Raw genomic sequence first — 288,358 nt, forward strand, 5'->3', positions numbered from 1 at the left:
ATAAGGACTAACCAACGCTATCCACCCCACCAAATAACCAACTTAACCAACGCTGACCTCGACACTGATTTAGAATTTAGAATGAGTGGGAGGGGGGTTAATCACTTCGACCTTACAGATCCATTGTGTCCCCCTTTCTTGAATCATAGCTCATCATACAGTCCCAGGGCTTTGACAAAAGCCAGTATCTGGGACGGTTTTATAGAGGGTAGTTCTCCATCTCCAATATCAGTCGTACCAAAATTCATGGCACGAATGGTTGTCGTCTCGGCGCACTCAGTGATGAGGTGTACTGGCGTTTCCCCATCTTCCCCACAGAATCTGCATTCGCCGTTTCTTCTTAGTTTCAATCTACTGAGGTGTTCATTGAGGAGACAGTGTCCTGTTAAAAACCCCGTGACAATCCGAAGATTGTTCTTACTCAGACCCAGGAAGATCTGTGATTTTTCTTGATCATAAGCCCTCAGAAACTTCTTCGAGTGTCTTAGACCATTGCAAGATTTCCATTCCAGGTTGCGGATGGAATCTTCCAAGTTCTTGAGTTCCCCCTTGAGTTGGTTACCACTTGGAAAGCAGAACGGTTCTGGTCCAGTTAGGGGAGTGTTCGCTCCTTTCCAAGCTAGATTATTTGCTTTTTCATTTCCTTCTATCCCTTGGTGAGCAGGCACCCAGTGTAGGAGGACTTTGTTTTCTTTGCCTAATTTATTCAGCTTCTCTATGCATTCTTTGACCAATTTCGAATGAACGACGTCACAATATCTATTAACGGCATTTTAGTAGGCTACCGTTTAACGGCTGTTTAAGTACATCGTATAAAAAAAACATAGGAAATACCATGTAAATTTTGAAAAGGTCAAATATTATTTCCCGAGATGATTTTAATAAAACGAACCTAGAAAGATCGAGGAATCAAAAATCTATAGAAGAATCAAAAAATTTAATCGTATTTTCATAATTTTTTTTATTTTTCTTTAAAATGGAAATTTGAAAAAGTATAAACGAGATTCACAATTTAGAACACAAACATTTTGAATAAGCAAAATTTTGTATAAAAAAATGCATTTTTTCAAAATGATATAAAAAAAGCCTCTTGTAAAGGCTACCCAAGGACATACTGTATACTGTTTATGCATATTTAATGCTTCACAAAATTCTAAAAACTCATCTCTAGCTATTATCTCCGAAACCAATGCCAAATATACCAAAATGCGCTATATTTCATGGTAATATACAGGGTGAATCAAACATAAATGTTGTATGTGTTTTTATAGACCTAACCCCTATAACTTTTTATTTATTCAGATAAAAAAAAACGAGATTTGGTATGTTAAAACATGACATAAATTAGGATTGATTGACGTATAGAATTGTTTTTAGTCACTTCCTGTTTCACCGGAAATGACTATAACTTTTGATTTTTCAATGGCACCCTGGGTTATTTCTACTTTATTCGATAGAAAAGGACACTCTGAATATAATGACATATCATATGTCAACTTTAGACATTTTCGCATATGGTTTATTTGAAATTGTAACATACCGTTAGTTACTTCCATTAGACGCTCAAATCTATTTTTCCAAAGCTCCCTGATTAAAAATTATTGTTTTTAACATAGCCATGGCACTCTAGATTAAAATTTGAAAACGATTTTTCAAGCAAAAATGTCAAAAGTTGTACCAAAGTTTTTAAGCGAAAAAGAAAAACCAAAAGTTGTACAAATTTCCAGTGAAACAGGAAGTGGTCAAAAACAAATGAATGTGTCAATCATAGGGGTGAGCCACTTTCGAGACGCACCATGTATATGAAATTGTCAAATTTCATTTATTGTATTATAAAAGAACTATAACAATAAAATAACAATAAAACATGTAATTTTAGTGTTTTTATTATCACCCCTTTAGTAAACTTTCACAAAATAGCAATAAATCTATATTTTCTCTCTCACAAATAAAAAAATGATAATCTAAAAAAATAATAAATAAAATTTAAATCACGCAATAACTCACTCACACACTTTTTTTTGTCCAATTCAATAATATCTTCTTCCAAAATATCCCATCCCTATCCCTGCCAGGACCGGCTTTTTGAAATAGTCCCTTCGAAAATTCCTTTCCGAATTTTCTTTCTCCAAAACAGCCACTGTTGGAACACCCCTACCAGAATTAGCACCAACCACAGGTTTCCTGGATAAGTTTTCATTCTCCTCCCGGTATATATGATGGTTTTCTTCTTCTGGAGGTAGATCCAAAGGTACAACTGCAACTGGACCCAGTAACGCTGGTCTTTTCACATTTATGTCTTGCTTGAAAGTTTTTTGTGATGAGGATGTGAACTCTAACGTTGGATCTACTGGTGCTTGATGAATTTGGTTGTTGTAGTGGTACGGGGTGGCATGCACTAGCTTCACTATCACTACCGTGATGCTTATAGTCGTGAATATTCGTGATACTGTCATATTTTTGAATAAAAAAAATGTTCTAGAGTGTTTATGGTGTGATTAAAACAAAAGGAACTGAGAAGAGTTTTATCGAATGTCTGGTTTATATATGAATTGTAAAAAAAGCCAATAAATCGGCATGGTACCGCATTTCGAGTGAATCGGATGATTGGGCAACAACGTGGGAAAGACAACAGTGTTAACAAACTATGAATTCTCGGAAATAAATGACGGGAAAAACAATAGGCTGATCGTCGAGTCGAAAATTCGTTCCGAACAACAAAATAGCGGGAATTTCGGATACCGCAATTGCGATTTTACCTGCATTTTTGGTGGGAAGAGTAATTAAGTAGTACAGGGTGAGTCAACGAATAACGATAGAGTAAAGTCCATTATCTCATTTGTTTCGAGGTTTAGAAAAAAATATTAAATACAAAAATTATAGGGACGGTTAAGATACACATTCTTAAAATATTATAGAGTATACAGGGTGCTTCAAAAAAGTGTGGCGAATATAACATATGTTTTTTTTAAACACAACACTATATTTTTTATTTCATTTTTAGATTCTGCGTAAAATTTTATAACTTTTTTATATATAATGTTATATACCTAAAATGAATAGTTTTTGTAATATTTAAATTTGTTTAAACAAATGTTAGATTGCAGTGTGATAAAAAATTGTCAGTGATGCCGTTGTTTCTGAAGTTGGACAATTAAAATTTGGTAGGAGAATTTTATAGAGATATAGAAAAAAATCTATGTAAAGATATTTTAGTTAGATGCTACAGGGTGTTCAAAATATATTTATGAATTTCAACTACTTACAATTAAGAAATTTCAAATTTTTTAAATGGTACACCCTATATATTATTATTTTTTCTGATAGATTTTACAAAACTCTTCAACTTTTATTAAGTATGTCATATACCTATTTTCAATAGTTTGCGATTTATTCCAATTTTTTCTATTTTTACCCATATTTTTAATTAAACAATCAATTTTCTGTTGATAATTCTTAAATTATTAATTTAAAAAAAAAATATACTTAAACCATTAAATTCCAAGTAAAAAGGTGCTTTGGAAATGTTTTCACAAAAATACAACTCCCAGTTTTCGTCTCCTATCGAAAAGGGTGTTTCCTTTTAAAAGCGTCCAATTTGACCCACCCTGTACAAGGTAATTTAAGTGTCTAATAACTTAATTGAGTTTTCATTAATTGTGTGACTATTTAATACCTATACAATGGATTGCTAGATCGGAACTTTACACCCCACTTATTTTTGACATTAGTTTGACATTTTTGACTTAGTTTTGTCTTTGTTATTTAATAAAACGCGACCTAAATTTCTTGTATTTTCATTAATAGTTGTACATTAATAGTTAATCTTGAAAAAAGGGTTACGTCTGTGGTCAAGTCAAACTGTAAATAAAGAAAGGGATTGTGTACATTTTGCTTGTATATGATGGTCAAAACAAAGCAATGCATATTCGTTAGGCTATCTTTTCCATAAAAATACATAATATTTTTTAATTCTCATCTAAACTCTCAAAATCCCAACGAAACTAGAAACTAAAAGAGTCACGCAACCAACTTAAAAACACAAAAGAAAAACAACCCAAGTATTTATTGCAGATTGTAAAATACCCAATTTTTTTAGTTTTTGTTTTTAGCTCTTGGTTCAAAAATACCCAATTATTTTTATTTATACCAAAATAAAAACTAAACTAACTGTTCATGATCGAATCGAAGGCTGACTATTGTTTTAAATTTCAAATGTTATTGTTTCTCATATAACAGGACTTAAAGTTTTAAATTTCTACTAAAGTAAAGGGTAATAGTAAGTTAGTTATAGATGCTATGGCTGTGATTGGTTAAGGATACTGTGAAAACCAATTTAATTTTCATACCTTTACATTAAGTATACAGGGTTGTTCACCACATACGACAAGGAGTATTGTAGCTAAACGATGAGATTTTTACAAATTGTAAGTTTTGGGTTCGATGAAGGACTATTAGAGGTAGAATTTAAAAATAATTTTACAAGATATCAAATATAAAGAAAAATATCAAAGTTGTATTTTTTTAAATGGAACACCCTGTATATTATTACATTTTTAGTTTCTACGATTAAAATAAAGGCAAATTTGATTAAGATTTATTATACTTAAACCTTACCGTTTTTGAAATATTTTCAATTTTGTGAAATTGCAGTAAAAATTTTAAGGCTTCATTTCTCCAAGGGTATCAAAGTTTTTATACTAAATATTTACTGAAGTTTAGTTACTGATCAGTTATTGTGTTGCAATAATAAAAAATAATACTACCTTATACAGAGTGTCTAAAATTTATTTTAAATAATTATTAGCTTCAAACGGCAATAACTTGTTTAATTTAAATAGAACACCCTGTATATTGTACGAGAATCAGATGCACAATTTAATTGTCTATCAAATTATATTATACCATTTTTTACCTATCTCTTTAAGTTTCCGTAGAAAATGCATTTTCTTGTAATTTAGAACTTATTTATCAATATACCCATGGACTATTGACATTTTAGATTATTTTTAAAGAGTACAGATACTAATATTGTCGATATAATTCGTTTATTTCATTAAAAAAAACGGTTTAAATATTTGTTAAAGAGGACCAATTAATATGATTCCAGTATTCAAACTACATTAACTAACTATTTGCGTTGATTAATAATAATTGCTCCAAATACTAAAAAACTGAATTTTGTATGGGCATTAGACAGTGTGATAAAAAGTAACACCTTAAAAATGGTATTTCATTTTTTAATAAATGCTTATTTATAACAACAAAGACTTTAATTTGATAACTTATTATTATATTGATTTCTGACTCAAATCCACATTTATTTATAATAATTTATTAACGAACACAATTAAGTATGTAATTAATTAGTATATGGGCGGAAATAATGGTGTTATATTTAATTAATGGTATACTCTTTGATAAAGATTTAAATAGTTTTCTTTTTGCATACAAATGGGCTAGTAATATTATCGTTTTGCTAAAAACGATAATATTACTAGTCTGTACATTTTGTACATTTGTTGCTTTAAAAACAATCTAAAATGTCAATATTCTATGGATATATTGATAAATGATGACTAAATTATAAGAAAATGCATTTTCTACGAAAACTTGAAGGGATAGGTAAAAAATGGCATAATACAATTTGATAGACAATTTAATTGTGCATCTGATTCTCCTAAAATATACAGGGCATTCCATTTAAATTAAAGAAGTTATTGCCGTTTGAAGCTAATAATTATTTAAAATAAATTTTTAGACACTCTGTATAAGGTAGTAAAGTTTTTATTATTGCAACACAATAACTGATCAATAAATAAACTTCATTAAATATTTAGTATTAAAAACATTGATACCCTTGGAGAAATGAGCTTTAAAATTTTTACTGCAATTTCACAAAATTGAAAATATTTCAAAAACGGTAAGGTTTAAATATAATAAACCTTAATCAAATTTACCTTTATTTTAATCGTAGAAACTAAAAATGTAATAATATACAGGGTGTTCCATTTAAAAAAAGACAACTTTGATATTTTTTATTTATTTGGGACACTCTGTATCTTGTAAAAATATTTTTAAATTGTAGCTCTAATAGTCCTTCAACGAACCCCAAACTTACAATTTGTAAAAATCTCATCGTTTAGCTACAATACTCCGTGTCGTATGTGGTGAACAACCCTGTATTTTTTAATACGGATTTATGTATATTATGCTGATATGATATTACTAAACTTAAAATATTGCCAACTGTATATTTTAGAATAAAATATATTATTTATATTATGATAAAATTGAAGTAACTACTGGTATGGTGTCGCAAAAAAATGTGCAAATAATTTATAACAAATCCTAGGCACGTGCTATTATACCATTATGGTGATATTGTCGTTAACCAATGAGAACCATACAAGGCAGTGAGGATGATTTCAAGAAACGATTCTGAAAAATATGTTTATTCTAAACGACTTTGCATGTGTGAAAATTTTGCAAGACATGTCTTGGAAAAATTTATAGGTTTTTCTCTGAATTTACTGTACAAGTTTCCATACCTACAAGCTTACCTACCTGAAGATAGTAAATAACTTTAACTGTAGGACTAAGGTTTTACCTAATAAGTTTTTAGTAGTAGGTTTATACAGGGCGAGTCTTAAATAAGTACACATATTTTAGGGGTGGTATCTTTCAATTTCAGAAACACGTTCATGAGGTTTTTACGCTATGATTTTTTTATGTTTCTCGAAAACATGTTTGGATTGGATTTTTTTCTTTTAATTTTCAGTTAAAAAATATAATTTCTTCATAACATTATGGAAAAATATAGGGGAAAAACCTCTGAAAAGAATTGAGGACCAAACCTAACCAAACCAAAGCATTCTCAGAGTTAGAAAAGGATACTATTCAATAAAAAATCAACTTTATTTTTAATTCACATAGATTTACTACGAATATCTTAACTGGGTTGTCACAGTCAATGAAGCATTAGAAAAAATCAAAACAATATCATTAAAATTACACAATACCGTGTGAACCGCATCACACACTCTGAATTTACCTTTAACTAGACCATATTTATTCAGAACTCAATTTTTACAGTTAAAAAATAGATTTTGTAATTCCCATACAATTTTTTCGATACTAACCTGATGTTTGACAACGATTCTGTATATTCATTGTAAAGTGATCAGTTTCATTTCTTTCAATAAAAATAAATTAAATCAGATTCATTACGACAAGGACAGCACAGTGAAGGTTAGACCTACACTACAGAATGGAAGTACCTAGGTACTTACATTCACTCATGATTTACATTATTTCTTGGATATATTTGTTATTATGAAAAAGGTTTACAAATAAGATGTTTTATAATAGTATTAATACAATAATATTGGAATAAATATTAATTTTATTCAGAAATAATCCACTGGCTGAGACATAATTAGATATAAATAGAAGTTTTAATTAATAATAATTATATGAATTTGGTATTCCAGCCTTTGATAGAGATGATTCAACATGGCAATGTTTTACAGATAACATTGAAGTTCTTTTATAGTAACCTTAATTCAACGAAAAAGGGTGTTTATTTATTTAAGCTCCATATTTATTTGTACTATTTAAGTTAATATACACTTATGTCCTTGGATCGTTTTTACAAGAACAACTTTTTTATTATTAATATTTTGAGAAAAATAGTACATTCTTCGTAAAAAGTTTTGCTTGTTCTAAAATGGCTAATCCAGTTTATACTTTTCCAGATTTCCACTCCGATTTTCTAATAGTTTTATTTTCCTAGATTTTATGATACCGTTTATTAATTTTTCCGGATAGCTGTTCTTCATTAGTTTTTTTTAGGCTCCGAGGGGGATCACTAAGAACTAAAGCTCTGTCTGCCAAACCAAAAACCACTTTTTTTAAATATGTAATGTATAATACAATTAATAATTATAATATAGATAATAATTGTCATTTATTAAAGGACGTTTTTGTAACTTTTTACGTACTTACTCTTAAGCATCATATAGAAGAAGCGTGTATGTATTAGCAGTTTCAAGGCTCACAGGGAAGTGATTTTTTTTATTTCTCGATAATACGGTATTATTCTAGTTTCCTCCATTAAATGTAAACATTTATTTGCTATTGATACAAGTGGTAAAATATCCTAGATATACGCAACAATATCGGTAAGTATCGTGAAGCGATCGTCAAGGATGCAATTGCCACATTGGACAGCCACAATGCGCTCAAAGAGGAAGAAATTTATGAGATCTAAAGAAAAAAATATTTGCAATTGCATACGTTAAACGCTAAACCACTATAACTATCTGTCTTACGATAGAATCCTAACAATGACAGTTGTTGTCTGTCATTTTTATGCAAAGGTAAACTGCCAACTGTTTTTTCTGTCAAATTTTCGATATCGTCTGTCAAAATCGTCTCGTCTCTCGCTGGAGAAACATTAATATTAAATAGTTCTATAATTTAATATTTATTATTGAAAACAAATAAATATAGAATTAAATACTATTCACATTTTTATATACCCAAAATATACAGAAAAAATGTCAGATTGCCACTTATTTTTTCAGGAAATTTACTAACGAAGATAGTATATGATTACTATACAGGATAAGTCTTAAATAAGTGTAATTATTTTTAGGGCTTATAGATCTCGATAAAAGAAACATATTTTAAGTACAAAATACCCTAGTTATTTTATTTCGAAAATTAAAAAAATATATATATTTTTTACTTAAATTTTGAGAACCAGATCTTTTCTGGGATTTCTTTCTTGTAAATTTAATTACTACCTATGTTGCCATATTACCAAGAAATTATTTTTTTTAACTACTACTCCTAGAAATATTTGGATTTAATTAAGACCCACCCTGTATATATATTATAATCATCTATAATACGTTAGATTATTTTTATTCAGAGATTTTTTAGGATATTTTAGAATTTTTAGGATAATACAAAACTATGGCACTGAGAAAAAATATAGATAGCATTTGATTTACAAAACTACAACTTTAGTGTAAAAATACTTGTATTTGAATCACTCTGTATATCCATTAATTATTTTGTTCACGTATTTTTCAAAAATACTTGCAATGAAAATTTGCTGATATAAGCTTTTAGAGAATATTTCACTCATGTACAAAAAATCCCATACGAAGCGGGTAATTTTCGGCGAAAATTGCTCGCAGAATGTCTAAGTGACAATGACACATTTGTCACTTAGACGTCAATTATTTTTAATAGGTATTCTAAAAATGTTTCGATTTGGAAACGATTCTTTAAGTGCAATTGAAAAAAAAGTTGCCGAACGTAAGCCGAAAATCCATAGCCCACCAACAGTGGGCTATGGATACAAAAAGAATATTTTTGGTAACCCCTTCCACCATTCTACTAGTCCTTTTGGTTTTGAAGAGCAGCCATTTTGGGACTAGTCAGTTATAAACGAACATGTTTTGAGCAGTCCAAGTCATTTTGGAGCCGAAAAACACTATAATTAATCACCAGTATATATGGAAACAGTTTATGGACTTTATAAAAGATAGAAACTACATTTTGGATGCGAACATCTCGATGCAATTCTTCATGTAATTTTTAATTTCTAATATTATAAGTTCTATTTCATTTTATTGCTTCATTTTTAAATAGATTTTTTTATATGTTTAAATAAATGTTTTTAAAAAATCTGTGTATTTTCACTTGTATTTTCATGTTTTTTGTTCTGGAAATATTCTACCGAATTACACTCGTGCATCAAAATTAACCTGATAATTTTTCATTTAAGCATGTTGTCAATAAAAAACCGCATTCGTTTATATTCATATTTTGGCAAAATATGAATATAAACGAATGCTGTTTTTTATTGACAACATGTTTAAATGAAAAATTATCGGTAATTTTGATGCACTTGGGTAATTACTTCCGAATATTTCCTTTTCCCTGTATGATATAAATAAAATTAGACAACGATTGCGATAAAATGTTTTTATTGAAATTCAAGAAAAGAATTCAAATATTAGGAAGTTTTGAAACAACATATTTTAGTATCTGTAATGATATACCAATGCAGGATAATGATGAACCACTGGAACATGTATTACAGGCTGTACAGCTTGGGTATGATGGATCACATGGCTGTTATGATGGAAAATTCTTGTTCCATAGTTTCCTCTATTATTTCCAACAAAACCGGCTCCAAGAATATGCTGAGGGGTACATTGAACCATAAACAGGCAAGACAGAAAACACAAAAAAAGAAATACAGTAGTAAATGATGAAGTCCTCATTTTTTCTAACTTGGTTATAAAGTTTGTATTGCAAAGTTATTTTGAGTTAAAGAAATCAGACTTTGTTCTGATAAATTTTTGTTTTCGTGTTATATTTATATAGGTGAGCTGTTTTAAATATATGTTTCTTGTGGTTACTGATATTTAATCAGGATATATATGTATTAAATTTTCAGTAGGAAGTTATTGGATATATCCTTTTTTTATGTTGTTAGGGTATGGCATTAAATTCTCCTGATTTTTTTATTGACATAAAATAGAAAACTTGCAATGCATATGAATGTGTAAAAAATTGTTATTCTTTCGATTTTTTAATCAAATTGTAATCAAGATGTCTGGTGTCGTCATGGAAATTTTCTAGTGACACTTAGTAGCTATTTTCAAAATCGACATTAATTTATAGACTTTATTTAAATTTATAACAGGTTATTTTTATTTAATTTACCTCCAATAAGGTTAATAGGTAAGTATTTATTATTATCAATAATAAATACTTTTTATTACGACAATTTTACTTCTTCGCATAAAGGGTTTATGCTCAAAGATATTCAAATAGGAATTTTCTTGACAAGCGTTCCTTTAAAAAACTACTTTTCTTATTTCGCCGGGCTGATAGTGTGGTATATGAAAAACCTATTAAGCAGAAACCTATCTTTGGAAGTGAAGAAAATGAATTTGCCTTAATTGGTTCTTTTAAAGAAAATCCAATATATCTACAAGTCATCGTAATATAAATCAAAGAACTACTTCTTTATTATTTTTTTGGTAAAATAATAAATACTTACTTATTAAACTATTGTAGATAAATTAAATAAAAGTAAACTGTAAGTATCGAGAAAAGGTCTTGTTTTATATCTTAAATATCTTCATTTTGTACTGCAAATTTTGTCTATTTATAATATTTATCTGAGCTTATAAAAAACACAAAAGTTTTTGATAATGACAATATTCAGATAGGATTTAATAATATATCAATCAGAATTATATTTTTTTTTTCGAGAAGGACAAAGAACTCAAAATCCAACAATCAGCGAGGCATAAAAAACAATCCTCCTAAAAACAATTAACAGCTTACTGGGTAATTATAATTCGATTAAAAACAAAAGCTTCCCAGAATGGCCGACTGAGACCTCCAAAAATATCTCGGAAAAACAAAGAAACACAACAAAATCGACAGATTATCAATTCAAAAGTCAACAGTTCTTCCGAGAAAATATAATGAAGAAAGTAGCGATGCGTGAAGAACGCTCAAAACTAAAGATGATTTTGATTTAATTTGCACAGAAAATCTAAACAATGCTCCATTGATAATTACTTACCTATATAGGAAGAAAGCATTGAAGATTCTTTTAGTATAAAATCCCTTTTTAGTTTGTTTGTTCTTCAGTTTTGTTTTACTAAGCAATCGGGTAGAAACAGAAAAAAAAATGTGCAAAACTTCTTTTTTTGTGTACGTATTAATTTCGATGATAAAGACCAGTATTTCGACAACATTTTATCCGGTAGTGAACAGCTTTAACCACTTTGAACCTTTAGGAATAAATGGTCACCACGATCATCACCCGTTAGTGCTTTCACCTGTACATCACCATCATACTGTGATACCAAAAACTTCGTACCATTACGTTGTTCATCCAGTTTCAAAACCAAAGATCATCGTTGCTAGTCCACATATTCATTCTAAACCATTTAGCTATCAATTCCGTGAAGACATATTCTCTAAACCAAGCATCCATCATCATTTTGCTCCTCATAAACCAACAGTATTTGGTCACCATCCGAAAGTATCATACCATGGGCATCCTATTATTGGTTCTTTCCACGGTGTTGTACCTAGTCTTGCGCATGTAGTACACAAATCAGTACCAACAGTGGGCTATGGATACAAAAAGAATATTTTTGGTAACCCCTTTCACCATTCTACTAGTCCTTTTAGTTTACCATTGGTGTTACCACCTTCAAAACCCTTTGGATTTGAAGAGCAGCCATTTTGGGACCAGTCAGTTATAAACGAACATGTTCTGAGCAGTCCAAGTCTTTTAGGAGATGGAATTGATCTCAAAAAAGTTTCAAAGGCCTGGAGTGATATTATTGGAGTTAACGACAGTCTTGAGAAAGAAGAATTGGGAAAAAATAAAAAAATTGTGACAACAAATTCTCAAGAAGTCTTTAAGGATGCAGAGAAAAAGTTGTAGATTTTTTTTTAGTTAGTGCCTTATTTTTTTAACTTGTGTATTGTGATTCTATTTTATAGTGTTTTATATAATTTTATATAAAGATAACGTTATATTTTTTATTCACTCTGTATATAACTGTAGCTTGATTACCAATAGATAGTTTAATGACACAAAGATTGGTGGTTTTTCCAAAACTTGTGATGTCGTACCTACAAGAAGAAATGTTTCTTTACCTAAAATTACATAGTTACAAGCATTTAGTTTCTGGCATTTTACTGTATCAAAAAACGGAAAGTCATGCTGTTTTATGTATATACTTATTATATTTTTTTACTACAGATATATAAAAAATAAATTAACGAAAAATTATTTAATAAAATAATGTAATTTTTTTAGAAATGTGTTTTATTAATGTAAAACTTTTATTTTGTATTTTAATGTGGCTAATATTATAAATATATTTTTATATGATGAATTATAAAAATAAAGATAAATATAACAACAAATTATTATAGAAATTATTCTCAACAAAAGAATATTTAAAAAAAATAATGGTAGATGATCAACTACATTATACAGGGTGAATTTTAAATAACTGCACATATTTTCACAGGGCTGGTAGATCTCGATAAAAGAAAATATTTTTTCTTTACCGTTTACTTTAAAAATTTAGAAAAAAAAAACAATATTTTTTGTTGAGAATCACTGGATTTTTTTTGATTAGGTTCCACTAAATTTAATCTGTTTTATAACAGAAAATTGAAAAAAATAAAATAGGTAAAAAATAAATAAAAAAAATAAAACAAAATAAAAAAAATCGAAAAATACAAAAAATTAAAAAGAAATCTCGAAAAAACTTTAAGACGCGTTTCTGGGACTAAAATATACCACCCCTAAAAATGTGTGCACTTATTTAAGACTCAACCTGTATAATATTAAATATAATAACAACAAAAAAGAATAAAATATATTATAATGCATTTTCAAGAAAAAAAAATATTAAGATTATTACTAAAGATATATAATATTATAGCATTTTTATTAAATAACTTACAAAAAAACTTATATTTAATAATCTCAGACTAATGAATGAAGACAGATGAATTACAATATGTATTTTATAAAATAATATTAATTTAAAAAAATCATTTTTATATATTTTTTTTCAAATAAAGCCTGAATGTGATTAAATTCATTATTTACACAAAGTCATATAAACAACTGTTAGTTGTATAACAACATCTGTATAATAATAAAAATTAAACTCAAATAATAATAATATTAAATAATTTTAACATTAAAAAATCGTTTAAAAAATATATATCTAAATATTCAATAAAACCTCACAAATTACTGAATTAATCAGGTAATTTTAAAAATGACTAGAACCCTACTTCTTGTGTGCGTCATATGCACTGTTATAGTTTGGATAATAATCTTTCCCATAACCATAGTTCCCAGCATACCCATAATATCCTCCAGGGTTAGGATGGGTCTGATACAATGACGTTGCCGTTACTGCAGGACTACCAATTGCAGGTACAACCGGTACATATTCTTTAACCACTGGAGACTGTATAGTAATAGCTGGAACAAATTTTTTGGGATACTTGTAGGGAACACCGTATCCGTAACCCAACCCAAAGCCTTTAAAAGGCCACCAGTTGAAGAACTCTTCATCGTCGTCATCAAAATAATCATCATCATCGTCATCATCATGGTAGGCATCATCATCATAGTGTTTATCTTCAATATGGTCCCCTCCATAACCATAGTATCCATGATATCCATACTTATGTGTGTCATACCCACTCAATCCATAATGATATGTCTTGCTGTAGGGTATGCTAGGGTAATTTGAATTATAAGGATAATTTCCTGCATAATAGTAACTACCAGCTATAACAAACTCCACCAAGAATAACACAAATACCACGAAAATTATATTCACTGACATTTTTTAAAGTACTGAACAAAAATTCAAACTAAACATCGCAATATTACTTCATAAATAATTCAAGAATACTTGATTTTTATATCTAAACTGCCACTGAAGACATTTATTATCCCTTCTTCTAAACATCTTTGACGGATCCTATTTTTTTAGAGATAAATAAATTAACTAATTATAGAATATTATAATTTGAATGTGTTGAAAACCGCGACACCACCGATGCATGAACCGTCGTACTGTGTCAATGTTGGGCTTGAAGGCTACTAGTTGTGATAATTGATATTTAGGTTTTTTGATTTTTTAAAGGATAGTTTTATAATTAACTGTACGACAAAAATTAATCACTTGAAAATCTTAAACAACGGAAAAATTCCATAGTAAAATTTTAATTATCCTGTTTTGTTACTAATTTGGATTCTTAATTATTTTATTTGTTACTGAATTAATTTGATATAAAAGAACTTCTTCTAGAGAACTACAATATCTAGATCGGAGATTTTTTGCGCATCACTGTTTTACAATGAGATCTATCGATTAAAAATATTCTCAATATGGCGGCACTTCCGGAAATACCGAAAGTTGACAACAATTTTCTTATTTTAAATGGTTAATAGATACATAACTATAAATAGCTAATAATATAATAACTATAACAGTAAAAAAATCAAATATATGTATTAATGATAAATATTGAATTCTATTAAAATATGCTCTTTGGTTTACCACAAATATTGAGTAATACAACGCATACGAGGAATACAACAAAAACGAAAATAATATAATTATTATTTATTAAAAATGCTTCAGGAATTTTAAGTTCAAAGTCAGTTTGTGCGGTTTGACGCTTGATTTCTTGCAGATATTGTTTTACAAGAAAAATAATAATTTACTTCTTCGTAAGTCTTTTTGATGGCGTCTTGGTGAACGTATCTATTACGGTTATCGAGATACCAATACTCGTACCCCGAATTTGTAGCACCCTGTATAGAAACTACCGGAAAAAAGAAATAACCATCTTATCTGATAATCAAGCAGCCCTAGAAGCGATCAACTCAGTAACCATCAATTCAAAGTTGGTCAAAGAATGCCTAGAAAAACTGAACAAACAAAAACACTGAAAAAAATCACTCTATTCTAGAAAGAACAATTATTACATTTAGTGTAAAAAAATAGTTTTATTTATGATGTAATTTGCATTAAAAGCTGTAAATTTATATCCTTTGCCGAACCACATGATCAAATAGTATGCACAGCTGGTACAGCGAAGTGTATACTCTTTTTCTTGAAGTATTTGCACCTGTAAAATAAAAACTTAACTATTAATCTACGGTAATCGCAAAACAATTTCAGATGCACGTCATCAATTTTGAGTGACAAGGTGCTGCGAGATTGTGATTGATTTATGAGATGATTCTTAATTTAAAATTGACAGACAACATATTTATTACATCATTTTTTAAAGAGTTTTACGTTTTATTTTTAATTTAATAACTAATATTTTAGTGATTAATTGATTTATTTGTTTTATAGCTTATTTTATTTATTACATATTGGCAAAAACTAGTGCATTATGAAGATTATTACAAGCGTTATTATGGGTTATTTATTTATTGATCTTACAAATGCCATATGTGGTAACAACAAGTAAGAGGGTGCTATTAAAGCACAAACTAATAATCAGAATTTAATAGAAACTAACTTTGAAAGTGGTATAATGTACTTATCAATCAAACTTACTTTTCTGACTGCAGTCCAGGGTAAAAAGGACCTTTAAGGCGGAATTACATTATTATCACGTCACGTGAATTCACGTGAACACACATGAGCAGTAAATTTGATGAGACCGATGTTTTGCATTTATTTTATTAATCAACACATCATGGGTGAACACATTATTGTCACTTGGGGAATTCATGTGAAATCACGTAATATTGCGAGCTGTTTCGCGCTCAAATATTCTGTTTTAACATCAATTTCGTGAGGCGTGAAAACGTGAGGCTTGTAAAATGGAAGAAATTCTAATAGAAAAAGTACGTTTACACGACGTGCTTTACAATAACTGATCAACAAATTACTCTCTTTTCAAATTAATATCATGAACCCATTGCCTAGTTTTAATAGTATCAGCAACCACAAGTGAAGCACATATGTTTTTCAAAATCTTTTTCAAACTCAGAAGATGAAGATGAAGAACTATTTATTTGATTCATTATTACGTTAAGTATACGACCTAAGTTGTTAAACTTGAGAAGAACGCTGAACGAACGAGAAATGGCTTTCGGTTCATAATAAAATGCGCATAATATGAAAGAACCACGTGATACTAATGTGTTTCCTTTAAACCACACGTGAACTCACTTTTACTGTGATAGCATGTGAACTCATGTGACGTGGCAGTAATGTAATTCCGCCTTTATTGTCACGTTCTCGTTCAAAATAGTTTAAAAAAACAGGGAAGCTACAAGCTCTTTGCTTCGACTGTTTAAATGCTTCGGTATATTTTCAACACAGAATTTCAAGAAATGCAATACAAAAACTCGAAAATTTATTTCTTAAAAGGACTGTTTGTGTTTAAATGTGCAATTTTTAAAAAAGACAATGAAAATAGGAAAAAAACGAGAATTACTCACAAAGATTCAATAACAACACGATATTATACAAAATAATGACTGACTAGGATAATTGTCAAATAATAAAGGACAAGATTGCTGAACACGGCGCAATGTGACCAACATAGCGATAATAAAATTCGTTTAAAACTAATTTTTGCAGCTTTAATCTAAATAAAATATCTGTTACAATCATTCGCTCTATAAAGTAAAATGAAGAGCTGTAGAATGTAGAATGTTTAGGAGGGGAGTTAATCACCGGGACCTTATAGATCTATTGTGTGTTCCCCTTTCTTGAGTTATAACGAGTTATAACTCATCATACAGTCTCAGGGCTTTAAGAAAAGCCAGTATCTGAGACGGCTCCACAGAGGCCAGCTCTCCATCCTCGACATCAGACGTACCAAGGTTCATGGCACGAATGGTCGTCGTCTCGGCGCACTCAGTGATAAGGTGTTCTGGTGTTTCCCCATTTTCCCCACAAAATCTACATTCGCCGTTGTTTCTCAGTTTCAGCCCACTGAGGTGTTCGTTGAGGAGACAGTGTCCTGTTAGAAACCCCGTGACAATCCGAAGATTGTTTTTACTTAAATCAAGGAAAACCTTTGATTTTTCTCGGTCATAAGTTCTAACGAACTTTTTCGAGTGTCTTAGACCGTTGGAGGACACCCATTCCAAGTTACGTATGGAGTCTTCCAGATTCTTCAGTTCCGCTTTCAGTTGGTTCCCGTTTGGAAAACAGAACGGTTCTGGTCCAATTAGTGGAGTGTTCGCTCCTTTTCTAGCTAGATCATTTGCTTTTTCATTGCCTTCTATCCCTTGGTGAGCAGGCACCCAGAGTAGGAAGACTTTATTTTCTTTGCCTAATTTGTTGAGCTTCTCTGGGCATTCTTTGACCAACTTCGAATTGATGGTTACTGAGTTGATCGCGTTAAGTGCTGCTTGACTATCGGATAGGATGGCAATGTCCTGTTTTCGATAGTTCCTATCTAAGATAAATTGCACGCATCTTTCGATAGCGCAAATTTCTGCCTGAAGGATACTGGGGTAGGTGCCCATTGGTTCGGAGTATTCAGTTTTCGGCCCAAATACTCCTATCCCTGTCCCTGCTTTGGTTTTGTAAGCATCAGTATACCACGTGATGGTATGGTCTTTTATATGCTGAGTAAGCGTTTCTTTCTTCCCAATCCTTTTTATTACTCAATACTACAGTGAGGTGTTTCTCAAAATTGTAAATTCTTGGTATGTCATCCACTGGAGTTGGAGAAGTGGAATTTTCTTTTTGAGGGTGTTCCAAGCCCCTGACCTGAAAAATTCTCCCAGTACTGTTTCCGTCAGTAACCATTCTAATCATTGTCGCATTGGCATAACTACCGACGACAATGTGCAGTGGTGTTAGGTCTAGAATGACCTCCATTGCTGCTGTTGGACATGTTCTCATGGCACCTGTGATGCAGATACATGCCAGTCTCTGTACTTTGCACAGGTTTTGCCTTGCTGTACGTTGCTCTAGTTTTGTATACCAAGCAACTGCTCCATAAGTAATCATGGGTCTTACTATCATGGTATACATCCAGCGCAAAATGTTAGCCTATTTCCCGCCAGTCTTCTGCATATCATGAGAGCCTTTGTGGCTTTGCTGGTAATGTTCTTAATATGCCTGTTCCAGAGAAGTTTACTATCCAGGGTTATTCCCAGATATTTCACTTTCTGTGATGGCAGTATTTCTTTCCATCTAGATGGATTCTTTTCAAGTTTTTCAAACTTCGCTTTGAATGGCACTACTGCGGTTTTATCTGAGTTAATACTCAGCCCGACAGTCCTGCACCATCTCTCAGCGATGCGGAGTCCTCTTTGGATAATATCACACAGGGTGCCTTCATGTTTCCCCCGTGCAGTGATGACTATGTCATCTGCGTACCCTATGCAGTGTATTCCCGCTAGAGTTAATTCTTCCAGTAGTTCATCCACTACCAAGCTCCACAGTAGGGGGGAGGTCACTCCACCTTGTGGAGTTCCTTGCGTTGTTTTAACAACTACAGTTTTGGTACTTATCTCAGCCTCTACTGTTCGTGTTGAGAGCATTTCCCAAAACCAGCAAATTATCGTACTGTTGACCCCTCTTGTTTCAAGAGATCGCTTGAAAATGAAGAGCTGCTCGATATCTTAAATTATACAACAAATTTAAACATTTTTGCCAACATTTCAATTAGTCAGGTTTATAGATTTTAGTGTCAATGTCGATATGATTGATGACGTGCATCGGAAAATGTTTTGCGATTACAATATGTAAAGGTGCGTACTCACTAGAGCATTTTGGTCCGAACGAACCAAGTGAGCCGAGCGCGCACGAACGAACTCAGTACGGAAAAGATCGCGATGTTCAGAGTGCTTGTTACGTTCGCTGTGTTCCCACGTTCAGTTGTATTTAATTTTTATTCGCGCTTTGAATCTCTAGGTCACCGTTCTGCAGCGAGTGTGTAAATGTACCTTTTCCCGTTCCAATAGATTTTTTTCCTTTCGCCTTCTCTCTTCTGAAACTTGCCAGAAGACTTTCAATTTTTTTCTTTGCTTCTCCAGAAACACATCCCATGATCTCATCTATCTGCCTCCACGCATCAAACTTCTTAACTTTATTATAGTATAATTCATCCTTTGGATTATACAAAGCACTGGATATTGTTCATAAATATCTATTAACTGAAGGCACTTTTCTCTATTCCACACCATTTCGTTTGAGCAAAGAAAAATCAAAACAACGAAAATTTTTAGCCGCGAATGCTCCGAATAGGACGAACACCATGAACGCAACGAACCTCCGTACCCACTGAACAACGCATCCCCTTTGAGCAAAATACACGTACCGACAAGCCGGCGAAAATGTTTGGCGCGCTCGGTTCGGTGAAATTTTGCTCGCGAACACGTATTCATTTGCCGAATTCGGCTCTGCGCGCTCGGCTCGTTTGGTTCGTTCGGAGCAAAATGCTCTAGTGAGTTTGTCACAATAACAGTTCGTACCTGGTTCACAAGCTGGATCAGGGTTGATAATTTTCCTATCGAACCTGTTCTGGAATATCAGCCCTTTCTGGGGATGTTGCATCACTTTGTAGTTGAGCGAGTCGTTGGAAACTACATCGCCAGATTTCCAGTGGAAGAAACCCAAGTCAAATCTCTTTGGCATCAACTTCTTTTCACCTAAAATGCAAGAAGTGATTTATGTTTGGTCAAGTTTTTTGATCTTTTTTTGAACTTAGATATCTGTAATATCAGTGGGCCAAGAGTTTGAAGGTAATGAAGAAGCAAACGATCTAGCTAGAACAGAACTTCTTACAGAAGAGCACTGGACGGCTGGTAGTTATCAGGTTCTTGCCGTGTATTCTATACAATATTTATACAGGGTGAGTTTCCTACGATGTTCTCTATGGGTATCTCGAAAACTACTAGAGATAGAAAGTCGGTTAAATGAGGAAAGAATTGTAGTTTTGTGGGGTCATAAATAGGCGCCTTTCAGATTTTTGAAAAAGTTCATGGCTTACTAGATATTTGGAAAAAAACAAATTTCGGCTATTTTAAAAATTGCCCCTAATTCCATTATAAGCTATTTTAGACAAAAAGTTTTGAGATAAAAGTTGTAGATAATCACATCCTTAATGAGACTGTGTCCTCCGTTTTCTTCTAAAGCCTGTCATTTGTGACATATTTACAATATGACAATATGTCAAACATATGTTTTTTTTAAATGGAAACCATAGTTGGCCATGATTTCATAAAAAGCGTCATTTTTTAAGCTTTTCAGCGATATAAGCTATAATATGTTTTCTTCGAAAAATTACTGAGTTATTGAAACTGAGTTATTCGAAAAATTACTGAGTTAGCCAATTCTATACTTTTTTAACAATTTCACTTAGTTAGCCATGGAAACAAGTTTAATCGCCTTTGCTCTCAGAAATGTCAAGTTGTCACATCCAAACTTTGTAAATTAAAATAAGCAAAAATTGTAAATATGAATTTTTCAAATGAAGAAAAGCTCCTACACGCTTGGTTCAACTTTTCTTGACCATACATTTTCGAGGATGCGTTAACCAGTGAATGTTACTTTTCTTAGAGAACGGTTTTAAAGACATGTTAGAAAAGTTAAATTTAGTTATTGCCAATTCTTATCTTTCTTGGCTACTTTCAAAAAGCCTACTACTTCTAAAAGCTTACAATTTACATTACACAAACTAAAACTTAAAAAAATAATATCACTGCATACACTTTAAGTTAGTTTAGAAAGTGTTCAAAAAATCCGCCATTGTTTTGAGTTGCATCTTTTTAAAACTGAATTACTACCTATTCTCACAGAAGGACCGGTCGACTTAATTAAACTTCTCTCGTATCGCCAATTCGAGTGCCTCTCTTAATTCATAAGTTCTTTTGTAAACTTTATTGTTAACCATACCGCATAAAAAAATCTAAAATGTATAGGTCAGATGATCAAGAAGGCCCATGCAATTGGTCCACCTCTTCCTATCCCTGAGTTTGCATAATTATGATATAAATAATTTTTAACATTTCTTTCATTGGGGGGAGTCATTGTGCGGTAATCTTGCCGCTACACAATTTATGAGAGTGTTGTTGGGGACTGTATTTTTTGGGTTTACTGGCACCTGTCAACAGCTTGATTATGTCTATTTTCAGGTTGGTTGGATTCCCGTAAATAAATTTACACTGACTTCAAACCAAAACAACTTCAACTGGTAACAACAACTTTACACTTAACTTATTATCTAAATAGAGATAGAGATAATAGAAATTAATTCGAGCTCAATCGAGTATTAAATTTTAGCTCTTTCGGTGTTTTTGATAAACCGACCCGAAAGGCATAAGAGAGAGCAAACGAGAATTATATTTTTTGGGCATCTGCACTCTGTGAGCGAATCGTGGGAACTGTCTTTTTTGGAAATTTAGAAAGCGTAGGGTATTGTCAAGTGGGTACCATCTTATGGCCACCATCTGGAGCGATAAGATGGTTTACAACACCCTAAACGTATTTCTTAAGAAAAATGGATTTTCTGTTTCAAAGATATTTTGGAACAGTCATAATGAAAGTCATGCAACTATTATTGATGCGCGAGTATCTACACGCTTTTCTTCATTTGAAAAATTCATATTTACAATTTTTGTTTATTTTAATTTACAAAGTTTGGATGTGACAGCTTCACATTTCTGAGAGCAACGGCGATTGAACTTGTTTCCATGACTAAGTGAAATTATTTAAAAATAATAAGAATTGGCTATAACTCAGTAATTTTTCGAAGAAAACATATTATACCTTATATCGCTGAAAAGCTTAAAAAATGGCACTTTTTATGAAATCGTGGCCAACTATGGTTTCCATTTAAAAAAACGTATGTTTGACATATTGTCATATGTCAAAAATGACAGGCTTTAGAAGAAAACGGAGGACACAGTCTCATTAAGGATGTGATTTTTTCGAAATATGTAGTAAGCCATGAACTTTTTCAAAAATCTGAAAGGAGCATATTTATGACCCCACAAAACTGCAATTCTTTCCCCATTTAACCGACTCTCTATCTCTAGTAGTTTCCGAGATACCCATAGAGAACATCGTAGGAAACTCACCCTGTATATTCATATTTTTTATATTTTATATTCATACTATATTTTTACTATGCATATATCATGAGATTTAACAACATATTGCCCTGCAAAGTTTATACATTTTGTAGGGATCAATTAGACTTGCTAATAATCTGGTAAAATCATAAAATTAAGAAATTAGCGCTTATCAAGTTTCCCCTGGACCCTTCAAATGTTAGTGCAAATAAAAGTACTAACTCACCTTTAAATATTGGTTTGAAGTCTTCTTTCGTCAGTCTCTCTGTATAGTCGATGAATCCCGAGACTTCAATGCCGGCTTTTGAAAAAACTCTTAAAAATATGATCGTGGACAGAACTCCTATCCTATTGGCTCGTTCTCTATAATTTATTAAAAAAAAATTGTTATCACTCAAAAAAATAAAAAATTGTATATTGGATTTTACTACATAAAATTTCATTTTTTTAAAGATTTGGTATGTTAGTATATAACATATAAATTAGTATTGAATGACGTATTCAATTGTTTTCGGTCACTTCCTGTTTCGCCGGAAATGACTACAAATTTTGCTTTTTAAATGGTACCCTCGTTATTTTTTTACTCCATTCCGGAGAAAATGACACTCTGAATAAAATGACATATCGTATGTCAACTTTTGACATTTTTACTTAATTTTGTTTTTGTAAATTTTAATCTGGAGCGGTATGGCCGTGTTAAAAACACAAATGTTTAATCAATGATCCTTAAGAAAATATATTTGATAGTCTAATATTTTTCGTGTCTTATTCTGGCCGGTTAAAAGATGCCCAAATCGTATTTTTAATCACATCTCAATTTTTTCAAATGGAACGATGGTGGCTCATTAGTATATTAGGAACAAGCATTTTTTACGCATAATTTGGTACCACACACTCCAGATATTTCGAGTCAAATTGTCGTTATAAGCCGCATGTTACAATTTCAAATAAACCGTATGCAAAAATGTCAAAATTTGACATATAATATGTCAATCTATTCAGGGCGTCATCTTCTATCGAACAAAGTAAAGAAATATCGAGAGTGCCATTTAAAAATCAAAAGTTGTAGTCATTTCCGGTGAAACAGGAAGTGACCGAAAACAATTGAATATCTTCAATCCTGATTTATGTCATATACTAATGTACAAAATCTCGTTTATAGATCCAAAAAGTTATAGGAATGAGTCACTTTTCAGAAAAACCGAGTATATGAGTGAAATTATTGAAATACTTTTGTAACTCTCTGTGTTTCTGTGTTGCCTAATTATGACGAGTCTATTACCATTTAAACAACGGTTTTACCTAGATGATAAATCTCTCAAAATAGGGTCAGAGTCAGACTTTATAAAACCCTCACTGGAAAGTTCATAAGCTTTGTACGGTGGATACAAGTAGCTCAAAACAGCAGCAAGTCTTCTTTCAAACTGTTCGCGGCTAAGTGTTTCTCCAGAACTTCTATAACCTGAAATTTGAAAAAAAATTAGCATATATATATACTCTAGGCAAAGATATTTTTAACAATATGATATTCTGCATTTTAGAGAAAAAAATAAAATTTTATAATTTTTATTTTTTTTTTAGTCCTTTTGGGCCTTATTTTATGATAGAGTGATTTATATTGATGCCATGGATATTGGATATTTTAAAAAGGCACAGTCTTGATAAGTGACTCTGTATAATATATGTTATAATTTAAAACAATATTAAATCCAAGATTTAAAGAAATACACATCTATATAAAAATGAAGTTTAGCAGGTAGGCAACTAAAATATCACTATATTCAAACAGTCGGGCTTAGTGATCAGCTAAAAATGATATTCTTGAAATAATTACTAACAATAAATAACAGAAATTTAAAATAGATTAGTATATACCTGTTACCACAACAATAATCTTATTATTGCAACATATTAACGTGCTTTTTTTCATAAAAACGGATTTAAGTCAAAGATGTAGCCTTGCCGTTGAACCTTGGATCGTACTTATAGTTAAGTTCTTTATGCATAGACCTTATTGAGGATTTTTAATAATAACCATAATATGAAAAAGTAAAAAAGGATACAAAGAAGGCAATTTATTAGTCGCATTGGTGCGAAAATTATCTCAATAAGAATGTTTGTTATTAATAAATTTAAAAAAAAGTAATAAATATATGACAGGAAATGCTTATTTTGAAAATGTATTACCAGAAACAAAGTTCCTAATAATAAGTGCAAAAATATTTTTAATAATATATTTCAATAAATTCCAGATAAATCGTAGAAAATAACACCAAGTGTAATAAAATTATTAATTGCGACTAAGCTACTAGGTACATTTTAAGTCATTTTAATTTTGTTTTCCATAGCAACTGTTAAAATTGCCTTATATCTATCAAAAATAGTAGATAAAATAGTACTTATTTAGTTATTAAATGATACTTTAACAGCGAGGATAGGTTAAAAACTTTATTTCTTCTTGTACGTTTTTTAATTGCTTCCATTTTTGAAAATGTTTGTATTCCTTTTCATAAGTTATTCGGGATTTAAATGAAAGTAGTTTGGATATGGCGTTTGTTGCCTCAGCCTAAATATCTGTTGGTAATTTACTTATTTCGTTTTGAGCCATTTCTGGCTCCAATTCAATCAGCAATCGACATGAAAGAGAATTAAAAAATATTGACTCAAAACCATAGAGAAACAAATAAAAAGAGACTGGCAAATTAAATGGCAAAGAGAGGGACAACGTTCCCGTAGCGCAACTCAGAACGCAAAATTTCGTTCTATTTATGTTGATCTGCGCATTGCATCTATTAGGCCCACTATCTCATTCTAATATAACAAGAGAGAAAGAAGCAGCCATATAAAACGTAATTTCTAAATAGAAATTAGAACAATCCCCTTTCGTTTTCGTCATTATGACAACCAAGATGACAACATCATGACAATTCGTCATGTTTGTTAATTTTTCTTTTGGTGATTTACCTTTTTTTCTAAACTCTCCATTTTATTGACTTATGAATATGGATAGGGAACAAATTCCTTTGTTACATATAGGTATTTATATTTTGTTACTTATAATTTTAGGTTATACTATTTGTTATTTTATTTGCTGCAGGAGCCAGTATTATATATTTTCTATATGTATCGGTGCCCCCTTTCTCTGATAGATATGTTAAAGACACCCGGTAAAATAAAAGTAAGTGTAGTTATATTTATCATCTTATTAAGAAAAAAGTAGAAGTAGTAGTGTCAAAAATATTTCGAATCTCTCTTAACATAACAAATTAATACAATTAATTTTTTTAATTTTTTGGGTAGGTAGTTTATAGCTGGTTTATAGTAACCAGAAACTTTATTAATATACCTAATTTACTTTTGTTTTAGGATTAAAACTGGACTTGAAAATGGTTCAGGATCATGATTCTCGTAAAGTCTTCTTTGCTTGATATTCACTTTGTTATTGCAATTAGGCAGTTTTTTCTCGAAAATGAGATTTTAATGCCCTTTAAAAAATTGCCGATCGTTTCCTGCAACAGTCAGTTTTTCTGCATTTAAAATTGGTAGGTGGGTGGAATAAACACTGTTATTTTTTGTTATTATATTATAAAAAGTTTATTTATTTTTATGTATAAATAAATATGTCTATAAAACAGTAAAATTTTTGCTTTTTTTATAATTTCCCTTATAATAGTAGTATTCTTTCGTTCTGAAAGAAACTACAAATTTTCACTTAAACTGATTTATTCCCTACACCACGTTCCCTTTACGTGGTATAGGGAATAAATCAGTTTAAGTGAAAATTTTCAGTTTCAGAATGAAAGAATACTACTAATAATGGCTAATTTAAATTTTCCGCCAGCTAGAATGTGCGATAATGTCTTACGATACGTTTTATACCTATCTCTTTCTTTTTCATATAAAGCACACATAATAAAGAAAGATAGCAATAAAGACGTACGTCCTGCCATGGTCCTGCTAATTGGTTTCAAAATTGTTATTCTTGCGCGAGTTGCGCTACGGGAACGTGGTCCCACTCTTTACCATGAGATTTGTCAGTCTCTTTTTATTTGTTTGTCTATGCTCAAAACTGACAACTAAAGAGACAGCTTTATTTATTTGTCAAATTGCATAGAAACCAACGCCAACCCAGCGCAATATTTTTCTGCTCGTAATAAATTCCTTGAAATAATAATTTCTGAATATTTTTAAAACGTATCTCGCTATGGAAAAAAATATTGTTTTATACACGACAATAAAATTGCATTATCGTCTCCCGAAATTTTATTATTAATTCAATGTTAATTTCAATTAAATGACATACCTTAGGTTTACAAACTATAATTAACTTCTGTAAAGCCGTTTCAGAGACAGTAAAGAATATCCTGGAACACAGCTTTCAATTTTGTTTTTAAATTAAATTGGCTTAAAATAAAATCTCTGATAGCGATGCAAAAAAATAAGAAAAATTAGTGAAAACAAAAATATCAGTTTTTTCTGATTATGTTTAATATGATAAAAATTGTTAATACGTTATTTTCTAATATGTTTTCAATAATAATGTTAAATTAAGCAGAAATTCATGATAATTTTACAAAACAAAAACATTTTTAAGAAAACTATCAAGGCCAAATGACTAATTATCAAATATATTTGAACATAATAAATTTAAATAATAATTTTTGCCCTACTAAAATATTCCATTTATTAAACTATTAAAATCAAGATCAATTAGGTATAAAGACAACAGTAATTATATTGGGCTAGGTATATAATATGAGGAAACTAAAAAAATGATATTGTAAATTATTAAAACGTTTAAAAATAATTAGTTTAATATTAATAATGTTTAAAAGGATTATTTTAATTATATTCGTACCTAAGTTTGCTATAACTCTTGAAGCTTCAACACTCTGTAGATAACAGGCATCTTGGGTGGTACTCAACGAATCTAGGTACTCTTCGTAGGAACTAAAACGTAACAAATTTCTGTCTGCTTCAATTTGGGGTGTTGCCTTTAAAAATAATCGAGCCATTATATTTTTGAAAAAAAAATGAGGAAAATTATGAACCAAGTAGATGACAATGTGTCAATAATAATCTGCGAATGTCTAAAAATAAATGATTATTGTTTCAATGTCATTAAAAACGTTTTAAATATACCGTGTGACAATAAAATCATTGCATATATCACCACTTTATTGCTGGTCAGAATATACATAGGTCTTTAAATCTCAAATTTATCACTGGAATTAGAAAATAGTATGATAGATCATTTTCTCTACTCTTTAATTTCTTCTTAAATCCAGGTTTCTTTGAATAAATGAACCCTCCTCAAGGGTATAAACGTTGCATACCATTTACTGTTTAACCAGGTCTAAGAATAATCAAAGAACTTTATATAGCATCCTGAGTTTAAGAGTATATTACGCTGTACAGGGTGAGTCAACGATAGAATAAAGTCCATTATCTCATTTGTTTCGAGGTTTACAAAAAAATGTTAAATACAAAAGTTATAGGGAAGGTTAAGATACACATTTTAAAATTATTATAGAGTATACAGGGTCCTTCAAAAATGTGTGGCGGATATAACACATATTTTTTTAAATGCAACACCCTATTTTTTATTTTATTTTTGGATTCTGCGTAAAATTCTATAACTTTTTTATATATAATGTTATATACCTAAAATTAATAGTTTTTGTAATATTTAAATTTGTTTATACAAATTTTAAATTGCAGTGTGGTAAAAAATTGTCAGTTGTACCATTGTTTCTGAAGTTGGAATACCAAAATTTGGTATGAGATTTCTATAGAGATTAAAAAGAAGATATATGTTAAGATATTTTAGTTAAATGCTACAGGGTATTCAAAATATATTTATGAATTTCAACTACTTAAAATTTAAAAATCTCCAATTTTTTAAATAGTACACCCTATATATTTTCATTTTTTCTGATAGATTTTGCAAAGCTCTTCAACTTTTATTAAGTATGTCATATACCTATTTTTAATAGTTTGCGATTTATTCCAATTTTTTCTATTTTTACCCTAATTTTTAATACAATTACGCTATAACATCATAGTTGCCGTGACAAAACAAACATATTTATTACTTATTTTTAACAAGTGAAATGGACGCTTAACTTTGGAATATTACAAAAATATAATTAGACTTATCCGTTCAGCGGTACTCAACTAATTCATTTATCAGCGAACAGCAATTTGTTTTTGTTTATAGAGATATACAAAATTTAAATAAAGCAACACACCCATTTTCAACTTAATAATAAGCAAGATTAATAAGTACGATCCAACATTATTTTTTTGTTCTATTAATAACGTTGGTTCTGTTATTTAATTTAAATTATCCGTTTATCCCGAAAAAAATATATTTTTAACAGATAACAAAGTCAAAAGTGTAATTAATTTTGTTATTTTTGTTTAATAGCATCAATAAGTACAGTAAACGATTTCACTTCAAGGACACTATTGTGATTTACTAGTCAAAAAGACTATTAAATCACGATATTGTTCCTAGTACGAGCCCTAACAACTATATGTTGGGACAAGGTCATATTTTGGAATTATTGCCCTGGTTTTTCAAAATGACTGAAAAATATATGTTTAATTTTTTAAATATAAAAGTAGCCATATATCCTAAACAACTTGACAATATTTTTATGAATTTGTAAATCAATCCATATTTAATAAGTTTTAAAAGCTGTGTTATGACAGAACAATTTGGACACTATAGTCCAGGGGTGGGAAAGTGAAATAGTAAAAGCGGTCCCACCGTTTCCACGGAAATTTCAAATAAAATAGTTCCAGCCTCAGGCGCTAGGTGGTAGTGCAATTAATTTTTAGGTTAAGAAGTTGCTACTAGTTATTGCCAGATGGCGTTAAATCAGATTTTTTTTGTAGTTTCCATAGTTTCCAACGGCCATTGTCATACTATTTTCAAATTCTCAAAAAATATTGTCGTTGTCATAGCGCCAATCATAATATTATCAAATGATTATCAAAACGTTTTTCAAACTATAATTTGTTATATGTGTTTTAATTAGACAATTCCTTTTGTTTGTGGCCCTAAAAATATAATGTAAGTCATTTATTTTTGCCATGATTTAAGTACCTATTTATATTTACTCCATTTACAAAACTTTGAGCGTGTTACGTTGGTCTTGTTTTATTATAATAAACGATGTTTAAATATTTGACTTATAAATAAAAACTTTAAATAATAAAACCATTTACACATGTTTGGCTTTAATTTTGTTTAATAATTGTATAAATTATACTGTTAAATCTTATTTTTTACACATCACAACGATACTTGTTATTAGTATTGTTGAATTTGTGTAAAAAATAAGATTTAATAATCAAATTTAATTATTTTAGAGTAAAATTCAATAAATACGCTCATTTAAAAAGCCCGCGCTTCAATCCGTTTAAAACAAGCCCTACTCAGTAGATGGCGCCACTTCTATAGGACCATTTTTCAGTATGGCAGTGTCCATTCTTTTTCTAGCTAGGCATATTCTTTGCTATAGTCCCAAAGATATTCATAGATTATACAGGGTGTCAAAAAAATAGTGTATCTAACTTCGGTGGCACTAAATAAAGAAAAGAGAAGCAAAAAGCACTGAGAAAAGATTTTTGGAAATTCGACCGCTAAGGGGTTGAAATTAGGGATAGAAGGTTGCATAATAAGCTGTTAAAATCTGTTCTAATAGTACGAAATTTTGCACAGAGGTCTCTTAAGCGGCGTAATTGATCACTAAGAAGCAACTTTCGGAAATTCCACCTTTAAGGGGATGAAACTACCGAAACTAGGGGTGGAATATATTTTATATTGCCTTATATCTATTAAAAATAGTAGTGTAACCGCAAAGGTAGATTAAATGATACTTTAACAGCGAGGATAGGTTAAAAACTTTATTTCTTCTCGTACGTTTCTTAATTGCTTCCATTTTTGAAAATGTTTGTATTCGTTTTCATAAGTTATTCGGGATTTAAATGGAAGTAGTTTGGATATGGCGTTTGTTGCCTCAGCCTAAATATCTGTTGGTAATTTACTTATTTCGTTTTGAGCCATTTCTGGCTCCAATTCAATCAGCAATCGACAAATAAGAATTGAAAATATTGACTCAAAACTGACAACTAATGAGACAGCTTTATTTATTTGTCACATTACATAAAAACCAAGCCAACCCAGCACAATATTTTTTTCTTCTAGTAATAAATTCCTTGAAATATTAATTTGTGAATATACCCTTTCTTGTTTCTTAAAGCTTATATTGAATGTTTAACGCTTTAAAGACTGCATAACTCAATATTAGAGAAAAAAGTCAGCGAAATAAATAAAATTAAAAAAAATAACCCTAATGCTTTTTTGGCATGTTTTTTTTTTATATTAAACTGAAAGGAAAAATATACACAATACTCATATTAATACAAACTGGCGCATTTATTTATCATACAAAAATAATATAACTTAACACACATAAACACAAATAAACTATTTACATAAAATACATCACGGTTTAAAAAAAAATACTTGATCCCTTCTCTTCAGTAATGGTGCCCAATACCATATCCATAACCCACTCCATACCCTAATCCGTAATCGTGACTCAGACCATATCCATAACCTCCATACCCAGCCACTAAAGGTTCATGGTACACAGCAGGTACCACAGCCTTCACAATTGGTGTGGCCACGACAGTTTTCGTTATCACAGGTGCTGAAGCGTAGGTTTTCACGTAGTCTGGTCCATGAATATCGATTCTAGACGAGTACGAGGTTGCAGCGGGTACTCCATGGTACTCTCCAAGGAACCCGGGTGCTGGTGCACTTGAAACGAACGACATAATTGCGAAAAATAGCACGGAAATTTTCACGAACATTTTTTGATGAAAAAAAATTCTTTAACGTATTGCTCGAAGGAATGCAAAAGTGGTGTGATGCAAAGTACTGCTGGAGTACCGTATTTATACGAAGAAGCCAATTATCTTCTTGGACGTAGGATATTTCGAAATGTGTGTGCGTTGTTTGTATTAATGGGAAATATGAATGAGGCTTTGTTTTTTACACGATCGACTGGTGACGATGGCCGCCAAAAATATTTGAGAATATAAGAAACGAGGTGACTGGCCAGTGTTATTAAGTCGATTTTCGTTGTATTTACAATGCCTTATCTTATGTAGATAAGGCCTAATGTCTAAATTAACTAATAAACATTCTCTGTAATTATTGTTTTTATATGGTTGTGTAGGAAGTATTACAATATTTATGTTTATTTTTGGTCAAATTGTTAATTAATATTGGTGGAGTGCTTTAAGCCCTTATGAGATACAAACCTCGGAATTCATTTACTGTGAACGAATTTTTATAAAACGTTTTGCATTGTATTGTTAATAAGATATATTACAAAGTTTACCTATTTAAATTCGTTGCTTTCATTTTAGTAGTATTTTAAATAAACACAAACATATACAAATACATACAAACAAGATGGCTCCGTTTTTCCGGAAAAGCTCTGTATCAGGATTTTTATTTGAGATTTTCACTCCAAACCTTTTACAAAATATATGTTTAATGGTAGTTCACATTTCAAAAATATTTTTATAGATATACGGGGAGAGTCAAATATATATATCATTTATTTATTCGAGTTTAGTGAATTTTGCTATAAAATTCTGGTTCCAAAAATACCTTAATACCATAGAGTATACTAAGTGGTTTTTGAATTATGACCACGTCCATGAGGACGTCAATCTGGACGTCCGGGAACCTTCGTATGAGAACTTCTAATCGAGACGATCGACTTATTGTAAGTTTATCTCTAAGAAACCGCCGCGCCGTTTGTCAGCTTTTCAAATTGATAATGAATTGCACTTAAGAACCGTACATATTAACTAACGGACTACAAGAAGAAGATTAAATAAAGCAAATATTATGTCAAGAAGGCCTGTTTCGGGACCAGAACTTACTAGATGTGTTGACTAGGCCCAAAAGCAAAGGCATGGTCTTAATGTAAAAATTACGAAAAAGGTTAGTGCCTTCTTTAAAACCGAATATTTCCAACAAAAATAAAGCTAATGAGATGAACCAAAAAACAAACCATCGAGAAAGGATGTATCTAGATGGTAAAATATTTTTTAAATTTCTTGCTGCTTTAACGTATTTCAGAGGGTGTTTTAAACTTTCATCAAAAATATCAACATTTTGTTTTCCCTCGTATAATTAACAGATAGGGAGTTTCATTTTTAATTTTGAAACAGATACTAAGAAGTCAAATAATTTGGCAACACACTGCTTAAAAAATCATCAAAATCGACCTATTAAAATAAAATATATTAACCTTTAAAATACATCAAAGTTTTAAAGTGCCCATATTTCGTGCCGGTGAATGTATTTCAAAAACTATACATTTTAGTCAGATAATTTTCTAATGAAACAAACCTTTATTTTTTTACTAGAATCCAAAAATCAATTAATATATAGGGTGCTCCATTACAAAAAACATAACTTTGATGTGTAACTTTTTTTGGGGACACCCTGTAGAACTCTACATAATTTTAGAAAATACTTTAAATTGACTTACATAAGCTGAGAAAATTTCACTTCAATACAAACTTTTGTTCTCCTTGCAAAAACCGCGTCGCATATGACGCGCCACCCTGTATAATTCGATTTCAATCAAAATTTCAATGATTAGAATATGAGCAGAATAGGTGCATAATATGCATTAGATTTATTTATTTCAATAAATTTACTTAGAAAAAGAATTTAAAAAATCAAAATATTAAGAAGGAAATAATTAAGAATTTACTAAAATAAAAAATTAAAAGCAACAAAAAAAAATGGGTAAACATTTTAGTATTTTATCTATAAAACACAATACAGAAGGTTTCACATTAATATATTAACAGTAATTGAATTCCGAGGTAAAAGTCTCTGGGCGCTCCACTATATAGTTGAATTCATAGATCTAGACTTAATATAAAAATATTTATTAAGAGTCTATTTCACTAGTCCGATCGGTTAAATGAGGGTAAAGTTGTTCAATTTCACTTTAAAGTGTTTAAAATTTCGCATACTTCCGAAGATTTTTGAAAAAACAGACGAATTTTTTTATCAAGGATTTTAAGAGCTTTTAATGTCCTAAAACTGTAATGTTTTTTTGGTAAGATGTTGTCAATTATACGACTATATGATTTTTCAATTCTTGTTATAAATTATTGATAAAGAAAAACACATTGTACAGGGTGGCCCAGGCTGAGCGTGCATTAGAAGTTTCTAGAGAACTACAATTTCTAGATAGAAGATTTTTAGCACATCATTGTTTCACAAAAAAGATCTATTGATTAAAAATATTTTCAATATGGCGGCACTTCCGGAAATACCGGAAGTTGACAGTAACTTTCTTATTTTAAATGGGTGCCCATAAAGAGAAAACATGTGGCTATCTATTTCAAAAATCAAATTGTTTGAATGTCATATAATAATAGCCGCGGAGACTGTGGTAATCACTAAATTTGAGGGTTAGAGAATATACATTTTTTGACAGGCAGTTTTTTGTCCAAAAATGTTAAATATTTGTTTATAGAGTGTTTAATATCAAAATTCATAAAATTTTACAGGGAATTTAAGTATATAATAAAAAATGGGGGCACCCATTTAAAATAAAAAAGTTGCTGTCAACTTCCGGTATTTCCGGAAGTGGCGCCTATTGAAAATATTTTAAATCAATAGACCTCGTTGTGAAACAACGATGTGCTAAAAATCTCCAATCTAGAAATTGTAATTCTCTAGAAACTTCTAATGAACGCACAGCTTGGGACACCCTGTATACCAATAACAAAATTTAGTAATATTTAAATAAAAAAGTGCGAAAAAATGTGTTTCTTAATAATTTATAATAATAAACTTTAACTGGTAAATAAGCGTCAATCTAAAGCATTTTTGTCTGTTTATATCAGCTTTTTTGAATATCTTGGGTACAAAATTTCGTTTTATATACAGGGTTGTTCACCACATACGACACGGAGTATTGTAGCTAAACGATTAGATTTTTACAAATTGTTTTGAGTTCGTTGAAGGACTATTAGAGCTACAATTTAAAAATATTTTTACAAGATACAGAGTGTCCCAAATAAATAAAAAATATCAAAGTTGTATTTTTTAAATAGAACACCCTGTATATTATTGCATTTTTAGTTTCTACGATTAAAATAAAGGTAAATTTGATTAAGGTTTATTACACTTAAACCTTACCGTTTCTGAAATATTTTCAATTTTGCGAAATTGCAGTATAAATTTTAAGGCTTCATTTCTCCGGGGATATCAAAGTTTTTAATACTAAATATTTACTGTAGTTTATTTATTGATCAGTTATTGTGTTGCAATAATAAAAATTATACTACCTTATACAGAGTGTCTAAAACTTTATTTTAAATAATTACTAGTTTTAAACGACAATAACTTGTTTGATTTAAATGGAACATCCTGTATATTTTATGAGAATGAGATGCACAATTTAATTGTCTATTAAATTGTATTATACCACTTCTTACCTATTCCTTCAAGTTTTCGTAGAAAATGCATTTTCTTATAATTTAGACCTCATTTATCAATATACCCATGGAATATTGACATTTTAGATTATTTTTAAAACAACAAATGTACAAAATGTACAGGCTAGTAATATTATCGTTTCTAGTAAAACGATAATATTACTAGCCCATTTGTATGCAAAAAGAAAACTATTTAAATCTTTATAAAAGAGTATATCATTAATTAAATAATATACCACCAGTATTTCCGCCCAAATACTAATTAACTACATACTTAATTGTGTTCGTTAATAAATTATTCTAAATAAATGTGGATTTGAATCAGAAATCAATATAATAATAAGTTATGAAAATGAACGTATCTGTTGTTATAAATAAGCATTTGCCAAAAAATTAAATATCATTTTTAAGGTGTTACTTTTTACCACACTGTCTAATACACATACATAATTCAACTTTTTAGTATTTGAAGCAATTATTATTAATCAACGCAAACAGTCAATTAATGTAGTTTGAATACTGGAATCATATTAATTGGTCCTCTTTGACAAATATTTAAAGAGTTTTTTTTTATTTTTTAATGAAATAAACGAACTATATCGACAATATTAGTATCTGTACTCTTTAAAAAGTTGGTACATCTTTAAAAATATAATCTAAAATGTCAGTATTCCATGGGTATATTGATAAATGAGTTCTAAATTACAAGAAAATGCATTTTCTACGGAAACTTGAAGAGATAGGTAAAATACGGTATAATACAATTTGATAGACAATTAAATTGTGCATCTCATTCTCATAAAATATACAGGGTGTTCCATTTAAATCAAACAAGTTATTGCCGTTTAAAGCTAGTAATTATTTAAAATAAATTTTTAGAGACTCTCTATAAGGTAGTAAAGTTTTTATTATTGCAACACAATAACTGATCAATAAATACACTTCAGTAAATATTTAGTATTAAAAAAGTTAATACTCTCGGAGAAATGAAGCCTTAAAATTTATACTGCAATTTCACAAAATTGAAAATATTTCATAAACGGTAAGGTTTAAGTGTAATAAATCTTAATCAAATTTACCTTTATTTTAATCGTAGAAACTAAAAATGTAATAATATATAGGGTGTTTAAAAAAATAAAACTTTGATATTTTTTATTTATTTGGGACACTCTGTATCTTGTAAAAATATTTTTAAATTGTAGCTCTAATAGTCCTTCAACGAACCCAAAACTTACAATTCGTAAAAATCTAATCGTTTACCTACAATACTCCGTGTCGTATGTGGTAAACAACCCTATATAATGATATAAAATAAACAAGCCTTTTTAAAGGCTATTAAATTTTGATGTAAAGATACACATAACAAAACCTAAACAGACAATTTTTAAACAGTTGAGTAAGAAAAAGCTGAAAACACACTTTGGTCAAGTCGCAGAACTATGTAACACCTTATAAACAATAATTACTACATTATAAGAGCCTGAAAAAAGACCAATAATGAAAATAATAGGCGTATTTACATGTAATTGGCGAATTCAATACTTAATGACGTCGACCTGATCATAGGGGCATCGTCGTTACAAAACTGGAGCACTAGAATTTTTTTTGCATAATATTATTAAACAATTATATACATTTTTCCATATTATATTTATACCTACTTATAGGGGACATAAGTATAAAACTAAATATTTTCCGTGTTTGTGGTTATTTTAAATTAAGTTAGCCAGGAAGTAGAACAGAAAAAAAATATGTTGAAAGTTATTTTGATTGGTTTGTGTGCGGTTTTGTTGGTCTTGGCTGCCCCTGATCCAACCTATTACTCTGGTTATCCAGTCTCAGGTAAAATTTATTTTTATTGTAAACTCATTGAATAAAAATTCTAGAGAAACTCAAATATATTATGTATATAATCTGGTACCGTATTTTTGAAAAAAAACGGCGTCTAGTTGGCTTGGAAATTAACATCGATGACATTTCCCATATAATTTTACATATAAACGACAGCGATGAACTGAATCTTTTCTGTTTTCTTTTTCTGGTAAATTTAATCTATTATCCATGTTGCCATATTATGAAAATATTATGTTTTTTTACCAAAAATTAAATTAAAAAAACACCAAATATTGATTTTCTTTGCAAAAATATATTACGAAATATATTACCGTTTAAAAATATTTGCACTTATTTAAGACTTACCCTGTATAAACAAACATAAAAATATGTATTTATTTTTTTTATTGCAGGACCCACTGGATATTACTCGTATCCCTACTACAGACCATGGTCCTACTGGTATGGTTATCCATGGTATTCCAGATATAGTTCCTATCTTTGGTAAACCTTCTCTTAAAATATACCAGGATTTTGAGTTCAAAGTACAAAAATTTACTAAACTGTAATATAATCAATAATTTCTTTTATTAAATTCAAAATCAATATCTTTTATTAAATTCAAATTTATAAGAATAAAATAAAACCAATTTTTGAATAAAATTATTTTTAGTAATCTAAGCATATTTTTTGTTTTTATTTTATTGTTTGAGAAATTCTTATATTTTATAGAAAGCTATTTTAAAGTATTATAAGTTAATTTTTCTGCGTGTAAAGATTTTAAGAAATCTTAATTAAATTCAGAATATTTTTTTATAACCAATTAAAATCTGTAACTTTATTACTTAATTACCAAATTCAGGAATAAAGCAATTTTTATGTCATTATATCCAAAAATTTGTTTACACAACAAAAGAAACCTATACGGTATAGCGTATGGTTCCCATTCATTGTTGACGTATAATCCACATTTTAATACACGAATATTATTGCTAAACAATTTCGAAATCGTACTATAAAGTACTATAAAGAACGTTTTTGTTATATTTTAAGGTTGACAACTTAACAACTATTGCTCAAAAATCCTACAAAGCGTACCTACATTTTGTAATGTATTAAATAGTTGTTTAATACAGATAGGTAACCTACGTCATAATGCATGAACAAGTTCTTTTATTTTTAAATAAATTTGAAAAAATATAAGTGTGTTATTGCCAACCACTTAACATATGAACATTATAAACAGGTAAGATATTTATAAATTAATGATTTATTAAGGTTAATATGATGTTAATGTAATTATTATGTTATAAATGAGAAACTAGGTGTTAAAAATAAATTTTATGGTTGACAAGCACTGTAAATTAGATCTTTATCTCTATTTAAAAATTAAAAAATAGTATGAAATTAACATTAGCGCAACTAGCAATTTATCCTGGGATGGGCCTGGGGGGGGGGGCTAGTGCTTTTGTTTTTTTAAAAATGAAAAATAATTTAAAAAACACATTTTTTGAATAAAACGTTTACATGAATTTCTCTATCACTAAATTTCATAGACCTGGTTATCAAACCGTCTTCCCCTAGATTACTTAAATACCTACAAATTTTCTAAAAAAATTTTCGAAACAAAACTAGAAAACGTCAGTTTTACTGCATCACAAGCAAATAAAAATTAATACGTAGCCACAAATTACCTATAACAGATGCGAAAGAAAGCGACTGCATCGGAAACCGCTCGGCAAACCCGACACGCCTATTGAGTGGTGTAAATACACCAGTCGTTTAGTCCGGAAACCTATGCTGTATCGTATTCGCTTGCTGGAATGACATAGTGCGTGGTTATATGTTTATTTTTAAAAACGCGTGTAGGATTTTTGTTGAACTTTTGAACTGTTATTTCTAAGTTTTGGTAATTTGTATATCTTATTTAAAATGGGATGCAAATGTGTTTATTTAGAAGGAAAAAAAAGATATTTATAGTATAAAAAATTAATTTATTTAACAAAATTTAATTAAAAATGTGACAAAATAGTTACCTTTCTATTGGTTCTATCGGACTTTTTTCGACTATATAAATCTTTATTTGTAAACTTTAATACATCAAATATTTTCAATCTAATAATCATTTAATGATAATAAGAGGAAATTTCTCACATGGGTGGTCAAATTTTATAGTTTTCACTCGAGTTTTCATTATATCAAACAGCCTCTGAGAAATGTTTTCAACTCAAAATGCCTTTAATTATGTTTGACTACATCATTAAAAAGGGTCTTCAAATACATCAATGTGATATTTGTCTAAAATTTGCGAAAGAATCCGAATCTCTGGATAACTCGAAATTATTTACCCATTTAAAAGCCTTTGATCATGAAAATGGAAAAATTTGTTAATTTTATTTACAGGCTGGAAAAATTATTTATATTAAATTTTGATGAGTTTTGCACTGAAGAAAACATTCAGAGGCTGTTTGATATAATGAAAACTATAGAATTTGACCACCTATGTGAGAAATTTCCTCTTATTTATATCATTAAATTATTTATTAGATTGAAAATATTTTATGCATTAAAGTTTACAAAAAATAAAGATTTATATAGTCGAAAAAAGTCCGATAGAACTAATAGAAATGTAACTATTTTGTCACATCTTTAATTAAATTTTGTTAAATAAATTAATTTTTTATACTATAAATATCTTTTTTTTCCTAATCTCCTACGAGCTGATATAATATGACGAGCAATCTATTAAATTACTGTGAGATTATCCAGAAAAGTCCACAGACTTCGAGACATAGGAAAATCAAGTCCATTTAGCGTGTGTCCAAATTTTGACAAGTTTTCAAAACTGACAGTTTTGTTTAGACTGACGTTTAATTTCACCTGACTTCTCGGTGAATTATTTCTTTTTATGGGGGTACATAAGATCTAAAATTTACGGCCATGAAGAAATTCAAAACTTGGAGCAGTTAAGGCAGAAAATATTTAATGCCTTTGACACTGTCACCCCAGATATGTTATCCAATGTGAGGAGGGGATTTTATGATCGTTTGGTTTAATGCAAGAGGGAGGCACTTTTGAACAATTTTTGTAATTTTTTAAATTTCATTATCCTGTTTTTTTACCGTTTACCCATTACCTACCTTGACGAACATGGGAAAACGAAGGTCCTTTTCAGGACCAAATATTTTGATTGAGAAAATTGGTAACTTTTTTTTGGATTAAAAAACAAAAGTTGTTAATATAATACGGGGGGGCCGGCACCCCCGGGCACCCCTGTAGTTACGCCAATGGAAATTAAACCTAATCAAAAGATAATATTAAAAATAAAAGGAACAAAAATCGAAGATTTTATTTAAAAGAGTCGACTTCATATACAGGGTGTCAACGTAAAAAAATATAGTTTTTTATATCATTTGTTGAAATTCCTGTATGCTTTTACTGTAATTTTTTTTTATATAGAATCATCCACTAAAGTTAGATACAGTATTTTTAACACCCTGTATATTTTAAATATTTTTGAATGAAATAATGCCATAATTTTATAAGTACCCTGGGGCATATTTAATCCGGAGAAAAAAAATTATTATTAGAGATAATCTACACTGATCAGTTTGGATGATTTCTCCAAAAAAATCATTAAACTGACAATTATTCAAATGAGCCTTAAGATCTATTGAATAATCCCTCATAGCTATATGTAAGATGCAAATGGCTTCGTAATAAAGATAAGATACCAACGAGAAGAACAAGTACTAGCAGAAAGAATAACAGCATCTCGTTTAAGTAATTATGCTAACGTTTGCAATAGTAATTGCGTATTTAAAATACAATGGGAGATTAGGATCTAGCAAAGTGTATATATCGACACGATATTAGAAAAAAGCGAGGGATAAGACATTTTGCAGATGGCTTAACCTTCAGCCATTCAATCCAATATCAGATCTAAGAAGTACCTTGTTTGTACATTGTTTTATATTATATATTATAGAAATAAAAAAAGATTTTATATTAAAAATAAAAAATGAAATAAAAACATAGAGTTATGATATGAACAGTAGTCACCAACACTCAAAGAAGAAATATTTAAATTAAAAGCAGAAGCTACTTCTTACAAATCGAAAATAAGTAGAAATCATTTTGAAAGTGGTATAGTGCTTACCGATCAAACATACTTCTCTCATTGCAGTCAAGTGCAAAGAATATACCTAGCTAGAAAAAGAATGGACTCTGCCATACTCAAAAATGGTCCTACAGAAGTGGCGCCATCTATTGAGCAGGGCTTGTTTTAAATGGGTCGAAGCGCGGGCTTTTTAAATGAGCTTATTTATTGAATTTTACTCTAAAATAATAAAATTTGATTATTAAATCTTATTTTTTACACAAATTCAACAATACTAATAACAAGTATCGTTGTGATGTGTAAAAAATAAGATTTAACAGTACCTATAATTTATACGATTATTAAATAAAATTAAAGCCAAACATGTGAAATATTATTTATTATTTAAAGTTTTCATTTATAACTCAAATATTTAAACATAGTTTATTATAATAAAACAAGACCAACGTAATACGCCCAAAGTTTTGTAAATGGAGTAAATATAAATAGGTACTTAAATGATGGCAAAAATAAAAGACTTACATTATATTTTTAGGGCCACAAACAAAAGGAATTGTCTAATTAAAACACATATAACAAATTATAGTTTGAAAAACATTTTGATAATATTATGAGGTTTGATATTATGATATTTTTTGAGAATTTGACAATAATATGACAATGGCCGTTGGAAACTATGGAAACTACAAAAAAAATTCTAATTTAACGCCATCTGGCAATAACTAGTAGCAACTTCTTAACCTAAAAATTAATTGCACTACCACCTAGTGGCTAAGGCTGGAACTATTTTATTTGAGATTTCCGTGGAAACGGTGGAACCGCTTTTGCTATTTCACTTTCCCGCCCCTGGTCAAGTGTAATAAAGGACATTTATTGTTTGATTTATTGTCAAGTTCTCATTCAAAATAGTTTATCAGGCAAGCTATAAGCTCTTTGCTTCGACTGTTTAAATGCTTCGGCATATTTTCAACACACAAAAAAAAATTCAAAATTCAAAAATTTAGTTTTTAAAACAACTGTTTGTGCTTAAAAGTACAATTTTTAAAAAGAGACTATGAAAATCGGCAAAAAACGGGAATTACTCCCGAAGATTCAACAACAACAGGATATTATACAAAATAATGATTGACATTATGATAATTAGTCAAATAATAAATGACAACGTTGCTGATCGCGGCACAATGTGACCAACATGGCGATAATAAAATTCGCTTTAAACTTATTTTTGCAGCTTTAATCTAAATAAAATATCTGTTACAATCATTTGCTCTATAAAGTAAAATGAAGAGCTGCTCGGTATCTTAAATTATACAACAAATTCAAATATTTCTGCCAAAATTTCATTTAGTCTGGTTTATAGGCATTAGTGTCAATTTTGATTTGATTGATAACGTGCATCGGAAAATGTTTTGCGATTACCGTAGTTATATCTATTGAAATTTGAAATAGAGTCACAAAAATAAAGATAAAACTAGCAATCTGAATTTTAATTAATAAATTATTAGGACTACTCTGTTTAATTTTAGGGCTTAACCTTTTTAGTAATCTACATCAGGATACGTAATTAATTGTCTATTTTAGGAAATAGTAAAAATCATAATATACATTTATAAAATTTTACTCTGTATTCACATAATTTATAATGATCTTAAATAATAATTAAAGCTTGCTTTATTTACTTATTTGTACTATATTATTAATAACATAAATAGTATGTACTTAATAATAATATTTAAACAGTATATTTTTAATAAATTAAAATCTAAAAATTATTTTCTTTGGATTCCATTACCAGCCATGACCGTATCCATAGGACCCATATCCATTTCCATAAGAACCATATCCGTTACCATATCCGTTACCATAACCATAGGCATCATAGCCATACGCACCATACTGTGCACCATATCCGTAGACTGGATCAACTACTTTGGTCACCAGTGGAGCTTCATATGCCTTCACAATTGGTATCGCTGAATGATGTATATCGTATCTGTTACTATAACTTGTAGCTAATGGTACGTCATACCCGCTTAGATATGTCGGTTTAGCACTGGTAACCATCAAAATGGTAGCGAAAATAGCAAAGTATTTGATGGACATCTTGAAGCTGAGATGGGCAAACAACAACTGATACATTTTCGATGTTTTGGTAGTGTTTTATATGTAAATTTTGCCGAAAGAAAATTAACGTAAATTAGGTTCAAAAGAAGTGTTTTGTGCTTTGTTGGACCTTGGTTTTTGTTACGATTTTTCGGGATGTAAGAAATTTTTACACATGAATTAACACGACAGAGTAATAATGAATAGTAGAATTATGTTCAAGTACGTCTATATAACTCAATGATCTGCGATAATTATTGAATAATGAATCTTTGAATCATTTTTATTTATAATTAATTCGGAATTATGGCCAAGTGTTTTGAAAAAGGCTTTTTATTTAATATTTTGACTCCAATCATTTTATGAGTCAAAGTTTTTTTATCAATAGGTTTATTTGAATCATACTACAGGGTTTCCCAACATTCCATGGACATAGAAATAGGTAAAGGGAGGGCCAAACCCTAACCTTGGAAGGGTGAATACCCTCGGAGGAAGAACAGAGGCGGATGGGAAATACCCTGTGGAATAGAATGATATATCATAATATGTCAACTTTTGGCATTTTCGCATATGGTTTATTTGAAATTGTAAGATTCGGTTCATAACGACTGTATGGTATTAAATTAGTGTAGGTGGAATCAAATTATTCAAAAAAAGTGCTTTTTCCAAAAAATATGTTAATGAGCCACTTTTGTTGCATTTGAAAAAGTTGAAATATAATTAAAAAAAAATTATAAAAATTAAAAACATACGATTTGGCCATCTTAAAACCGACCAGGATACGATGTTATTTAGAAAATGTCAAAAGTTGGCATATGATATGTCATTTTACTCACAGTGTCATTTTCTATCGAATAAAGTGGAAATATACCGATGGTGCCATTTAAAAAGCAAAAGTTGTAGTCATTTCCGGTGAAACAGGAAGTGACCAAAAACAATTGAAAACGGCAATCAATTAATTTATGTCATTGCCACATTGGAGACACATCCGGTATATTTATTGTCAAGGAATTTCAGGAGAATGAACCTGTAGTAATAAAAGATTTTTAGAGTCCCCGAAAAATTCCAAAAAAAAATAATTTTCAACATTTCTTATGTAAATGACAGGCGTCAGAAAAACGTAGAAATATACTACCAGTTATAACACTGGCACTTATTTAAGAGACACCCAGTATACTAAAAAACTATTTTGTAAAAATTTTATTAGTTCATTCCTTTAACTACTCTAATCCTAATACTCTGTAATTGATGAACGTAAAAAATCTACCTAGGTTAGATCAATTACTTTACATTTAGCCCAGTTGCACACACATACATCGTTTGTTTATACTCGATAGCAATTTATTTTTTTACGGAAAAACATTAACTATGGTTATTAACCATTTCATAATGAAAAAGCTACCAGTAATTTGTTCTACGCTGTTAACTTTGTAGTAAAACGCCCAAAAAAGTCAATGAAACATTGATGTGTGTTTGGCTAGGTACTTAATTTAGTTGTTTAAAACTTTTTTTTAATTTATGTATCCTTAGTTTCATTGCTAATCTTTTTCAGAAATCTTGATATGGACGAGGTTACTTCAATTTAGAGTTTTGACTTATTCAATAGAACAATAATAGTATTGTTAATTTAAATAATATGTGAAATATGGTTCCCATAAGTTGGTATTAAAATGATATAGGTATTTTTTGGGAAATTTACTTGTATGTATAGATATGCTGTGAGCTGTGTGAAAGGTAAACTTTGTAATATTTCTAAAATACTGTGGTCTTGAAATTGTTTCAACTAAAAAAAAATACATTAATACTATACACAGCAATACAGGACCAAGCAATTCCAACTAAAAACTATAGGAAATTAACCCATAGAAATTGAAAACATATATATTTTATGATTTTACCGTATTATATTTTTTCTTATATTTTAGAAAGTTTGGCGTAGAATTTTGAACACCCTGTATGATTTAAATACCGACCATCTAAAGTAAATGCATAATATAATTGTGATTTCAGGAGAGTTCTTGTATTTTTAATAATTTCTTTAGGAAAGGCTGAAAAATTGAGATATATTTACTATAATATATTTATCTTAGGATTATGTAAAGTGATCGGAAAAGAAGCCAAAAATGCAATAATATACAGGGTGTTCCAATTTAAAAAAAAAATCATCCCGATCCAGTCACACTTTTTTGAACCACCCTGTAGAAGTTAAAATATTATCCTGAAATACATTCTAGTACATATTTTAGGTTTGCACTTAAACAAAAAAAAATCCGACGCACTATTGCCGGACCCTGTATAGTATAAATTTAAGAAATGAAACAGTTTTATGCACATTTTAAATGCTTTATTAGAAAAAATTAATAAATACATTATAAAAAACTCTACAAAAGTATATTCTCTTTCGATATAATTAGAGGTAGCTATATAAAAAATATGTATGTATTTACAATAATTACAATACACCTTTTTCAAACAATCGTGATCAAACTTTTGAAAATTTAACTTATAAAGTTAATTATATTTGACAGACACTATTCTACATGAATTTTAAAGCTAACATTAGCAATTTTTACCAAAAATTCACATTAAACCCAATACAATACTATTTCTACATCCTATGTACATGACAAATAAATGAACTACTTACAAAAAAAACAAGCATAATCGTCACCGGTAAGCCACTGATTCCTTGTTACAAGAATCGATTAAAAACCATGATGTCCGTGATGGTACCCGAACCCATGGGCGTATCCAAAAGGTCCATGTTCCAAAGCATGTTCAAATGCGAACTCGTGAGGTCCTACATGATGATGTAGAGGAGGGTGTGGTAAAACGGGTGGTACGATTGGAATCACAGCTTTAGTTACTACTGGTACGATCTGCTTGGTTACTATTGGTACTACTTGCTTGGTCACAATGGGAATAACTTCCTTCTGGATGATTGGTTCGTGATCAAAGAATGGCATGGCGATGGCACTGGATGAGGCTATGGCTAGAACAACCAAAAATGTAACGAATTTTGCCATTTTTGGAGATTTTAATGATAAGTTATCTGGTACTGAATGAAATCGGAAAGGTTCTGATAATTTTTCAAACAAAATTTGGATATTTATATTAAAATTTTCGGTTATATAACAAAAATTGGTTCCTGTTTGGGTTGAATACCATAGTTTATTTCACGGACCTAAGAGAATGTATGTGGTGTACTGGTATGACAAAAAAAAGTGACCAATAACGCTAATATTAGTTACAAGTTCACTTATTTTTATCGAATAATGCAAAATCATTGTTCTTTCTTGAGAATAATGAAAAAAAATCTGAATATTTGGGAAAAATTACGTAAATATATAAGGAATTATTAAAATTCTAGATACTAATCTACAGTAATTAGAAGGTACATTTTTATTACCAAGCAACCGTAAACGATCTCTTCTGCTGAAGACTCAAATTCTTGACTTAATTTTTCTATTGAATTTCATTGTCAAAAAGTCACTCTTTAAGGCTTTTCGAAATACCAATTAAAGTATTTGTTATGTTATAATTTTAAGAATCCAAAATACGAGTAGTACCCATAGATATTATTAATTATTTAGAAAATACACTGTATATAGAAATAATACTATACTAAGAATTGCACATAGAAGAAACATGTTACTTATTATTCCGTATGATCGAAAAAAAAACGGCGTTCAGTTGGCTGGGAAATGACGATCGATGACATTTCCCATATAAATTTACATATGAAATGACAGCAATGTTCATTTCATAGCCATCGCTGACGCCGTTTTTTTTCGATCATACGGTACTAATAAAAAATAATTGGTGCAGAATGACAATACAAAAATATATTAAATTTACCTACAGTGTCAAACTAAAAGTGAAATATCTAAAAAATTATTAATTTAAAACTAAATTTTTTTTTTCTGTATACCTATTATAAATAATACCATACGATCGAAAAAAAAACGATGTCAAAGACGGCTGGGAAATGACATCAGTCTATGATAATATTGTCTTTTCTATCTTTCTATATTTTTAGTTTAAAATTCGAGAAAAAATATTTTTTGTTGCAAATAGATTTGTGGGTCTGGAAAGGTTCCATCCTTTTTTAATCTTCATATATTATAATTAGTGCTAATTTTTAACAAATGTTTAGTAAATGCCGTCTAGAGATTGACCTCGCCAAAATTATTATCGATTGTCATTCCCTAGCCATCTTTGACGCCGTTTTTTTTTTTCGATCATACGGTACATTTCACAATAAGCCACATGATCAAATATAAATAAAGATATTAATAGTGAATAAGAAAGGACAATTATACAATTTTTAGTTGTAATTTAATAAACACAAAAATAAAAATTACTTAGTTACATATTTTGTAATATAGCTGCTTGTCTAACTAAGTAATAGTTGTCCCCCTTGTATTAAACTTAATAAAATTTCAACCTACTATCTACCTCTATTGCATTTTTTCTCAGTAAATCTCGAATTCTTATGACTCTTAATGAGAAATACTATAATAAGTACCCTTGACAACAATTCAATAGTACCATTTTTTTCAGCACTGATTTTATCAAGTATTGTAGTGAGTCTTGGTGACTGTATATTAGGGATGGACTCAATATTATCGATATTCTATACAGTATATGCAAGAATTGATTAATAAATAAATAAATAAAGCTTTATTGTGCAAAAAACCAAAACAGCTTTATCGACAAGGCATTTACACAACAAACAAAAGCACAAAAAAAACATACAAATAATAAAAAATACACAATACAAATCATACAATTGAAAAAAAATTTTAGAATAAAAAAGATACAATTTTAAGAGTTATAAAATATTAGATACTTGACCTTTGACCAGTGTGTGAGATGATCAAAATTTTAAAATTCAAAATTGTTGATTTGATTAAACATCAACAAAAAAGTCAATCACCGCATATAGGCTCTCTCCAGTAAGTATGATTTCAGAGCTTTGCGAAATGCGGGAAAGAATGAAAGCGACTTGATATTCAAAGGCAGATGATTGTACATTTTTTTGGCATTGTACAGTATTGAACTTATAACTAGTTCTGAGCTCGGGGTTGGTAGATAAAGATCGTGCTCCACATTCCTGAGTGGATAGTTATGAGATGGCCTTTCGGGAATAGCAGATATGTGCTTGCGGATTAAGCAAACGGATTCAAAAATGAATAAAGAAGGAAGAGTCAGTATTTTGAAATTTTTAAAGAAATCCTGGCAGTGAGTTCTACTGTTCAGTCCCAATAAATATCGAACTGCTCTCTTTTGAAGTCTGAAAATACGATCAAATTTTGTTGCGCAGCAAGTACCCCAAAATGGAAGAGCATAACGAAGATGTGATTCAAAAAGGGCGTAATAGGCTATTCTAGAGGCTGATAAGTTAAATTGCTTAGAAACGGATCTTAGTGCAAAACAGACAGAGCTTAGTTTCTTTGATAGAGCTTCGATGTGAAAGTCCCATTTTAACGAGGTGTCTACAACAAGTCCTAAGAATTTCAGAGAGTCCACGACGTCAATAGTGGTTTTATTAAGTACAAAAGATTGTATAGTACTTTTATATGACAAAACTTTAGTTTTTGATAGGTTGAGGCATAGGAGATTAGAATCGCACCAAGATTTAATGGTGCGTAAGTCACTGGATATAGTATTATATAGTGCCGTAACATCTGGGCCGCTCCAAGTGAAACTAGTATCGTCCGCAAAGAGGCAGATTTTACCGCTAATGTCTAGATTTGCAATGTCGTTGATAAACACCAGAAACAAAATTTTTAGGTTCATTTCACATCTTTTGATTGTAACAACCTTGAAATGTGTACTTTTGGACAAATCTTTATATCCGATTGATGATATCGATAAAAAATAGTAATGTCCCCTCAATAAACACCTCAGTAGCTAGCTTGAAGCTAAGAAACAATGACGAATGCAGATTCTATGGCGAAAATGAGGAAACACCAGAACACCTCATTGATTGCGCCAAGACAAACGATAAACTTTGGTACTACTGATATCGGAGATGGAGAACTAACTAAAATACTGGCTTTAAAACCGTCTCAAATACTGACTTTTGTCAAAGCCCTGAGACTGCATGATAAGTTATTACTCAAGAAAGGGAGACACAATAGATCTGTAAGATATAATATGTTCTACATTCTAATTGAACCTATCGATACTTGGGAACATCGTACACATCCCTATACTGTCTACGGTATACAGAAACAATAAATCTCAACGAGCATATTAGGGATGGGGATATTTTCCACATCTATTATCTATTAAGCATTCTTTTCTATGCCGGCTTTCATTATGTAGGTCACTGCGGATTTATTGGAACTTGTTTCGAGATTTAGATGATTTTTCCCTTGTAGTTAAATCAAGGTGGGATAGCCACTAAGATAAAGAAATAGAAGAAGCTTTAAGAGACCGTTACACAAGAAATACACAATTTTCTTCCTAAATATTAAGAGGCAGTACTATGCCGAAAACTCTGCCAGGGCCGTCCTGAGGGGTGGAGCAGAGGAGCAGTTGCTCCAGGCGGCCAGATTTGAGGACGGTCGTTTCGGTACAATTGTACTGAATTCGGTACATCTTGACCAAATTCGGTACGTCGTGCGTCAGTACTACATTTTGGAAAAATGGTCATTTTCGGAACGAAATTTCCAACAGAATAAATGTAACTAGTAAACTGCTTCAGAATGAGAAACTCGACATCATTGAGTGCACAAAAACTCTAAAAGCTATCGACTACTATTTTGTCAAAATAAGGACTGACGCCCATTTTAGAGAAATATTAGTGGATGCTGCAGTTTTTACTAATGACATTAGAGCTCGTCCCAGAAAAAAAAACTAGATAGTTTTTGTATGAATCAGTGGATGAGCCAATTTTAGATGCACAAGTTTAAATTCGATTTTTTCTTTGTTGTCCTGGATATAATCCTTGAGGCTCTCCAGGAAAGGTTGTTAAAAGCTCACTCGGACTATGTTTCGTTTTTATACGATTTTACAGTTCTCAGGAATATTAGCGAGAGGAAATAACAAAGCATTGTATGGATCTTCATCTCTATTTAACGGACGAAGACAAACATGATATTAATGGCCTAGAGCTTCGGGACGAGATATTAGCTCTAGGATGAGCTTGTTCATGTGACGTCCATATGTCCTGTCAATCAGCACTTATTCTTGCTAAGTTACAGTTTGTAGTTTTAGCCTGGATGATAGTCTTGATATGTCTGTGTCCCTGTCAGTTTCTCCAGTGAACTGGAGAAGCCTTCGTTTGATCCAGAGTTTTTGAAATAGACAATAATTTAACAACCAAATTTTATATTTTATTTGGACTAAATTTATTTACTTTGCTGTCGAAAATTTTTCATTTTATTCTTTACTAAAAATACGTCATAATTTAAATAATATGTAAAATAGAAAGTAATGTGTATAAATATTACGATTCAAATCTTAATGGTCGTAATGTCACGAAAAGACCACTAAAAATGCAGTATACGCATCATTGATCTAGTTACGTTTCTTGACACATTCTCGTATTTTACATCACTCTATGGTTTCCTTCATAAAATGGTATTAAGAGTAGCAACACAGCAAATTTATAACCAGCTTGCCGCCTTACAATCTTTTTTGTACAAACATCTGCGAGTCTACGTAGATATTTCCATAAACATATGTATAAAAGATACTAGATAGACTAACCAGTAAAACATTGACTTGGTTTGATACAATATAAACAAGCAAACTATAAACAAAGAGTTCGTTTATTTGCAGTTTGATTTAACCGCAGTCTTATAATCTTTCTTAATAATAATGAGACACTATACAGGGTGGTCTGAACTGTATTCCGGAAACTTCGGCAGCATATTCTGCAGGTAAAAATAAGTAAAAATGTTCGTATAAATTTATGTCCTAAAATGCTTAGTTTCGGAGATACAGGGTGTAGAAGTTCCATTTTTATTTCGACTTTTTCTAATTAATTTCTGAAATAATATCATTATTTGGATAAAAATGGGTATCTGGGAGTTTTTTGACATGAGAAATTTGATTTTGATGTCAATATGACTCCTACTTGTAGAGGGCGCCACCTATATATTTTTTAACTGGTTTGAAAAGTTCCCGGACACAAACGGTACATTGTGAAACAGGAAATTGTAGAGAGAAACAAGTCCTATAACATAGGATACAACATTTTAATGAACAGTGCTTTCCCTAAAATCAATAAAATGAAAAATATACGAAATAATATACATGTACTGATTTCTTTCGAAAATCGACGACTATGAAACTATGAACCCTTCCCGGACACAAACGGTACATTGTGAGACAGGAAATTGTAGAGAGAAACATAGGATACAACATTTTAATGAACAGTGCTTTCCATAAAATCAATAAAATGAGACTATATTTCATATAGTCCGGAAGTGTATATTATTTTACTCAGTCTTCAGACAAGTTAAAATATGTGCCAATTTATAGAATCTATTACACATAATTGATGTTTTACTTTCTTAACTTCCAACAGCATAGTAGGAACATGAAAACAATGAAAAAAAATAATCGTATTAAAGAACCATTTTACTAAAATTATCACTTCATTTTTAAAGTATAGTAAGAAAATTAAAAAAAAATAAAGATAAATAATCTTTCATCAGAGAAAAAAAATTCAAGAAATAAAAAAAATATATTTGCACCAAAAAACTACTGTTTCTTAATTATACTCTTGGCGATTAGGTACTCTTAAGAGAAGTACTTGTCCCATAAAGCGGGTAATATACGGCGGGGTACAAGAAAACGAAACCAGTAGACCGTCAGTTACATCACGACCTTGACTGGCTGTCGGCCATTTTCCCCAACATGGCGGCCTCAATGGCGGCCTCAAATAGTGCCGGTATTGCAGTATAAAAACACCTAGGCGAGCTTAGATTTGACATATTCCGTTTACGGTCTAAATACAGAAACCAACACAGTGTTTTTAGTGTGAAAGAACTAAAACCCTTAACAAAATTCAAAATGATGAAATTCGTAAGTACAGAAAATCGTATTTTTTTTTTTTCTTTTTCCGAGACTTTTACATCTTTTTCCGTTAATTTGTATTTAGTGTTTGTTATGTTTATTAATTTGACTACCAAATTATTCAATTGTTCAATTTAGTATTGCATTTAATAGATAACTTACAAAGTTTATAACCTAACATTTGTCGCAGAACAAAACTAACATTTAGAAAACCTTTTGAAACTTCAATATAAATGTAACTAAAACATATATAGGACCAAGAAAAAACCATAAAAGTTGCAAGAGAAATAAGTGTACTATATTTATCCATGTGTATATAGGGTGAGTCTTAAATGAGAGCAAATATTTATAGGGGTAGTATACTTCAACCCCAGAAACACGAGAATATGAGAATTTTTTGAAAATGTGTTTCATCTTAATTTAAAAAACATAATATCTCCATGACATAGCAACATAGGTAGTAGGTTAAATTTACAAGGAAGAAAACCCAGATCCCGTAGTTTTCAAAATTTAAGCGAAAAATCTTTTTTTTTTAATTTTCGAAGTAAAAATCTCAGTTATTTTGGACTTATTTGAAAAACGGTAAAGAGAAAATATGTTTCTTTTATCGAGATCTACCAGCCCTGAAAATATTTGCGCTTATTTAAGACTCACCCTGTATATTCTTATACATGGTGTTTCAAGAAACATGTGCCATCTCGAGGGGAGAGTCCTCATTTAAAGATAAAATTATTTTTTATATCAAAACATTGGAATAATTCTGCTTTATTTCGTAGGTACAACAGGGGGTTAAAATCTTCATTTTCTCTAATTTATTATAATTTTATAAAATTATTTATTAATTTTTTGATTAAATTAATATGATTGGATTAAATTAAAATAAAATAACTATTTTCTTATATTTAAATTTTACTGATATATTTATTTGGTATACTCTATCATTATTTCTAAATGGAATCTCATTTGTTTTTTTTTACATAGGTAGTTGCATTCTTTTTATTCATTGCCGCTGCTAGTGCAGGCTATATTGGTGCCCCCTTGGCTTATACTGCCCCAATAGTGACAGCCCCTATTGTGAAGACTGCCATTCCTGTTGCCACATCCTACCAAAACACTTATAAGGTAAAAAAAACAGATCTCATACCGTTTCAAATTTATAAAACATGATAATAACAGTATATATGTTTATTTGTTTTTCAAACGTCATAAAAGTATTAATTTTTGCGACGTGATATAGATATAAAAAAGTCATTTTAATGCCTAGGCATAAAAGTAAAGCACTTTTACGCCTAAGCATAAAAGTATAAAAATATATTATTAAACTGACATAAAGTGTCAAATTCAACGAGTGTAACCATAGTTTCTGGATATATAATTACTTACAAGGTATTACTTTTAAATCTTTTTAAATTATTTGCAACGTTTGAAATGGTTGAAAAAATTATTAATGACGTTTGAAAAAAATAGTATCTTCTAGTAGGAGTAAACATTACTTTTTGTGCCCCCCCTGTAGTGTCAAACGTATAGTCTTGTATAATTTTTACTCCTAATAAAACAATACGAATATACTATTATTTTACTATATTTATTTTCATTATTTTGTTTTTTATGTGGTTTTTGTATTTATATTTTACTTCTTTTTTAGATTTCTGCTGCTCCTGTTCCAGTTGTAGTTAAAGCAGCTCCTGTTATTGCTGCTCCAATTCACTACGCACCACCTGTAGTTCACTACGCTGCTCCTACTATTATTAAGAGCCCTCTGTTGGCCTACCACTAAATGAGTATTAAAGAAACGAAGACTGGTTGTTATTTATGATGAGAATTAAGGAAGAATTTTAATTGTTATTTGTAACTTGCCATATAATTCATAATTTGTATTAAAAAATATTAAAAAAAAGAAATACAAATCTATATAAATATATATTGTTTAAAATTGTATAATTGTTTTCAAAATACTGTTATATCTAATACTGTGTAATATTTATATCAATAAAACCCAGTACTATTACATATATTTGTTTCTTTACTTAGCTTGTGCCGCCCCTATATTCTAAATAAACGAGGGAGTGGATAAAGTGTCGGCAATATGTCGATGTATATTTAAATTTAGTTTTATATGTACATTTCTTATGTCCCATTTTAATTAAGTTTTTTTATAAAAACAAAAACAGCACTGAACTGTCTAACTGAACAGAACAATGTAGTGAAAATTTAAGATTACAGTTGCAAAAAGGTAGTGGCTCGACGTCCTACCAACGTAAGAATAAGGAAATCTAAACAACGTTGGAATTAGGAAAACAGACGACATTTGCATAATGTTGGAATAGGTCCTGAATGTGACGTCGGAAAACTCCTTATTGCCCATCATTGTAACTACGTTGTACGAATCACCTAAAGATCACTTAAGCAAAAAAGTTACAAGACAACGTTTATTCGACGTCGCAGAAGCTTTTACTTTATTGTAGTACCAGTTCAACGTCGGCACAACGTTACAACAACGTTTACATTTATTTTAATACCTAAGGTATGGAGCTAACTATTTTTTGTAACTAATCCAACGTTGTGTTTAGTAAACATGTGGTCGCAAGTCGTGAAAATGCTACTTGGGAAGACTATCAAAATTGTTTTTCAATGATATATCTTCTTCCTATACCTAAACTTTACGGTTTCTTAAGTAGATCTATTTAAATATTAACAATTCTATTATTATAGATTCGTTCCAAGAAAATCTTTACCATGACAATTATTCATAATTTATAAGCACAATATGATTGGAAAAAAATAGTTAGTCATTTCCAAGCCAAATGGGCGCAGTTTTTTTTTGGTCATACGGTATTTATCTAGACTTTCTATTACAATATACAGGGTGAGCCTTAAATAAGTGCAAATATTTTTAGGGATGGTATGTTTCGACCCCAGAAACACGATTATGTTGGTTTTTTTCGTGAAATATTTTTTTGGAAAATTTGGAATCTTTTGAAAAAAATTTTGGATTTAAAGTTTTTTTACCACTATTAAGATATCTTGTACACTTCTTCGCACTAAAAGAGGTTCTAAAAAGAACAATGTTCGACTGCAAGGTCTGCTATAGTCTATAAAATGAATAACTTTGAATTTTGACCGTTATTTTTTACCAACATGGCAAATATAAAATCCCTCTGTCTAAAAAGTCACTGATATTCTTTAAATTGAGTGCCCGAACGAATCAGATAGGTAACTCTTTTTACTTTCGTGAAATAGAAAAGGAAAATAATAAAACAAGTGACAGTTCTTCCTCTTCTTGCAAAAATCAACACGAAATGGCATAATTGTCAAAAGTAAAATGTCATCAGCTTTTGACATTTCTAAATATCAGACCAATGCCGTCTCTAATAGAACAGCCTTGGAGGGAGATTTATGACGTCACGCTAATTAGATACGGATTAATAAATATGTTGTAGAATACATGGAAAACATAATTATTCCTCGTATTTCTGGTTTGTATTTTAAAAATGATATAGTTTACATGAAATATACATAATATACAGTTAATAAATATATTATATATACCTATTTATAGTAATAAATACTTTGACACATAAACTATGAACCATACAAATGCAACAAATGTTTTACAATATACAAATAATAAATAGGTACATAAGATAATGGGTAAAATGTAAAATATATTTTAAATTTTGGGGTTTGAAAATCGATCTAATTTAACAAAAAACATTCAACATATACTAATAGTGATGTATTATTATTTGCATTCACAAAATTTATATGTACATATATTTTGCAAGTATCAATGTTCGAAAAATTATATTTGAAAATAATACAATATCATAGAAAAAAATACGTCAGCGATGGCTATGAAATTAAGATCGCTGTCATTTTATAATGTAAAATTATTCTAAAATTTTTGATTTTCTTGGGATTTAGGTTCGGAAAAAACGCTGATTAAGTTTTCATTTGGTTTTTCATTATCTTTTTTGGTTTAAAAAAAACGTTTCGGCTAACATTATAGCCTTCATCAGTGTGCTGTCATATAAAAAAAATAGTGTCGCATATAATCCAAAAAATTGCATATAAAATATTTACACCACACACCACATAATGTTTACTGCAATTAATAAACTAATATACACTTGTCAAAAGATGACCACATATTTTTTAAAATTATTATTCTTAACACTAAAACTATCTACGTTGACTATGGAGTACGATTTCAGCCATAGTCAAATATAAGGAATAATTATGTTAGCGTGACGTCATAAATCTCGCTCCGAGGCTATTCTATTAGAGACGGCATTGCATCAGCATGGCCGCAAGTTGCTAACCTAATAAAATTAACACTAGAAAAGCCCGCAGGAACTGTCAAATATAAAGTTATTCGTTTCACAGACTATAGTAAACATCTTTAAGCTTAAAGTATCACAAAACCATTTATTTATTTAAACTAATAACTAAAGTGTCAAAACGAATGACAATGTCAGAAAATAAATAAATAAATGCGGCAACTTGACATTTTTTACAGCAGAGCTACCACCTGAATCCCCAGCGAGAAGTTTAAATTCCACTTAGTCAGCACTGTGCCGAATATGTCCATGGTTGGCAACAATGAATTTAAAAACCACGCCCTCGATGACGTAACTAGAAATTTATTCGATATGAACCGTAGTCTAAGAAAAATAAAACAAAAACCATTATTATCATACCAAAAGCATTTTATTATAAATACAGAACACGATAAGGAAACAAAACAAAAATTCAACAAGAGTAGCTACATAAGTAAATAACGCTGCTCATAGCACAAAACTACTAGAGCAGTGAGCGGTAATATCATCAACCTTATTGAAGTTATTCTCCACCACCTCCAGACTCTTTCTTTTCGGGTTCCTTATACTTCAGTTTGATTTCGATCTTCTTGGGATGGTACGACCTCAGGTTGCCTTCTATGTAAGATTCGGCTTTTTTCTCTTCTGGACTCGCCTCAGTCTGGACGATGCCCACCACCACGATGGCAACGATGAGGGTGAGGAAAAACTAGAAAATAAATTATGTATGTATAGATAACTTGAAGTAAAGGATTATTTTTGCTTAAGAGCTCATTTCACTAGTCCAAAAAAGTAGCAAAATAAGCGTTCGTCATTATTTAACGTTTTATGTAAAACCGGCTAGGTTTTTTTACACAAATACACAAAGAAAGAAATTAGAGATAAAGGATTATAATATATCCGTATTGTAGCACATTTTAGACAACTTCTTTATTTTTAAGATTTTGATGGTCAAACATCAACAAAATATTCCTTATGTTTGGACTAAATTTTCTCGAAAATAAAGACATAATTTAAAGTTCCGTTACAATACGGAAATAGATTGAAGTTTTGTGATTACAGTGATATATTATTTATATGGTTTGGTAACAAATTGCTCGTTAATTTATAGCAAATGCTGAAGCTCTGCAAACCTTAATCAAGCCTTAATCAAAGCACGTGTGTTTGGAATTTTGGGTATGGACTAACACGACAGGATCGAGCTAAACCTTAGGCAGATTTCTGAAATATATTTCCTTCGGCTATACACCCGCTTTACCCTACCCCTGAGAGCAACTCGAACAGTACAGCGTAATAGACTCTTAAGGGACTTACAAGAGAGCATATTGGGCAACATGTTGGTGAATGGAATTTTCGTCAACAAGTTTCTTAGTGTGTGTGTTGTTTGACCAATATGTTGCTCAAGATGACTTTTAGTGTCTGGCCCGCTTTAGACATCATATAAGAGATATTATTCACAAATACACTTCCCCAATAAATTAACGCACCACAAAAAATGTAACCAAAAGTTTAAGTTAAGTTTTTGTCAAAACCACTTATCCGATTTGGACGATTTTTTTTTGAATGATAGGTTATTCTTTCCACAATGTTGCTATACTAACTGTATTTTGATAGGAACCCTTTTTATACTAATACCGGGTGTAGCAATTATAACGTGTTTTTTAATAAAATTTGTGACACCCTGTAGAGTTGATCAGTTACAGTATCAAGTTAAAACTGAAATCACATTTTAGCCTTATCTTTTTTTTACATTTTGTTTTTTTATTTACTCCATTATCTTCCTTATTACACGAGAAACAACATTTTATAGACTGATATGATTTAATATTGGTTTTAATTAACATTTTTCCATTTTACTCACTAAAGTAAGTAGCAGGCTATTGAAAAGCACGGATTACCAGTAAATGTCAAATAGAGATGCTTGTTGTCAGTGTCAGTCGTTTTCGTCCTTTTATTATATCAAAAATATGCAACGTGCACGTGAAACAAGAAATCTTACTGGCGAAGAACGTGCTCAAGCATTAATATTGTCTGAGGAAGGTTGGAGCTACCGAAGAATTGGTGAACGATTTAATGTAACTCACTCAATAATTTCAACGGTATAGAGATACTGGGAGTAATTGTCGCAGGCCGGGACAAGGCAGGAATCGAAGAACCAATCCGATTCAGGAACGTTTTTTAAAACTCTCAACATTAAGACAACCTTTCGTAACAGCTCGGACCCTTCAAACTCAGCTCAGAGATACTAATGGTCTACAAGTTTGCACAGAAACTAGCATCTCTATTTGACATTTACTGGTAATCCGTGTTTTTCCATAGCCTGCTACTTTACTTTAGTGAGTAAAATGGAAAAATGTTAATTAAAACCAATATTAAATCATGTCAAAAAAACTAATAAAATGTTCAACAAAATGTAAAAAAAAGATAAGGCTAAAATGTGATTTCAATTAATCGATACTGTAACTGATCAACTCTACAGGGTGTCACAAATTTTATTAAAAAAACACGTTATAATTGCTACACCCGGTATTAGTATAAAAAGGGTTCCTATCAAAATACAGTAACTGTACCAGAACTGTTTTTCTTCTCAAGTACTAACTAACTTAAAGCTTAAAACGGAACTCAATAATCTAGAAGATTCTATCCTGGAATGGAATGGGAACCTGGAATGGGAATCCTCCAACACTAAGACACTGGAAGAAATTTCTCAGAGCTTACGTCCCAGAATAATCAAAGATTTTCCTTGATTTAAAAAAGAACAATCTTCGAATTGTCAACAATTCTTAACAGGACACTGTCTCCTCAATGCACACATCAGTGGATTGAAGCTGAGAAACAACGGCGAATGCAGATTTTGTGGGGAAAATGGGGAAACACCACAACACCTCATCACTGAGTGTGCCGAAACGACAACCGTTCGTACCATAAACTTTGGTACGGCTGATATCAAAGATGGAGAGCTGGCCTCTGCAGATCCGTCTCAGATATTGGCTTTTGTCAAAGCTCTGAAACTCTATGATGAGTTATAACTCCTTAAAACTGAAGAAAGGAGAACACACAATAGATCAGTAAGGTCGCGGTAATTAACCCACCTCCTAAACATCCTACTCTCACAGTGTGATTTAAGAATCACAGTATCACTCATCCCTAGTTGTATTTGTCACGAGGACTTATTTTTTAGTAAACAGTGTTTCAAAGTTTAATAGAAATTGGTTTGAAAAACTTGTAAAAATATTAATATATAACTAATATATATCTACTTACCAATCTGTGCTTAAACATTGTATTGAAGGGGTTGATTCAACTGATATTTTCTTATCAGAAACGAAACCATTATATACTCCAGCCTTTATTTCCCACTATCAAAATTCTAAAATTAAAATACAACAAAAGCGTATTCACTCAAGGGATTAATGATAAAAAAGAGTATCTCAATTATATTAGTATTTAAATAGTAAATTAGTATTTACGGTAAACTAAAAAGACTTTAGTTAAATCAGACATAGACGTAGTTAGTGCAGAAATAATTAAAGAAAATACCAAATTTTCAGTCATATTTTTTATATTGTATTTTAATATTATATCAATTATTATTTTTATCACTGAAAAAAAAACTACTGCAAAATTTACTTATTACTTTTTTGTTGATGTTTAATTATGAACAATTTTGAATTTTAAAATGTTGATCATCTCACACACTGGTCAAAGGTGAAGTATTCTATATTTTATAACTCTAAAATTACATCTATTTACTGCGTACTGTTCTAAAATTGTCCATGTATATTCTTTTTGTAATTTTAAGGACTTAAATTTTTTTGAATTGTATTATTTGTATTGTGTATTTTTTGTTGTTTGTATTTTTTTGTGATTTTGTTGTTTGTGAGTGCTTTGTCGATGAAGCTGTTTTGGCTTTTTGTACAATAACGCGTTGTTTGTTGTTGTTTGTTATCTGTTTTAATAAATTAGTCGCAATTTAGCTTGCATTTTTATGTTTAGATCTGATTTGATTATATTAGAAAGATGTGGTTATTTTGATTATTTTTTCTGTAAGTTTCATTATATAATCAGCTCAACTGACGTTCTAGTACGCCACTGACTGGCTAAGTTATTCCAATTTGTTTAATATTGAACCAATTTTAATGATTATTCGAAATTGTCACATACATAATTAATATTCAATCTGGTTCGCCTTTTTGGTCTAGACGAAGGTTGTCCCAAATCCCTGTTAATTTTGAAAAATCTGAAATTTATTTATTATGATTAAGGTCTTTGTTAACGGTATTTTGTCTTATTATGATACAATATTTTTTTAGAAGAAGGTTTTACTAGAGTAGTCAAACATGTCTTCAGATAAGCTATGAGAATCAACATTATATCAAAAACATCAACATCCAACTTCTTCGACAAAAAGAAAAGTTAAAATACCAGAATATTTACAAGAAGACATCTATTTCATTAAATGTGGACGGAACTAACAAAATATAACAAAAAAAAACAAAAAAATAAATAACAAAAAAAATTATAACAAAGTTATTGAATAGGTGTTTCCATAGACACTATAATATAACTAACTTGGTTTTACAAGAGATCTCGTAACTTTTTGTAGGTAAAGAACTGCTTTGCGAGAGTAGGTAATTTTTACATTTTAAGTTTTTGATAATATAGTAATTTATATATTATATTTTTTTATTATGAAAAAAATATTTAATTTTTCGTGTTATCTGCCTAAAGTAGTAACAAATTCACAGAAAAATTGTGTGATTTATTAATTGAAAATGACAAGTGGTATCAGGGTTATTCGCTTGCACTTGGTGAAAGTAGAGCAAGTGCATTGTTGCATTTATCGCACCTAGATTATCGAATTTGTCAATTAAAAATAGCTTTTATGAATGAATAATATAAAAATGATTGTGTCTTATTGTCGTCTCAGTATTTTATTCATGTTTTATTAATATCCTTAATACAATATGACCGATAAAAAACGGCGTCAGCAATGGCTATGAAATGTGAATCGCTGTAATTTTACATGTAAAATTATATGGGGAATCTCATCGATCGTCATTTCCAAGCCAACTGGACGCCGTTTTTTTATCATACGGTACATGATTGCTTAAGCCAAAGATAGTGTTAACTATAATATTCTTTGCTTAAGCTAAATCATGTCTTATTTTTTTGTTTCAAATGCATTTGCTTGTTTAGAAATGGTTCATTGTTCGACAGTAAATACAATTAACACGTGAATTAAAATGACAGACTAAAAACTCTCACTGTCAGGAATCCTTTCCTTGGACAGACTATAAATTATAATAATGGTATAAAAATATATTACAATACTTAAACATTATTTACAATAGTCTTTAACAAAACAAAGATAATTTTTATCAAAACAATACTGGTCCTACTGGAGCTGGAATCGCAGGTGCTGCTACTAAAGGAGCTCCTAAAGCATAGGGCGATGCTACAGCATGATTTACAGTGTTAGCTGTGTAAGATGAAGCATAGGGGATGGAGTAGGCAGCCGGAAAAGCTGCAGGGACTGCAGGAATGACGCCTCCCAGACAGCATGTTGTGAAGAAGGTGACTAAAAAGACGATAACCTGAAAATGTAGATTAATTATTTTCAATTCTATTGAAAAGTAATTAAAAAAAAAATATTAATAATAAATAAACATCTTAATTCACAAACAAACAATAGGTAATGGGAGATGGGAGTTTTATTAACTCCTATCCTTCTCCTATGAAGGGTTTAAAATGATTACCAACTATTATTTCATTTTATTTGATGTGTATTAAGTAATAATTTTTACTTACGACAGTTCTAGAAACCATTTTTAATAATTTATTTCTTCTAGTTGATAGAATATAAGTACTATGTCATCTTCAAATATTGATCGACTATTTTATACTGAATCAACCCCCAGCAAAATATTTACAATGCAATGAAATATTAAATATGAATAACAGTGGGGCAATAACACTTTTGCAACGGAAAAAAATACAACTGATTATATCACTGTAATGTTCCCATTATTGTCATTCATTAAACAGAAATGTCGTAAAGTATTCGATGATGAATACTGATTAGATCAAGTTTGATAAAAGAAAAAGAATAACAGTGAATATTTCACTGTTTTATATAATAACTGTCGTTTAAATTTCGTTTTTTTCTTTAATTTAATTTTTATTTCTTCTGTTTCTTCTTTTTCTATTTTTCCTCTGTCATAACTAACGTTCAGAAATAATTAATTTAATTTTATAAATTATAAATCATCAATACTTCTGCAGAATATTCTGCAAAACAGTTCGTATAAATATATGTCCTAAAATGTTAGATTTCGGAGATACAGGGTGTAGAAATTTCATTTTTATTTCGATTTTTTCCAAATAATTTCTGAAGTAACGTGAATATTTGGATGAAAATTGGTGCCTGAGAGTTTTTTCATATGAGAAATTTGATTTTGATGCCAATATGACTCCTACTTGTAGAGGGCACCACCTACATATTTTTTAACTGGTTTGGGTTGTAATAACTTTTCGTCCGTACCCGTATAAAACTATTAAGTAAAAAAAAATTACATTTACGACGTTTTGTGCATAAAAAGGGTCTCTTGGTAAAAATCGCTACGAATAATGGTTCTCGAGATATGTATTTGGAATCGAAATTATGAATACCTGTCATCATTGACGTGTTGACTAAATAGTTATTAGACTAAAATCATAAATTTGAAATGTTTTTGTACCAAAAGTTCAACAGAAACTGTTTTATCATCATTTTTTGATGAAAAATTTATGATTAATTTAAAAAATATAAAAAGTTCCCAAATTTGCCAATAATGACATGTATTGACTATTTCCATCCTAAATATCTTGAGAACGGTTGCTCGTAGCAATTTTTAAAAAGAGGCAATTATTACGTAAAAAATCACGGAAATGTATATTTTTTCACCCAGTAGTTTTATACAGGTACGGACGAAAAGTTATTACTCTCCAAAACAGTTAAAACACATATAGGTGGCGCGATCTACAAGTAGGAGTCGTACTGACATCAAAATCAAATTCCTCGTGACAAAAACCTCCCAGACACCAATTTTCATTTAAATATTGACGGCACAAAAATTAAACTTCTACACCCTGTAGCTCCGAAACTAAACATTTTAGAACATGCATTTATACGAACTTTTTTACTTATTTCTATCTGCAGAATATGCTGCCAAAGTTTCCGGAATACAGTTGAGACCACCCTGTATATATTTTTTTAATGGGTTAAACCTTATTCTATGTTTGAGTGATACAATATGTTATATTAATAATTACGCTTACATAATCTTGATAATTTAATTCTAATACATAATGGTATTGTAAAGAACTCGTCTGCATATACATACAAGGAAGCATTACCAATTGTCTGACCCTTGTTAATGAATTTTGAAAATCCTGTCACGTACGCCATTTTTTCAAGAAACACGCACCACTTTCACTAAGTGTATCAATAATTGATTTTTGATTTTTAACAGGTATATAAACGAAATTTTGGCACTGTTTGTTATCAGTCGCTTAGTTTATCGTCAAACCCTTACAACAAATAATACAAAAAGATGTCTATCTTAAAGGTACAGTTTTTGTTTATTTTACAGTTAAATTACAATTAAAATCAATTTATCTTTTACAGATTGTAGCAGTTCTAGTTTTAAGTCTTATCTCCACCATATCCTGCAGCGTGTTAGCCCCAGCTGTAGCTCCAGTAGCTTTCAGATACACACAAGTAGCTCCACCTAGTGTCCTACCATTCTCCGCCCAAGTCAGCACTTTTTCGAGGAACCTCCATGTTTTCGACGCTCCTTACGCTGCTGGAGTTATCCCTGGACCTCCTGCTATCGTTCAGAGAGCTATTGTTCCACCACCTGCAACTCCAGTGTTTCCAGCTCCTTTTGCAGCACCCGTAGCTCCTTTACTACCTAGAATAGCTTCTGTAGGACCAGCTATAGCTCCTGTAGCGCCTTTTTTGCCTAGAGTAGCTCCTGTAGCACCTGCGTTAGCTCCTGTAGGTCCGGTGTTACCTTACAACGGATTTGGTGGATTTGTGGGTCCTGTTGGGAGGTCGATACACGCTGTAGCTCCTGGTTTCGCTTCTGCTCCATTGTTAGGATAAGACGTCGGTTTTTAAGTTATGTTTTTGTTTGTTGTAGAGAGTGTACCTATTTTTATTGCAAGTGCCAAAGTACCTTTTAATGTATACTTAGTTATTTTTAATTTCTATAGACTGAATTTGTAGTCTAGTATGAGTTTACTATGTATACAAGGTGTCTCAGATTTTAATCGGGAAATTTTAATAGACGATAGAACTTGCAAAAATAAAACAAAGTTCATATCAAGTTGTAAGATTTAAAGCTTCCTTTTCGAGATACAGGGTGTTAAAGTTACTTAAAAAAGAAAAAAATTTAAGATATTTGAAAAACTGTTTAATCGATTTTGATATAACTTGACCCATTTATAATACTTACTATGGGACTTAATTTGATGTAATTACATTTAAGTTTAATGGCCAGGGGCGGCGGTGGGGCATCACTGTTAAATTATTTTAAAGGAAAAAATAGGCACGTCACTGCTTTTTTAGAAGTTTAGTATTATTTTTAGATTTAGTAATTAAAAACATTATTTTTTTGTCTCCTGACTTTTTTGTCTATCTGACTTACTTCTTGCGAAAAAAAATTAAATTCATTTATTCACTCCACCCTGGAGTGTTTTTTCGCAAGAAATAAGCAAGTTAGACAAAAAAGTCAGGAGACAAAAAATAATATTTTTAATTACTAAATCCAAAAATAATATTAAACTTCTAAAAAAACAGTGGCGTGCCTATTTTTGTCTTAAATAATTTAACAATGATGCCCCACCGCCACCCCTGGCCATTAAACTTAAATCTAATTACATCAAATTAAGTCCCATAGTAAGTATTATAAACGGGTCAAGTTATATCAAAATCGATAAAACAGTTTTTCAAATATCTTAATTTTTTTTTTCTTTTTTAAGTAACTTTAACACCCTGTATCTCGAAAAGGAAGCTTTAAATCTTACAAGTTGATATGAACTTTTTGCTTTATTTTTGCAAGTTCTATCGTCTATTAAATTTTCCCGATTAAAATCTGAGACACCCTGTATAATATGCAGAAATAAATATATTTTTGATTTTTTTTAAGAACATTGTTTCTATTAGTTTATATATATATTTATAAAAAATATACTTTTAATAAAGTGTTATTTTTGAATATAATTGAAGAAATGCTATCCACATACTATACGTCATTTACAAATACTTTTTATCATGACAACTACGGTGTGATAAAAAAACAGCGTCCAGTTGGCTGGGAAATTACGATCGATGACATTTCTCATATAAATTTACATATAAAATGACAGCGATCTTCATTTCATAGCCATCGCTTCATTTCATAGCCATCGCGCCGTTTTTTTTTTTCGGTTATACGGTATGATTTTACAGCGAAAATGAACAAAAAAGACAGGTAAAAATTGAGAAAGAATAAATCTCAAACTATATATTAAACAGGTATATATGTTATATTTAATAAGAGTTGACAGGTTTTATAAAATCTATCAGAAAAATAATATATATATATATATATATATATATATATATATATATATATATATATATATATATATATATATATATATATATATATATATATATATATATATATATATATATATATATATATATATATATATATATATATATATATTATTTTTCTGATAGATTTTATAAAACCTGTCAACTCTTATATTATATATATTATATATATATATATGTATAATAAAATAATATATATAACATATATATATATATATATATATATATATATATATATATATATATATATATATATATATATATATATATATATATATATATATATAGGATGTGATAATTAAAAGAATTGAATTTTTCATTTTTATAAATAATTTTAAACAGCACATAAATTTATTTTGAACACCCTGTAGCATCTAACTCAAATATCTTTAACGAATTTTTTTATTCATTTCTATAAAACTCCTCTACCAAATTTGAGTACTCCAAAATTAAAAATAATAAAGTCACTGACAGTTTTTTAGCATAATGATATATAAAATTTTTTTAAATAAACTGAAATTTTAGATATCCTTCTAGTTTCAGGGATATAACATTATTATATAAAAAAAAGTTATAATAAAATACAACTTTATACAGAACCCAAAAATAAAAAATAATGTTACCTACCTACAAAAAAATATATCAGCTTCATTTTTTTGAAGCATCCTGTATTGTATACTCAAAAATAATTGTCAGTTTTATGTCTTAACATTCCTTAAATAATTTCTACTTAACATTTATTTTATTTTGTTTAGCACCAATGTTTTATTTTTTACTTAACAATATGTGTTTAAATCGTATTTTGGCCATTATTTTAAAATAATTAACTAATTTCTAATAGATTAAAATTACATATAATCTATATAATTAGAATATATTATTATTTATTATTATATATTTTTATACTATTAAAGTATTTAAATTTTTCTAATTTCCGGGAAAAAATAGTATAGGATATGCAACCAAACAAACAGAATATCTGCGAAACAGCATGCGCATCTAAGGGATGAAAACAGAGGTTTAAACATAATTTAACTGAAGCCCCTGTGGCCTAATGGATAAGGCATCGGCCTCCTAAGCCGGGGACTGTGGGTTCGAGTCCCACCAGGGGTAGTTATCGTTTTTTTAAAAATTATCTTTACTTTTTGCAATCTGTATAGTTTTCTATACTCGTGCTAATTTGAAAAAAATCATTTATTTCTCTTATTGATAACCGGCATAATTTTTTTATTTGACGTATTATTTATAAAATCTAAATTGATGTTACTTACATTTTGTCAAATAGATAGGCATAATTAAATTTAGAATATAAACTTTGTTAGTAAATGAGAGATTATGTAAAACATACAATCTCTCATTTTTTAAAAGGTTGAATTTTTTGGCAGAATATATCATAATAAAACTATCTTTTTAAAATTATAGAATATAGATCTATCTCATGACATAAAGTATTTGTATGTTTTCAAACAATTTTCAGTAAAATAATAAACTATAATGCATTATAGGATTGTCCCTCATTCATAGATTTATTTGAAATTTGTTTACTACTTGTTAATACTTTCATAAAAATATATGATTTCAAACCTTGTTTTATAATTTTTCCACCGAATAAAGTACCTATAGCACAGAATTTCTGTATATTCTCTGCTATAGGTACTCTCCAAAAAAGCAATCTTTACATTTATAGCAAATTTATTTAATTAAAAAAAATTAAACAATTTAAAAGGAGGCAAATTTAAATTTTCAAAAATAACCAATGGCAATTGACAGTTTTTTAAAATAGTGGTGTCTACTGCCACGCTCAAGTAATTTTTTCCCAATCAAACTTGTTCCGACCATAATCTGAAACTGAAAAACGGACAGCTGAAAATTGATATTTTTATGTAAAATCAAAATCAAAATCATTAATTTCAAATAAAATTTTTCAAAATTTAGCCAATAGATGCATTTTTATCGAGATATTTTTGTAAATGTCAAAATTAAAATTCTAACGTGGCAGTCAAAATCAGTCTCAAAAATCAGTCAATAAAAAAAAATGTGATATTGTAGAGCAGATGTGTACAGAAGACAGAATTTTTAAACTGAATTTTTGACTGAATGTTATTCATTAAAAATATATTAGAAATAAGAAAAATATAATTAAATGCTTGAAAGTCGGTTAAAAACATCCAAATATTTTGTTATTTTGGTTCAACCTACACAAATAAATCATTTAGTACAAAAGGACTAAATCCAAAAAACCTTTTAATACAAAAAAATCAGTCACTATTTTTTTCGCACATTCATTTACACTCTAAAAGTAAACAGGAAAAAAAACTTTGTAATTTACATACTTTCATAATAGATTGTTGCAGCAGATCACCCATATTTGTATATAATGTTGAATGACGATCTTTTTTATTGTTAAACCTCTGTGTTCGCAACCATTTTATATTTTGTCTTTTTCAGGCATTAATATTTTTTCTAGTTTCACGTAAGCGTAGATTTAGACACTACCATTAGAAAGTATTCTAACCTAAGAAATACAATGGTCGTCTTCTAAAAGTTTATTTTTCTTTATTATTTATCACCTTTAATTTACAATCAAGATAAATGCATTTCAAATTCCCCAAAAGTGCACGTATTTTTTATCTTTCCAAATGATTAGATCTGTTCAACTTATCATCAGACACAATATTAATAGCATTGCGATAGCTCATTGTATCACCAATATATTTCCAATATTTTTGACCAGGATGGCGAATACTTTGTAATATTTTACCCATTAATATATGGCTTAAATGTATCTAACTATGTTTGTATTATTTATTTCAGAACCAGTCAGGTAAAGCATCTTCTGGACAGGCTTAATACTGCCGAACAACAAGCCAGTGCCCTTCAGATTGAGATTAAAGATATTAAGTCTGAAATAAATACTTTGAGAGATGCAGCTTCCATGATGATTGATGCCGACGATCTATTAAATTGTAGTACGTTTTCAGCAAAGAGACGAAAAAGTGACTCAACAGACTCACCTATGTCTGATGCCGGTTTTAGTAAAAGACCCAAAGGAAATCTCCCTAAAGAAAATGACTATGTTGTAGTCTACACTGATGGGGCCTGTGAAAATAATGGCAAAACTAAAGCCAGAGCTGGCATAGGAGTGTGGTTTGGTGATGATCATTCTTTGTAAGGTAAAAAAAAGAATATTAAGATATATTTGAAATGTTTTGTTTACAGGAATATATCAAAACCTGTGCAGGGTAGGGCTACAAATAATACGGCTGAAATTCAAGCAGCCTGTGCGGCTTTAAAATTAATTAACGAATTAGGTAATGCATGGTTTTTAAAACAAGTAGGTATTTTAAATAAGAAAATGTTATTTGTTAGGACATAAAAAGGTGAAACTTTATACAGATTCAGAATTTACAATAAACTGTATCACGAAATGGATGAAGAACTGGAAACGCAATGGATGGAAACTATCCAGTGGAGGGATGGTGAAAAATAAAGAAGACCTAGTAATTTTGGATAATTTGTGTCAAAAATTTGAACATGTCGACTGGGTAAATATTAATTTTTGCTAATTCATTTTTAAGATACAAAAATTCTTGTTTTTTTTTTGATTTTAGAAACATTGTCGTGGTCATGCTGGAGTGAAAGGTAACGAAGAAGCTGACAAGCTGGCCAGGTGTGGGGCTCAAAGGTACAAAGCACCGTTATAAGTGACTTGAGTATTTTTATAGGAGATAGAAAAATATATTTATTATTTGTGCTCAAACTTTTTATTAGATGTAATGAAATTATGCCTTTTATGTGATGTGATTTAAAATGAAACAATGAATTTTACAAAACTATTTATTTGATTTTAATACTTGTGGTTTATATATATAATTTATATATTAAATATATTAAGCATTATTTTAGATGAATTTGATTATACTGAAAAGTTTTGTTAAAAAATCATGGCCATTCTGTGTAAAAATTAAATTATCAAATAATACACAAAAATACCTTACTTATACCTTTTTAGTAATATAATATTGCTTATATTGTTTTGTTTTTATTGTGATAAATCGGAGTAGATAGGTAATATCCTGCATGAGTAATAATTGATATAAGTATAGCAAACTTTTTAAGATTAATTTTATATACTTTATGATACAAAAACGACATCCAGTTAGCTTGGAAATGACGATTGATGGGATTCCCCATATAAAATGACAGCGATCTTCATTTCATAGCCATCGTTGATGCCGTTGTCTTTTTCGATCATATTTATGGTAGGTATTTATCTACAATGATATGTATAAAATAAAAAAAAAACTTAAAAAATCAACAGTATTTTAATAACAATTTTTGATATTGTGTAGTACCATCACATTAGTAACAACAGAGAAGTATGTAAGTATATTAGTTTCTTAAAAATATATTTAAAGAAAACAACACCGTATACAATAACATAATATATTTCCTAGTAATATAGATTTATGATTTGTGCCTATCTAATCTATAGGTGTATTATTTTATATAATATACAGGTGTATTATCCTAAATAATCTATAGATTTATTTTTATTTGTGTTAAATAATACTCAACAACAAACCATTCCACACGTATAAATACATTACAGACTCCTCAACTACCATGAATAAAGCAGATGGTTATTTTGAGGTATATACTGATGGGGCATGTGTAAACAATGGCAAAAGCAATGCAAGAGCTGGTATAGGGGTATGGTTTGGTGAAAATAGCTGTTTGTAAGGTAAAAAAAATGTTTGAGATATATTTGAAATGTATTTTTGCAGGAATATATCAGAGCCAGTTCAAGGTAGGGCTACAAATATTGCAGCTGAAATCCAAGCAGCTTGTGCAGCTTTAAGAGTACTTAATAAGTTAGGTAGGTATATAATGAGTGAATTAAAAAAAAATATTTTTATAAGAAAATGTTGTTTGTTAGGTCATAAAAAAGTGAGAATTTATACAGATTCCGAATTTACCATAAACTGTATCACAAAATGGATGAATAACTGGAAACGTAACGGATGGACAGTATCCAATGGAGGGATGGTAAAAAATAAAGGAGACCTTGTTGTCTTGGATAATTTATGTCAAAAATTTGAACATGTCGATTGGGTAAATATGGATTATAATTTTTTTTAAGATAATTAGTAATTTTTGATTTTTAACTATAGGTACATTGCCCTGCTCATTCTGGAGTTAGAGGTAATGAAGAAGCTGATAGGTTGGCCAAGATTGGTGTTCAAAGTTACGTAGTACTGTGACATGAATATTTTTAATTACTGTTTTGATCACTATTATGTAAATTCAAACTGTATTGGTTATATTAAATATACATTATTTATTTTATATGATATACTTAATTTAAAGTACATTTTTAATAAATATTTTGAACAGAATGTTTTTTTATCTGATACAGATTAAGCATGACAAGTATATCAAAAGGATTAAATTGATATATATTTACGTATTATTGATATGCAGTAATAATAAAAATAATGCATATACAATATAATATGTATTTTTAGAGCTACTAGAGACTACCAGATAAATAGTATATATACTAGAATAACAGAACTATTAAAACTATAATATTAAAGTAGAATAATTTGCTTAATCTAGTGGCATTATTCGATAGATATACAGATAATAATGTGTGGCAGTATTATATTAAAACGTATTTTACTAAATATTGTAATAGAAATATTTTTCTATGTTTATTTTTGTTAAATATTTTATCTATTATCTATGAAAAATACAAATACGACAACAAAAAATTAGTATAATATCTACCCCCACCATTTTATTTATTACAACATCCAATTTATTATTATAATTAATTATAATAATTTTTAACGTTTTGAAAAAGTAATAAAAAAATAAAATATGCTAAAAGTTTTTATTATTATTCAGTTCATATTTAATGAATATAAATTTGTACAAAGCACAAAATGATATAATATATTTTTAAAAATTGAGCGCAAAGTGCGCCTTAATTTCCGCAACCAGATATACACAAAGCTTATTAATAAAAAAATACGTCTGGAAAAAAAATCGTATGCTAGATTGAGTAAAGATTGTGATGTAGAGCATAAATGTATATATTTTGTTTAATTTTTTTAAACAAATAATGTTAAATTATAATATGCTACTAAAATAAGTAAATTTATAATTAAGCATGATAATTGAAGAATTATTTTAGGCAAAAATTAATAAAAAAAATTCTCGTGAGGAGATTAAATATTTCGATTAACTTTTGTTTTTTTTTTTTTCGTTAAAACTTTGATGTAAAAATGGAATTAATGCAAAGATATATTAAAATAACAAAAACTCTATAGAACTTTTCTTGACAATTTTACGAATGTTTTTTTTAAATAAACTCATAATAAATTAGTGTATTTATTCAAACAAGGAAAAATAAATACAGTTGTAGCAAATAGTGTTATATTCAAATAATTATTAACAAATAACGATTTGTTTGTAATTTAAAAATATATCAGTCTTTTTTAATTTCTGCATATTACCTGAGCCTAATTCTGGATCATTAAAAGAAAATAACATGTCTATTCATGCAGCTTTCATACTTATATAAAAGTTCTCAACGTGTTAGATCGTTCTTAAAACAATACAAATACTCAAAATTATTTAAACTATCAAGATTCCATATAAAATAATAAAGTCCATTGCATCCCTGCATTCTAAAAATTATTTGTTTGTCAAAAGTTGTTTTAATTTAAAAGTGTGCCATGAGGAATTCATTTTGACAATTTGTGCAACTTTTACGTCTAAAATTTTCAGTCAATTGCCTGTCAAATATTTAGTTCGTTCTAAATAAGTGAAATTAAAATAAGGAAATGTTTAAACCTGCCATTTTGGATAATTACGAAGAGGACAACTCGTAAGTACAAATTTATTTATATTTTTTATATATCGGTGCGTAACAGATATTACTAGAACATTTTAAACATCCTAAACATACTAAGATATGTTTGTAATTTTCATGACATAATAGGTCGGGTTGTGTATATATAAATTAAAAGTATAATCCCCCATGAAAGGTTCTTATCATAAACGTTTGTTTCATGTAAATGATAAAGTAACTGAAATAGCAAGTTATTTGATAATTTGCCCTAAGTCAGGTATTGTTAGTAAAGAAGTTATTCAGAATTATGAAGAGTGTTAAGACGCGAGTATGTTTTTAACTAAACTGAAGCATACAGCTTTACCTGCTGACTTAACTCGTCAAAATACTAGCGAGACAGAGACTTGGTAAATATATTTAAAATTTTATAATAATATACTTTTAAAGTTTGTTGTTGTGCTAAAGATATTTATAGATACAATGTAACTGTTTGATTTGTTCTCTCTCTCGTGCTTACTAACTTCATTGTTAGTATAATATTTATTAAATGAGCTAGATGTTTTATTTTCTATAGTCTGTAAAGTATATTTTCTGTAATTTTCAGTATTCATTTATATACAGGGATGAACAAAACTATTCGGAAATAGTTATATAGGGGTATTTTATTTGAGGTTTCTCCGCAATTTTTTTTTGAAAGTGTGAGGATAGTAGTACCTAACGTATATTTATCAAAATATTTTTAAACATTCACAGGGTGATTTAAATATATTTTCACTGTCGAAAATGTAATTGTTATACTGTATGTCCCCGGATTGTCTTTGCAAGAGGAAAAACTTTTTTATTATTAATATTTTCAGAAAAATGCATTCTTCATAAAAAAATTTTGCTTGTGTTATAAAATGGTTAATCCCGTTTATACTTTTCCAAATTTCCCTACCGTTTAGAGAAAATTAAAAAAATCATGAAAATATTATGGTTGATTTTTTTCTAATTCTTAAAATTAAAACGCGTTTCTGTGGTAATATAATTTCGATTTCATTTTTTGCGATAGATGGTTATTATTAACTGAAGTGTTAACCAAGATGTAACTTTTCTTTAATTTAAGCGTCTATTTACCACATGATAAAAAAACGGCGTCCAGTTTGCTCTTAGACTATTTGTCAAGACCAAAAACAAACAGCCATATTTACATTTTTTTCTAATTTTCTATAAAACGGTATGGAAATTTGGAAAAAGTGTTTTCTCTTGTACAGACAATGCGGGGACATACTGTATAATGAATAAGTATGTTCACATAAGAGACATTGTTTTAGACAGAGATGGTTTTACGATACTTTCTTTTTATTTTGGCTATACGTGATATGCCATTAAATTTGTAATGGCATAAGCTTTTAAAAATTGAAATAAAAAATCCAGGTCTGTATTTAATAAAATATAGTTGATGACGGTGGCTAAGAAACAAAACGTCAGATTCAAAAAATCTAATAACATCAGCTCTTAGAGCAGGAAAAGTAGCAATAGGAACTTGAAATCAGTGTTCTCATATCTTTTGAAATTCGACTGTGAAATTGAAAAATTGAATTAGAAAAAAATAAAAGCCAAATCTGAAAAAAAAATGAGTTTATTTTTTATTTTCCAAATGTATAATCAAATAGTTTTTTTATATTTCAAAACATGCCCTTGTAGTGCTAACCAAGATGTAACTTTTCTTTAATTTATGCGTCTATTTACTACATGATAAAAAAACGGCGTCCAGTTTGCTTGAAAATGACGATTGATGACATTCCACATATAATTTTACATGTCAAATGACAGCGATCTTCATTTCATAGTCATAGCTGACGGTGTTTTTCGATCATATTGTATTTCATCTGATTCGCTAGATATCTGTAGTGTGTAGCAGTGTGTAGTGAATTTTTATATGGAATATACTACTTCAGGCTTGTATTTTGTAGTTGCAAATTCATTTAATTTCCGAAAATTGACTAAAATTAGGAAAATAAATAGTTGATTATTATTATCATAAAGTTCATCGCTATCATTAGAAGTTCCGCGTGAAGGTTAAACGCGCTAAAATCACTAAATATTTTTATTTTTATTGCATATAAAGGTAACCAGACACTACAGTTTTTTTCTTACAGTTTGGACTGCCCAGTCCAGGCATTGAGATATTACTGAACGTGTACGGTAAAAATACCGACCGCCCGCTCACCAAGGGATAGAAGGCATTGAAAAAGCAAACGATCTAGCTAGAAAAGGAGCGAACACTCCACTAACTGGACCAGGGCCCATATTCTGTAACTTTGAAAACGCACAAAAAAAAAATTGATTTTGTGCGTTATCTTGCTCTTTAGTGAAAATTACTACTTCTTCTATAAATTCCTCAATAAGTAATTGATAATTTACGACTTGGCAGCTATAAATATTGTTCAAAACATCGAAAATGCTGAGAAGCGTCTTCAACACATCCCTCGTATAATAAGAATAATGACATATCCATAGAAAAATAGCTTGACATAACCCTGACATAACTCAACAATAGCTTATGAAATTCACGTAACATTGACATTTTTCATTGTTACATCCGTCCGTTATCAATTTTTGACTATTAGCTACATTAGAAATTGTGATGTTGCCAGTATGTGCTCAACGCGTATCCAGAACACGATTCACATGGCAACGAGAATACCAAAATCGACTGCCTCGCGTTTCGCTGATCGAATACTTGCGCTCACCGCTTTGAAAGCGTAACGTTTTTATGTCAAAGTTACAGAATACGGGCCCAGAACCATTCCAGTTTTAAAAACCAAAAAGAAACCAGCTTAAAGTTTGATTCTCACTATACCTTCCGTCTCAGCTACCTTCCGTCTCAGCTACCTTCCGTTTCCCTTCCGTTTACAATAAATATAATATTATATTATGTAAATGAATAGAACAATGCACACTATCCGTTCCGTTTCCCTTCCGTTCCATATCCTTTCCTTCCATACATACGGACTGAAGCGTATCGGAAACAGCGTTGTCAAGTTCTTACATTTGTACCAGCTCTGTTAAAATTTTGCTGATATTTATTTATTCTTTCACCTCTTAATTAAATCTGTTACATTTTTCAAAAGATACACATTTTTAAAATAAAACTTTCGTAATGATATAAATTATACAATAAAAAGTATGGAAGTGATACGGAACGGAAGCTTACGGATAGCGTCAATACAGTAAAAAATACGGAACGGAAATGGAATGGATATGGAATGGAAATGGAAGGTATAGCGAGAATCAACCTTAAAGCAGAACTGAAGAACCTGGAGGACTCCATCCCGACGTAACCTGGAATGGAAATCACTACACTGATCTAAGACACTCGAAGGAATTTCTCGTAACTTACGACCGAGAAAAATCGAAGATTTTCCTTGATTTAGGTTTCAAGAACAGAACACTGTCTCCTCAATGTACCACTCAGTAGATTGAAGCTAAGAAACAACGGCGAATGCAGATTCTGTGGGGAAAATGGAGTGCGCCGAGACGACAACCATTTTTTGTGCCATAAATTTTGGTACCACTGATATCGGAGATGAAGAACCTATGGAGATCCGTCTCAGACACTGACTTTTGTCAAAGTCCCGAGACCGTATGATGAGTGAAGAACGGGAGAAAATAGATTTAACTTCCTCCCTCCTAGACGAAGGTCACTCACAAAAAGACGTCTGGTCACAAAATCATGGCCTCGACCGCGCAGTTTTTCCCTGAGAAAAAACTGTACGTGTACGACTACCTTTACGTACATCTACGTATGTTAAGAATGACTTTATCAATCTACTTTGATAAGGTGAAAGATAAGCGACGTTCCAGGTCGAATAACAACATTTTCGATTACTTTTTTAGTCATTAAAAGTTACAACACCTACCTAGTAACTTTGTAGTAGCGCGAATCGAGGGTGCAAAGTGCATCTCGGACAATTTTGAATGATTAATTTCAGTATTTTCATATTTATATCGACGTTTCAACCGTTTTGGTGTTGTTTAAGCTGAGACACAAAATGGGATCGTATTTGTATCACGAGATTGGTTTGAATTACGAAAACGAAAAACCTAGTGAAAACAACAGGAAACTTAGGTACATAATTATATATTTTCTTTAGTTTTTCAGTTTTAAGCGTCATTCAGGACCTCATAATTAGTGGAATTAATTAGTGGTTTCATTTAACGTAGAAATGTATTCCTCTAATTTCAACGTAAGCTCTCAAAACGTCAAAATTAGTGGTAGGAATTTTCAATTAGTAGAAAAAGTTGACAAACTTTTAAGTTTTTCACTAATTATACTTGAAAATTTGCGAAGAATGTCATTTTCGTCTTTGATTATATCATATGTCAAGTGAAATTGTGGATAAAGGTCAAAAGTTTATTGTGTTATAAGCTAAAAAATCATTTACTATATTTATAGTAAATATAGTAATAGCAAATATTAGACCAGTGTTTACAAGATCAAATTCGATTATCAAAATATAAGTCATTTATAGCGTAGAAAGCCTTGTCTAGTAAATAAGATTTCAATGCTTTGCGAAATGAAGAAAACGATGTTATGGATTTGATTTCAAATGGCAGGTGATTGTGCATTTTTTCGAGTCGTATAATATTGAACTTTTAACTAACTCTGAGCGTGGGGTAGGTAGATAAAGATCTTGCTCCGCGTTCCTGAGTGGATAAGTGTGAGATGGCCTTTCTTGAGAAGCTGACGATACATGCTTACGTATTAGGCAAACGGATTCAAATATAAAGTTAATATTTTTAATTTTTTAAAAAAGTCCTGGCAATGAGTTCTGCTGTTTAGTCCCAGTGAATATCGAACAGCTCTCTTCTGGAGCTTGAAAATACGGTCAAATTGAGTCGCACAACACGTATAAGATAATTATTAACCATTTGGCTTTCTCTATGGACACAATAATTGACTACCACAATCTGTTGCGAGGATATTTTATTAATTTGAAATGTAGTTTTTTAGATATTGTGATTTCGTAGACATCGTGAAACTTTAGGATATACAAAACCTATTTTTTAAGCGTTTCAGTGTTGACATTTTAGGAACAGCTTTAAGAACTATTTTTTTTATTTGTAATCAGTCTCAAGTGTTTTTTTTATCCACTCATATAAACCGTTTAAGGTGAAAAATTAAATTTTGTCTACTAGTGCGATAAAATATCCTTATTCCACTAATGGAATACTGAAATATTACTAATGTTCTGTAAACTTCACAGGTAGTAAATGGATAGTTGCTTCTTGAGCTTCCGCAAAAGTTGCTTGCCGGAATACCATCATCATCTCCTTGCATTTTTTCGTGGTGTTTTAAAAAAACTTTCCAAATTCCTATGACACAAGCTCCGAATTCTACCTTTGTCAAGCGTTTCTTCGTATCAAATACTAAACAACATAGTTACCATAACAAAAAACGCCATCTTTAATTCGATTTTCCATGTCTTTTTCAAAAACGAATATATCTCCAACAAGAAAAAATCTATTAAGATGAATCAGAAAAAAAAACTATCGATAAAAGATGCATCTTGATGATAAAGCGGTTTTTAGATTCCTTATTTTGTTAAATTATTCTACAGGGTGTTTCAGACTTTTGCCAAAATACAACTAAAACTAAATATATTGAACTTTAAAGCACATGTTATTTTTAAGGTACTCGTATTTCTCTAGAATGTCTAAAGTGTCAATGCACTATCTTGTTTCTTGTTTATTTAACTGAAACAAGAAAGATTGTAAATTATTACCTTTAAAAATAGAATTTTGATATGCCTATACGGTTTCTACGAGTATAAATGCTTTCTAAAAATAAATTCAAAATATTTCTCATTAATTGTTTACCAGTTTTTGCGTAAATGAATTTGTATATTACATTTTGTATCAAATATAAACACCTGTCATTGTACACGTTTATTTCATTTTATCTTTGAATTAAGATATGTATACATATAAAATCTGGTATGAGTGATGATAAAAGAAGATAAGAAATATATAAATCATAGATAAAAATAGCGAGTGAAATACATTCACTAAATAATATTTAATAAGATAACGATTTAGCAATAAATAGAATTAAACGGCATGTGGTTTATCTAGATTTATACAGGGTGAGTCTTAAATAAGTGCAAATTTTTAGATGTATTATTTTTTAAATCCCAGAAACACGTCTATGAGGTTTTTTCGGGGGAAAAAAATTGAAAATTTGGAATTTTTTGGAAAATGTTTTGCATTTTTTAAAATTTTTATCACTTTGTAGATCAAAAATTAAGTACTTTAGACCGTTGATGTTTTTTAGTTTTTTTTAATTATTTTTTTTTGTTGTAGTGATACAAAATATGATCAAATCAAAACGATCTCCAGGGTGTACGCCGATGCATTGGCCAACAAACCTAAGTCATTCTACGAGTATGACAATTTCATACCGGCCTACGATAACATAGACGATTATAGCCTGATCAAGAAAATCGGCAGTGGAAAATACAGTATAGGTAAGTGTATACAGAGCGTCCCAACAAAAGTACACTATTATAGTACGAAGCAAAACCAGAGTTTTGTACCAAATGCATGGAGTCATAAATAAATTGTATACCGGGTGTTGCATCGTCGAGCGGGACATAGGAAATCCCATGTAAAGTTTAATGGGGTCAATTATTGTCTTCCCTAATTATTTTAGAGAATAATTCTATTTGGGTATATTGAAGAGCACTATAACCCACATTCAAAAAAATAACTTTAAGATATTTTTGATTAGCCCGTTTACGAGTTATTGCCGATTTCTTTTTAAATATTTCTCCTTTCTTATGGCCCTGTATTTACTTATGAGCACCAGTCAAGGTAAAAGATAACTGTCAAATAAAGTTATCATTTTAGAAATTTATCTATTTGGTGCTTTATTATTATTATCAAAAACTCATACCTACATCGAAAATATTAGCCATGAATTACACTACCGAAGAAAAAGTATTGATGATTAAATGGTATTATCAAGGAAAGAGTTATCACAAGGTGTCGGACATGTTTGCTGCTCTGTATCCGAATAGACCTATACCTGGAAAATCTACAATCGCAATGAATATCCAGAGATTTGAGACCAAAGGTACCCTAATAAATAACTGCAGATGTGAAGCAAGGCAAGAACAAAGAGAAGATGCAAGAAATGATACCGACTTGGAAGTTTTATTGTGCGTGGAAGAGAACGATGGAAAGATCAGCACAAGGAAACTTGATGATGAAATAGGAATAGATCACACTACAGCGTTTCGAATTTTGAAACGACATAAATACTATTCCTTCAAATATGAAAAGCACCAAGAGCTACGAGATGAGAATGAAATACGGTGGCAGGCGTTTTGTTTTGATATGATTGAAAGAGCAAACACGGATAGGGAATTTTTAAACACTGACCAATGCACGTTTACCTTAAATAATGAACCCAATGTTCAAAATTATCGATATTGGAACAAAGAAAACCAACACAGGTTTGTCGAAACAGGGACGCAATATCCACGGAAAGTAAATGTTTAGGCAGGGATATTCGGACACAATATTATCGGGCCATTATTTCTTACGCGAAATTTAAATGCAGAATATTATTTGGAACTACTCGAAAATCATATTTTACCTGCTTTACATGATGCCGCTAGGGAAAATCAGGAAGTTTGGTACCAAATGGATGGCTGCCCGGCACATAGTACCCTGGCTGTTCGGGAATATTTAGACAATAGTTTTAACGGAAACGTTATTGGCCTAAATCATACAGTAAATTGGCCAGCAAGGTCTCCTGATATTTCGCCATATGATTTCTTTTTCTGGAGCCATTTAAAAAACAGGATATACAAGGATAAAAAATACCCAAATCTAGACGAGTTAAAAAATGCTATTTCTGCCGAATACAATAGAATTTCAGTTTACCAACTAGTGAATGTAAGAAGAGAATTTTATGATCGCCTGAGTTATTGTCTAGCAGTCGATGGAGGAATATTTGAACATCTTCTTAAATCCTAAAGTTCTAACAATTTAATAATACCTAAATTAATAAGTTATTGAATATTGTAATAATACTATAATTAACCTTGTAATTGATTATCTTATTTTACTTTAATTCATATTAATTTGTATTTATAAATACATCTTTAAGATTTCCGATATAGGAATGAGTTTTCAGTAATAATAAAGCACTAAATAGGTAAATTTCTGAAATTACAACTTCATTTGACAATTATCTTTTACCTAGACTGATGCTCATAAGTAAATACAGGGCCATAAGAAAGGAGAAATATTTAAAAAGAAATCGGTGATAACTCGATAACTCGTAAACGAGCTAATCAAAAATATCTAAAGTTATTCTTTTGAATGTGGGTTTTAGTGATCTTCAATAAACCTAAGTAGAATTATTCTCTAAAATAATTAGGGAAGCCAATAATTGACCCCATTAAAATTTACATGGGATTTCCTATGTCCCGTCCGACGATGAAACACCCGGTATGTTTATAGAAATCATATATAATAATTAATAATAATTAATACTTATTTGGTATTTTGTTGCAGTTTTTGAAGGAATTCACGAATCCAAACGAGAAAGGGTTGTGATCAAAATGTTGAAACCTGTTAGAAGAAAGAAAATTAAAAGGGAGATAAAGATATTGGAATGTTTAAAAGGTCTGTACTTTTACAATGTATATTCTATATGATGTGTCGCAATATACCAATATAGTGATTTGAATTTGTTGTTTCTCTAGGAGGAACAAACATAATCAAACTACTTTCGGTAGTCGAAATACCGATGAACCTTACCGCTCTAGTATTCGAACAATTAGTCAATAGCGAGGATTTCAAGAATATTTATTTAAAATTATCGGAAGAGGACACTAGGTATTATCTGTATGAAGTTTTAAAGGCTCTGGATTTCTGTCACTCCAATGGCATCATGCACAGGTAACTTTTTTGGTTAAAAACTACTGGTGTGAAACGTCCTAGTTAATTGTTGAACGGTTGTACTAAATAACTATCCATCATAGATAAAGGAAATAAATTTATCAAAGCAAAACCTCTGAAGGCGGGTAAGGGGATAAATAACTCTAAAGACAAATAAATTAAACATCTTAAAGATTGTGAGTTATTTGTCCCCTTACCCGCCTTCAAAGGTTTTGCTTTGATAATATGTACTCACACTGGGTTAGAGAACGTTTAGAAATAAATTTAGATTGGAAAACCCGTCAATATATATATTTATTTTATCGTTGTACGCGATCTGGTGCTGCTTTAGCGGTTGCTAAGAACAACTGCCAAACAATAACAGAAATAATGTTCTCTTGTCAAAGTCAGAATCTTCAAAAATTATCAAATCTTTCAAAATATAAACCGCGTTCATTGAAAAAATACCAAAAAGTGTTTAAAGCGTCCATTCTCAAAGTAATTACTGCTATCTTGTGAGTTTAATTTAAATTTTACTTACTCAAACCCGTGATAATTGTGAAAAAATGGCATTAAAGACTAAAAAAATGTGTTGTGAACTGTGAACTGCAAAAACCATCGTGGATCGTAGCATAACGTCGGTTTCCAATGTTTAATAGGTATTTCACAAAGATGTCCTTATATAAAATAAAGTTTCTTGTATGCAACACACTGTATTTTGTTTATAAAAATAAAAGAAAATAATAATAAATTTGAATAAAAAATATTTGGCGACATAATTCCGGAAAAAGCCGAACCGATACGAAATTATCAAAAACTTTGGGTTGCGATGACCTTTGAATAAGAAGACTAAGGAAGGAGCATATCAAAAATCTTAGGTCCACCGCGATGGGACTCAAATATAGCCGACTTAAATTCCGGTTTATTAGTGCCATTCTAATTTTATTTAAAAAGTGTAAAACTATGATGTAGGGTAGACGTGGGGTAGACTCAATAATTTGTTGTTTTATTTTACGTTGTGAATAAATATTGGTAGTTATTAAAATTGTTATAAAAATATATAATTCTAATAAAAATAGATAAGTTATAATAATTATTTATTAACACAAACACACAAACATCCGATACGCTACTAAAGCAGGTAAGTCAAATTGACATATCTAAATTCTTTGACATCTAATCTTTGACAAGTAGCAAATAAAAGCAAAAATGCAAGAAAAAATATATAATTAGTTAATTTAAGTGAATTTCATAAATGACCGGTTTACTACACGTATGTATATTATATAGTCACTTATTAGCGAAAAGTTGTTCCATTATTTCACTCGATTTATGCCGAGATCTACCGCACGCTACACAACCAACTATTTTAGAGTCTTTTTCGATAAATTGCGACAGTGTCACTGTTAATTTAAATTCTGCCACAATTTCCATCTAGATTTACTACCATTATACAACTATCAGTAGTAGAATAAATAATAAATAACATAAAATAAGCTCAGTAAAGACCATAGATAAAAGACTTATAATATTAAATAGATAGGCAACTTATAATACATTTCAATTTTATTATACAAGGGCGCCTCTGGTAGTCGGAGGAAGAAATAATAAGGGAAGAAAGGGGTGCGGGGAAGGGGGGTTGTTTTAATTAATTTAAAATAAATTTAGACATACATGTAAGAACACTTTGTGTGCTTTTAATTAGGTCGAACATATTATAAACGATAAATCAACTTAATTAAAAGCATACAAAGTGTTCTTATATGTCCGATATTAATTAAAAAAATATTAAAAAGACGTAATAGTATATATTAAGTTGTTACAGTTATAATTTAATCTTTGGCGGTTTTCATCAAATAGCAGGCAGTTTTACATAATTTTCCTCCCTTTGAAGTGAATTGGAAACTGCTACATAATTTTGGTGTAGGCAAGATTCCCAGTTTGTTTCCGTTTGAGACCTGAAATAATAAAAACAAATTAAATTAGATTTAATCATCTGCTGATAATGGTAATTGATGGTAATATAACGCAACGCGCGTCTTTAATCCCTTACATGCACCGTAAAAAAAAAATAACTGCTCAGCAAGTAGCATTTATTAGCAGTGCTAATTTAAAAAATCTATAACTGTAAGTAGATATATTTAATTTACTTACCATTGTATCCTTTGGAAACCCGGTGTACAACAATTAAACTCCATGATAAATATATAACAAAGAGTCTATACAAAACACAAATTGTCCTACCATTTTTAAAAAAACATTGTCTAAAACAGAATACTGCCAAAAAATCGGAAGGAATTTAGTTTTACAATAATTCGACAAATCAAAACGAAATCAAACCGTAAAATCACAACAAAAGCGTCTCTGAGTGTATCGTGTCAGTTAAAAATCAAATTTTATTGTCAGATTTTGACATTTGCATTGTTGATTGACAGTTTTAATATTTTGCGCCTCTGCATCTTGGAGGAAAAACTATTTTTAATGAACTGTCATTTCCATTTAAGTTTCCCAGCCATGGTAAAGACTGACAAATCCACAAAATTTCAAATGTGTCAAATGAATCGTCAAACAGAACTGTCAAGGATCCCCACCCTAGAGTGCTTTTATGACGCTTTTTCCGCCCACCATGCATGAATACATGGATAGCATTATGCTCCTTCCTTAGTCTTCTTATTCAAAGGTTGCGACCGTTACAAGGATAGCGCCAAATAGTGTTTACATTGTCCTTATGGGCACTTTCCAATTTAAACCTGTTTCATTTATCCACAACTCTTTTTGTATATAGGGACGTTAAACCTCACAACCTGATCGTAGATCTGGAAAACCGCAAAATAAGACTGATCGACTGGGGTCTGGCCGAATTCTACCATCCGGGAGTGGAGTACAACGTCAGGGTAGCCTCCAGATACTTCAAAGGTCCAGAATTGCTGGTGGACTTTTGTTTCTACGACTATTCCCTGGATATCTGGAGTTTCGGATGCATGTTCGCGTCCATGCTGTTCAGGAAAGAGCCGTTTTTCCACGGTTGCGATAATCACGATCAGCTGTTGAGAATAGTTAAAGTTTTGGGTAAGTTTTTTCATTGTATTATCGATTGATTATCTTTTTTGTTTCTTTGCTGTTTCGCCCATTTTTGAGTACAGGGTGTCCCACTAAAAATAGCTCCCGGCTGTATCTCGAAAAGTATTAGCCGTGGGGCTTACACAAAAAAATATTTATAACTAAAGGGGCTATGAGAAATTGCTGGAAATTATTTTCAAGTTTGTAAAACGGCCGCTAGGGGGCGCAACTGCTACGGAAAATAAGAAAATAGAATTTTTACAGAATTTTGCTTAGATAATGGGTACTATAAATAATAGCTTCATAATCTTTTGTAAATTTTGATTTTTTTTTGTTAGAACCATTTTCCCCTATCTGCTAAAATAAAGTGGTGGGGGAAGGTTAGATCTATCTTTATTTAAATGTTAATAATTCCGGACTGGATGATCAGAATCCAACAAACGAGGGCTCGTTTAAAAGAGCGTTTCTTACTCTATATTATACCATAAAAAGAATAATAATAAGGTTTTGAACGTAGACGCTAGGGGGCGCTTTCTTACAATTTAACAAACATAGCGCGATTTTTCAAAAAAATTAAATACGATAGTATATCTAATTTTAGCTGATAGTAAAGAGTAGTAAAAGCTTAAAAAGTTAGATAAAACCGCATCTTGATATCTTCTTTCAAACCGAAGATATTAGCAAAATTATAATAAATACCAAAAAATAAGCCCTTAATTACTTTATTTTTACAACACGGTATCAGTAGACCTCTTGATTATGCCCATTCTAACAAAAAAAATAAGATAGAAGCAGTTAGTTTATTTTAAAATCGACGAAATACCAGAATACCATAATACCAGATGTATTAATATCTAATAATTAAGATATTAATAACAGTGAACAAGAAACGATGATTCAGTGAAGTCATGGTAGGCTTTGGAAAACAGTTGCTTTTGACGTAATAGTATAAACGTCAAATTTTTATTAGATCAACATTTTGATAGTCTTATCAGCGTTTTTTATCTTTTAATTGCTTTTTCAAAATGCCTTTATTATTTCAAGTAGTTGAGGTTGTTGGCACCTACTAACAAAAAACTAAAAACATAAAAACAAAAAAATTAAAAAACCGATCAAATTGTTTTTTCTAATTTCAATACAGATTAGTCGCACTTGGTAAAAATTTCGATTTTTTAAAACTCGTAAATTTGCGGTAAAAAAGATTCTTGGCCAAATTTTCACTCTCTTATAAAACACCCTGTATACGAGAATTCGCTAAATATATTTTCGAGAACGACATAGCATCTTAATCACAATAGATGCATCTAAAACCTGGTCCAAACCGCATCCCAAAATCTTTTTTAGTTCAAGAGATATTCAACTTTAAATTTACCCTAAAATTTTGCTTGTCCCGATAATTATGTCCGGCAGTTTATTTGACGAAATTGTCCGCAAGTACTAGTTAAATGGGTCCCCCGGGTTCCGAGCGTCGACTCATCGGCCCGGAATGAAGGGGTTTGACCTTTATCGAGATCGATTCGGTTACCCAGTAGTCATGTGTCAAAACTGCGGATCCCGCACGATAAATCCCGCAACTTCGATCCCGCGGAATCTCAGAGGGATCCCCCATTTGCGGGATTGCATTCCCTACGCTAAAAGTACTTATTAAAATTTTAAAAAAAATCATTAATTATTGTGATTAAAAAAAATAATTCGCCACAACGATATAGATATTAATCATACCAAATAATAAAGAAAGTTTGAGATATTCTACGTTTTAGGTACTTCGGAACTCAGTAGTTACTTGAAAAAGTACCGACTCAACCTAGACCCGGAATTCCAACAAATGCTCGGGTATCACAGCCGCAAATCCTGGCAAAGATTCGTCAACAGCGAGAACGAGTACCTAGTTGACAGCGACGCCTTCGATCTCCTAGAGAACTGCCTGAAAATCGACCACATGGATCGTATTTCGGCCAGGGAAGCCATGAGGCACAAGTACTTCGCCAAAGTACGAAGAAGAAGCTCGTTCGAAGTACCCAGCAACGTGGGTACTGTGCCTGTAGATGGCGGTACTGAGAAGTAAGATGAGATTTTGAAACTTTCGTTTTTTTAGGACGATCTTGAATTTTTACTCTGTGTTAATCTAAGTTTAACGAATTAAATTGATTTGATTTTGAAATTGTTGTTTTATTTCTTTTATTTTTTACTCTTTAATAGTTTAGCATTATGATCTACAAATGCGATTGAACGAAAAGAATAAGAATGTGAAAAATGCGAAGTCTCTCAACGCATTTCTTCACCACCTTCTAAACAGTTATGAGATCTCATAAAAAACAACTTTTTTTTATTTAGTATCGATATACAGTATGCCTCCAGATTGTCTTTACATGAGGAAAAATTTATTACGAGTATTATTGACATTTTGAGAAAAATGCATTCTTCATAAAAATTTTTGCTTGTTCTAAAATAGTTAATCTCGTTTATATATTTTTCCAAATTTCCATACAATGAAATGGTATAGAAATTTGGAAAAGTATAAATGGGATTACCCATTCTAGATCAAGCCAAAATTTTTATGAAGAATGCATTTTTCTCAAAATATCAATAATAAAAAAGTGTTTCCTCTTGTAAAGACAATCCGGGGACATACTGTATAACAAGTATCAAGTAAGCATCAATATTAGACATCTTTATTTCTGTGATAATTATAAAGGCTTGGCAATTGCACTAGGGATTGTTTAATTTTTTTTTTGTATGAATAGCATAAAAAGAAGGAAATCTAGTAAATATGATTTTTAATCCAGAATTTTTTCTTTACCATCGCTGACCAAAAAATAATTAGCTAAAAAGTTCGTTAAAAACAAACTCATATTTTTTCCTTAATATCCCTTAGGTAGGTAACTAATTGAAGGGATTAAAATATAATCTTATTTGCTCCAGAGCAGAAGTTCATTAAAGTTAGGAGGCTTAATGACTGAGTTTTTGAAAAAAAAAACAAGCGAAAGTAGAGAAAATACTGTGGCAGAAAATCTTTTTCGTTAAAATACTATTTTTTTCATTTCATGGGGTGTCGATAGATTAAACCAAGGCCAACTTGACCATGTACGACACGTGTCACTGCGACTCGTTATTTTTGTCGCAAGAACCGTCAAAATTTGATGTCAGATCGCGACCAAATACGAGTTTTTCATTCCACAAGCAAGTCAGTATTCCAAAAAAGCTACATAATAGGATTGGTAAGTATTTTGAGATTTTTTACTTCAATTTATCTAAAAAAAATATATGGGCAATAAAAGTGTAAAGACTGTTTAGCCATCGTTAGCTGTTACGTCATCATTATTTGTCCAATATGAGGTTTAGAGTATGTCTGAGATCAGTATTTAGTACGTACCAAAGAATATACCTAGCTAGAAAAAGAATGCACTCTGTCATACTGAAAAATGGTCCTACAGAAGTGGTGCCATCTATTGAGTAGGGCTTGTTTTAAATGGATCGAAGCGCGGGCTTTTTAAATGAGCGTATTTATTGAATTTTATATATAATTATTATTGAAAATATATAATTAAATTTGATTATTAAATCTTATTTTTTACACAAATTCAACAATACTAAAAACAAGTATCGTTGTGATGTGTAAAAAATAAGATTTAACAGTATAATTTATACAATTATTAAATAAAATTAAAGCCCAACATGTGAAATATTATTTATTATTTAAAGTTTTTATTTATAAGTCAAATATTTACACATCGTTTATTATAATAAAACAAGACCAATGTAATACGCCCAAAGTTTTGTAAATGGAGTAAATATAAATAGGTACTTAAATGATGGCAAAAATAAAAGACTTACATTATATTTTTAGGGCCACAAACAAAAGGAATTGTCTAATTAAAACACATATAACAACTTATAGTTTGAAAAACATTTTGATAATTATTTATTTGATAATATTATGATCATATTATGATTGGCGCTATGACAACGACAATATTTTTTGAGAATTTGACAATAATATGACATTGGCCGTTGGAAACTATGGAAACTACAAAAAAATTCTGATTTAACGCCATCTGGCAATAACTAGTAGCAACTTCTTAACCTAAAAAATTAATTGCACTACCACCTAGTGGCTAGGGCTGGAACTATTTTATTTGAGATTTCCGTGGAAACGGTAGAACCGCTTTTGCTATTTGACTTTCCCGCCCCTGGTACGTACCCATGGTACAAAGAAAACAAGGTATAATCGATAGCGGCTCCAATTTCGTTAAGTTTGCGCATACCACCTGTGACGTCATACGCCATACAAAAAAATATCCATATTGTTCAATTGCCACTAATAAAAAAAGACCTAAAATAGGGAAGAATTAGGACATAACCCCAAAAGTTATGTTTTGACATCGAGCTTGACATTTGAAAAATTATTTTCACATTTTGACACAATCAAATTTCACAGATGACACAATCTGTTTGACAATTTGAAATTGGCGTGCAGAGCTTGCCGACCAATGGTGTGACGTAGTGACCAACCTGCGCAATATCATACCTTGTATTCTTTGTATCATGGTACGTACCTATATATTATTGATTGAGTGAGTTCCGTTTTTTTTCACCATTTATTAATTTTGTCTTGAACTCTTTATCAGTTACGATCCCTACTAATTCCAATCCTTTGGACTATTAAAATTCCTATTTTTGAAAACATTAGAAATTCGTTATATAATTTAAAAACGCTATAAATTTGTATTTTACATAGGAATATTACATGTCTGCATTGTACTTACTTCATATACGGCGTCCACGGGCAAGTGTTCTACCAGCCGTCAAACAATCAAATTTTAATTTCGACATTGATCGATGTCCGTCAATAAAATTATAACCCCAAATGAAATGACAATGACAGTTACTAAAAAGAATATGCAGTAATTTACGAAATGCCGTAATGACGTCACCGATCTCTTTCATCTGGTTGGCAAGTGATTGAGAGAATTAGACAATATATGACGTGACGTTGAACGATGGCTGAACGTTCTATATTTTTAAAAACATTTTCATATATTATTTACAAGATGATTCGTATATTATCTTTCAATAAAACTACTACTACTGCCATTACTCGCTGACGAGTATTTGACACGCATATTAGATATATCTACAACTTTATTTTTTACAACTTTATGTGATATTAAAGGTCACTTACTTCATTTTCTAAGCCCCGTTCTTTGTTCTATCTCTCTATTATAATCCTTGCGCATCCTTTGCAATTTAATAAAACCGGAAGAATTTAATGAAATGGAATTTATATTCTCAGCTAAATTCTTCGTAGGTTTTGAATGGGTGCCGGATACGTGCCGACGACTTTATTGCATTCCTTGCTAAGCTCAGAGACTTAATAGACCTCAAATAGAGCTGAAGATTGTTCTTGGATATTCGGTCCCACGATATCGATTGCTTTTATATTAGTTTTAACTGCAAGAATATTAAATTATTAATTAATTATGTATCTTCTATTCTAAATAATGTGTAAGATTTGAAGCAAATGGGATTTTATTTTAATTTACTATTTTATATTTTAAAGTTTTTCAAAATTCGATCAATAAACCAATTTTTTACTACTATAAATTTCTATTAAACCATATGTCCGTCTGAGAACTCCATTCGGGTACCGCTATCCACGTGCCGAGTTTGGTTCCAATCGATCCATAATTAAGAAAAATCCTGATGATTTCGTCCATTTGGAGGCATCGGTTCGAAACGTCGAGGGCGTCATCCTGTAGCCCGTCCCCAATTATGCCGAAATCGACCCATATTTTTCTTCAATATCAAATCCTTAGTCCCACCCTGATGAAGATGTAAATGAAACGTCGTATCCAACTTTGTTACAATTTATTGCCCATATATTTTTTTAAATAATTAATATATTTTTTTTAAATAATTAATAATTTTAAAAAATTGAAGTAAAAAATCTCAAAATACTTACCAATCCTATTATGTAGCTTTTTTGGAATACTGACTTGCTTGATGTGGAATGAAAAACTCGTCTGGATGTTTTTCTCAATAATATAATATTTCATCTAGTAATGAACTAATAATATTTATAAAAATAAAAAGAATTTAAACAATGTGATTTGAAGATATAATTTTGATTTTTTCTTACAAAACTTTTTATACTAAAAACTTATAAGCCTGCGCGGTAAAGATCTGCCTGCTTGAGGTATATAAAAAGAACTTACCATACCTCCTGCTTGATATTTCACCTTCTTCTTTCAAGCTGAAAAGTGAAAAATATAAAAATATACACATAATGTAACCATTTAAAATGCATCTACCGGTTTTAACTAAAATATTATTTGTGTTTAGTTTTTCTAGTTCGGTTTTCTGTAAAACTGGTAAGTAATTTAAAAAAAAATATGTTATTAAGTGTTTTAAATAATTTTTTTTGATAAAATTCAGATAGAAATAAAATTTTTGATTTGGCGTTGAATGGAGACAACAGTATTTCATTACACTGGATGTTGAATTATGCCGAACAAGATGTGACTTTTGAATTACATGTTCCGTCAGGTTTCGGATGGTTTGCTTTTGGTTTTTCGGATAGAGGAAATTCATATCCGGCAGATTATTGCCTGTTATGGAAAAATATAAAAGGAAAATTTAATTTGTTGGTACGAAAATTGTGATTTTTCTTATACAGGGTGGTCCGAATTTTATTCGGGATACTTCAGAAGCATATTTTGCTGAGAAAAATAAGTAAAAAAAGTTTGAAGTTTCATTTTTATTTCTTTTTTTCCAAATAATTTCTGAACTATGGTCGCTATTTGGTCGAAAATTGTGTCTGTGGCATGTTTTTAGATGTTTTGAAGAGTAATAACTTTTCGTCCTTACCTGTATAAATCTACTGAGTGAAAAATATGAATTTACGATATTTTTTACGTAAAAACAATCGTCCTCAATCTATTTGGAATGGAAATAGTCAGTACATGTCATTATTGACAAAAATAAACATATTGACTAGAGAGTTATTTGACTGAAATTAAAAATTTGGGAATTTTTAATTTTTTTAATTATTTAAAATTTTTTCTAGAAAAAAAATTATGATAAAACAGTTTCTATTGAACCTTTGGCACAAAAACATTTTAAATTTATTATTTCAGTCCAAATCTGGTCGACATGTTTAATTTATGTCAATGATTACTTTTATTGATTATTTCGATTCCAAATGTCTCGAAAACCAACAAGCGATTTTTATCCAGAGATCGTTTTTGCGTAAAAATGGCGAGAATGCAGGTACGGACGAAAAGTTATTAGTCTTGAAACCAGTTAAAAATATGTATCTCCTTCTACAAGTAGCAGTCATATTGATATCGAAATCAAATTTCTGATGTCAAAAACTTCCAGACATCAATTTTCATTCAAATATCGATGTTAGTTTTGCATTAAGGTCGGTTTCTAAGGAGCTTAACTTGTCAGTGGCTAGAACTGTATATTATGCACTTTTTGAGTCGCACCTCAGGTATGCCCTTCAATTCTGGGGTACGTGTTGTGCGACTCAATTTGACCGAAGTTTCAAGCTCCAGAAGAGAGCTGTTCGATATTCACTGGGACTGAACAGCAGAACTCATTGCCGGGACTTTTTTAAAGTATTAAAAATATTGACTCTTCCTTCTTTATTTATATTTGATCTGTTTGCCTAATACGTAAACATGTATCAGCTTCTCAAGAAAGGCCATCTCACACTTATCTACTCAGGAACGCGGAGCAAGATCTTTATCTACCTACCCCACGCTCAGAGTTAGTTAAAAGTTCAATATTATATAATGCGAAAAAAATGCACAATCACCTGCCATTTGAAATCAAATCCATAACATCATTTTTTTCATTTCGCAAAGCATTGAACTCTTATGTATAGTCTGTCCAACGAGAAGATCCTTGACAGTGATAGATGTGTCTGTCATTTTAATTTCAAAGTAGTTTATTTTATTTTACAAAGAAATAAGTTGGTACAACTGGAACGCATAGCGATATATTTAAAATTTGATTGACAAGATGACAAGTGATTACTTCAAAATATTGTGAAAAAACTGTATAAAACTGAAAAAATGTAATCGAGTTATTTTATTTAATAAAAACGGTATGTGTTAATACAAAACAAACAAGAACAAGACACTACATACCAAAAAATATAAAAAAGAACTATTATTTACTTTCAAGCTTTATGAAACTACCCGCATTTATGATTATATTTATCAATATAACTTATGTACAAATACAAATTTGTAATATTCCACAGGTATAAATAAAACAACATAGGTAAATACAACAAACTATTTTAATAATAAAAACACCTACCAAATTTTATATCTTAAAGGTTGATTAATTAACTTTAATCTTAATTTTTTTAAACCAGTACCTTTTGACATTATTTTTCTGCAGTACTAAAATCCATTATTTACCTATCGTGTGATGTCAATATTTTACAGCTACTCCAGTTTTTAGTATGTGTTTAGTTTGATCCTTATATACGAGATGCACTTATCTACGACGAAATGGTATACAAACTTTATCGAATGCAACTTCATTGGTGTATAAGACTTTCTGCCTGGGCAGCGTGTATTAACCATAAACTGTGCTCTGGGTCTACAGTTAATTTTCACTCGATTTTTCCTCCACTTGACTTCAAAAGACACAAAACACACGTAATAATACGAATCAAAATGCATCATCTTCCAAAACGCAGGGTATTTAACAAAAGTTGACACAAAATTATAACCTATAATTTGGCAAGACTTTGACAAGCGTCAAAAATGACAAAAATCTAAAGGCGAGTTCATACGCATCGGCGTCCGTTTGTCGTTCATCGTTCCGTCAAACCAATAAAATTGAAATACGATCTGTCATTTTTTAAATAAACCAATAAAACTGGTTAAAAACAAGAAGACACGACGCATGACGGATTTATATTTAAACCCATCCATAGATAACTTAAAAATTATTAGAATCTTTTTTTAGTAAAATAAACAGATTGGTATGGGACGTCATCTGCTTTTCTTCTGTCATCGTCTGTCGAAATCTTACCTGAGAAAAAAAAACAGTATACTAGACAAGGCTTTCTACCCCGTAAATGAATTATATTTTGAACATCGATTTTGATCTTGTAAACACTGGTCTAATGTTTGCTATTGCTATATTTACTAATGACATCGAAATAAATTTATTTAGAGGTCATTGATATTTACTCTAAACTAACTAAATATTTTTGAATATTATTTTTATATTTTTGTTCTTTGACATTGTAAACATTTATAAATGTTTATTTTAAACTATAAGACTGACAATATTATTTGTATAATGTTTTGTATTATCTTTTGTTTGTTTGTTTGTGTACCTTTGTCTACAAATTGAAAAAATTTTTGACAATAAAGGCATTTATTTATTTATTTATTTATTTAGTTCAGAAATTATTTAGAAAAAATAGAAATAAAAATAAAAGTTCTACATCCTGTATCTCCAAAACAAAGCTTTTTAGGGCATAATTTTATACGAACTTTTTTACTTAATTTTATCTGCAGATTATGTTTCCGAAGTTTTCCGTTTAAAATTCGGACCACCCTGTAGATTACTCAAATTAAAACTTCTTAAAGTCTAGTTAAATAAATTATAAAAATTTATTTATTATAATATTAGGATACTTGGGCTAATCAATATGGAGTCTTGGAAATTGACAAAAAGCAAGATTGCATAAATTTTAATGTTATAACCAGAAAAGGAGTCACCAAATTTACTTTTAAAAGAAAGTTTGATACTTGCGATCCAAAGGATTATATTATTGAGGTATTGTACAACTTTTTTAAGTAATATAAGTTAATGTAACGGCTTAAACAAATTTTATACAGGGTGGGCCACTGAAAACTTACAATGGCTATAATTTTTAAACCACAAAAAATGTCAAAAAAATAAAAAATACTGTTTCTGTAATATGATTGGATAAAATTTTATCCAAGGCAATGGATTGACAAAAGGGGTCCAATCGAGTGGCCATCAAGGTCACCTGATCTCACTCCTTTAGACTTTTTCTTGTGGGGTTACACTAAATCCATAGTCTACAAGACAAAACCAGGTTCGTTGCCAGAATTGCGACAGAGGAGAACTGAAGCATGTCGAAATATTCCGAGAGAGACTTTCCAAAAAGTGAGAGAAGAATTTGAAAATTGTTTGTATTTTTGTATGGAACAAAACGGCTGTCATTTTGAGCAAATGTTAAAATAAATTATCATTTTAAATTTCTTTCAAATTGTCACTCCTACATTTCTTATCACTAACCAGTAATTAAGTTGAAGTCTGTATGACCATCGTTTAGCAATTTCAATTAGCTTTCCAAACAAGTGTCACAAGTGGGGTATCGCTATCTTGAGATTAGAAGTGAGGGGATGGCACCTAGGGGTGGGTTGGGGTTGTTTGAAAAATACTTCATTTGCCTCATTTAACTGATTATCGATGATAAATTTGGCGAGATCAATCTCTAGACGTCATTTACTAAAAAAAATGACATTAAGAGTACCGGCTAAGTAAGTGACGTCTAGGGCTTGACCTAGCCAAAATTATAATCGATTGTCATTCTCTCGCCATCTTTGACGCTGTTTTTTTTTAGATCGTATGGTATTTTAATAAAACACGCTTTTAGATGTTTCAAATTTAATGAAAATAATTTTATCTCTACGCGTGTTTCAGCTTGTTAGGCCTCTTTCAAGAGTTTTTTAAAACTGTAAAGTCTATCTCTTAAAAAACAAGACTTAACAATATTCTATTGATGTTTCACAAGGAAACAACTCTAAATTCAGTACCACATATTCCATATTATTTATTGAATATTTAATTATTAAGTTTTAAAATAATTTTTTAAGGATGGTACTACTCATATAGTTTGGGCTAGAGGTTTCGAAATCGTACCTAGTGCAAAAGGCTTAAATATCAGTACTTCCAAACGAGAAAACCATGGTATGACCAGAGTGACTTTACTGAAAAATATCCATGCTAATACAGAGTTGCCCAGTCATTTAACAACTTTAAATTTGTTGAATGATAAGGTCAAAGTGCCAGCTGAAGAGACGACTTATTGGTGCAAAGTTTTTAAATTGCCGGAAAAATTTACGAAGAAACACCATATATATCAGGTACTTATTTTTTATAAGAAACTTAAAATAAGATTTTTTATTTATTTATTTTTTTTTAATTTTAATTTATAAGTTTCTCAATATTCAAAGATAGGTATCTATATGATATTGTACATGAAATATGTCAAGAATTTTCTGAATATTATTCAAAATTATGACAATTTACAGGGTGTAGTGTTTAAACCTTTGGTTTAAACAGATGACGCACTCTATACCAGGTGCGTCTCAAAAGTGAGGTATGGTATGGTCTATAACTTTTTTATTTTTTGAGATAAAAAAAACGAGATTTGGTATGTTAGTGTATGACATAAATTAGGATTGATTGACGTATTCAATTATTTTTGGTCACTTCCTGTTTCACCGGAAATAACTACAACTTTTGATCTTTAAATGGTACCCTCGGTATTTTTTTACTTTATTCGATAGAAAATGACACTCTGAATAGAATGACATATTATATGTCAACTTTTGACATTTACGCATATGCTTTATTTGAAATAGTAATATTAGACATATAAATAATAGACAATTTGACTCGAAATACCAAGTGTGTGGTAACAAATTATTCGTAAAAAGTTGATTTTTCCAAATATGCTAATGAACCACCTTTGTTCTATTTGAAAAAATTGAGATATGATTAAAAAACGATTTAAGCATCTTTTAACCAGTCAGGACAAGACACGAAAAACGTTAGAAAATCAAATCTATTTTTCCAAGGATCCTTGATTAAACATTTTGAGTTTTTAACACAGCCATTATTGCACTCCAGATTGAAATTCAAAATACAATTTTTTTGTAAGCGAAAATGTCAAAAGTTGACATATCATATGTCGTTCTATTCAGAGTGTCATTTTCTGTCGAATCAAGTAAAAATATTCACAGGGTGCTATTTAAAAATCAAAAGTTGTAGCCATTTCCGGTGAAACAGGAAGTGACCAAAAACAATTGAATATGTCAATCAATCCTAATTTATGTCATATACTAACATACCAAACCTCACTTTTTATCTCAAAAAATAAAAAAGTTATAGTGGTGAGCCACTATTTTTGAGACGCACCCGGTATATAAAAAAAATGTTGTATATATAAAAAAGCACAACTAAAAATATAAATCAAATTATACAAACGTCTTTTCCAACACTGTATGATGGTATCATTACTACTGATTTCAGTATGGAGCAAATATTCAAAAGTCTAGTGAAGGTTTGGTCCACCACATGGAAATGTTCCACTGTGAAACAAAAACTAATGTAGTAATTCCTCTGTACAATGGAAACTGTTTTGCATCAGATAGACCCAAGGAAACAATGGTTTGCAAAAGGGTCCTTGCAGCATGGGCTATGGGAGCTTTACCATTTACTTATCCAGAGGTATGTATTTTAATAAGATAATATCAGAACTTAAATATTATTAAAACTATGTTATTTTATTTCAATTTACTAAAGGAGGCAGCTTTACCACTAGGTGGTGTTGATTTTAATCCTTACGTTATGTTGGAAATTCACTATAATAATCCAGAATTGAGATCAGGAAAGTAAAAAAAAAATATTCGGAAAAATATTGTGTTAAACTAATCAATTTTTCTTGATTTATAGGCTTTGTTGACAGTTCAGGAATAACATTCCACGTGTCTGATGTTCTAAGAGACGTAGATGCTGGAGTAATTGAGCTGGGATTAGAGTATACTGACAAAATGGCTATTCCACCAGGACAAGAATCATTTCCATTGGTTGGTTACTGTATTAGTTCATGTACTTCTGTTGTAAGTTATCTCATTCATATATTATATTCTTATATGTATATCTAAGTAATATTGTGAATTTATGTCTAGGGTCTTCCAGCTGAAGGTATAACAATATTTGGATCTCAATTACATACACATTTAACAGGAGTTAAGGTTTTCACCAGACATTTTGATGCTTTTGGAAGAGAATTGCCAGAATTGAATAGAGATAATCATTTTAGTACGCATTTTCAAGAAATAAGAAGGCTAAAGCAACCTGTTAAAGTTCTACCAGTAAGTAGCATAAGCTTTTAAAACTCAGTTATTTTTAAGACTAAGTTATTTACAAAATTAAGTCCTTAAAAAATTGTACAACGGGGAAACATTCATAAATATCGTATGTTTTTGGATTAAATGGCTAATAGCTATTAGCTAGACTTCGCTCACATTGCATTGGTACTATCTTTTTTAGTAGAATAAAGGAGATTTATTGTCTTATTACTTAAAATACATTAATTTTAGGGGGATGTCCTTATAACAAGATGCGACTACAATACAATGGACAGAACAAACGCAACCTTGGGTGGATTTTCGATAAGCGAGGAAATGTGCGTTAACTATATCCATTATTACCCTCATACTGCTCTGGAAGTATGTAAAAGTTCTATATCCGATCAAGCTTTGGACACATTCTTCCACTATTTGAAAGAGTAAGTTTTTGTCTGTATAAAAATTAATAAATATTTCTTTTTAAAGTTTGAATGTAAATAAAATTTGAATATTTTTAGATGGGAAAATCAGCCAACATCTGCTTCAAATGGTGTGTCAAGTAATTATAATTCTATTGAGTGGAATAAAATGAGGGTACAATTGTTAGATGAAGTTTATCATGAAGCGCCTTTGAGTATGCAATGCAATATGTCTAGTGGGGATAGATTTCCAGGTGAATATAAGTACATAATATATGCAATAATTATACTAAGATCGGAAAAAAATATCGTGAAAGTTGCCTTTGATGATCGCTGATGACTGGCGAATGTCTTATATGGCGAATGTCATCGATCGTCATTTCCATGCCAACTGGACGCCGTTTTTTTTTCGATTATACTGTACTCATACTTTGATTTCTTTAGAAAAAAATTTCAGATAGTGGGCGCTTGACCAATTTCGGGTTTACTTAAAGTATTTACATTGTTATGAATAAAAATAGGTCTTTTTAGGGTTCCGCACCCAAAGGGTAAAAACGGGAACCCTATTACTAAGATTTCGCTGTCCGTCTGTCACAAAGGTCTGTCTTATGAACCGTTATAGCTAGACAGAATTAAATAAATGTTTATAAATAAAAAAGTACTTTCACTAAACATTATCTTTTAAGTAAGGATTTTACATAGAATCTTTCAAGTCCTCGGTGGCCGCGTGGTTAAAGCGTTAGGACTTTACGCTGCTATGACGTTGGGGCCGTAGTAAGGCAGGTTTCAATCCTAATCAAGGCGACTTTTTTTTAATCGTTTTTTTTACTTACTGCGTTTGTGTAATATTCTTTAACTGTAACTTCTAGTAGTCTTTCATTTTTCAAAATTTAAGATTTTTCATAATTACATTGTACCTGAGACACACTTTCTTCTAATTTGGTTTTGTACGTGTCAAGACAAACCTTAAGGTATTATTAGCTTTGGTGTCATTTTTAATGCCATGCTGCCTCCTGATTTGTTCAAATATACCCTTTTTAAGAAACCTTCAGGAAAAAAAAATCCATATTCATCAGTAGATTGTTCTTGGCATTTTTCTTAATTCAATTTTCCACATAAACCATTCAAAATCAAATTTCTTTTATTTTTTTTTCTAATACCTGGTCATACAACAATGTAATGATATGTTTGTTTATAAAGAGGAAATGCCTGTATTGATCCATAGCCACCTTAGAATTGTTATCAAAAACCTTTTGTATTCTCTAAAATCACTAAAGAAAATATCAAAAAGCTTCATATATTTGAAATCAAGAAAGCATGCACTTTATTTCAACATTTGATAATTCTAGTGGTTTCTTGATATTTCAAAAATTAAAAAGCGTTTTATTTTTTTCTAGAAGTAATAACTGCGGAGATTTATTATTGGTTAAAATATAACTGAAAACCCAATACATCTATTTTATTTATTGATATTTTTTAGGTTATTGGGAAAATGCACCATTACCTGCTATTTTAGCACCTCTACCACCTCCAGAAAGAAATTGTCACGACCAGGAAAACGCTATTTTTGATTGAAATACAAAAAATAGAAAATATATTTTTAGGGCAGTTATTTATTAATAAATAAATATATAGTCTGCATTAAATTTTGCTTATTTTATACAAATTATGTTTTTCGTGGGGGTTGGTACAAATAAAACAAAATACACACATAACTTAAAAAAAACTTGTTTGAAAAAAGTATCTTACAAAAGTTGCTATCTTTGATACACATAACAATAAAATATAAAAATTTTCTATGTCTTAAACTTACTTAATTATTAACACTAAACTACATAATACTAACTTAAAAAAAATAGAGTTGTGTGTTTAAAAATTGCGACAGTTCTGTCATCACACAGAATAATAAAAAAATAAACTGTTTTTTTATTGTTCTGAATATTATACTTCGTACAAAAAGTGTCACGATTTTTTTTATTAAGGTTATGTACAACATAAAATATATTTTATTTATAAAATATGATTTATTGCCGTTTTTAAATGGCACTGCTATAAGAATAGAAAAAAAAACAAAATTTGCCATTAACAGGGTTTTAAGTGTAAAGATATGTGATATTCTCGTTAACTAAAGATTGATTAATCAAGATAAAGTTATAGTTTTAATAAGGTACTTTTTTATCATAATTCTGTCTATTATGATACGCATTTAAACATTTTATCATAAAAGATTGTTAAGTTTTGCTTTACTAAGACAATTTTCGAACTTCATTCTCATTCAAGGTAAGTAGTCTTTTTCTGAGACAAGTAAGAGTTTATCTAGATGCCTAGTCATCCTAAATCTGTGGTTTTGATATCAACATATTAGACAATGATACAGATATCGAATGAACAAATCAGTCATGTTAAAAAAAGAGGGAAATGCGTAGGCATTTCGAATAGTAGATACAGCAGTTCTTATAGAGAGCTTATCAACAGCGATCAACAGAGCTTATACACAGCAATCAACAAATGATTGAAACAAGTTATGTCAATGCATTCACGTGAATTTTTTGACTTTGGTACTTATTAAATCGAAATATTTTTCAAAGTAAAGAGTTATTACAAGTCTTTACAAGAAGAAAAACTATTTTATTATTGTCATTTTGGGAAAAATCCATTCTTCTTTAAAATTTTTGCTTGTTCTAAAATGGTTAATCATTAAGAATTTTGTCTAAGACGTAAAAATTAAAAGGTCTCTCTATGGTAATATAATTTCTATTTCATTCTTTGATAGACCGTTATAATTAATTTTGATTAACGTCATATTTGTTAATGTCGTTAAAGTATTACATTTTCTGATAACTATTATTCCCCTTTCTGTAGCATTAAAATAAATAAATTTTGTGATTCTTTAAGATTTTCAAACAGCAAAAAATTTGACGTTAATCAAAATTCTGTCAATAATCTATCAAAGAATGAAAATGAAATTCTATAGCCGTAGAAACGCGTTTTGATTTATAGGACTTTGAAAAAATCATCTACATTTTCATGTCTTTTTTTTTATTTTCTATAAAACGGTATGGAAATTTGGAAAAGTATAAACGGAATTAATCATTTTAAATCAAGTAAAAACTTTTCTGAACAATGCATTTACACCAAAATGTCAATAATAAAAAAGATTTTCCTTTTGTAAAGACAATCCGGAGACATACTGTGGATAAAAAATCCTCATTTCATTATAGGGAACAAACTTTACAGTTTTGTGCATTAAAATACAAACCACTGATGTAGAATGGCCAGGCACCATAACTATCAATAAACCGCTAAATACAAAAAAAAGTTCAATAAATAATTCTATATTAGTCCCACCGTAACTCGACCTAGTATCACCTCCTCACCTTCAAACTCCACCCTAGTCACCATGCACGGCCGTCAGTACCGTTTATGCCCGCCAGGGGGCGGCCTACTCGCCCCCCACTCTCTCCCCTCCTTGTGGTGATGGTGGTGATGATGGTGTCGCTTCCTTTCGGCCACCTTCGCACCGTACGCCTCGTTCACGACCATTTCCGAAGCGTCCCGTTGCCGCTCGGTGCGCATCGGCTCGTCCAAGGTCTCCTTGCGACGCAGAGGCGAGTGGTTGCCCTGGTGATTTGTGCGGGCTGCGCTGGCCTTGAGTCCGGACTTTGAGCCTGCTGATTCGTGCAGGTTTTGCCAGGCTTGGCGGTAGTACCGGTTCAGTCCGCCGTTTCCTGAGCCTGAGCTGGATGAGTCGAAGGAGGCTACGGTGTTGCAGTCGGGGGATGCCCTGTGGCGGTAGTGTTTGGCACTTCGATTCCTAAAAGAGAAATAATTTTTTTAATAGAAAATAAGTAAACAGACAAAGCATTAAAAAGGAGTTATATGGAGCTTCCCCATGCAAGGTTGTCAGTTTATTTGTTTTGGGTTAAAGGGTGCCGGAAATCACCGTGCGTAAAATAGAAAATTATTTGGAGATGAAAAAACATGCAGTGCGGGTGTTTAGAACCAACATCAACCAGATTTTTCTTGATTTCTTTTGGCGGAGCTTACAATACATTGCTAACTATATTGTATGTAATATTTGAATTCAACATTATAGCAATAAGTATTTATTTGTATTTTATTTTTTATAATTATTTGTTTCTTAGTTTTGTTGTTTATTCAATAATGTATCTAAGGATAATACATAATCTCTTTTTTACGACAAACTTGTAGATGGAAGAAGGAAATCAGGTGGACAATCTAAAAGGTACGAAGATATTCTCCACGAAAACTTAAAGATGATATAAATGCAAAATCAGTGGGAGAAAAAAACAACGCACGACTGAATTCAATGAAGGAGAATTTTAAACTCAGTTAAGAACGACAACCAAAAAGTAAAAAGTCTACAAAAAATGAGACTTTTGAATGTCCAGAGTGCGAAAAAGAGATCAGATCTGGCTTTTCACAACCACAGAAAAACTCATCAAAGACAACGACCTGCGTAACCATCATGATACGTGTCAAATACTTGTCAGCGAGTAGTAGCTAAGGAGAGCCACTACTCGTTGGCTAGCTAGCAATAACTTTGAACTATCCGGTAGCTAAAAATAACTAAATGCCATTAAATATAAAGGTTTTTCGTGGTGATAATATTAAGCTAAATTTGGTCAAAAACAAGCACTATGTAGCAACAAAATGTCTGATCGATTGATTAAGAAAGCATCCAGCATGAATAGTATTTAAAAGGCCTTCTCAAGCTTATTTTGTATAGCAGCTGTGACATTATACAGAACTTCAAGAACCACTGGAACAAAAAAAAATACTTAGTAATAGCCTTAAAAAATGTGCAGTATCTCGATAAAAAGATTGCCACAAACTTTGAATATGCAAATCACTGCCAAAATGCCAATAGACATAAAGAAAAAAAGAAATGCACTTATCTTGCTATTAATCATGGTAAATATTTATTATTGATTTGGGGATTATCATTGATTTGGGCTTGTTTCTCTCTACAATTTCCTGTCTCACAATGTACCGTTTGTGTCCAGGAAGGGTTCATAGTTTCATAGATGTCGATTTTCGAAAGAAATCAGTACATGTATATTATTTCGTATATTTTTCATTTTATTGATTTTATAGAAAGCACTGTTCATTAAAATGTTGTATCCTATGTTATAGGGCTTCTCTCTACAATTTCCTGTCTCACAATGTACCGTTTGTGTCCAGGAAGGGTTCATAGTTTTATAGATGTCGATTTTCGAAAGAAATCAGTACATGCATATTATTTCCTATATTGTTCATTTTATTGATTTTATGGAAAGCACTGTTCATTAAAATGTTGTATCCTATGTTATAGGGATTGTTTCTCTCTACAATTTCCTGTCTCACAATGTACCGTTTGTGTCCAGGAAGGGTTCATAGTTTTATAGATGTCGATTTTCGAAAGAAATCAGTACATGTATATTATTTCCTATATTTTTCATTTTATTGATTTTATGGAAAGCACTGTTCATTAAAATGTTGTATCCTATGTTATAGGGCTTGTTTCTCTCTACAATTTCCTGTTTCACAATGTACCGTTTGCGTCCAGGAAGGGTTCATAGTTTCATAGATGTCGATTTTCGAAAGAAATCAGTACATGTATGTTATTTCCTATATTTTTCATTTTATTTATTTTATGGAAAGTTATTAATGTTCACTCAGTTCAAGTCAGGAAAGAACACCTAACCTAACTACAGAAACCAATTCTAGACTAATGTAGGATTGTATGCGTGTTCTAGTACATTGGGTGAGGGTAGCAATGTTGTGTTAGCTTAGGTACCGGGCACAAGAGTTACAAGGGCAACAAAAATAGAGAAACAAGTCTCATCAGTGCCATTAATAGGTCCGAATTCTTCTGCGGCACTGCAAAAATAAACACAAAATGCTGGGTAACTAACAAATCTCTAAAATAATAATAAAAAATTCCAGGACAGAGACAAGCAAAAATGTTCATAGCCAAACAACATTCGCCAAAATATACAGCAGACCTAATAAGTAAAGACACAAACACTGCCAAAAATGTAATGGGTTTATTAACAGGGCATTGTAACCTCAATAACCATCTAAAGCTGATAGGATTAACGTACAAAACCACGTGCAGATTTTGTCAATCAGAAAAAGAAAAAAACAGAACACATTTTATATCAGTGCTTCAGCCTGACAAATGTGCGCTTCTATGTATTATGAAATGACAACCCATTGACGAAAAGCTGTACTTTCAAGGATTGGTCTGGATAACTTAACCTAAAAATCAGAAAAGAACCACATTAAATATGTTAAGACCGCAATGGAACACATCTAGAGGCACCACAATAATCTTGCCGTTGATTTATTTGTTATATTATTAAGTAAAATTATTTTTCAAACTCAACATACAACCATTCCAATTATATATTTTATAATAGGGCATGCAATATCTGTTCGAACCAAGCGTTTCTCAGTTTTATAGTAGTTTAATATGAGTTTCTTTGCACTGTATTGTAAACGATGCCCTAAGATCGATCAAGATAGCTTACGTAAACAAGAGAATGGCACTAAGGTCACATGGGATTACTGAAATACCCAGCTCGGTGCGATCGATAGCTTCGGCTAAACTCGCGCCTGCCGACTTGCTGGTCGGGGAACGGCAACGCCAGCAAGGTATACCATCTGGATGGCATGCTGGTGGGCGGTAGTCTGTGTGAGGATCTATTCGAAGCACCCGCACTGCACGAAAATTAAATTGTAGAAAACTGGGTAGACTTGTTATGATAAAAGGGGAAATGCTTTTTATCATAATTTCGTTGTTTATGATTCGCATTTTACCTTTTTTCTTGTTCTTTTTGAATTTTGTATATAATTTTGATGTTTTTCATTTCACAAAAATCGAACTGTATGAATTGTGTAGATTTATGATAAAAGATTATGGCAATTTTGTCATAATTACGTTGATTATGATAGTCATTTTATTTTTTTTTACTATTTTTGTCAAGTTTTTTATAATTTTGATGGGTCAATGTTTTGTTATTGGAGATTTACTAATGTCTGGTAAAATCATACAATTCTTACACTACCAACTACCTCTATTTTTATAGGTTATACAGGGTGAGTCTATAAATGCAAATATTTTCAGGGCTGGTATATTTCGACCCCAGGAACACGTCTATGAGTTTTTTTCGCAAAAAAGAAAATCGTGCATTTTCTTTTAAATTTCCATGTATATTTTTCGAAAACTTTTTAAAACTGCCCGTTCACCGCAAATTTTCCCGCGGTATAATTTCTTAATCTCTGATATTACCATGGTTACGGCTTTAATCTATGGTTACGGCACTAAAAGGGATGCAATAATTGCAGCCCTTTTAGTGCCGTAACATTTTTTCTGTAATTATTACAGAAAAAATCCGGTGGCTCTCAAAATTTTTTCAAAATTTTTTTTTTTTTTAATTTTCGAACTTAAATAACTCGGTTATTTTGGACTTATATCAAAAATGGTAAAGAGAAAATATGTTTCTTTTATCGAGATCTACCAGCCCTGGAAATATTTGCACTTATTTAAGACTCACCCAGTATAAACATAATAAGCTGAAGGCTAGCCTACATATCATTGGAATTATTGAAATATTTTTGTAACTTCCTGTGATACTTAATTATGATGAGACTTTTTCCTCTGCAATAATTTTTTAATACGGTTTGGTCTTAAAATTCTAAATCTTATTATGCTACCAAACTTGCTAAAATATAAAACACTATTTTGTCGTTTTTTTTAATGGAACACCCTGTATATTATTATTTTGTTAGATGGAGAATTAAGAAATGAATGTTTTTTGTATTAAAGTATTTTAAAATTTTTAACGGCTTTATAGTATATATTTACGGTGTTTATTACATACATATATGGCTCATTCATCGGTAGAATACCAGACAAAAATCGTTGGGTGTCTTTGATAAAAATTTACTGTGGAAAAAGTCTTATGTAATATAATACCGCAATATGTGGAAAACTTTTAAAAAATTAAAAATTCTTTAAATATAACAATAATTCTCCATCACACAAAAAAAATAACATACAGGGTGTCCCAGAAATAAGTGCAAGTATTTTAACTGGTAGTATAGAATAGTAATATATAACAACCCCAGAAACACGCCTTTAATTTTTTTTTTGCAAAAAGATTTTTAAAAATTTAAAATTTTTTGGAATTTTTTTTAGTTTTTAGTTAAAAAACATAATTTCTTGATAATATGGCAACATAGGTAATAGATTAAATTTGCAAGAAAGAAAATCCAGAAAAGATCCACTGGTTCTCAAAATTTTAGCAAAAAATCATTTTTTTTTTGGAAATTTTCAAAGTAAAATAACTCCGATATTTTGAACTTATTTGAAAAACGATAAAGAAAAAATGTTTCTTTTATCGAGATACCCCTTAAAATATTTGCACTTATTTCTGGGACACCCTGTATAGTGTGCACCATGTTTTAGAAAGTGTGACGTAGAATTTTCAACACCGAATTTGTATGTTTTAAGATTACGACATTTTTAACAATTAAGTAAATATCTAGTATAGTTTTGATTTCAGAACATTTCTTGTATTTTTATTTTCTTTTAAAGACTAATAAATTTATATTTTATATTTATTTATTAATATCTCTGAAACTATCAAAACATATTTAAAAATATCTTAGAATCATGTAAAGTGATCAGGAGGGAATCCAAAAATGCAATAATACACAGGGTATTCCGTTTAAAAAAATCATACGGATATAGTCACACATTTTAGAGTCACCCTGTGGAAGTTAAAATATTTTTTTGAAATGCATCTTTGTTTATACTTTAGGTTTGAACTTAGACAAATTTCTTGTATAAAGGTAATCAGAGGTAAATGAAAACAATTTTTTTTCAAATTTGTCTGCATTAAAAACCTTATGTTCTAATAAAAATTCTCAATTTTCTATAGCTTACTTGGGTATAAAGAAGATTTACAATCGATTAAATATATGAAATAAACCTTCCAAAAAAGCACGAATTTATTATTTAGATTTAAAGTTACTTACCTTCGAACTAAAATTACAACAGTAGTAATTATAGCTGCTAGGAAAATGAAGGCACCAAATGCTCCCAAAGCTATGATGGCACCCACATTGAGTCTGGCACCAAAAGGTTCCCGACGTTCACCATCAATTGACAACGGTATATTTACGTTGGGGGACTCACCATGCTGTATATTGGAACTACCTGTTGCAATAAAGAATAAAAATATCAAAATTAGTACATTTTAAAAAATTTAGAAGAGTTAGTAGAAGAGGTTGGACATCTAGACCAGATCGACCAACTTAGAGATTAAGAATAACAAAATAAAAATAAAAATATTAGTTATTTTTGTAGGGCTACTTTGGTGATCGATACTTGAAAAATTAGTCGAGATCACCAAAGTAGTTCGCGCACGAGTTGCAAACAACATTTTTTCTACAAACATTAAAATTGGGTTATCCCTAAAAATTATATCGAAAGTTTGAAATAGGTAAAGTCTTTTTCTCCAAAAGTTTATATCTAAATTATATATTATATTTATAGTAATATTGACTAGCCTGCTATTTCATTATCTTGTGGATGTGCTGCTATAATAATAGAAGGTCTGTCAGTAATTTCAACTGTTGTGGTAGTAGCCGAAGTAGATGACGGTTTTCTTGTTCTTGATGTTAACTAAAATAAGATGGTTTATGAGAAAATGATTGATTAATAAGCGTCAACCTTAGTATACCCTTATGACATCATTTGAAGCTTTTATGGTTGTGGGGGGTGGTCTAGGAGTTCTGGTTCTTGTTCTTATCGTTGTTGTTGGTACTGTTGGTGGTCTGGTAGCTTTTGTAACCTCCTGAGTGGTTGAAGTTAAAGCTGGATCTTCTACAAAACCATAATTATTAGTTAGATTTTTTTTTACTTTTGAGCAAAATAATTAAATAATAAAAATGTGCTGTTTTAGAAACATAAAAATATCTACGAGAATACTATTAAATGATCTTAATTAGTACAATAAAGCGATTTTAAGAAAATTACTTCCCGATAGAGTAAAATAATGAATTGAGTTGTAGACGATTGATGAAATTTTATACAGCATTAGGAAATTTTCATAGAATTCTCAACAAACTCAATTTTACATACACATCTCTAAAAGGTATTTAATCATTATATAAACTTTACCTTCACACGATGGTGGAAAAGAATCATATTGACCATTTGCCATACAAGTAATCTTGTTGGGTCCTACCAGTTTGTAACCTGGGTTACAAATGTAATTCACTGTTGAACCGTAATATGTGTCGTTGTTTGGTAACTGTAAAATTCCGTTGGTTATTTCTAGAGGTGGTTCACACTGAACGGCTGTAAATAGAGACAAAAAATTATTTTTCAAAATATTATTTAAAAAATATAAAGTTTAATTTAACCAAATTTTAAGTTAAGGCGTTAATAAAAGTCACTTATCAACAAGAAAAACATAAATAATAGCTAAAAAAAGAAAAAAGGTACTAAAAGCAATATATAGCGTTAAAAAATAAAATACAACGAATTTTTTCTGTATTTAGTGGGTTTATTCCTGTTTTTACTACTATGAAATAAGTTTACATAACGACTTTTACTTCATTACATTTATTTCAACAGAAAAAAAATAAAAACCACAAATCAATAAGAAAACTGGGAATAAGCAAGAAAAAAATCGCTAAAAAACGGAAAAATAAAAACTAAAAAGCATAATATAGTATGAAAAAATAAAATTAAAGCAACTCTTAAACGCAAATTAAAATGACAGACAACAGTAGCTCTCCTATCACTGGATAGCCTTACTTTTTGGTTAAATTAAACAATATAGCTACGTTATTTATTGGTTGATTTTACTTATTATATTATATTATTATAAGAACTCACGTTCACATCTTGGTGGTGGACCGTTCCATCTTTCATCAATATCACAGGCTAACTGTGCTCTTCCCACCATTTCAAAGCCATCATCACAGCTGTAGATCACTCTGCTTAAATATCCAACTGAATCATTCACCAAGGTGTAGTCACCGTTGGGAATATCAGCAGGATATCCACATTGAATACCTAGAAAATATAAATTATTATTTCATTATGAAATGAATTAAAAAATAAATAAAAATAAAAAAGTGGGAAAACAAAAAAATTAAATAATAACGCCATAGAAAGAGATTTATTGACATGATCAAGGCCATCTAGACGGCTGATTCTTGAGAAGTGTGAACTCTAGCTTATCTCTTTATTTCTTCATTTTTTATTTTCTTTTTTTTTCGTTTATTATTTTTTCCTTTTGTATTGTTTTTTGTTCGTTTTTTAAATATTTTTTTAACTAATGAGAATAACTTACGTTTGCACACTGGCGGAAATTCGTTGTAAAATCCCGTTTCCAAGCATGTTCTCGTACTCGGACCTACTAGTAAATGCCCTTCGTCACAAGCATACTCTACTATAGAACTCACATTGAAATCTCTAGCTATCATGGTCGAATTTGGTGGTTGTTCTGGTCTTCCACATGCCACAGGTTCTGAAAAAGCACAAAAAACTTAAAAATCTTAAATACAAACTAAGAAAAAGCTTAAATAAATTATAGAATATAATTCGGGATTAATTTGTAATGAGCTGTTTGTACTACTTACGGTATTGGCAGATGAAGTTTAGCCTCATGCTACAATCTGTATCTGACCATAACCATCCTTTGGTACCGTCGTATCTGGCACAGTCTCCATTTCCAACGGGTGAATTCCAGAATGAAAGGGTTACTTCGTCACCTTTTAACCATTGCCATCCGCCTGAAGAAATAGATAAATAAAGTAAAAAGAAAATAGAAGAAAAAATACTTCAAATTCACTATAATTTTTTCAAAAAGAAATGCATATATTTAGTTAAAATTGTAAAAAATTGATAGGAAAAATTTGCAGCAAGCATTATTTGAAAAGAAGTAGAAATCGCCTTTGTTATTACAGTAAATATGTTGTTAAGTGTTGAAACAAACAAAAGCTTGACAATAGTATAATTCGGGGCTTGTGTCATAAGAATTTGCAGGTTTTTTTTTAAACCAGGAAAAAATTCAAGACAATGATAACGGTATTTCTGCATCTCAAAAAATTACTACTCATTTACTGCATAATACTACTAAGGGCAAAGGTTAGTCTTGGGTAGAGATTTCCGTATGCAAGAAGAGTACAAAGCGTTTATAATGTACTGAACAAAGAGAGAACAGTAAACACATTGCCAAACGTATGAAATAAACCGAGAAACTGTGCACATCGCTAAGAGACGTAGAAGGGGATATAGCAGATTTGTCGCAGTTGACCGATCGACCCAATGAATACCTCTGTCAGTACTTAAAGTTCTAGGGGATGGTGTACGTCATGCGTTCAGGTTCACGATTTAATTACGTCTCGTGATACTTAATTTGTTTATTTATTAACGAGTCGATGTAATTTTCCCTATAGCTTGAATTTTTTTAAGTGCAAGCTAGAAACACTTGCATTTTTGGTAAAAATAAGTGGAATTGAGTGGGTGTTCGATAGTGGTCGCGCTATTAAAATTCAAAAATCGATATCTCGAAATAGATTGTAGTTTTTTGAAGAACTTTGTTAATATTTGTGCTGTATTTTCTTTGTAGACAGTATGTGAAAATCTTTATCAATAAAAAAATTACACGATTGCTGAAAATTGCTATGCTCTAAAAGTAAATGGATGGATTGTTTACAATTTTTGAATGGAAAAAACAACCTTATCGAATTTTTCTTATGTTAACATATTGTAAAATATCCGATCTCATCCGAAAAACGTTTCAATATCTAAAGTGGTTCTTGAGTTATGGCCTGTTATGTGTTAAAAAGTTGATTTTTTAAATTATCGCAATTACTGTCGTTTTCTCGTTATATAAAAAATGACACCCTAACGATATCCTTATAATTCCATTTCAGATGCTCAGAAACATGTCTAATGATTTTATCTAGTTATCTCTTGAAAAAAAAGTCTTTTAAAAATAAGCGGTTTGCGATCGTGATTTTACTTTACTATGTAGGGAAAGGCAAACCGGCAACGCCGCAACAGCACACCGTCGCATTTCTCTCACTCCGACTTAATAAGATCCCTATGCGATTTACTTCCACACATGTAAATGCCGACCCAAAAGTAACAGTTACCAGCACGGTATATAGTTGTGAATAAAGACTTTTAATTATTGATCAGATTTTTAAGCTCTTACCAAGTTGTTTATTTCGAATCGCCCCCATCCAGTACTGTCCTTTCGAATCACTCCTGTGCCTTCTCCAGAGCTCCCAACTGATGAATCCTAATTTTAAAATATATATAATTATAAATAAATTAAATTAGATTTATTTATTTAACTAACCTTGAAGTGCTGGATTACTCTCATCAATCAAAGTACCTCCGCGTTTTTTACAGTACTGCAACGCGTCCAAAAACTTCAAAGGCTGTTCGTTGTAGAATCCGTAGCATTTTCCGTTATATGTGGCAACAGTGCCAAGAGGTTGGTTTCTTAAATATGGACACCTGAAATTGAAAATTACTTATATTATTGGAAATATCTACAGTTATTATAAGTAAAATTATCTTTATTTTATATTAAAATATTTTTTTATTTTAAATGGTTATATACAGGGTGTTGCTAAATAAGTATTTTAGCGGGTGGTAGATCTGCACAATAGAAACACATTTTATATTTACCACTTTTAAAATAAACTAGAAATAACCAAGTTATTTTATAGTTATAATTAATATGTAAAAAATAAAAATATGTAAAGATTAAAAAAAAACATTAAAAAAAAGTCGCCTTGACTAGGATTCGAATCTGCCTTACTACGGCTCCAACGTCATAGCAGCGTAAAGTCCTAACGCTTTAATTTAACCACGCGGCCACCGAGGACTTGAAATATTCTATGTAAAATTCTTACTTGAAAGATAATGTTTAGTGAAAGTACTTTTTTATTTATAAACATTTATTTAATTCTGTTTTTAGTATTTGTTCTTATAGCGGCAACATAGATACATTATCTGTGAAAATTTCAGCTGTCTAGCTATAAAGGTTCATAAGATAGACCTTAGTGACAGACGGACGGACTGGCAGCGAAGTCTTAATAATAGGGTTCGCGTTTTTACCCTTTGGGTACGGAACCCTAAAAACTACGTTTACATTTTTAGAAGCACCGACTCTTACCTTATTCGATGCTGTGTTGCCACATGGACAAGAAAGTATTCACTTAACTTGCTTGAAAACACCGTATGATCGACAAAAAATCCAGAGGCCGATTTTTTTGGCGCCCCCTACAAGCAGGAGTCATATGGCTCTATTAAGCAGGAGTAAACGCTCTAATTTTCATCCAAATATCAACATTAGCTCAAAAATTATTTGAAAAAAAACGAAATAAAAATGAAACTTCTACACCCTGTATCTCCGAAACGAAGCATTTTAGAACATACATTTATACGAACTTATTTGCCTTATTTTTATTTGCAGAATATGCTGCCAAAGTTTCCAGAATACAATTCAGACCACCCTGTATATAAAATTTTGAACTTTTTTGCAAGAAATTTTCATTGGCGTGTTTTTTTTTTTTTTGTAAATTACCTTTCTATGGGCAGTGCTTGATCAGTATAAACAAAAGCCTCGCAGATAGATAACTGAGTGGCTACCGGTACTTCCAAGTGGACACTGACGAAAGCACCAGGCATAGGCGGGTTACAGGGAAGAAATAAGGGTTGACCTTCCTCCAGGAAACCGGTAAACCTGTTACAAACCGGGTTGATACCTAAGTCCGGTCTGTTGTTTCCTACCCTTACCACAACAGTGGCTGGTTTATTGGCACCTAAAATAAAAAATTGTAATCAATTAGAAATATTAATAATTCTAAGAAAAATAATAAATCTAAATTAGTAATACAAAGTGGGGTTAGTTATACCAGTTATACCGTTTGTAGCTCAAGAACGTACTGACTTTAATGATCTCTAGTATAGTGGAATAACTCTTAAAACATAAAAAAAATCACGGTAAAAATATACTGAACTTTAATTTTTAAATAAGTCTCTTTTTGGGGACACCCTATAGAATTCTAAATAATTTCAAAAAATGCTTTAAATTAACCTACATGCTCACAAAATTTCATTTCAATACGACGCGACACCAAAACATTTAAAAAAATATACAGGGTGGTCGGAACTGTATTCCGGAAACTTTGGCAGCATATTCTGCAGATAAAAATAAGTAAAAAAGTTCGTAAAAATGTATGTCCTAAAATGCTTAGTTTCGTAGATACAGGATGTTGAAGTTTTATTTTTATTTCAATTTTTTCCAAATATTTTCTGAAGTAACGTCAATATTTGGATGAAAATTGATGTCCGGGAATTTTTTGACATGAGAAATTTGATTTCGATGTCAATATGTCTTTTATTAGACTGAAATCATAAATTTGAAATGTTTTTGTGCCAAAAGTTTACCGGAAACTGTTTTATCATCATTTTTTTCGAAGAAAAGTTTATGATTAATAAAAAAAACAAAAAGTTCCCAAATTTATCAATGCAGTCAAATAACTATCTTCTCAACATGTTTATTTTTTGGCAATAATGACATGTATTGACTATTTCCATTCCTTTGAATAAGAAGACTAAGGAAGGAGCATATCAAAAATCTTAGGTACACCGCGATGGGCCTCAAATATGGCCGACTTAAATTCCGGTTTATCAGTGTCGTTCTAATTTTATTTAAAAAATGTAAAACTATGATGTAGGGTAGACGTGGGGTAGACTCTATAATTTGTTGTTTTATTTTACGTTGTGAATAAATGTTGGTAGATATTAAAATTGTTATAAAAATATATAATTCTAATAAAAATAGATAAGTTATAATAAGTATTTATTAACACAAACATCCGATACGCTACTGAAACAGGTAAGTCAAATTAACGTATCTAAATTCTTTGACATCTAATCTTTGACAAGTAATAAATAAAAGCTAAAATGCAAGAAAAATATATAATTTAGTTAATTTAAGTGAATTTCATAAATGATCGGTTTACTACACGTATGTATATTATATAGTCACTTACTAGCGAAAAGTTGTTCCATTATTTCACTCAATTTTTTCCGAGATCTACCGCACGCTACACAACCAACTATTTTAGAGTCTTTTTCGATAAATCGCGATAGTGTCACTGTTAATTTAAGTTCTGCCACAATTTCTATCTAGATTTACTACCTTTATACAACTATCAGTAGTAGAATAAATAATAAATAACATAAAATAAGCTCCGTAAAGACTGACAAATCCACAAAATTTCAAATCAAATTCAAATGTGTCAAATGAATCGTCAAACAGAACTGTCAAGGATCCCCACCCTAGAGTGCTTTTATGGTGCTTTTTCCGCCCACCGTGCATGAATACATGGATAGCATTATGCTCCTTCCTTAGTTTTCTTATTCAAAGTTCCATTCTAAATATCTTGAAAACGGTTGCTCGTAGCGAAATTTTTACGTAAAAAATCACGGAAATGTATATTTTTTAGCCAGTAATTTTATACAGGCACAGACGAACAGTTATTGCTCTTCAAGACAGTTAAAACACATGTATAAATAAAAAAAGTAATAAACACATATATAAAACACATAGGTGGCGCCCTCTACAAATAGGAGTCATATTGACATCAAAATAAAATTTCTCATGTCAAAAAACTCCCAGACACCAATTTTCATCTAGATATTGACGTTACTTCAGAAGTTATTTGGAAAAAATCGAAATAAAAATGAAACTTCAACGCCCTGCGTCTCCGAAACTAAACATTTTAGAACATACATTTATACGAACTTTTTTACCAACAGAATATGCTGCCGAAGTTTCCGGAATACAGATCGGACCACCCCGTATATTAAAATTACTTAGTTCCCTTTCATATACAAAAAAATAATTAAAATATCATAAATATTATTAGTACAAGCCTTCAACTTAGTTGTCCTTGATTTCGTGGTAAACCGATTTTTGTTTTAATATCCACAGAATACAACAACCTGAAAAAATATTCAAAGCATTCATTTTCATCCATATAGTTATCATTAGCGCAGAGCTAATAGCTAGACAGGCGGCTGTGGATTTGACAAGAAAGAAGTCTTGACAAAAAAATCTGAATATTTTTGTTTGTATTAAAAAACATTTTTTTCCTACATTGTTTATTATTTTACGGTGTACAATTTTAGCCGTGATTTTACTAAGTAAAAAACTGAGACTGTAGTGAAATGTGCTTTAATTGAGTTTTTAGTGATTTGTGATACTGATTGCTGCTTTATAAGGTAGGATTTATTTATTTTATAGTTTTAAAGGTGCTTTGGCTGTTTTACGCTTTTGGCTTTTGCCAAAACGTTTTGTTTTGGGTTCTAACTAATGATTTTTAAAACAAAATAACTATTGAATTTTTTATTTTTCTACTTAAGTAGCTATACAGTGTGTACATAAAGTATGGAATAAATTCATTATCTCAAACTGGAATTTTAGTAAAAAAAAATGCTCGAACACGTCGATCTATTTTTTAAAAGGGGCACATTTTTTCGCATATTATCTTGCTTCTAACTTCACCCCCCGAGCGGGGGTGAGTGGCACCCCTAGTTTTTGTAATGGGAAAGGGGGTCGAGTGATACCTTATTTTAAAGGTCTCTTTCTCCAGATTATAGCCCTAGAGCATTGTCTGGAAACTTATATTGTGAAATTTTGATAAAATAATTTAGTACTCACTAAAAACATGGTATGTCGCTAGTGGTAGGAAAAATAATTTTTATAGGTTACTAATTTATTTGGTTGCCTGTGATATGCATATATAGGGTGTTTCCTAATTAATCTAAAAAATAAAAAATCGTTAGAAAACGGCTTAAGGCGGGCTCTTAATAAGTATATTTATTTTTTTCTCGGCAACCGTTTGATGAACAAGAAAAGCTCAAAAGATTAATTTTGTTGAAAAAGGACGGCCAGTCAAGAAAAAAATATATTTTCTTTAAAAAAGCAGTAGTGTACCATTTAGTTTAAACAAAATATGGATTTTTTTTAATTTTAACACCCTGTAGATCAGAAAGGAAGTACTTTAGACCCAATGATTATATAAAAATTGTTTTAAGAACACATGAGGAATCACACCACAATTTTTTAGACTAATTAGAAAACACCGTGTATATTGTCAACTTGACAATGATTGTTGATAAATCAAAAAATACCTTTTCTGTGAAAAAAGCCCGATTTTCCCAGAGAAAATTTTGGTTTTTATTGAATTTCGGCCTGCGTCTGCAAATACCGGTATGTTTTTTAATATTCTATCTATCTAAATTTTAAATATCATAGTCAGAAATAGTTTTATTATTTATTAACTGTAAAAATGGTATACTTATAAGTTTTATCAAATATTGTGATTTACTTTCTACCTTGTAGTCAAAATTTATATTTAATAAACTGTAAAATATATATATTCTTATGTTTTATTAAAGTTACTCTGATATACTAATATATCAGTGTAACTTTAAAACTAAATCCTTTGAAATCAAATATAAACAAAAAATATTTACAGCAGAAAAGGCGAAGGCGCTGGGTTAAACGTAGTCTCTACTAAGAACACGGAGGGGCGCTTTGACCCAAAATTTTACTATTAAGTTTCATATCTATCTTAATAGAAGATTATTTTCTTTTATTTATGATTTTGATGTCAATATGACTCCTACTTGTAGAAGCCGCATTCACCTACATATTTTTAAACTGGTTTGAAGACTAATAACTTTTTGTTTCTACCTTTATAAAACTACTGAGTAAAAAAATATACATTTACAACGTTTTTTACGTAAAAACGGTCTCTTGGTAAAAATTGCTACGAGTAATGGTTCTTGAGATATTTGAAATCGAAATTATCAATAACTGTCGTCATTGACATAAATTAAACATGTTGACCAAATAGTTATTAGACTGAAATCATAAATTTGAAATGTTTTTGTTCAACGGAAACTGTTTTATCATCATTTTTTCGAAGAAAAGCTTATGATTAATTTAAAAAAAGAGAAAGTTCCCAAATTTTATCATTGCAGTCAAATAACTATCTACTCAAGGTGTTTATTTTTTGGCAATAATGACATGTATTGACTATTTTCATTCTAAATATCTTGACAACTGTTGCTCGTAGCGAATTTTTTACGTAAAAATTCACGAAAATGTATATTTTTTCACCCAGTAATTTTATACAGGTACGAACGAAAAGTTATTACTCTTCAAGACAGTTAAAACATATGTAGTTGGCGCCCCATACAAATAGGAGTCATATTGACATCAAAATCAGATTTATCAAATCAACAAACTCCCAGACACCAATTTTAATCCAGATATTGACGTTATTTCAGAAATTATTAGGAAAGAATCGAAATAAAATTAAAACTTCAACGCCCTGTATCTCCAAAACTATACATTTATACGAACTTTTTTACCAACAGAATATGCTGCCGAAGTTTCTGGAATACCGATCGGGCCACCCCGTATATTAAAATTACTTAGTTCCCTTTCATATACATAAATACAATAATTAAAATATCATAAATATTATTAGTACAAGCCTTCAACTTAGTTGTCCTTGATTTCGTGGTAAACCGATTTTTGTTTTAATATCCACAGAATACAACAACCTGAAAAAATATTCAAAGAATTCATTTTCATCCATATAGTTATCATTAGCGCAAAGCTAATAGCTAGACAGGCGGCTGTGGATTTGACAAGAAAGAAGTCCTGACAAAAAAATCTGAATATTTTTGTTTGTATTAAAAAACGCGTTTTTCCAACATTGTTCATTATTTTACGGTGTACAATTTTAGCCGTGATTTTACTAAGTAGGTTACTGAGACTGTAGTGAAATGTGCTTTAATTGAGTTTTTAGTGATTTGTGATACTGATTGTGCTGCTTTATAAGGTAGGATTTATTTATTTTATAGTTTTAAAGGTGCTTTGGCTGTTTTACGCTTTTGGATTTTGCCAAAACGTTTTGTTTTGGGTTCTAACTAATGATTTTTACAACAAAATAACTATTGAATTTTTTATTTTTCTACTTAAGTAGCTATACAGTGTGTACATAAAGTATGGAATAAATTCATTATCTCAAACTGGAATTTTAGTAAAAAAAATGCTCGAACACGTCGATCTATTTTTTAAAAGGGGCACATTTTTTCGCATATTATCTTGCTTCTAACTTCACCCCCCGAGCGGGGGTGAGTGGCACCCCTAGTTTTTGTGGAATGGGAAAGGGGGTCGAGTGATACCTTATTTTAAAGGTCTCTTTCTCCAGATTATAGCCCTAGAGTTTGAAGTTGCTAGTGTCATCTTTGTTAACATGACAGCTTGTCAAATTTCCTAATTTTATTAGTTTTGTCAAGCTATCAGATTAACGGAAATCACGGTAGCAACTTCAAACTCTGTTTATAATATAAGTAGGCATATTACCATATTACCTTGCCTCTAGCTTCACCCACCGAGTAGGGGGGAGTGGCACCCCTAGTTTTTGTAATGGGAAGGGGGGTCGAGTTATACCTTATTTTAAAGGTCTCTCGCTAGAAATGATAACCCTAGAGTTTGAAGTTGCTATCATAATTTCTGTTAATATGGCAGCTTGACAAAACTAAGAAAATTAGGAATTTCAAGTCATGTTAACAAAGATGACACTAGCAACTTCAAAATCTAGGACTATAATCTGGAGTGAGAGACCTTTAAAATAAGGTATCACTCGACCCCCTTTCCCATTACTAAAACTAGGGGTGCCACTCACGTAATAAGGTAATATGCCTAAAATGTGCCCCTTTTATAAAATAGATCGACGTGTTTTTTTTAATAAAATCCCAGTTCAAGAAAATGAATTTATTCCATACTTTATGTACACACTGTATAAATACACATACACAGCCGTTACCCAGCATTTAATTATTTTGAAAAGTTCAAATTTCATACAGTTTTTCGTAAACCAAATATACTTACCACAACAGGGTTTTCCAAAATCCAGTCGCACCAACTGTACCATGTATGGTTCGAGCAAGTTGACGTACCACCAAGGTGCTTTTTCGGGCTTCGTCAAGGTACAAGTTTCGCTGTTAAAAAAGGCACTAGTACTGGCATCTATGGCTTTTTGTGGTATCCCCGTTCCCTGGATGGATACTTGCATTGGTGCTTTGCCAGCGGCAACATTCAGAACTGAAAATAAAGAAAATTGTTAAAAAAGAATAAAAATAAATAAAGAATATTAATTAAACTTTAAAACAGATATTTTTGGAATAGTAATGTATTTTAAGTAAAAGTCTTCTTCTTGCTCTCAGGAGTATCTTAGGACAATAGATAGGAAACTTTGTACATAGGGTGAACAAAGATTTATAAATAAATTTTATGGTATATAAATTTTTTACGAAAAAATAATAAAAAACAATAAGAATTAGTGTCCATTCCATAAAAATTAAAAAAGACCCTGTATACACAATAGTTCAATATGTAAAATTTCAAAACATATACAAAAATTAAACAACAATAAAACAATTACGTTTCTAACAGGACTCTTCGGCTCACAAAACTCGTTAGAAATTATCCCTCTTTAAAAAAAAACTCTTTATACCTTACTTGATTTATGATAGGCATATTTTCAATTAAAGTTTTACCGCTGCGCTTAGATCATAAAATCACTCATATAACGAACTTTTGCGTTATCCCGTAGACTAGGGGTAATAAAATAACGGTAATTTTACCATGCCTAGTTGAAGAAGAAATTAATATACTTAGATATGTTGAAAATATATAATCAACCAAGGAAATATTCAAGGAAAATCTTGAAATGTTGAATTTTACAAACTTGTTCTATCAGTTAACTTTAAACTAGTAATCTATACTATATAATATATAAAATCCTTAAGTGACTGACATACTGATTAATCACGATCCTGCTCAAACCACTCAACGGAAGAAGCTCAATTTTGGCATACAGGTTGATTCTAGGGTGTAGAGGTTCGATAAGAAGGGATTTTTCGAAATTCCAGTTCCAAGAGGGTGAAACCACCCCTCAAATATTACATTATTTTTTATTTAAAAAACGGTCAAGTTTCCGAAAAAACGCTTAAATACGTATCTTTTATTTTGTTTTTTTACATATTTTAAAATTTTTTAAAAATGTATAGAGGGTGTTTCGAAAAATCTGGTCATTGATTAATCACGATCCTGCTTAAAGCGCAAAACATAAAAAGCTGATTTTTGGAAAACAGATTGACTTTAGGGTGTAGAGGTTCGATAAGAAGGGATTTTTCGAAACTAGAATTCTAAGGGGGTGAAACTATCCCTCAAATATTAAAATATTTTTTAAAAAATAAAAATGTTATGGGTGGGCCACTTTTAAGACGCACCCAGTATAGAATTCATCTTTTAAATACGTGTATATATCGCTATACCCTATCTATTTTAAATTTTACTTAATCGTATATTCAAGAGTCCTTTCAAGTTAAGAGTTTCTTTTCCCATAAAACTCTAATTGACTCTGAATATATCTATTACTGACTGAATGTTACATCTACACATAGCTGTTATGTATCAATTTTCTTTTTAAGTACCAAGACAAAATACTATTAAACTAATCATCTGTTCATTATTTATCAATTCACAAAATGTTTCAAAATAATTAGCTATAATTTTAAGTAACTAACTAACTAAAAAAACTAACACTTATTATGTTGTTACCACATGAGACATTACCATATCAGAACAATACCAACATAATTGAATTGTTTTGAACCCGCATTTTCTTATTCACTTCATTCATTGGAATATAAAATGATGTAAAATTATCGCATGATAATAAGCTATATACGTATGTGTTTATGCTCCATACTAAAGCTGCTTTCTAAAGTTTTTCTGCGAAAGTAGGAAATATAGAGAAAGTAAGCATTCAAATATGTTAGCTAAACAGAAAAAAATGACATTCAACTTGCTACTGAGAAGAAATATTAAGACGTTTGAGATGTAATAGACGTATAGCTTAGTTCGTCTTAGCTCAACAGATGGCTCAACCAGTGCAGTGGCGGATCAGAGATACAAGCTCGCAGAAAACTTAAATATTTTTTTATTTAAATCATTTTAATGACTTCAGTCATTTGATTTTAAGTCATTTTATTCGAGAGCTGACGTAAGACTTTTTCAAAATGATTTTTAGGAAAGACTTAAGTCATTAAAAAGATTTAAGTATTTTTATAAAAGCTTAAGTCAGATTTTCATATACACACACCGGAAAAGTCTAGGAATATTACAATTTTATCCAGCCATCGTCAGTAATTTTATTATTTGCATTTCTGATATAATAAAATTAAAATAAACAAATAGTTTACAGGACGTGTAGGAAATAAAAATGCGAAATTTACCGAATTTTTCAAATTTACCTTGATTTTTATTGAACTCAAAAAAATACACACATTTTTTTTTATTCTAAACTGTGAATTAAAAAAAAAAGATAAAACCATTTTTACTTAATAAAGGGTATAGCCTCCTCTACTGTTCATTACAGCCCTACATCGTCTCTCCATGCTCCTGATCAGGTTGTCGATCTCTTCTTGAGGTACAGCCTGCCACGCTGCATTCACGGCCGGAACCAGATCCCTACGAGTTTCACGAGGCATACTCATTCTCAAAGTTCTTCTTTGGACCGCGTCCCATACGTGCTCGATGGGGTTGAGGTCAGGAGATTGTGCCGGCCAGGGTAAGATGTTTAATTGATGAGCATTGATAAACTCACTTACCACTCTGGCTGTATGATGCCGTGCATTGTCATGCATGAGAATGAAGTTTCTCCCAAAATCATTGGCATATGGTAACACGACAGGCTCAAGAATTAAATCACGATATGTGATTCCTGTTAGAAACCTTTCAAGAAAAACGAGATCGGTTTTTCGGCCTAACTGGACTCCTCCCCAGACCATAACTGTTCCACCTTGATAAGGGTGCACTTCCTGAACATAATCCAACCGAATAAGATTTCCCGGTTCTCTCCATACCCTAAGCCTTCTCGAATCCGGATGAATTCCAAAGCGTGACTCATCCGTGAAGAGAACATTGGCCCATTGTTCATTCGACCACTGAACATGATCTTGAGCCCACAAATATCGTACCTCTCGATTTCCTCTCGTTAAGGGTTGAGATCTCCAGGGGCGTCTGCTTCTTAAGTTGACCTCTCTTAATCTATTGCGGACAATGTCAGGACTAACGCTTACATTATGTGTTTCCTGGAGAATTAAACTAAGCTCTGGTGCTGTAAGAGTCGGTCGGCGTCGAGCATTTAATTGTAAAAAATGATCTTGCTGAGGGGTAGTAATGCGATGTCGCCCTGTGTGCCTTTCAGCAACATCACCACTTTCACAGTAGCATGCCCTTAATCGCGATATTACACTTTGCGTTGTATTTAATGCTCTAGCTACGTCGATTTGGCGCATTCCAGCTTCGAGCATACCCATGGTCCTTAGCATTTCGTCTCTGTTAAGATGTCTACGCTCCATAATGTCGTTTAATACTAAACAGAGTTATTTGAATGAATTCTGACCAGTTATCATAAAAACATAGCCAGCACAGGTTAAATTCGAACAATTGATGCTAGGTGCTTTTTATACATTTGACAAAAAATGCACAAACACTTCTGCAAATATCCCAAATTTAGAAATAACTATTGTGACTACTTCATTTCAATCGAAGTAGAAAGAATCGGCCTACAAATATGTGGTTGTTTATTCAAAACATTTATTTTTAACTTTAATAAAATGATATCCCTAGATTTTTCCGGTGCGTGTATTTTTTATGATAAATTTTTAACAGCACCATTCTTTTTTAAACCGTTAGGCGGCAGCCAAGGTGCAGAATAAAAAAATAATGCTCAATACCACTAGCAAATAAAACGTTAGTTTTTCAGGACCCTGTTTTGATTATTTGCCGTGTTACGAGTGCGTAGGGAGTCTGTTGTCTTTTAAGTGAATCCCCGACTCCGTTATGTAGCCCAAAAGACGAACGAAAGAAATTTAACTTGACTTAACTTTTTATTCTTTATTATTATTGGGTTTTTTTAATAGATTAAGATTTTTTTCCATAGCAACTGTTAAAATTGCCTCTTATCTATCAAAAATAGTAGATAAAATGATACTTTAACAGCGAGGATAGGTTAAAAACTTTATTTCTTCTCGCACGTTTTTTAATTGCTTCCATTTTTGAAAATTTTTGTATTCCTTTCCATAAGTTATTCGGGATTTAAATGGAAGTAGTTTGGATATGGCGTTTGTCGCCTCAGCCTGAGTATCTGTTGGTAATTTACTTATTTCGTTTTGAGCCATTTCTGGCTCCAATTCAACCAGCAATCGACACGAAAGAGAATTAAAAAATATTGACTCAAAACTGACCACTAAAGAGACAGCTTTATTTATTTTTCAAATTACATAGAAACCAACGCCAACCCAGCACAATATTTTTTCTACTCGTAATAAATTCCTTGAAATAATAATTTCTGAATATTTTTTAAAACGTAACTCGCTATGGAAAAAATATTGTTTTATACACGACGATAAAATACCATTTTATCGTTTTGTATAAAAAATAACTAAAGGTTATACACCCCCCAAAATATTGTACTACGCGCCGCCACTGGGTTCTACATAGAATTCGCTAGATTTATCAGGAAATAAGAAGCGTAACGATTATAAAAATTTCTTTATCAGAGCAATTAACCGTTCATAGGCCGGATATTAATAATTAAAAATGGGTTTTAACTACTTTCTATTACATGATGCGCTAGACTTACGTAAAACAATAATTTTTGAAATATATGTAATTAGAAGAAATTACACTCACAGGAAAGGAATAGGTATAGATAGATCTGTTTTAATTACTGTAATTCTTTATAGTTCTATACGATTCCTGTAATATTATTTTCATTCTCTTCATCACAAACATCTTTTTTGCTTTTTTTGCCTGAAAAATCAGTTTTTGAAGATGCCTGTTAAACTTACAATGCCTTGTTAGTAGACCCACTACAACTTTGACAGTCTTCCTGCCATTACTTATCAAATTTGGTGTAAATTTTGGCGAGAATTCTAATATGAAATTTATCGCTTGACTCTGCCCTTGTTCGTTGGAGATACTGTCACTTTCGTGGTATAAAAAACCAAAATAAAATTATGTGTTTTACTTTAAAAAAAAAGAAAAAAAAAAGCTAGAATATTTGGGCTGAAAAAAAAATTGTATTTTTAATGTAATTTGTATACTTGTTTTGTATTCTCTTTTGTTTGTTTACTTGTTTTGTTACTTTGTTTGTATTTTATGTACTTTACCTTTGTCTACAAATTGTAAAATTTTTTGACAATAAAAGCATTTATTTATTTATTTATACTGCGTGTTCCATATATTGTTATTAATTAATTATTCATTATTCTTAATTAGATTAAGATATAAATATTTACAACTACTACCATTTTTAAGCTCCTTTATTTTTTTTTTAATTTTTATGGGTGAACCAAGTTGAACTAATCTAAACTTAGGCGGGGCTGCGGTGTAACCCAGATTATAGTACCGATAGGTATAGGTACTATTAAAATAATTTTAATCGATTCAAACTGTATGAATCTATTAATAAGAGCTCTTATAATTAGTCCAGAAAATATTTATCAAATTTTTAATGATGACTGACTTCTTCAGATTAATAATAATAACCTACTTTTTTCGCTTCAAAGAAAACGAATAAGGTATCGTACAGTTATGTATCGTTTTTAAGAACAATCGGAATGAATAATAAACAAAATTACCGGGTTAAACATGAATCTTAATAAGGTGCGTTGTGTTAGTCATTGGGTTATTGTAATTAAATTTTTGAGTACTTACACCTTCTTTCTGCGGAACAGCATTAATGTATAGGATGTGTGGATTGAAAGATATAAAATTTCTTTTAAGTGATGTAGAAAAAATATTTGCTATCTCAAGAAAGGACTTAATAGCTGTTAACTTTATAAAACTCAGTCATGCAAAAAAACATTCGTCTCAAAAGTGGTTCACCTCTATAACTTTTTTATTTCTTCAGATAAAAAGAATGAGATTTGGTACGTTAGTATATATGACATAAATTAAGATTGATTGACGTATTCAATAATTGTTTTCGGTCACTTCCTGTTTCATTAGAAATAACTACAACTTTTAATAAATCATAGTTTAAATTTCAATCTAGAGTACCATGGCTGTGTCAAAAAACACTAATTTTAAAATCAAGGAGCCTTAGAAAAAGAGATTTGATCGTCTAATGTTTTCGTGTTTTATCCTGGCCGGTTAAAAAATGCCCAAATCGTATTTTTAATCATACCTCAATTTTTTCAAATGGAACGAGGGTGGTTCATTAGCATATTTGGAAAAAGCATTTTTATACGAATAATTTGGTACCACACACATGGTATTTTGGGTCAAATTGCCGTTACATTTATGGTTATGGCACTCTAAATTAAAATTTAAAATGCTAGTTTTTTTTAATTGGAAATGTCAAAACTTGACATATGTTATGTCATTCTATTCAGAAGGTGTCATTTAATAATCAAAAGTTGTAGTGATTACCGGTGAAGCAGGAAGTAATCGAAAAGGATTGAATACGTCAATCTATCCTAATTTATGTCATATACTAACATACCAAATTCGGGTTTTTACTTAAAAAATTAAAAAAGTTATAGAAGTGAGCCACTTTTGAGAAGCACCCGGTATATTGTGAATCAAATCTAAATATATAGATTTTTTTTTCGCTATCTGTGAATATGGTTCAATTCAACGGTGTTATCTTTTATGCTTTACTATTTCTTGCACACGGTTATGTATTGCTGTTATTTCCGCCTGAATTGTGATCTGAGACAGTATTTTTGGGAAAGTTATTTATAGTTTCACACCCAGTAATTCCAGCTTCTGCTACCTTGACGTTCTGAACTCATTTGGATCTCAATTTTATTTTATGTCATAAACCACCACAAATTTTATTCAATTGCTTTCGCAATTCCTAATATCCAGAATCGATATTTATTTGTCCAACCAAAGGGTTTTAGAAAAATTTCCCAGGGCAAAAGAGTGATAGACTCATCCTAATAAGTATTTCAATATATAATTCTTTTCATATGCATGTAGACTATCCCCAGACTAAACGTTTCGAATACTTTCGAAAAATACGGCTTAAAATCGAGGGACTCTTAACGCTTTCTTTCTATAACATATTCGTGGCCGAGGTACCACGCAGATACCATCGACGGGTACCAAGGCCAAGGTTAAAACGAACCCGGCACTGGGTCGAGGACAGGCTGAGTTCAGGTATTTGACCTATGGCTAGGCACGCAACAAACCATTTGACATCTCGCTGGAATCCCAAACAAAATACAATGAGATTTCTTTCACAGGTGACGATATATGTTTATAAACCTGACGTTTTAATTTAAATAGATTTTTTTTAAGACTATAACGAGCACGTAATGAAACCTTACGTATTTTTTACTCCTATAACTTTTTTATTTTTTCAAATAAAAAAAAACAAAATTTGGTATACTAGTATATGACATAAATTGGTACTGATTGACGTATTCAGTTACTTTCAACCACTTCCTATTTCACCGGAAATGACCGTTTGATTTTTAAATAGTACCCTCGCTATTTTTAATTTATGCGATAGAAAATGACATTCTGAATAGAATGACATCAACTTTTGATATTTTCAATTAAAAAAATAGCATTTTATATTTTCAAACATATAATAAATATATCAAGTACCGTAGAAACACAACATACAGTGTGATCGAAAAAAAAACAACGTTAAGTTGGCTTGGAGATGACGATCAATGACATTCACCATATAATTTTACAAAAAAAATGTCAAACACATCTCAATAAAAATAGACAAAATATTTTACTACCCCAACATAGATAATAGTTAGTTATTTGTGGTTATTTTTTCTTTTAAAATCTTTATTTTATCGTAGTACTGTAAGCTCTTTGTTCTATAGTAGTCCATCAAATTGTATTGTAATGAATTATCCAAATACAAATTAAAATTCACCACAGACTTTTGACAAGGACCTAAATTCTTCCTAACAATTGTTTAAAGCTAACGAAGAACAGATGGTTGTTGCAAACCACCAACAACAACAACTGTTAGAAGAACAATTATTGTGCATAGTCAGCAAGAAAGTCTATACTTCTATTAACAATGTTTCTTTTAAAAATATGCATATGTTCCTTAACTTTATTCTGTATAGAATACAATAATCTAAATAAACAAGAAAAAAAACGGGTTAGTACACATTTATAACCCAAGATGAGGGCTGGGTCGATTTTAGTGAAATGGTAAAAATAAATATTTTGAATTCATTTACAAAATTTGGTCCTTCTTTCATCAAATGTAATCTTAATCAACAGTATTTTCAAGTCCTAAACAACAACTTAAAATCTACAGATTCCAAAACTAATAATAAAAATCTAATAGTTGAGAGTTGCGTGTATTAAACCTATTATGTTTCACGTTGAATACATTGTCGTCAATAAACATATATCGCAATTAATCGATACTAATTAGCTTTGAAAATAAAACCTTGGGAATAGTACAGCAGTACTACATCTCATCTATCTTTTTATCGAGTCTATCTTTATTAGAGATGGGCAAAGAAAGCGTCTCAATTTTCACGTAAAATAAAAGTAGCTAAATATTTAAATACATTGTGAAGGGCTAACAGGTGAATAACAACACATCTTTGATTTCAATACAAACTGTCGTTCTCCTTAGAGCCTCCGCGTCGTATGAGAGGAGCCACTCTGTTGTGGTTCTTATTTCTAGATTATATTCTCCAATCGTATCATCATCAAAAAATTTGATAACATAGAGATTGAACCTTCTATATAGCACTTTGGCATTGGCTTATCATAGCCTGTAGTACAAACATATAAGCGCATTTTTGCCAGGGTATGTCCGAGGCTTCTAAGGTATTTACAAGAGAGGCTTGTAGAAATCAATTATCAAAAAATATCGTTTCAAGTAAATCATTAAAATCTAACAAGGAGCACAATATTGTCAAGAGTTTGCGTAACAAAGATTGTTTCTACCTAAAAGCTGATAAGGTAAATAAGGTTGTTATATTAGATAAAAATCACTATTACGATAAGGTTAACAACTTAATCGATAATGGCCCCTACATAAATTTGAAAAAGAATCCTTTGTCTAAGATGGTAGCAGACGTTAAAAAACTCTAAAAGAATGTAACACCTTTATTGATCTTTCTTTAAAGAGGAAATTGCAAGTATCCAATCCCTCATTACCAAAATTGTATGCTTTGCCAAAAATTCATAAACCGGACAAGTCTATGCGCCCAATTGTTTCGGCTGTAGGTTCTCTGACTTATAATTTGGCAAAATGGTTATCAAGGGAGTTCGAAAATTTACCTGATCATGAACCTTCTTTCTCAGTTAAAAATAATATTGAATTCATTAACAAAATTAAAGATACAACATTGCATGAAGGTGAAATTTTGGTCTCCTTTGATGTATCTTCGTTGTTCCCAAGTGTTCCAATTCCACATACTTTAGGCTACTTAAAGGAATTACTGAACGCAAATGGTCTCGACAACAAAACTGTGAGTGAATATATTGAGCTTACATCGTTATGTATGAAACAAAATTGTTTTCAATTTAATAACAACTTTTTTGAACAGCGGGAAGGTACAGAAATGGGTAATCCATTGTCTCCATTTTTGGCTAATTTATTCATGAGCAGGTTTGAAGTGGAGGCTAAGAATCAGTTTGGGTATTTTCCAAGAGTATGGTTTAGGTATGTGGATGATATTTTTGCTGTTTTTGACACACATTCAGACACTATAGATAATTTTATTTCTAAGTTAAATAATCGTTTTCCTTCCATTAAATTTACGCATGAAATTGAGAACAACGACAGATTACCATTTCTAGATGTATTAGTTATTAGAAATACTAATAATTGCCTGGCATTTGATATCTATAGGAAAAATACGACCACACGCAGATATATTCCTAATGAATCACATCATAGTGTTGAACATAAAATGGCTAGTTTAAATTTCTTAGTTCATAGGTTACTTAGTTTCCCACTTTCCAACGAAAGATATGAAATAGAAAGAGATTACATTAGGAATGTAGCTGAGTGTAATGGATATTCTCCTTCACTAGTTGATAAATTAATTAGAAAACGTAGGTATAGGTTAATGATTTCTGAAAATTCGACTTTTCAAGTAGAGAAAGATACGTCTAAATATTTTTCGATACCGTTTGATAGAGAGTTATCCCGTGGTCTAAAAGGAATTTTTAAGAATGTCAATTATAAACTTGTGTATACTGCTAATAATAAATTACAACAATTATTAGGTAATCCAAGAGATAAAACACCTCCACTGGAAAGGTCGGGTATTTATGAAATTTCTTGTAAAGATTGTAATCAGAAATATGTTGGGCAAACTAGAAGATCAATATTAACTAGATTTAAAGAACATTTAGCTCAGATAAGATATGGTAGACCGGATAAATCTTGCGTTGCCGAACATATTGTTGATAAAGAACATTGTATAGATCTTAATAATTTAAAATTAATTAAACAAGTCTCAAATTACAGGCAATTAGATGCATATGAAAGCATCAGAATTAATAAATGTAAAGATAGTATGAACAGAGACAACGGTCCAATTCCTTCAAGTTCTTTGTTCCTGCTACTCTAGTTGCGGAAATCTAACTGTTACGCTCGGTGGGTTCTGACTCGGTTGGCTAGATTTTGCCACGCCCACTCGGTGCCCACGGAGCGAGTATATTAACGCTCAACTTGTAGATTGTACTTTAGTTTATAATCATTTGCTGATGATGCTAACATGGTTAGCGAAACGCGCGTCCAGTGTAAAAGTAAAAGTGTTTTGGTGTATTGTGGTGATTTAGCGTTTTTATTTTGCAGGGTATAATATATATAAAGTGTGTTCCCGTCAGATTTAAATGCCTATTAATCTTGCAATATTTTCTTTGGACTTACGACCAAGAAAATCAAAGATTGTCCTTGATTTAGGTAAGAACAAGATTGTCACGGGGTTTTTAACAGGACACTGTCTCCTCAACGAACACCTCAGTAGATTGAAACTAAGAAGAAACGACGAATGCAGATTTTGTGGGGAAAATGGGGAAACACCAGAACACCTCATCACTGAGTGCCCCAAGACGACAACCACTCGTGCCGTAAACTTTGGTACGACTGATATTGGAGAGGGAAAACTGTGCCAGGTACTGGCTTTTGCTGTAAGTTATAAGAAAGGAGGGCACAATAAATCGTAAGGTCGCCTATGATTAACCGCCCGCATTGTTTTTCTATAAACTGTTAAACATACCTCTTTCCTGGGGAATTTTTCCACCATTTTAGAGAGTCTTTTGGTCATCAAGTGTTTATTAACAGATAATAGTTATTTTTTATACAAGACGATAAAATGGTATTTTATCGTCGACCAAAAAGATTAATGAATTAATTTCAGGATACGATAATGCAATTTTATCGTCGTGTATAAAACCATATTTTTTCCATAGCGAGTTACGTTTTTAAAAATATTCAGAAATTATTATTTCAAGAAATTTATTACGAGTAGAAAAAATATTGTGCTGGGTTGGCGTTGGTTTCTATGTAATTTGACAAATAAATAAAGCTGTCTCTTTAGTTGTCAGTTTTGAGTCAATATTTTTTAATTCTCTTTCGTGTCGATTGCCGATTGAATTGGAGCCAAAAATGGCTCAAAACGAATTAAGTAAATTACCAGCAGATATTCAGGCTGAGGCATCAAACGCCATATCCAAACTACTTCCATTTAAATCCGGAATAGGTAACTTATGAAAAGGAATACAAATATTTTCAAAAATGAAAGCAATTAAAAAACGTGCAAGAAGAAATAAAGTTTTTAACCTATCCCCGCTATTAAAGTGTCATTTAATCTACTCTTGCGGTTAAAGTACTATTTTATCTACTATTTTTGATAGATATAAGACAATTTTAACAATTGCTATGGAAAAAATTAAATTGATTTGACCATTTTGTCTCCCCTTTCCATTGTTTTAACCACCATAGCCCACAAGCTGTTCTAAAGAATTTCCAAACGATCTTAAGACGATTACTTCAGGTCAAATATTTTTATTCTCTTTTTTGAAATTCCTTTTTTCTATGGCTGGTTTTCTTCGGCTTTGGAGAATGAAACCTGCCCGCGCGCTCGCCATTATCGATCTCAATTAAATGTTGACCACGCGAAACTAGCAGCAATTTTACCGGTCAACGACCATCAACGCGGAATGCAGAAATAACGTTCGCCAGCGACCACTACTACAGATACGCGCAACGCGTAGAAAGAAATTGAATCTATAAAGAATAGAGTTCGGCTAGAACACGCCTTTGCAAGTGTATCTAAAGTGATCAGATTTTGAGTCAATCAATGAAGCCAGAAAAATCGAAGCGTTTGAAATGTGGTGGTGTAAAAGAAAAGATGTCAATGTCAAAAGTAAATTATTTAAAAAGTCTTCCAGACGTGTCTGCAACTGTTTCTGGATTTGGTTTTCAAAAACTTCCATCCCACTGCTTATTTACACGAGTTAGTAAACTAAATACTCCGAATCAATGGGCACTTACCTCAGCATCCTTCAGGCAGATATCTACACTATCGAAAGATGCGTACAATTTATCTTAAATAGGAACTATCGAAAACAGGAAATAGCCATCTTATCCGATAATCCGTAATAATATCCGTCTTGAAAATTCTTTCAAGCCTACTTAATCCTTTAAACTGGAAAATTAAAGACAATAAATCAGTTTTCTGGACTTTCGTTTATTTTTTAACTTCTACTCTTCACGTTTTATCCAAAATGTAACGCTTTTTTCATACCTACATAAATTCCTATCTGGCTAATTTCGTCTCAAAATTGTGTTGGTTTTAAACTCGTGTCGAGAGATTTTGTGCTCAAAATACTAACTGTGTCAAACACGAAAAATTCCTCGAATTATTTTGCATTATTTACAGTCAATTTGTCACTGATTATGGACGAGACGGTTAGAGTAACAGACAAGTGTATCTTAAACAGATCACTGAATTTAGGGAGTTTTTGTCTTAATATTTAGATGGTGAACGTAAACGATAACTTGTAGTAATATATTTCGCTTATTTCTTTAACACAAGGACGGTAAACTAATAGGATTGCTCATCCTCATAAGACGTACGTTCGCCTCTTCCCGCGCTTCAGCTGACACTTGTGACGTCATTGTAGTCCTTGTCATGATAGCGTGTATTATCGGTTGTCTATGGTAAACTAATAAAAATAACAGCTAAGAAATTTTGAGTTAACTATTTTGTCGATTTTAAATGTGAAAATGGTGTTTTTAAGGTTTTTAGAGCTAGAGAATTTATAAATACGTTCATTTTGTGTTGTGGATTGTGACTAAGTGCTTACTAAGTGCCTACGATACTGTTTATTAATTATTTTAAAGCAAAATATGGAAGTACTCTAAAAATAATGCCTGCAAAAGGTGATGCTGGGAACTACTGTTCTTAAAAATGCATTATGCCAATATTTAATACGATTTATACAGTTAATTTTCTATACTGCTTACATATAAGGTGTTTAAATAAATATACTAAATAATGAATGTTTTGCATACGGCAACCAATAATACACACACCATCATGACAAGGGCTACAATGATGTCACAAAGTGAAGAGTTTTTACATGCACCTGGCAGACACTTTCGGCTGATGAACAGTCCTATTAGATTAACTGTTCTTGATAACGACATATGTACTATTGCCATTTTCATTCTTTTTTAAATATTGAAAATGTGTGTTAAATCTGTGCGCCAAGTAGAGCACAACTGAGTGTCATCTTTGATCAGTAAATCAAGAATCTTAATTTTTAGTGATCCAAAGGACAATGCTACAATACTACGACAATACTACAACAATACTACGTCAGGTAGTTAAATCGGGAAAGAAAAATGCCGAACATGCCGAATTTAGCACGCCTGGCGAGCGTTGGAAGAGTCTGGCAAGACTTTCGGGATGCTGACAAATTTTTAGGACCACCAAATTAAGGGCTATCGTTTCAATAATTTGTTTACCTGCCAGACAAGTTACCCATTCTCAGAGATTAGCCAGACTATTTTTTTTTCTTAACTGCACAACATCTCTTACTAATAGAACTATTTTTATCGTTGGAAAAAAAGTTCATCAAACATCTTGTGCCAATTATTTTGTTCTTGCCGACATACTTCCCTTTCTTTGTAAAATATGATCTACTGTTTTGTTCCACGTTTCTTTTGGTCTGCTTCTATTTCTTTTGCCTTGAGTCCTTGCTTCCCATATTTTTTTCACTGGAATGTCGTTATTCGTCCTTTGTAAGTGTCCCCTCCAACTCAGTTATCGTTGTTCTATAAATTCTTGCATTGATTGGATTTGTAATTTTTCTCTGATTATATGGTTCCTTATTCTGTCTTTTCGTGTCACACCTCTGTTCCTTCTAAGGTATTTCATTTCATTTGCTTGTATTTTGCTTCTTTGACGCAGAGTTCTTACCCAAGATTCGCATTCATAAGTCAGTACTGGTCTGTGTATTGTTTTAAAAACTGTCATCTTGGTTTTACTTGATATTTTCTTTTTGTTTATAAATCCCTTATTCATTGCATAGTATATATTATTAGCTTTTTGTATTCTGGTATTTATTTCCATATTCTTGTCTCCATTTGCTTCTATGACAATATCCAGATATTGACATGTCTCCACCTGTTCTAACTCTGTGTCATTAACCTGTATATGTATTTTCTGGGAATATAGACTAAGAAAAGTAAATACCGAAAATTTTTACTGCTTCCTGGACTAAAATAACCTACTATTTCGACTACTAAGTAAATCTAAACCCAGTGCACTTATAAACAATATGATTTAATAAGTAGGCTATAAGTTTTTGACTTAAAGAAGCTGAAGCAAGAGAAATGGGATAAAAAAGTGAGGAAACATAGACAACCGATGGTCAAGAGGACAGTAAAAGTAGATAATGTGACACATTCAAAATTTCTAAAAGTCGCTAACGTCAATATTACATCTATCTGGTTGTAAATAAACCATAATTTTATATGCTACAACTCTTCAAAACAGAGCGGTTCCGTTATACTTGGTACTCTCGAAGCAGTACGTACCTACCCATGTCACTCGTTTTTCGAATATGTCGTACCGAATCGCTACGATGACATACATACGGCCTACTTGTCCTGATATAAACGACTTCAATTGTTTATTCGCGTCTGACATGCATGAAATTTGCATTAAGTCATTTTCGTTTGGCTGACGCTTGCCGATATACCGGTGACAAGCTGAAAGTAGTGCGTTAAAATTTGTTCAGTACGTATCTTGTATAACTTTAAGAATTTGTTAAAAAATTTATATAATCTCTTTAACCATGTATTTTTGTAGATTTTTATAATATTGTGTCCCCCTTTCTTGAGTTATAACTCATCATACAGTCTCAGGGCTTTGACAAAAGACTGTATCTGAGACTGTTTTATAGAGGTTAGTTCTTCATCTAAGATATCAGTCGTACCAATGTTTATGGCAGGAAAGGTTGTCGTCTCGGCACTCTTAGTGATGATAGTACGAGAGCTAGCAACGTCGAGAAAACAAGTATTTTAAGACGTCTGGCTCTTTGATATATCTTTTATTATGCTCTCTGGAACAGCATGCGGCCCGTCTGGCTGCCGATACCCGTTGCGTTCACTACTGCGCATCCAAAGAAGATTCTCTATTTTTTACTTAGTGCTTTAAATTCTAGTATTGAATAAAAGTCGAGTAAGTCTCCATTAGCTCGGCACGTAGAGCTTTCGCCTATGAAGCGAAGGTCAGTGGTTCGATACCGGCTGGGGGTGCAACATTTTTTATTTTTTTTTCGTTTATATTCTGATAGTAAAGTATTAAATATTTGCTTTTTTATCACCAGAACGGATGGCGCTTATGGGTTTATGATCCGTAGTGTATATAAGTAGAATTTGATACTTTCATTTGTTTTGAAGGATTATTGTAGTAATTAATTATTAGATAGGTTTAGGATGGTCTGGCTGCCGCGCCGGTAGGTTGCGTTCACTACTGCGCATCACAAGTGTACAGGGTGTCCCATTTTTGTGCGTTTTTGTGATTTCTCGTTTATAATTTCATTTTAAAGATTTAAACATAATATATAAAAATTAACATTTTAATGCTTTATGAAGGTAATTTCTGCCTGTCTTTCTTCAAAATATTTTTTCAGCTGTTGTTTATTATTTTAATAATCATTTTAATAATACTTTTTTTAACAGATTGTTATCTAAAAGCTACACAAGTTTATTTTCAGTTCAGTTTGTTAAAATAACGATGGAAAACAAAATTATCTGGTTAAATTAAATTAAATAAAATAATAATACTTTTTAAACAAGATTGATTAATGTTAGTGTGTAGAAAATGAGCAAATCTAGGGGTAGAATATTTAGTTACATAAAAACTAGCAAAGTAATGTGAAAAAAAAAACGCATCATTGTATCTCCACTCATAAACGAGAAATCCCAGATATTCCAAATCCCCAAAAACGCACGAAAATGAGACACCCTGTACCCATGTGATGCGCAGTAGTGAACGCAAACTACCGGCGCGGCAGCCAGACCATCCTAAACCTATCTAATAATTAATTAGTACAATAATCCTTCAAAACAAATGAAAGTATCAAATTCTACTTATATACACTACGGATCATAAACCCATACACGCTATCCGTTCTGGTGATAAAAAAGCAAATATTTAATACTTTACTATCAGAATATACACAAAAAAAAATAAAAAAGTTGCACCCCAGCCGGTATCGAACCACTGACCTTCGCTTCATAGGTGAAAGCTCTACGCGCTGAGCTAATGGAGACTTACTCGACTTTTATTCAATACTAGAATTTAAAACACTTAGTAAAAAATAGAGAATCTTCTTTGGATGCGCAGTAGTGAACGCAACGTGTATCGGCAGCCAGACGGCCTGCACGCTGTTCCAGAGAGCATAATAAAAGATATATCAAAGAGCCAGACGTCTTAAAATACTTTCTCGAAAACGTTGCTAGCTCTTAGACTATGAGGTGTTCTGATGTTTTCCCATTTTCCTCACAGAATCTGCATTCGTCGTTGTTTCTTAGATTCAATCTACTGAGGTGTTCATTGAGGAAACCGTCTCCTGTTAAAAATCCCGTGACAATCCGAAGACTCTTCTTACTTAAATACAGAAAAATCTTTGATATTTCTCGGTGGTAAGTCTTGAGAAACTTCTTCGAGTGTCTTAGACCGTTGTTGTAGGATTCCCATCAGGGGCGCATATACGGGAGGGGTAATGGGGGTAATTACCCCTCCCAGAAAGAAATTAATTAATAAGATAAAATTTGGTCCAAACCAATCCAAGTAGATTTTTTTCCGCAGTTACAATACCTTCCAGCAAAAATGTAATTCAAATTTAGTACTTTTTTGAATATTCACACTACCCCTCCCAGACTCAATCTCTAGATGCGCCACTGGCCCTATAACATAGGATACAACATTTTAATGAACAGTTCTTTCCATCAAATCAATAAAATGAAAAATCTACGAAATAATATACATGTTCTGATTTCTTTCGAAAATCGACAACTATATAACTATGAACCCTTCCCGGACACAAACGGTACATTGTGAGACAGGAAATTGTAGAGAGAAACAAGCTCTATAGCATAGGATACAAAATTTTGTTGAACAGTGCTTTCCAAAAACTCAATAAAATGAAAAATATACGAAATAATATACATGTACTGATTTCTTTCGAAAATCGACAACTATAAAACTATGAACCCTTCCTGGACACAAACGGTACATTGTGAGACAGGAAATTGTAGAGAGAAACAAGCTCTATAGCATAGGATACAACATTTTGTTGAATAGTGCTTTCCATAAACTCAGTAAAATGAAAAATATACGAAATAATATACATGTACTGATTTCTTTCGAAAATCGACAACTATAAAACTATGAACCCTTCCCGGACACAAACGGTACATTGTGAGACAGGAAATTGTAGAGAGAAACAAGCTCTATAGCATAGGATACAAAATTTTGTTGAACAGTGCTTTCCATAAACTCAATAAAATGAAAAATATACGAAATAATATACATGTACTGATTTCTTTCGAAAATCGACAACTATGAAACTATGATCCCTTCCCCGACACGAACGGTACATTGTGAGACAGGAAATTGTAGAAGCAAACAAACCCTATAACATAGGATATCACATTATAATGAACAGTGCTTTCCATAAAATCAATATAATGAAAAATATACGAAATAATATACATGTACTGATTTCTTTTGAAAATCGACATCTATGAAACTATGAACCCTTCCCGGACATAAACGGTACATTGTGAGACAGGAAATTGTAGAGAGAAACAAGCTCTATAGCATAGGATACAACATTATAATGAACAGTGCTTTCCATAAAATCAATATAATGAAAAACATACGAAATAATATACATTTACTGATTTCTTTCGAAAATCGACATCTATGAAACTATGAACCCTTCCCGGACATAAACGGTACATTGTGAGACAGGAAATTGCAGAGAGAAACAAGCTCTATAACATAGGATACAACATTTTAATGAACAGTGCTTTCCATAAAATCAATATAATGAAAAATATAGGAAATAATATACATGTACTGATTTCGTTCGAAAATCGACAACTATGAAACTATGACCCTTCCCGGACACAAACGGTACATTGTGAGACAGGAAATTGCAGAGGCAAACAAGCCCTATAACATAGGATACAACACTTTGATGAACAGTGCTTTCCATAAAATCAATAAAATGAAAAATATACAAAATAATATACATGTACTGATTTCTTTCGAAAATCGACAACTATGAAACTATGAACCCTTATTCACACTACCCCTCCCAGACTCAATCTCTGGATGCGCCACTGATTCCCATTCCAAGTTTTTTGGGTCTTCCAGGTATTCTCAGAATTCTCCTGTACAGTTATAGGTCAAGGGCTTGGAGTTTTGATATAGTCTACTCCTTTAGGGCCCATGTCTTTACGCCATACAGTTGAATCGAGTAGACATAGCATTTTAGGAGTCTTTTCTTTATTTTCAATGTGAGGTCGTGGCTTTTAAAGACTGCACTCATGGTTGAGAATGTGCTTTTTCTTCATACCATAGTGCCCAGAGTCTCACAATACACTTATATTGTGAGACTCGCTCAATTCTCGCTTGGTTTATGTACAGGGTGGCCCGAATTCGACGCTCATCATTGGGATTTTGGAAACCGTAAGAGATACAGGATCGGCTAAATGGAGACAAAGTTGCGCAATTTGATGCTCAATAAAATGCCGTATTGCATTTTTATGTTTTATTTTTTTTGCATAAAATATTCTGGTGATGGAATTTTCTGTACGAAACGTCGGCAAATATCAAAATGACTATATATAGTGTTTTAAAAGTGATGAAAGGATTTAATTAAATTGAAAAAAAAATCAGGTCCGTATTTAAAAAAATTAAGTTGATGATGGTCGCCAGAAGCCGAAACGTCAGAGTCAATATTTAATCACACAGAGTTATAGAGCAGGAAAAGTGGCCATGAAAATGTGTTTTTCATTGTCAGTTATCTTAACAAATAAAGCCAGGAAACAATAGAAAACAAAATTGAAAATTCCGGTTTTTTTTCGAATATATTCGGAAGTATTCGGAATTTTTCAAAATGCAATACGGCATTTTATTGAGCATCAAATTGCGCAACTTTGCCACCATTTAACCGATCCTGTATCTCTTACGGTTTCCGAAATCCCAATGATTAGCGTCGAGTTCGAGCCACCCTGTACCGGTTAACTCCCGCTGATAATCATGAACTTGGTTTTACTTGTATTTATCAGTATAGTTATGTTGCTGATTGGAAATTAAGAATTATTATTACAGTATTTAAAGATTTAAATTTATTCTTTCAAATTCGATCATTGAACGTTTCGAAAATCGCATATAATCTCATCAATCTCTTTCCACGTAACCGATTAGGAACGGGCCCCGGGCAGAAATTCTCGGGCACCGCCACTGGAGCGTACGTACTTACAGCTAGCCGGCTGCCCGCTGCGAGCCTTCATTTAAAGCCTATTGTAAACACTTAACAGCAAGCCGGCATCGCTCTTCTTTTATTTCTTTCTCTTCTTCTACGATTTTTTTACCGATCGGTGGTCGCTGGTTTAAAAAAAAATACAGGAGAGTAGGGATGGTTAAATTTAACAAAAATATCGATATATTTATTATCGATATTTTGGGTGAAAAACGGCTGGACCGATTTTAATGATCTGTGATTTGTTGTATTCGACTCTGCAACGAATAGCAGAATATCTATTAAAATATCATAAAAATTCACGGAAAAGGAATTATACGGAAAATTAATTTTTAAGTAAATTAAGTTTGTTGAAAAGAAAAAAGTCAGTGGCGTACAAATACGTGTTTTTTTTTCAAAAAATATTCTAGTGATAAACTATATGCACGTCCCTGATCAATCTGTCGACATTTTTTTATCATTAAAATACGTAGCACTTATAGTAAATATAACATAATAAATATATAATTAATATAACATATATAATAAATAAATAATAAACATAACATACATAACTAAAATAAATAAATATAATAAACAAAACATACGTAAAAATTAAAAACAAATTAAAAATAATCATACAGAAAGTTTGAAGCTTTTTGGTTTTGCCTTATTAAGTAATTGTTATCAGGTAGTAATTGTTAATTTTGAAGTTTAACTAACTTGATATAATGTCATATTAACAGAACGTCAACGGTTTTTGTACACGTATCTGTTAAAAAAAACTAAAGTGTTCTCGAATAGTTACATTTAGATAGTTTAATCAGTTAAATTAGTTTTATAGATAAATCCGTCACATAGGAATAGACATGTTTTACTTATAGTAACTTTTACTCTCAAAATTTCATTCAAATCACTAAAAGCACTTGGAAGAAAATTATAATAAATCGCAAAAAATAAAGATTTTAACCCCTTATAGCTTCGAAACAAAGCAGAATCGGACCTATGTCGATATGAAAAATAAATATTATTTTTACGTGAGGAATCTCCCCACGAGAGATAGCCCATGTTTTGTGAAACACCCTGTATAGCTTATTTGTAATAGATGAAAAAAAGTGAAAGAAATTTGCTTAACTTCAGACTTCATTTCAAGAAATGAATCGGCAACAAATGTATAGCTATTATGAAACGAACTCTATTTTATTTATTTAGGTTCTGTTGAGATTTTTGGTACATTTTCCTAAATATTAGAAAATACAACACCCCCACTAAAATTGCGGTTTATATACAGTTTTATTAAATTCAGTAAAAAAGTCTATAACTAAAACTTCCATACTATCGAGGGTATTTATAGCGTTTAAATTAAATATCGATAAATTTTATACATCCCTATCATAGAAACGATCGATCTTGCTTCGGTACGACCATCGATCAGGTTGTTCTCGAGAAAATAACAGTTTTGGTCGATAAAGAAGCCGGAATTGGTGGTGATTTAATCGTTTGTGAACGCTAAATAACTTTTTGAATGGAATGAAATTTTTAAAAATACACATGACAAGCTAAAAATTAAATAATAGTGAATGATGTACCTACAACTTCATAGATATATTTAAAATATGTACACCAGTAACATATTTCTTTTTATTTTCATTTTTATTTATTTATATTAATTGTCTAATAAAACCATGTTTTTCAAGCAAGAATTCATTCAAAAACCAATATCTTACAAAAAAATCACATCAAACGCTTTAAAACCAACAGAATGAAGCTATTTAACACCTAATAGTATAAATATCGAGTTAAAAGCAACTTGTAATGGCTACCTCAATTATAATACTTATAAAATGAAAGTTTTTGACAAGAATTAAATGTAGAAAGTGATCTAATTGCTAGTAAAAACCGTTGAAAACCGTTTATCAATCGTTGTGGCATTGACGTTATTCGTCATGCGAAAACCGTATTAATTTTCGAAGCTATTTCTTTTTTGGGCTTGTGTTTTGAAGAAATGTTTGCCAGAAGAAATGGTTAGAAGATGATTAAGAGTCGGTTTGGCTTAAAAGTAGGTCAAAGAAAAAGTTACACTCTGAATAATCTCGTCGGTGAAATAATTTTTTCGATACTTAGTTTTATACTAGAATAAAAAAAACAATGAACTTAGAACATACTAGAATAGAAAAAAGATAGTAGTATCACAGATTAGGTATCCTATAAGTATACAGATAAAAATCTTGTCCCTAATTCGTGGTACGAAAATTGTTTTTATGACGATGTGCAAACGAGTAAAATTTCCTGTGCGCAAAAATAAACTCGCGTAAAATAACAGTAAACAGCGTAATAGAGATATATCGCTAAACCGAATAGCGTGCATGTACGTTAATAAGGCCAGGTGTTATTTCCTTTACGTGAGGTGGTATTAACTCTCTTCATTTATAGTTATCGTATCTGAAAGAATTTTGTTCGCGGCGCGTCCGCTGTTTAAACTTAACCTAACTTTGAATTTAAAACTTTGAAATTGTTTTGTTTACTAGGTATTTTAAAACTAAAGGGCTAAAGTGCTTATTTCCAGTGCTTTATTGTTCAACGTCTGCCAGTGGGTTTAGGGCAACAAGCAACAAATTCTCTTAGAAAGGCTAGGTCGTCATCTGCTCTAAACCTAAGCCTCTTTATAGGTTCTTTAATATTGGAAGAGGTGGAATCCATATTTTGGGCGATATTTATTTAATTAAAACTAATCCCAGCTACTTAAATATCAAATTACCTAATAAAACTAAAGTAATAATTCAAAAACACCAAACATAACCTAAAATAAAGATCCGCCGGCCAGTCTGTTGTCAACAACACCCGCACATGCCCATTTAAGCAATTTTTAAACGTTATTTAGAAATAGTGCTTGGTAATTGATCCGCAAATTACGTCAGACGGTAACGTTATTAGCGGGTGTTGTAAAATTGACTCGCCCATATCGTAACCATGATAAGGTACGCGTAAATACTGCATGACGCTATTCGGTTTTCCGATATCTCTCTAATAACTGTGCCGGTCAGGCGCTGTGCACAATTTTAGAGGCCATAAGTGGGCGTGCTATGTGCGCAAACTAGTAACCTAACTAGTGCCCGATTCCGAAAATTGGAACCACGAAAAACGATAAAGAAAAAACAAAGTTTATAATCTGTATAATCTGTGGTAGTATACCTAGTATTTTTTAATAGTTAATAGTTAATTAAAGTTATTAACGAATCATTTGAAATTTGAATTCTTTTTTAACAAAATTAATCTAAAAATTGTCATATTTCAAAAACCACCTTAGTTTGGATACCTGTGAATAAAAATACCAAACCAAAAACCATGCTATACAGCTTTTTTTTCAAACAGTAGTAGATCACCCTGTATGTTTATATTATTTACTAGAGATTCAGGCTTTTTCAGAAAACTCGTTTAAATCAAGAGGTGTAATTTGCAGCAATTTACAAATACTTGTGAAAGTAAAACTATATTTTAATGAAATTTCTCGGAATGCCCCTGTGTTATCTAAGTTTATAATGATAAAATAAGAATATGTCTTAAACTAGACTACTATCGAGCTATAATTTCCGATCCTAATACTTTTCTACTTCTTATTTCAACGTCAGAAAACCACTTTCATATATATGAAACCACTATTTAATGGACAACATAAATTTTCTATAATCTATGTACATATATCTGTATAGACAATATTATTATTAGTAACTGTGATTAAAAATACGTTTTTTAAGATAGAATAATTATTCTAATTAGTTCTCCTTGTATCGGAATTTTAAGGACAACAACGTTATTGTAACTGTAAGTTAAGAAAAGCCGTTGTTTTTTCGAAAAAATGCGTTATTTATTAGACAATCGAATGGGAAATTGAGTGGAATGAATGAAATTGTTAATAACAATTATAAGCAAGGTAAACTGATATCCTTAAACATTTTTAAATAGCTTAGAATTAATTTAATGGCTTTAATCTATAATCTCACATATCTGTACCCCAGAAGAAAATTATATTGAGTCACAAAACATAGTTTTGAGAAAAACGAATTTAAAGTTCTTTTTTGACGTTATTTCCTAATCACTGGGATATTTTTAAATCTTTGATTCTAATATTTGCTATATGAACAACTTATTTTGAACTTATATGAAATGCAAATAAGTTTTTTAAATAAATTATACCAATTTTTTTGTGAAAATTTACTGTGACTTAACTTATATTAAGCTTAACATATATTAAGTATCGAACTTATTACATCGTATCGAATGAATAAGGATAGTTCAGGGCCGGATCTACCTACGGGCTGTTTGGGCTGCAGCCCAGGGCCCTAGGTTACAAGGGGCCCCCAGGCCCCGCGAAAAACAATAGACCCATAGGTGGGAACTATTGAATCGTGAAATAAAATTAAAATTCAGGTTAAAAGTTTAAGCCAGACAAGATGGCCTTGCCACTATGATGCTGTCAAAGCCTTAAAAAATAATTATGATGACATTATGAACATTTTCAAAAGTTTCAGCGAAAATGAGGTTGAGAAAGTTGATTTCCGGAAAGAGGCACGAAATTTATTCAATAAAATGGCGAAACTCGAGACTGCAATTTTGATTATCTTGGGAAGAAGTTTTGGAGAGATTTCATTTAGTTAATAAAAAAATACAGAGCCCTGGTTTAGACATTTGTGAAGGCAACAAGTTAATTGTTTCTTTAAAAGACTTTGTGAGCAACATACGACATCAATCAGATCAAATGTTACAGGAATACGACGAAAAAGCTAAAAAATTAAGTACTAGTGTAATAATAGACTACAATTACATAAACAAGAGATGCATTATCCCAAAATTTTCAGATAAGTCTACAGGTGAATTCTCAGTATACGGCGCAGAAAGATTTAAAGAGACACGTTAAAAGTTGCGTTGGATAAGCTGATTATGGATTTAAATAAAAGGAGACAAGTCTATGAGACATATAGCAAGAAATTCAAATTTTTAATGGATTTGCAAGACAAAAATATCGAAAACATAGATTTGGAAATTACACTTCATATTATTGATTACAATCCCGATGACGTAGACGAGCATTTAGTGAATGAGTGCATTCAATTAAAATCATACTTACTCCAATCTATGTCTGAGTCTTACACCTCTTGCAGTGACATTTTTATGCTCATGTATGAAAATAAACTTATTAACGTGTTCCCTAACTGCTATACCATTTTAAAGATTTTTTTAACATTGCCAATCACTAGCTGTAAAGCAGAACGCTCCTTCTCCAAGATGTCCTATGTAGAAAATAAATATAGGACAACAATGTCTAACCATCGACTAAATAGTTTATCACTTCTTTCCATAAATTGTGATCTAACTAAAGACTTGGAATGTGATGACCAAATAACTGTCAATTTCTGTGACTACTACCTATCAATTTATTTTACTAATTCATAATAAGTAAATAAATAAAATTGTTTTATTGTTTTTTTATATTCTTATAAAATATCACTATTTCGGTTTCTCTCTCACCCAAAGTTTGCCTGGAAGAGATTGCTACCACAGCAATAAGATCGCCTTTTGTACAACTAATACTTGCGTAGATTTAAGTAACATTTATGTTACTTAAATCCACATATCACAATACCGAAGTCTACAGCAGAATAGGCAGAGAAAGAGAATTGCTCAATATAATAAAAATAAGAAAAACATCATACTTAGGGCATATATTGAGAAATGAAAAATACCACGTCTTACAATTGATAGTTAAGGGTAAGATTGAAGGAAAGAGAGGTCTCGGCAGGAAGAAACTAACTTCGTTGAGAAACATCAGAAACTGGACTCACCTAACTTTTGAAGAACTCATAAGGAAAGCCGAGAATCGTGAAGATTTTGCCAATGTGATCGCCAACCTCCACGAAAGAGACGGCACGTAAAGAAGAAGAATAATAATATATCATTATAGAAACAGTTTTTTGATATGGCTTTTAGTTGAGTACTTATGTAGGCCCCTAAGTAGTTTCAGCCCAGGGCCCCACAAATTCACGATCCGCCCCTGGATAGTTATTCTTTCTTGATCTATAGCTAGATGAATATCAAGCTTTATATTAGGAAAATCCTTTACTAGAGCTAAGGCAAACATTAACTGAAGAATCTCCGTTAATAGCTCTTGTAAAGTTCATCGCACAAATGTTGGATTGAGGTCGGGACTACAAGGAGACCTTGCTTCGTAGTCCAACTTCATCCACGTACTCGTACTCCTAACTCGTTACCCCACGCAACGTGGGACCTGGCATTATCACGCATCAGTATAAGCTGATTTCCAATGAAAGGAACATATGAAACGTCAACTTCTTGGAGAACATCCTCAATATAACGGTGGGCATTGAGAGGTCAATTTTCAACAAATTCAAGATTGTAAAAATATCAGTACTTTTTTTAATAGCTCATAAAAGAATAGAGACAATAGGATACTTCAAAAAATAAAATGTTAGGAGTACATCTAAGATTACAGCAAAGTGTATTTTATCCAAAACTAGCCTGTACCAGCGACTTCGTTCGCGTCGAATTAATCATTTGTAATGGTGATGATAAAGCAAACCAAGAATTTCCATTAACTTAAAAACTGAATAAAATTTTCTCACATTTATGTCAGCATGAGAAAAAACAATATGGCGATATTATTATATAGCTTGGTAATATTTGAGGGATAGTTTCACCCCCTTAGAATTCGAGTTTGAAAAAATCCCTTTTTATCGAACCTCTACACACTAAAGTCAATCTGTTTTCCAAAAATCAGGTTCTTACGTCAAGCGCTTTAAGCAGGATTATTAATCAATGACCAGATTTTTCGAAACACCCTGTATGCATTTTTAAAAAATCTTAAAACATGTAAAAAACAAAATAAAATATACGTGTTTAAGCGTTTTTTCGGAAACTTGGCCGTTTTTTAAATAAAAAATATTGTAATATTTGAGGGGTGGTTTCACCCTCTTGGAACTGGAATTTCGAAAAATCCCTTCTTATCGAATCTCTGCACCCTAGAATCAACCTGTATGCCAAAATTGAGCTTCTTACGTTGAGTGGTATGAGCAGAATAGTGATTAATCAGTATGTCGGATTTTATATATTAGTATAGATGCCCGTTCCATTTTTTCCACAGGGTGTTTTGAATTTATTGCAAAAAACGAAGTTTTGATATACCCCGGTGTAGTTTCTAAGATACAACGAGTGTTTCATTCAAGTCACCATACTATATGCGTACAAAGTTTTATTAGATTATGTCACTATTTTCAATAACTGAACAATAAAAACAAACAAATATGTTTACCGGATGAGACTGCACTTAAGGATTGCATTTCCTAACAATTATTTTAAAGATTTCTAAACTAATGGATTACCTACTGTAAATCCTAATTAAACGAAATATTACATAACAACATCGTAGAGAGAAAAAATCCTTATATCCTGTATGATGTACCTGAAATGATTCAATTATAACAAAACATGAATTTTATAAAAAACAAAATTATTAATACCTGTTAACTTCCTTCTAAGTGATTGTTTTGAAAATGGCGATACAGTATAATAACCGTTTCGGTACTTTCAATGAGTGTTGCTGAAATGAAATTTCTATGCTTCGTAGAAAAAGATCTTTACATAATAATTTATTCGACAAGTAGCTGTTTACTAAAAGCGTAGTTTTTTGTTGATTTTCAAAGAATTTCAATAGTAAAAGAGAGAGGCTAACTTAGTTACACAGATTTTAATATCTGTTATACAGAGAGTAATTTAAAAAAGTGCAATGATTCTAACGGGTAGTAAGTTATTTCGACCCATATACAGAGACCCCCTATGAGATTTTTTCCCAAAAAAAAAATACTGAAAATATTACATTTTTCTTGACATTTTCAGCTTTTTTTATTAAATTTAATAATAATTTTTCTAATTGTGTACTGTGACATGTGCTTACATATTATACCTTACTAAACCAATGAAAACAGAACAAGAAACAAAAAATGTAATAGGTTTGTTCCAACCCTAAGTTTTAAAACGGTTCTGGAACCGTTCTGAAATCATTGAGACTAGTCTTATCCGCATGCGTCAACTCGGCACTGTTTTTGAACGATTCTAGATTGACAATGGGTTGGAACACTTTCGGAACCGTTTTTAATCTGTCTTGTCAAAACACCGGTTAAAATAACCTCACTTTTTGTTTGATGTCATAAAGATTATTTAAGAAAGGGAGATTTTCACAAATCTAAGATTTGTCAGCATCCATGCGACACAGGGCACAGAATAAACTTTAATAACGCCAAAATTATAATGAAAAAAGCGATAGCCTCTAAAATAAAAATAAAAGAGGCTTTTTAATACAATCTAATAAAAATAAATGTATTGCTCATGCATCTGTAGATGTTAGTAATGTCAAAGAGTAGATAAGACAAGAGACGACAGTGAACAAAGAAGTCGAATTTCGCGAGAGAGACGCAGATATATTAAAATTTAAAGGTCCCATCAAGTCCAATTTTGTCTGTTGCCAAGTATATTTCTTTGAAAAATAAACAAGATTTTCTGAAAATAAATTAATAATATAAGTAGGATATAAGTAACGTATGTTAATACGGAAATGTAAATTTTTAGTTTAGATTGGTTTAGGTTCTTTTTTTGCAATGTACTGATAATATCAAAGAAACAGAATGACTAAGTTGATCGATTTCAAAGATAAACAGATAAAATCTCAAAATCTGACAACGGCGTATTTTATCTAATCTTACCTATGATTTTAGGACGCTAATCAGCTGTGCTAATCAGGCCTAAACATAAACAAAACTGATTAGTTGTTTTCTTGCATTTTTGCCTTTTTAAAGTGTGTTTTCAGAGTTTTTCGATATATTATTATCGTTTTGAGAGTTTTTAAGGTTTAATTTTAGTACCGTTTTTGTTGCGTACTAATTTGTAAATATTGTTAAATATGAATACTGAACAGGACACGAGTAGCAGGAAAAGACGAGATGGTGGCAATGTGTGTGCTTATAAAGACTGCAAAAATAGGTCTTATTCTTCGACAAACATAATATTTCACTTTTTTCCAAAGGATCCTGAAAAGTATTTTTATAGAAATATACTATATAATTATGTTATTAAACTAAATGTAATCCATAGATCGAGGACATGGTTAGAAGCTTGTAATATATTTTTAACAAAAAAATAGAGTTGCTCAATTTTTTTGTACATAAACTCCACATTGTGATTTTACACTTGTTCAAGTCCATATGTAAAAAAAATACACGTAAATAAAACATTTCTTACAAATCGACTTGGTCACTTTATCTTGTTTACCGACGATATACAAAATATTGCTTTTATTATCTTTATTCCCCGACAAATATGTTTCTAATTATAATTTATTTTATATGATATTTAGAAAACTCATTTTTTTTTTCGTTTCTATTTATTTCTTTACCCATACAGTAACTATTTATAAGCTATAAAGACAAGTTTTAATAAGAGTCTATTTCAAATTTCCCGCGAAAAAATGACGAAAATTTAAAGGGACAAGCGAGACGAGGTCACTCTCCCCACCACTCAAACATGAAAGGTACCGCGCGAACTGTCGTCTCTTGTCTTATCTACTCTTTGGTAATGTATGGCAATCGCTTCTTTGATTTTAAAGAACATAACATAAACAGGGCCAGTCAACTGAGATATACGACCTTGAACGATCTTTTTTTTGGGGTAGTAATTTCCTGGGGCGCTAGATGGCGTATTTTTATTTTAATTTTTCTAGTTGCCTAACAATTGCGTACAAAATTGTTTTTATAGTTGCCTAAATAGGCCTATTAATTATGTTCTGTCATTGTTCTGTATGTCAAATCAGTTTTCCCTTTCCGGCTTCCTCCTTCCTCTTCAGTTGTGTTTTGCAATTGAACGGAGGTGTGCGTTTCGCTGTTTTCTGGTTGTTTGGCTGTGTTTTTTGCAATCTTCATTTTACAATCGTGATTTTGTATATTTGAATTTTTTTGAACTTTGTTTTGTGTTTGATTTTTAAGATCTTTATTAAAGGTAAGGTTTAAGTTAAAGGTCTTTGATTTATCTAACAATTTTATTTAATAATCCGAGAAAGTGAGGTGAGGTAACCTAACCAAGTCCAAATGTTTGTGAATTTTATTTTTTAACAATGTAATATTTACAACGCCATATATTTTTACAAAAAAAATTGATCAACTCCATATTTTTGTACATAAACTCCACAATTGTTCAAGTCCATATGTAAAAAATACACGTAAATAAAACATTGTTTCTAATGGACGTCACTTTCTCTTGTATTCCAACGATATTTGTTATGTGTTCTTAAATCTGGTACTATAATAAATATTATACTTTTTAATCTGTTGTTTTATTTGTTTGTAAAATGTTTCATGCTTTAATTTTCTGTAAATTAAAATAAATTATTTATTGTAGGTTTTTATGCACATAAAATGATATAAGCAAACCATTTAACACTTTACAATAGTTTAACCTGGTTTAACCTTTATATATAAATCCTTGTTTTTTACCATTTGACTTGTTTGCCAACTTGAGACCAATCAGATGACTACACATTATTTTGTAGAAATCTGATTGGCTCTAACTGGCGAACAAGTCAATACGTCTTGCTTAAAAATAAATTGCATCTATTTAAATTTGCCGCCACATTTGTTACTTTCCTGGGTGGCTAGATGGCGCCACTTCAATATACAGATTACAGATTTCTTTACAAATTTGAAACCGTTTTGAAACTAAAAAATGCATGGGAGTTAGCGTTCTTCTTTAGTGTGTTCTGTGAACATAAATAAACATAACATACGTAAAAATTAAAAATAATTATACAGTAAGTTTGTGGCTTTTTGGTTTCATCTTACTAAGTAATTGTTATCAGGTACTAATTGTTATTTTTGAAGTTTAACTTGATATAATGTCATTTTAACAGAACGTCAACGGTTTTAGTAGACGTATCTGTTTTAAAAAACTAAAGTGTTCTCGAATAGTTGAATTTAAATATTTTAAATAGTTGTTTCCTTTGTTATTAGTTACTTACTTGCATTTTTTAAATATAAAAATCTTTAATTTCTGACATAGCTGTTAAACTAGACGAGTTTATAGCCATCTGCCAGTTACATTAAATAAATAGACCCTGTACGAGTAGGAAAACAAGCTTTACGAAACTGAAGTTGTACAAGCGTAAATTACCTTCAAAAAGTTGTAGATACAGTCCAATTTAAAAGCTGTAAATATTAAACTGTTATGTTACGTTAAGTAAAATGCAAATAACCCAGTTTAACATTTTTTTTTGATAAACTAGTTTGTTTCTAAACGTTTCCAGATAAACCAAGATATATTTGTCATAAGTAACATATTTAGTGTCAAAAATTTGGTTTTCTTGTGTATCAGAATAATAAAATAAACAAGAAGGGTAATAAATTTAGTTAGCGTCATTCAGTTCTGAAGAGTAATAATTTTTACGTTCAATGTAGTTCATTTTAGGACTAGTATTTAAATTAGTTGCCATTGAAACATGCTTGCAAATGGGTAGGCAAACATTTAGTCCAGTTACTTATTTATTTTAAAAATTTATAAGTTCAGTTCTACATTTATTTAATTTCTACTGAAAATATAAGTAAACTGTTACAATTTTTTTGTTTCTGAGACACATTACTTTCATTTTATTAACTACATACAGGGTGTCCCAATATTCCGTTGGCATAGAACAACTTTGTATTTTTGGAATGATCGAAATTTTTCTTGATTTTTGTGAATGTCAAATGTTAAAGCACAAAAAAATAAAAACACTAAATCACCACAATACACCAAAACACTTTTACTTTAACACTGGACGCGCGTTTCGCTAACCATGTTAGCATCATCAGCAGATGATTATAAACTAAAGTACAATCTACAAGTTGAGCGTTTATATACTCGCCCAGTGGGCACCGAGTGGGCGTGGCAAAAACTAGCCAACCGAGTCAGAGCCAACTGAGCGTAACAGTTAGATTTCCGCCACTAGAGTAGTAGGAACAAAGAACTTGAAGGAATTGGACCGTTGTCTCTGTTCATACTATCTTTACATTTATTAATTCTGATGCTTTCATATGCATCTAATTGCCTGTAATTTGAGACTTGTTTAATTAATTTTAAATTATTAAGATCTATACAATGTTCTTTATCAACAATATGTTCGGCAACGCAAGATTTATCCGGTCTACCATATCTTATCTGAGCTAAATGTTCTTTAAATCTAGTTAATATTGATCTTCTAGTTTGCCCAACATATTTCTGATTACAATCTTTACAAGAAATTTCATAAATACCCGACCTTTCCAGTGGAGATGTTTTATCCTTTGGATTACCTAATAATTGTTGTAATTTATTATTAGCACTATACACAAGTTTATAATTGACATTCTTAAAAATTCCTTTAGACCTTAACTCTCTATCAAACGGTATCGAAAAATATTTAGACGTATCTTCCTCCACTTGAAAAGTCGAATTTTCAGAAATCATTAACCTATACCTACGTTTTCTAATTAATTTATCAACTAGTGAAGGAGAATATCCATTACACTCAGCTACATTCCTAATGTAATCTCTTTCTATTTCATATCTTTCGTTGGAAAGTGGGAAACTAAGTAATCTATGAACTAAGAAATTTAAACTAGCCATTTTATGTTCAACACTATGATGTGATTCATTAGGAATATATCTGCGTGTGGTCGTATTTTTCCTATAGATATCAAATTCCAGGCAATTATTAGCATTTCTAATAACTAATACATCTAGAAATGGTAATCTGTCGTTGTTCTCAATTTCATGAGTAAATTTAATGGAAGGAAAACGATTATTTAACTTAGAAATAAAATTATCTATGGTGTCTGAATGTGTGTCAAAAACAGCAAAAATATCATCCACATACCTAAACCAAACTCTTGGAAAATACTCAAACTGATTCTTAGCCTCCACTTCAAACCTGCTCATGAATAAATTAGCCAAAAATGGAGACAATGGATTACCCATTGCTGTACCTTCCCGCTGTTCACAAAATTGTTATTAAATTGAAAACAATTTTGTTTCATACATAACGATGTAAGCTCAATATATTCAGTCACAGTTTTGTTGTCGAGACCATTTGCGTTCAGTAATTCCTTCAAGTAGCCTAAAGTATGTGGAATTGGAACACTTGGGAACAACGAAGGTACATCAAAGGAGACCAAAATTTCACCTTCATGTTATATCTTTAATTTTGTTAATGAATTCAATATTATTTTTAACTGCGAAAGAAGGTTCCTGATCAGGTAAATTTTCGAACTCCCTTGATAACCATTTTGCCAAGTTATAAGTCGGAGAACCTACAGCCGATACAATTGGGCGCATAGACTTGTCCGGTTTATGAATTTTTGGCAAAGCATACAATTTTGGTAATGAGGGATTGGATACTTGCAATTTCCTCTTTAAAGAAAGATCAATAAGGGTGTTACATTCTTTTAGAGTTTTCTTAACGTCTGCTACCATCTTAGACAAAGGATTCTTTTTCAAATTTATGTAGGGGCCATTATCGATTAAGTTGTTAACCTTATCATAATAGTCTTTTTTATCTAATATAACAACCTTATTTCCTTTATCAGCTTTTAGGTAGAAACAATCTTTGTTACGCAAACTCTTGACAATATTGTGATCCTTGTTAGATTTTAATGATTTACTTGAAACGATATTTTTTGATAACTGATTTCTACAAGCCTCTCTTGCAAATACTTTAGAAGCCTCGGGCAAGTGCTGAATAGCAGTTTCAACACCAACGACGATTTCCTCCAAAGCGCTACCAGAGTTGGGCAATGCAAACTTTAAACCTTTGTTTAATAAACTGAGCTCTTGTTTGCTCTTGTTAAAGCACGCAAAACTTAGGAACTCCAAATCTCATTCAGATCGGAATAACGGTTCTTAAAATACCTTAAAAAATGTGTTTATTTTTTTAAAGTTTGATGCCCTCTAGCGGCCAAACGAAGCACTTTTGTATAGAGGTAAATTATGTTCAATAAACTTATTTTGATTCCGAAAAAAATACGTAGTAGTTTTATGACCATGGAATATTGAGACACCCTGTATATCGTTACCTTATACGCAAAAATTGTTTTCACAGGAAAATCAAAAACTTTTTCAAGTGTCATATACATTTCCACTAATTCTGAAAAAAATTTGTCCACAGATAGCGCAATAATCAAAATAATTCCAAATTTGTCTTACTATGCAATACAATAGACGTATGAGGTCATTATTGAAATAGGCTATAAATATTAATTTTGTCAAAAATAATTGAACTTAAGCCAATAGCCAAGAATATTTGGATTTTCGAGACATATTAATATTTTATTATCTAATCCAGTTTAAACCTTATTTAACTTTTCTCTGCTGTCCTAGTAATTTTTAGCAAATTCATTTTAGCAACATTTTAAACAACAATTTAGACTTTTTAGACTTTTGAAGCAACAATTTAGACTTGGCTTTTAGTTCTCAGACTTGGCTTTTAGTTCGTCCCCAATTCAATTTCTCCGCCAACCGCAGAGTTCGCGTCAAATTCGTCTATCTTTTTACAAAGGGGAGCTTGAAAAATATTGCATTTAGATCGAGACTATTTAAATTTACCTAATGCTATTCTTCCTTTTTTTTTGCTGTCAGTCAGTCATATTTATTAGTTATTAATAAAAGAATAGTGGGTAAAACTATACAGGGTGAGTCTTAAATAAGTGCAAATATTTTCAGGGGTGGTATATTTCGACCCCAGGAACACGTCCATGAGTTTTTTTGCAAAAAAAGATGTTAAAAATCGAGCATTTTCTTTTAAATTTTCCTGTATATTTTAGAAAACTTTTTAGAACTTCTTGTTCACCGCAAATTTTCCCACGGTATAGTTTCTTAATCTCTGATATTACGGCACTAAAAGAGATGCAAATACCGAAAAATTGAGGTGGTCCAAATTTTTTTAAAAATAAATCTCTTTTTTTAATTTCCATACTTTAATATCTCGATTGGACTTATTTGAAAGTCGATAAAGAGAATATATATTATGTTTGTTTTATTGAGATCTACCAACCCTGAAAATATTTGCACTTATATACTCACCTTGTATAATAAAAATTTTCAAACCGAACAAACAACAGATGATTATTAAAATTATTAGTGTCCCAGAGAAAGACATTTTACAATAGTTGTTTTACAAATTGGTGTAAATTATACTGATGCAAATTGATTAGTTAGTTATGGAGTCAGTAAGGATCTTACGTCACTTTAGTTAGAAGATTAACAATTTAATTTTTGCTAATTCAATCTTTTTTGAGCTCTGATCGGGACCCCATCTTTCCACCGACCCACCGGGAATTTTCCCGTTTTCCCATATGGCCCATCCACCCCTGTCTACATGATAGCCAGCGCATAATAGTATCATTAAAAAGCGCACAAATTACGCAATATATAAACCAATTTGATTACACTGGTTACCACTAGTCACCAATTCTGACGATTTTCCACATATAAAACGACAAACATCCTGTCAGAAACGAATCCAAACGTCAGAAACGATTTCACTTCTTGAAAATACAGTCGAAACGTCGTGTTTTTTGGCCAGTTCGCCAACGACGACGATGACTAAAAGAGATCAAAAGCAGCCATGGCTGTAACGGAATGCAGCCGGAAGTAGGTCACAAGACGTATGGCACCTTTAAATTCGGTTGATACAATATTCTACATAAGACGTGTGTGGATTTATTAATTTATATTGATCGATTCAATCCGAATTGCTAATTTAAAAATATGCAAGTTAATTTTATAAACTTTGTTTTTAAAGTGTCCAGATTTTGAGTCAACCAATGATCAATGCAGGAGGGACAGAAAGAAAAGAGCAGATTATTTTTGAAGAATAGTACTGGAGCATTATGTAATTTTTACGTAAAGAAGTCTTAATTAGCTTCAGAGGACACTTATTTAGGCTAAACTTAGGGTTAAAAAATAGTTAAGATACATAAAATTAAAAAAATACAAACGAAAACTTTAAAGTATTAATTCTAACGAGGAACTCGCATATTTTTCGGAGGAATGAATCTTTTTTAAAAATAAATTTTTGTAAGATAGATATAAGTATACAGTTCATACCAAATAAACTTTTAGTCACGTGATTAAGCTTGACCGGCACAGCGTTGCCAACATTTACATATTTTCTTTTAATCAAAATATTTTAGGAAATAAAAACAAATTAATTATAAATATATAAACAATAAAACTCACCTTCTTAACAGCACCTAAGGGACATAAAGGGCCATTACTATCGCTTTCCCATTCAAAATATTCTAATATAGTTGCAATAAGTTTTTTACGGCTATTAAGCTATCTTGTACATTTTCCACGAAAAGAGGTTCTAAAAAGAACAATGTTCGATTGCAGGGTCTGCTAGTAAACATTTTTAAGGTTAAAGTATCACTATTTATTTAAACCAAAAACTCGTCATACAAAACGAAAGTGTCAAAACGAGCAACAATGTGAGGAAATAAATAAATAAATGCGGCAACTTGGCAGTTTTTACAGCAGAGCTACCACCTGAATCCCCAGCGGAAATTTAAATTCCAGTTAGTCAGCCCGCCGCCGAATATATTCATGGTTGGCAACAACGAATTTAAAAATCGCGCCCTTGATTACATAACTAAAAGTTTAATTGATATCAGATATAGATCGATAAAGATAATTGTAAGTTAGGGACAAAATTATTATTTTAATTTATTGCAAATATATAGCGATTTCCTGACTTTTGCATAAAATTTTAAAGAAAACAATGTTGATTTAATGTCTACTGAAAAATAAAAAATACCATCAGATAAATAATGTTCCTTTAAACACTAGACATTTCAAGCAAAATATATTAATTATTTTTCTAGCACTCACCACAAAATGGTATGCCCTCGGGTAACCATACCCCGTTTTCGCACACCCTTCTGGAGGGTCCTAGTAATTCGAATCCATTTTCACACGTATAGGTCGCCACAGTTTCTGGACCAAGATTATCGTCCGAAAAATGTACCGACGAATGAGCTGGCGAACCTGGATAGCTACAACTTCGTCCTTCTTGGGCTTGTGTATCTGTAATCCATAAAAAATGCATTTTGTTACCTTGTTTATAAAAACAAGTCTTATACAGGGTGTTTCAAAACAAATGCGAAAAACTTCAGGGGGTGATTCCTTGTTCAAAATAAAGGGTGGTTTGCTCTATAAACGTTGGGTCAAAAGTCAACCATTAGGGAGATATCGCGGTACAAAGATGGCGGAAAAATAATGTTTTTATTTTTTATCTTGAAAACGAAAAGAGATAGCCTAATGAAATTTTACGGAAGCATTACTGTTATGAAAACACACTTTCTGGTAATTTTTTCACTTTTTTAAAATGAGTGGAAGGGGTTGAAATAAACTACCCCTATCATATTTGTTCATGAAATTTAAGGAAAAATCTTATCAAACACATGCAAAAAGAAATAATTTTGATAGTTTAGTTTATTTAGAAACTTTTTTATCTCTTGTGTTTTTTTGATAAAACTCACCGATTTGAAATTAAAAAATAAAATGTAAAGCATTACATGTCAGGACAAAAAACATTTTTAGATAAAGAATCTAGTGGGCAGCTGTAATTTTTTTAGGAAAAAATCTAGGCGGCCGCTGTCACTTTTTAGGATGTTTCTAATATTGTTTTATTTGACATTACCCTACTGCAATACGTTATTATCTAGATTATTATTATAATCATTATTATCACTAGATTCTTAATCTAAAAATATTTTTAGTCCTGACATGTAATGCTTTACATTTTATTTTTTAATTTCAAATCGGTGAGTTTTATAAAAAAAATACAAGAGATAAAAAAGTTTCTAAACAAACTGAACTATCCAAATTAATTTTTTTTGTGTTTGATAAGATTTTTCTTTAAATTTCGTTAACAAGAATGATAGGGGTAGTTTATTTCAACCCCTTCCACTCATTTTAAAAAAGTAAAAAAATTACCAGAAAGTGTGTTTTCATAACAGTAATGCTTCCACAACATTTCATTAGTCTATCTCTTTTCGTTTTGAAGATAAAAAATAAGAACATTATTTTTCCGCCATCTTTGTACCGCGATATCTCCCTAATGGTTGACTTTTGACCCAACGTTTATGAAGCAAACTACCCTTTATTTTGAACAAGGAATCACCCCCTGAAGTTTTTCGCATTTGTTTTGAAACACCCTCTATATATATAAGACGATTTTGAGTGCGACTGTAAAATAGAAATAATTTTGCAATCATCCTTCAGTTCTATGGTGTATTCAGAAAAAATAAAAACTATTGAAGAAGGACCTCCTAAGCATATTTTGAATATTAATACTAAATTCAAAATCGTGTATTCGTCATTTTAGTGAAAATGTTTATAAAATTGAACATGTGGTTGTAAAGCACTCAATAAACTTTTTAAAAGAAAAAAACCTTATTTTGTTAAAAAATAAGAAGGATAGGAAAACAATATAACATACGAACATCTTTCAAAACACAAAATACACTTAGATCCATTTTATCACATACTAAACCAATGAATACAGAACAACAAACAAAAATGTAATATACAAAATACCACGTAAATGCGATAAATTTTACATTGGTGAAACATCTAGACCCTTAAATGTTCGAATTAAAGAACATAGAGATTATTTAAGAAAGGGAGATTTTCACAGATCTAAGATTTGTCAGCATTCATGGAACACAGGGCACAGAATAAATTTTAATAACGCCAAAATTATAATGAAAGAAGCGATAGACTCTAAAAGAAAAATTAAAGGGTTTTTTTAATACAATCTAATAAAAATACATGTAATGCTCATGCATCTATAGATGTTAGTAATGTATGACAATCGCTTCTTTGATTTTAAAGAACATAACATAAATAAACATAACATACGTAAAAATTAAAAATAATCATACAGAAAGTTTGGGGCTCTTTGGTTTTACCTTATTAAATAATTGTTATCAGGTAGTAATTGTTAATTTTGAAGTTTAATTTGATATAATGTCATTTTAACAGAACGTCAACGGTTCTTGTAGACGTATCTGTTTTAAAAAACTAAAGTGTTCTCGAATAGTTGAATTTAAATTTTTAAATAATTTTTTTCTCTGTATTTTTTTGCTTCCGACGACGTTAAGCATTTTTTTATTCGTTAGGCAAATTTCTACCTATCTGTAAACCTAACCTCTGACAAGTAGTTTCCGTTTGGATCAACGCAGAAGTGTTTACAAAAAATAACTATTTTATTTTGTAGATTTTCTTGCAGTGGCGAAATACCCATATAAGATTTTTTTTATTGTGTTGGTAAAATGTTAATTGTAGTAACTTATATTGCATCCCCTTGTATTGACGCCACTCTACGCTGCTGCCTACAAATCACACAAAAATGGAACACCCTGTACAAACCTTAGTCACAGACCTTATATAGTTACTTTCTATATAAAAACAGACGTATATTACGTGGAAGATAATATTATTCACCTGGTACTAAGCTCATGGGAACATCGCAAGCACGTTAGTAGGTTACTGGCACGTTAAATACAATACCACAGGCTCGTGGTTGGGTACTATCGGAGATTTAATTTCGCCTAGACATCGGAGAAAATAGGAAAAGAAAAACCACAGGTGCGTAAAGTGTACCACAACAAAGCGTAGTATTGCTCACAAAATCGTGCCCAGGACATTTAAATATACAGGATGGTGTAGTATACAACTAGTTCCGGAGATACTCGAGAGAATTGTCTCTAGTTTTTAGAGTACACACAACCAAACTTATATAGAATCACTCTTTATTTCTGACACTATTCGGTTTTTATATGATTCAAAATAAAAAATATATAAATTGTAAAATTAGTAATTTTTTAATGGCCATAATGCGTTCTTTCAAAATCATCGAACAACTAAATCATTTCCATAGATCCAGTGACGTACCGTGACTTTGAATTTTGAGACCATAAACTGACAAATAATTTGTCAAAAAAATCATATTACAGCTATATGTTTTATTTTGCATAAAAATGTTAACTAATAAGTTAGAGTAATTATATTTCTTCCCTAACTAAGTGGTTTTATCGCTAAATTTATCTAAAGCTAAGTACAACACAAATTTTAAATACGTGGACTATTATAACAACAAATACATCGTAAAAGTCTATTTTGGTAGCATTCTGAACGAGAATTCAAGTTAAACTTTTTAGAAAATAATTTAAAGGAAAAATGAACCTGCTCGCAGATGCTTGTTCCGAGTAAAATCCTAGAGCTCTTTAATTTGCTTTTATAAACTCACACATGATGCAGAATTGCATGAATCTTTGGAGTTATCTTAATACCTAAATTGAGTATTTCCAATCTAAATTGTTCGATGTCATGTTCAAAATGTTTGTTTAGTGCTTGACCGAAACAACTCGAAACTACTTAATTCAATGCAGAAAACACTGCAATATATTTATTCCTAAAAAGAAAGATGGTTAGGTTTTTGCTTCTAAAAACTTTGAATAGGGTTCTTTACCGGGCGATATCGTCTTCAAAATATCCACTTTCTTTAAAAGTTGTCTGGCGTTATTTCCGTTACATTTTCCATAATGATCTAGTTTCAATCCCGCTTTTTTTGTCCATTCTGTTGCAACATTAGTATTCTCCAATTCAAGACAATCAAATAGTTTTTGAACCACACCTAACAAAAGGTGAAGCTCAGGAGGGGGAATATACTTTAAGACAGGTGTTTCTTCGTCGCCAATGATTAAAGGTATGTTTATACAGTTTTCTAAAAAATAATTGCCCTTTTCTATATGGTGCATTGAACAACAGTTTAAAAAATACAAAAAAAATATTTCAAACAAAAACGCTTACTAAAATCTTTGGCTTTTGTTATATTTCCTCCAGATTGTTGCCATAAATTTGTATTTTCTGTAATACTTTTTATAGTTCTGAATGATCTTTAATTTCCAATTCCTTTACATTTACATCACACCATGGGCAAGTGTGAGTGGATGAATTTGACTGAAGACCAAGGAGAATTATAATAAGCTTAAAGTCAGCAGCAAAACTATAGAAACAAATTCCACATATGGACTGCAGATCTAACGTCTCAAAGAGGCTTTTAATGTTAGCATAAGATTCAGACAACTTTGGTCCTAAGCCAATTATGAATAGTTTATTAATTCCAGCACTTTTATATTTCTTGAAATATTCGGGATCATTTTCAGGGAGCACATTCAGACAAACTTTAGGTGATCCACCACCACTATCAATGCCAATTTTTAGATGAAAATTTTCAGATAATTCTCTAATTTCCAAAATATATGATAGAAGACCAGATAAATCTGAGCAGTATACAAAAATTATTATTAACTGAATTAACATTTTTCCTTTAAATTATTTTCTAAAATGTTTAACTTGAATTCTAGTTCAGAATGCTACTAAAATAGACCTTTAGGATGTATTTGTTGTTATAATAGTCCACGTATTTAAGATTTGTGTTGTACTTAGCTTTAGTTAAATTTAGCGATAAAACCACTTAGTTAGGGAAGAATTATAATTATTCTAACTTATTAGTTAACATTTTTATGCAAAATAAAACATATAGCTGTAATATGATTTTTTTGACAAATTATTGTTTCAGTTTTTGGTCTCAAAATTCAAAGTCACGGTACGTCACTGGATCTATGGAAATGATTTAGTTGTTCGATGATTTTGAAAGAACGCATTATGGCCATTAAAAAATTACTAATTTTACAATTTATTAATTTTTAATTTTGAATCATATAAAAACCGAACAGTGCTGACTAAATTCCTTGCAAGGATAAAAATTGGTATACAACTTTAAGATAAGTCTTTTTGTTGTAAATAAACATGATAATAAAGAAAAAACGACTGCTGCGATTTATTTTCTTTTGAATTTTGTGTTTAGTAGTAAAATCACGATTGTCCGGTAATTTCCATTCAATCCAATAAAATTTTAAAAATGCCTTATGTTGGATTATGAGATGTATAGAGGGGAAGAATTATTGCTCTCATCGAACAAGCAATGCTCCAAAGAGACCTAGCAGAGATAGTAGGCGTTACCCAGTATGTTGCATCGAAAATATATGCAAGGTACTTGGAATTAGGAACACACAAGGCTAGGCCCAGACAAAGTCGTCGAAGAGTCGCAACTGAACAACAAGACCGCCTTGTGTGCCAAATTGCCAGAATAAATCCCAATGTTTCTCATCCAGAGCTACAAAGACAACTTCTGGCAGCCACAAGTGTGAACGTTTCAGTTGAAACCATAAGAAATAGGCTTCGTGCCCGAGGGTTTTACGAAGGTTTTAGGGTAGGAGAGAGTTACGGATCCCACAGTTACCTCAGCAAAATAAAATTAACCGACTACATTGATGCCTTCAACATCAAAACTGGACAACTGAGAATTGGCAAAATGTTCTTTTTTCGGATCAGACCAGAATTGGCTTAAGATCAGATAGCCATCGAATTCGGGTTCTCAGAGCTCCAGGAAGACGAGCGAGACTTCAGGCTGCCAAATCTATACCAAGATATAAAAGAGGAACTGTACTGTTCTGAGGAGGTATTATACCGGGAGCAAAAACTCCATTATTACTACTTCAACAACCTTTAACGGGTCGGAGATATGTTTGTTTGATGCTAGATCCAATGGTTAGTCTTTGGAGAGCTGCAATTGGGGATCATTTTAACTTCATGCGCGATAGTGCACCTCCCCATACCAGCAGAGTGATTAAAGAATGTCTTGAAACGGAAGGTGTCATAGTTTTGAACTGGCCTGCCTATTCACCTGACCTAAACCCTATCGAACACTTGTGGGACTAGTTTAAAAGAAAGGTTAGAGCTCGTCGAATCAATCCAGGAAATCTCGCACAGTCTATTGATGCAGCACTAGCAGAATGGAAAAACATACCCCAAGACAACTTTGATAATTTAATAAGAAGCATGCCAGCGCGGATAGAAGCTTGCATAAGGGCTAGAGGTGACAACAAGGAATATTAAAATTATCAATTTTCTTTTTGTTTGTGCTTTTTGGCCATTAAAATTTAAATCTTAATTTTGTTTCAGAAACCAAAAAAATACCATTTTCTTTATTTTGGGAACTGATTAATTTTTTTTATTGCTATATGGATTATTTTTCATTAAAAGTCATTAGTAAGGACTGAGTTTTATTCATAAATACAACATTTTCATTCATCTCAAAAATTATGAAAAATAATAGATGATTCCATATAAGTTTGGTTGTGTGTATTTCAAAATTTTTAACGGTTTCGCGGACGGCTCTTTTAACGGTAAAATACGAAAGAAAAAACATTGAGTGGCTTTGAAAAAAATTCACTGTAGAAAATGCCATATGAAATATAAAACCACAAATATCTGCGAAACCGTTAAAAATTTTAAAATACTCTAAATACAAAAAATGTTCATTTTTTAATTCTTCATCTATTGAAAAAATAATATAGAGTGTTCCATTTAAAAAAAAAACTCTGAAACTATCGAAATATATTTACTCATATCTTAGGATTGTGTAAAGTGATCTGAAGGGAAGCCAAAAATGCAATAATATACAGGGTGTTCCACTCACACTTCTTTGAGCCACCCTATAGAAGTTAAAATATTTTCTTAAAATACATCCTAGTACATACTTTAGGCTTGTACTTAAACAAAATTCCCCAGTTTTTTATTCTAGTTGCTACAGAATTTTGAATTTAGAATGAGTGGGAGGGGGGTTAATCACTTCGACCTTACAGATCCATTGTGTCCCCCTTTCTTGAATCATAACTCATCATACAGTCCCAGGGCTTTGACAAAATCCAGTATCTGGGACGGTTTTATAGAGGGTAGTTCTCCATCTCCAATATCAGTCGTACAAAAATTCATGGCACGAATGGTTGTCGTCTCGGCGCACTCAGTGATGAGGTGTACTGGTGTTTCCCCATCTTCCCCACAGAATCTGCATTCGCCGTTTCTTCTTAGTTTCAATCTATTGAGGTGTTTATTGAGGAGACAGTGTCCTGTTAAAAACCCCGTGACAATCCGAAGATTGTTCTTACTCAGACCCAGGAAGATCTGTGATTTTTCTTGATCATAAGCCCTCAGAAACTTCTTCGAGTGTCTTAGACCATTGCAAGATTTCCATTCCAGGTTGCGGATGGAATCTTCCAAGTTCTTGAGTTCCGCCTTGAGTTGGTTACCACTTGGAAAGCAGAACGGTTCTGGTCCAGTTAGTGGAGTGTTCGCTCCTTTCCTAGCTAGATTATTTGCTTTTTCATTGCCTTCTATCCCTTGGTGAGCAGGCACCCAGTGTAGGAGCAGTTTACCTAATTTATTCAGCTTCTCTATGCATTCTTTGACCAATTTCGAATTGATTGATACTGAGTTGATCGCCTTTAACGCTGCTTGACTATCAGACAAGATGGCTATTTCTTGTTTCCGATAGTTCCTATCTAAGATAAGTTGTACGCATCTCTCGATAGCGTAGATTTCTGCCTGTAGGATACTAGGGTAAGTGCCCATTGGTTCGGAGTAATTAGCTCTCGGCCCAAACACTCCGATCCCTGTTCCCGTATTGGTTTTGGAAGCATCAGTATACCAAGTTATGGTATGGTCTTTTAACTGCTGTTGCTACAGATGCCCGACGCACTATTGCCGGACCCTGTATATGTGACATAAATATCTAGGTAAGTCATTAGTCCTTATTAACATTTTCACCAGTTTTACACAACTAATAATTTGTTCACCACCTCTCCATAATGCTAGAAACACACTTTATATTACTAAGTACCAATTTAAACTTATAATAACAAGAAGAATCGCAAGTAACGTATTCAAGTGTTCATGTTCTCTTCGTATAGAATTATTGCAGATCGCTGATTATTATGCGAAAACACTCCAATCAACTTGGATAACGGTACTAAAAAGAAATAGCGTAGCCATATTAACGGAAAATTAACGTAAACCCCATTTTGCGTTTCTCAATCTATCGATAATCGAGTACGTACATATGTTTAATATAAATTTTAGTGTTATTTTAAACATTGTTAACTAACAGGTAGTTACCCATATTTTTATGTTTACAGTTTACTAATTTTCTTTGATTTTTTTTAGTATAATTGACACCATTTTCTTAATTAGGTATTTTTAAAAACACTAAAATATTTAAATAATTAACTGTATTTAATATAACTAATCATTTTTAATTATATAAAGGAAAAGAAAAATAAAGTAATTTATTTTCAAAAATTGGACTGGACCAACAAAAATGAATAGTTAATCAAAAACGGTCAATAAAAATAGATGGGGAATATCTTAACCATCTAAGATTAGCTGATAACATAGTCCTAATTGCCAATAGTCGTGAAGAACTGCAAGCACAAATTAATGTCTGTATTAACTAAATACATAGAAAATTGATCTTCGTCGAAGAGTTTATAATCTTGTTGGGCGAATGGCGAAACGAGATATTGTCGTCATTTATCGGGATCAAAACATTAGCAAATCGACAATTTATCGCACAATCAAAGAATGTGAAGAAGGATGCAATCAAGGGGAATTTCAATCAAAGCGTCAGGGAAATTCTTAGGCAAGTCGAAAATAACGGTCCCTTGTCCACTGTTTGAAGAAGGAAGCATCATGTGGATGACGAAATAATATTTTGGCCGGATCTCGCTCCATGCCATTACGCGAGAATCACTGGTATGAAGCGAACAACATCAACTTTGTACCGAAAGTAGACATTCCCCCTCAGGCTCGCCCAATCGAAGAGTTCGGAAAGTCTACAATAACGGGTGGGAAGCACAAAACGAAGAACAATTGCGACGCCGTATATTCAGAAAAATTAGAGACATCGACGCCGAAGTTGTCCAAAGGATGATGCAACGCAGTCAGGGGAATTCTTAGGCAAATCGAAAATAACAGTCCCTTGTCCACTGTTTGAATTTTATGTTATAATTAGGATAGTAAACATAGGTTGTTTAAAAATATAATAAAAATATAAAACTATTTTTATAAGAGTTGTCAGTTTCTGATTTTTCTCCCAAAACTTGAGGACCATACGACCATACGTTATTATGAAATTAGCAGGGATTGTACCCGCTATTTTAGTATGATTAGCTGGTGAATAACACACTAGCATAAAATACTTCATTTTAAAAAACATAAAAAATAGTATGTGCATATCTTTAATACCTTTAAGAAGATTAATCAGTATTAAGTAGGTAATTAGAAACCAAGAAACGTATTATGTTTATAAATATACAGTTTTAATTAATATTCTTTTATTACATAATTTTCCTAATAAGGCACTTTTAGAAAACACAAAGCATTAAAATAGTTAAAAACCCAATTATCTGCATTTAGTATTATTTATATATCTTTAATTATCATTATAACAGAGAATTATTATTATTGTTGGTTCAGTGACACCAATGCCATTATTGACACAAAAATTAAAAAATAAATATATTTTCATATTTATGGATATTTTTCGCTGTAATCATTGTCATTGATTAACGTAATGAAACGTAATTCAATTAACAATAGAGTTTAAATAAAGGCTATTATAGGATAAAACAAAGATGTCAAGATTGTTTACTTGAAAATTTCCTTTTTAGGCAGTGAGGAATGCCAATGGAACTAATCGCGAGAATCTTGACACAGATTTGCTTAATTTTCAACCATTTCCAGCAAGCAAATTTCGATTTTACAACTAGTAACTTTCTCGATTAATTTTACTGAACAATTGGCACCTTAATTTTGGTAAAATCTTACTAATATATAAAATCCTTAAGTGACTATGATTACCACTGATTAATCACGATCCTGCTCAAACCACCTCAACGTAAGATGCTCAATTTTGGCATACAGGTTGATTCTAGGGTGTAGAGGTTCGATAAGAAGGGATTTTTAAAAATTCCAGTTCCAAAGGGGTGAAACCACCCCTCAAATATTACAATATTTTTTATTTAAAAAACGGTCAAGTTTCCGAAAAAACGCTTAAACACGTATATTTTATTTTGTTTTTTTACATATTTTAAGTTTTTTTAAAAATGTATACAGGGTGTTTCGAAAAATCTGGTCATTGATTTATCACGATCCTGCTTAAAGCGCTTGACGTAAAAAGCTGATTTTTGGAAAACGGATTTACTTTAGGGTGTAGAGGTTCGATAAGAAGGGATTTTTCGAAACTCGAATTCTAAGGGGGTGAAACTATCCCTCAAATATTAAAATATTTTTTATTTAAAAACCGGTGAGTTTTTCGGAAAAACTCTTAAACAAGTATATTTTATTTTGTTGTTTTACATATTTTAATATTTTTTAAAAATTTATACAGGGTGTTTCATAAAATTGAGTAATCACGATTGAGACCATTGAGTAATCACGACTCTGCTTAAACTGCTTGACGTTTAAAGCTGATTTTTGGCAAACGGATTGACTGTGGGGTGTAGAGGTTCGAAAAGGAGGGGTTTCTCAATTGTTTTTTTCTCATGCTGACATAAATGTGAGAAAAATTTATCCAGTTTGTATGTTAATGGAAATTCTTGCTTTGCTTTATCGTCACCATTACAAATGATTAATTCGACGCGAACGAAGTCGCGGGTACACGCTAGTATATTTAATAATTTATTAAAAAATCCTGCAAATATTCTGTTTGTATTAAGAGTTCTTTAGGTTGATGGAACTCATCAAGAAAAACTAAAAAAAAAAAAGCATTCAACAGCTGCATCCTACCTGTTTGGCTTAGTAGGCTTAGAAACTATCGCAAAAAATGAGTTGTACAAAGGGTTATGGAGAGAATCATGTTAGAAGTCACCCTAAGAGACCAGAAACACCCATATACAGTGAAAAACTGTAGTAATAGATGTTGCTCAAAGAGTGGCAAGCCTGAAGTGGCAATGGATCAGATAGGGTGGCGCAACAGGGTCCAGACCAAAGGTCCAGACCGATGGCCTCAAAAAGTCATGCTGTGGAGACCAAGGGAAACTACAGGCAATGCGATTTATTTGCGCTTAGTATCATTTTTTAATAACATTTTAGCATATTTATGGTTTATTTGAAATTATAACATGCGGTTCATAACGACAATTTGACTCGAAATACCAAGTGTGTGGTACCAAATTATTCGTAAAAAAATGCTTTTTCCAAATATGCTAATGAGTCACCCTTGTTCCATTTGAAAAAATTGAGATATGATTAAAAATACGATTTGGGCATCTTTTAACCGGCCAGAACAAGACACTAAAAACATTAGACTATCAAAACTTTTGTTTCCAAGGCTCTTTGATTAAAAATTAATATTTTTAATACAGCCATGGCACTTTAGATACAATGGGGACTCTTAAGCAGGCTAGAAGACCTGGATTACGCAGACGATCTATGCATCTTTTCCCATTCACATTCGGATATGTCTCAAAAATTTCTTAGACTCCAAGAGGAAGCTAATAATGTCGGTCTTCAAATCAACGTGGCGAAAACCAAAGAAATGAGGTCAAATACTCCCAACAACCAAGATCTATACCTCTCCAACCGAGCCATCGAAAGAGTTGATGAATTTCAGTACTTGGGAAGTATGGTTCACAGCGATGGGGGCACAGAGAAAGATATAGAGGAAAGGATTTTGAAGGCACAAAGAGCTTTTGGCATGCTTACACCTGTGTGGAACGCCTCTATATATAGCAAAAAAACTAAAGTCCAGCTCTTCATTAGCAATGTCAAATCTATTTTGCTTTATGGATGCGAAACATGGAAGGTTACGCGTGGTCTCATGGATCGCCTACGGTGTTTGTTAACAAGTGTCTTCGAAGAATATTGAGAATTTTCTGGCCCAATCAAATTAACAACGAAGAACTGTGGAGAAGAACATCACAAAATCGAATAGATATCGAAATTAAGAAAAGAAAGTGGGGCTGGATTGGGCAAATTTTGCGCAGACCCCGCAGAGATATCGCTAGACAGGCACTTGAATGGAATCCACAGGGAAGACGTGCCAGGGGAAGACCAAGGAATATACTCTGTTTTTTTTCTCAGGTAAGATTTCGACAGACGATGACAGAAGAAAAGCAGATGACGTTCCATACCAATCTATTTATTTTACTAAAAAAAGTTTCTAATAATTTTTAAGTTATCTATGGATGCCATATTTAAATATAAAAGGAATCATGCGTCATGTCTTGTTATTTTTAACCAGTTTTATTGGTTTATTTAAAAATGACAGATCGTATTTCAATTTTATTGGTTTGACGGAACGATGAACGACAAACGGACGCCGATGCGTATGAACTCGCCTTTAGATTTTTGTCATTTTTGACGCTTGTCAAAGTCTTGCCAAATTATAGGTTATAATTTTGTGTCAACTTTGTTAAATACCCTGCGTTTTGGAAGATGATGCAATTTGATTCGTATTATTACTAAACCCAGAGCACAGTTTATGGTTAATACTCGCTGCCCAGGCAGAAAGTCTTATACACCAATGAAGTTGCCATCGATAAAGTTTGTATACCATTTCGTCGTAGATAAGTGCATCTCGTATATGGTAGAAGGATCAAACTAAACACATACTAAAAACTGGAGTAGCTGTAAAATATCGACATCACACGATAGGTAAATAATGGATTTTAGTACTGCAGAAAAATAATGTCAAAAGGTACTGGTTTAAAAAAAATTAAGATTAAAGTTAATTAATCAACCTTTAAGGTATAAAATTTGGTAGGTGTTATTATTAATAAAATAGTTTTTGTTTTATTTACCTATGTTGTTTTATTTATTCCTGTGGAATATTACAAATTTGTATTTGTACATAAGTTATATTGATAAATATAATCATAAATGCGGGTATAGTTTCATAAAGCTTGAAAGTAAATAATAGTTTTATTTTATATTTTTTGGTATGTAGTGTCTTGCACATACCGTTTTTATTAAATAAAATAACTCGATTACATTTTTTCAGTTTTATACAGTTTTTTTCACGATATTTTGAAGTAATCACTTGTCATCTTGTCAATCAAATTTTAAATATTTCCTGCTATGCGTTCCAGTTGTACCAACTTATTTCTTTGTAAAATAAAATAAACTACTTTGAAATTAAAATGACAGACACATCTATCACTGTCAAGGATATTCTCGTTGGACAGACTATACCTGGAGAAGAACAGTAACCTCTGAAGCCCAAGAGGTCGGGAAAACATGGGGAGAGATCAAACAGACCGCTCAGAATAGGATCAGATGGAAACATCTCTTAGAAGCCCTATATCCCACGAAGGGATGAAGGGGACATATATATATATATATATATATATATATATATATATATATATATATATATATATATATATATATATATATATATATATATATATATATATATATATATATATCTTTAGACTGAAATTTAAAATACGATTTTTTTAAGCGAAAACGTAAAAAATTCACATATGATATGTCATTCTATTCAGAGTGTCATTTTCTATCTAATAAAGTGGTGTAAAATATACCGAGGGTGCCAGTTAAAAATCAAAAGTTGTAATAATTTCCGGTGAAAGAGGAAGTGACCAAAAACAATTGAATACGTCAATCAATCCTGATTTATATCATACTAACGTACCAAATCTCGTTTTTTTATCTAAAAAAATAAAAATTTTATAAGGGTTGTAGGTATGTATTGTGTTAAAAACTTAGTTACAAATTGCAATGAAAAATCGGTGACAAAATGACAAATTTTATTTGACACTTCGTCAAACGTCAAAGTAAAAAAAGGAGTCATGGCAAAATTACAAATTTTAATGATGTTCCTATATATGTTTTCTTTTAAAGAATTTTTAATATTTCTTTTAATAAATAATATTTGTGGCTTGTGGCTTATCGCCCTCTTGACGAGACGACAGCGGTTAAAATAGGGCAGTTCCGCTCTGGTTCCATTTCCGCTACGACCATATATATTAAATGCACCTCTTCAGTGATAATTTCATTTCTATACGTATGATTAAAGCAAGACGTTACTGCGCTTCCTGTATTTCTGCAGCGTGGTTAACCGTTCTGAACATAACCATATATATTTAGTAAAAAAAAAAAATTTGACATATGCCAGAGCGGTTAATTCAAATTTAAACGTTTAAGTGTGTTTAAAAATTGAAACGGTGGTACGGCATTTAATTTTATGTCTATAAAACTTTTAGTGTGCACTTATTCATTTACACCTTAAAGTTAATTTATTTCAAAAAATTAATCAGATTTTTGCTCACCCTGTATAAATTATACAATTTTTTTTTATCTTAAGACAACAGAACTTACCGACCGAGTAAAAAATTGAGTTCTTTTATGTCAAAAATTTTGACTAATGTTTTTTGGAAATATTTTATAATTAGAAACTTTACTTATTCTGTAAATCTTCCTCTAGGAGATGCAAGACCTTGTCGTTGGTGGGGAAGCTCCTGGTCAGGTGCTGGGGGGAATCCCCTCTAACACTTTGCTTGGTCTGAGAAGCATCTCACTCATCGTCTTGTCCCTGACTGTAGTGTCGTGGCCAGGGAATTAATTGCACCAAAACATATAACTATACCGGGCGGGGCTACGGACAGCCTCAACCTTGGGGCACCGGGGGGCACCCCATTGTATTTTACCCCTTACTTCTACATGCGGGGCTCTGTAGAAGTGGACCGACTGTCCCTAGCGACTCATAGGAACACTATGAGATCTGATAATAATAGTAATAAAAACATTACCGGTGAAGCTGTGGGGAAACCCCCTAGCGACACTGGGAACAGTAACAATGAAAGTTCCAAGGGGCCAAACCCAAAGAGAACTACAGGAGAGGTGGCTGGCACTTGCGTGAGACCATCCTCCGCAAGTGGCATACAAGCTACCACCTCCTCCAAGGGTCGGGAGCCTACCTCCTACCTCTAAACCCAACAGGCGACACAAGCTACCGTTTCGTCTACCCGGCCTGGGTCGTAGCTCCTCGACTGTGAGGGACACGGGTCTCCGTAGAAAGTCCTGGGACTGTATGATGAGTTATAACTCAAGAAAGGGGGACACAATAGATCTCTAAGGTCGCAGAGATTAACCCCCCTCCCACTTATTCTAACTAACTATTCTGTAAATACAACTAGAAGAGTCTCAGACACACACTTTTACTATCAAAATTCTTCACAAAAAAAAGTATCTTTATCTTAATGTATATTTAGTAAAATAAACGTTTACTGTCAGTTTGGGGCTATTTTAGGTTTGAACTTATCGATGCACTAAAAGAAACAAAGTAATTTTTAAAAGCTTCAAGATATAAAAAGACTCTAAAAGCTTAGATACTTTAAATAATATAGTTGTTTTAAAACCAAATTTTGATTAGATTCCTGGTAGAGTATTTTTCTGATCTTTGAGCCCCTTTTATACTCGTGTTTATTTACTATTTGAGATTAACCAGGGTTAAAAAACTTTTTTTTATTATCTTAAACACGTTTCAAAGTCAAAACTATGGTTAAAACACTGTTAAAGGTGTTTTAAATTAAACGTAGTTATAAACTATACCGGGTTTGTCTCAAAAGAGGCTCACCCCTATAACTTTTTAATTTTTTCAGATAAATAAACGAGATTTGGTATGTTAGTATATGACATAAATCAGGATTGATTGACGTATTCAATTGTTTTTGGTCACTTCCCCTTTCACCGGAAATGACTACAACTTTTGATTTTTAAATGACACCCTCGGCTTTTCTTACTTTATTTGATAAAAAATGACACGCTGAATAGAATGTCATATCATCATCTTTTGACATTCTCTCATATTGTTTATTTATTTGAAATTGCGGTTCGTAACGACAATTTGACTCCAAATACCAAGTATGTGCTACCAAACAATTCGTAAAAAATTCTTTTTCTAAACATGCTAATGAGTCACCCTCGTTCCATTTGAAAAAATTGAGATATGATTGAAAATACGATTTGGGCATCTTTTAACCGGCCAGGATAAGACACGAAAAACATTACAGGATCAAATCTATTTTTCCAAGGCTCCTTGATTAAGAATTAGTGTTTTTAACACAACCCTGTCACTCTAGATTGAAATTTAAAATACGATTTTTTTAAAGCAAAAATGGCAGAAGTTCATTGGCGTAACTACAGTGGTGCGGGGCCACCCCCAGGTACTGCTGGGCACCCCCCAGAGAAATCTTGAATTATGACTCTTGGCTACGTATTAATTTTTATTTGCTTGTGATGTAGTAATGTAGTATGACGTTTCCTAGTTTTTTTTTAGTTAAAATGATTTTGTTGTGTTCAAAAATTGTGATAATTTTTATTTTTTTAGAAAATTTGTAGGTACTTAAGTAATCTACAGGAACACGGTTTGATAACCAAGTCTATGAAATTTATTGATAGAGAAATTCATGTAAAAGTTTCATTCAAAAAATGTGTTTTTTAATATTATTCTTCATTTTTTAAAGAACAATAAACCTAGGCCCCCCTGGGCTCAACCCCAGACCACTCCAGGATGAATTGCTAGTTACGCTAATGGGTTATTACTTTTGAGAGACATTTTTCAGTCCGCCGACTGTTTAGTTGCAGATTTGTAAGCAATGAATTCTTATGGAGCTGCGCTCACATGCAATCAAATAGTCGTCCAATCGGTTTTGTAAGGATGTATTGTTTTCATTATTGCATTACGCTAACCAACCTATTAACAAAACCCGCCAAAAATGTCCAAAACTGACTTAATAATATTATTAAACTTATTCCAAATAATATCTAAGCGACTTCTAACCAATTTCTCTGTGTTTCTTATAAAAAAAGTTCTCACTCCAAACGAACAGAGAAATTTAATAATGTCCTACTTAATCGGCAGTCGTACTTTTACATCCAACTGTAAACCGAGAAATTCCTCAAATAACTTACGTTCAAATAGAAACAAGCATCCACAGAGTACCACCAACACACGGAGTACAACCCCGAAGGGTTGCCTCCCTCTACACGTCATTATCCCGAACTAACTCAAAGTCTGCGTAAAAACGAATTAAGTTCGCGGCGTACCGAACGTACGTATCTGGTACGACTTGGAAACAAATCGCGCGCCTCGTTTCTGTTTAGAGCACGGTGGAGAACTGGCGGACGCGTTCTAGATTGCGGTGGTACCTGAAGACACTACTTCTTCCATTTCTTCGGGTACTACAGGTGGAAGGAAGCACGAACGCGGACGGCTTTTTTCGGCACTGACCTATTGATTGGTTGTAGTTTGAGCCGGTGATTAATAAGAGACATAGTGGCAAGGAAAGTTAGTGAAATGAACAAGTTTTTGTCAGGAATTTTGTTTTGCACATGATGCTTTATGGTATACCAACCAGAGCTGTAACATGTCAGTTTTAAAAACACTTAATTCTTAAGAGTCCATTTTACTAGTCCGAAAAAGTAGCCAAATAAGCGTTCGGCATTTAACGTTTTATGTAAAACTGGCTAGGTATTTTTACACAAATGAAGAAGGAAATTAAAGATAAAGAATTATACTAAACACACCGGAGAAATCTAGGGATATCATTTTATTAAAATTAAAAATAAATGTTTTGAATAAACAACCACATATTTGTAGGCCGATTCTTTCTACTTCGATTGAAACGAAGTAGTCACACTGGTTATTTCTAAATTTGGGATATTTGCAGAAGTGTTTTTTGTCAAATGTATAAAAAGCACCTAGCATCAATTGTTCGAATTTAACCTGTACAGGCTATGTTTTTATGATAACTGGCCAAAATTCATTCAAATAACTCTGTTTAGTATTAAACGACATTATGGAGCGTAGACATCTTAACAGAGACGAAATGCTAAGGGCCATGGGTATGCTCGAAGCTGGAATGCGCCAAATCGACGTAGCTAGAGCATTAAATTCAACGAAAAGTGTAATATCGCGATTAAGTGCACTCTACCGTGAAAGTGGTGATGTTGCTGAAAGGCACACAGGGCGACATCGCATTACTACCTTTCAGCAAGATCATTTTTTACAATTAAATGCTCGACGCCGACCGACTCTTACAGCACTAGAACTTAGTTTAGTTTTTAGTTCTCCAGGAAACACATAATGTAACCGTTAGTCCTGACACTGTTCGTAATGATTAAGACAGGTCAACTTAAGAAGCAGACGCCCCTGGAGAGCTCAACCCTTAACGAGAGGAAATCGAGAGGTACCATATTTGTCGGCTCAAGATCATGTTCAGTGGTCGAATGAACAATGGGCCAATGTTCTCTTCACGGATGAGTCATGCTTTGGAATTCATCCGGATTCGAGAAGACTTAGGGTATGGAGAGAACCGGGAAATTTTATTCGGTTGGATCATGTTCAGGAAGTGCACCCTTATCAAGGTGGAATAGTTATGGTCTGGGGAGGAGTCCAATTAGGCCGAAAAACCGATCTCGTTTTTCTTGAAAGGTTTCTAACAGGAATCACATATCGTGATTTAATTCTTGAGCCTGTCGTGTTACCATATGCCAATGATTTTGGGATGCACTTCATTCTCATGCATAACAATGCACGGCCTCGTACAGCCAGAGTGGTAAGTGAGTTTATCAATGCTCATCAATTAAACATCTTACCCTGGCCGGCATAATATCCTGACCTCAACCCCATCGTGCACGTATGGGACGCGGTCCAAAGAAGAATTTTGAGAATGGGTATGCCTCGTGAAACTCGTAGGGATCTGGTTCGGGCCGTGAATGCTGCGTGGCAGGCTGTACCTCAAGAAGAGATCGACAACCTGATCAGGAGCATGGAGAGACGATGTAGGGCTGTAATGAGCAGTAGAGGAGGCCATACCCTTTATTAAGTAAAAATGGTTTTATCTTTTTTTTTTAATTCACAGTTTAGAATAAAAAAAATGTGTATATTTTTTTGAGTTCAATAAAAATCACGGTAAATTTGAAAAATTCGGTAAATTTCGCATTTTTATTTCCAATACGTCCTGTAAACTATTTGTTTATTTTAATTTTATTATATCAGAAATGCAAATAATAAAATTACTGATGATGGCTGGATAAAATTGTAATATCCCTAGACTTTTCCGGTGTGTGTATATCCGTATTGTAGCACACATTTTTAGACAACTTCTTTATTTTTAAGATTTTGATGGTCAAACATCAACAAAATATTCCTTATGTTTGGACTAAATTTTCTCGAAAATAAAGACATAATTTTAAATTTCGTTACAAAACGGGGGTCGATTCCGTATGTAAGGAGAGTACAATGCGTTTATAATGTACTGAACAAAGAGAGGACAGTAAACACGTTGCCAAACGTATGATATAAACCGAGAAACTGTGCACATCGCTAAGAGACGTGGAAGGGGATATAGCAGATTTGTCGCAGTTGACCGGTCGACCCATACCTCTGTCAGTACTTAAAGTTCTAGGGAAAGGTGTACATCATACGTTCAGCTTCACGATTTAATTACGTCTCGTGATACTTAATTTGTTTATTTATTAACGAGTCGTTGTAATTTTCCCTATAGCTTGAATTTTTTCGCAAGCTAGAAACACTTGCACTTTTGGTAAAAATAAGTGGAATTGAGTGGGTGTTCGATAGTGGTCGCGCTATTAGAAATCTGAATTCAAAAATCGATATCTCGAAATATATTAGAAATAATAGATTGTAGTTTTTTCAAGAACTTTGTTAATATTTCTGCTGTATTTTCTTTGTAGACAGTATGTGAAAATCTTTATCAATAAAAAAATTACACGATTGCTGAACATTGCTATGCTCTAAAAGTAAATGGATGGATTGTTTACAATTTTTGATTGGAAAAAGCAACTTTATCGAATTTTTCTTATGTAAACATATTGTAAAATATCCGATCTTGAAAATAAAAAAAAGGTTCAATATCTAATGGTTCTTGAGTTATGGCCTGTTATGTGTTAAAAAGTTGAGTTTTTAAATTATCGCGATTACTGACGTTTTCTCGTTATAAAAAAATGACACCCTAACGATAGCCTTATAATTCCATTTCAGATGCTCAGAAACATGTCTAATGATTTTATCTAGTTATCTCTCGAAAAAAAAGTCTTTTAAAAATAAGCGGTTTGCGATCGTGATTTTACTTTACTTGATAGGGAAAGGCGTATCGGCAACGCCGCAGCAGCACACCGTCGCGCGTCGCGTCGGTCGGTCGCATTTCTCTCACTCCGACTTAATAAGATCCCTATGCGATTTACTTCCACACATGTAACTGCCGACCCAAAAGTAACAGTTGCCAGCACGGTATTATCAATTTATTGTATGTACAGATGAACTAACTTAAACCACATAAAATAAAACGATTAATTTTCAAAACAACTCCAAACACAAAAATGTTTTTTATAACAGTTTAAAAAGAAATGCTGCTGTTAAAAATTTACCATAAAAATATATAAAAATCTGACTTAAACCTTTTCTAAAAAGACTTAAAATCTTTTTCTGTTTTGGAATAAAGATTTAAATCACAAATCATTTTCAAAAAGACTTAAATTTTAAGTTTTAAGTCAGCTTGAATGACTCAAAATGACTTAAAATCAAATGACTTAAGTCATTAGAATGATTTAAATCAAAAAAAGACTTAAGTTTCCTGTGAGCTTGCAGCTCTGTAATACCAACTATTTGGCGCCATTTAAAAATCATTTTTACTCTATATTGACATCGCCAAAATTATCGTCGATCATTCATTCCTCAGCTATCTTTGACGCCGTTTTTTTATTGTATATAGTATTTTAATACATTTATACATAGTACTAATGTAATAACCAAATAATAATAAATTTATTAATATAGAAATAATAAAATGATATTATTTATTAATGATTTTATTAAAAAAAAACTACATATACCTAATAACAATTAAAATAAACATCGAGAAGTGTTTATTTAAACAACAAAATAAATGTTTCTAATTTTAATTGCTGCAGTTTAAATCCTGGGTTGCTTAATGCCTGGCAGGATGTATTGAGTTAATTTAACTACTTATTTGTAATCCTATATTCCTTATTATTTGTTCAATAAATAAGTATCTTGTAACGTTACCGGAAAGCCTCAAGCAAATTGTTTAATCATTCTTCATTAATTAATATCAGTACCAGACTTGTTGTACTTCTAAAGTTTCCTTTAATAATCGTAATAAATAATACTGCAGATATTTAAAAGTATATCGTCTTATTAGGAGTAAAAATGACACATTTTGTAACGAGGCTGTTTGACTTGACATACAGCCGAGGCTACAAATAATTTTTTAAACAATTTCAAACGTTCCAAATAATATAAAAAGATTAAAAAGTCATACCTTGTATGTAATAATATATCGAGAAACTATGGTTACGCTCGTTGAATTTGACACTTTATGTCAGTTCAATAATATATTTTCGTACTTTTATGCTTAGGCGTAAAAGTGCTTTACTTTCATGCCTAGACGTTAAAATGAGTTTTTTATATTGTCAATCACGTCGCAAAAATTAATACTTTTGTGTCTTTTGAAAAAAACTATTTTTTTTACTATAAAACCTTATACCTTATTTTTCGGACTGATAGCAAGTACATAAAGATGTGTTTTCCGATACAATATGATTTTTTTTTTAAAATTCATCTAAATTGTAACAGGATGTTCAAATTTTAGACTGGCCATATTGTACCGTATGATCGAATAAAAACGGCGTCCAGTTGGCTTGGAAATGAACATCGATGACATTCCCCATCCCCATATAGTTTTACATATAAAATAACAGCGATCTTTATTTCATAGCCATCGCTGACGCCTGGTGTCTCCCAATTTTCCCCACAGAATCTGCATTTGCCGTTGTTTTTTTTTTAATTTCAAGCTACTGAGCTGTTCATTGAAGAGAGTATATCCTGTTGTATACCTCCTGACAATCCCAAGATTGTTCTTATAATCAAGGAATATCTTTGAATTTTTCTCAGTCATAAGTCCTGAGAAATGTATTCCATTGTCTTAGACTGCTGCTGGAGGAATCCCATTCCAGGTTACGAATGGAGTCTTCCAGGTCCTTCAGCTCTGCTTTAAGTTGGTCTCCACTTGGGGAGCAGAACTGTTCTGGTCCAGTTAGTGGAGTGTTCGCTCCTTTTCTAGCTAGATCGATTTCTTTTCCACTACCTTCTATCCTTTGGTGTGCTAGCACCCAGAGGAGGACTTTATTTTCTTTACCTAATTTGTTCAGCTTCTCTGGACATTCTTTGACCAACTTCGTTCGATGGTTAAGTTGATCGCTCTTAAGGCTGTTTGACTATCGGATAAGATGGATATTTATTGTTTCCTATAGTTCCTATCTAAGATAAGGTGTTCGATGGTAAAGTCTTGGCATTAAAATTAGGTCACTCTGTATATCTAAGAACGTTTTTCTCTGTTATCATAATACCGTTTTCTTAAATATGTTGTAAATTCAGATAGTCCAGAATTTTTCGCCAAAAACTTTAATTCAAAAATAACAAAATCGATTAATTCTAAGTAAGAATCCTATCAAAACTATTACGCATTTTTATAACCAGGTTTATTCAGTAGCTAACGGTTCATATAACACTTCGATTTTGACATCTAAATATTTGCGTATATGTTTTGGCGCGAACCATCCTCGTTTTTGTTTACAGATACCGTTAGACACAATTTAAAGATAGCCGATTTGTCCTAATCAGATAAAAGTAGAAATTAATATAACCCCATTATCACCTCCGTTATAATATCACTATAATTGACAGCAGTCTTACTTCTTACTACTTGAATTAAAAATAACGTATTTTAGAAGAAAGAACACAGCAAAATTGGTAGCTGTCTTTGTTGTAATTTAAATTAAAGAGCATAGGATCCGAAAAGAAAGTGGCGTCGTGGTAGCCTTTGAAAACTGACAATAGATGATTAAAATTTTTGTTGGGACGAGCCTTATAAATAGTTGTCTTGGTCTTGATGTCTTATTGTCTTCAACATGTGATACGTCATTCTATTCAGAGTGTAATTTTCTTTTGAATAGTGTAAAAAAATACCATGGGTGCCATTTAAAAAGTAATTTCCGGTGAAACAGGAAGCGATAGAAAACAATTGAATACGCCAATCAATCCTAATTTATGTCATATACTAACATACCAAATCTCGTTTTTATATTTGAAAAAATTAAAAAGTTATAGAGGTGAATCACTTTTAAGATGCACCCGGTATATATATATATATATATATATATATGTAAGTTAGAGATAAATATTTTGACGTAATAATGAACATCATTACTACCACAAATAACATACTATGTTATCTGTGATACCTACTGATTTATACATCATTTATCAAAAATAAACATAAAAATATTTACCACGTATACCAGGTAACTGTAAAACAAAAATATTAAAAAAACTAAGAAGTTTTTTAGCAACTACTTATATTTTTATATATTTTTGTGTTGTTTATACATCTAACATTTAATTTTACAGAAACTTGAATAGGCAACATATTTTTATTCAGGACATACCTACATGCTTATTTGTGTTTGATATTATTTATAGTAGACAACAGAAGACAATTTCGTAGCGTATTGTGTTGCCATTCTAAATTTTCAGAGATACTTACGTTTTTATCATATATACTCGTAGATACAATGTATGTCGATATTGTACCTTTCGAAAAAAATCTCATAATTTTGAAACCTGAACAACGGAACAAAACAAAATTCACAATTGGGACAAAAAATCTAATAGAAGAAGAATACCAATTTGGAATTTTACAACTTATTTCTGCAACAAATAACCGCTTCGATATATAAAAAATGCGTTATTTGGCTTACCTTTAGTATCGGTTTGCAATTTAGAGGCTTTATTGTTAAATCTGAAGCCATTTGATTTCGCTTTATAATTTTAGAAATTATTATACTCCTTAAAAAATAACTGATTGTTTTTTGATTCTTGTCTGGTTGACTTCCTTCTTCATATTATCTTCTTTCTTTTTTAAAAAAAAATAATAACACTGACATGATTGTTTATAATTGTCAATAAGTGGCGTGTCGTTGTTATGATAAATTACTGGTTGGACATCGTTAGGAATCAAATGGTATCACCATGTCTCAAAGTATTGGTCCTTGAATACTAAATCCTTAAGATAGGCTGGTCATATATGCAGGATGCAAGAAAACCGCCTAACCTAACTAAACGATTCTGCTTAAACTGCTTGACGTTTAAAGCTGATTTTTGGCAAACGGATTGACTGTGGGGTGTAGAGGTTCGATTAGGAGGGGTTTCTCGAATCTCAAATTCCAAGAGGGTGAAAACGCCCCTCAAATATTACAATATTTGTTATTTTATTAACGGTTAGTTTTTCGGGAAAACGCTTGGACACGCATAATTTATTTTGTTTTTTACATATTTAGAATTTTTTTAAATAATCATACAGGGCGTTCCAAAAAGTTGGGTAACTGATTAACCACGATTCTGCTTAAACTGCTTGACGTAAAAAGCTTATTTTTGGCAAACGGATTTTTCAAAAGTCAAATTTCAACGAGATGAAACTACCCCTCAAATATTACCAAGTTATATAATAATATCGCCATTTGAGAAAATTTTATCCAGTTTGTATGTTAATGGAAATTCTTGCTTTGCCATCACCATTACAAATGATTAATTCGACGCGGACGAAGTCGCGGGTACACGCTAGTATTATTATATTTGTATAAATGTTATTCCACATAGCTTTTTGATTAGAATTCTAAATCTCAGCTGCCCGTTCTCCAATAAAAACACATCACTAAGATTTTTTTCCAATCTATTTTGATACAACGATGTGAAAGTTCGTAAGTGAAATATTTCTTGTGGGAAAAATATTACACTCTCGATATTCCAACACGTATTAATCTCAGTGAATAGATTTTTGTCGACTTGGGAGCCACTTTTTCAAATGTTAATTAAACTATATACCTAACTAGGCGAGAACTTTCTGTATTATGAGTAACAATATAATATAAGAGCAAGAAAAAGATGATTGATTAAATTATTTATTTGATAATAGAATCAATTCCGTTATTAATATTTCTTAAAGATTCAAATTACACACCACTCTGTGGTGTGTAGTCGTAGGTGGGACACCAATAGCAAGAGTCTCAAAGTTTAGATATTTGGGCAGTTGGATTAGTGAAGACTTAAACCCAGACATTGAGATCAGAGCTCGAATTGGATGGCTAGATCAAACTTCCTAAAATTGCGGAACCTACTGTGCGATAAACGTCTCAACATCCATATAAAAGACAACTTCGTCAAGTGCTACGTACTTTCCACACTTCTCTACGGGGTTGAGTCGTGGACACTCCAAGTAAGCGCAATGAATAAGTTGGAAGCATTTGAGATGTGGGTATATCGCAGAATGCTGAGAATACCATGGACTGACCGTGTCTCGAATGAACGAGTTCTAAACCAAATGAACAGGGACCGAGAACTCCTCGACATAATAAAAAAGAGGAAAGCAGCCTATTTGGGCCATATCATGAGACATAGCAAGTATGAATTCCTTCAGCTCATCATCGAGGGTAAAATTGAGGGAAAGCGCAGACCCGGACGACGGCAATGCTCCTGGCTGAAGAATATCAGAGATTGGACAGGCCTGGACTGACATACTTTGCTGAGAAGAGCGAAAAATAGAGAGGAATTTGCCATGGTTGTTGCCGATCTTCACTGAATGGAGAAGGCACTTTAAGAAGAAGAAAGATTCAAAAATATATGAAAACTATTAGTTAATTGTATTTTTGAAATTTCATGTAAGGATTGTAATCACAAACATAATGGGAAAAATAATCTAGGAGGTCAATATAAACTAGATTCACAGAGCATAATATGGCTCATTTATGATATATTGGAGCAAATAAGTCTTGTGTATTTCGTTATATTTTTGATAAAGGTCATTGTATCATAATCATCATCATCATTTTAAGCTTATTCAACCATTTCCAATTATGGTGTAGTCTCCTCACATACTCTCTTTGTAGTTGGGCCCATTGTTGTCTACTGTTGGCTATGCGGGCCCAAGTTATCCCTGCTAATTTCCTAATATCATGGTCCCGTCTCAGCTTTAGTCTTCCTCTAGGTCTTAATTCTTCGTGGGTACCATGCTGTAATTGTTGTGGTCATAGACTTAAAATAAAATATAGACTGAGCATCTCATTCATAAATAGCTGGAACATGCGGTCAGACACTGTCTTGTTATTGTTGTGTTATTGTTTTAGGTTATAACGAGTGCGACACGAGCGATAGATAGGTTGTCTCTGTCGTAACGGTCGTTCCCTGACGACTCTGCCGAGAAACACAACACTGTCTTTCGTTTCTCAAGTACACCTGAACTCTCCGTATCATAGCCGGGTAATTTTTTTATTTTAATGAAGCTATAATTAAATTAAAAATATATCGTATTGAAACTTTTTTATATTTTATTAAGATTTAAGACAGGTTTTTTAAATAAAAGTTTAGAAAAAACGTCTTAGAGTCCAAAAAGGATAAAAATATTAAAATACACGTCATAGAAGAAATTTTATAATCGAAATTACGTAATTTTTGAAATTAATAATAAATTATTAATTTTAGTCAAACATTTACAACCCCTAATATTAATCAAAACAGGATCTATTCCACAGATATAATAGAATCGGCGACAGGGAGAAAAAAAAAATATGATTGTTGTAATTTTATTTCTGGTTAAGTGATGTCTTATTATGTAAATTAGAGAAAACATAAACCTGTTCCATTAAAGCAAGGAAGGTGATAGAAAGTGGATAAAATGAAAACTACATTTATTTAACTCGGTACTGTCTTCATTATACCGGGTGCGTCCCAAAAGTGGCTCATCCCCATAATTTTTTTATATTTTCAAATAAAAAAAACAAGATTTAGTATGTTAGTATATAACATAAATTAGGATTGATTGACGCATTCAATTGTTTTTGGTCACTTCCTGTTTCACCGGAAATGACTATAACTTTTAATTTTTAAAGGGCACCCTTGGTATATTTCTACTTTATTCGATGGAAAATGACACTCTGAATAGAATGACATATATCATATGTCAACTTTTGACATTTTTGCATATGGTTTAATTGTAATTGTAACACGCGGTTCATAACGACAATTTGACTCGAAATACCAAGTGTGTGGTATCAATATATTCATAAAAAAATGCTTTTTCCAAATATGCTAATGAGTCACCCTTGTTCCATTTGAAAAAATTGACATATGTATGATTAAAAATATGATTTGTACATCTTTTAACCGGCCTAGACAAGACACGAAACCCATTAGACGATCAAAACTATTTTTCCAAGGCTCCTTGATTAAAACTTAGTGTTTTTAACAACACCATGGCACCCTGGATTGAAATTTATAATACGATTTGTTTTTAAGCGACAATGTCAAAAGTTGACATATGATATGTCATTCTATTCAGAATTCTATTATCATTTTCTATCGAATAAAGTAGAAATATACCGAGGGTGCCTTTAAAAATCAAAAGATGTAATCATTTCGGTGAAACAGAAAGAGACCAAAAACAATTGAATACGTCAATAAATCCTAATTTATGTCATATACCTACTAACATACAAATCTGTTTTTTTATCTGAAAAAATAAAAAAGTTATAGCGGTGAACCACTTTTGAGACGACCCGGTATATTAAAAAATATTGTCTCATAATGTAATATCATATTAAAATTCTTGTATGTTATTTTAGATTCTGAAGATAATTTTAGAATAAACCGGAATATATTTTTAATAAAAACATTATTAATTATTAACAGGGTTATAATTATGATTTTGTTACAATGTAAGTAAGTAAATAATGTAATATAAGAGAAAAAATTCAGATTTTACATTTTACTAAAATATTATCTAAATAAGCGCCTTTCTACAACAACGCCACTGACTCCCAATGGGTAAATTGAGAGTTGCCTACCGGTCAAAAGTCGTTTCAAGACTTAAATGGATTATTTAAGTCAAATTTCTTGCAAATTTGGCACTGGCGAACCATATTTTATAGTTTTTGAACAGAAAAAGTCAATAAAATAAACACTTAAGGACTAAAAGCTAAGAAAATGCGTTAATACAGCCGGGGAGATAGCGGCAACAAAGCTTTACCGCACACGTGCGACACGTACTACAAGGTAATAAATGAATGAATAGGCTCCCTCGCCTCTAATCGGTGTTGTCATATTGTAAAGAACTTATCCTTATTAAACAGTATCCGACTTATAATTTAGTAGTATAAGGACTATTTAATACATCTATGGAATATTAAAACCTACTTTATTAAACTGTAGTATTAATATTTCAATATATGTGTATAACAAGAAAAAAAATATTGATAATATTAAAGACGTGACAACATAGGCTGGTTGAGGAAGGCTCGGTCGACTGTACCCAGAAGTAAACATGTGTACAAAAAAGGTTGTTTGTCGGCGTTGACATGTAAATAGTGTAGTCTATATTTTATTTTAAGTCTATGGGTAGGACACATTGGTCTAATGTTTTCTTCTTTAGTGGCATTCTAGATTTGATTATGATTGAGTTTCTACTATAAGTACTCCTTGCTAACTCCATTCTGACTCCAAAGGTCATATACAGAAATTAATAAGTTAAAATTAATCAAACATGTTTGTTGATAGTAGTTTAGATAAGGCAGTCTGTTAAAAACTAACTAACTTTATAGAAATTAAAATTTACGAGTGAATACAATGATATGTGAATGCAAGTATATGCAATTCAATAATTAATTTCCAATTAGCAGAGAAACGCTGGAAAAAATCGACAATTGAGCATGGAATAATCAATTATATATGTATTTTTAAGTGGATACCTAACCGAAATATTCTGCGAACTCCTCCGTAATTGCACTGTAAAAGAACAGTTAGCGCATATGTACGTATATATGGTATTAAATGTATACGCAAAGCAGATGTCGTCGCATTACTATAATAAACAGTTCTGTGACTGAAGTGTTACGCTAGTTTTTTCACTCCTCTAAGCGCCTATACGCATGTATTTGTAATTAAATTGCTCCACACATATAATATACATACGGGAGAGTAACAGAAATGATTTTTGAGAGATGAAAATTTTTAACGGTTTTTCGAACTTTTCAGTTTTAAAACTTCCCACCCTTAATATCATTCTTGCAGTTAAAAATACGAAAAATCGGAAAGACACTTCAATTTTATTTGTAAGTGGGACATTTTAAATGAATATTTTTAGCGTTTCTCTTTGTACTTTGTACTTGACATCTACCCCTAGGAGGGGTAGATGTCGCATTTACAATCTCAAATGGGAATTGTGTCAAGTGAAACATCGTTTTAAAGGGCGTTTAATTCTCTTTTCAGTGGTATCCTACTTTGTTGCTTTTTGTCCAGAGGTTTCCGAATAATCGCGTTTCAAAGTTGCAGAAACAATTAAACAGGCCTGCATTGAGATTTTAGTTTTCAGGCTAGTGTTTACACAAAAATTATTGCAATTGGTCCTCTTGTAGAACAAATAATTAGAAGATTAGGTGGCAACATCGCCATTACATTTTTATAGGGGGATCGAAATACTAATAAACAGAAAAAATTATATACATTAACGTTTCTTTCCTCAAATTCGAATGAGTGGCAACTTCCAGAGGGACATACATGACCCTTCCCCTGCCTACCTTTCGCTACGGCTATGGGTGGCATCGTTTGAAACTTTGTTTCGCGATTGTGTTTTTTGTTTCAAGGTGTGTTCAAAATTCTACGCCAAACTTTCTAATATATAAAATAATTTTTCTTCGTTTTTTTTTTTTAAACGGAACAGCCTGTATATTATTTTTTTATTAGACGGAGAATTAAAAAGTTAACATTTTTTGTGTTTAGTGTATTTTAAAATGTTTAGCGGTTTTGCAGATACTCGCAGAATTATTTCATATGGCTCATTCAACGGTAAAATACGAGAGAAAAATCATTGGGAACCTTCAGTGGTGGACTAAGCCCGTCGGGGGCCCGGGGCGGCGAAGCTAAATGTGGCCCTCGGTCTGTTCAAATAATGATATACTTCTAATACATATTTTGTAAAAATTGAATGCCATATGTATAATGGCTGACAAAATTCAACTATTTATACAGGGTATCCCAGGCTGAGCCTGCGTTAGAATGGTGGTGGACTAAGCTCGTCAGGGGGCCCGGGGCGGCGAAGCTAAATGTGGCCCTCGGTCTGTTCAAATAATGATATACTTCTAATACATATTTTGTAAAAATTGAATGCCATATGTATAATGGCTGACAAAATTCAACTATTTATACAGGGTATCCCAGGCTGAGCCTGCGTTAGAATGGTGGTGGACTCAGCTCGTCGGGGGCCCGGGGCGGCGAAGCTAAATGTGGCCCTCGGTCTGTTCAAATAATGATATACTTCTAATACATATTTTGTAAAAATTGAATGCCATATGTATAATGGCTGACAAAATTCAACTATTTTACAGGGTATCCCAGGCTGAGCCTGCGTTAGAATGGTGGTGGACTAAGCTCGTCGGGGGCCCGGGGCGGCGAAGCTAAATGTGGCCCTCGGTCTGTTCAAATAATGATATACTTCTAATACATATTTTGTAAAAATTGAATGCCATATGTATAATGGCTGACAAAATTCAACTATTTATACAGGGTATCCCAGGCTGAGCCTGCGTTAGAATGGTGGTGGACTAAGCTCGTCGGGGGCCCGGGGCGGCGAAGCTAAATGTGGCCCTCGGTCTGTTCAAATAATGATATACTTCTAATACATATTTTGTAAAAATTGAATGCCGTATGTATAATGGCTGACAAAATTCAACTATTTATACAGGGTATCCCAGGCTGAGCCTGCGTTAGAATTTGTTAGAGAACTACAATATCTAGATATGATATTTTGTGCATATTATTGTTTCACAATGAGATCTATCGATTAAAAATATTTTCAATATGGCGGCGATTTCGGAAGTACCGGAAGTTGACAGCAACTTTCTTATTTTAAATGGGTGACCCCATTTTTTATTATACACTTAAATTCTCTGTAAAATTTTATGAATTTTGACATTAAACACTCTATACCTAACGTTAACCGTTTTTGAGAAAAAAAAATATTTATAATTTTTGGAGGAAAAAAACTGCCTGTCAAAAATATGTATATAGCCTAAACGTCAAATTTAGTGATTGCTACAGCCACTGTACCATAAAGAGAAGACATGTGGCTATCTATGTCAAAAATTAAATTGTCCGAATGTCATACAGGGTGTCCCAGAAATCAGTGCAAGTATTTTAACTGGTAGTATAGTTCAACCCCAGAAACACGCCCACGAGGCTTTTTTCGCGAATTTTTTTTTTAAAAATTCGCAATTTTTTGGAAATTTTTTTAGTTTTTAGTTAAAAAACCTAATTTCTTGATAATATGGCAACATAGGTATTAGATTAAATTTACAAGAAAAAAAATCCAGAAAAGATCCAGTGGTTCTCAAAATTTTAGCAAAAAATTATTTTTTTTGGAAATTTTCACTTATAATATCACAAGGGCTTAAATTATTTTCGGAAATTTTTTTGAGGGCACGAATATTTTGAAAATTATCCCGAGTCGAAGACGAGGGATACCCCTTCTAAAATATTCGTGCTTATTTCTGAAAATTTCCAGGAATAATTTAAGCTTGCGTGGTATTCGGTAAGAAAATTTCACACCTAAATTTGAAAAAAAATATTAATCCGACATGACATTTTAAAATAATTTCAATTTGTTAAGTTGGCCAAGGTATTAATAATTGTTACTTTTTAATATTAATAAAACCTATAATTACTAAATGTGTTTCGTTATTATTTTGCTATATTAGTCGATATCATTAAAGATTTGGCATTGAAGATAATTCAACATGAAATAAATTTCCAAAAAATCATATAGATATATCCATCATATTTCGTTAAATAGAAAAATACCAGCTTTAGTTAAATAAAGGCGGCAGAACTATATATTTTTAGAACATGGCAATTTCGAAGAAATTCATATGTAGGTATATCTAACATATTTCCTTAAATAAAAAAATATTACCAACCTTAGTTACATCAAATGCTACTCAAATGGGTAATATTTCAAATATATAGACATTGTAGTTCATTCACATTATGATTGTAGATCTTATGTTTACCTTTTCAACTGTCAAAAAATTCCACTAAAGTTTCATGGCGCCTCGAAAAAATTTCCGGAAATTTTTTTCAGTTGTATGGTAACTAGTCAACATTAAAGCATGTTATTGGTTGAAAAGTAGAGGTGTGAAATTTTCAAAGTAAAATAACTCCGTTATTTTGGACTTATTTGAAAAACGATAAAGAGAAAATATGTTTCTTTTGTCGAGATCTACCATCCCTTAAAATACTTGCACTTATTTCTGGGACACCCTGTATAATAATGGCCGCACCTCTCATGGAATTGAGCGATTAAAAAATTATCATAAATCATTTTTTTCAAATGGAAATTCCCTTTTTTTTATTTCACTCGTGAAAAGGCTTTCGTTACTCTCGTTTTCAAAATTTGTTACTTTTTGACTATACATGTTCCTGTACCTAAAATAAATCGTTTTTAAGTTATTTAAGATTTAGCTTTAAAGCGTATATTTTTATGATTTTAACCAGTAGCCTATGACAGTATATTATCGATTATCATTTCCAAGCTAACTTTGCGCTGTTTTCTTTTTTTGATCGTACGGTATATTATTAAAATATCAACTATTAGATATCACTAATGATCACCGGGGCGGACCGCCCCTTCCGCCCCCCCCCCCCTTAGTCCGCCACTGGGTACCTTAACAGCAATAAAACTAGTTAATTATTATTTACAATAATTTCAAGTCCGGCTCTGGTTTCTTAAATTATTTAATCTGATTATATTCATCGCAACAATATTGATCAGCGCTAATTAACATTGAATAAGGAAAATCCAACCAATTGGAAGATTCAAATAAATCATATCCAGGTCAGAAATTTAAAGACATTATTTTTAACTTTTTTTATTGTTAATTTGAAATCTCAGTGTGCGATCTAATAATATGCATAATATTAATCGCAGTTATTATAAATAAATCAACTTTTACACACTAGTTTCTAATGTTCTACATGTTCGAAAGGGTTACCACCAATGTTACCACCCTCCCTATTCAGAAATTTATTTTTCGTTCAATTTTATTTATAGCTCCTTGAACTTTCTTCTTATACTTCCGAATGCATTTTGTACTCTTTATTGTAAATGTTGAGATGAATTGATTTCACTTTTACAAATGACCTTAAGTAATGTAGACACATGACGATATGTCCAGAAAACCTCGCTGGAAACTGGAAATTATACTGCTCTATCATTTCCAATCCATCTTCCGGGAAAATGATTTGATTGTCTATATTATATTATATTTATATTAATTATTTTATATTATTTTATTGCATTTGATTTTTCATATTCAATGTTTTACTCCACGTCATTGTTAAGTTTGAATGCTAATCAATATTGTAACGATGAATAGATTTGTATATGTATAGAAATATTAAAAAAACAGAGCCGGACTTGAAATTAGGTTAAATAAATGTGTTCAAATATCAAAAAAAAAAATGAAGTGTGGCATATCATTGTACTCAGGAGACCGACTTCTTTTAAAATCTGAAATAAAAAATGCAGGTCCGTATTTAAAAAAATTAAGTTGGCCTCTGTATCTCACAAATTATAAGCTAATTTGAAAATTTAAAAATACTATCCGATAGCCCTAATAAAGTGGCTATGAGAATGTGCAATTAGTTTTTTGATTTTCTAAAAACTAACGACAGGAAAAAATAAAATTGATTTTCAAAAAAATCAGTTTTTTCCAAAAAACTCAGCAATCCTTGAAAAGTTTTTTGATGGCATCTCGGTGAACATTCCAAAGCGCAACTTTATCCCAATTTAACTATCTTCGTATCTCTTACGGTTACCGACATACCAATGCTCGTACCTCGAATTTGTAGCACCCTGTATTTTAATATCTCTGAAACTATAGAAATATATTTACTCATATCTTAGCTTTATGTAAAGTGATCTTAAAGGAAGCCAAAAATGCAATAATATACAGGGTGTTCCATTTAAAAAAATCGATTTACTCACCCTTTTTTGAGCGTGTAGAGGTTAAAATATTTTCCTGAAATACATACTATAAGGTCTGCACTTAATTTAATTATAAGAGCTACAGATGCTCAACGCACTATTACCGGAACCTGTATTAACAATTAATTTTGATATAATTTACTTCAAAAATATCTATTAGTTTCTTTCTTCCTGTATCAGGAAATGTATTTTTCGTATCTAGATTAGATGACATCATTAGTTTGAAACTTTCAAAATTTGCGCAATTCATAGGTGTATTTATACACACACACATACTTTAATTTAAACTTAATGAGTACTTTAACCGGCACCATATTATAACTACGTAATATTAAAAGTACGTTTTTAACTAGCTGTGCGTATGACTCAGGCTAATTTTCATGTCATGAGAAAGTCGTACCGATCCTAGCTAATTAAGATAGAGTTCAAAAGAAAATTAAGAACTGTACAGAAACTTGATGAAGAAAAAAACATATGGGCTGTACCTTATTTATATTAAAAAACTTTCTGTTTTCTCTTAGTAAATAATACTAGATTTCTTCTAGGCTATCACTATAGTTAATTATAGAGAAGTATGGTTGTTTATAGCATAGATTGGAGGACTGGACCAACAAAGGAATAAAAATAGATAGAGAATATCTTAACCTCGCAATGTACCGTTTGTGTCCAGGAAGGGTTCATAGTTTCATAGATGTCGATTTTCGAAAGAAATCAGAACATGTATATTATTTCGTATATTTTTCATTTTATTGATTTTATGGAAAGCACTGTTCATTAAAATGTTGTATCCTATGTTATAGGGCTTGTTTCTCTCTACAATTTCTTGTCTCACAATGTACCGTTTGTGCCCAGGAAGGGTTCATAGTTTCATAGATGTCGATTTTCGAAAGAAATCAGAACATGTATATTATTTCGTATATTTTTCATTTTATTGATTTTATGGAAAGCACTGTTCATTAAAATGTTGTATCCTATGTTATAGGGCTTGTTTCTCTCTACAATTTCTTGTCTCACAATGTACCGTTTGTGTCCAGGAAGGGTTCATAGTTTCATAGATGTCGATTTTCGAAAGAAATCAGAACATGTATATTATTTCGTATATTTTTCATTTTATTGATTTTATGGAAAGCACTGTTCATTAAAATGGTATCCGATGTTATAGGGCTTGTTTCTCTCTACAATTTCCTGTCTCACAATGTACCGTTTGTGTCCAGGAAGGGTTCATAGTTTCATAGATGTCGATTTTCGAAAGAAATCAGAACATGTATATTATTTCGTATATTTTTCATTTTATTGATTTTATGGAAAGCACTGTTCATTAAAATGTTGTATCCTATGTTATAGGGCTTGTTTCTCTCTACAATTTCTTGTCTCACAATGTACCGTTTGTGTCCAGGAAGGGTTCATAGTTTCATAGATGTCGATTTTCGAAAGAAATCAGAACATGTATATTATTTCGTATATTTTTCATTTTATTGATTTTATGGAAAGCACTGTTCATTAAAATGGTATCCGATGTTATAGGGCTTGTTTCTCTCTACAATTTCCTGTCTCACAATGTACCGTTTGTGTCCAGGAAGGGTTCATAGTTTCATAGATGTCGATTTTCGAAAGAAATCAGAACATGTATATTATTTCGTATATTTATCATTTTATTGATTTTATGGAAAGCACTGTTCAATAAAATGTTGTATCCTATGTTATAGGGCTTGTTTCTCTCTACAATTTCCTGTCTCATAATGTACCGTTTATGTCCAGGAATATTTGATATACCTTGAAGTCGATAGGTTTTCATTATCTATTATACTGCAGTTATTATGAATTAATTTAACATCATTAACCATAAAAAATAAATAATTAACCATATATATGTCTTTGGAGTTCAAAACTGCAGGGGGGTTTCGAGTTTCGAGACACACTAAAAATAATGGTTTATTGTTTTGATATTATAAATAATTAACTAATATTATAATTGTTGATAATAACTTAACTAATATTGATAATTGTAAAGGAAGAAAAAATTTAAGCCGATTTGAAAATTTACAAATATATCGGATATATCAAGATCGTATATTTCTGACTGAATAAATTTTAATTCTCTGGATAGATCTTTAATAATATTGAGATATATTTCATTGTCATTTAAAGAAAGATTTGTTTCCAAAATTCACATAGGACAACGGGAATACAAGTTAGCGTCAAACATATTTCAATCACTATCACCACAAAATCCGTAATCTAACAAAGAATACTAGTCTACTGAAGCGTATCATAAAAATATATTGCAGTTCTATTAAGTACAGTGGTACTACTAGTACGTGTGTATAAATCTTCGAAAAGTACATCGATCGCGAGACAATCGTGGGAAAGGAATAATAAACGAAAATAATTATAGAAAGGACAGCTTCCGATATACAGGGTGGTTCATAGATTTATGAAGTTTTATAAAGATGAGGGCTATGATGGTCTATTCTACAGTGCTCCTCCTTCTTCCTCTTGCTTCTAGATTACATTATTTAGCAGTATTCTTTTAAAAAAGTCTTGGAGACAGAACCTTCCATGTAGCCCTTTGCTAATGGTTTATCGTTAAGTAATACAAACGACCTATCATATTTCAGGCTATTGTTCTGAAATAGAATATATTTTGACACTTCTACTCTCCTAATTGACATAATATACAATATACATAATATAGAAATACATACATAATATCTTCTAGAAGTACATCTGTGATTGTCACTGTTGAAATTAAAGAACTTTGACTAGGTAGCGACAATTCATAAAATATAACGCATAATTATTAGATATTATTAGCCAGTCATAGGTGTGTGTATGTCTTCTTGATCACTATAAGTTAAGATTCTTCTTTTATCCACAACAAACTTATAAAATTTACCGGGTGCTTCTCAAAAGTGTCTCACCCTTATAACTTTTTAATTTTTTAGATAAAAAATCAAGATTTGATATATTAGTATATGACATAAATAAGGATTGATTGGCGTATTCAATTGTTTTCGGTCACTTCCTATTTCACCGGAAATGACTACAATTTTTAATTTTTAAATGGCACCCCGGTATTTTGTTACTTCATTCGATAGAAAATTACACTCTGAATGGAATGACATATCATAGTTAACTTTTGACATTTTCGAATATGGTTTATTTGAAATTGCTACATGCGATTCATAACGAAACTTTGACTCGAAATACCAAGTGTGTGGTAACAAATTATTCGTAATTTTTTTTTCCAAATATGCTAATGAGCCACCCTCGTTCCATTTGAAACAATTGAGATATGATTAAAAATACGATTTGAACATCTTTTAATCGGCCAGGACAAGACACTAAAAACATTAGACGATCAAATCTATTTTTCCAAGGCTCCTTGATTAAAAATAATTAGTGTTTTTATCACAGCCATGGCACTCTTTCATTTTCTATCGAATAAAGTAACACAATTCCGAGGGTGCCTTTTAAAAATCGAAAGTTGTAGTCATTTCCGGTGAAACAGGAAGTGACCGAAAAGAATTGAATACGGTCAATCAATCCTAATTTATGTCATATACTAACATACCAAATCTCGTGAGGCGCACCCGGTATAAACCACTAAAATTTTATTTATTTATTATTGTATAATGTCTAGGGACCTATTTTATTTAAATACCACACCTGTTCTGGCCATTTTTCAAACTTTAATTATTTAATTTTCAACATTTTAACATTTTTGTAATATGTATTAGCATTTTAACATTTCGCGATAAACTTTGAAAAGAATTAGGACTACACTCTGGCTGCATTTTCCTCTGCAATAAATTCAGATTTAGAAAGTAGAAACGACATAATTTATTTCGTTAAAATAAATTGCCACGGGACTAATTATATCGATCCAATTACGTAAGCGGAGTGTGTAGAAGTTAAAAGTAAGAGATGTACAGGGTGTTTCGATAAACAAGGACGATATAACGGAAAAAAGCTTCGTCGACTATGACATTCGCCATATAATTTTACAGATAAAATCGCAACGATATTCATTTACCAGTAAATCAACTTTGACGCGGTTTTTTTTAATTGTATCGTGCTATACCGGGTGCGTCTCAAAAGTGGCTCACCCCTATAACTTTTGTATTTTTTTATATAAAAAAAACGAGATTTGGTATATTAATACATGACATAAATTAGGATTGATTGACGTATTCAATTGTTTTATTTTTTACAGTGTACAACTTTTATTTTTTAAATGGCACCCTCGGTATTTTTTTACTTTATTCGATAGAAAATTACATTCTAAATAGAATGACTTATCATATGTCAACTTTTGACATTTTCGCTTAATAAAAAATCCTAGTTTAAATTTCAGTCTAGAGTGCCATGGCTATGTTAAAAACACTAATTCTTTATCAAGGAGCCTTGGAAAAATAGATTTGATCGTCTAATTTTTTTAGTGTCTCATCCTGGACAGTTAGAAAATGTATTTTAATCATATCTCAACTTTTTCAAATGGGGTGGCTCGTTGGCATATTTGGAAAAAGCATTTTTACGAATAATTTGATACCACACACTTGGTACTTCGAGTCAAATTTTAGTTACGAACTGTAAGTTATAATTTCAAATAAACCATGCACATACAAAAATGTCCAAAGTTGAGAGTGGTATTTTCAATCTATTCAGAGTGTTATTTCCTATCGAAACTAAAAAAATACTGAGGGTGTCATTTCAAAATCAAAAGTTTAAGTCATTTCAACCTAAAATCCTTGTGAAAAACTTGATGACGGATTCTTTGCCCAAACTTAATGCTACAATTTAACAGAAGATATACCAAAAAAACGTCCATGTCTAGTTAGTATAGTCTATAAAATGAATAACTTTGAATATTGACCGTTATTTTTTATCAACATGGCAAATATAAAATCCAATGATAAAATCCCTCTGCCAAAAAAGTTACTGATATTCTTTAAATTGAGTACCTGAACGAATCAGATAGGTAACTCTTTTTTACTTTCGTGAAATAGAAAAGGAAAATAATAGAACAAGTGACAGTTCTTCCTCTTCCTCCAAAAATCAACACGAAATGTCATAATTGTCAAAAGTAAAATGTCATCAGCTTTTGACATTTCTAAATATCAGACCTTTTCCGTCTCTAATAGAACAGCCAGGGAGAGAGATTTATGACGTCACGGTAGTTAGATACTACGGATTAATAAATATGTTGTAGACTACATGGAAAACATAATTATTTCTCGTATTTATGGTTTGTATTTTAAAAATGTTAGCAACTTGCGGCCATGCTGAAGCAATGCCGTCTCTAATAGAACAGCCTCGGACCGAGATTTATGACGTCACACTAGTTAGATATTACGGATTAATAAATATGTTGTAGAATACATGAAAAACATAATTATTCCTCGTATTTTTGGTTTGTATTTTAAAAATGATATAGTTTATATGAAATATACATAATATACAGTTAATAAATACCATATATATACCTATTTATAGTAATAAATACTTTGGCAAATAAACTATGAACTATACAAATGCAGCAAATGTTTTACAATATACAAATAATAAATAGGGACATAAGATAATGGGTAAAATGTAAAATATATTTTAAATTTTGAGGTTTGAAAATCGATCTAATTTAACAAAAAACATTCAATACCTACTAGTGATGTATTTATTATTAAGTATTTAATAATATTATTATTATTTTGGTAGGTTGTGATTTTTGTGTGTATTTGTTGCATTTGTATGGTTCATAGTTTATTTGCCAAAGTATTTATTACTATATTATATATATATATATTTATATATATATATATATATATATATATATATATATATATATATATATATATATATATATATATATATATATATATATATATATATATATATATATATATATATATATATATATATATATATATATATATATATAGTATATATATATATATATATATATATATATATATATATATCTATTGTATTTATTAACTGTATATTATGTATATTTCATGTAAACTATATCATTTTTAAAATACAAACCAAAAATACGAGGAATAATTGTTTTCCATGTATTCTACAACATATTTATTAATCCGTAATATCTAACTACTGTGACGTCATAACTCTCTCTCCGAGGCTGTTCTATTAGAGACGGCATTGCTTCAGCATGGCCGCAAGTTGCTAACCTAATAAAATTAACACTAGAAAAGACCGCGGGAACTGTCAAATTCAAAGTTATTCGTTTCACAGACTATAGTAGTGGATGAAATATACCATCAGGAGCACTATTCTACAAAAACAATGGCTTTATTTAAAAAAATACACCAGGAGATTACTAAAATATATTTTTTTATAGTTATTTAAAGATCTTAGATTTGTTTCAGTACAGAATTCTCTTTGGTACTGAATTAATAATCAAAATATCACTGAAATAATTTCTATATTCGTAGACAGAAAGAATTGCTTCACATATGTATATGCACTCCAACTTTGCTGTTACTTAATTATTTCCCTTTCGAAGCCTAACACGAACAACAAAAACCGACCGTTATCATACTTTTAATAATTAATAAAATCTTCGCATCTCGGTTTTTCATAATTCTTTTTCCTTTTTGCGACATTTTTTCACTTAGACAGCTTCCTGGGTGATTTTACCAACAGACAAACGATCTGATAAGATTTATTGTTGTTTTAACAAGGGCGAATTTACGATATTCGTTGAGTAACGTCGCTTATTACCTTAGTTTTTCATATTTCTCTGGTACTAGGTACTTTCTCTTTCGAGAGAGGTGAAATAGAGTGGCATCGCGGGGGGCACTAGCTAATTTAATTGTCACCGTATAACTTACTTTCACATGATGTTTCTGTAAAAAGGAAGACAAAAATGGATGTGCGAAGAGTCATATTTTACATAATAATTAATATAAGAGCTTTTAAAAAAATATGATTTCGTAAATTCGTTAAGTTTTATGTTTTAAATATTGTAATTACAACAAAAAATAAATAAAAAAATAAAAAATAAATATTTTCAGGACTGGTAGATCTCAATAAAAGAACCATATTTTCTCTTTACCGTCTTTCACATAAGTCCAAAATAACCGAGTTATTTTACTGTAAAAATTTCCAAAAAAATGTTTGCATAAATTTTGAGAACCACTGGATATTTTCTGGATTTTCTTTCTTGTAAATTTAATCTACTATCTATGTTGCTACATATATTATTAAGAAATTATGTTTTTTAACTAAAAACTAAAAAATTCCATAAATTCCAAATTTTAAAAAAAAAATTCGCGACAAAACCATCATACCAGTGTTTCTGGGATTGAAATATACAACTCAAAATATTTACACTTGGATCCAGTTGGCTTGGAAATGACCAAAAAAACGGGGTCCAGTTGGCTTGGAAATGACGATCGATGACATTCCCCATATAATTTTACATATAAAATAACAGCCATCTTCATTTCATAGCCATCGCTGACGCCGTTTTTTTTTCGATCATATTGTATGATTAGAGGTGTAAAAAGAATTAAAATGTAAATATGGTGTTTTACATAAACTTTTAACATTTTCGTTCATTAGTATTTTTTCAACTTTTTTAAATTTTTTTACTCAAAAAATGAATTTGCAAATGTAGGCCAGAGCCAAATGGAATTCAAAATTAATGTGTGTAAAAATATTAAAAAACAATTAAAGTTTCTGCGTGGGCATTAAGCGAATGTTTAACTTTTACTTTGTTTTTATAGATATGAATTTCAAAAAATATCATCTACCAATATTCAATTTCATGATCTCTAGTACCAAGCACCTCTGCGCGTGGGAACAATTTTGGGCCATATTATGTATATGGTCAAAAATATACAATATTATGGGAACAATTTTTGACCAATATCAAAGTCCAATATCTATGTTGCTGTTACTCATCGTATAGGGGACATACTGTATAATCTTTTCCACTCTAATTTGGAATTTATAAAACCGCGTTTGGAATTTATAAAACCGTAGGGGACATACTGTATAATATTTTCCAATCTAATTTGGAATTTATAAAACCGCGTATAAATAAATGAACAGCATAAAATAAGTCACTGGTCACTAGTGACAAAAATGCAAACGCATATAAATACGCCGCGTAAATTTTGAAATCCCAAAACCGATAAATGTGTATACAGGGTGTTTCAAAACAAATGCGAAAAACTTCAGGGGGTGATTCCTTGTTCAAAATAAAGGGTAGTTTGCTTTATAAACCTTGGGTCAAAAGTCAACCATTAGGGAGACATCGCGGTACAAAGATGGCGGAAAAATAATGTTTTTATTTTTTATCTTGAAAACGAAAAGAGATAGACTAATTAAATTTTACGGAAGCATTACTGTTATGAAAACACATTTTCTAGTATTTTTTTCACTTTTTTAAAATGAGTGGAAGGGGTTGAAATAAACTACCCCAATCATTCTTGTTAATGAAATTTAAAGAAAAATCTTATCAAACACATGCAAAAAAAATTAATTTTGATAGTTTAGTTTATTAGAAACTTTTTTATCTCTTGTGTTTTTTTGATAAAACTCACCGATTTGAAATTAAAAAATAAAATGTAAAGCATTACATGTCAGGACAAAAAACATTTTTAGATAAAGAATCTAGTGGGCAGCTGTAATTCTTTTAGGAAAAAATCTAGTCGGCCGCTGTCACTTTTTAGGATGTTTCTAATATTGTTTTATTTGACATTACCCTACTGCAATACGTTATTATCTAGATTATTATTATTATCATTATTATCACTAAATTCTTAATCTAAAAATATTTTTAGTCCTGACATGTAATGCTTTACATTTTATTTTTTTAATTTCAAATCGGAGAGTTTTAAAAAAAATACAAGAGATAAAAAAGTTTCTAAACAAACTAAACTATCCAAATTAATTTTTTTGCATGTGCTTGATAAGATTTTTCTTTAAATTTCGTTAACAAGAATGATAGGGGTAGTTAATTTCAACCCCTTCCAATCATTTTAAAAAAGTGAAAAAATTACCAGAAAGTGTGTTTTCATAACAGTAATGCTTCCATAAAATTTTATTAGTCTATCTCTTTTCGTTTTCAAGATAAAAAATAAAAACAATATTTTTCCGCCATCTTTGTACCGCGATATCTCCCTAATGGTTGACTTTTGACCCAACGTTTATGAAGCAAACTACCCTTTATTTTGAACAAGGAATAACCCCCTGAAGTTTTTCGCATTTGTTTTGAAACACCCTGTATAAAAAAAGTGTTATTATCAAGGCGTACAATTTTCTTAACACCATTCGACCATCCTCATTTCCATTCCCCGCATCTAGCAATCTACTAAAACTCTGCTGATCTCATTTTCTGGTACGACCAACGGTACCCCGCACCAATTTTTTTTCATCAATTTTTTCGTTTCAATTGACCCGCGTGTTTGGAATGCTAAAGCGACCTTAGTTATGAATGGAATCAGGTGTTACCGATACACTTTGGAATCTATCTGCGCGTATCGAACGTGTTTCTAATCAGTTGGTACGATTAATTGCGGCAATTAGAGTGAGGTTGTTGCGTGTCGTGCAGGAATAGTCCATCATAAACATATAGTATGTATGTAATATTCAGATGATGCTGTATACGTGAAATAAAAATTATTCAATTTTATTGCTTGGTAATTAGTGGAGTTAATAAAATATGTGTTAAATGAGGCTACTGGAATGTAGTAAACTTTTTTTGTTTGGTTTACGCTGGTTGTTTTTTGTGTTACGATAATTGTTTCATGGGTTCAAATTATTTTTCATCTCTATCTTAAAACATGAAGGGTTTCTTGTACAAATGTACAGTGTTCTTTTTTATTTTATCCCACTTTTAATAGGCTATAACTTTTTTTTATTTTTGAAGATGAAGAATATTTAAAAATCAAATTATAGGGGTTTCACTCAAGTTTTATTATGTATTGACAAGAATGTCAGTCGTTGTCAAATGAAACCGTTATTATAATCTGTCCAACGAATCAAGAAAAATTTTGACAGACAACCCATACAGCACATCAAATCACATTTACGATGTGTTTATATTATTAGATTATAGACACAGGGTGACACAATTCCCCCGATGTAAATCTGCTACGTTTACACATTGTAGTTCAACACATATGCACAAAGGTTAAGCGTCCGCCTCACAATGTAGCCACAGTATAGCATTTACGTATACACAATGTAAGGGATACAGAGTGTGCCGTAGGATACACAGTGCTTGTGTATTACGTTTAAACTCTGTTTACACATTGCAGTTGTGACTACCGCGTGTATACTATATGTATTTTACTTCGTATATACATCTTGTGCTAGATAAAACTACTTCTTATGAACGAATTTAGGAAATAATACAAGTTTTGATGCCTAACTTTTCGTTCTTTTTAAGAAACATTTATTCAATGATACCAATTATATCTTTTTAGAACGAAAATTAGGAAGGCAAAACTTTGTATTTTCCAAAACTATCTCGATCGTAAGTTCAAGAGAAGTAGCCTTAAAATTGTTCAATTTTTGTTTTGTATTAAATGTAGGTACCATTTTCTTCCATAAAATGGACAAAGTGGTTAAAAAATAAAATTCTTATATTTCTTTATATCATGGAACGCAATAGCGCAAATAACACAATAATAATAATTATTTACACTGCACAAACCAGAAGTAAGAAAACACTGTAAAAGAACAGAATTTGTATCAAAATGTATTAAAAATATAAGTACCTAGTATAACAACATACTAAAATGGTAAACACTAGTATATCGCCCGATTTGGTGGACCTTGTTTCCCTCCAAGCAGTTGGTTTGTTAGCATACTCATTCATCAAGCACTCTGTTGGACTTTGTTGTATTTTATTTCCAGATTAACGATCTCACCCTTAAATTTTATATGAAACTGATTATTGAATATTAAACATATCTGTATATTGATCCATCAATAACTTACCGAATATCAGTGTAAGAAGTTCTTTGAAGTGTTTAAATCTTTCTTTCTCTGGTCCATTTAGATTTGTATTATTTCCAAATTAAAAAATTATATTGCAGAGCTAACCTCTTTATCATTATACGAGAATATTTGGAGTTTTCATTCATTGAGTCAAAATTGGTAAATTGGGTATCGAGTAAGGGAAGAGTCGCTGCTATAATATTAATAATACTCTTAGGAAGGTGTAACTTAAAAACTTGTGCTTACCTTAAAATCTCTTTTAAACTACACACAAAAAGAACATTTATATAGAGCTTCCGAATGATAAAACAATAATGGCCGCTAACACATACCACTCCTAGAAAGGAGAAAGGGGAGAGGACACATAAGATACACTTGGTCAGTGTATCCTTAGTGTATCTACGCTGAGGCTATCCGCGCGTGCGCACACCTTCATTTCATGCTAGAATGTAGACACAACAGTACACTATTACAAAGTGTCTATATAGATATTTATACTATGTGTATACGTCACATTTTCACAAGGTGTGTACTATAGGCACAACTATGATACGAACTATCACACATACATATGACTTATACATTGTATGTCTCATATACCGACGTCAGATTTCATCATTTTAATAATTATTTGTTACGTTACAAAAAACTCCTTAGAATCTTGAGTGCATACGGTATACAACAAGTAAACACTGTATCACACAATTCTATCAATATAAACCTGCGTGTATCTCATATGTATATGTTAGAACTAGATGAACACTTAGGTTCACTTTAACATATTTTGTTTCTCATGTGTCTTCCTTGTAGAAACGTAATTTCATTTGGATGTGCTGTATGGGAACATACAGAAAATGGCAGAAAATACTATTTGCCTGTGAATTAAAATGGCAGACACAACTGTCACTGTCAGAGATCCTCTTATTGGACACACTATACTATAGTATATACTCTGTTTTTATATTTCTTCGTTTTTCTCGTGCAGGAATCGTAGTATTACCATAACATCGTAAAAATATAAATATTCTGATGTAAAATATTACTTACTTAATAAAATATGTGTTAATGTGCCGCTAGCATGTCATAAATATTGTTTAGTTTATGCTACTTTTTTTTTTCATTACAGTGGTAAAATTGAATATACTGCTGTCATACAATTATATAATTATTTTTGTGGTCTCTATGTACAGTACGTCTGTCTACACTGTAGTTTTCCGTCTGTAACTTTATTATCGAATACTCGGTAATAATTTTGTTTTAAAATTAAAACTACTTTTACTCACCGAGCAGAGAACACCGGGAAAATAAGACTTTACATAATGCTAAAATGATCCAATCAAGATGTGTAAGCTGCCAATACATATCAAGATAAGCTATTTAAATTAGCTATATTTCTGCACGTCATTTAACCAATTATTTTATGCCTATTTAAACGTAACGCATCTATTATATTTTAACGTATATAGCATGTACGTCTTACGCCATAAATATGCTTGTTCCATTATAACATATTACAAGAAAATATAGTTATTACAAATATCTCTCAGTAAAATATTGATAAAAAAGAACTTCATGTTATTCTTTCTTAAAAATATATTTACTTTATATTATGTCTGTAATGTATGTTTCAACAGGACGTTAAAAAAAACTTGCAAAACGCTCATTTTATTTCAAGAATTAACAACAAAATTACGTTAAAACACTTCCTTCCATGTTACAGCGGTGTAACCCGTCGAGGTAAGCATATCTTAAGTTAATATTTAACGATATGATTTTATAATAACTCATATGTGAGTAAGTTTTGACCTACTTTTCACATCACCGCCCATAAACGACAAGCCTATTACCCTTAATTCGCATTTAAAATTTAATTCTTATCGCTTACATTTATCCTTTTCCTGTTTTAAGTTATTGCTAATTATCACAAAAAATTAAATTTAAATTTTTCCCTCTCATCATTTATGCATGTTTATGCAACTATTTATACACCGCCCTTTTTTATATTTCATTTTATTTTGGTGACACTGAATTTTTTCGTCATGCTTCAGTTGGTATTGGAATTGGAAAGTTTTAGGTTATGTTATGTAAATCAAAATGATATCAATTTAATACAAAAATATTAAAGAAATTGAACATGTTTAGGAGTATTTTAAGTAGTGGAAGATATTTTAATAGATCCAAGTCCTTTTTGAATCAAGGTTTATGTGAAAAATGTAAATACTTCCAGAGAAACACCTTTCGAAACTATTACGATTTTGCTGATAAATTAAGACAAGCCCGAAAAAAGGGCCTCAGAACAACATTATATTATGTTACTGCGGTTGGTATAGTTACAGCAGGTCTGAGTTATGCCGCCGTGCCTCTATACAGGATGTTTTGTCAAGCATACAGTTATGGCGGTACAGTCGTAGAGGGACACGATGGTAGTAAAGTAGAAAGCATGGTGCCCAACAAGAGTAGACCTATTAAAGTTCAATTTAACGCTGACAGAGCCTCAAATATGAGGTGGAATTTTAAACCACAACAGACAGAGATAACAGTAAGATTTCCTCGATTTAGATATTACGACTTTAGTAAGTTTTTTAGGTGTATCCAGGTGAAACAGCCTTAGCATTTTACACTGCCAAGAATCCTAGTAATGAACCTGTTGTTGGAATCAGTACTTATAATGTAGTTCCATTTGAAGCAGGACAGTATTTTAATAAGATACAATGTTTTTGTTTCGAAGAACAAATGTTAAATCCTAACGAACAAGTATGTGGAGTTATTTTTCTTAAAATGTTTATTCTCTTTAATTTTTTTGTAGGTTGACATGCCAGTATTCTTTTATATTGATCCAGAGTTTACAGAAAATCCATTTTTAGAAAACTGTGACCTGATCACGTTGTCTTATACATTTTTTGAAGCCAAAGAAGGCATGAAACTTCCATTTCCTCAATTTGCCAAGAGGTAGTTGTACAGTTTTTGTGAGATAAGTTATTTTTATATTAAAATAGATAATATTGTTAGTTAATTGAATATTTCATTTAATGTATAATGAAACAGCTAATGTCTATTGTTATGTTCATTTATTTTGTTTGAATACAAATATTTTATGAATTTAGTTACGAGATTATACAAATTATAACAGAAAATTTGACATATAAACATATTTTTTTAATATTTAATGGTGGCAGTGATGGGGAATGATCTTCTCATGCCCATACATTTTTCTCTATCAATAAACAGAGAATTACACTTGTTGTGAAGATCCTCTTCCAAGTTGACTCTAGTTTTCAAGAGTTGTTGATGTTGAGCTTCAGCTTCTTGAAGCTTTTTATGCAGATATTCAATACTATCTTGAAGATCGCGTACTTCATTCACCAATCTACATGAAACAAAAAAGAGAAATTCTAGTAAGGATTGTTCAAAAAATATACTAAAAGTTTGTTTAATAATGATATAATCTTTTAAATGCTACTAAAATGTGACTTAATAAGAAGTAGATGTTAGATAATGAAATATCATATAACTATATTTACCTATCTTGCGCTTGGTCTCTGCATAGTTCAATATCTTTTCTATGCGTTCTAGCTTCTAATCTTGTATGGGCTACTTTCACCGGGGCACTCTTGTCTATTATAGCTTTCTTAAGCAACTCTATGTTCTTTTCTAGGTCAAATAATTCTTGTTGAACCTAGAAAATGTATTTAAATTTAAAGAAATTATGTTTGTAAAGTTAAAAAATGTCTTTGACCTTATGCAGATGCATTTGAAGTTTGCTTTTAACTTCTAGAGTTTCAGCTGCTCTACGTGCTAGAGCATTATTAGAGTTACTCCATGCATCCCATACCTAAAAAAATAACTCCATATTTAGAAATTTATAATTTTTTTGTTAAAATAAAGTTTTACTTCTTGAGCGCATGTATTGATTAAATTGTCGATGTCAGATCTCATTTGAGCTGATCTGCCTCTTTCAGCTTGAGACCTTTGTACTATTCTGTTGCTGTTTTCTGCCCATGTTTGTGTGGTACTTACACTGCAATATTACATTAAAAATTATTAAAGCAGATTTTTTAAATATTATATACAGGGTGTCCCCTCAGTTAGGTTTTAATTTTTCACATAATTTTTTATACAAGAATCTTTAAGCTGTGTTAGCAAGTTTAAATGGAAGGGACTTGATTCTATATTTTTAGAGGACACCTTGTATATATTTTATGGAACAATTTGATGCTCAATAAAATACCATATTGCATTTTCAAAAATTCCGAATAGTTCCGAATATATTCGAAAAAAAACCGGAAATTTCAATTTTGTTTTCTATTGTTTCCTGGCTTTATTTGTTAAGATAACTTAAAATGAAAAACACATTTTCCTGGCCACTTTTTCTGCACTATAACTCTGTATGATTAAATATTGACTCTGACGTTTCGACTTCTGGCGACCATCATCAACTTAATTTTTTTAAATACGGACCTGATTTTTTTTCAATTTAATTAAATCCTTTCATCACTCTTAAAACACTATATATAGTCACTTTGATATTTGCTGACGCGACGTTTCAGACAGAAAATTCCATCACCAGAATATTTTATGCAAAAAAATAAAAATGCAATACGGCATTTTATTGAGCATCAAATTGCGCAACTTTGCCTCCATTTAGCCGATCCTGTATCTCTTACGGTTTTCGAAATCCCAACGATGAGCGTCGAATTCGAGCCACCCTGTACATGATGGTCTGTATATTATTTAATTTTTTTTTTAATGTAACATAGTATAAAACAATATAATATAATTTTGAACATACACACTATCTTTCAATATTAACAAGTAAAATCTGTAAATAGTATTAAAGGAATTGTGGGCTAATAATGTGATATTAATGCGCATTGATCTCAAACAACTGTATATAGGTATTAAATTTAATATTATACTATACTCACGTAGGATCAAATTTCTCTATACCACCATAATAATTTATACCCTTAGAGAAGTTATTCAGCTGATGACAAATGTTATCGATTCCCAATGCGCCCTCCTTGCTTCTGACGTCAGTTTCAAGCTCGTGCTGCGCAGCTCTATTGTTGCGCAGCTGATCGACAACTTTACCCGCCAGACACTTGAGTTTGGCCTGAGCGTTTCGATAGGTTTCGATCTCCCTCAGCAGGCACTGTTCGGGGCTATCGTGGACCAGTTCAACTCCTAAAATTGTTTTTATTTGTTGATTTTCCAGAACAAATAATTGATAATGTTTAATTTGTACCTACCTGATCTTTTTTCTCTGTTATACAGACACTCTTGCGCAATGTGTAGCGGAGCCTCAATGTCGATTATAGCTTTATCGATAGCTCTTTTCGAATCTTGCAACAGGCTGGATTCTGTTAGTAAACGTTCCAATTCGGTTCTAGCTTCGTTACGCCAAAAAGTCGTATCTGTCAGTCTTTCGCCCAATCTTCTGCCTGATTCCCTCTGCCCCTGAGCAGTTTTTTCATCTGTCTCCCTGTATAAATTACTTTAAGTTAAGAATAGAAAAAAAAACAGCATATTTTTTATATACCCCCTGTATTAGAAATAGTCATAAAAAATAGAGTTGCTATTTAAACAAAATGCTAAGATATATTTCAAATTTGGGACAGGCTGTTTGAGACTTTTTACATCAAAAAAGAGTGCAAGTTATACCCAGTGGCTCGTGGCTCAAAACTATAGTTCAAACTTTAAATGTTACCTCATAACTCGTATAAAATCTCCTCTGAGCCTCTCTGAGTAATTTCTGTTAGTGTCCGACTCATTGTAGTGTTTCAAGTTGCTCTGAGTCCATTCTAATGGAGTGTACCGAGTGTACAAAGCCGCACGAGCTGCGTGAGCAGGGTTTCTTTCAAATCCAGTCACTAAATTTGGAAATTTTAATGGTTCTGTCGCCATACCATATGGAGTGTAACATGGATCGACCATGGCATTTGTAGCATGTTGATTTGGTCTAAAATATGGTATATTTGTATTATAATTTCGCTTTAAAACATTAGAAATATTTACAATGGTGTTACTTCTACAGTTTCGTAGCCAAGAGTGGGTCTCCATGGATGAGGCCTGGGTGTTTGGTAGTACTGTCCTATTCTGGTGGGCATTGGTGGTCCAGCTACTTGTTCCATGCATGGTGTAGCTCCCACACTGCTCCATGGTTGTAGTTGCTACAAAAAAGTGTTATTAAAAGACTTAACTGTCCTAAATATAACTAAAACGTTGTGTAAAATACCGAATATAATACTGTTTCACTTTGAGTCATCTTTTAAAAAATATTTTATCAAAATTTTCTAAGAAAAAAAATCATAATAATTATGTTATTGACATTCTTTTTTTAACAGGTACTGTCACTATCTTGTCAATAGCAATTGTATGTATAAGGTTCAAAAATGTACTAAAATTAAAATATAGGCTGAACATAATTTTGTATATCGTTTGTATTGTAATCACAAAGGGATATTTTGAATTGGCGGCAATTTTAATTTAAAAATAAATGTGTTTTACTAGTTGCATACAAAACAAAATTTTTTAGTATCCATTGTTGGGCTTCATTGACGTTGATTTTAATTTATTTTAGCTACTATACGTTTCTTAAGTCTCTCTGTACTATCAATGTAATTAATATATATTCTAGCGTACACAAATTATACTTAAAAATTAATTTCTGGGGTGTATTGGTTAATTTTATATTTTTAATCAACACATTTTTTCGTATCCAAATATACACGCCACTGACTATTTATCTGACATTTCTTGTGTAAATATAACCTCTATTTTTTAGTTTTTTATTTTTATATTTTAATTATCATTATCATAAGTTATTAAGAATTAATCAAGAGAATAGTTCATTCATAGAGTTAAAAAGTTCATTAAATGCAATGACTAGTGTAATTCAAAAACCCGAAAATACCCCAGAACGTAAGTACAAGGATTAATAATTTACTATTTACAATTTTTTTTAATTTAGCCTATTCAGTTTTCTATTTCTAAAGTCCAGATAATTCTCCTGAATTAATTATTTAATCTCATTTGTTTTGGTTTGTTTTTTTAAATTTCTATGATATGAATCAATAATTATCACTTAATTATAATTTCAGACTGTCCAGGAACTGAAAGTGATCAGGCTGGCAAAGCTTCGGCATGTTCTGGATGTCCCAATCAACAGATTTGTTCTTCAGGACCAAAGGGTCCTGATCCAGGAATAGCTTTAGTTAAAGAAAGGTACGTTTATTATATTATTCTAAACACAGTACTATTTATAGTGCTATTTTAATATATATTTACATTTTTTTAGATTAGAGTCTGTGAAAAATAAGATATTGATACTTTCTGGCAAAGGAGGTGTTGGTAAAAGCACTGTAACAGCTCTGCTCAGTAGAGCTTTAGCAGCAAGAGATAATGATCAAAATGTAAGAAATTTTCATATAATTATTATAGAATAATTGGTATAGGTACTTACTCTATTATATCTACTTCTTCTTTCCTTTTCTTGCCCAAAAATCATCATTTGTGCTACTCTTTTTACCTTTATATCCTTAACAAACAGAAAACTCTAATCCTATTTATAGAAATATTCAATATACAAGTAATATCTGAGATTATAAATAATTCAAAATATTTATATTTAGCCAGCCAGTGAACTAGTTTTAAAAACAAAACAAAACCAAAAGCCTTCACAATATCTAATTCTTGATGCATACTCATTTATAGTGGTGCCATGATGTACCAGGATGTCTGCCCTATATATTTTGGCAAATTGCATGACCTCATATAAGACAAAATCAATAAATACCCTTACAGTATTTCTGTTTTCTGTTATATACAATGTTGATTAAAAGTATTTTTAGATAGCAGTCTTGGATATTGACATATGCGGACCTTCACAACCAAGAGTCTTAGGGGTAGCTGATGAACAAGTTCACCAATCGGGATCTGGATGGTCTCCAGTAGTAAGTAAAATGATTTTTGCACTAAAAAATGGTGGAATATTGTTAAAAATGTATTGTTTTGTTTTGCAGTATGTAGATGACAATCTTTCAGTGATGTCAATAGGCTTTCTGTTATCTTCTCCTGATGATGCGATTATTTGGAGAGGTCCAAAGAAAAATGGAATGATTAGACAATTTTTGAGTGAAGTGGACTGGGGAAAACTTGATTATTTACTTATGGATACACCACCAGGTTAAATAAATGAATTTTTTATATAATTAAATTATTTATTTACATTTTTTTAGGTACATCCGATGAACATTTATCAGCAGTTACTTATCTATCACAAGCAAACTTAACTGGTGCAGTTATAGTGACCACTCCTCAAGAAGTAGCACTGTTAGATGTGAGAAAAGAGATAGATTTTTGTAGGAAAACCAGTATAAACATTCTGGGTGTGATAGAGAACATGTCTAAATTTATATGCCCTTGCTGTCAAGTATGTTTTTGAGCATTTATAATAAAGGGTTTTAATTTTATTGCTAATAATTGTACTTTTAGAAAGAATCAGAAGTATTTCCTGCTAACACTGGAGGTGCAGAAAGGATGTGTAATGAGTTGAATGTACCATTTCTGGGTTCATTACCATTGGACCCAAAAGTTACCAGATGTTGCGACGAGGGTAGAAATTTTATCGAAGAGGTGCCTGATTCACCGGTTATTAAATCACTGGATAAAATTATAGCAGGTGAGTTAAATTAAACAAATATACAGGATGATGAAATAAATAATTTATTTTCTTTCTTGCAGAACTTATAAAAAAGTGTCAGAACAATTTCTAATCTAAGAAAATATATGTAAATACAAATTAAGTAAAAAACATATATAATGTGTAGTTATGCTTATATATGATTATGCTTGCAATGCTGGTCTTTCTTTTTTGGCTTTCAGTTGTTCATTTGTTGAAGAATATCCAGTCCCACCCTTAAAAATATCAAAAATTAATACAACATACCTATAAAAAACTCAAAAACTTACCCTTTGCATGATTATAATATCCTTTTCTTGCAATTTTTTGTTAGTCAATGGATGAATCATATCTTTCTTTATTAATTTTTCCAAACATTCTAATGTAACTACATCTCCCCTAAAAAAAGTTTCTATTTTGTTAATGTTACTTCCTTTTATAATAAATAAAGTGCATCTTACGTTGGTCTAAGTACAGCGCAAGGTACAGAATTACTTAAAATATCATGGGTTACTGCACACATGTATCTATTTTCCTGTATATGAATTGATTTTTTGCTGTCCTCTTTAACTGGTGTAAATTTTACGCCAACTAAATCTTTTACTTTCATAGGTTTACCAGATACAGGACAGTAAATAGTTGGATCCTTTAAAGATTATATAATTTAAAAAAAAAATACATAACTATTAATATAAATAAAGAACTTACGGGTTTTTCAAGTTTAGATTTTTCAGTATTATGTGCTTGCCCTGGTACCCAAAAACTTGGCAAAACTTTGTCTTTACCGTTTGCCATGTTTGATATAGATGAAGTTGTAGGTTCTAAAAAGTATATAGTGTATCATCAAGAAGCAGCTTGTGAGTCATATTTTTACCTGTCTTGAACCCATCTATTGGTTTACTAACAATGTTGCTTTCACTCTTAACAAATTTCTGAACTTGTGCTTCAATCTCACTTGCTTTTTTATTGGCCAGTTCTTCATCTTCTTTCTTTTTTAGCCTGTCGTATTCTTTTAGTTTCCTGCTGTACTCATTCTTTTTGGAGATAATATACTCTAAAATTACTTCCTTGTCAAATAAATAACCATCTTTCCTAAAGTATAAATATTGAGATAATTGAACACAGAATGATTTTAAAAACTTACGTTATAACAGGATTTCTACAAGGCTGCAATGATAGAGAGCATGCATCGAAATTTTTTATGGAATCTTTACTCAGTCTCTGCACATTTGTACCGTAGCCTGAAGCCTGGGCATCTTTTTTCTTTTCGTGGTAAGTGTAGACTGCTCCAGCAGTGCAATTTCTAGCGTGTCTAGTCATTATAAAATACCTGCTATCTCTAAATTGGTAGGATTAAAATATGCTCTTATTCCTGAGGATAATACAAATGAAAGAAATACACTGATGAAACCGAAGGAAATATACTGAGTTTAACAACACCCAGATACCAACACAGAGACAAGATGAATAAATAGAAAATAATTTAGGAGAATGTCCAGAATAGAATAATCACCATAATTTACTATTGCTGTACTGTTTATTTTTGTTGTTGTCTTTGTCTAATAATTAACCATAGATTATAAATGACCAATCTAAGTTTGAGCCATTAAAAAATAAAAAAGAAGAAAATCTATATCAAATCTGTGGTTGCACATATTTAAGACCAGAAGTATTAAAAAGAAGAAGAATATTACTTTGATTCTGTGGTGACCGTTCTTTTCAGCCCTGAAATATGAAAAAGAAGAAGAACGCCTGTGGCGCCATTATGGAAAAAGTGAGAAAAATTTGAACTAAAATCTAAAATGTCGCCAAAATTTTTATTTTTAAGCAAAGACAGCTATTCTAAATCTTGTTTTTGTTAATATAAAACGAATTGAACGGTTACAAAATCGTTATAAATCTAATAAACACTTTATTTTTGTAGAATAAATATTTTATTTTAGGCATAGCATTATTTATGCAGCAAAAAAAGATCATGACTGGGCAACGTTTTCCGTTGTCAGAAGTTCTTTTACGAGTTTTCTGATTTTCTGGTAGAAAAAGTGATTTTTCTGTGCACTACTTGAGCTTATTCTGTTCCGTAAGGCCTGTTTAATCTCCTGTAACTGTAAGTACCCATTGTTTTGATGCTTTTTGTAGTTTATTTCACTCTCAAATATTTCAATTACATCATCATTAAAAGCTTATATATTTTTCCAATTTTCGTAATTTTCTTTTTTAAAATCGAGTGTATGAAAACATAGACACATTTCTTGATGTCTCTATTGTACAATAGAATGTCAATACAATGTTTTTTATTCCTAAACTAATATTTTGTCCCTATTTCTAGGTCTTTTAGAATACATCAGTGTTAGTATACCCAGTATAATATTACACAAGAGAATGGTGTCTTTCTGTATCCTTCCCCAGAAGAGGAGACCTGGAACATCCTCTAACTTCGATGGTCGACCATCAATAACCTGCATAGCAAGTACAGGTATTCGAAAAAGTTACTACCCTCCGTATCTAAAAGCTGGCTGAGGATTTATCTTTGACCATAGGTTAAATTAGCTGGGGGACAAGAAGGTAAAACATTAAAAATCACATCAGGAAACAAAGATTTCTAAGAGGAGGTTTTATAAAGGTTTAACCCCATCTTCGACTACTGCAGTACAAGAAATTCAAAGTAAGCTTTATTTTTATTAATATATGTCTGGAGATTGTCTTTACTGGTTAATCCCATTTATAGTTTTCCTAATTTCCGTACTGTTAGAGAAACATAAAAAATTATGAGAATATATTATGTGGTAACAGTATCTCGTTTTCATTCTTTGATAGATGTAGTAAAGTATTTACTTTGTTTTGAGTGTTTTAAATATGTTTTGTTTTGTTTTAGACATGTTAATAATACCACACAAGAGAACGGTGTCTTTCTGCATCCTTCCACAAAAGAGGGGACCTGGATCATCCTCTGACTCTGATGTTTGGCCATTGGAGACCTGCATAGCATATTTTAAAAAGTAAGTTACTTAGTACAGTGCTCCATATTTAGATATATTTCGTATTTTTTGGACCATGTAGTATTATACCCTGTAGTCTGTAACAAATTTGCATTGTATTAATATAATGCTTTAATTATGATTTTCTTTTTTAGGAATGTTATTAACAATACACACCTGCACATAGAGACCTCCTAAAAGAAGAGACCTGGGTCACCCCTTGTATAATCTGATATCGCCTCTACCAGATACCATCACATTGATTATTTCAACATTTAACAGCATATTGAGGATGAATTTCATGATGAGAGGCGCTCGCTCAATAACTTTAGGTAAATTATACTAAAATATTTTTTTTAATCAAACATATTTAATAAACAACTAATGTTATTGTATTTTGTAAAATATAGTTATAAATATTCAAAGGTTATAAATGATTAATTTTAAATGAAGTAATTTGGCGCTCAATTTACTTTAGTTTTATGCAACTAAAAATACCCTTAAATGTATGTAGGGTTGCTTATATTAAAAGTTAGTTTTTTTATTTAGTTTTTAAGAGTTTTAATATTTTTAATTATTATAATTAAAATATTTCTTAATTACCAATGCAACTAATTTCTTTCAATTTTTTTTATGTTTTGGAGGTTCCTATGTACCGTATAAAACGGCATCTAAAAAAGTTAGTTTTGAAATGACGATCGATGACATTCTGTATCGCGATTTTCATTTCATAGTCATCGCTGACGCCTTTTTTTTATCATGTTGTATCTTATAATACCGTATGATAGAAAAAAAGCGGCGCCCAGTTGACTTCAAAATGACGATCGATAATATTCCTTATACAATCTTACATATATAAAATGACAGCGATCTTCATTTCATAGCCATCGCTGACGCCGTTTTTTTTATCATACTATATTTTATGTACCCTACCAATTTACTGATGTTATTTAATGTTATAGAAATAATGATTTTTAATCAAGCTTGTTAGTGAACAATTAATTATTTCTTTCTTTATATTTGGCTTACAGAACCAAGACTTTCCAGAAAGCTACCCAGAAGATTTATTTACCCAACATATATAGACGTCAACGTGTCCATCAGCACCTTGGATTTTAATATACTTTTTATATTACTATTGTTAATACAGACTTATATGTTAATAAAGAATATAATTAAAAAATAAATGAGTTTTATTGGACTAAAATATATTATACTGTCTATTCGTGAACAAATAGAAAATGACATTTAATTATAACAAATAATATAATCTAAGACTAACTTAACAAATTGTTCTGGAATAGACAATATTCTATACTATATTCTCCTGATCAAAATTCAGCATTTTCAGAGACTGAAAAATATTTAATCAGAACATATTTGATTTGGAAATTGGTCATCAGGTTTTTAGATTAATAATTTTTAACTAAATGGTGAATGTACCTAACTGCCTTACGCCTGGTATCAAAATATACCTCCACGCTCTTATATGTTACTGATACAAATTCAAGATTTTTAATTTTGAACAAAAGCTGTCAAAAATAATTTCAGCCTAGCAAATTTTGGAGTACCTGGCCAACGAGTTAGAATAATTAGATTTTTTTGAAAAATCGACCATAACTTCCAAACTAAAAGAGATATCGAGGAACGGAAGACGGCAATCGATAGGGAATTCAATTTTCTATAAGGGTGCAAAATTAGGGGACGATCGGAGACAAAAAAAATTTCTCGGCAAAAATGAAGTAAGGTTTAACCCCTTACCTCATTTTTCGCCAAAAATTTTTTTTGTTTCCATTCTCGCCCTTATTTTGCGCCCTTATAGAGGGTTGAAATGCCTATCGAAAGCGCTGTTCCGTTCCCCTCTAACCCTTATAGTTTCCGAGATATTAGGGGTTGAAGTTTTCCAACGAGGTCGAATTGCTAGAGATAGCAAAAATATCGTTGATTAATGCTATATTTACATGTGGTACTAAATTTACGGTTTATCTCTTCACCCTTATGCAGTCCTAATAAAAATCGGCGGATTTTGAGCAGGTTTAAAAATTTTCGTGCAGTCTTTGTCAAAAAGTGAATTTTCTCGGACTTGTATCAGGAGTACATGAGTGCGACTAGGTAAATACTATCTCTTCTCATTTATATGTTCCTGATAAAAATCATCATTTTGGACAAGGTGAAAAATGTTCGTTAATTTTTGTTTTTTGTTAAAAGCTGAATTTTCTCGGATTTGTATCAGGAATGCATAAGAGTGAGGAGGTAAAGTAGGTATTATTTTTATATAAAATACTGTCTAATCCTGAACAACATGTTACGTTTTTTAGTATTAGAATACATTATTTTCTTGACAATTAAATTACTTTTTATCTGTTTATGATTAGACAGTATTTCTAATATATTTTGGTTGATTAAAACTCATTTATTTTTAATTATTCTTTATTATCATATTAGTTTGTATTAACAATAGTAATATAAAATGTATATTAAAATCCAAGGTGGCTGATGGACATGCTTTTGTCTATATGTTGAGGTAAATAAATCTTCTGGCTACCCTTCTGAAAAGTCTTGGTTCTGTAAGAAAAAAATAAAGAAATAATTAAGTGATAGTTGACTAACAAGCTTGATTAAAAACTATTACTTCTACAATATGATCGAAAAAAAAACGGCGTCAACGATGGCTATGAAATGAAGATCGCCGTAATTTTAAATGTAAAATTATATGGGAAATGTCATCGATCGTCATTTCCAATAAGCCAGCTGGAGGCCGTTTTTTTTTCATTCATACAATATAACTTTAAATAACCAGTAAATTGATAGGGTACACATTAAAATATTATAGGAATCTTTGTAACATAAAGAACTTCTTTTAAAAGTAATACAAGGAAAAAAACATGAAAAAGAATTGCATATAAAATGACAGCGATCTTCATTCCATAGCCATCGCTGACGCCGTTTTTTCTCGATCATACGGTATTTTATTTATTTATAACAATTAAAAACTGTTAAAAAGTAAATTATTGTATTTGTAGTTGCGTAAAACTAAAGTTAATTGTGCGCCAAAATATTTTATTTGAAATTAATCATTTATAGCTCTATATTTTTCAAAATGCAATAGCTTTTAGTTATTTATTAAACACATGTGACTAAAAAAACACGTTTTAGTATAATTTACCTAAAATTATTTAGTTTCCTCTTCAATAATGAATTTCATCCTTATTCCACTGTTGAATGTTAAATTGGTTGAATTAAGGTACAGCTGTCTTGATACCATCGTTGGTAATATTCATCAAATGGATAAATGTACTGCCCTGGAACTGTATATACATCCATCAATTTATTGTACAAAATCTGTAAAAAAAAATAAATAGTTATTACACTTCATTATAATTTATATCTACAAAATACAATAATGTTAAATCTATCAAACACACTTGATTTAAAAAAATCTTTTAGTATAATTTACCTAAAGTTATTTAGTTCTTCTTCAATGATGAATTTCCACATTCCACTGTTGAATGTTGAATTTAATCAGCCTAATGGCATCTTGAAGCTTGAAAAGGGTGGTTGAAGAGCAGCTGTTCCAAAGCAGTACAATATCCCATCCAAAAACTCAATTTTAAATGGATTTGTATGATCAATTGAAAAAAGTGATTGAAAATAATCTAAAATAACAACTATATATTGACAAAAGAAATAAAATACATTAGAGAACCCAGGTTAGAGGGGTGACCCGGGTCTCCTCTTCTTAGGGGAGGCTAGCTATGATACTCTGGAGTCGATGTTAATCAGGAAAATTCATAGGAAAATTGATAGAAAATCCAGAAGTGACAATCTGTGGCTGAAACAGGTATTTTAACTAAATGGCGAATGCGCCAGGGATCGATTGGGAATTAGTCCTCATTTTGAATTTTTTATATTTAAATACAGGCAAACCAAACCAACAGAATGCGTAAAATTATAGCAATTCATGGCATATGATTTGTGAAAAATGACATGAAAATAAATCCATCAAAACTAAAATTCTGTAGATGGTATATTTCACCAAAGAAATAAAAACTAAGAAATAGAGTTAATGAAATATGTTAGAGAAATAATAAATGATATTATTTCCACAATCAAGAAAATATGGGATGCCAGCTATTATAGAGAAAAGAAAGTAATCCAAAAAAATAACAATCAAAAAATAACAAAAAACATCATGATGTACGCCATCAAGTAAAGTTCTAAGTGGATGCTACTATACCAAAAAAAAAGGCCAAAAGCCAGAAATTGACTTGGCCAAATTTGGCCAAAAGCCAAAACTAAAAATAGATAGTAAGAATTTTTTTCTGTGGCAATAAGAAACCATAAAAATGTAACTCAGAGACCTATTGTAAGTCTTTCCTAATTAATTAAATTTAGATATCATGAAATCCACAGACCAACGTTAAATACCAGTATAAATAGATTTACCCAAAACAAATAAAAGTTTAGATATACTTATAAGTCCTGATGCCATTGTTGGAAAGGATAAATGTACTACCCTGAAACTGTATACATCCATTGATTTGCTGTACGAAATCTATAAAAAAAATAAATATATTACATTTCTTCATAATTTATATCTACATAAACTGTCCGTAAAATTAAATACCACAGCGATTTTTTTACTCATTTTCAACGAGTTGTAACTTTGAAAAAAATGGACCAATTTTGTTGATTTTTTTTGGATATTAAAGATCGGTTTTCGTAAATTGATCTGATTTTTCTAAATTTTGTATGAGATTTAGTTTTCTATGATATACAGAGTGGGAAAAAAAAGAATGTAATTTTTGTGTTGCTGTCATTTTGCCAAAAAACAAAATTTAACTAGAATTATAAGTTCTGGGTATAGCTAAGACTAATATCTCGGGACGTATTTGGAATTTTTACGATAACTCAACTGGAATAAAAGATAATCAATTTTTACTCTAATTTGTATGTTTTCTAACTTTCTTAAGACATATGCTAACAAAACTGAAATTAACTTTAAAATTGTAGGATTTTCGTTACTTTTACAATGTGAAATTAAAAAGAAAACTACTAAAGTTGCAGCTAAACTACAGATTTTTAGACACAAAAAGAGTTTTTACAAAAATATCAAATACGTGTCGAGCTTTTATATTAACATTATGGGCTGTTAAGTTCAGAATATTAAAAAAATAATTTTACTTTTTCGCTGGTCGTATTTTTAAGAGATCCTGTATTAAACTGCGTGAGTTAAATAATTTTTTTTTTAATTTCACATTGTAAAAGTAACGAATATCCTACAATTTTAAAGTTAATTTCAGTTTTGTTAGCACATTAAGAAAGGTAGAAAAAAATACAAGTTAGAGTAAAAATTGGTTATCTTTTATACCCGATGAGTTATCGTAAAAATTCCAAATACGTCCCGAGATATTAGTCTTAGCTATACCCAGAACTTATAACCTCCTGCCCCCCTGTTGCGCCTCTGCCTGGAACTGTATACATTCATCGATTTGTTGTAGAAAAGCTGTAAAAAAGAAATACGTAATATTACATTTTTTTTATATATTTTCTTGACTTGTAAAAATACTTTTCTTGTATGTTATTACTAATAAATAAACTAAACTAAACTAAACTTTAATTAAGCTTGCTATACTAATTATTGTGTCTTTCTTGTTTCATATTAATATTTTTTATATCCTCAAAAAAATGGTTAGTGTGTTAATAATCAATTAATAAATTTATGATAATTGTTTTTAAATATATAATAAAATAAACTTACTTTTATCTGGATAATGTAAAACCAATCTCGTAGGTAGGAAAAAAGGTAGAAAGGTAGAAAAAAATACAAGTTAGAGTAAAAATTGGTTATCTTTTATACCCGATGAGTTATCGTAAAAATTCCAAATACGTCCCGAGATATTAGTCTTAGCTATACCCAGAACTTATAACCTCCTGCCCCCCTGTTGCGCCTCTGCCTGGAACTGTATACATTCATCGATTTGTTGTAGAAAAGCTGTAAAAAAGAAATACGTAATATTACATTTTTTTTATATATTTTCTTGACTTGTAAAAATACTTTTCTTGTATGTTATTACTAATAAATAAACTAAACTAAACTAAACTTTAATTAAGCTTGCTATACTAATTATTGTGTCTTTCTTGTTTCATATTAATATTTTTTATATCCTCAAAAAAATGGTTAGTGTGTTAATAATCAATTAATAAATTTATGATAATTGTTTTTAAATATATAATAAAATAAACTTACTTTTATCTGGATAATGTAAAACCAATCTCGTATAGCCAAGAATAATAGAGAAACATCAGAATTATATGTGGTGACCCAGCTGTGGGATTCTGAGTAGGCTCCGTAGCAAGAAATTTCTTGCCTAGCCTATGTTATTTGTATACGATTGATGAGTCACTAGACAGGAAATATGTTTACAGAATCGCACTGCAGGTCTCGTCTTTTAGGTGGTCTTTGCAAGACAGATGTGCATTGTTAATAACACTCCTAAAAAAGAACATTATAATTAAGACAATGCAAATTTCACTAACATATGACGATTGTTATATGATATATTAAAACTGAGAAACGTTTTGTTTTTAATCTGAAAGAATTATCCTTGTTTATATGCATTTGTGAAGAATGGGGACACCTTTGTGTATACAAACACTGATTTATTCTAAACAGACTTTAATTGCCTGTAGGAACAAACACATAAAAAATTACCTTAGGAATAAAAAACATCTTTATTAAACTCTCTACCAAAAAAAAATGGCTGAAAAAATACCAAATATTTCTGAATATGAAGCAATATTCTAAGTAGATTTATTTTTATTGTACAATAGAGATATCAAGAAACGTATTATATGTATATTTCCATATACTCGACTTTGAAAACGAAAATTATGAAAATTGAAAAAATATACAAGCTGTTAATTATGACGTAACTGAAATATTTGAAAGTGAAAAAATCTATAGAAAACACGCAAAATAATAGGTACTTACATTTTCAGGAGATTAAGCAGACCTTAAGGAACAGAATAAACTGAAATAGTGCACAGAAAAATCGCTTTTTCTATCATAAAATAAGAAAAATGTTAGGAGCGGAACCTAAACGACTGAAACGACTTGGCTGTTAACAAAACAACGGAAAGTCGCACGTCAACGTTGTCAGATTGAATGCTTGTAAAACAGATTGCTCATTTTTTGCTGGATAAATATTGCTGTGTCTAGAAGAAAATATAATATTAATTCTGCTGAAACAAAAATTGTATCAAATGTTTATTAGATTTATTATGATTTTGTAACGGTTTTATGGACAAACATTTTAGACTTACAAAAATATTGATATTAGTTTCAGGATTTTGCTAATATCTTGGCAACAACGGAAATACTTTAGTTCAAAATTTTCTCACTTTTTCCACAATGGCGCCACCTGCATTCTTCTTCTTTTTCGTATTTCAGGTCTTAAAAGAACCGTAACCACAGAATCAAAGTATTGTTCTTCTTCTCTTTTATTTTTACGGCTCGAAACGTGAGCAACAACAGATTCGACATAGAATCCTCTTCTTTCCTTTTAAGTGGCTTATACTTACATAAGTCATTTGGCCAGTTAAATTAAAATTTTTACATGTATTTTAGACAAAACGTAAAAAAGTGTAAAAACGCGTAAATACATCAATAAAACATCGATAGTATCTATCGATACAGCCCCATATATTTAAAACAACCTTTGAAAACAACGGATTTCTGAATGGTTTATGAAAAAAAAAATTAACCATAATATAAATTAGTTAATTAAAAAATTGGTTGTTTAATTTAATAAATTAAACAACCTATTTTTCTATGTTTAATTACGCACATGTGTAGAAAATATATACATTTTAAACAAAACAGTAATTTTATTTCCAAAATTATTCATATTACAATTTTACAAGAGTTGTTATCACAGATTCAAAATACCATTCAAATTTGTAGGTATTTCTATGATCCTAAATTACCTCAAATGAAACTGAAATTGTTTGTTTCCAATCTTGCCCAATAAATATTCTACAAAAATATACCAATTGTCATCATTGTGTATTTCTTTTAAAGTCTCTAGAATGCTATTAATCTCAGGTAAACAATCATTTAATTCTGATTGTCGATCGCCTAAACACCATGCTATACTCATATGAAATGATGGATCCTAAAAGAACAAAATTGGTTTATACAAAAACATAGAAATCTTATACTAATCTTATAAATACCTCATAGAATGGAGGTAACTTATATTCACTAAGAGAATGATTCAAATTCTCAACTATTTTTAATAAACTATCATATCCACTTTTAATTTCTATCCCTATAAAAGTTCTAGTCTTTTCTTCGTTACAATAAACTTTAGCATTACCAAATACAATCATAAACCTACAAAATATACGCATAGTCTAATTAAGCCAATTATATTGTGCTATAAAACTTACTTATTGAAACATTTTATATATTCTTGCACAGATTGAACAAATGGTGTTATCCATATATACCTTAAAATAACTGTTTTAGTTAAACTAATATGAAAATCATTGCATTGCTTCAGTTCTATATACTCTGGGACTATTTTCTTAATTGCTAAAAGAAAGTTCTGTAAACCCATGTGGGCTTCAACTAAAATTCAATAAATATCAATAACAAAACTTGTATATTAATTTTATTTAAAAGAAAAACAGAGTATACTTACAAGGAATACAAATATAGCTTGGCCAATTACCTCTTTCATGTGCAAATGACCGAACTCTTCCCTCATGTAATAAGGGATCATCAACATAATCATTTTCATTTTTATTACTAAATTGTGATGGAACTGGTAACCTACTTTATGAATGATAATGGTATATTATCTATAATTCCATTATATATTTTAGGGTAAACTAAATGATACTTACCGTTTAGAAGGATATGAAGAATCACTATCGTAAGTTCTTTTCACCGATACCCTAGGCCCTGGCACCTCTTCATCAGACGAATCTCCTCCATACTCTTCCAAGAGACTCAGGGACCCTTTTCCAAACATAGCAGCAATAAAGATATTGCATTAAGAAAGTAATATAAAACTTATTCTCTCTCAGAATCCTTTTAAAAAAAATTATAAATATATTTTTAACCTTAAAAATTTTATCAAAATAAATACATTATGTATTGCTGGTTGTATAAGAAAAAGTACTTAGTTCTACTTAGTTTTTTTGCTCCTTGAAAACTGGAGTATATAAATATCTGATTGGCGCAAAAATGTTAAATTTAATCCAATATTGTATTCGCTTATAAATTAAAGAAACACGTTGTTTCTTTTTAATTTTATTGAATAATTAAAATTAATTGTATAAGTAGTTGCCTATATTCCTACTATGTTTTGATCTTGTCGAACTTGTCAATGTCAGGTGGAGTTTTATTTTGACTAGTTCATCTCCTCAAGTTTTTTCTGGATGTTTTTAAATATAGAATACAGAATACCTTCAATTTACCATTCCCTGATATTAAGCTTGTATTAAGCATGTATCCCGATAATTTATGTAAACTCAGTATAGTCTAATAGTGTGGATTCAAGCAGGATTATCAAAATGATCATAATGTTTGTCAGGAAGGGACTTTAAGCGCGTCTCTACAAATTCCGTAATAAATTTGTTAAAATAATGGAATACGAGTACAATTCTTTCAGAAACGACAAGGACAATCATAATCGATGTTGCGGAGGAATGTTATGGTGTATAGCCGATGTTTGCGGCTTAATATGTGCACTTTTAACATGGTTACTTATATCCTACGCTGAATTTGTAGTTATGTCTGTTATTTTAATTCCTAGTGGTAATACAATATATAGCGTCATAAATACCATTATATTCCAAGCTTGTGCTTTTTTGGCTTTTGCATCACATCTTAAGACTATGTTTACAGACCCGGTAAGTAGTTTCTATGCTTTATTAAAGTATTTATTGTTTATTTACATTTTTTACAGGGTGCGGTTCCTAAGGGTAATGCCACGAAGGAAATGATCAAACAAATGGGGTTCCGGGAGGGACAAGTGATATTTAAATGTCCAAAGTGTTGTAGTATTAAACCAGATCGAGCACATCATTGTTCAGTATGCCATAGGTTAAATAGATTATTTATTGGTCTCTTAATTTAGAACTAAATAATTGTGTCTGTAGGTGTATTAGAAAAATGGACCATCACTGTCCTTGGGTTAATAACTGTGTAGGAGAAAATAATCAAAAATATTTTGTACTGTTTACAGTAAGATGAAATTAAATAGTATATTGCAGTATGTACCGAATTTAAACTATTTTTATTTCAGTTCTACATATGTATTATATCTCTTCATTCACTATTCTTAGCGATTAATCAGTTTTTAATGTGCATCCGACACGAATGGAAAGAATGTACTAGTCATTCCCCACCAGTAACCATTGTATTGTTACTTTTCTTGATGTTTGAGGCACTGCTATTTGCTATTTTTACTGCAGTTATGTTAGGTAATTAGAAATTTTAAAACTTTTCAAGATAGATAATTAATAAATTATATTCTATTATATTCTTGTATTAAGGTACTCAAGTTCAAGCGATATGGACTGATGAAACTGGTATTGAACAGTTAAAAAAAGAAGAAGCCACATGGGTGAAGAAATCAAGATGGAAAAGTATGCAGGCCGTGTTTGGAAGGTTTTCACTTTTGTGGTTCTCTCCATTTGCGAGGCCCAGAAAATACAAAAGCGAAGTCGATTTTTATTCAGTTTAAAGTAAATCTTTTTTTTTTGTTGTGTTTTGATAAGCCTTAGGAGATTCAATCAAAATATTGAGGGTAGTTATCAAATAACATTCTTTTTGTATTTTGTTTTCAGTATTACTGTTTCTTTACTAGATTGGCTAGCTGTAAGTGGAGGTACTTAAGATTAAATTTGTGTTTGACACAAAAAGATAAAGCTCAATATTTTGATTGGTTATTGATGAACAAGATATTTTAGTAATTTATTTAATTTTGTTACATGCAATTAGGAGTTAAATATAAGGTATATGCCTGTATAAGTCACCATGCAATACTTTTTTGGTTTGGATGTGATAATTTAGAAAAAATCTAGCTTTTGTGATCAAACAGATTTTCGTACCTAAGTTTTTATGTTTTTACAAAATTTTAAGCATATCAAAGTGAAAATAAACTATTCAGAATTTACTAATGAATTATTTATTACATTCCTACATTTCAAATTCAAATTTTCACCTGAATATGAACTTTCTTTTATTAATATAGCAAAATTTATGAAAAATCGATGAAATCCACTGATATTTACCTGTTTTTACTGCACATCCCTGACTCTGTCCCTGATATCGATATATTTCTAAATTTCTCCATCCCTAATCAAGATCATTTTAATGATTGAATATGTTCTGTGGATAGAATCAAATGTCAAATTATAGATGGCGTTTCGGCGATCAAAATCAAAAGCTTATTTAGTTTTATGACGTTTGTTTGTTGTACCCTAAAAGCATTTTTATTTTTTCAGTTTATTTTACTAAACTATTGCCTTATTTTTATACCGTTTTGTTTTTATAGAATAATAAAATGAGGTGAGTGACTCGACATGTTTTTGGTAGCGAATAAATTCGCTTTTATAAGAATTCAATCGATCTTCCTGTTCTGAAGGATAGTAAATTCGTTTTTGTTTATAAATAGCTTCGTTAAACTATCCAGGAAGTGTTATTAAATGTTAAACATTGTGAATTGTTAGACATTTTCCTTCAGTGTTATTAGAATCCATTGTAGAGCGATTATTAACAATTTTTAACAACACTCCTGAACTTTTTTTTATTAACAATTTACTTTCTAGTGGTCCCAGAATGACTAATATGGGTCAAATGAACGGCAATCGTAGGCCTAACATATCCCGTATGAACATTCACGATAACAGATCCCACCATGATCACAGACAGCAATCATCTCATTATGATAACAGGCAACCATCCTCGCATCATGATAACAGACATCAACACACAACGCCTCAACCGATTAATTCTCAGCACGAAGACTTGATTAAGTACATCTACGATTCCTGGTCAAAAGTAGAAATGGATCGGGGCTCTAGCAATGTGATGTATTATCAAGAACATGAGAATCATCATTTAAAAGTAAACTCTAAAAGTTAAATATTAATGTACTTGGGTCAGTAAGAGTGGTCTTAATTTTTAGGATTTTCGACCGTTTGATTTGGAAGCCTACTGGGGTAGAAGAATGCATCAAAATCATCAGCAACATCCGAATCATCATCCACATCAGAGTCATCATCAGCATCAAACAAGTCATCACCACCATTCATAGCAACTTTTTGACTCATAGAAGAATGATAATGGAAATCTAGATCAGTTTTTTAAACAATAAAATAATGGAAATTAATATTTAGATCTGGCTGGTCCACTTATTCTCTTGGAATTGTATTGTTTAGAAAATTTTTCTTATGGATAGGGTTTTATTCATTTTATTAAATATTATCCCCATTTTTAAGTGTCATTTTATATTTTTGGTACAAGATTTTTTTATTCTAGTATGTTTTATTTCATATTATATTTGAGGAGGATCGAGGTATCAGTGTAGTGTTTTTAAGTATCTGTTTAGTATTTTATTTTCGCATATAAATTAAAAATTCATTGGGAGATTTTTAAATTTAATTACACAATATATTTATTCAGCAAAAGTTGGCAATAATAGGTTTCTAAATTGAAATTGTCCTACTTTAAATCAGGAGAACAGTAAGAACCTCCTGAACTGAAACTCATATATTTAAGTTCTTTACAGTATTCTTTTAAATTATTTTTGACATTCCCTACAACTATATATTTTTTGTAATCAGTTTCATTGTTACAATAAAAAAATATTGATTTAGTTTATGGCATTTTTATTTCTATCATACATAAAGTTAAAAATTAGTAAAATAAAACATTTAAATCACAGTACATTTAGGTCCAGGGTAGGAAATTACAAAACAGCATAGTGCCAGCAATAAAGTAACTTACAACATAAGTTCTGAGGAACAACTCTCGTAAACTATCAGACTTTGAGGGTAATCTGAGCAGGTTTAAGTGTTTCGAACAGATCCAGTAGAAAACTGGACTTGCAGAGCACAAAATTCTCGTTGAAACCTGAACATGAATGAAGAAAGTACAAAATATTGATAGAAAAAGAGCATGTATATAAAATACAGTTAACTTTGGTTGATACAGTCCTGCTTTGGCTTTGTTTGCTTTAATACTATTACCCATTGTAAATAAATTTGAAAATAGATTTCTTTTAAATAGATTAGTAAATAAATGCTTGAAGGAACAAAAACTTATAATGCACAATATAGGTAGGGCTAAGAGAAAATTTGGCAACTGTTTGAATTCGTAGTATTTCATAAAACCCACGTTCCAGTATTGATCTTGCACATAAGAATAGGCAAGAGGTATTGTTTTCTTACACCATTTTTGCTGGTTCTTCTTGTAACTTCCTGGTAAAATAAACTTATTTTGTCTGGCATGTTCCAGAATTACTCCAGGTAAATTCACGGGAAATGTCTGACAAAATCTTAGGTAACAGTAATACTGATACAAAATAAACGGTAATAAACAATCTACAGTAGTCATAATTATAGCAAAACCATACCTCAATGCTGTATAGAGACCCTGTAATATTGATTGTTTCTTTTTCTTTGAGTTATTCAATTTCAAACAGATAAAAGTATAAATTAAAAAACCTATATTTAACACACCGTTTGATCTTGTTGCTGTGCTAAGAGCTATAGGTAAAATCAGCAGAAGATCCTTTACAACAAACTTATTATCAGGTTTCGAATACTTTTCATATAATGTAAGACAATTTAAAATCGACTGAAATGTTAGAAAACTAAACAAACACTCTGTGTAAGGTGCAATAAAGAAAACTGAGGCTGGGTTAAAACAATAAACTACAGCACTATCGTAGGCTGTCTTTTTATCAAATAAAATCTCTGTTAGTTTATAAAGACATAAAGCTGCATGTTTAAAAATATAGATATTAACTAAAATGTATGTCAGAATTAAGACCGAGTCCACATACTGTCTTCCTATAACATCGCAAATAAGATCTGCAATACTCCCAACACTTACAGGGTACAAAGGAAAAAATGCTAAAGTATTTTCGTAAGTATACCCATACTTGGCGATATGCATAAAATACTGGGCATCCCACCTCACAAAACCTCCTAAGAAGTAATTGATAACGTTGTCGTATTGGGTTTTATTTTGTTCTGCAGGATACTGAAAAACTTTGGCGTCATGATCTGGGATAACTTGATTTGCGAAAAATTGCAGCACTATTAATATTATTCTGCTCAAGTAAACCAGTCGGGTAATTCTTTCTTCGTCCTTCATAATAAATACTATCTGTGTTTCGTATAATTCTCACATTTTTAAATTATTTATTTACGTTTGTGTTTTGATTTTGATCAACTCGACTAGATTACTAGATTTGACATTTCTTACAAAAATATTGCAGTATGTTTGGTTGCCTATACACTTACGAATTTTTGTTTTAAGGGTTACCTGATAGATGTCAAGGATGTCGTAAAATTGGCGCGTCCGCAATTTTAAAATAAATACTCTCTACTTTTTACGTTTTCTCATTTTCTTAATTATTAAATTAGTTATTGTATTAAAATATAAGCATAAAAGGTAAAAATAAACTAGGAAACAGATGAAAAGGATACATAATTGGAATAAGACGCTTTGAGTTACTTTTACAAATTTTTACTCAAATAAAAACGCCAAACAGTATATATCTACGCAATACGTAGTCCTTATTTCTTCTTAAAATTAATAATTAAGTAATTAATAATTATTAAATAATTATAATGTTTTATAATTCAAATATAATACATACAACTTTTTCTCTTATTATTTAGAATATCATGTAAGTGAGCAATAAGTCACCCGCAACGCGGAGATAGAGGCTGTGGAGACCGTTTTTTTAACTATTTTTTATATATATATTTCTTTAGTAGTACGTTATAACCCTAAGCGTAGTGTTCACACGATACGCCACTGAGCTTAAAACTTAAAAAAATATATATTTTTCGTTTTTATTAAAAAAAATCTTTTACATCTCTGAATAAAACAGCTGGTGACGTAGCCTGTGAAAAAACCGTGAAAATGTTAAAAAACAGTCTTTTGAAACCCCTTTTTTAATACAACGAATGTGCCGCCACTGACCTACATATACCTACAAATCATCGTTTTCCCTTTTATTTTATTTTTCTTTAGATGGGCTAATAATTTCTTTCTCTTGTGTTGATAAATTATATACCGCTTAGATTTCTATCATACAGAAACAAGAATGCAGTCATTTCTGTTTTTAGTTTCTAAAAAGCATAAATATTTTTAAAAAATTAAAGTTAATAATTTAATTATATTTATAACTGATATATAAACAATATTTATCAGGGTTTGCGTCAAAAAATATACAGACTGAATCAAACATAAATATAGTGAAAAAATACACCGGCCTGGTAAGCTAAGAAACTGTCATTATGGTTCAGGCTATTTTCCTAAGCCATGTAATTTTAATGTTTAACAGTCCTACCGTGACGATGTTTTTTATTGGATCGCATACAGTATTAATATTCCAGTTGAAATCTCTAATAATATTTCTTTTATTTTGAAACACCCTGTATATTATCTGTATACTTTTGAACACCCTTTTGAAAACCTATACGACATATTAAAATATTTACTCATATACATATTACAAATTAAGTATACAGAGTAAAATAAATTTAAGTTTATATCTAAAAGTTTTTTGTTACTAATCTACTAATTTTTTTTGTGCACAGCCATATTTTTTGACATGAAATCAACATTATATTTTCAATAATATATAATGTTGTTCTATTCAACAACCCGAGTTAAGATTTTATGTTTGTTTTTAAATGATAGGGGATACAAGAAAATTATTTATTTCTTCAGAAATTTGAAAATATACTGTGTGATTGAATAAAAACCACTGTCCTAACAATGATTTATTTATTTGTAGTGGGATATTTTTAAGTATCAAAAGTAGTGCGACAAAGAACAACAAATAAATTTCAAAAATTTTTTGTTTTCTTTTGGAAAATATTTATATTTTCTGGTCTAGACAGAGAAGTAACTGAGTGGTACTTTTTTTCCCTGCATAGTATGATGCATTTTTTTCGATCACACAGTATATAGAACTAGATAAACCTTGTTTTGGAATTCACCACCTACAGAATACAATTTATCGTGAAATAACACACATCTGTTGATTTTTTTTGTGGATTACAAAACTAGTCAATGTCTAGGTAGTTCTTTAATTTCTTGCTTTCTTTATATTCCTTTTACTGTTACCCTTCACAATTATACAGGGCGTAAACTAAATATGTCCAAACAAATTCAGAAAGTGATTGCTTTTAAAAAATATGCTTTTTCAAAAAACACAAAATTTTTAAAGAAAATCTTGTCGAAAAAATTTAATCGGCGTGTTCCTGCAATCCTTAAAAATGAGGGCAGTTATTTAAGACTCGATCTGTATATATCCAAATAATTTTATCGAAAACCCTAATTATTTTAAATACAATCACATCCTGAATTTTTTAGTACTACTATTCATTTACACCCTGTACATTTTAGTACTTTAAATTTAAGTTAAAAAGTAATAATCAGCTTTTTTGATATTTTTTATTATTAAAATTTAATAGGAAAACGTTGTTTGGGTCATCGTACATTTCCGTCAGCTGTCGGCTACACTCGCTGCTTTGTGCAAAGTGCGTTTAAATTTTCCCTAAAATTCTCCATTTGCAAATGTTAGAAAGCTAGTTTAAACAAATTATTTACAAAAAAATATCAAAACATTTCACAACTTCCTCGATTTTGCTTAGGATTTTCTTTGAACAAAATCCGAAAAAGTTGTAAAAGAAATAAAATTTTTCAACTCTAAATATGACTAAAACGATAAAAAGTCACTCATCTACCCGAATTATACTAGTTTTCTAATTTTTGCCACCCTATATTCTCATTAGTTAGGATCGATAATAGTTCTCTGTACTTTTTCTCATTTTGAAAAGAATGGAAGTAGTTTTTTTTTTAATTTCTCTGTACTAATAATAAATTTTAAGTATTGCTCAATATATGTCAGACTCTTTTTTGTGCAATGTGCTACAATTTTAATGCTTGAACGTGTTCGACACGTTGTGAATCTGTGACTGTATAGTGTATTAGTACTCAACAACAAGTCAAGTTTTTAAATAAAAATGTATTATCTTGATATGGTTCAGTAGAGAATGTCATTTTTTAGGAAACTTTTTGTTTTAATTGACCTCTTTAGAGTGCATTCTCCGCCGGTGTTGCCACCATCGGAGAACACTGTAAACAGCGGACTAAACAAATACACGGGTATAATTTGTGCAAATTCTAAAAGAAAAAAGAAAAAAGTAAATATTTTGATATCATCAGAAGGTCTAATACTTGCCTTTTGTTAACATTTTAATACATTCTTTTCGTAATTAATTAGTATGATACTGCCGTATACACCATAGACGTAGTCAAAACAGTTATCAAAAAATACAAATATCTCTTCAAACAGCTAAGTTAAGAAAAATATGTGCCACGGCACTGTTTGGTGACATGGTAACAATTTGCGCTCGGGTGTTATTTGTCCTTGAATTCTTTAGTCATTGGTTTTACCACTGTCTGTTCATAATCAAGAATTTTACGCACTGGTTTTGCTAGTGGAGACAAAACTGAGGCTATTTGGATTTGGGCTATAACGACATTTTTTAAAGGTATATAATTATAATTTTAGAAATTGTTCATTAAAAATTTATTAATTCATTGATATTGAAAATTATATTTGATCCATTTATTGTATACCTATGTATGCCTAGTTAATTTTTTGATTATGTACTTGGCACTTTGTTTACTCACTTGTTTCGTCGAACTGCTTGAATCCATTTTTGCTCTTGATCAAATTTCAAAAGTTTACAAGAATTTCTTATCTGTTATTATATTTTCTTATTTTGTTTTATTTTCCTGCTTGAACCCGCTATTCTTAAAATTTAATTATTATTCTTTTTCATTTATTTTCAAAACTTCTAGCAATACGAAAAAATGACATCTTTCTTTAGAACCATATCCTCATTCATTAATTACTTTAAAGTTTCTGTTTAAATTTCACCTGTTGTTCTAAAATATATACAACTTTTTATTCTTCATTTAATTGTTTCACTAGGTATATTTTTAACTTTTGTTTCCTTTGGGTCTACGAGCGTTTTTAACCTATCTAAGACGAGTCGCTTTCCTAACCTCAAAACCACCAAAATTTCAATAATATTCCCGATTTTGAGGTTAAATACGACACAGTATACAGTGTGAATCAAAAAACAGATCTGTTAAAAAGGGTTTTATGTCGTTTTTAGCTCGAAAAATCGAAAAATTATAAACTGTAGTTCTTAAAACGGAAAAATAGAGATATTCTAACATATATATTAAAAGATTCACGCTGTATACGTTGTTTTTTGTGTGTATAATATATATATTTTTTAATTACAATAATATTTATTATTTTACATACTTTAGAATTTCGTTTCTGCGCGCGTAGCGCAAGTTTTTTTTGCTTTGTCGCGTTTGTCTGTCACATTTCGTACAAAAACGCTATATCGGTGCGGGCGTTGTTGTGAGGGACGTGTCCCCTGTAGGGGGACGTGTTACATTTATATTTTCTTTTTAAATAGGATCATTCCTTTTCATGTTACTTTATTTTGTAAAGAACTAGTCTCGAAATAGTTCGTATTTGACGTTTTTTTTCACGTCATTTTTGAGTAGAAGTTTTGTAATCTTTTTTTGATTTTTTTAATCATCTCACCTTGTATATTCGACTTTCATACGAAATATTTCGAAAAATGTCTTATTTTTAGTGCTATATCTCTAGTCTAAAAATAATTGCATCTTGGAGTGAATATTATAGTGCGCGTTAGGTATAAAAACAGGAACGACTTTATATACATGGGCTTTAAGTACTTGTTTTGCTTGTCATCGAAGTAGGCGACGGGAAAAAAGAACGCCCGCCGTAAGGGTGCTGAGTTTCGGGGGTCGGCGGGCGTTATTTCTTAAACGCCCGGTATATATTTATCATTAATTGTTTATAATACTCTACAGTATTAAGTTTTTCGCTAGAATTATCGTATATCACTATAAACTACGGAAAGTATAATGAAATATCAACGGAGGAATATAATTTGTGTCGTTTTTTATTCCGAAAATATACAGTGTCATCAAAAAAGTCTCGGATTCTTTTTCCAAATGGTTTTAGTCCGTTTTTTATATTTTTTTTCAAAAAATTAGTCATATTCTATGATTTAAACAGTAAAATTGATTTTTTTGCTTAAAAAATAACAAAAATTGTATTATCTTAAAGAGTATTTTTCTAATGACACTGTATATAAGACATTCGAAATTTAATAAATAATCTTTTTCTAATAGTTTTATTTTCTGGTATTTAGCGTCATTTAAAGACGGTTATATTGATAAACTTCCCTTCATGTTGTCCCAACAAAATATTTAAGAAATATAACAATACTAACATAATTAACAAGAAATTCAACATAAACAACAAAACAATTTTGGATACACTTTAACTAGTGTTATTACTTAATGATCAGATATATTTTTGTGTATATAATAATGCCCAACTCTGTTTTTAACAAAAAATCAATAACATACATCATTAGTTACCTAATAATATAAATATATAGATTTATAATGGATTTTTTATATTATATTATTAATAATAATGAGTCTGGTTTCAAATTGATTTTTATAATAAATAAAATTACGTTGATTTGGGAAAACATTTATATAAAAATATATTTTCATCAGAGATAGGTGTAACAAACAAATAACAATTTGTTAATTTTAAATTATCACGAAATGATTGTTATAATTTGTTAATGATAAAGAAATTAGTCTATAGCAATTTGTTTTTGTTGTCAAACCTAAATAAAAGTTGAAACATTATCTAAATAAGTAGAATTTAAAATATACTTTTTAAATTTTTTATATTTTCTTATACATTTTTTATTTTACTGTTTTTTTTTCCAGATTTTATATCTGTGTTAAAACTAATGCAATGACATTAAATTTAAGGCCAATAACCAAGAGAATAAAAAAATTAGTGGAATATATATCAAACTTTTTGGCACTACACTGTAAAATAACGCCACCAAAACTACCATACTATTTTAACTAATTTCTTTACCATAATACAATGTCAAACAAAACTAATAAAAGTATATTTATAATAGTCTTGATTAATTATTTTATATTCATATTCGAGCGTTTTTTATGAATCATATTCTTCATTGCTTATAGTCAAAAACATCTATTTCCGTAGGTATATCTAAAAAAATAAAATATAATACTGATATTTTTTATTATTCTTTGATATCCTGGGGTTCCATTTTTTTTATTAATGCACGCTTTTATTTCTTTTTACATCGTTTACGTCGTTTGATCTGTCGAACTTTTTTCCACTTCAATTTTTCGTGCTTATTTTTATTGTTCCACGTTTTTTTTCTCTCTTTTTATTCGATACCGGGCTGCTAAATATACGTTTATCGGAGTGGAAGTAATTTGGGATATGAAAAGGAGAGTATAAATATATGTGTCATTACTCATTTTCGTGTCTGGATTTTTTATGGGTAAAATTATAGCATTTTTTTTATTAAACATTTATCTTGGTTCAATTTATTTTATTTAGTACACTGTACTTTTAAGTGAATATAATTCGAGTGGCCATGAATTTAAAAACTCAACTTTTTAACACATAACAGGCCATAACTCAAGAACCACTTTAGATATTGAAACTTTCTTTTATTTTCAAGATCGGATATTTTACAATATGTTTACGTAAGAAAAATTCGATAAGGTTGTTTTTTCCATTCAAAAATTGTAAACAATCCATCCATTTCTTTTTAGAGTATAGCAATTTTCAGCAATGGTGTAATTTTTTTATTGATAAAGATTTTTACATACTCTCTACAAAGAAAATACAGCAGAAATATTAACAAAGTTCTTGAAAACACTACAATCTATTATTTCTAATAGATTTCGAGATATCGATTTTTGAATTCAGAGTTCTAATAGCGCGACCACTATCGAACACCCACTCAATTCCACTTATTTTTACCAAAACTGCAAGTGTTTCTAGCTTACACTTAAAAAAATTTAAGCTATAGGGAAAATTACAACAACTCGTTAATAAATAAACAAATTAAGTATCACGAGACGTAGTTAAATTGTGAAGCTGAACGCATGATGTACCTTTCCCTAGAACTTTAAACATTGACAGAGGTACTGAAATGTGCTATATCCCCTTACCACGTCTCTTAGCAATGTGCACAGTTTCTCGATTCATTTCATACGTTTGGCAACGTGTTGACTGTCCTCTCTTTGTTCAGTACATTATAAACGCATTGTACTCTTCTTACATACGGAAATCTCGACCCAAGACTAACCTTTGCCAGCCCAAATTTACATAGTTCAGAGAACTGTATCGGAAATATTACAATTTTTGACAATATATATAAAAACGTTTTTCCAAATTTACGCTTTTTCATCTGTGCTAGTACTAGGATTTCATAAAATTAAGAAGGTACTAGTTTTGAAAACAGTAACGGATAAAACTATGACAATTTTTGACTATAAAAACTGAGAATACTCTTCAAAATAAACGCTCTTTTATCCCTGGTCGTACCACGAGTTCATAAAATTCAGAAGTTATTAACGAATAGTAACTATAACAATATTTAACAACAAAATACGAAAATACCCGTCAAGATATCGCTTTTTAACCCTTATTTCCTTATACTCTCCTTACTTATCAACCTCTAGCAGTACCAGATCATCCGCCACCACGTCCGAAATATGCAAATAAATGATCCAGTACATCAGATTGAAACAAACGAAACAAACGGGGAACACGATTCGGGAGTACTTGTCTATGTCCGAGGGCGTGATGCCGTACAGCTTGTTGATGTCCTTGTTGGGGTGCATGATGTGCTGCGGTATGGGGGCGCCGGCCTCCTCGTCGGGACCCCCTTCCCTGCCGCCTCGGCCCCCGTTGACGGTACTCTCCAGCGTACCGCCCTTGCTGTGCGCCTTGGGGTCGTGCACCTTAAAGCGCACCGCCTCCTGGAACAAAGGTTCCCACTGAGGAGCATCCGTGTGTTTTTCACAAAAGAGGAGACAAAGGGGAGACGCAACACTCCATTCATAAAACACTAATTGTTTACAAGCATACATACTTTAACATTTTTAGACTAGAAAGTTATATTTGTGTGAATATTATGTAAATAATGCTGTAAAGCTCCAATTTGACGATTACTCACTGTTTGCTTGGGCATATGGTCATCGGGGCCTCCGTCTACGTTCAGTTTTTTCTGTTCGGCAATTTTCTGAATGGCCAGAAATCGATTTTTCCGCATCTGTATTCGTTTTGCCATATAACCTACAGTAGCGTATTCTGAAAAGAAAAAAAAACAGTTATTTTATTTTTATTTAAAATAAATTAAATTTTTTAAAAATAAAAAAATAAATTAAAGAATTTATTTCAAAATTAATTCTTAAAAATTTTAAAAATTATTTATTTGAGATTCTCAGTAGATCGTGATGTTACTTCGTACAGAGTGTCTAATAATTTATTTTTAATAGCTTCTAGCTTTAAACGGCAATAACTTGTTTAATTTAAATGGAACACCCTGTATATTTTAGGAGAATTAGATGCACAATTTAATTGTCTATCACACTGTATTACAATTTTTTACCTAATCCTTCAAGTTTTCGTAAAAAATGCGTTTTCTTATAATTTAGACCTCATTAATAAATGTACAAAATGCACATATGCTAAAAACGATAATATTACTAGCCCATTTGTGAACAAAAAGAAAACTATTTAAATCTTTATAAAAGAATATACTATTAATTAAATATACCACCATTATGTCCGTCCAAATATTAATTAATTACATACTTAATTATGTAAACTATTCTAAAAAAATGTGTATTTGAATCAGAGATCAATATAATAATAACGTATGGAAATAAACGTCTCTGTTGTTATAAATATATATAAACTACAGTAGCGTATTCTGAAAAGGAAACATTTATTATATTTTTATTAAATTATTATATTTATATTTAAAATAAATTAAACTTTTTAAAAATAATTTTTTTTTAAAGAATTTATTTCAAAATTAATTCTTAAAATTTTAAATATTATTTATTTCAGATTCTCAGTAGATCGTAATGAAATTATGTAATACATAACCAGACCATTGCTTGATTGAGACTTTAATGTTAGCCACACACATACAGTCTTTCTGTCATGCAAAACTGCACAGTCTAGGCCTTGAGGTTAACCCAAAATATCGGTATATTTCTCTAATTGACTTGAGAACAGCTGAAAAATAGAGCTACTTGCATCGAAATGCAAAGAACAACAAAAAACAAAAAATTAGGCAGTGCAAAGTCAGCCGAATCAGCTAATTTTACATCAAACTCAAGTCAAATAAAATGAGTATCATAGAAAAATATATTATGAAAAAAATCTGACAAATCGACCTTCCTATGTTAATTTCATAGTATTTTTTTGTAATGCAATATAACTTTACGGAATCTAAATAATTTCATGGAGTATTTGAACACAAAACGTGATTATACAATATAAATCAGCAAAAACTAGATTCAAATTTAAAGTTCATGACCGTTCATTAGCATTAAAATTAAACGAAATTGAATTTTATAGCTGTAAAACTTATAAATAGTTAAAATAATTAATGTACCAATTGCATGAAAACAAGGCTTTAATTTATATTAAATGATAATTTTGCCTTTCGTAAAAATAAGGCTAGTTATTCTATAAAATAGTACCACTCAGTTATCTTGACTTAATACACATGCCAAATTTGAACAATTTTGGACAAGCCGATTTTAAGTAATTTAAGAACAATTGCATCTATTTTAAAATTAAAATTGAACAGGTAACAATAAAGCAAAGCTAGGCAAATACCAACATATCTCAAGTTGTCATCCGTTAGGCTTTTGCCTCATTCCAACCAGTTTTAAATCTAAAAAATACATTTCGAAAACACTAAGCGTAGGTACTATAACGTAGTAGTGTAGACAGCGCAACCACAAAACATCCCAGAACAACCACAGAACATTTTCTGTAATGGCAATGACTGGAAGTATAAGCTATACTGTGCAAACAAACACTAGAAGCGCTGCTAGTCATTAAAAAGTTAACAAATATTCATTTGTTTTTTAAAAATGTCAATATTTTTATATCGTTGTGTTTTGTGAATATTCGGTGTGTGATTTTAGCAATTTCCTCATTAATTACTGGTGTATTTGTACTTATTTTACGAAGTACTCTTCAAATAGAAGTCATATTGATATCAAAATCAAATTTCTCATGTCAAAAAACTCCCAGACACCAACTTTCAGCCAAATATTGGCTTTACTTCAGAAATTATTTGGAAAAGATAGAAATAAAAACGAAATTTCTACACCCTGTATCCCTGAAACTAAGCCATTTTAGGACATACGTTTATACGAACTTTCTTACTTATTTTTATCTGCAGAATATGCCGCCGAAGTTTCCGGAATACAGTTCGGACCACCCTGTATATGTAAATAACAATTTTTTAATGTAATTTTTAATATATGTATAATGCCATTTTAATATACCTATTTCGTTACAATTAATAAAACGTTTCTGTAATATTCAAAAAAAAATAAATATAGAGATTGATATTTCATGGATTTAGTACGCAAACAAACTCAAGGGGGCGCTTCTTTTACTTTCATTTCATTGCATATAAGTCAAAATTTTAAAGGGGGATGTTTTGTGGTCTGGTTTTGCATTGACACCTGTTCAGTTTTAATTAAATTTTCCATAGCAACTGTTAAAATTGCCTTATATCTATCAAAAAATAGTAGATAAAATAGTACTTTAACCGAAAGGGTAGATTAAATGATACTTTAACAGCGAGGATAGGTTAAAAACTTTATTTCTTCTCGCACGTTTTTTAATTGCTTCCATTTTTGAAAATTTTTGTATTCCTTTTCATAAGTTATTCGGGATTTAAAGGGAAGTAGTTTGGATATATGGCGTTTGTCGCCTCAGCCTGAATATCTGTTAGTAATTTACTTATTTCGTTTTGAGCCATTTCTGGCTCCGATTCAATCAGCAATCGACACGAAAGAGAATTAAAAAATATTGACTTAAAACTGACAACTAAAGAGACAGCTTTATTTATTTGTCAAATTACATAGAAACCAAAGCCTAAAATAGATTCAGTTTTTCTTAAATTACTTAAAATCGGCTTGTCCACAATTGTTCAAATTTGGCATGTGTATACAACATAAGCAGGCCTTTAAAAAACCTATTTACTAAAAAAATGTAAGTGCTGTAAAATTAACAGCTTAAAATTTACATGGGATTTTTTTCCTCCATCCGTTTCAAGAAACTGACAAAGTTAGTTGGATCAGCTCTATAAATAATATAATTTGTTTTTGAATTAATTACGTATTTACATTTTCAAAATTCAAAATTAATATTTATCATTTCATATTTTTCGTATTATTCCAGGCAAATATTAGAGAAATACCCAAATGAATTTTTAATGTACTAGAGCCCTGTCAGAGAGCTCGGCCATTTTCCATTGGAGATGTTTTTATGTTGATGGCGCGGCTCTCTTGACGATTGTAAACTTTAAGTGCTGCTGAATTTTTAACGCTTTCATACAGAAAACTGCTTATTTTCTCGTATTCTCCGCAGCGCACAACCGTGAAATCCTGCCGGCGGGACTCGCCATCGACGCCAGATTAGGCGCATTTAGTTATACTCATCATCACAAGTTCAGAGGTCTGGAGTTTTTACGTTTAGTTGAATGACTATCGTAAAAATTCGTTGCTAGTGTTAAAAATCTCAGATTTCTTACAGATTAATACCCTCAGATGCAAAAAAAACGCAACGGATAAATTTTTGCTCCTGATAAAAAGAGTCATTTCTTTGTTTATACTGTCTTATGCATAAAAAATTGCATAGCGGTATGCCACGCAGTATGTTAGCGGTTAAAGGTTAGCGCGTGTTAGCGGTAAAAAGTTAAGATACTTACCTAATAAACTAGCGAACACCATGACGAAACACGTGCCCAGATACACGTCGATCGACTTGACGTAGGAAATCTTGGGCAAGGCTGCGTTCGTTGATGACATCAGCGTAGTCATGGTCAACACAGTGGTCACGCCCAGGGCCACTCTAGCCGGTGTGGCATTTCGGTTCAGCCAGAAACTGACCCATGAAATGATGACGATCAGACCGGATGGGATGTAGATCTGGATCAGGTAGTAGCCCATCGAGCGGACGAACTGGATCTCGCAGGCCAGCCGAGAGTAGTTTCCTGTGGAGTGATGATAAAGAAATGATAATTGAAGGGTTATTAATGATAATGGTAGGAACTGGATCGTGGAATTGGAAGAGGCTTTAGTTGGAGACTTTGAAATTACTGTAAATTTTCTTTTAGATAGTTTCCAAGAGGAAGATGATAGAGATTTTTATATAAGACCATAATATTTTTCTGTTTTTTTTATGCAAACGAACTAGATCTTGCAGGTTAGTCGGGAGTTGTTTCCTGTGGAGTGACAACAAAGAAATGTCGATTACAGAGTTTGTATTGATAATGTTAGGAAATGGGTTGTGGAATTGAAAGAGTGTTTAGTTGGAGATTTTGAAAACACTGTTAATTTTCTTTTAGATAGTTTCCAAATGATAATTAAAAGAAATAAAACATTTTTATATATAAATCCATAATATTTTTACAGTGTTTTTTTTAATGAGAATGAACTAGACTTTGCAGGTTAATGATAATGATATTTATTTAAATCCTAATTGTAATTATTATAAAGGTAAAAAAAAACATTTTTTTTCCTTTTTTCTTTTTCCGATTTTCGAAAATTGAAAAAGATCAAGGTAAGAATTTTGTATTTTGTAATAATTGTTATTATTTATATACCGGGTGCATCGAAATTTGGTATTTGTAGGTAGGATTGATTGACGTATTCAATTGATTTCGATCACTTCCTGTTTCACCGGAAATGACTACAACTTTTTCTTTTTAAATGGCACCCTCGGTATTTTTTTACTTTATTCGACAGAAAATGACTATTTTTCCAAGGCTCCTTAATTAAAAAATAGTATTTTTAACACAGTCATGGCAACTAGATTGAAATTTAAAATACGATAAATAAAAAGTAAGCGAAAATGTCAAAAGTTGACATATGATGTGTCATTCTATTCAAAGTGTCATTTTCTATCGAATAAAGTAAAAATATACCGGGAGAGCCATTTAAAAATTAAAAGTTGTAGTTATTTCCGGTGAAACAGGAAGTGACCAAAAACAGTTGAATACGTCTATCAATCCTAATTTAGGTCATATACTAACATATCAAATCTCGTTTTTTTTATCTGAAAAAATAAAAAAGTTATAGGGGGTGAGGAACTATTGAGACGCACCCGGTATATTGGTAGTTTTTTTATTGAGATAGGCATGAAAAGGGTTGTTTTAACAAACGGTAGGTTTCAAAAATTGGATCTAGGATAGGGTTGCGTTTAAGACTTTGAAAATGCGATGTATTTTCTTCGGGTGGTTGTCAAAGATATGACGATTTTTGTATAAGATTATTTTTATTTTCTTATTCAGTTAAAGGCCTGTTAGTGGTAATGGTGATTATAATTTGATTTTTAAAGGTATGAAATTACAATCGATTTTTTTGCAAAAAATTGTATATAATCGTATTTACTACAGTCAGTTTAAATTTCTACATCAAATAAAAATAATTTTGATTAGAGATTTATCCATTTATAATAATATAAATATCTAAATTTGATTTTCAGGATTTTTATTAATACTTTTTTAATATTTACGATTACAAGTCTAATTGTTAAGTGAAGTTACTTTATAAATGTCGATTAATAGTAATTTTGTGTGTAAAATTTTGTATGTTTCTAACTACTTTCTTTTTTCTTTTGAATCATGCAGTATAGTATTAATACAGCAAATCTTTTTATACAGGGTGGTCCGAACTGTATTCCGGAAACTTCGGCAACATATTTTGCAGATATAAATAAGTAAAAAAGTTCGTATAAATGTATGTCCTAAAATGCTTAGTTTCGGAGCTACAGGGTGAAGAGATTTCATTTTTATTTGGATTTTTCTCAATAATTTTTGAAGTAGGTAACTGCAATATTTGGATGCAAGTTGGTGTCTGGAAGTTTTTTGACATGAGAAATTTGATTTTGATGTCAGTATGACTTCTATTTGTAAGGGGCGCCACCTACATGTGTTTTAACTGTTTTGAAGAGTAATAACTTTTTGTCCGTACCTGTATAAAACTACTAAGTGAAAAAATATACATTTCCGTGACTTTTTACGTAAAAAATATCTCTTGGTAAAAATCGCTACGAGCAACCGTTCTGGAGATATTTAGATTGGAAATAGTCAATACATGTCATTTTTGACAAAAAATAAACAACGTTGAGTATAGATATAGTTATTTGACTGAAATAATAAATTTGGGAAATTTTTATTTTTTTAAATTAATCATAAATTTTTCTGCGAAAAAATGATGATGAAACAGTTTTTGTTGAATTTTTGGTACAAAAACATTTCAAATTTTTGATTTCAGTCTAATAATTATTATTTAGTAGTTAACATGTTTAAATTTATGTCAATGATGATACGTATGGATAATTTCGATTCCAAATATCTCGAGAACCATTATTCATAGCGATTTTTACAAAGAGACCTTTTTTACGTAGAAAACGTCATAAATGGTTATTTTTTTACTCAGTAGTTTTATACAGGTACGGATGAAAAGTTATTACTCTTCAAACCAGTTAAAAAATATGTAAGTGGCGCCCTCTACAAGTAGGAGTCATATTGGCATCGAAATCGAATTTCTCATGTCAAAAAACTCCTAGACACCAATTTTCACCCAAATATTGACGTTACTTCGTAAATTATTTGGAAAAAATCGAAATAAAAATGAAATTTCTACACCCTGTATCTCCGAAACTAAGCATTTTCGGACATACATTTATACGAACTTTTTACTTATTTTTATCTGCAGAATATGCTGCTAAAGTTTCCGGAATACAGTAAAGACCACCCTGTATATTTCCTTTTAATCTAATTTTTAAATAATTCTGAACTGGTTTCTTATTATTTTCAATTTTTACAAATCTGAAAATTTTATTTCTATTATTTCACATTGCGAAAAAATACTTATATGAAGCTCAGTAATTTTTGATGTGAAACACAACATATAAGCTAAATACAACAAACCGGTGCTCTTAAACAAAGCAAAAAATCGGTATCTTTCATAAAGAAAACAATTAACAAGTGCCGATGATTACATCCATCGAACTTTTAATCTATCAATTCGTCGAGGTTAAGTAACTAAAATCTTATCAGCTAGGGCCAGATCTGCGGTGGAAAAAGAAATACCTGTGGTCAGGGATATCTCCATGGCTCTTTGCCGGTGTCCGAGCACCTTGAACTGAGGCAAGGACACCTCGTTGGACACGCCCACTGAGTTTGGTCCTTCGTTCCATTTATATCGGATGTCTCGCATGGTGTAACCGACTGCAATCACAAGCCACACACGTGTGCCAAACAACATTGTTGCCAAACAAAACAACGTAAAACGAACACACAACAAAAAACTTGTCAACGTCTCACAGATCGGGTCAAATGTGCAACGAAGATATTACAAGTGCGTGAAAAGAAAACAAAAATAAAGATAATTGAAGAAGCTTGGCAACTGCGGCCGATATGATCTGTAGGTTTGTTGTGGGGTGTGGTGCTACATAGGATTATAGTGTTTTATGTTTCACTTTAAAGCATTTTATCCAAAGTAGTATTTAGATTTTTTTATTTTGTATTTTTGTGTTGATATATTTTAAGCAAAAAGGGATACTGATATTTATGATAAAGTATATTTTCAAGTATTATTTGTGTGATATAGTTAGAATAATTGAAGCCTTTAAGTTTTTACATAATTTTTTTGTACACGATGTCTTTCCTTTTTCAAAAATCCATAAATACAAAAATCGAGAATATCGGGTGGCCTTTTCGTAACGAGCGTACGCTATCGCAAGACAAGTTGAGCCGAACTCCTTTTCATATCGAGCGTTGGGCGGGTTGGTTGGCGTAGTTATTTGGAGGGTGTTAATTCATTGGTTAGTCATAGGTAATTATATGATTAATTATTTTTTTAGTATTTTCTTATCTTATTACATCAGCGTACACAAACAATGTGAAAACAAAATAGAAAACTTTGTCGCAACGCATATTATATCGAGCGTCTAGGAATGCATGACAAATGCGATAAAGCACGCTCGATATTAAATCAATGTTCGCATTATTTCGGGTAGTTTCGGCTTAACGTATCTTGCGATAGCATACGCTCGTTACAAAAATGCGGGTGCGTCTCAAAAGAGGCTCACCCCTATAACTTTTTTATTTTTTCAGGTAAAATATAGAGATTTGGTATATTAGTATATGACATAAATTAGGAATGATTGACGTATTAAATTGTTTTTGGTCACTTCCTGTTTCACCGGAAATCACTACAACTTTTGATTTTTAAATGGCACATTCTGTATTTTGTTACTTTATCCGATAGAAAATGACATTCTGAATAGAATGACATATCGTATGTCAACTTTTGACATTTTCGAATATGGTTTATTTGAAATTGCAACATGCAATTTATAACAACAATTTGACACGGAATACCAAGTGTATGGTACCAAATTATTCGTAAAAATATGCTTTTTCCAAATATACTAATGAGCCAAACTCGTTCCCTTTGAAAAAATTGAAATATGATTAAAAATAAGATTTGGGCATTTTTAAACCGGCCAGGACAAGACACGAACAACATTACACGGTCAAATCTATTTTTCCAAGGCTCATTGATTAAAAATTAGTGTTTTTAACACAGCCATGGTACTCTAGATTGAAATTTAAAATTCAGTTTTGTTTTAAGCGAAAATGTCAAAGGTTGACATACGATATGTCATTCGATTCAGATTTTCAGAAAGTCATTTTCTATCGAATAAAGTAAAAAAATATCGAAGGTGCCCTTTAAAAATGGAAAGTTGTAGTCATTTCCGGTAAAACAGGAAGTGGCCAAAAAGAATTGAATACGTCAATCAATCCTAATTTATATCATATATTAACATGCGAAATCTCGTTTTTTTATCTGAAAAAATAAAAAAGTTATAGGGGGTGATCCACTTTTGAGACGCACCTGGTATAGCAGCATAATAATACACACTATCGTTTAAGCACACTTTGATCGTGTCAACCTACCTTGAGGCAAATATGTATAAATCTGTAAATTCCAAATTCAATTTGACTCAGTATCGACCTTTTTGTTTAAAAAATACCGTCACAGCAACTCTCGCCGTCAAAACTGCTGTTTACCTGTCGTCAACGAAATGACCTTCTGCCTTTGCCGGTGGCCCAGCACCCTGAACTGCGGCAGCTCCACCTCCTTGCTTATGCCCACGCTGGTCAGTCCCGTGTGCCACTTGTAGCGAATGTCTTTCATCGTGTAGCCGACTATCCCGGCCACCAAAACAAACAAAGCTATCACCTCATTTACAGCCCTTATGCCACCTCTAAACATATAGGACGCGTTTAACTGACCTCAATATTATTGGTCACCATAGATCAGAGATCGAGCCCATTCAGTACCAATCATCTTTAAAGTATAGAGAGTTACAGGCAAGAACAGTTAACCTAATAGGACTGCTCATTCAGCCAAAAGTGTCTGCCAGGTGCATGCGAAAACTCCTCGCTTTGTGACGTCATTGTAGTCCTTGTCATGGTTATTAGTCCTTATCCGGCAACCAATAATACACACACGTGCATTATTGGTTGCCGGATGCAAAACGTTCATTATTTAGTTTATTTATTTAAACACCTTATATGTATGCAGTATAGAAAATTTACTGTATAAATCGTATTAAATACTCGGATAATGCATTTTTAAGAACAGCAGTTCCCAACATCACCTTTTGCAGGCATTCTTTTTAGAGTACTTCGATATTTTGCTTTAAAATAATTAATAAACAATATCGTAGGCACTTAGTAAGCACTTTGTCACAATCCACAACACAAAATGAACTTGTTTATACAGTCTATAGCTCTAAAAACTTTAAAAACAACTTTTTCACATTTAAAATTGACAAAATAATTAACACAAAATTTCTCAGCTGTTATTTTTATAAGTTTACCATAGGCAACTAATAATACACACTATCATGACAAGGACTACAATGACGTCACAACTGTCCGCTGAAGCGCGGGAAGAGGCGAACGTACGTCTTATGAGGATGAACAATCCTATTAGTTTACCGTTCTTGAGTTAGAGGTAAGAAAAATTATCTTTGTATATAGAAAATTGACATTTAAGATGGCGCTGCTGTAGCAAAAGTTCGAATTTTATTGATTATTAGCGCTACCCTGGCCATTGTTTGAATCTCTATTGTCCCCTTCTTTTAGGTGACCACTTAACCTCAAACAAAGTCCCATATGAGATGATTCTCCTTAGCTCTACTCTCCATAGTTTAAAGCTGCATTAAAAACCTCAAAATTAGTGGAAAAAATTAGTGAACTCAATTAGCGTAGAAGTGTGTTCCTCGAATTTCAATGGAAGTGTTCAGAACGTTAAAATTAGTGGTTGTATTTTTCAATTAGTAGAAAAAGTTAACAATCTTTTAACTTTTATTTACTAATTTCTTCACAATTTGCGAGTAATGTTATTTTGGCCTTAGATATTATCATCTGCCAATAGTATATTGTTTTATTAGGAGTAAAAATGTCACTTTTTGGGGCGAGGCTGTTCGTTTGACATACAGCTGAGGCACAGAAAGTCATTTTTACTCCGAATAGAACATGCTATTTTTTTTTCAAACACCGTAAATAATTTTTTAAACAATTTCAAACGTTCCAAATAATAGAAAAAAGATTTATAAGTCATACCTTGTATGTAATTATATATCGAGAAACTATGGTTACGCTCTTTGAATTTGACACTTTATGTCAGCTTAATAATATATTTTCATATTTTTATGCTTGGGCGTAAAAGTGTTTTACTTTTATGCCTAGGCGTTAAAATGACTTTATTATATTGTCAATCACGTCGCAAAAATTGATACTTTTGTGACGTTTGAAAAAAAAAGAAATTGTATAGTTAAAAACAAGAACATTATTGTTTTTTAAGCTAATTATTAGCTTTCTCTATGGATACATCTGACTACCGGAAGATTTTGCTAGAATATTCTATTAATTTTAATTTGATTTTTTTAACACCGTAAGTGATTATAATTTCTTAAGTATAAAGTATAATTGAATTCGCTAATTTAATCTTCACTAATTTCGAGGTTGTGAATGAAGCTTAAGGGTGTCTATTCTTTTCTTACTGTTAATGAAAAGCTAGAGTCATAACATTCTTGACACATTTTTTTAAGGTGACTGGCTGGTACTAAACGGGCTGTGCCTTAGATAAAATATATAAAAAGATACAGCATTTCAGGACAATATCATCACAATATAAGAAGGTGTATTTCGATAAACAAACAACAACTGTTTGTCATGCAGATCTTGCGTGCGTATTAAACCAGATATTGTGCTGTATCTTTTCTATATTTAATCTAAGACTACATACATATCTATCAACTTTTCTGACTGACTTTTAAAACGTCTACTCTGTTGTTAAAAACTTGCCGTGCTTTTCTGTCATAAATATACCTCTGTGAGATAAATATGCCATAGTTTCAAAAAAGATGAACATTTTTTAGTATCAGCTCTGTTTCTGTATTTTTAGTCAATAACAAATTATTATAAGGTTGAGATACTTGTCTTCATTTTTGGCTTGTACATATTTTGTTGATTTTACTATGACAGATTTAATTAATTATAATATACAGTTTATAACTGATACTCTATAAATGCTATTTATGTCTTTAGACATTTTAATTTTTCTAGTATACTAAGTAAAAATAAAATGTTAGAAAATTTTAATAAATTATAGAAATAAAAATAATGTTTCTTTCAAAATATTGATACATTTGTATAAATTTTTTGGGATACATAAGCTCAGTTACCGTAAAATATAATTTATTAATATATTTACTAAATATTTCACAGTAAAATAACCAATTTTTCTATGCACCAAAAATGATCGATAAGTAAAATATGGATATCTCCAAATTATTATCTAGAAGACAGAAATATAGGAAAAATCATCGTTTTTAAATGTACAGCCACGTACACAAGCCGACTTAGTCCGCAAGGATATTTTTTATGACAGCAAAGCATGATAGGTTTTCGGCCACAGACAGACCATTTTACTTGACAGTTTCACCTGTCGTGTAACACTGCCAAAAAAGTACGTTAATCTATGGGGACCATTAGCTCTATTTTGTTTACGTTTTGAATATAACATGGTATACTGTAGATTCCAGTAGGGACAATAAAAAAAAGAATTTATTGAATTTACTGCACATTTTGGGATAATTTGTAAATTAAAATTTGGCCATAAAAGTTAATTTAAATCTAAAACCAAAAACAGTAACAAAAATAAAAATTGAGAATTACATTACTGAAATCATTAGTATATTTTAGTTATAGCATAAACATGACAATATATGAATTTATCGGTGTATATTTTCTTTCTGTGCTCTTAGTATGATCAAAAAGACTTTCATAATGAATTTTGTCTCAAAATTTGATTACACATTAAGAAACACTCTCAATTATAGAATAATAAACTATTTTTTTAAATATATTGTTTTTAAAAAAGTGTAAAATGTAAACAAGTATCTGAAAATAGCTCATTAGAAATCTTAAATTTAAGATTGACATAAAAATATATAAAAGTGATTGTATATCTAGCTATTTCAATATCATATTAGCGGTATTTTTTTGTTAAATAATATTAACTAGGTTTAAAAATTAATGTTTGATAAAGCAACTCAAAATTTTAGACTTGATAAATAAAAAAACAAAATGCTTTTTTTATTAGCTCTTTCTTTAAGGTCACACAAGTATTCATTCAAAAAGCAGAAAACTTTTATTCTTAATTTTTAAAATTGAATTGGAGACACATTATTAATTAATTAATTTAACATTTTTCTCAAAAAAATTAGTCTTTTTATTCGGTATTTTAAAAAATATAATTATAAAACTTTTTCCAGAAAAAATACACCAAAAAATTCATTCGATTACTTTCTAGAAAAGCTGGGCGTCAAAGCTTATTTATTTGGAGGTGACTACAGGCGTACCAAAGGTTCTTAGAGGGCCTCTTCTAGACTCGTATTTTATCTCGCGACTTTGACATATCATTACCACGTATCACACTCGTATATTCGGCGGGAATTCGTGTTTTATGCAACACCCCAGACATGCTACATACGCCCGTATCTTTTTTGATAAATATTCATGACGTCAGTTTCCGTATTACACCTGAGGAACTAGTGTAACGCTCTAGTTTTGTCTGTGTTTTCGATTCTAGAAGAGACCTTCACATATGTCTACCGCGATTTTTGTGAAATAAAACGTCTAAAATTTATAAAAAAACAAAATATAAAATAAAAATGTATTGGACTATGTTAGCGTTATATTATTTTGTTTCAAATTTGTTTAGTAGGTCTTAATTTTTTATTCATTTTTTGAGATATTTTTATTCATTAAAAAAAATGTAGGGATTTTAATATTAGCCTATTAGCATAAATAGCATTCGCTGTCAAATGTGACAGTTAATACTGATATAAATTATATAACGGGTGATCGAAAAAAAAACTGCATCCAGTTGGCTTGGAAATGACGATTGATGACATTTCCCATATAATTTTATATACAGGGTCCGACAATAGTGTGTCGGGCATCTGTAGCTACGAGTAAAAAACTTGCGAATTGTTTAACTTCTACAGGGTGGTTGAAAAAAGTGCAAGTGGATCAGGATGATTTTTTTAAACGGAACATGTGTGTATAATATTGCATAATCCTAAGATATAATATACATAATTCTAAGATATGAGTAAATATATTTCGATAGTTTCAGAGATATTAATAAATAAATAAAAAAAATATATATATGTTCAGCCATTCTTAAAAAAATAATTTAGTTTCGCGGTTTTTTTTAAATACCCTGTATGATTTAAAGTTACCATATTTATAGCAATGTAAGTATAGACCATGTAAAGTAAATACCTAATATAGTTTTGATTTCAGGACAGTTCCTGTACTTGTAATATTTTTTTTAAGAAAGGTTGTAAAATATATATTTTTTATTTAGTCATTAATATCTCTGAAATTATCGAAATATATTTTAGGATTATATAAAATAATCTGAAAGGAAGCCGATAATGAAGTAACATACAGGGTGTTCCATTTAAAAAAAATAATCTCGATCCACTCATAGATTTTTGGGCCACCCTGTCGAAATACATCCTCGTACATACTTTAGGTTTGTACTTAAACAAAATTTTCAAGTTTTTTATTTTAAGACCTTCAGATGCCCGACGCACTATTGCCGAACCCTATATAAAATAACGTCGTTTTCAATAAAAATTATTTTATATTTTTTTTACTCTATTAAGATAAGCATATATTTTTTTTATTTCAATACTATATCATACATTAGGAAAATGTGCATTTAAAAAAATATATTGATCTCCCAAAATTTTATACTAATTTTTTTTAATAATGGTCTATTTAAAGAAAAAAAAATAAAACCTGTTAACAGTGGGATAAAATATAATGCTAACACTGTACGAATAAAAAAAAGAAAAAAAATACAAAGAAATTGGAGTCATATACATGTCGGTTATGTTCGATAACGATAACGAAAACACTTCTAAAATGGGGGAAAACACTTAAAAAAGGAAAATACAGAAAGCGGGATTAAAGCTATAAGCCTGTGGAACAAGCGAAGTTGGCAAAAGAGAATAATAGGCGATTAAAAATGAATCTGGCCTCGATTTTTTCTACCCAGTACCGGATTAAATACATTTTTTTCAGAGGTTTTAAAAAAATAATCGGATTTTTTTGGAATTATTATTATTTTCTCAATACCTCGCTGTGTGGATTAGTGTCCCATGCAGGTGCACAGTGTAAATATATTTTTGAACTTTTTCAAATCTGGTTTCGTTTATTTGATTTTTTTTTTGAAAAAATATAGACAAAAATATTACCTTATGCTTAAAGATATGTTATCACTATGTATATATATATTTAAAATAATTCATAGTTGATTTATACAGGGTGAGTCTTAAATAAGCGCAATTATTTTCAGAGCTGGTAAATCTAGATAAAAGAAACATATTTTCTCTTTACCGTTTTTCAAATAAGTCCAAAATAGCTGAGTTATTCAAGTTGAAAAATTAAAAAAATGATTTATTTTCCAAAAATTTTGAGAGCCACCGAATTTTTTCTGTATTTTTTTATATCCTTTTTAGTGCCGTAACCATAAAGTAAAGCCGTAACAATGGTAATATCCGAGGTTAAAAAATTATACCGTGGGAAAATTTGCGGTGAACAGGCAGTTTTAAAAAGTTTTCTAACGTATATAGGCAAATTTAAAAGAAAGTACACTTTTTTGCGAAAAAATAACCCCATAGTCGTGTTCCTGGGGTCGAAATATAACACCCCTAAAATATTTGCACTTATTTAAGACTCGCTCAATCAAATTTTTAAAATATTTTTTTAATATCAGTTAAATAGACAATCAAATATTATTTATATTATTAGTTACATACCATTCAACAGTTCATAAACTTGTATACAACTTATAATGGTAAGAGAAATATTATGTTTATCGTTTAAAAATAAACATAATATAGTATACAGGGTGCTTCTTAGATAAACCAAACTAGGTGAGTTATTTAAGTTTGTAAATACAATTGCCCATATGTTAAAAGCAGCCACTTGTTTTTATTTTTATGATTCTAAATGTCAATGCACACATGAAAAAAAATCTGAAGTTACCATTTAAATTTCCAGATCATCCTCCATATTTGTCAGATTTAGATACCAGCGATTTCATTTTATTCTATAAATTAAAAGGTGCACTTGGGGGACAACATTTTTTTGACCAACGAGAAGGACCTTTGTAAATTGCACACTACATTACAACTAAATTTCTAACAGAGACTGCAACATTTCTCTAAAGTTTTTTAAAATATAGAGAAACATTTAAAAAATGTGTTTTAAGATATATACTAGCAAATATCTCGGGATCCTATCTTGGTCTAGAGCCAGGGGATAGTAGTAGTATTAGGAAAAAGCAGACCATCCACTGCAGAAACAGACAGGAGCACAGGCCTTAATCAAAGTACCTAATTTTATAACCAAAAAGGGATTTTAATGCCCAGCAGAGTTAAAGTGCGCATAACAATAGATCTCTTGACAGGATAAGTGTTACTTGAACCATCTCAACCTGTATTAAGGAATTTTTTGCTGAACACTCTGCAATAAATATCCTGAAACAGCACACAATATGTCACTTCGAAGTCCTGGATCTGAATCAAAACATTCTATTTGAAAAAACAGGGTTAGAACTGGAGAAACACTGCTCCCATTCTATCAAGAACCTGCACTAAGTGGTACAGGGTACTGGGATAGGAGACTAAAGAGCAGACATAGAAAAGTGACCAATACAATAGACCTTACAGATTGCAGTAATATTATATAGGAAAGGTATATACTACCAGTTGAAATATATGCATTTCTTTAAGAAGAAACACCCTGTATATATTCTCTGAGCTATTTTCCTCAAATAAAATAAAATAATCATAATGTGCGTCTATGTTTACTTCGAATACCCGATACCAGACAAATAAAATTCAAAAATATACCCAAGAAGAGGGAGGAAAAGCCAAATCGAGACATAGACCATCTCTAAGTACTGAACGAAAGAAAATAAAAATACGCATGCGTGATAGTACTGTGGTGCGCCGGGCAGTCGGCGCGCTGGGATCGAAAACGCAGAAAATTTTCGATTGTTGAGTCCGGCGGCCATTTTGTCACAGTTCCAGGTCCAGGGCCGGGCTCGCAAATTTTTTTTTTTCGATTTTTTTTCGTTTCTAGCAGAGAGGTGTGACGAGGCTCGTGTCGAGTGTTTTTCAATCGGCTCACGAACTACGTAAACGTACTGTTTTTCTTGTTTTAAAATACATTTGTGGTTATTTTTTCGATTGCGGCCTTTGAATAAAAAGATTAAGGAAGGAGCATACCGAAAAACTTGGTGGAGCGCGATGGGTACCTAATATGGCTGACTTCGGTTGATCAGTACCGTTCTAAATTTATTTAAAATGTGTAAAATTATAATATAGGTTATAGATTTTACAGTATTTCTTTTACGTTGTCAATAAATGTTAATAGTTATTAAAATTATTATAAAAATATGAATTTCTAATAAAAATAGATAAGTCGTAATAATTATTTAATAATAAAACATCAGATAAGCTACTAAGACACGTAGGTAAGTCAAATTGATGTATCCTAATTTCTTTTGGCTAGTAGTAAGTAAAAGCAAAAATGCTAGAACAATATACAATGTACAGGGTGATCCGAACTGTATTCCGGAAACTTCGGCAGCATATTCCGCAGATAAAAATAAGTAAAAAAGTTCGTACGTAAATAAGTACAGGGCGAAGATATTTCATTTTTATTTCGATTTTTTCCAAATAATTTCTGAAGTAACGTCAATATTTGGATGGAAATTGGTGTTTGGGAGTTTTTTGACATGAGAAATTCGATTTCGATATCAATATGACTCCTACTTGTAGAGGGCGCCACCTACAAATTTTTTAACGGGTTTGAAGAGTAATAACTTTTTGTCCGTACCTGTATAAAAGTAATGAGTAAAAAAATATACATTTACGACGTTTTTTACGTGAAAAATGTCCTTTCGTAAAAATTGCTACGAGTAATGGTTCTCGAGATATTTGGAATCGAAATTATCAATACCTGTCATAATTGACTTAAATTAAATATGTTGACTAAATATAGTTATTAGGCTAAAATCATAAATTTGAAATGTTTTTGTGCCAAACGTTACACAGAAACTGTTTTATCATCATTTTTTTGGCAGAAAAATTTATGACTAATTTAAAAAAATGAAAATTTCCCAAATTTATTATTTGAGTCAAATAACTATCTACTCAACGTGTTTATTTTTTGTCAATAATGACATGTATTGGCTATTTCCCTTCTAAATATCTTGAAAACGGTTGCTCGTAGCGATTTTTACTAAGAGACATTTTTTACGTAAAAAGTCATGGAGATGTACATTTTTTCACTAAGTAGTTTTATACAAGTACGGACAAAAAGTTATTACTCTTCAAAACAATTAAAACACATGTAGGTGGAGCTCCCTACAAATAGGAGTCATATTGACATCGAAATCAAATTTCTCATGTCAAAACACTCCTATATACCAATTTTCATCCAAATATTGACGTTACTTCAGAATTTATTTAGAAAGAATCGAAATAAAAATGAAACTTCTCTACACCCTGTATCTCCGAAACTAAGCATTTCAGAACATACATTTATAGGAACTTTGTAACTTATATTTGTCTGCAGAATATGCTACCGAAGTTTCCGGAATACAGTTTGGACCACCCTGTATACCGTGCTGGCAACTCTTCCTTTTGGGTCTGTATTTACATGTGTGGAAGTAAATCGCATAGGGATCTTATTAAGTCGGAGTGAGAGAAATGCGACCGTGGGCTGTTGCGGCGTTGCCACATTTATCCGGTACGCCTTTCCCTATCAAGTAAAGTAAAATCACGATCGCAAACCGCTTATTTTTAATTTTTTTTTGAAATATGTAAAACTTGGAAAATAAGTTCGTCATAATAATGCTTTTATTTATTCACTATTCTAATAAACAATATGCATTCCTTCGGAAACTCTCTATTTATTTATATGGTAATGCTAAAACACTCTATTTGAAAGTCGATTAGAGAAAACAGTATGATTCATTGGCAAGCGATGTAAATATTTGTGATCAGGTAAAAATGTGATGTAAGAGGAGGCTTAGCTCGGAGGCGGCAGGTCAGTCAGTTGTTGATAGGCCGGCCGGCTGTGTAGTGTTGTGTTTCGTCACAGAGCTGACAAATGGAAGTTGCGAGTCTTTTGACTAATATAGTTGCAAGTCGTTTGACTGTAAGCCAACGGGGTCGTTTGACCACGGTAAGAAAACCTCTGTGACGTCTTGCCTTCGAGTTGGTCTTGAGAGTTTGAGGTCTCCATATTGTCTTCTCGATTGACGATGCGGCGTTGGGATGGTGAGCCACCCAAATAGCTTATTCGATTGGGATGCGAATCTGTTTAGCGGCAGAATTGCGTCCGGGGGAAGCCCCTATACTATTTCAGGTGACACTAGCTAGTTGTTGAAGATTATTAACCAATAGATCCGAATAATATTTGAATTAGATGGAAGATATGGAATGTGATATATTGAATAGAATATCAGTGATGTCAGTGGTTAGGGGGCGGAGTACCCCCGGGTGAGTCTTACTATTTAACTATCAATTTTATCCAGATCAGTAAATGTTTGTTTTGTTATTTTCATGTACAATGAGAGAGTGCTTGCCAATGACCAACTAAATGGATATTTGAGGTGAATTTGCATTGTGAGACCCGGTTGAGTAAGCCCCAAAAATACCGATTTTACAAATATAACTAGATAAAATTATTAGATATGTTTCTGATCATCTGAAATGGAATTATAAGAATATCGTTAGTGTGTCTATATTTTTATAACGAGAAAACATCAGGAACCGCGATAATTTAAAAACTCAACTTTTTAACACATAACACGCGATAAGAACCACTTTAGATATTGAAACTTTTTTTTATATTGAAGTTTGGATCTTTTACAAGATGTTTAAATGGGAAGAATTCGATAGGCTTGTTTTTTTTTATTCAAAAATTCAAAAAAACCGTCCATTTACTTTTAGTGCATAGCAATTTTCAGCAAACGTGTAACTTTTTTATTTGTAAAGATTTTAACATGATGTCTGCGAAGAAAATATAGCGTTAACTTTAAGAAAGTTTTTGAAAAAAACTACAGTCAATTATTTCCAATGGATTTCGAGATATCGATTTTTGAATTCAGAGTTCTAATAGCGAGACCAGTGTCGAACACCAACTCAATTCCACTTATTTTTAGTTTATAATTAGTTAATTCTGAGTGAATTTTATAACTGAATTAGTTTACTACACGTAACAGATTATAGTTACTTACCATTGAAAAGTTATTCCCTCATTTGACCTATTTTTCTCGATTTTTGACCGAGATGCTACACAACTAACTGTTTTACAGTCTTAGATAAATCGCAATAATGTCACCGTTAATTTAAGTTCCCACACAATTTGCTTCTAGATCTACTACCTTTAGACAAAACCAACTGTAGAATAAAAAACATAATAACATAAAATAAGCTCAGTAAAGAGAAAAAAATCTGCAAAATTTCAAATCAAATTCAAATGTTTCTATTGAAACGTCAAAGAGAAGTGTCAATAATGGGAATACATGATGTTGATTCATGTCTCTAATAGATGAATACATGGATATCATTATACTCCTTCCTTAATATTTTTGTACAAAGATGGCGACAGTTTTGGGACCTCTCCCGCTAGTGCTGTAGTAGAGAAGAGGCCAAAGAATATCGTTAGATTTGTACAGGGAAAACCACAAAATACACAGTCTTCTTATTTTATATTATATTTATAGAAAAAACACACTTTAGGTTGATACAACTTTAGTACTGAAGATACAAAAAATTTAATCTTTTATTTACTTTTAGGTTTTTTTTTAATTTAATTTGTATTGTTTTGTTATTATATTATTATATATTGTTTTAGTGTAGCTGTGTTTAGTCTTAATATTGTTTTATTGCTATTCTTTTTTATACCGATTTCTTTAAATATTTTCTCTCTAATGAACCTAATTTGTTATATTATTATTTTAAAATTACTTTCTTTGAGATCAGTTATGGCATATATGAAATTCTTTAATTTAATTGATTTTTCTTAGTATCGCATCTGATATTTTGTGGTTTTTCTGTTTTATAACAAACATACAGATCAACATTTCCAATAAGTAAAACAAATAAAATTGACTTTTTAACCAAACTATTAGTAACAAAAAAACGACATTATTTAATTTTTATTCGTGAAGAAAATAATTGCAAATAATCTGTGTCGAAACAAAAATTTAGAAAATTATAGAGATTTTATATACAAAAAATATATTTTGGAAAAATAAGTATGCTAAAGAATTTACCATACACAAATTTTCTCTAATTTTCATACATATTTTTCCAGAACAAAAAAATATTTTAAACATTTTGGTTGTTATGGGATCAAGAGCTATCTGTTAGTGCTTTTGCTTGTGTAGAAAAAACAGATCAAAAAGTGCTGAATGCTGAATTGTAAGAAAAATTGGAAAAGCTGTAATGCCGTCGCCTGGCATTTAGAGTTTTCTCCGGCATTTATACAGGATGTCAATTAATTGTCAAACCAATATAAATAAAGAAAAACATTTTGTTAAACATTTTTATAAGTTGTTTAAAACATTTTTATAAGTTTGACATCATATACATGCCGGTTATGCTAAAAAAACGTGATTTTATTATAAATTTTATATTTTTAATAAAAAAATGCTGGTAAGCAAAGATATAAGAATACAATAAAACTTAGTATGGGTGTATTGTGCTCTCGCTTATATCTGCATAGCTTGACAGTATACATTTAAGCACATATACAGGTATCTTTTGAATCCCCGGTATGTTTTGAGGTATGTGCGTTTTAAAAACTTTAAAATGCACTTGAAATAAATGTTATCCCGATAGTTCAATGGAATCTATATAATAAATATAGCTAGATATTTATACTAATAAGATTTTTATTATGCATTTTTTTATATTTAATTCCATTCCAACTAAAGTTTAAATACGTTTTTTAAAATTATACTTGTGAGAATGTGCGATACTTACAACTTTCGATTTCAATGTGGCACAACTGTCTGTCCATGGGGAAGTACTGTAAGTTCATTGGACAGGAAGCAGTAATTGTCAATCTGTAAATAAAAGAGTAATAATAATTGTAAATTAAATCTATACTAATATATAAAATCCTGACTGACTCACTGATTAATCACGATACTGCTCAAACCACTCAACGTAAGAAGCTTAATTTTGGCATACAGGTTGATTCTAGGGTTTAGAGGTTCGATAAGAAGGGATTTTTCGAAATTCTAGTTCCAAGGGGGTGAAACCACCCCTCAAATATTACAATATTTTTTATTTAAAAAACGATCAAGTTTCCGATAAAACGCTTAAACACGTATATTCTATTTTGTTTTTTTTACATATTTTAAGATTTTTTAAAAATGTATACAGGGTGTTTCGAAAAATCTGGTCATTGATTAATCACGATCCTGCTTAAAGCGCTTGACGTAAAAAGCTGATTTTTAGAAAACGGATTGACTTTAGGGTGTAGAGTAATATAAGAAGGGATTTTTTGAAACTCGAATTCTAAGTGGGTGAAACCACCCCTCAAATATTAGAATATTTTTTATTTAAAAACCGATAAGAAGGGGTTTCTGGAATCTCAAATTCCAAGAGGGTGAAAACGCCGCTCAAATATTACAATATTTGCTTTTAAAAAACGGTTAGTCTTTCGGGAAAACGCTTTGTAAAACTTGGAAAATAAGTTTGTTATAATAATGCTTTTATTTATTTACTATTTTAATAAAGAATATGCATTCCTTCGGAATCTCTCTATTTATTTATCTAGTAATGCTAAAACACTCTATTTGAAAGTCGATTAGAGAAAATAGTATGATTCATTGGCAAGCAATGTAAATATTTGTGATCAGGTAAAATTGTGATGTAAGAAGAGGTTTAGCTTGCCGGCGGCGGGTTAGTAGTAGACGGGCCGGCCGGCTGTTGTGTTTTGTTTTGTCATAGAGCTGACATTTGGGGGTTGCGAGATTTTTGACTATAAAACTTCTAACTGGCCAGGAAACGTCGCTAAACATTGACTATTAAGTATGAATTTTTCCAAGGCTTCTTGATTAAAAATTGGTGGTTTTCCAGAACAAACAAGATTTGAACAAGCCAAAATACAGTACTACTTACCGAATACTTCTGGTGATGCTGCCGGAATGGTGTATTCTGATAAATTCGTTTGATGTAGTGGCTTTGTGAAAAGAGGACGTTTTTTCATTGACGAAAAACGTGTCAGGCACCCATATGTTTGTGATAAATTCCGATCCCACAGATAGCATCTCTACCTGTTTTGATTAAAAAGCATAATTAATTTTGGTATTGATAATGCTAGATACCTAGAAATTGGTCTCGGTAGACTCAGAAATTAGTTGCTTTTTCAAAACGTCAAAATTAGTGGTAGTAAAGCTTCATTCAAACCTCACAATTAATGGTTTCAATTAGCGTAGAAGTTTGTTCCTCTAATTTGAACGTAAGCATTCAGAATGCCAAAATTAGTGGTAGGAATTTTCAATTAGTGGAAAAAGTTAACAAACCTTCAACTTTTCCACTAATTATACTTCAAAATTTGCGAGGAATGTCATTTTGGCCTTTGATTATCTTTCGTCAAGAGAAATTGTAAAAAAAATGTCTATACTGTCAAGGTGTATTACTGGTTGCATAACTGCATACTGCTAAAAAAATCGCAACGTGCCTTGAGGAACCTGGCGCATTCGCCAGAAAGTAAAGAAAATTATAGAATTCTTTAGAAAAATCTAGAAACAACCGCCAGGGGGTATATAAGGCCCGCGCTTTGACAGTTGGAAAAGTTTGAAGTTTGAAGTCTAAAGTCTGAAGAAAGTTTGAAGTCTGAAGTTTGAAAATACCGCGAAATACCGTTAGAGTAATAGTAGTTGCATAAGTTGTGTTGTAAATAGTATAAGTTGTGTGTACAGAGTGAAACAAATAAAATCGTTAAGTATTTTATCGTGAGTTTAAATAGTGGACCCACGGAATCCGTAACAATACCTATTAGGCTTTCTCTATGGATACAACTGACTAACTAAGCTTTCGCTAGGATATTTTATTAATTTTAATTGTGTTTTTCAAACACTGTAAATGATCGTAAACTAAAAAGTAAAAAATGTAATTGAAACCACTAATTCCTTTTATTAATTATCAGGTTCTGAATTAAGCTTTATAGTATTAAATTATTATCTACCAAGTCTTTTAAATTAATTATCCACTCACCTGTGGTCTTTTACGGAAAGCCAGTCGCGGATCAGTCCAGAATTGTCGGAAGTAGAAGTCCAAAGTGAAATCCTAGAGAGAAATCAAGCGAATTAGTATTAGGCTGACCGATTCTGACCTATACTGTAATTTACAAAAGTAAACAAAGTGCAGCTAATCAAATACATTAACATGCGCGTGCACATGCAAAATTTGTGTCAAATCAATTACATTTTGTTGTCATTTAATTAAAGGATTTAATTAACAGTAAGATATTGATTTATAGATGAATATAGTTCAAATTGAATTACTGTTTTAAATAATTTTTTTTGTTAAAAAATTATTACTATTTTTATGGTGGCTATTGGTCTGTTCTATTATGACATTTTCAAACCTATTGTGGTCCTCTTTTGATCCTTAGGATACATTCTCCAGTCCTATACCTTTCAAAATGTCTAATAACTTCAAGATTGAACTCTCCATATAGCTCTTCCATAACTGATTGTCATTGTCTAATACAAAGAACCGTACATTTGCTGTATATTTACAATGTTCTCTGTCGTTTCTTATTCAAATTGACAAAATCTGCACAGCATGCTTCAGATATCTATTAAGCTTTAGCAGATATCAAATCAGCTTCGGATATCTATTAAGCTTACAATGCTCTGTTAGTAGACCCAGTACAATCTTTCTGTCTTTGCTTATATGGTCTACCGTAAATTTTGTCATAAAAATGACGTCCAATGACATTTCCCATATGCATAAGCAATCTTCATTCGGTTCACAGCAATCGTTGACGCCGTTTTTTAGATCATGTTGTATATTTATATTGCAATTTTTTGGAAAACAAAAACAGTAATGAAATATGTTATATTTTTGTACAAGATGGGTAAGTTTTATGTAGCAGAAGATCTTAAAAATCGAGAAAAAGCTCATTTTCAGGAAAAAGATATATATTTCAACATACCTGCCACTATAAAAGCTTAACACTAAAAATAATGGGCGTTAATATTGTCATATAGCCATTAAGCCAAATTTAGTACAATTTATACACTATAGCAAGATCTCGGAGACCGAGACCGAGACCGAGACCAAGACGATGCAATATTTATTCAATAGTTTATTATATGAAAAGGTATCTGATAATGTAATAAAAAAATAGTTGTTTGCTAGAGACGCTTGATAGTGGTGCAGACTAGTAATGCATAAGCTTCTAGTTTCATTCTGTTGTATTTATAATTAATAAGACACTAACATCTAACATTTCGTTCATTGTTTACGCATAGAAATCCAAAGACGATTCTTCAGCCGTTCAGATACGATCAATTCTATTTTCCGACTTCGGAGGAGTATTTTGTTCATCCACGCTTCGAGAGGTGGAGCGATACGTTAAAAAATAAGCTAATTTGACGATCGTGTGTAGTCTCGGCCGTGGCCGATAATCTCCGCCTTTTTATTTCGAGAACGAGATCGAGATCTCGGCCTGATTTTAGCCGAGAATGACTGTAACTGAGACCGAGACCGAGATCTTGGTCGGACCTTACTTCAAACTAATCCCCCCCCCCTATTCTATATTTAATTACTTTCCTTTACCGTCTAGAGATTTTAGTTATTTTACTTCAGTAATTAAACACTTTCCATCTTGGTTTTAATACCCTGTATATTTCTAATCGTTAAGCTCGACCTAATACCGATGTGCGAAAATGAAGAAAAAAAAAACAATTCACGCACATGGAGGCCTGATTGCGTGAACGCTTCTCCAACGTTCTATTTCTGGAAATGGCAGGATTGCAATACGTTCGAGAGCCCCAAGTGCACGATTTATCGCCAGATATATATCGTGTTCACACGAGGGTGATGATTCTTCGATAGAACAGCCCTTGTGTGTCCTAGATACGTCCTATATATTTTTAAACTCTATACAGGGTGGTCATAACTGTATTCCGGAAACTTGAGCAGCATATTCTGCAGTTAAAAATAAGCAAAAAAAAATGGATAAAAATTTATGATTAATTTAAAAAATGAGAAGTTCCTAAATTTATCATTTCATTTAAATAACTTATCTATTCAACATGTTTATTTTTGTCAATATTGACATGTATTGATTATTCCCATTCTAAATATCTTGAGAACGGTTTCTCGTAGCGATTTTTACCAAGAGACATTTTTTACGTAAAAAATTACGGAAATGCGTATTTTTTCACTCAGTAGTTTTATACAGGTATGGACGTAAAGTTATTACTCTTCAAACACGTTAAAAAATATGTAGGTGGCGCCCTCTACAAGTAAGAGTCGTATTGATATCAAAATCAAATTTCTCATGTCAAAAAACTCCCAGACACCAATTTTCATCCAAATATTGACGTTACTTTTAACGTTTACGTTTAATTATTTGTAAAAAAATCAAAATAAATATGAAATTTTAACACCGAGTATCTCCGAAACTAAGCATTTTGGGACAAACATTTATACCAACTTTTTTACTTATTTTTATGTGCAGAATATGCTGCCGAAGTTTCCGGAATACAGTTCGGACCACCCTGTATTTATAAGATACAGTAGGGTCCGTTTTTAATATATATGTTTAATAATTTATGTATATTATGTATATATGTCTTATAATAAAAATAGTATTAAACTACTTTTTAATTTTTTTTTTGTCAAAATATTTTGTCAGGATATTTGAAAGAGTTTCCTAGTGATCAAGAGAATAAAAAAAACCGGGTTACAGAAAAAATACCGGATTCATGCAAAATCGTTTAATTTATTTCCTAACGCTCTGGAACTTGGAACTTAATAATGTTCGCCGTGACGTGATAGCAAGAAATTAATAATTACAGTAAATTCCTAATTAACAGAGTCTGGATTAATCGAGTCCTAGATTAACCGCGCCCGTTATGGCTTGCACACATGCAACCGTGCTGATCTGAATTATCCCAGCTATGCTAATAACCGACCTTTAAACTAAATTGAGATGAAACAAGTTTGGGTTCGCGATTTTTATTATACAGGGTGAGACTTTAATAAGTGCAAATATTTTTAGGGGTGGTACATTTAAACTCTAGAGATACGTCTATGAGTTTTTTTGGCATTTTTCGAAAATATTTTTAATTTTTAGTTAAAATATATATTTTAATATTATGAAAACATAGGTAGCAGATTACTTTTAAAAGAATGAAAACCCGGAAAAAAACTAGTGGTTCTAAGCAAAAAATGATTTTTAAAATTTTCAAAGCTAAAAAACTCGGATATTTTTGACTTATTTGAAAAACGGCAAAAAGAAAATATATTATGATTAGGATATTAATATATTATGCGTATATTTGACGTGAAACTTCTTTCTAACAGCAATTGAATTGGATGATTTGAAGGACATGTGTGAAAAAGTGATATAAATAAATAAAATAAATAAATAATGATTTTTATTGTATAAAGAGTAATATTACAAATATACAATATTAGACAACAACTGGTAGGAGTTTGGCGTTAGCCACTCTTCCACTCCACCATAAAATAAAAGTAAATGATTCTGCACTTAGAATTCGAATTATAAAAAAAAATGCAAAAGAATAATTACAATAAAGAATATATATTTTTTTTAAACAGCTGATCATTAAAACGATTTTAAATTAATTTAATTAGTAGACAATAATGTATTATTTTTAATTAGCAAACAAACGATTTTTTATCTCAAATTTAAATCTTGAAAATGGTGAATCTAGTATATCTAGTATTGGGTTTAACAATAAAAGGTGCCTTATAGGAAAAACTACATTTAAATTTTGAACTAAATGCCGCGGGACTGTAAAAGTATTTAATCTAATATCTCTACTATGGATTTCTGATCTTTTTATAAGTACATTGTATAAATATGGAGGAACTTTGTATGTACAGACTTTATATAATAACATAATATAAAGGTATTGAAAACGTAAAGAGAGTCTAGGCTCATTCAATTTAATTAGGTGAGGAGTTACGTGCTCTCTATATTGTAGATCACAAACAAATCTCACCGATGCATTTTGTACTCTCTGTATTTTTGCTTGGTTGTAGTTTGTCAATAAAGTGCAATAAATCTGACTGCAATAGTCCCAATGTGGATATATCAGCGCCTTTATTAGGTGAAGTTTTGTCGCTTCATCCAACAAAAATTTCAGATTATACATGCCCTTCAATTTAAACATAGCTTGTTTGTATACTTTATTACAGTGATGTTCAGTCAGGCCGCTGTCTAGGTAAACTCCCAGGTTCTTGGCAACATCGACCCATTTGATCAGAGTACCACCAATAGATAAATCAAAATTGGAAACAATAAAGTTTCTACTCCTCGCATTACCTACACAAAGTGCATGAGTTTTATTAGAATTTATTATTAGTCCATGGTTACTACACCATGTTTCGTAAGCAGCCAAATCGCGGTTCAAAATAGTAACAGAGTCCCCAGCATCTTCAATGGCAGTTTCCAGATATATCTGTACATCGTCAGCGTACATATGCATTTGACACTTATGAATCGCTGATGGCAAATCAAATGTGTATAATAAAAATAAGAGTGGGCCCAAGATGCTACCCTGGGGCACTCCATTCGTTGTCACGCTAAAGTTGGATAATTCTAAACTATTCAGCTTTACTCGTTGTGTCCTATCATTTAGATAATCTTCAAACCAAGAGAATGCAGCAGTATCAGATCCAAAGAATCGAAGCTTAGCTAAAAGCAATTGAAAGTGAACCGAATCGAATGCCTTACTCTGATCCAAGAGAACTAACATTGTACACTTAGAACCATCCATGGCGCGAGAAAGATCATCTACAATCTTAAGCAAAGCTGTAGAAGCCCCATGTTTAGCACGAAATCCAGATTGGACCATTGGAAGAATATTGTTAGCCTCCAAAAACTCTAAAATTTGTTTATAAATTATCTTTCCGAATAATTTCGATATAGCCGGTAATATACTGATAGGTCGCAAATCACCAAAAGAACCGGGCATGAATACCTTAGGTGAGTCTCAAAAGTGGGCCGGGCGAGTCTCAAAATACCGGGTGAGTCTCAAAAGTGGCCCACCCCTATAACTTTCAGATGAAAAAACGAGATTTGGTATGTTAATATATAACATAAATTAGGATTGATTGACGTACTCGATTATTTTCGGTCACTTCCTGTTTTAATGGAAATAACTACAACTTTCGATTTTTAAATGGCACACACACTCTGAATAGACTGACATATCATAATATGTCAACTGTCAAAAGTTTCAAGTGTTCAATTTTCGCTTTAAACAAAATTTAAATGATAAAAAAGTCGCAAAATGATAATTTTTCATATGATAACTGTTTATATATTTAAAATTAATTTATTTTTGTTTTTTAAAATATTTTGATTAAAAGAAAATATATAAAATTGGGCAACGGTGTGACGGTCAAGCTTAATCACGTGACTAAAAGTTTATTTGGTATGAACTGTAGATTGTACAGGGTAATATTAAACATGGCGCCTTGTGCTAATTTAAAAAAAAATGATATATAAGAATGCAAAATTGGTAATGAGAGCCCAAGAACACTGGTTAAAATGTACTTTTTACTGTATATAGTCACTATCAAAATTTTTGAAATCGACATCTGTGACGTCATGGAATCTATTGTTTCCGCAAACATTTTTTTTTCAAATTCAAAAAAAAACTTGTTTTATCTCAATTTATTACTGTTATTTTAACTTATGTTATTGTATTTCTATTTTTCGAACGTCCCGGGTAGAAATTCGCATGTCTTCGGGGCGCGGTAAAACTGCACAAGTTACCGCATAATAGGCAGTGCATGTCGGCGGATGCCGGACCTCTTGTCCGTTTCTTGTTGCAATAAAAACTTGGAATTTGTGTGCAAATCGATTTGATCCGGAAAGAGACGACCTTGAACGATCAGATGGCAGCCGCACGAAACTAAAGGTCTGTTCAAACATGTCAGGTCCGTTGACGTACCGTCTTAGTTGGCTTCCGTATAGAAAGAAAAAATACAGGGAACAAATACTTTTAGGAAGTGTATTTCGGTTAAAGAAAGACTTTTTTTAGAATATCTAAAGATCCAGAGGTGTTTGAAGTATATTTGATAAATATTTATATTTATAATTGACTTATTTTTATTAGAAATATGTATTTTAACAAGTTTAATATCTAATAACATTTATTAACTCAACGTAAAATAAAACCAACACTACATTATTGAGCCTATGCTGATTTAAACTTTAACTCATTTTAAAATTAGAACAACACTGATAAACTGGAATTTAAGTCAGTTATAATAAAGCTTATTGAATTCTAATACTTCTCATTTCTTTGATCAAAGCAATCTTCCAATAGACGCTCTCGACGATTTTTTTGTATAAAATAAATAACCAAAAGTAAACAAATATCTCTCGCAATTTAACACTTACTGGCCCACTGAACATCTCTTTATTTGTGAAATTGGAGCCCGAATATCCGGGATTCTGGCGCTATTCCAGATTTTCCAGGCCGAGCATTAGACAACACTGGGCGTGTCCCTCTATTTCTCTCTGTCTTTCTTTTTTGTTTATTTTGTATTGGGATATATTCATCTCATTCAGTCTTTTTGTTGGCGATATTTAGAATATAATTTAGTAAAATATTGAATTTTACTGGATTATTATTCATTTCATACCGTGCTGGCAACTGTTACTTTTGGGTCGGCATTTACATGTGTGGAAGTAAATAGCATAGGGATCTTATTAAGTCGGAGTGAGAGAAATGCGACCGACCGACGCGACGCGAGACGTTGTGCTGTTGCGGCGTTGCCGATACGCCTTTCCCTATTAAGTAAAGTAAACTCACGATCGCAAACCGCTTATTTTTAAAATACTTTTTTTTCAAGAGATAACTAGATAAAATCATTAGACATGTTTCTGAGCATCTGAAATGGAATTATAAGGATATCGTTAAGGTGTCATTTTTTTATAACGAGAAAACGTCAGTAATCGGGATAATTTAAAAACTCATAACTTTTTAACACATTACAGGCCATAACTCAAGAACCACTTTAGATATTGAAACTTTTTTTTATTTTCAAGATCGGATATTTTACAATATGTTTACATAAGAAAAATTCGATAAGGTTGTTTTTTTCCATTCAAAAATTGTAAACAATCCATTCATTTACTTTTAGAGCATAGCAATTTTCAGCAATCGTGTAATTTTTTTATTGATAAAGATTTTCACATACGGTCTACAAAGAAAATACAGCAGAAATATTAACAAAGTTCTTGAAAAAACTATTATCCAAAAAAAATCCTTATGGGTTTTTCGCCACTGCACTGCAAGAAAAATCTAGAAAATAAAATAATGTCATTTTAACAGAACGTCAACGATTTCTTGTAGACGTATCTGTTTTAAAAAGTAAGGTGTTCTCGAATAGTTCAATTTAAATATTTTAAATAGTTTTTTTCTTGATTCTTTATATTTTTTTGCTTCCGACGACGGAAAGAGAAAACTTTCCGAAACGTTAAGCATTTTTTCTTTGTTAGGCAAATTTTTATTACTGTAAACACAACTTCTGACAAGCAGCGTCCGTTTAGGTTTAACGCAGAAGTGTTTACAAAAAAATAACTATTTTATTTTGTAGATTTTTCTTGCAGTGCAGTGGCGAAAAACCCATAAGGATTTTTTTTGGATAGATGAATCCGCCACATAGGTATAGACATTTTTTACAATCTATTATTTCTAATAGATTTCGAGATATCGATTTTTGCATTCAGAGTTCTAATAGCGCGACCACTATCGAACACCCACTCAATTCCATTTATTTTTACCAAAAATGCAAGTGTTTCTAGCTTGCACTTAAAAAAATTCAAGCTATAGGGAAAATTACAACGACTCGTTAAAAGGGCAACGGCCCAGCTACGTCGAAACACCGGTTCCCATTAGAACACCGAAGTTAAGCGACGTAAGGCGATGCTAGTTGATGAACGGGTGACCGGTTCGAAACTTTGCATCGTGCTGTTGTCCAAGGGAAAAGTGTAAAATCTATTGATACACACTGCTCATTCACGCCGGTTCGAGGCCGGATGAGATCGGATATCTCGTTAGTAAGAGTTCGGATTCCGCGTAAACAAAGTAGGTCCCGTCCAGTTTAGCCATTGCAGCAGAAAGGAGACGTTAACTTGAACCTCACACACATTATATTAGATTAGATTTTTTAGGTTGGGTTGGGTTGGGTCCTCTTCTGATGTCTAGGGTACATGTTCCAGTCATATCCTTTCCTATATAAGTCAAATATCTTAGAGACTGAACTTTGCAAATAGCTTCTTGTCAATGGCTTTTATTTTTTTCTCTAAAACTGCACATTTGCTAGGCTAAGACACTAAATAAGTTCTGTCGTTTCTCCTTCAGATTGACAAAATCTGCACATGGTTTCGTCTGTCAATCCCATCAACTTTAGATGATTAATAAGCTTACAATGTCCTGCTAGTAGACACACCAAAGCTTTGACAGCCTTCCTCCCTTTGCTTATCAAATCTGTTGTAAATTTTGACGAATGTTTTACTATGAACCTCTTTGGCTTGTCTCTCCTCTATATTGAGTTTATCCATCATTCTAGAAATTTGTTGGTCACGGTTAAACTCAGTTATAGAACATTGCACAAAATGATTTTAATAATAACAATATATTTGATACAAAGTACGTATACTGTTCTATAGTTATGATTAATATTTTTTTTTGAAAACAAAAATACAATAATTATTGTATATAAAATTATTGTCAAAAACTATTTTTACTAATTTTGTAGTCCTCATATTTTTATCAAATACCTTGGTACAATGATTTTATATTACCAGAATTTTCTAATAATTAGGATACATAAATGGTACTCTCAAATTTACAAAAACTAAAAATTACTTACCTTTAATGTTACTTTTAAAAACAACGCATCTTGTTTTTAATATTTTTGAGTCATATTTGAAATTTTATTGACAATTAGCATTAAAGAAACTATGAAAATACTTTTTTATTCTACTGCTACTACTGAACTTTATTCTAGAGTGTTAATAATGTCACGTATGGATATAATTTTAAGTAAAAATAATAAATAGTACATTGTTTTATTAGGAGTAAAAATTATACTTTCCCTGGCGAGGCTGTATGTTTGACACTACAGGCGAGACACAAAAAGTAATTTTTACTCCAAAAAGAACGTTCTATTTTTATTCAAACGTCACAAATAATTTTTGAAACAATTTCAAACCATTTCAAATTTCGATTTTTTTTTAATTTTGCAAAAATTAATACTTCTGTGACGTTTGAAAAAGCTAGTACCAATAGGTAGGAGCAAAAATGACACTTTTTGTGACGAGGCTGTACGTTTGACGTTTTACATACAGGCGAGGCATAAAAAATCATTTTTACTCCGACTATTTTTTTTTCAAACGCCACAAATAATTTTTTAAACAATTTCAAACGTTCCAAATAAGATTTAAAAGTAATACCTTGTAAGTAATTATATATCGAGAAGCTATAGTTACGCTTGTTGAATTTGATACTTTATGTCAGTTTAATAATATATTTTAGTAATTTTATGCTTAGGCGTTAAAGTGCTTTACTTTTATGCCTAGGCGTTAAAATGACTCTTTTATATTGTCAATCAAGTCGCAAAAATTAAAACTTTTGTGACATTTGAAAAAAACATATTTAATTAATAATTATGTTTTTGTTTTATTTTAACAATGAGATGTGACTCTCTATTAGCCACGTGATATTAACACACTCTCTATATATTAATAAATGTTTATATCAAAATTTTTATATAACATATTTGATAAAAATAACCCCACCCAAAAAGAAGGCTAGTGCAACAGCAATATAGGCATAATATAATAAATAAAATGTACTGTTAATAACAAAACTTAGCTCCATACAACGAAGACCATGCTTCATGCTTTATTCTTCGTAGTCTAATGCTTTTCAAGGTGCACAAGATTTATTAACGTATATTGTTACATTAGTTTAAGCGGTCATGGACAATAATTTGATATTTATAGTAAGGAAGAATTTACAGGGGTGAACAGGATATAGGATTCATAGGTCATATTTTTTGTAAAACTTTTTTTTTTATTAAAAAGTAATAATAATTACGGTAATTTTGAACAAAATACATTTATCGTCCATGTTTCAAACAAATTCTACGACAAATAAAAACAATACAATAATACATTTATCTTGTTTTGGTGAATAAACATATTATTATTAAAACAAAAAAAATAACAGGAAAAATTTACTTTTTTAAGGATTTGCAAGAAAAATAAGGCTCAGCAAGGATGGCATTCTTATTCAAGGCCAGGCCAGAGGAGTCACGTCATACGGTGACCTTATTTAACCTTGATTTGGTTTCCAACGGATATGTTTGATAAGCTGGGGTCGACTTATATACCCCATATTGATTGAGATCCATCTGTATCTGTTACACATCGACTTACAAATGAAAACAGAACATGTTCTTCAACTACATCGCATATACGGTGCTGACAAGTATTTCTTGTTTTTCTATTGAGTTTGTTTTTTTAATTTTTTTTTGGTCGGATAACTAAGCAGTACAATGAGTAAGGAGAGTTTACGAGTATATAAATATGAAATATATATGGTAATACAAATGGGGAAAGGGTTTCAAGCAAAATATCACTAAATCTCACGTAGGGGAAAAAATGGTGTTTCAGCAAATATGATGTATTTTTTTTAGGAAAAAGATAGTGTAAAAATACGAGATAATCAGATTAATTTCCACTAAAATATGTTGAAATATGGCAAAATTCTTCTGTATATTAAAATCTATGCTAGATGTAAAGTTAGTTAGTACTGATAATATCGAAATTGTGTTCCCCGATTCCGTATTAGTTGGGAAATTATGGCGCGCAGTTTAATTTTTAAAAGACGAGCTACTGAGTTACTTCTGTGAGCTAGTAACAAAAAAAAATCACATGGATTTGTTGATACCAACAATTATTCTTGAGATCGTGAACTAGTCTCCATTACCTGACTTAGAACGAATGTATTATTTAATGTTATATCTGTGATTTAAGATTACTATCTGAACAATCGGGAATTCTGTTTTTAAGTAAACCCAAAGCATTTATACACAAAATATAGATTTTGAAGGGTCTCACGTGAGATTAAGGGTCGGGGATGAATGTCAGTGGGGGAGGGGAGTCAAAAAATTCTAAAAAAATGCCACACATAATTATTGGACAAAGATTATCTGGCTTAAAAAGAAAAGTGAATCGTATCCCGAATTATTATGAAAAATTATGAATAACGTGTAGATGAATGACATCTTAGTTACCAGACCAATGCAAGTACAGTGATATAAATAAAATACGACAAAAGCAATATTGCATACTGAAGAGGCACCTTCATGCACACAGTCCGAGTATTCAAGACTGCGACGACTTTGCTTTCTTTAGTTCCCAGTTCAACCTAATTCTTGAAGCGTACACTCAAAGAAACTTCTATTTATATTTATTTCGATTTATTATGATGATTATGGTGTTTTATATAGGTTGATTTATACACAGAGCGTACGCTTCGAGACGTTTGACTGCTGAAAACCACATTCGCAATAATTCACAAACATACAGTATATATGTCCGGTACGTCGAGCCCGGATGTATAGTTTTAGTTTGTCAAAAAAATATAAAAAAAGAAACACAAAAACTGAAAATCAAAACACACGTACATTTATAAAAAAATGATGCTGTTTTTACGCATATTTTACATCAATATAATATGTATGTTACGTGTTTACTTGGTTTGTTTATAGCTTATTTGAAAAGTATAGAAACTATCTTAAGGTTTAGTTATTTTAAGGAAAATGTACTTTGGATGGAGGTGAATTGGTACTTTCTTTGAGGAAAATGTACTATCAAGGTGCATTTATTCCCATTAGATTGATTTGAAAATGAGAGTAACAATGTTAACATCAAAAACATGTCTTTAGTACTGGCTCTAATCAACGTTTCCATGAAATATTGTTTATTGTTTTTGTAATGACACTGTCACCGAAAAGTTGTAGTGTTATTGTTTGGCAGTTAGGCCAGTATTACACTATCAATTTTCTTTGTCAAAGATTTTAATTTTTCAAAGAATTTGACAGTGTGATTTTATAAAATATTGTATATTAACACTGTCAATATTTTTATCAAATATCTTTTATAAACGATCTTTGACAAAGAAATTTGATAGTGTATAATACTGGCCTTACTCTGACAGAGACGGTTTTAAGTCTAGAAATTGATTATTACTTGAGATTCTCCTAGAGTAACTGCCAGAAAACAATAATAATATGACATTTCAATGACAATGACATTACATAAACAATAAACACTGTTCACAAGTGTTTTAATAAACAAAAACCAGAGAAAGAAATGCTAATATTATTGGAAATTTTTAGTGTTGTTTAAAATCGAATACCCCTAACAATAATAAAGCTATTGAGATTAATTTAAAAACAAACTAGAGAAAAGATGATAAGTTCGTTTCCAATTTTTTTCCTTTGTTAAACTATTCCACAGAGTCTTTTAAACTTTAAAACACACTTAGTAAACAGAGTTTTCAATGTTGTTTTCACCAAAATCACAACATTTTGTTTTGATAACTTTTGGTGATAACTTTAATATTTAATTTAAAAGCCAAGAAATTTAGCTAGATATAACTTAAAAATCACCAAATTTGGGCTACTAGAACAAAATATACAGGGCGGTCCGAACTGTATTCCGGAAACTTCGGCAGCATATTGTGCAGATTAAAATAAGTAAAACATTTCGTATAAATGTATGTCCTAAAATGCTTAGTTTCGGAGATACAGGGTGTAAAAATTTCATTTTTATTTCCATTTTTTCCAAATAATTTAAGAAGTAACGTCAATATTTGAATGAAAATTGGTGTCTGGGAGTTTTTGGCAATGAGAAACTTGATTTTCATGTCAATATGACTTCTACTTTTTTCATCCATACCTGTATAAAACTACTGAGTAAAAAAATACACATTTACAACTTTTTTTACATAAAAAAGGTCTCTTGGTAAAAATCGCTACGAGTAATGGTTCTCGAGATATTTGAAATTAAAATTATCAATACCTGTCATGATTGACAAATTAAACATGCTGACAATGTTGACCAAATAGTTATTAGACTGAAATCTTAAATTTGAAATCTTTCTGTGCCAAAAGTTCAACAAAAACTGTTTAATCATTATTTTTTCGCAGAAAATTTATGATTAATTTAAAAAAATTAATTTATTATTTCAGTGAAATAACTCTATTCAAGGTGTGCTTATTTTTTGTCAATAATGATATGAATTGACTATTTCCATTTTAAATATCTTGAGAACGGTTGCTCGTAGCGATTTTTACCAAGAGACATTTTTTACGTAAAAAGTCATGGAAATTTATATTTTTTTAGTCGGTAGTTTTATACAGGTACCGTCGAAAAGTTATTACTCTTCAAAACAGTCAAAACGCATGTAGGTGGCGCCCCCTACAAAATCAAATTTCTCGTGTCAGAAATCTCCCAGACACCAATTTTCATCCTGATATTGACGTTTCTTCAGAAATTATCTAGAAAAAATCGAAATAAAAATGAAACTTCTACACCCTGTCTCCGAAACTAAGTATTTTAAGACATACATTTATACGAACTTTTTTACTTATTTTTATGCGCAGAATATGCTGCCGAAGTTTTCGGAATACAATACGGACTGCCCTGTATACTGAACTCTAAAGGACGTGAAAATTTTAGGTGACGTTGTCCAATACTATTGGACAACGTCATTTTTTTTAAAATTTGAATTTGGAACTGTTAGAACTAGCTGAATAGCATATAAACCAATGAATATTTCTAGCTCATTTGAATAAAGAATAATTTTTCATAAAAATATCTCGTTATTTGGATAGTTTGTGTATTTTCCAGTTGGGCTATAAACGACCCAAGTAAACAGCTTCAACATAACATACATATACTTAAAAAAGTAACAACGATAGTTTGGTTTAAAATATACATACAATATGCCTTATTATACTGAACTTGAATATGGCTTTGAAGCTTCTTTCTGTTATTTATTAGTCAACAGAAAAAATCTTCCTTAATATCTAGTCCAAAGACCCACCAAGAGACTTGGCATCGACACAATATACTTAATGAAAGATGTAAATGACACTGATAATGATTATGATGATGGAAGTCGTTACCAATGTCTATTGGTGGTTGCGGTACGACATAATATCGAAAAAATAGAATATTTTAAGTACCATTTGAACTTCTGAAACTGAGCTGATACTGAGAACGTACATGGTGACTCCGACATCAACTGGAGGTCCTGCAAACCGCAAAAATGACTGTGATTTGACTGATTTGACTTACTTGACGTAACAGTTAAATGCAAGAACCAAACAATATGATTTTAGATGAAAACAAACGTGTATTAAGTGTATGGGATCAAATGTTTACGAAACCAGTATACGTTTATGTTTGATTTCGTAGTTGTTATTGGACACCGAATTTTTTTGATGTGAAAACCAAATCAAAAATTGTGAACCCCGGGCCTGTCCAGCACCCAACCTGTTGAGCGATTTGGAACCCAACAGGCTCGAGCCATAGAGTAAGAATTAATACAGAAGTGGCAGGTTTGGAATCGAAATATTCTTGGATGGCGCCAATTTTGACCATATTTTAAGAAATACTCGTCAATAAGTAACAATTTTTAGTCCAATTTGATTGACTCTTTTTCGAATACAATAATATCGAAAAAAACGGCGTCAAAGACGGCTGGGAAATGACAATTGATGGTAATTTTGGCGAGCTCACTCTCTGGGCATTATTTACTAAATGATGCCATAAAACTTGTCAAAAATGGATAGAACGTTTTCAGACACAGAAGTCATTTCCAAAAAAATATCGTTTCTCCAATTTTACACCATTTAAAAATCATTTTTACCCAGTATAAAAATAAACTATAACCTTCTTAAGTCTACAAAAAATAAAGAAGTGTACAAGCCAAGTAAATTATATCTAGAGCTTGACCTAGTCAAAATTAACATCGATTGTCAGTCCCCAGCCGTCTCTGACGCCGTTTTTTTTTCGATCATACGGTAACTACACTCACCGGCAAAAAACCGGCCACTAAAAACTAGTCCCAATTTCAGAGTTGGATTTCTCGCGAACCACTTATTAGATTTTGATGATTTTTTTTGTAAATTGTAAATTCATTTCTTCTTAACGGATGCCACGTCAGAAATTTTTATTCTGAATTTATTTTGAGCATGTACAGGGCAAATCACAATTCAGATATATTTATAACGGACTTGCCATCTCTATAGTTTCTTTTTACTCTATGGCTAGAACTATGGTGGCGGGGACACTAGATTCAGAGCGTACCGAAAAACACTAAGAACCAAAAACAAAAAATACTTTTTTGCATTTGTTCTACATGGACACAATACATCAGAACGACAAAAAAACGGTTTTGTACAGACGAAGACAAAAAACAAAACAGACAAAAATTGAGGATGTATTGTGCGTTGCGTAGAACAGAGAAAAAAACTAAAAAATATTTAACAATTCGACATTGAAACAACTGTAGCCCGTTTTCCACACATGCGCTTATACGAATATTCGGAATTTGTTTATAACAATTCTATTTTTAACGAATATTTGCACTTTGCTGTACTGAATGTTCGAAAAAAATCAGCGTCCAGTTGACTTAGAATAAATGAAAGCGAGCTTCATTTCGTTGCCATTGCTGACGCCGTTTTTTTTTCGATCATATTGTACTACATGTAGAAAATACCGTTATGTTAAAATCTTCTTTCAGTTCTCAAGAACAAAAAGGTAACATTCAAAAATATGATTGTACAGAGTGTTCAATTTTCTTCTGATTTATAGGGTTTCTCGTTTATAGAGTCTCGTATAAGTAAAAATACAAAGATACGGTTTTCACATTACCATGCTACTTTTTTATGAAGTTTAAGATACTACACACAGATTTGTTCTAGCGCACTTAGTTCCTGAAATACAGGGCGAATTTGAAAATGATTCTCTCCCTAGAAGAAACCATCTAAATCATACAAAAATGGGCCACCCTATATACTACGATAAAAAATTCATCAAAAGCAGAAAATAATTTAAACAGATATAGTGTCTAGGGAGTGTATAATAAAACTAACCTGAAAAATGTGTATACAGGTTGTTAATTTGTTTATTACTCGCGGCAAGAACTTTATTATTTGAAATATGGCAACCTCGGCCCGCTCGTCGATAGACGACGCGACGGGACGAGTTGGCAGAAAACCCTATAAGTGCATGCGTTCTCAATAGGCAGTGTTGCCATTCTATTCCCCTATAAGTAACTGTCCAGTTAACAATCTGTATATTGTAAAATTTTGAACCTCTAAATACGAAAACGCTATAGCAAATACACAAAGCAAACATTCTAAACATGTTTTCATGTGTTAGAATGTCCATGTTTGTACTGAATATTCGCTAACAAACACAATTTTTCTGCCAATACTTCTTGTATTGGTCCCGAATATCCAGTATTTGTATACACTACGTATATACAACGTATATACTACGTATATGCGATGTATATATCGATCGTATACGATACAACGCATATGTGGAGCCCGGGGCTAGGATGTTCGGCATTTCACGTTCCATATAAAGATATTCGTATGTATTATATACATTATAGATACCATTTGAACTTCGGAAAGTGAGCTGATAGAAAGAACGTACATGGTGACGCCCACGTCAACGGGAGGGCCTGCAAAAAGCACAAAAATGGCCACGTGACACTCAAAACAGAGCGAGTGAAAAACATAATATTTGATTTTATCTTATTTTGCTGTTGTGGTGGTATTGGTGGAAAGGAGGATCAGTGTAGAATGCACGCCAGAAATTCTTTTCTTTGTCGGGGTAAGCACGACGAACTACAACTTTCGATATTGAAGATTTTGAGGTTATGTCAATATGAATAACATTTAATATTGAGCATAGATACCGAAATAGAATTTACTTCTAATTTTATGATGTTCATTATTAAAGTTTTGGACATAATCAGTCATTGACATTCCGATAATAGTTATTTGATTTTTATTTCAATCGGTAAACTACACAAACTCCAAGTAATTGTTTTTCTTTATTTGGAAATTATTTATTTTATAAAAAAAGTGACTTCAAATATACAGGGTCGCTTTTATGTATGGAAACGATCGATTATTAGGTAAAATATAGGAGGTACCGCAAAAAGTTAAATATAAAAGTTATAAGGTTTATAAATATCTATTAGAGGGTAATAAATTCGTGGTCATAAAGTCGTGGCACATCAAAGTGTCATTTATTAAATGGAACCCCCTGTATATTATTGCATATTTCGGTTCTTCCTTCAATTCTAAGCAAAAATCGAAATACACACAATGTACCTCATACCAACAGTTTCCGAGTTTTTTCTTTTGAAAATATCACCTAAACAATTTGATTTAATTAATTTCGATATGTTCAGTTTCATTTAACGATGCCATTTTGCCAAAACTGTTTATACTTTCAGTTAGCATTTATAGATGTATAAAATGAGAGTATAGCAAGTTTGGAAATTACAAAATTTTCGTTTAACATTTCAATTCTTCAATTTATGTGCATTGTGTATTACGATTATTGTTTAAAATTGAAGGAAGAATTGAAATATGTAATAATATACACGGTGTTTCATTAAAAAAAAATAAAGTTTTAAGTTTTAAGTAATCAGTCAAGATTTCTTCTAACTAAATAACAAGTTTTTTTAGTTACTCTGAGTGATCACTTATATTTGTTATAACGAAATAACAAATTTAAATCGATCACTCTGAGTGATCAGTTAAAGCTTGTTATAATTTAAGAACACATTTTAATCGATCACTCTAAATGATCAGTCAAAACTCTCTCAGTTTTAATTGATCAATGTGAGTAATCAGTCAAGATTTATCAATGTGAGTAACCAGTCAAGATCACTGTTAATTATATGCCAAGATTTGTTCTTATGACAGTTTGTAGGCGGTTTTTTAGTTACTCTTAGTTATAAATTAGTTTGATTTGGTTTGGTTTGACTGATTACTGTGAGTAATCAGTCAAAATATGATATTTTTTAGAATAGAAGTTGATAATTTAAAACATTACAAAATGAATTAAGTCTTCTGTGATCATCATGTAAAATTATCTAATAATTTTACTAATTATTTGGTAGTGATGTTACTCTGAGTGATGAGTTATAACTTGTAATAATTAAATAACAAATTTTAATCGATTGCACTGAATGATCAGTCAAAGCTGGCTCCTACCAAATTTACTTTTAATTAACCATTCTGAGTGATCTGTAAGAACTTGTTATATTCAAATAACAAATGTTAATCGATCATTCTGAAAAATCATTCGAAAAAGTTTGGTTAAAAAGATTGGTTATTTCGATAGAATACAAGTTTTTAATTCAAAAATCATGACAAAATGAATTAAGTCTGCTGTGATTATCATGTAAAATGTAACTAAAGTTTTACTTACTACACATGTGGGGCTAAATTGATATTTAAGCATTAAAATAATGATGAAGTAAAGTTTAAAGAACATTTAAAAAAGCGAATATTATTTGTTATCTAGAATTATAATAATGATAATAGGCTAGTAAGCGAGGGTTTTAGAGTCCGAACTCTGAACACCTGCACCGATTGACGTGAAATTTTAACAGTGAATAGAGATATGTAGATATGTAAGAAACAAAAATTACATAGTAGCGATGTGTGGTGAAAAATAAATCACTCATTTCAATTGCAAAAATCAATAAAAGGATAAATTCTAAGCAAAAAATGCTCTATAAAATTTTTTCAGAAAATTAATATTTTCCTAATTATTTTGGATTGAAAATGTTGATTTTTCATCTAAAAACTGCATATTTTTCTGCCATTTTTTATAAATAACTCGAAAACCTTGTATTTTATCGTAAAACGCAGCAAAAATGAAGCTTTTCGAATAACTGAACGATTCATTTTTTGTTATTACCGTAGGTGTAATAATAGCCGGGTTATCACTCACTAAAGGTGATCTTTTTAATTTTTCGAAAAATAAATTGCAATTTTTTACCATAAAAACTCGTGGAATTATGATAAAAATAAAATGGTCACCTCATTAAAAAAATTAACAACAAAATCTAGTCATAGATCATGTACAATGGGCTATATTAGGTACTAACAATGGGCTCTGAAAGTGCGAGCAGTTTAGAATGCCTAAATTTGGAAAAAAGTTGAAAATAACGAAAAACATTTTTTTTTAATTTTAAATTTTTGACATATCTCAAAAACTAAGCAAGATACGTAAAAAATGTAACAGAGTAAAATTGAAGGCCTTCTTTTTTGCAATATTTCTGCTCTCTTTCAATTTTTCTGTTAATCTCTTTATTTCGTAGATATTACGTTTTTTAGTTTTACTTGCGCGTAAAGACCACCTTCTTTGAGCCCTTAAAACCCAAAAATCTCATAAATATGAAGAGTTCAAGACTGTTCAACTATAGAGGTTAATTTGTAGCTCGTGTAATTTCATACAAATTGATAGTTTTTATTTTTATGATTTTAGTCATATTGTTGTTAATTTTTTTTGGAAAAAATGTGACCATTTTATTTTTATCACAAGTCCGCGAGTTTTTGAGCAACGAACTTGAAAAGAGCTTTTAAAAAAGCATTTAAGAGATTTTTTCAGGCACTTTAAAAACGGTTATATCAATTTTCTTCGAAAAATGTGTTGTTGTTTATTTTCGCCATTATTTTACAGTAAAAGATGCAATTTTTAGTTTTCGATAAATAAAAAATTACACTTACAGAGTGATAACTCGGCTATTATTACACCTATGGTAATCAATAAAAAATGAGTCGATTCGTTATTCCAAAAGCTTTATTTTTGCTTTATACGAGTTTTGCGATAAAAGGCAAGGTTTTCGAGTTATTTATAAAAAATAGTAGAAAAATTATTTATTAACATTTTCGATCCTAAATAACTCGGAAAAAAATAATTTTATGAAAAAATGTTATAGAACATTTTATGCTTAGAATTCATACCTTTACTGATTTTTGCAATTAAAACGGGTGATTTATTTTTCACCCCCGAGAAGGGGTGGCACTCACCCCCAGGGTGAAAGCACACATCTCTACTATGTGTCACTTTTGTTTCTTACATATATCTATTCACTGTTAAAATTTCACGTTAATCCGTGCTGGTGTCAAGAATTCGGAGGTAATATCCCAAGTAGCATTTGGACGTTATCTATCGTCGGGTATACGTCGCGTTCAATAAACCCGACGTCGGGTACCAACGTCGGTTCGACCGCCTGACGACCCTTATTTGCATCTAAATGGGGAATACAGATTCGGGTCACCTCGACGTCGGTATCTGACCTAATAGGGAATGTAATTCTACCAATTACCAACGTCATATTACGTTGGATTTTAGTCACTTAAAATTCGTCGCTAAGCACTTACGTTACGTTTGGTTTCATATTCGCTACCAAGAATACATAAAAACCTAACCAAACTACCTAATTACAAATGGATTCATAATCACTCCACGAATAGAACTATAAGTGCCTATCTAATTTCATATTATAATAATTCTGAATTATTAATCCAGACATCAGTTTTGTCAACGGAAGTCACTTTTTTATATATCTGATTAAAATACTCCGGAAAACAACGAGCGCCTTCAAAAGTAGGTAGATTTATGAAATAAAAATATCTATAAAAAAGTAACTCGCAAAATATTTTTTTTTATTTTCTAGCTGGTTTAATCATAAAACTGTACTGTGGTTCCCCCCAAACTCAACCTTATCAATATTATTCTACTAGAAATCGGAATGTGAATATAAATTTTAAAACAAAAAACGATTTTAAAATGGCTGACAATCGGATACCTGTTAAGAATGGCGGATTTCTGTGTCCGACTTAATATGAACTACCAATATACCAATTCCGACCGGGTCTCCAACATTAGTCGTCTCACACGACCGAAGTCATCAAACCGGACGACCGGAAATCGTATTATGACGTATATAATTCCAACGTACGCCACGTAACCTCACTTTGCGTATCAGTGATTTGTGGATTTGTGCAACTATATTTTAGTTTTTGTTTTCTCCTTAAAAAAATGGGCAGTCACTTTTTTAAGATAGTATATATACAAAATTTAAAAGAATTGGAACCAGTACCTCTCATGTGGGAGGAGGATGGGGTCTGCTGGTTTCCTAAGCTAAAAAATGAAATTAAGATGCACCAGTGTAATGCAGCATCTCTTCCGGATAAAAAGCATTCGTGGGCGGAGGGAAGACATCACTACTACTATTATTATTTTGCAAAAGCCTCGACCTCTTTCTGTAAAATGTAGATGAATGTCTAAATGCCTTTTTAGTGTTTTTTTAGGCATAATAAAAAAAATTAAGTTTGTTTACAAAAACTTTTTATTGGGTTATATTCATGATGTTTATTAGGCCGCAAATGCTACTTAATGGGTTGTATTTACGGACGTGAATAGAGATACGCAAATTAGGTTAAAAATATGAACATAAAATACAACAAAATATAATTGGACGTTAGTTTAGAGATTATCAGTGAGACGTATCCTATTCGGACAACGGGTAGACGTCGGACTAGTTCACGTATAGATACGTCGTGCAAGCCAACGTTGGAACGACGTTGGGAAATTAATAAAAATGGTACGTTGTTATTTTGTACGTCGACAGATCGTTGGATTTACCGACTCGGATTCAACGACGTCACTTTTAATAGGAAAGCGACGTCACCAGTCGTATCACCAGCACCCGACCTAAATTTGCACAAAGTCTGACGTCGCTTCAGGTCAGATTTAGTTCGAAGTCAGATAGATGCTACTTGGGACCCTATTTTTATCCTCGCTTACTTACTGGCCTATAAGAAATCTTGCAACTACAGATGGTTTGAAAATGAATCTACGAAAAGTAATAATAATTATATTTTCTTGTGGGTGAGTTTTAATATTTTGATATATTTCTCGTGTATTGTTAAAATGCATTTAGGTATTTATTAGGACGGATTTTTGCAAAAAATAACGTCGAATATTTGTGTAATTCTCCCGTAAATCCGTCGAAGTTTAATCCGTGGTGCTTACCCCCGTTTCGCTAAAATCCCAGACCGCCAAACGTCTATTGTAAGCTTGCCAAAAGCGAATCAATTTCAATCAATGTGAAAACGCCCGGCTAAAAATACACAAATAAATATCGGTTCAGTTTGCATCCAGTAAATAAAAGAAAAACGCTTGTTTTTACGTTATATTTATTTGTATAGATTGCGCCGTGAAGGTTTTGTTCAAAACAATTTGCTATAAATACCATTTTCACTTCGTTGAGCGAGCTAATACTTAAAACGTACATTGTCACTCCTACGACAACGGGGGCTCCTGAAATTAACGAATTATTCTCTTTTAAATGTGTTGTTTTAGGATTTTTGCTTAGTTAAACAGGGTTATTTTATTTTTTTATTCCGTTTGAAAGTTGAAGACAAAGTGTGATATTCAGTAATTCTTTGATTCTTCGTTTGAATTGTTTTTATTAAATTTTATAGAGAAGTATGGGTATACATACAGGGTTGTTCACCACATACGACACGGAGCATTGTAGCTAAACGACTAGATTTTTACAAATTGTAAGTTTTGGGTTCGTTGAATTAAAAATATTTTTACAAGACACAGAGTGTCCCGAATAAATAAAAAATATCAAAGTTGTATTTTTTTAAATGGAACATCCTTGACATTATTACATTTTAGTTTCTACGATTAAAATAAAGGTAAATTTGATTAAGGTTTATTACACTTAAACCTTACCGTTTTTGAAATATTTTCAATTTTGTGAAATTGCAGTATAAATTTTAAGGCTTCATTTCTCCGAGGGTATCAAAGTTTTTAAAAAACTTTACCACCTTATACAGAGTGTCTAAAAATTTATTTTAAATAATTACTACCTTTAAACGGCAATAACTTGTTTTTAATTTAAATGGAACACCTTGTATATTTTATGAGAATCTGATGCACAATTTAATTGTCTATCAAATTGTATATACCATTTTTAACCTATCTCTTCAAGTTTCCGTAGAAAATGCATTTTCTTGTAATTTAGAACTCATTTATCAATATACCCATGGAATACTGACATTTTAGATTTTTTTTGAAAGTTGTACCAAATTTTTAAAGAGTACATATACTAATATTGTCGATATAGTTCGTTTATTTCATTAAAAAATTAAAAAAAACTGTTTAAATATTTGTTAAAGAAGACCAATTAATATGATTCCAGTATTCAAACTACATTAATTGACTGTTTGCGTTGATTAATAATAATAATTGCTCCACATACTAAAAAACTGAATTATGTATGTATATTAGACAGTGTGGTAAAAAGTAACACCTTAAAAATTATATTTCATTTTTTGACAAATGCTTATTTATAAAAACAGAGACGTTCATTTTCATAACTTATTATTATATTGATTTCTGATTCAAATCCACATTTATTTAGAATCATTTATTAACGAACACAATTAAGTATGTAGTTAATTAGTATTTGGGCGGAAATACTGATGGTATATTTAATTAATAGACTCTTTTATAAAGATTTAAATAGTTTTCTTTTTGCATACAAATGGGCTAGTAATATTATCGTTTTTAGTAAAACTAGCCTATATATTTTGTAAATTTGTTGTTTTAAAAACAATCTAAAATGTCAATATTCCATGGGTATATTGATAAATGAGGTCTAAATTATAAGAAAATGTATTTTCTACGAAAACTTGAAGGAATAGGTAAGAAGTGGTATAATACAATTTGAGAGACAATTAAATTGTGCCTCTGATTCTCATAAAATATACAGGGTGTTCTATTTAAAGTAAATAAGTTATTGCCGTTTAAAGCTAGTAATTATTTAAAATAAATTATTAGACACTCTATATAAGGTAGTATAATTTTTATTATTGCAACACAATAACTGATCAATAAATAAAGTTCAGTAAATATTTATTATTAAAAACTTTGATATCCTCGGAGAAATGAAGCCTTAAAATTTATACTGCAATTTCGCAAAATTGAAAATATTTAAAAAACGGTAAAGTTTAAGTGTAATAAACCTTAATCAAATTTACCTTTATTTTAATCGTAGAAACTAAAATTGCAATAATATACAGGGTGTTCTATTTAAAAAAATACAACTTTGATATTTTTTATTTATTTGGGACACTCTGTATCTGGTAAAAATATTTTTAAATTGTAGCTCTAATAGTCGTTTAACGAACCCAAAACTTACAATTTGTAAAAATCTAATCGTTTAGCTACAATACTCCGTGTCGTATCTGGTGAACAACCCTGTATACAGGATGTTCAAAATTAATACAACACAAGGCATATTAAGATATCATAAGGTAGTTTTATACAAAAAAATTGTTAGAAGGTATCCAATATACAGGGTGATCCGAACTGTATTCCGTAAACTTCGGCATCCTTTTCATCCAAATATTTACGTTACTTCACTTACTTCATAAATTATTTGGAGAAATTCGAAATAAAAATGAAACTCTTACATCCTGTATCTCCGAAACTAAGCATTTTAGGACATACATTTATACGAACTTTTTACTTATTTTTATATGCAGAATATGCTGCCGAAGTTTCCGGAATACAGTTCGGATCACCCTGTATATTATGTATTTTAAAAAGATGAAAAGACTTGACAAAAGTAAAAGGGAGTTTGTTATACAGGGTGAGTCTTACATAAGTGCAAATATTTTTATGGTAGTAGGTATATTTCGACAGAAATACGATTATGTTTTTTTTGGGGGAAAAAATTGGAAATTTGGAATTTTTTGATTTTTTTTGGATATTTTTATAGTTCTTAGTTAAAAAACAATGTTAATGTTTTTTAGTAATATGGTAACATAGGTAGTAGGTTAAATTTACAAGAAAGAATACCCTGAAAAGATCCAGTGGTTCTCAAATTTAAGAAAAAAATCACGTGAATTGAAATAACTCTTAAGGTTATTTTGGACTTTGAATTTGGATTTGAAAAACAGCAAAAAGAAAATATGTTCCTTTTATCGAGATCTACCAGCCCTCAAAATATTTACACTTATTTAAGACTCACCCTGTATAATAAATTCTCTTTTATTTTTACCAAGCAATCACCTCTTAATGGTATTCGAATTTATTTTGAAACACCCTGTATAACGATACGCTGTAAATAATAATAATAATTACGAAACCTTAAGCAACAATAATAAATATGAAACTAAAATACAATATGATCGAAGAAAAAACGGAGTCAAAGTTGGCTATGAAATAAAGATTGCTGTCATTTTCTATGCAAAATTATATGGGAAATGTCAATGATCGTCATTTCTAAGCCAAATGGACGTAGTTTTTTTTTCGATCATACGGTCTTACTTGAATCACACGGATTTATTTTTACAAAAAAAATGAATAGCTAATGAATTGAAATAGTAAAATTTATCTATAACCTTTGTCTTCAAATTTTAGTAAAAAAATATTTTAAGGTTTAAAGAGACGAATTTTAGAACATAAAAAATTAATGAATTCAAAATGAATGCTTTTATGTAGGTATCTTTAGAATATAATATACAAAATTAATTAAATTGAGAATACGTTCCTGCTTGTACCGTATACTTTTCAGAATTTTTCATAATTTACTATGTACTCAACTTTTCAATACTGGTTATAATTCACATGATCAGTGATTTTATACAAAAAAAATAAATAAATTTAGAATCCAAGCAAAAACTTCAACATTTTTTAGAAGTATAATATTTGTTAAAGTAGAAATATTTATAATAGAAAAAAATTATAGCATATAAAAATAATTCAAAATTAAATATGAATTTTTGTTTGCTCTAAGGAACTAGTATCTAATAAAAAATATTACTGAAATATCTAAAGTGGGATTTGAGATACTAAGTAGGGACTACTAGCACAAAATAAATCTTTAAAACCCATTTAAAAGCTAGAAGTTAAAGTCTTGCACAGAAATAGAATTTAATGTACAGTATGTCCCTGGATCGTCTTTGCTAAAGAAAAAAAACCTTTTTATTATTAACATTTTGAGAAAAATGCATTTGACATAAAACTTTTTGTTTGTTTTAAAAATCGCTAATCCCGATTATACTTTTCCAAATTTTCATCATATTTTTTGATGCTTTAAAATATTAAAAGAGCTCAAAATTATTCACTTTAATGATTACAGATAATAGTTATCGTCTGATTAAAGAATTTAACTAATAATATACTATTTTTTTTGTGTAAATGATATATTATCAACGGTTTTTTGGAGACTAATGAAGTCAATTTTTGATTATTCTTATTTAAATTATTATTAACAGTGTTTTAGAAATTGATTATACCCATAATCACTGTTTGTTACAATGCATAGTCTTACTCGTCTTACGGATTATACCGTAAGATAAAAAAAGGCGTCAGAGACAGCTGGGAATAAAAATCAATGATGATTTTGGCGAGGTCAATCTCTAGATGTCATTTACTAAAAATTGTCAAAAAAGAATGGAACATTTCCAAATCGACCATTTAAAAATAATATTTAATCACTATAAAAATAAATTACCCCTTCTCAAGATCAACTGGCATCAGTAAGTGCCACTAAAAAATTAAGAAGAGTACTGGCCAAATATATAACGTCTAGAGCTTGACCTCGTCGAAATTATCATCGATTGTCATTTCCCAGCCGTCTTTGACGCCGTTTTTTTCCGATCGTTTGGTAAATACATGGTGTTATTGCTGGTCGTTACATCAAACACTGCACTAAAACTAATATTACTTGGCAATAATTGAAATGAATTAATTTTACCATAGAAACACATAGTATAAACAGAATTAACCATTTTAGAACAAGCAAAAAGAATGTAAGAGTATTTTCCTCAAAAACTTAACAATAAAAAAGTTTCCTCCTGGTAAACACAACCCTAGGACATACTGTATAAAAGTTGACGTAAATAACCCTGCAAAGTGGGACACTATTTTAATTTCTGTTTTAACCACCACGTTTGACTTATTTAATAAAATGAATGAGGACGAAAATAAAAATATCGTTTACAAGAGCTCTCTCCGAAAGAACGTTTCCTTGTAAACAAGTTTATGACGTGTTTGTGCATGGAGGGGGTGGGGGGATGTAAGATTTCTATCCCCCCTCCCTCTTTATTTTCTCGTTGACTAGAAATAGGTCGATGATGTTTGAGTGTGAAGAAATTGAGTGAGGGTGCTACTAGATCAATGACATTTTCAAATGTTTTCGCAAGTATTTCCTAAAATGTTCTATGTTGTGGATGGATTTCAGTTTCAGTCTTTTTTATTATTACTTGCCACTAAAATGAAGAATAGAAATTAAGTAATAAAGATAGGCAGTTTAAAAAAATTATACAAGATGTCCTAAACAAGTATGATACTACAGGGATCTCGCAAACCAGCAGAGATACAAAGATGCTTAAACTAGAGGAAAGTTCCACCTAATATTGGACACGCTGTATATATTATTACTACAATAATCTCTCTCTTAATCGGTGTTAAAAGTAAAGTTTAAGTTTTTGATGTATTAGTTTTGGTGTTATTTTTTGGTGTATTGTGGTGAATAAGTGTTTATTTCTCTTACTGTTTTTTCAGAAAAACGAAAAATTATTTTAACATTAAATGAATTTTTCTTAATTTTTCATATTTTTAAGGTTTTCTAGCACATATTTGCTATTTTCTGTTACTTTTTTAACCAATTCTATCCATAATAGAGGAAATTTTGCTAAAATAAATTTGTAAACAATCTGAAAATGTTGGGTTATGTGTTTCTGACACTTAAAGCAACGTTGCCAATGCTAAACCTAAATTTAGGGCGTTTTTTTGCTCCTCTGGGATTACAAAGGGCGGTCGCCGGAGGAACTGCTCCTACCCATAACTGCTATTTTACCAACGAGATCTGACTATTTATAACCATAAAGTTGCACAAAAGAGTTTTGATTGCATTGGTTTCAACTTCTTTGGAAGGTTAATTTATTTTTATATATTAAAATTTAATATTTATATAAAAAAAAAACAGAATAACCCCCCAAAGA

The 288,358-nt window shown here is 31.0% G+C and overlaps 18 protein-coding genes, 3 long non-coding RNA genes and 1 other non-coding gene across 33 annotated transcripts in view; 11 read left to right on the forward strand and 11 right to left on the reverse strand.

The window, feature by feature from the left end:
• Window positions 1-15,590: 15,590 nt before the first annotated feature.
• On the reverse strand, window positions 15,591-27,767 carry LOC115889924 (cilia- and flagella-associated protein 299-like). The gene is made up of 5 exons (XM_030910025.1): window positions 27,522-27,767; window positions 23,966-24,125; window positions 22,890-23,026; window positions 20,063-20,239; window positions 15,591-15,732 (listed from the first exon to the last, which is right to left on the reverse strand). The coding sequence occupies exons 1-5, from the start codon at window positions 27,676-27,678 to the stop codon at window positions 15,647-15,649; spliced, it is 717 nt and encodes a 238-aa protein (XP_030765885.1). The 5' UTR covers window positions 27,679-27,767; the 3' UTR covers window positions 15,591-15,646.
• A 3,321-nt stretch (window positions 27,768-31,088) lies between these two features.
• Window positions 31,089-31,756, reverse strand: LOC115889920 (cuticle protein 64-like). Its single transcript, XM_030910016.1, has one exon. The coding sequence runs from the start codon at window positions 31,550-31,552 to the stop codon at window positions 31,217-31,219; it is 336 nt and encodes a 111-aa protein (XP_030765876.1). The 5' UTR covers window positions 31,553-31,756; the 3' UTR covers window positions 31,089-31,216.
• An 11,180-nt stretch (window positions 31,757-42,936) lies between these two features.
• Window positions 42,937-43,316, reverse strand: LOC115889831 (shematrin-like protein 2). Its single transcript, XM_030909906.1, has one exon. It carries the CDS (start codon window positions 43,314-43,316, stop codon window positions 42,966-42,968), a length of 351 nt encoding a protein of 116 aa, XP_030765766.1. The 3' UTR covers window positions 42,937-42,965.
• A 20,866-nt stretch (window positions 43,317-64,182) lies between these two features.
• On the forward strand, window positions 64,183-64,991 carry LOC115889966 (protein app1-like). The gene is made up of 2 exons (XM_030910063.1): window positions 64,183-64,245; window positions 64,305-64,991. Exons 1-2 carry the CDS (start codon window positions 64,231-64,233, stop codon window positions 64,782-64,784), a joined length of 495 nt encoding a protein of 164 aa, XP_030765923.1. The 5' UTR covers window positions 64,183-64,230; the 3' UTR covers window positions 64,785-64,991.
• Window positions 64,992-67,321: 2,330 nt separating this feature from the next.
• On the forward strand, window positions 67,322-67,394 carry Trnar-ccu. Its single transcript has one exon. It is a non-coding gene; the product is annotated as a tRNA-Arg (tRNA).
• Window positions 67,395-68,782: 1,388 nt separating this feature from the next.
• On the forward strand, window positions 68,783-70,181 carry LOC115889965 (ribonuclease H1-like). The gene is made up of 5 exons (XM_030910062.1): window positions 68,783-69,030; window positions 69,096-69,449; window positions 69,501-69,592; window positions 69,651-69,826; window positions 69,893-70,181. The coding sequence occupies exons 1-5, from the start codon at window positions 68,921-68,923 to the stop codon at window positions 69,983-69,985; spliced, it is 825 nt and encodes a 274-aa protein (XP_030765922.1). The 5' UTR covers window positions 68,783-68,920; the 3' UTR covers window positions 69,986-70,181.
• A 336-nt stretch (window positions 70,182-70,517) lies between these two features.
• LOC115889922 (ribonuclease H1-like) lies at window positions 70,518-71,627 on the forward strand. 2 transcript variants are annotated; one of them, XM_030910023.1, is made up of 5 exons: window positions 70,518-70,543; window positions 70,894-71,020; window positions 71,069-71,160; window positions 71,221-71,396; window positions 71,456-71,627. In XM_030910023.1, the coding sequence occupies exons 2-5, from the start codon at window positions 70,908-70,910 to the stop codon at window positions 71,543-71,545; spliced, it is 471 nt and encodes a 156-aa protein (XP_030765883.1). In that variant the 5' UTR covers window positions 70,518-70,543; window positions 70,894-70,907; the 3' UTR covers window positions 71,546-71,627. The 2 variants fall into 2 exon arrangements, with proteins under 2 accessions (XP_030765883.1, XP_030765882.1); XM_030910022.1 differs by lacking the exon at window positions 70,518-70,543 and adding an exon at window positions 70,545-70,664.
• A 1,412-nt stretch (window positions 71,628-73,039) lies between these two features.
• LOC115889927 (casein kinase II subunit alpha-like) lies at window positions 73,040-87,301 on the forward strand. Of its 3 annotated transcripts, none has more exons than XM_030910031.1 (6): window positions 73,040-73,179; window positions 79,492-79,655; window positions 81,715-81,825; window positions 81,906-82,101; window positions 84,866-85,149; window positions 86,901-87,301. In XM_030910031.1, the coding sequence occupies exons 1-6, from the start codon at window positions 73,136-73,138 to the stop codon at window positions 87,203-87,205; spliced, it is 1,104 nt and encodes a 367-aa protein (XP_030765891.1). In that variant the 5' UTR covers window positions 73,040-73,135; the 3' UTR covers window positions 87,206-87,301. The 3 variants fall into 3 exon arrangements, with proteins under 3 accessions (XP_030765891.1, XP_030765889.1, XP_030765888.1); XM_030910029.1 differs by lacking the exon at window positions 73,040-73,179 and adding an exon at window positions 73,455-73,550; XM_030910028.1 differs by lacking the exon at window positions 73,040-73,179 and adding an exon at window positions 76,964-77,257.
• A 4,087-nt stretch (window positions 87,302-91,388) lies between these two features.
• LOC115889971 (tyramine beta-hydroxylase) lies at window positions 91,389-100,343 on the forward strand. Its single transcript, XM_030910067.1, has 11 exons — window positions 91,389-91,511; window positions 91,576-91,787; window positions 94,807-94,953; window positions 96,024-96,293; window positions 97,465-97,662; window positions 97,738-97,822; window positions 97,888-98,054; window positions 98,124-98,309; window positions 98,538-98,725; window positions 98,804-98,958; window positions 100,185-100,343. Exons 1-11 carry the CDS (start codon window positions 91,442-91,444, stop codon window positions 100,277-100,279), a joined length of 1,773 nt encoding a protein of 590 aa, XP_030765927.1. The 5' UTR covers window positions 91,389-91,441; the 3' UTR covers window positions 100,280-100,343.
• A 73-nt stretch (window positions 100,344-100,416) lies between these two features.
• LOC115889938 lies at window positions 100,417-174,111 on the reverse strand. Its single transcript, XM_030910042.1, has 14 exons — window positions 173,905-174,111; window positions 156,889-157,083; window positions 119,737-119,949; window positions 113,338-113,575; window positions 112,102-112,262; window positions 111,955-112,041; window positions 110,372-110,524; window positions 110,083-110,259; window positions 109,623-109,802; window positions 108,900-109,079; window positions 108,460-108,602; window positions 108,287-108,401; window positions 107,753-107,933; window positions 100,417-102,518 (listed from the first exon to the last, which is right to left on the reverse strand). Exons 1-14 carry the CDS (start codon window positions 173,984-173,986, stop codon window positions 102,116-102,118), a joined length of 2,508 nt encoding a protein of 835 aa, XP_030765902.1. The 5' UTR covers window positions 173,987-174,111; the 3' UTR covers window positions 100,417-102,115.
• Window positions 160,444-160,956, reverse strand: LOC115889939. The gene is made up of 3 exons (XR_004051530.1): window positions 160,876-160,956; window positions 160,535-160,789; window positions 160,444-160,477 (listed from the first exon to the last, which is right to left on the reverse strand). It is a non-coding gene; the product is annotated as an uncharacterized LOC115889939 (long non-coding RNA).
• Window positions 174,112-204,131: 30,020 nt separating the features above from the next.
• Window positions 204,132-205,243, forward strand: LOC115889902 (cytochrome c oxidase assembly protein COX11, mitochondrial). Its single transcript, XM_030909994.1, has 3 exons — window positions 204,132-204,639; window positions 204,687-204,854; window positions 204,907-205,243. Exons 1-3 carry the CDS (start codon window positions 204,235-204,237, stop codon window positions 205,051-205,053), a joined length of 720 nt encoding a protein of 239 aa, XP_030765854.1. The 5' UTR covers window positions 204,132-204,234; the 3' UTR covers window positions 205,054-205,243.
• On the reverse strand, window positions 205,152-208,458 carry LOC115889899 (tektin-3-like). Its single transcript, XM_030909990.1, has 9 exons — window positions 208,336-208,458; window positions 208,116-208,270; window positions 207,808-208,059; window positions 207,350-207,582; window positions 207,026-207,284; window positions 205,992-206,118; window positions 205,837-205,932; window positions 205,622-205,776; window positions 205,152-205,467 (listed from the first exon to the last, which is right to left on the reverse strand). Exons 1-9 carry the CDS (start codon window positions 208,363-208,365, stop codon window positions 205,257-205,259), a joined length of 1,518 nt encoding a protein of 505 aa, XP_030765850.1. The 5' UTR covers window positions 208,366-208,458; the 3' UTR covers window positions 205,152-205,256.
• A 395-nt stretch (window positions 208,459-208,853) lies between these two features.
• LOC115889900 (cytosolic Fe-S cluster assembly factor NUBP1 homolog) lies at window positions 208,854-210,956 on the forward strand. The gene is made up of 8 exons (XM_030909992.1): window positions 208,854-209,021; window positions 209,201-209,324; window positions 209,398-209,512; window positions 209,951-210,052; window positions 210,122-210,284; window positions 210,338-210,531; window positions 210,594-210,780; window positions 210,843-210,956. The coding sequence occupies exons 1-8, from the start codon at window positions 208,982-208,984 to the stop codon at window positions 210,872-210,874; spliced, it is 957 nt and encodes a 318-aa protein (XP_030765852.1). The 5' UTR covers window positions 208,854-208,981; the 3' UTR covers window positions 210,875-210,956.
• On the reverse strand, window positions 210,804-212,326 carry LOC115889901 (nitric oxide synthase-interacting protein homolog). The gene is made up of 6 exons (XM_030909993.1): window positions 211,925-212,326; window positions 211,655-211,872; window positions 211,489-211,601; window positions 211,242-211,426; window positions 211,071-211,179; window positions 210,804-211,016 (listed from the first exon to the last, which is right to left on the reverse strand). Exons 1-6 carry the CDS (start codon window positions 212,098-212,100, stop codon window positions 210,945-210,947), a joined length of 873 nt encoding a protein of 290 aa, XP_030765853.1. The 5' UTR covers window positions 212,101-212,326; the 3' UTR covers window positions 210,804-210,944.
• Window positions 212,327-212,576: 250 nt separating this feature from the next.
• On the forward strand, window positions 212,577-214,902 carry LOC115889936. Of its 2 annotated transcripts, XR_004051529.1 has the most exons (6): window positions 212,622-212,660; window positions 212,724-212,887; window positions 213,110-213,445; window positions 213,656-213,779; window positions 213,914-214,090; window positions 214,790-214,902. It is a non-coding gene; the product is annotated as an uncharacterized LOC115889936 (long non-coding RNA). The 2 variants fall into 2 exon arrangements; XR_004051528.1 differs by having other exon boundaries at window positions 212,577-212,887.
• Window positions 214,903-216,202: 1,300 nt separating this feature from the next.
• LOC115889979 lies at window positions 216,203-220,879 on the reverse strand. The gene is made up of 5 exons (XR_004051542.1): window positions 220,753-220,879; window positions 220,009-220,254; window positions 217,216-218,313; window positions 216,925-217,100; window positions 216,203-216,323 (listed from the first exon to the last, which is right to left on the reverse strand). It is a non-coding gene; the product is annotated as an uncharacterized LOC115889979 (long non-coding RNA).
• Window positions 220,880-221,638: 759 nt separating this feature from the next.
• LOC115889877 (U6 snRNA phosphodiesterase) lies at window positions 221,639-223,078 on the reverse strand. 4 transcript variants are annotated; one of them, XM_030909966.1, is made up of 5 exons: window positions 222,672-223,078; window positions 222,497-222,600; window positions 222,213-222,357; window positions 221,997-222,156; window positions 221,639-221,935 (listed from the first exon to the last, which is right to left on the reverse strand). In XM_030909966.1, exons 1-5 carry the CDS (start codon window positions 222,797-222,799, stop codon window positions 221,744-221,746), a joined length of 729 nt encoding a protein of 242 aa, XP_030765826.1. In that variant the 5' UTR covers window positions 222,800-223,078; the 3' UTR covers window positions 221,639-221,743. The 4 variants fall into 4 exon arrangements, with proteins under 4 accessions (XP_030765826.1, XP_030765825.1, XP_030765823.1 ...); XM_030909965.1 differs by having other exon boundaries at window positions 222,467-222,600; XM_030909963.1 differs by having other exon boundaries at window positions 221,643-221,935; window positions 222,213-222,393; window positions 222,467-222,597; window positions 222,672-222,928.
• Window positions 223,079-223,161: 83 nt separating this feature from the next.
• LOC115889876 (palmitoyltransferase ZDHHC3) lies at window positions 223,162-224,950 on the forward strand. Its single transcript, XM_030909961.1, has 5 exons — window positions 223,162-223,682; window positions 223,739-223,875; window positions 223,932-224,016; window positions 224,078-224,255; window positions 224,328-224,950. The coding sequence occupies exons 1-5, from the start codon at window positions 223,416-223,418 to the stop codon at window positions 224,516-224,518; spliced, it is 858 nt and encodes a 285-aa protein (XP_030765821.1). The 5' UTR covers window positions 223,162-223,415; the 3' UTR covers window positions 224,519-224,950.
• Window positions 224,951-225,192: 242 nt separating this feature from the next.
• LOC115889878 (uncharacterized histidine-rich protein DDB_G0274557) lies at window positions 225,193-226,654 on the forward strand. Its single transcript, XM_030909967.1, has 3 exons — window positions 225,193-225,345; window positions 225,606-225,903; window positions 225,965-226,654. Exons 1-3 carry the CDS (start codon window positions 225,341-225,343, stop codon window positions 226,091-226,093), a joined length of 432 nt encoding a protein of 143 aa, XP_030765827.1. The 5' UTR covers window positions 225,193-225,340; the 3' UTR covers window positions 226,094-226,654.
• On the reverse strand, window positions 226,651-228,255 carry LOC115889875 (GPI mannosyltransferase 2). Its single transcript, XM_030909960.1, has one exon. It carries the CDS (start codon window positions 228,157-228,159, stop codon window positions 226,729-226,731), a length of 1,431 nt encoding a protein of 476 aa, XP_030765820.1. The 5' UTR covers window positions 228,160-228,255; the 3' UTR covers window positions 226,651-226,728.
• A 6,769-nt stretch (window positions 228,256-235,024) lies between these two features.
• LOC115889918 (gamma-aminobutyric acid receptor subunit beta-like) overlaps window positions 235,025-288,358 on the reverse strand; it is a 98,129-nt gene continuing 44,795 nt past the window's right edge. The window contains exons 4-11 of one of the 5 annotated variants that reach the window (XM_030910013.1): window positions 274,463-274,530; window positions 260,189-260,260; window positions 259,091-259,245; window positions 257,945-258,027; window positions 243,366-243,503; window positions 239,976-240,260; window positions 236,184-236,317; window positions 235,025-235,983 (exon numbers count right to left, since the gene is read on the reverse strand). In XM_030910013.1, coding sequence (XP_030765873.1) covers window positions 235,669-235,983; window positions 236,184-236,317; window positions 239,976-240,260; window positions 243,366-243,503; window positions 257,945-258,027; window positions 259,091-259,245; window positions 260,189-260,260; window positions 274,463-274,530 — 1,250 coding nt within the window. In that variant the 3' untranslated portion in view covers window positions 235,025-235,668. Of the gene's footprint in view, window positions 235,987-236,183; window positions 236,318-239,975; window positions 240,261-243,365; window positions 243,504-257,944; window positions 258,028-259,090; window positions 259,246-260,188; window positions 260,261-274,462; window positions 274,531-276,907; window positions 276,976-282,582; window positions 282,651-288,358 lie in introns of all 5 variants that reach the window. The other 4 variants (XM_030910009.1, XM_030910011.1, XM_030910008.1 and 1 more) reach the window with 4 other exon arrangements.

The sequence above is a fragment of the Sitophilus oryzae genome, unplaced genomic scaffold (assembly GCF_002938485.1).
Source record: "Sitophilus oryzae breed Bouriz unplaced genomic scaffold, Soryzae_2.0 scaffold_857_pilon_pilon, whole genome shotgun sequence".
NCBI classification, from domain to species: domain Eukaryota; kingdom Metazoa; phylum Arthropoda; class Insecta; order Coleoptera; family Curculionidae; genus Sitophilus; species Sitophilus oryzae.

Bases quoted from the DNA above. Each gene is read 5' to 3' on its own strand.
- LOC115889924 (XM_030910025.1), bottom strand. From the start codon at position 27,678: ATGGCTCGATTATTTTTAAAGGCAACACCCCAAATTGAAGCAGACAGA. The intron at 24,126-27,521 runs GTACGAATATAA...TTCAAATTTCAG, and splicing joins AAGAGTTATAGCAAACTTAG to GTTATAGAAGTTCTGGAGAA. The intron at 20,240-22,889 runs GTGAGTTAGTAC...CTTGCATTTTAG, and splicing joins CTTCAAACCAATATTTAAAG to GTGAAAAGAAGTTGATGCCA.
- LOC115889920 (XM_030910016.1), bottom strand. From the start codon at position 31,552: ATGTTCGTGAAAATTTCCGTGCTATTTTTCGCAATTATGTCGTTCGTT.
- LOC115889831 (XM_030909906.1), bottom strand. From the start codon at position 43,316: ATGTATCAGTTGTTGTTTGCCCATCTCAGCTTCAAGATGTCCATCAAA.
- LOC115889965 (XM_030910062.1), top strand. From the start codon at position 68,921: ATGATTAGATCTGTTCAACTTATCATCAGACACAATATTAATAGCATT. The intron at 69,031-69,095 runs GTAATATTTTAC...TATTTATTTCAG, and splicing joins ACCAGGATGGCGAATACTTT to AACCAGTCAGGTAAAGCATC. The intron at 69,450-69,500 runs GTAAGGTAAAAA...TTTTGTTTACAG, and splicing joins TTTGGTGATGATCATTCTTT to GAATATATCAAAACCTGTGC.
- LOC115889922 (XM_030910023.1), top strand. From the start codon at position 70,908: ATGAATAAAGCAGATGGTTATTTTGAGGTATATACTGATGGGGCATGT. The intron at 71,021-71,068 runs GTAAGGTAAAAA...GTATTTTTGCAG, and splicing joins TTTGGTGAAAATAGCTGTTT to GAATATATCAGAGCCAGTTC. The intron at 71,397-71,455 runs GTAAATATGGAT...TTTTAACTATAG, and splicing joins AATTTGAACATGTCGATTGG to GTACATTGCCCTGCTCATTC.
- LOC115889927 (XM_030910029.1), top strand. From the start codon at position 73,474: ATGTTTTTAACTAAACTGAAGCATACAGCTTTACCTGCTGACTTAACT. The intron at 79,656-81,714 runs GTAAGTGTATAC...ATTTTGTTGCAG, and splicing joins CAGTGGAAAATACAGTATAG to TTTTTGAAGGAATTCACGAA. The intron at 85,150-86,900 runs GTAAGTTTTTTC...TCTACGTTTTAG, and splicing joins GAGAATAGTTAAAGTTTTGG to GTACTTCGGAACTCAGTAGT.
- LOC115889971 (XM_030910067.1), top strand. From the start codon at position 91,442: ATGCATCTACCGGTTTTAACTAAAATATTATTTGTGTTTAGTTTTTCT. The intron at 97,663-97,737 runs GTATGTATTTTA...AATTTACTAAAG, and splicing joins TACCATTTACTTATCCAGAG to GAGGCAGCTTTACCACTAGG. The intron at 98,310-98,537 runs GTAAGTAGCATA...CATTAATTTTAG, and splicing joins AACCTGTTAAAGTTCTACCA to GGGGATGTCCTTATAACAAG.
- LOC115889938 (XM_030910042.1), bottom strand. From the start codon at position 173,986: ATGACGTGTAGAGGGAGGCAACCCTTCGGGGTTGTACTCCGTGTGTTG. The intron at 113,576-119,736 runs GTAAGTATATTT...TTTTTATTTTAG, and splicing joins TTTTGGAAAACCCTGTTGTG to GTGCCAATAAACCAGCCACT. The intron at 112,042-112,101 runs GTTAGTTAAATA...TTTTAAAATTAG, and splicing joins GAGTAATCCAGCACTTCAAG to GATTCATCAGTTGGGAGCTC.
- LOC115889902 (XM_030909994.1), top strand. From the start codon at position 204,235: ATGTTTAGGAGTATTTTAAGTAGTGGAAGATATTTTAATAGATCCAAG. The intron at 204,640-204,686 runs GTAAGATTTCCT...TAAGTTTTTTAG, and splicing joins CACAACAGACAGAGATAACA to GTGTATCCAGGTGAAACAGC. The intron at 204,855-204,906 runs GTATGTGGAGTT...ATTTTTTTGTAG, and splicing joins TGTTAAATCCTAACGAACAA to GTTGACATGCCAGTATTCTT.
- LOC115889899 (XM_030909990.1), bottom strand. From the start codon at position 208,365: ATGACTCAAAGTGAAACAGTATTATATTCG. The intron at 207,285-207,349 runs GTAGGTACAAAT...AAACAATTTTAG, and splicing joins TAACAGAGAAAAAAGATCAG to GAGTTGAACTGGTCCACGAT. The intron at 205,468-205,621 runs GTAAATATAGTT...TGTTTCATGTAG, and splicing joins AGAGACCAAGCGCAAGATAG to ATTGGTGAATGAAGTACGCG.
- LOC115889900 (XM_030909992.1), top strand. From the start codon at position 208,982: ATGACTAGTGTAATTCAAAAACCCGAAAATACCCCAGAAC. The intron at 210,053-210,121 runs GTAAGTAAAATG...TTTGTTTTGCAG, and splicing joins GATCTGGATGGTCTCCAGTA to TATGTAGATGACAATCTTTC. The intron at 210,285-210,337 runs GTTAAATAAATG...ACATTTTTTTAG, and splicing joins ACTTATGGATACACCACCAG to GTACATCCGATGAACATTTA.
- LOC115889901 (XM_030909993.1), bottom strand. From the start codon at position 212,100: ATGACTAGACACGCTAGAAATTGCACTGCTGGAGCAGTCTACACTTAC. The intron at 211,427-211,488 runs GTAAGTTCTTTA...TAATCTTTAAAG, and splicing joins AATCTAAACTTGAAAAACCC to GATCCAACTATTTACTGTCC. The intron at 211,180-211,241 runs GTAAGATGCACT...AACTTTTTTTAG, and splicing joins TGCGCTGTACTTAGACCAAC to GGGAGATGTAGTTACATTAG.
- LOC115889877 (XM_030909962.1), bottom strand. From the start codon at position 222,799: ATGTTTGGAAAAGGGTCCCTGAGTCTCTTGGAAGAGTATGGAGGAGAT. The intron at 222,394-222,466 runs GTAAGTATACTC...ATTGAATTTTAG, and splicing joins AAGCTATATTTGTATTCCTT to TTGAAGCCCACATGGGTTTA. The intron at 221,936-221,996 runs GTATTTATAAGA...TTGTTCTTTTAG, and splicing joins AGTTACCTCCATTCTATGAG to GATCCATCATTTCATATGAG.
- LOC115889876 (XM_030909961.1), top strand. From the start codon at position 223,416: ATGGAATACGAGTACAATTCTTTCAGAAACGACAAGGACAATCATAAT. The intron at 223,683-223,738 runs GTAAGTAGTTTC...CATTTTTTACAG, and splicing joins AGACTATGTTTACAGACCCG to GGTGCGGTTCCTAAGGGTAA. The intron at 224,256-224,327 runs GTAATTAGAAAT...TCTTGTATTAAG, and splicing joins TTTTACTGCAGTTATGTTAG to GTACTCAAGTTCAAGCGATA.
- LOC115889878 (XM_030909967.1), top strand. The intron at 225,904-225,964 runs GTAAACTCTAAA...CTTAATTTTTAG, and splicing joins ATGAGAATCATCATTTAAAA to GATTTTCGACCGTTTGATTT.
- LOC115889875 (XM_030909960.1), bottom strand. From the start codon at position 228,159: ATGAAGGACGAAGAAAGAATTACCCGACTGGTTTACTTGAGCAGAATA.